This window comes from Plectropomus leopardus, chromosome 22 (assembly GCF_008729295.1).
Source record: "Plectropomus leopardus isolate mb chromosome 22, YSFRI_Pleo_2.0, whole genome shotgun sequence".
NCBI classification, from domain to species: domain Eukaryota; kingdom Metazoa; phylum Chordata; class Actinopteri; order Perciformes; family Serranidae; genus Plectropomus; species Plectropomus leopardus.
Window position 1 is genome coordinate 5,362,865 of NC_056484.1, and position 288,358 is coordinate 5,651,222.

The 288,358-nt window shown below is 40.0% G+C and overlaps 2 protein-coding genes across 2 annotated transcripts; one reads left to right on the forward strand and one right to left on the reverse strand.

Moving 5' to 3' along the window:
* The first annotated feature begins 21,053 nt into the window (after positions 1–21,053).
* Positions 21,054–75,349, forward strand: ptn (pleiotrophin). The gene is made up of 5 exons (XM_042511449.1): positions 21,054–21,209; positions 57,398–57,492; positions 59,079–59,252; positions 63,086–63,247; positions 74,589–75,349. The coding sequence occupies exons 2-5, from the start codon at positions 57,399–57,401 to the stop codon at positions 74,642–74,644; spliced, it is 486 nt and encodes a 161-aa protein (XP_042367383.1). The 5' UTR covers positions 21,054–21,209; position 57,398; the 3' UTR covers positions 74,645–75,349.
* A 9,533-nt stretch (positions 75,350–84,882) lies between these two features.
* chrm2a (cholinergic receptor, muscarinic 2a) lies at positions 84,883–174,244 on the reverse strand. Its single transcript, XM_042511553.1, has 3 exons — positions 174,147–174,244; positions 137,007–137,156; positions 84,883–86,432 (listed from the first exon to the last, which is right to left on the reverse strand). Exon 3 carries the CDS (start codon positions 86,389–86,391, stop codon positions 84,883–84,885), a length of 1,509 nt encoding a protein of 502 aa, XP_042367487.1. The 5' UTR covers positions 86,392–86,432; positions 137,007–137,156; positions 174,147–174,244.
* Between the last annotated feature and the right edge of the window lie 114,114 nt (positions 174,245–288,358).

Sequence of the window (288,358 nt, forward strand, 5' to 3'; positions counted from 1 at the left end):
TCAATTAGATCAAACAGATGAGACTTTTAAGTTGTGGTGGTTCCACGTGGCTGTCGCAGGACCATGGGGGACCATCATGCATTGACCATGTCTATGTGGGTCATTTGGCTTCGCTCAGGTCAGAGCTGCCTGTCACCATCGATGTGTTAAATCAGCTGTGGCATCATGACAAGATAGGCTGTGGGGCTGAAGCCAGGGATATCAGCGGCGAGGAGAAAGAGCCACATTATGGAGCTTCGAAAACCTGCTTCCGCTAATTGCGATCATCACCTGCATCATGGGGGACTTTATCTGGCGTAACAAAATCCACTTTAGCCCGCGTGGGTTTTTGTTCTCCAGGAACAAATTGGCCCTCGGGCTTCCTTCATTTCATCTACTCAAGGGAGGCCGGGGTCTCTTTAAAACTCAGATGGATGTTCTCGCTCTGCCAGCATGACACCCAAAGGGCCTCCGTCACGTGATAGTGCAAATTAAGAGCTGATCGGGGTGACAAATTCCCCGCCCTCAATGGCTCTACGTTGGGGCAAATATGAGATATGGATTGCTGGATGAAGCTACACAATCCCCCGCTGACCCCTACAAGTCCTTTGTGTGTGCATGTGTGTGTGTGTGTTTGTTTGTGTCTGCGTGTGTTCCTACTGGGGGTGATAAAAGTGCAGGACATCGCATCACAGAGTGTGTGATGCACATAATTCGCTTGATATATGATCTGATGGCCATGGACAAAACCGCTGCAGAATACAGAGCCAGCTTTAAAGGAGCAGTGTGTAAGATTTAGGGGGATTTAGTGGCGTCCAGCGGTGAGAATTGCAGATTGCAAGCAGCTGAAATGTCTCTCTTTTAGAATTTCTTCAGTATTCATTGTTCAGGATGTTTTTTCCACTTGAAAAATCAATGTTTTTCAGAAGCTGTTTGGCAGGTTGCAGCCAGGCCGTTGTCCCAGCACCTGCTACTGTGTGCTCACCTTTTTTAATATCCAGACATTCAGGAGGTTTTTACCTGGAGCCAAATTATCAGCAGAGATCACGTCATCCCCAAAACAATCAGCCCTGTTGTTTTATTCTGGTGAAAACAGCATAAAACAGTTTCATATAAGAAAAATAGCTGTTTGTCCGACACTGCTCATCACAGAGGGGCTGCTAACTATTTTGGCCATCGCAAAAACACAAAAACACACACATACTCACAAAACAAAACAAACAACAAATGCAAAAAGACAAATGGTCCTATTTCAAGCCAGTGTTTGGTTTGTCCATTTTATCGCTACTGTAGAAACATGGCGGTATACAACATGATGGAATCTGCGGCCAAGGGCCCACGCTCCATGCAGATATAAACAGCTTATTTTAAGGTAAAAGGAATACAGTAATTCTTATTTTTAATGAGACTTGCTTGGGTTGTCTTTTTCAGCCTTTGTGTTTAAGCAGGTAAATCAAACACACCTTCGCTGGATCACATATTTGCCCCGCTTGTCCTGATTTGTACTTTCTCTGACCTCAGCGTTAATTAACATTCCTGAGGCTGCACACATCAGGATGATTTCAGCCAGTCACAATTTTGTTGAATTATATTAATATTTATTTTTTTTATCTTCGCTCCAGGGAGGATTTGAATGATTTAAATCCCCATTGCCAGAAAAAGGATTGGAGCTTTCGTCTGACTTAAAGGTGTCGAACAGTCCGCGACGGCAGTAATCCTGTAATCTGGGCAGTCAGCAGCACTGCAAAGGTCCTTACTACAGTATGTACGACACACACAGAGACTGATACAGAAACACAGCACTGCCATTAAGACTACTGCTGCCACCAGCCACACCAGCAACACCACCGCCCACAGTGCGTCTGTCATCATATCCCACCTCGCATTGCTCCACTTTATTGCAGCAACCCTTTGTCCTCGACTCAAATCATCGGGCTACTGTGAGAGCTCAAAAGCAAGATGTTGGTGTTTCTACCGCACTGCAACAATGTTCACATTTCAAATATATCTGCTTAGATTCTTCCACATGATGTGTTGACTTTAAAACAAAAAAGAAATGGACTTTTGGACACATTCCAGGTCTTGTTTGTGATTTGTAACTGTCCTTTAATCATCCTGAAGGTTGTGTTTAAAACAGGACACAAGGTAATGGAAGAGACCACAGCACATTTTGCAAAACAAGTAGTTGCATGAAAAATAAAAGGCTTAAACTTATCATTGTAAGAAGACAAAGCAATATGAATTGCACATGGGTATGGCGGACCCCGCCACAAACTTCAATATAGAAATAGGTTTGATTTCATTAAAAAAGTGAGTAAACTGGTAGAAAAGACTTGCGCACACTTACATTTATGCAGTGTTTCACTTCATTGAGCTTAACAATGGACAGGCAGGTACAGGTAACCAATCCCATTCTGATCACTGGCAGTGCACAACATCCTGGTGGCTTCACCTCTTGATTTGTGCACAGGTGTGTTGCATACCGCAAATGCCTTTACCTGCCTGTCCATTCTGAGCATATAAAGCTCTGAATAAAGTGTAACACTGCACCTTGCAAAGATTAAGCTAAAGCAGTGGTGATCCTGCACCCAGTATTATAACTTTAAATAATTCATAATAAAATATTGTTGTTAAGATATTTTTAGATGCAAGTGAGAAAAAATAATCTGGTGATCCATTTTTGTTTAAAGTTTGATCTAAGATATTTTCTCTCCTGTGTGTGTGACTGAAGAACAGGTGAAAAAAAATAAAGTTTTGCCAAGATAATTTTTCTGGGTTACTTTTTTTCATCTTTGAAAAAAATCACCTTCCCAAAACTTTTTCTATTTCTTTCTATTCACAGGTGGAAAATAAAACAGTAACATAGAGAAATAATCCTGGCAAACTTTTTTCCCACCTGGCAAAACTTTTTTCCCCCACTTGTCACAAACAGAAAAAAATGACTTGTATTATCCTGGCAAAGTCAAAATATTTTTATTTTTAATTTTTAATTTTTCACCCTGTTAGTAAGTTATAGAAACAGGAGGGAAAGCAATTTAGGTCAGATTTTTTTTCTTATTCGCCTCTTGGGGCATCTGTACATTTTATTACAGCTGTTAATATTTCTATCACAATAATAGGTTTGTTCTAGTGGGTATGTACATGAACTGCGTATATCTCTGTACATGTATGTAAGTAGATTTTTGAATATGCTGCCCGTCCTCACTCCGAACTCATCAAATACGTTGGCTCTGTCAGTGCTCTCGGCATATAAGCGTGACGCCAAATGCCACCTTCTGTGTGGCTAACCTTTGCCTTATTGCTAGTCCCCTGCTACGCTCATTTGATCGATTGTTTTCCAATCGTTTCATTTCATGTTGTCTAACTAATTTGTCATCTGGATTCAAAGGTCTGGACCCAGGCAAAATATAAGGCACAGCACAACTAATTGGTGGTTAAACGCAAAAAGTATGATACTAAAATATCCTCAGAAATACTTTTTCATTCAGGCTTGGGTTGCATAACTGCTGTGAATGTCAGAGGAGGTACACACTGACATATTCTCTGATCCTGACCTGTTAAAAATGGCTGAGTTTTATTAACGTGCTACTCCTTTGAACATCAACATCTTGTTTGCAGAAGCTGCCGGGCAGAAATGAACACATTCCTCTCGGTAACCAGCCTGTCCCCTCCTACTCCCTTATGTATAGGTTAGCAGGAAAGATTTAGAGGCTCGGGAGGAGAGACCCAGACATGTTGCCGGGAAACCAGCGAGCTGCACACATTGATTGCATCTTATGCTTAAAGATGTACGCTGAATAGGATTACGCTTGCTGTTTGTACCTTATTAGCCTGACATTTCTACAAGAGGAAGACGGCGTCCCCAGATGACTCTGGGAATCATTTGAATGTCAAACTACAAGGACTAATGATTTTTTATGTCTTGACATGTTTTAATATGCTTATGAAAGCAGACGGGGGAAAAAAAGACGGTCTAGAAAATTGCAGATTGTGGAACGAGCGGGGAAACTGATAAGAGACCTCCTTTTTATCACTGTGGCTCCTTTCAAGAAGAGGAGACACAGCAAACTCTTCAAGTGAAGCCCCGACTGAGTGCATTTGATGATAGCAATTGCATAATGAGACTATCCTGAAGCTTGGCTGAGTTCTCGACTTGAAAAATCACAGGTTTAGTGTGGGCGAGTCAGAACAATGCCATGTTTGAAGTCTTTGTTGTGGTCCTTCTTTTTTCCTTTTCAAATATTAATAACTTTGCGATGGCCTAAATCTAATGAATGTCACATCTCGTTGAAGTTCGCTGCTTCCTCAAAATATCAGCACTCACAACAGAAAAACATGACTTTTCTCCCAACAGCAGCATTTCTTTTACATCTTTTTGGGCTCATATGAAGAGAGAGACAATAACTCAGACCTAATATGAGGCTATAATGTGGCTGATAATATGGCAAACATCTGTATTGACTCATGCTGCTGTAGACCTGCACTTGGCTTGCGGTAAGAGGTGCTTACACCACAGCAGAAGCTATAAACATCCATTGATCGGCTGCATGGTCAGAGGAATAGCTGTACTCAGTCAGGCCTTTTCGATTTTGATAAAACAATGATGTACGGTGGGTGAGCAGTGGGGGAAATGAGCTGAGATAATTGTTTTGCTGGTGTTCCCTCCCTGACCACATCGTGCCCTCGGTGAAGGTCGTGCCTTATCGAGTGTCTGGTAGCGCCATAACCATGCAGTTATGTGGTACAGTGTTATCGATCAAAGCTGTTTGTGGCTGTGGAATATTATACTTTACAACTTTGGGAAATGGCTCATAAATATACAGAGAGAAAGAATCTTTTGAAATCTTGAGGCGGCACAAAAGCTAATCCGTCAGGGGGAATGAAATTTAATGTTTTCAGGTGCATGTTGGAGGGAGCCAGCTGGAAATGTGGCTTAACGTTGGCAGACAGTTGGAGTGAAGAATCGATTAGGGAGTTAAGGGACTATGACTGTAGAAGCTGTGAGAGACGCAGGGACACCATAAGCTACATAGGTAGTATTAATGAAACTAGATCACCTCACAGTTGTTGTTGTTTGTGTCAAATTAAAAAGAAATTCCATCAAGATGCTCTTCTCTTTAACAAGAGTGAGACAAAAGCAAGGTCACCATGACCTTGACCTTTGACCACCAAAATCTAAGATCATCCTTGAGTCCATGCGAACATTTGAAGAAATTCCCTCATGGTGTCCTTTAGATATCATGTTTACAAGAATGAGACTGACAAGGTTACAGTGGTCTTCACCTTTGACCTTTGACCACCAAACTCCACTCAGCTCATCGTTGAGTCCAAGTGGAGGTTTGAGTCAAATTTGAAGAAATTCCCTAAAGGCGTTATTGAGAAACCACATTCACAAGAAGGTGCCAGATGACGAATAGAATTATGTATGGACGGACAACCTGAAATCATAATGTATCCAGACGTGATTGCAGACCACAGAGGCATTAAAAGAAAAGTTTAGTCATTTGAACATAAATATTACCTTAAATCAGAAATGTGTACATTTTTAAAGAAGAAATAACTAAGCTCCCTATGCAGATCATAGCCACTCCAAACAATTATTGTTTTTCCATTACATGTGCTGCAGGGTCATTTTAGAAGATACTATATAATTATGAGGATTATTTAAAAAAAAAAAAAAACAAAAAAAAAAACTCACTTTAGATAACTTTAAATAATTAATTACTGGACTTTTATCAATTTTAAATTTGCTTGTAGGCAACAGCATGTAGGAAATAGCAGCAATAAACATAATGAAATGCCTTGAATTTCCTTAGTTTCTAACAGTTTAATGCTATTTAAATCTATGCCTGAACAGACAAGAAAAAAGAGAAACAAATTAACTACTTACTTACTTGTGGTAACAGCGCAAATATCAAAGAAAAATGACAAAACCGGCAAGTCTACACACAAACACTAAACTTCTGAAACACTACTAGCAGTGAGCAAATGTGCAAACAAAATATTAGGCTGATTGGTTCAGTAGTTTGTGAGATTAGTCCTACAGCTTGCTATGGCAACAGTGCTGACAGAGCGAACACTCTTAACCTGGAGAGAGCTCGAAGGTGGTCATTAAACCTCAGTGACGACAGCGTTTTGGCACTGTGGGTCAGGGCTACCAACACGTTCTCAGTTATCACATGTTGCCGCTTTGCAGATGACTTCCACATCTACATATTCTGCTCCAGGTATCCTTCTTTGTGGACTCTTTACTTGCGAGGATGCCACTACAGTGATGTCACACACAAGCACATGGCTAGATTAAGCTGCACATGGTTATGTTAAGCCAACAAAGGCACATGGAAACCAATGCCAGGACATCAGCAAAAGGATCAGGTAACAACAGCACGATGGTTAAGTTCAACATAAATATGCACATGCAGGCGGACCGTTTTACCACAACAAAGAACAGGTATCGATCACAACACACACAAAGATAGCGTGACACTATTCTCTGCTCAAGATGCCATTACTCCTCTATATCTTTATACAGTAAGTAGTTATTTGGTGCTTTATTAAAGCTCTGAATGTCGCATACAGCTCCTTTAAATTGAAATAAGTACATATAGTGTTTTGTTTTGATCGATGTTAAGATAAATAGCTGGATAGCGAGACAGAGATTAACTGGGGAATTGACTTCACCCTGATGTCCTCTCTACCTTTCAGACCTCTTCCCCATGAGTGATACGCATGATCTAACCAGTGCTTGGGTCAGTAGTTTGCAGTCTGTCAGGCTCTTGTGACTGATGGTTACGTGGTGTTAAAGGTCAAAACACTCTGGCCTTACCTGCTTGGACTGGGGCTATTCTCAACCTCATTAAGCCGAAATCACAGAGCTCCTTTCAGATCAGACGTACTCTCATCTGTATTCCAGGAGACGCTAATACAGACATCAATGTGGCCGCCGCTCTGCTCCCTCAGTCTGCTCAGCTAAAATTGACCCAAATAAAACACAAATGAAACACATATCACTGCGGCCGCTTTGCTTGGGTGATTTTCCACACGATGCCAGTCATAAAAATCTAACTTGTGAATGCAAATAGCTCAAAAACGGTTCATATTTAATGCTGCGATCAATATACATAAGCCTGATGCAAGCCAGAATAAAGTTAAAGGCTTATCTTTAAAAAAAAAAAAAAGAAAATTCAGAGCCAGAGAAGTTTTCAGGGAAATTAAAAGTGTATTAAAGATGTTGCTTTTGTGCTTAAACTTACAAACCCACTCATCCAATTACAGTAATGTGAACCATTTGGGAGGCTGCATTGTAATGCACCACATTTAATACTCGCTAATGAGAACACAGAATCAGGATACCAGATGAAAACTCATCAGAAAGCATTAAGCATGGAAGGCACCGCAAAGCAAAGGCTAATCCTTACACTTTATCTCTGCAAGAATGTCCATTTCCACCCATGACAAATTGTTCGCTGCTGAAGCACATTTCCACTGCTGCATGTGGCTTCATTAAAAATGGATGTTAATCAAAATGAGCTAGGATCAAAGTTAAGTCCCTATTTACACAGAGTCTACTTTGTCTCTAATTTGAGCTGAACGTTCGCAGCTTCCTCTCAGCATCACGCTCAAGTCTTATAAGTTGATGAATGGCCCTCCTATTTACAAACAAGTAAGTCCCCTTAATCAAGATTGATTACATCTTTTGGACTGAAGGGAATTGCAAATACGGCAGGTAGACTGGAGCAAATCCTCAAGTTTAATTAAAGGACTGATAGCTGCTGTTTTTGTTGTCAATAACGTACTTCACGAAAAGAGTATGAAGCCCCTTCCCACTGGACAAAAACTCAGTAACACCCACCAACAAAGTGGAAAAGGTTACAATCAGAATTCAATCGTGGGACAACACACTTGTTTACAATTTTAATAATAATTTATTGGAAGAGCCATACAAGGTGTATAAATCAGAGAGCACCCATGTTTTCTCCACTTACTCTCCCATCCCATAACAAAATACAGGCAATAACAGAAATCAAACCAATGACATTAATCATAACAAAACTCATAGGTTGCAATGACAACAAAACTACCAATACCTTACACACACAAGAAGACATTGAATAAATATGTGGAAGAACATGACCAAAAAAAAAGCAAACAAATGGGAAAAAATGCAAAAGCAACGAAACAAAAAGTATTAATAAACAGACAAACAAAAAAACAAAACAAAGAGGCTCAGTTGTTAAAGCAACATCACTAATGTGAAAGCTGAGCAGCAGGGGAGAGGGGAGGGGGGAGAAATCGTGCTTGGGCACAGTACAAAACAATCGTGCCTAATGTGAAAACACCTTAAATGCACTGACAACCTGAATACATCATGCCTCTGGCTGCGTTACCTGTGGTTACCTGAGCTGATACAGGATTGTGCTCTAGTCTACTGGTAATGGGAAACGGGTCTATTGCCTATTTGTTTAGTTTTCCCGCTTTAAAAATCCACATATACACACTAATTTGGGTGGGAGAAGGGTCTGAGAGAAGAGTATGAGTGTGAATAACCAAGGAGGAATCTGCGGTCTGCAGAGCGCTGATTGCAGGTGGTCCGCGCTGTGTTGTCAGATGGACTTTTATTTACTTTACCACCTCCTGGATTGACAGTGAGCACCTGCAAAGGGCAGGACCAGCGCCCAGCTAAGCTGATGTGTGTTTACACGCTTGGCTGACTCGCGGAGAAGCTCTTAAACTGGAGAAATGAGTACGAAGGGGCCCTGTGCCAATCACAAACACTTGCACTGTCTCGCTAAATCCCCCTCGAAAGAAGAGAGAGTCAGAAAATCCACCACTTTTGCATATGGTCGCTATCACCCAGATGCTGTCTCATTACTGACAGTATTTCATAATCTTTTTTTGGAGGGTGGGGGTTGGGGGGGGGGTGGGGGGTTGCAGCTGTGGCTCAACTTCTCTCTTCTGGCGAGGTTGAGAGTGGTAATTTATTTTCCCATCGATTGGGACTGCAGGCCCTTCTAAACACTGACAACTGGTGATCAGCCAGAGTGAGACAGAGGTGTTTTATTACAAGAATATTGACTTCTATCTAAATTCACTTAAGTACCACAGGTAGGTCATCTTTGCAAAGCGTTCTGAGGCGAGTTGCATCACACAGATTTTTTTTTGCATCTGTGCAGCATCGACACAAGGAGCTCCAGTCATCAGTCGGGCGACAGGTAGCAGAGCCTGAAGTCCTCTGGTCAGGGCCGCTTTCCTTCAGCGATCCCTCGGAGGAGGTGGAGGAGGAAGGTTCAGCATTTGGTCACAGAGCTGTTTCCCTTCCTTCTTTCTCTCAATCGGCAGATAAAAGGGCTGTGCAGTGCCAAGCAAACAGCCCCCAGCCCACTGGCTACCGACGAGATGACAGAGAACAAATCAAACAGAAAGACAAGTGCTCCCTCGGGGGTTCAGCCTCCATCAGTGATAGCAGTGATCCCAGGCAGTTTTTATCCTCCCTTCCTCTGCCTTTTTTTTTGCTACTCAGCTTGGCACTAATCCTATTGTTAAGGTGACTGCCGGGAACACCGCAAAGCTCCGAGCACCAGAGCGCCGTGTATTTTGGATGATGACACAAAAGTTACTTTTACAGAACCGGGCACATGATATGTCATTTTAGTTTTTCTCACCTCTCTCTCTCTCCGGTCCTCATTCTGTCTCTGTAGTTTTATGCACAGCAATTCCCTCACTAATTGGCCTCGGAGCTATTGTGTACCAGGCGTGAGAGACGCATTCAAGCGCATGCTTTCTTTCCTTTTTTTGAGAATTTGGTTTGTTTTGACATCTCAAAGTTTGAATTGTTGACTCGTCTTTGAGACCCCGGAAATCGTGAGGAATGTATTTTCTGCGGAATGAAATATGGAGGGCTGTTTTTATTTCAGCACAGAGCAAATACCCAAAGGGGAGAGTGAGAATCCATAATCCCAACAACAGTTAAGAACAAAACACCAGAGCTACGTGTCTTGTTTTCAAAGTTTTTTTAAAGGCAGATTGACTCATGGACCATCCTTTTTGGCATTTGGTCAGCTCATGTCAAGGACGTTTGGCAAATAGATGAAAAGAGTGTCTTACATTGACTGTAAAATTTCTTCTTTCGGACTAGTGGATGGAAAACATCCAAAATACACATTTAGGTGTTTATTTTTCCAGCTGGCCAGCCAACATATTTAGTTGTATATAATGGGTTGAATTTGGGTTGTGATGTCAGCAGACCTCGATTTCAGGATGTCTATAGAGTGGTGAAGTGATGAATCCTAAAACGCGGAAGACCGTTTGCCTCTTAGCACTTACGGTTCCCTCTTCTTGAAGTCTTTAATGGGTTTTCGTTAAAATTCCTTAAATAAGGTCAGTGGTTAACACAGGCTGAAGATATTCAGACGTTTTGCTCTGCAACATAAAATCCGTCCACTTAAACCCGATTTTTGAACTTTTAAGGTTTTACTTGTCTTAAGCAAGGCGGTTTCTAACAAGTGGCTAAATGGGACTACAGTGTTTGTCGGAGACGTTAGACGTCATAAGGACGTTATAAGGTATGGAGAACAAAACTGCCTGCAAACATCATAATATTAATGTCCACGCAACATGAAAATCTTCAGTTGTTGACTCTCAATATTGATAAATAATCTGTCAACAAAATCAAACAAGAATTTTAACCATGGCTTTATCTAATTTCCATTAAAGTTTCTGGAAATTATGCAAATGAAAATGAGCACAAATTAAAATTTATAACATCCAATTTGCATATTAAAACATCAAATTTCAGAAAACTTTTAATATAAAAAAAAAAACGCTCTTACCAAAAGTAATCAACTGGGGACGTTTACTTGTGATATCTATTAGTTGCAGTTTTTACCCTAATCGCTTGTGTCTTATTTTTGCCTAAAAATGTATGGAATTGTCTGAAAATTCATTTTTTTTTCACACTTTTCACTTCAGTAACACTATAATGCCCCCATTTCTTCCTATCTATATTCTAAAGGTTTTTACAGAGGGATTTGTTCATATATCATTCATAGCCAGATTTCGTTTACGTATGGAATCTACTCAGAGTTTATTTTTTATTGAACACTGAGCAACAAAACTCTTCTGTAGTAGCACTACTACTTATACTTTATTTCTACTTATGTTCTGGAGGTTTCTACACAGGGGCTTCTTCATATATCAGTGATAGCCTGATTTATACAACATTTTATTCCTTAAAACATGGACTCAAAAGTTTCTTGTCAAAGAAGCACTTACAAGCACCAAATTTCCCAGGTTTAATCCTGTCTAAATTCTGAAGAATTTCTCAGAGGAGGTTGTTTGTATATCATTCCTAGTGTGATTTATGTTCCTAAAAACATGGCAATTTATTTGTGTGTCTGTGTGTGTGTGCGTGGGTGGCTGCTGACAGTTTTTTCTGACTTACTGAGTGAAAAAAAAGAAAAATCCTATATTCCCTCTGCAAAAACCTTTGACTTGCATATGTTAACAACATGAAACAAGAATTCTGAACCTGCTTCATCTAATGTTAATTTTTTTTTTGTTCTGGTAAATGCAAATTAGTGCATTTGATTAGATAATAGCTTATTTACATGTCAAACATTTCAGAGAACTTGATTTACAAAAATAATTGTCTTAATGTAAGTAATCAGCTAAGGAAGTTTCATTTTTATCATTAATTTCTATATTCATTTGTCATATCGCCACATAAGAAAGTTTTTTCCCCAGCGGTGGATATTTTTTTTTAAATATCCGACAAACTGCTGTGAAGAATCTCTTGCCTTTTATAAACTTAGTTCACTCTTTCAATGTCTTTCACAAGCTCCTAATTTTTGTTTGAACTATGGCTCTCTTGAAGCTTTTATACATTTTCATTTTCTGTCATCATCCCTTCCACCAGATCTCATACTCGATTATCTGCAGTGCTCACCATCAAAAAACTACAAGACGGATCACGTACATTTTCTATTTCCGACCGAAGTCGTTTTTTTGTAAAGAAAAGAACATTTTATCATCTTACTTCTGCTCTATAGCATAAGATTGAAAAGCCATTAATGAGAACATATGCAGGCCATACCGGGAACACAGAATTAAGCCATTAGAGATTAATGAGTTTTTGGGGGGAAGCGTATGGAGGCAGATAAACGCTGGGGCGACAGGGCCAGACTGTCGGCTGGGAGACGAATCGGGTGAGAGCTGTTTTTGCCAACGCTGTCACGCTCCGCCGGCCACGCCAGAGTGTTTTGGCTCCTTGAGATTAATTGTCAGTCATAAATTAAGTTTCGCAGTGTTCAAACAGGACGGCCAGGACCGGGGCTTTCACTGACATGGTTATACATGAGTATAGAAGAGGACATGTTTGATTTGTCTGCTTGGAGTCGCATTAAAATTCAGCCGAAAAAGTTCTGAGGCATTGTACACAGCAAAATGAACCCTGTACTGTATCAGATTTCCATTTGTATGACTGGTAGGAGCTTCCGCAGTCTGTCACCCAAGAGGAGCTGAAAACTTGACATCCTCTAAGATCTCTGGGGATCACTGGTTTCCAATACAAGGGGCCCACATTATCATACAGGCTAATAAATCAGCATTCAGTCATTGTCAGTCTGATTATCTTTCTAATCAATACATTTTCACCATTACCCTGCTGATGCTAAAAGTGTATGATGACTAATTAGCATCCAATGGGTTTTAAATGGAGATTAAATGCTGCATTAAGGCCTGAATAACAAATGCGGTCTTTGAAGCATTAGAGGTAAACCTTTTCACAATGAAAATGTGGAAAAAAAAGTCTTGCCTGAAGTTGCTGGCCGTTCAACAACAACAGAGAGCAAAAACATGCCGATGATATTCCACGGGGAATGCCGAGGATGGTCTTTGGAAAGTAGAAATCTCTTTACTTTTATTAGCTGGGGCTCAGGCATATAAATATTAATATTCAACCAAGAGCTTATGCTTTATTAATGAAACAGAGCTTCTTGTGAAATTAAATGGGCATAATGGGATAACGTTCATTACCTCATGCTGAATAGATGAGCGCTATAAACTTCATCAGGTTGTGCTTTCATAAAGATTCGTGATGGGAATCGATTTTGCGGAGGTGTTTGTGTTTGTAAGAGTTAGTATGGAAGAGTGTGTGCTGCTGTTTGTCCTGATCAGCTTCACTGAGAAATGATCAGAAGTGATTTCTTAAAGCTGCACTAATTGATTTTTTTTGAAGTATCAATGGATCAATGACTTTGTGAAAGGGGATCATTTGTGACAAACCCACATGGTGTTATCTGTCAACTCTGCAGTTCCCCTCAGGTATACGGGGTATTTTAGCTTATTTTTGCTTTTTTTAAAAAATGGGCTGCTAACTGAAAATTTCTCATTATCTTTAGATAAGTACATCATGGAAGTTATTCTTTTTTGGAGAAAGTTTCTCATTATTTTGAGATACAATGTCATTATTTTAAGATTTCCTGATTTGTTTGAGAACGTTTCTTATTTTGAGATATGTAAGTCATTGTTTTAAGAAAGTTTCTTGTTATTTTGAGATATTTACACATTATTTTGAAATTCTCAGTCATTTTCAGAAACTTCTCATTGTTATGAGATAATGGATCATTTTTTGAGGAAGTTTCTCATTTTTGTGTGATAAGCGTGTCATGTTTAAAAGAATTTATTCATTATTTTGATAAAGTCTCTCATTAGTTTGAGATACTATTTCATTATTTTGAGAACATTTCTCATCATTTTAAAATAAATGAGTCATTGTTTTGAGAGAAAAAAACCTATTCATTTGAGAAGGTTGTTATTTTGAGAATGTTTTGTCATTTTTAGATATGTCATTATTTTCAGAACGTCTCTCATTATTTTGAGCTTCTCATTATTTAGTGGTCCTAACTCATTATGAGAAAGTTTCTCCTCATTTCAAGATACTCAGTAACTCAGTTCATCATTAAAATTCAAGGATCTTTTATTCATCACACTGTTGGTAATAGGCTTACATACAAAACAGAGATGAAAAGGGAGTGAATATTGGAACTATCACAATGCAAATTTACCTGCCAAAGTTCACAAGTTGAACTCTGTGTGAAAGCATTGTGTGGATGCACCTTGACTCCATGAGTGAATCTAGTAATCACACAGATTTATTATAATTAATTCATTTCAGGATTTTTTCCCTTAAACTTTGTTGCAAACTCTAAGCCCTGCAACTTTGCAATTCTTAATTTTATTTTGCAATTTGGGTACTTTGTTGCAGTTTGAAAAGCATACTACATTTCTATTTCTCTACATTGTAATGACTAACACCACTCGTGCTGCTACATTTTATTCAGTACATGAAGCACTTATGGGACCAATAGCCTTAGGTCAATTTCACTTCTTTTTGTGGTGCACTTGTTTATCCGAATCAAGGGCGTAAGGATAAAGCACTGAGTGCTGTACATATTGCAAAGCCCTCTGAGACAAACGTGTGATTGAGGTCGATATAAATAAACTTAACTCATTTCATTACGTGTACTGTAGACAGCTGGATACAGTATTTAGCCGGATGCAGATTTAAATGGTGGTCATGGCCCCACAGATGTTCAGTGTGTGTGTGTTTTGTCCTGCATCTGATATGACTTGCAGCCTAGCGGGGTACATTCTGTGACTCACACCGTGGAGACATTTTGTTCCACTTGCACCCTCCTTATGATGAATGAAGTGTATGCTCGTGGTAAAGAAAGCAGATACGTGCCCTTGACTCTGGAGTCTGTTATTATAGGGGATTGCTATATACTGTGTATGATTATCGTACATCTAAACACTTCTTGAGTGATCTGAGAGGATGTTCTGAGACTATTTTCTCTCTTACAGCCATAAAATCCATCTCCATTTCATACTTACTTTTAAAAAAACAAAAAAAAGTGTAAAATGACTTTTCTGCCATTTCTTGGTGCTCTCATCTCGGATACTTTGAGGTGTTTGTGTTGGGGAATGATGGGATGGAGTGGCAGAGCTGATGGAGCTGTGGTTTGAAAAAAAAGGACTGTGGCTGACTTCGACAGACTGATTTCATTTGGTTTCATCACACTCTCGCCGCAGACAGGCCCAGTCACTGCCGTCTTCTTATTGAGCTGCCGGTGGACATATACTGAACGAACAGGGTTAGTGGGGCTTAACAGCGACTCCATCCCCAGCTCTGTTCAGGCTCACGACAACAGCAGCCAGTTTAAAGCGAGTAAAAATAACAAGGGAGCTGCTGGATTTAATATAAAGATCATATTTCACTCAAACTCTGCCATATCTGTGTAAACTGTTTTCTGGACCTCTGAGGCTCAACAGAAAATTTCTCGGCCATCGAGGATCTTTTTTCATTATTTTTTCATGGTTTGTCATATCTCGTTTAATCAAATGAGGGGAATGATATCATTGGAGGAGCTCCTGGTGGATGGCACTAAAGTATATCGCACACTTAGGGGAGGGCTGAAGGGGGGGTGCAAATGGATGAAATGTATTATTAATGAGTTGAATATGAGACGGCAGCAGTGGAAAGGTATATCGTTATCAGCGGGGGGTATGAGTCATACTAATTACCGGCCATCAGTGGGGCTGATGCTGAAATCCCCAACAGTGTAACATGATGCTCAACATGTGAAACTGCGGCGTTTGCAGATCTACAATATTCAAGGGTTGGGCAGCATGAATGAACAATGAACTGAAGTGCAGTAATTATTGAAAAAACATAAAAGGTTATGCATTTGGTGGTTAGAAAAATGGAGACCATCATCGCTATTTGTGGATTTTTTAAAAACATAATGGCCCTCATTTACGAAATTAGCACGCAACAGAAACCTCGGCGTACAGCCATTTCAGTACATTATCATCCCAGGTTGTTACATATTGCTGCTTTGCAGTAGACTTCTGCATCTAAAAATTGCGCTTTAGGCATCCTTTTGTGTCTGCTGTTGACGTTCCGGGATGCCGCTATCATGATCACCCTGCACAGGATTATGTTTAGGCAACAAAAGCACATGGCAACCAATGATGATAAAAGCACATTAAGCAACAATGGCATGGATGGGTAGGATAAGGGGAAGGCGGCACATGGTGGACGGGAAGCAAACACTGGACTCCTGCATGAAAGTCCAGGGTTTGTTGGACCCATCCAATACTCCATCATTGCTATGTTGTGATTGGCGAGATAAAAATATGTCATGAATCATACCAGCCTGAACAGCTTGACAGAACCTGTCACGGTGTTATTTTATGCTGATGGATGGCTGGAAAGCTGTACAGAATCTGCCATGTCCACATGATACGTGCACAGGCAGCATCACTTGAGAATGTGGCCGGACGGAGCCGGTTTTGTGTGCATGCAACATGGCAGGACGGTGTCAGGTTGAAACACTGCCAGTAAAAACGTAATAGAAGAGGGTGGGTGGAAGGGGTGGTGGATGGGTCTCACAGACATTTACCTATCATGTCGAGGTCCAGTGTTTGCTTTCCGTCTGAATGTGATGTTTTTATTCTGCACCTTAAGATGTGCCTCCTTCCCTTGGTTTCCATGTGCTGTTGTTAAATATAAGCACATGCTGTGTCATCATGTGCATTTGTTCACGTCAAAGTAGGCATCCCAAAACGTAAACAGCAGATGCAGAAGCATAGTATGCAGACGTGGAGGCCCACTACAAAGCGTCAACACGTGACGGGTTAGGATGAGAACGAACGTGTTCATCACCCCAGGAACACTAGCTTGTCACGTATGCATCAGCTAATAGGGATCCTTATATTAAACAATAAACAATCACACGCAGACCCTTTCTTAAAACGATTTCTGTGCACAAATCTGCGATGGTTTGTACAATAGATTGATAAATAAGGACCAAACGAATCTGTGCCTTCATTTCTCATTTCTGTATCCAGACTTTAGATGAGGACCTATCTTTCTGGGGCAGATGCACCAAACAACCTCGAGGCTTATTACCAACTCATCCATTATTTTGCTCCACGACTTAAGCTCGGCTTTTTCCACCTTTTTTTTTTTTTTACAAAGCACCTCTTTGATGACTTTCAAAGACGAAGCTCTCAGTTGCTAGGCAAAAGGTGTTCAAGGCGCTCCTCATCATCCTGCTTTTTGAAGTTTGAATGCCTGTGATTTAGCAGCGGATTCTTGACATTTCGAACATGGAGTCAAACCCCTCACCTCTTCACCTCTGTGTCATCCTTTGTCATATCAAACTGAAATAAGCATGATGTGGTAGTGAAAAGCTGATTAAAAAAATTGTATTGCAAGTATAAGAGAGAAGAGAAAAAGATTATGTTAGAATTTGTGTGTTTAGCGACAAAATTTGTCCATTTTAGATAGAGGTGGGGACATGTCCCCAGTGTCTCCAGTGCAGATGGCACCTTTGGGTGTATGTATGTAAGAGAAAAAAAGGGAAAATAAAAGACAGAAAAAAGGGGAAAAGCCAATGTTTGGGCTGGACATTATGACTTGAGTCAGACTTGCACTAGAAAGATTAGATATTGATTTTAACTTTACTGCTTTGAAATGTTTAAGTCTCCAGTTCTGACATATAAAACCAAGAAAACAACAAAAGTCAGGCCTTTGCATCGCTACAAACTCGGCCTGTGCATCAAAAGAAAGTACGTCTAAAAATTCACCTGGGTAAATTCCCTCTGCTGGAAATGTGATATGATCAAGAGCTCCAGAACAACTGACCTGACAGAAAAAAAGAAAAGTTTTCCTAACTTTTAATCAAACTTTGAGAGAAAAATTCAGTGTAATTTTAATGGTAATTTTTCAGAAACTTGAGATTTGCTTATAAAGACTTTACTCTGCCCTCAAGGACTTGAGACTTATTAGAAAGGAGATGAAACTCGGTTTCGCCTTAAAAACAGCTCTGGTGGGAAGATTTTGGCATTACATTTAAGAACAAAGTTGACCATCGGTGACCATTAATGCTAATTTGTGTCCCTCTCTTTGAATTAATAATGCTGAGTCTCCATCACACTCTCCTAATGGTTCTCGAGTCCGCTCCCACCTATAAATGACCATTAAAGTAGTGAAATGGTGCATTATAATCACATTGTGAATGGGTCCGAGTATCACCTTAACAACAGACGCTGGCACTCAAATGGGCTGTCTCATAATTATGAACTAAAGAGCTGCTGTTTTGGCACACTGAGGTATTTTTTTTTCCTCCAGTGCAGAATGAATCCGTGCCTGGCGCTCAATCAATAACCCGAGCCAGGAAAGACAGCCTTATAAGGTGAAATATAAGGCCATTTCTCCCGCGTGTGGACTACAGAGAGTTTACAGAGGCGGTCTGACATCAGTATTGTACACAGGGCTTTGTGGACAGAACTAATGGTACACTTTATTGATCGCGTGTGCTGTAATCTGTCAATCCAGACTTGTCCAGCTGCAGCAGAGTGCGGAGCTGCTCTGTAGGGTCATCTTCAGCCATCTGCCGCTCCAAACACCCTGAGAGGATCCACAACTTATTACCACACTCTCTCTAAAAGGATGTCTGGCCACAAATGAGAGATAAAATTGATCTATCCAGAAACATGAGAGAAAGAGACAAAGACAAAAGGACAGAAATGATTCATGGTTTAGTTATCTGAACTCAAGTTTGACAATTAAATGGAGCCTCATTTTTTCTCTAACAGTTAACTGCAAAATTTAGCTCAAATTGGGACTGTGGTGTTTTCTTTAGGCCTGAAATAATTAGATAAGTAATTGATGAGTCAAATAGAAAATCAGCGTCAAGCAATTTACTCGAAAAATCAATTTCTAATTACTTATTGAAAAAAGTAATTACTTTTGTTATTACACAGCCGCAAAAGTAATCAGTTACATTGCTGATTACATTGCTGTGGCGCCTTTAAACAACTGCAAAGCCTTCGCATGTGACATCATTGGTTTTGGCCATTCATTAGTCATAGTCATGCATCAGTAGGTCCAGACTTAAAGGGACAGTCCAGCCCAAAATCAAAAAATTTCCCTGTTACCTATAATGCTATTTCCTATAGGGGTGTAATAATACATGTGTTTGTACTGGACGGTTCTGCATGAGATGAACAGTTTGGTAACCAAACGACATGTTCAACTACTAAAATAAAAGTTCAAACTGTGTTTAATCGTAATACTCTGGATATGCAAATATTCTCCCTTGTACTCTGAATCCATAACAATCCTACTCTGGAAACTGCAGTAGTGGATGAAGTACCTGAAAGACATACTTGAGTAAAAGCACATATTTTACCAGAAAATGACTTTGGTAGAAGTTAAATTCCTCTATTAGAATAAGTATCAAAAGTAATTTTACAATGTTTAATGTACTTTAGTATTGAAAGCAAAAGTACAAGTATATGCTCATAATTTAAAAAATGGAGGCTATATTACACTAAAAAAAACAAGGTCTTTTTTTCTCTTTCTTTTTTTTTTACAACTGACTGAAAGGATTTAAAGAACAAAAGCCAAATTTTTCTAGCCCCCTTTTCTTCTTTGTTTTGTAATAAGTGACCAGGGGGAATGTAGTTAAGAAAGAGTATCCATTTTATTTAGGAAATGTTGTGGCGTAAAAATGTAAGTTGACAGCAATTTAAAAACTCAAGCAAAGTACAGATACTCCCAAAAAATGCTTAAGTATTGAAATGAAGTATTATTACCTTGTTACATTAACACCACTGTATATGGTGGACTTTAAGACCTGGATGCTGAGGGTGCAGCAGATGCCAACTTTTGTTAGTGAAATGATGCAAGAAAACTAAGTTTAAGTGCAGGAAGTCGTCATTAAATGTAAGAGTTTTAACAAAAATGTAAACATACTTGTCTGCCATTGTTGTTTCTTTCTGTTTTGCTCATCATACAAAGCAACAATAGCCATGTACGAGTTGAGCTTGTGACTATCATTTCTCAAACACTCCTTCTTACATAAACAGTAACCAGAAATTTAAAAAAATCTGAGGTTGTTTTTAAAAATGTACTTTTTAGTGACTCTGAATGGCAGTGAAAGCTTACTGGCATATTTGTAGATTCTGTTAATATGATTATGAAGTCTTTTGATTTAGGTTTTAGTATAGTTCTTATAATTACTATTACTCATTTAATTATCTTATGGAACATTATTTATTCTAATGTTGCTTTTAGTGTAATTACGGTGCACTTTAACGCACTTAAGCAAGGAATTTTTACTGTGCACTTAATATTGTATGAACAAAAACATTGTATTGTGTGGTCAAGGGGGCAAGACCCATGAATTTTACTCTTTTTATATTTTTGATTTAAGATTTAATAATAAAATGAATCTTTGTGTGCGGACAAGGGGTCAAAACACAGAGGAAAATAATCATTCCAAAATATCTGTATTCCTGTAGCCAGAGCCGTACACAACCGCAAAACCAGCATACAAACATCAGCATATATAAAAATGGACAACCATCCAATCAAATGACAAAAACAACTGTAAGAGCTACCCCCCGATGTCGTTCACACGACACAGTGAATATAATTTTGCAGCACTGGTCTGTCTAAAAAGCTGGATAACAATTGCAGAGCCCAGCTGGTGTTTGTCAATATTCTATTGATCGCTGTGGTCGGACTCACTTTTCCATGGATCAACAAGATATTTTATATAACTCTGTGTGGTTTGGCTGGGCTGCTGTTCCCAGCCTGCTCACTCTGTGGGCTCATGCGAGGCTCCTGAAGCCACATTTTGTTGTTGTGTTTGCTCGCTTCTCCTGAATATCTGCCTCTCTGTTGGCATTTGGATCACTGTCTCTCCACTTCGTCTCCCCCTTCTCTTTCTGTTTATATGTATCTGTGCATCTCTTTTTCTCTCCCGGCTCTTTCTCCCCGTCCCCACGGATCTCCCAGGCACTTTGGCTCTTAACTGCTCTCTTCCTTTCTCTTTTTCTCTCACACTCCTCGTCTGCGATCTTCCCTCTGGTGTCTCAGTGAGTGCCAGGCAGGGCGTCCCTGGAGTGACCTTGGGGGTAATGAGCTCCTGATCACGAGTCAGGAAACCCAGCATTCAACACCCAACCCACCACCCTCCCCTCATCCCATGCAACACACACACACAAAAAAAAACTACACAGCTATCGCATGCTCAGCCCACAAAGAGAAATAGTATTGGAGAGGCAGGGCAGCGGGGCAGAGGTGCAGATGAAAAGAGCCTAGAGAAAATACTTCTTCAAGCTCTGATATACAACTACCAGACCTCCAAAGTAAAGTAAGTGCATTTTTTTCCTGTAGTTGCACACTTACTGATGCATGGCTTTCATGGGGAAGGTGTGATGTGATGGTGAGCAGAGAAGTTTGCTGTGCGGAAAGACTCAAGTACAGATGGTATGAGGGCCATGTATTTCTGTTGTGTTTTCTCAGTGTTGGGATGTTGCAGAACTTCTTCACTGTATTTTTGCAAACTTTGGATTAAGTTGCAAATGAAACTTTTCTCTGGTGATCAAAACAGTGTTTTTGCATTTCTGTATTTTTCATATTTCACCAAGACGCTTCCATGCTCCTAATCGCTTTTTTGTTGCTCTTCCCATTTTAAGCAGATTTTGCCCTGAGGCTGTTGATAAGAGATAATAAACATATGAAAACATAAAAGACTATTAAGCTTAAAATGCTGAGAATTATAAGCGCAGATGGAAAAGTGGCTTGTAGACATACTGGGTAAACAATTGGAAAGTCCCAATAATCCAGCAGCCATGGGCTATGGACTGTGGTATTAAATCATTAACAGGGCCGTCTCCTCAGTGATTAGACTTCAAACATCCATATGTTTTGTTTATTATCGCCATCAGCCAAATATATGCAAGCCTGATTAAGTATGTCTGTGCATGCCCACTGGTTTGAAGTGGGCCACTTTTGCCGAGGATGTCGTAATTTGGGTCAGGCCTGACTGGAATGACAAACCCGGGGCGGCCGTATTGTATCAGCGCTATGTGGTCCGGCAGACCTTCTGCTTGCGTTGCCATGGCTCTCTCCAGCACTGGTATAGCAACCCGAGTCAGACCAAACACTGTTCCTCTCTGTCTTATGGGCATTCCTGCTGCGGACAAAAGCTCTCTCCGGCTCATTCTTGCTCGAAATGAGGTGTCCGCTTCATTTCTTTAGAATCAACACATGGTGTGGTCCTAATGAAAGAGCCGGGGGAGATTAAACATGAGGTGGAGATGAGCTTGAGAAACCAGCTTTGGGTCCGTAGGAAGTCAGAACACAATGTGGATTAAGCTGGATGACAGCCAGCAAGGGCCAAACTCATAAAACTGCTCAATTTCTTAAACCTGGCATTTTCCTTCCAAGATGGCCACTTGGAGGCCTTTAAGAGACATTTTACACATTCTGCCCTTTTCTCTTGTTAAACGCTTGCCCCGCAAACTTGCCCACGTGATCGTGCCTATATGTCAAGACGAAGCACAAAGCCGGTTCATTTCCTTCTGCGGCTGTACAAATGCTTTGACGAGACGGCTCACCATGGAGGAGCCGGAGCAATAAGGCATAGAATTGCCGCTGTTAGGGCCCTGAGAAGTCCGCTCCAGGGGGGAGGGAAGAGCTGTGAATGGAGCCAATTCTCATCTATAGGGCACAAGTAAGTGAGGGGAGAGAGAGTGAGAAAAGAAGGGTAGGGGGATGAGGACATACACAAAGATCCTCACATTGAGTGGCTGGTTTATTCTTGTGGGGTACGCACTGACCCCTCACATGTGGGATGAACAGAATGAGGCTTGATGGGGTCCAGAGGGCCTCCAAAGAAAGGGAGGACGGGATAAAGAGAGGAATAGAAGCAAAGAGGAGGGGAGAAATGCCAGGAGAGGCCTGTCAAGGAACCATCCTTCATTGCATCCAGTTGGAGACGTCATAACACAGGAGCCAAAATAAAATTGAGCTGAGAAAGGTGATAATATGGGCCTTTAAGGATGATTCTGGTCTTATTCTCTTAGTTTTGGCCACCATTCCCATTAGTGGTAACTTAATGAAAGGGCTAAAAGATGTCTGACAGAGCAAGAAAGAGAAGTTGGAGAGACCAACAAACTTCCATACAGGTTTTAACTCACAAGTGACAAAAAAAGTCAAATGGTCAAAAGCAGCAGAGGCTATAACAGGTTACCTGTAGGGTTCTCACAGCTAAATTTAAGACTTTTAAGACCTTTCTGATACCACCTTGAATTAAATTTAATGCCAACTTCAAGGCCATACTGGCCAAAGTTTGAAGAATATTTGTTAAAATCCATGTCAATTTTTACTTTAATACTTGAATTAAATATATATATTATAATATATCATTAATACTCCCATCCATACACAATTCATTTACCCTTTTGAGGCATGTGTCTGTACTCTAATAATACTAAATTAAAAAATTATATTAATTTGTTGCATTACAACCTTTCTCAATGGCCTCACATGGTGCCTTTTGGTCACAAACTCCCACTGAGAAAGGACAAAAAAACAAAAACATGAAGATCTTTGGAAACGAAATTCAAGACAAACATAAGACTCATTAAGGCCTTAGTCTGAGAATATTGAATTCAAGACTTTTATGACCCCCAGGGTACCCTGTAAAATTTTAGTGCTGAACAAGATATCCAGTTCCAAAAATACTGAATCCTACACTTCCTATAATGCAACTCAGAGGTGTGTTGTGTTTAACCCTCCCTGATTGGTAAACTGGCATGTTATTTTCTCACTTTGAAGCATTCAAAGACGCAAAAGATTGATAAACAGCTTATTTAATTAACTGAGCAGTAGCTGACACACAAAATCTGTACATTGCTACTTTAAAGTTGGTGTTGGTAGTTTTTTTTTGGAGTCACTGGGCCAAAATATCATACTAAACTTTATGCATATTGTCAAATGAGTGGACTGAGAGAAAACTTGATTTTTTTCTCTTACTCTTGGCTCTGTTTTGATGCTTGAGAAACTCCAGCCCATGACGGGAGACTTTGGCCAATCACAGGTCACAAACCCTAACTCCGGGGGACTGACCCCAACTCCCCACTGGATCCACAAACTTTCTGTTGCTGCTGTTACACAAGTTAGACCCAGCAATTTTGCTGGCAACTTGACCACTGTGAATTTGAGTTGCTAAAGCCACAGACTGAAGGTACATCTCTGGAGCTGCTGCCTGCCCTCCACCTGGCAAAGCAGTCCACAGTGGCCAGAAGTGAGGCAGAGGCCCCTTGGGGTGTAGTAGACAGCTAATATTTGTCTTTTGTTGTCTGCTAAAGAAAGAGAGCTTTATAACAAAGTAAAATTTAATAAACTGATGTATGGGAAACACTTTATGAAGAGTGTGCATATGTCTGTAGTCGTCTGGTAAGAAGAGAGTGCTTATATTTGGCCTTTTTTTGCTCTCTAGAAAACTGCATACCCCAGCTTTAAATAAGTCCCAGGTTACCCAAACTTATTTGGAAGAGAAAATAAGGGTGAATTATAATACTATTACTGAGACAGCTTGTTGTAAACATCCATCACAGTTTACAGACTGACTTCTTTGTTTAGCTTTGACCGATTGTAATAGCCATAGTTGTGTTGGCCACACAGTTTTCTTGTTTTATAACAGATTATTATCATCATCTTGGATTTGTCCAGTTTCACCTCAGAATAAGGTGGTAAATGATTGGCTTGTTTTCGGTCTTAGTTTGTTTAATACAATCTACTCATTCAATAACAATGATGAATTGTTTTGTTAAAGTGGAATAATCCTGAGCGACTGAGCAGACCTTCAGGAAAACCACATGTCCTGAATTGCCACTGAAATCTTCCTGAATCTTTTGTCCAGCGGTGGTGATGAGCAGCGACTGCGAGGGGACCGGCTCCTGAGTCTGTTGAGTTAATAGTAATGTGTGAAACGTTCTCATGGAGACGTCAAGGAAGCAGCTATCTCATTACAGGCAAGGGCGAGACAATCAAAGCTGTCTGCAAACCCTCTAAGCTGCTGATGAGAGATTGTGTGCTGTTGGTCCCGATTGTCTGAGGGAGCCCATTGATGGGGCTACTAATGCCTTTTGTGGATAAATTTAAATGCCAGAGTTGGGGGTTTGTGTTCGTGCACAAGTGTCAAGGCTTGTTGTGAATCTCTCGTCGCTTTTTGATCATCAAGATTTGTACCCTTAAAAAAAAAATTCTTTCCTTCCTTAAATTCGTGCAGATTTTCTACTTTTCCTGTGGAAAAACAAATATCTAATTGTGGCCTGCATCTCCCCACCCTGCTGTTGGCTTGATCTGATGTTTGATCCTCAGAGAGCTAATGATAACCCGAGGCTTTCCACTGTAATCAGTCAGCTCATTAGTGTCCCACTCGGTCACCCAGCCACCCACACACACACACACACACACACACACACACAGACGCATTTGTGCAAACACACACAAACTGTCCCCAGGCCTGCCAGTTGGTGACTGAGAAAAGAGAGGGCAGAGGTCACGACGCTGGAACATGAGTTCTCTACCTACTGAGAAAGTAAACACACACTGATCTAAGAGTGGACTCTAACATTTAATTGGACTTGTTTGATTATAGTGTTGATCTGTAGCACATTTAGACCACACATAAATCACTTTGCAAACCCTGCTAACTTGGTTTGATTTTTTTGTCTCTTATTCCAGGCATTCACTGAGAGATGTAAAAATATTGTGAGACATCCTGAGACATTGATTCTGCTTTATTTACATATGCAAAATTGTCAGAAATTGTTGTAAACTTCAATGTGTTTACCACTGGGTTATACAAGATAAACAAATCTCAAGAATCAGCCAACTGATTTTAATACAGAAATGGCTGGCTGCCTGGAACACTTGTAAAAACACTTAAACAATATACAAAAAAAAAAATCAAAACAATAAAAAACAATTGCTTTTTGTGACACTCTCCCTGGTAGAAACACAGAAAAAGACGTTTGTTGCTGCTTGAAACACAGTGATGCCTCAGCAAAACAAAACAAAACAAAAAAACTCTTTTGTGGCACTGTCCTTCCTAGAAATGCAAAAAAGACAGGTTTTGTTGTTTGTTAGTCTCAAATAGTGATCTGCCCATCTTCCATCCTCTCCACTTTCCAATAACAACTTCAGCTGAAATGCTTTGTCAATCCAGAAACACTGATTTGATATCTATGAAGCTTACAAATGAAACTTATCCATAGTTTGCAGAAAAGTTCAATGCCAATGTTTTCTTCTGGGGGCTGGACTGAGTCATTTGACCCAAGCTTAATATAAAAATATTGATCTGAGCAGCTTTAAGTATGCATGATATGTAAATGAGCTAATAATAAGGAGCTTGCAAATGTGCTTATCGGTTTGTGTGGCACTCATTTATCTCACAAGCAGCTTACACTGCTGCTGCAGTGTACACGATGCAGTAGAGGCTTGGGACAGATCTGCTGTGGTTGTGTATCTTTAGCAAATGTCATACAGGGAATACAGGTCCTGAGGGTGCCCCCCACTCCCACCCCTGGTTTGTGTGTGTACAGACTGTGAAACACAGGGGAGAGGGTAGTGTTTGTATTCCTATAATGAACTGAGGGATGATCTTGTCTCTCTCACACACCCTGTCTGAGAGTTGGAAAGTTTATGCTGCTTCAGTTTTTACCATAAAAAGAAAAACTGTAGCATTTTGGATATTAAAATTGTATGAATGTAGTTGAGATACTTAAAGAAATCAGTTTTTAATGTTGAACATCTGGTCATCCTGCTGTTAGTCCCTCTCTTACCACCCAATCACAATATTGTAGCATTATGTACGGTATTACATGGGGCATTATGTTGAAGCTTTATGCTTCTTTATGTTTTAACAACACTGTGGTTAACTCTTTGAAACCTGGATCAACATCAGTTTCTTGTGTTACGTTCAGGTGTCTTTCACAAGCATTTAAACCTTTTGAACCTGAGCAAATTGGTTTGATTTCTTTTGAAAACATAGCTAAAAAGGCAATGAGCAACTGATAAGAGATGTCCTGAAAAATCAAAGAAACTGGGAAAAACTTACAAGCAAATGAGCCCAAAAGTAGCCAAGAGAGAAAAATAAAGAAATAAAAATATTATTTATTAATATAAAATATTACAATTTTTCTTTTATTTTTCGTGTTCTAATTTCAGGTAATTTTCTTTTAACTTTTCTATAAATTTCTTGCTAATTCTGGGTAATTTCTTGTGAAGTTGTTCATTGCCTTATATGTTTTTGATTTGACTTCAGGTTTCAAAGGATTAAGGATTAGTTAGGTTTAGGCACAAAAACTTGGTTATGATTAGGAAAAGATTAGACCAATGTTTTGGCTTAAAAAACTGTGTTTTGGGTTTCACCTCAGACACATTGACATGACAGGTATGAAACGTACAAATGTAACATATCCATGATTTGCAGAAATGTACAGTACTTTCTCCCGGCAACTATGCTGTTTCATGATGATGATTACAGGTGCAGCAGAAATAAAGTAATCCACAATATCGACTCGGAAAACTTTCTCCCCAATGCAGAATCTTGCTAAATGGCTCGGAGGTAAAACCCTGAGGGGACTATTAAATACCATACAGCCAATATGCTGCCAAAGGTCCACCTAAATGCTGTAATCTATTGGCTCAATCAATGCAATCTCATTTTATTTAGAGACACTTCTCTGGCTGCTGTGTGGCAGGGAGTGGATTCGACCCAGCCAGTGGAGTTATTAGCGATATTATAATCATTTCTGCAGAGACTCTTTGATTCTTGCAAGGCGTAAACAGTGTGTAGGTGATATAAAAGGGGAGAAAAAGGCATTCAGAGACGTGTGGCAGCAGGTTGCTCTTACTCACAGGGTTTTGTTGTGATGTTGCCGCTGATGTTGAATGGAAAGTTAAATTGATCGTGAGCATCACTGTGTCTCCATTCCAGTCCCACCGCTAATTGGATTGCTAATGGTAATGTTGTACAGAGGTGACAAACTTCTCTGATTGGAAGGGTTTGAATTGTTAATCATGGAATGCAGCATTTTTTCTTTTTTTTTTTAGTTTAGTGAACGCATGAAAAAGAAGATTTCTTCAACAGATTCGATGAAATTGCATGTTTCAGCAACCCATTTGCCAAAGAAAAGTGTTGCACCGTGTGTTTATGCACACAGAGGAAATGTATTTGTACTTCAGCCGATAACATAAAAATTTATATTTCAACAACATTGTGGTTAATTAGATTCAGGCACAAAAACCACTTGGTTATGGTTAGGAAAAGATCATGTTTGGGCTAAAATACCTGGCTTTGGAGGCACAATACCTGATGGACACTTAACAAAAATCACATTTTAGGGGGCTGAAAAGCTGCAGGAAACACAGCAACATGTCATATTTTGGACCAAAATATGTGACCACAGTCCACACTGGAAAAGCAGCAATGTCCTCGTTGTTTGTGTGGCACTATCCAGGCATTAAAAAACAACTGCATTTATGTGTCGCTATCATGGGTGGAAAAACAGTGAGTCGCTACAAACCACCCATGTTTGGGTGCTAAACAGCTGCTGTAAACACAGCAAAAAAACACCCACGTTTGGGGGCTGATAAGCAACTTGAAAAAGAGCAACCTAAAAGATAGATACCTAAAAAACACCCTGAAAAGCTGCTCAAAAACACCCATATTATTATATTTGGTGCCTAAAAAGCATCATGAAATACAGCAACAGGTCCCTACAAAACCACCTGCATTTAGCAACTCAACTCAGTTCCTAAAAATCTGTTGGATACACAGTGACGGATCCTGAAAAACATCCGGTTTTGTTGTCTTTTGATGTTGGACAGTGGTCTGCAGTTTGGGAGGCATCTTCACTCACTGTACCCTTCTCCTCCAGATGACAAAGTCAGCTCAAAAATCATGTTGATGTGATATTTATGAAACATGCACATGTAACATATTCACGGTTATACTAACATTTTATTCTGGCAGCTGGGCTAGTTAAAGAAAGAAAATATCTGCTTCTTTGTTATTGTAGTTCTTTTTATTAGGTCAAACTTTGGTATCCAGGCTGCTTAAAGGGCCACATCAATACTTAATACCAAAAATAATTTTAAACAGTTTATACAGCCTCCTACTGCTAAAGGGGGTGTCTAATCCTTGGTTAAATCTCAGCAGGTTTTAATCTAGCCCAGTGGAGAGTTTCTGCAGCTCTGGGATGTCTTCCTGTTCCTCCCTCAGGGCACCACATTCTGGAAAAAGTACGACTCGGAGAGTTAAACACCTAAGATGGATGGGCAGAGGATTAGATAGGCCCACTCTACAGTCGCACCAAGGATGGTTTCATGTCCACCCACCAATAAGTGATTAGAAACCAGGATCAGTCAGGATGTGGGTGAGTTCAACAAAGCCCCGAGGGAGACAACGTTCTGTCAGGCACTTGTTACTTGCCCTAAATACCCTAAAATGTGCGTGCATGTCACAGCTGTCCCTTCACTGAATTATGCATTTTGAAGCTTTACGGAGAGTTAAAAGTTTCGTCCACATGGAGGGAAAAGGGAGAAGGAGGAGTGAGAGAGGAGAGTCGAGTGGGAAGGAATTGGGAGAAAGGGAGAGAGGCGAGAGAGAATCATTAGTCATATCCATTAGTATTCCGTCCACAGCTTGTGCTGTGAGACAGCCGGTCTGTCCAAACAAACAACCAGCAGAGGGGGGATGCCTCATTATTACTTCCCCTCTTTTTTTCTCACCCGGAGTTCACATTCCATCTGACCACAAACACCAGGCCGGGGCTGTGGCCTTGCCCTCCGTCTCCGCTGGAGTTTAGAGATGTTAGCAGGGCTAGTAAAGCAACAGTTCACATGCTGTTTAGTACATGGCGAGGACAGTGCAGTGCAAGGCTGCGGCCCGGGAGAGGGAAGACAAAAACACAATGTGAATTCATGATGTTTGGTCCTCTGAGTGTTTTCGATCGACGCCCTCTACAACCTGATGCATTGTCTGGTGGAGGGGGGCGTCTTTCCACCCTTGAGACGTCCGCTCTTCACACGCCTGCCACCTTCCCTTCCCGACAGTTTATCTCAGAGTGATCCCAGCGCTCCCAGGAGGAGGCAGTCAGCTGGCACACAAACCTCAACTATACAGAGGTTTTGACTGAATCTTTAACAGAATGTGTCCATTAAAATGCTGCAAATATTAAATTTAAACGAGTGCATATTTGCTTTAACTACCTTTAGATGAAAATATTCATGAGAGGATGACGAGATTATATAATTAATGGAGCATGAGTAACTGATACATGAAGACATTTCACTGCTGCTTCCCACCTAAGATGGCATTTGAGTTTCTTAATGAATAAATTTGTCTCTTCTGATCCACATGTACCCTGTGGTGTTTTGATCAGCTTTTATGGGTTACAGAGAGGGAGGTGACATGCGACAAGGGCCCCCCTCCTGGATTGGAATCAATTATGTACACCCATCAACACGGTGCACTTTTAGTGCATTATTTTTGGGCTTTTTTGGTGGAGTGGAAGCATGTAACTGCAAGCAACAGCATGACATTAGTGGAGCAAAGGAAGAGTCAGAATCTCTTTCCATCATTGCATGTTCTCTTTTCCCGTATTCTGACTTCTCCACCTCATATTTTGTTCTTTTCTTTGAACTTCTGTCTTTTCTTTTTATGCACGCATTTCAAAAAAGAGCAAAAAAAAACAGATCCTCCTTGGACACCTCTATGCTTCCAGAGATAACGTGCAGCAGTTTTGAACTGTTCAAAGGCTCGTCCCAGGGGCAGCACCCCGAACAAGTGTATTTAAGTACCCTTTCTTGCAAGTCAGATTTTGAACCTCTGCCATTTGTACCTTGAAAAGTTCAATTATGTACCTGAGTGACCTCTGAACATAACCATCAGGGAATACAGAGAGAATCAGAGTGCTGCCTTAATTTGAATGGCCAGTTCCTTCATCTCTGCGGTCCCTGATCCCTTTATTGCTACTTTCCCACTGGACAAAAAAACCCACCAACACCCAATAACATTTAGCTTTTGTCTTTGGTGGGAAATGGTTACAATCAGCATTCATTCCTGTGACAAACCTAAAGTCTTGACAATGCATTATGTGGTGGGGGGCACAGAATTTATTAAAATTACATACTGGCAACACGAAAAACAATCCCAGTGCAAAGTCAGAGAAGATATCTTGTCATTGTGGAAACATAAATAAAGTATTAAGAACGAGAAAGTCAGCATAGGGCGGGTCGGTCAAATCATCGTGGACTTTCAACCGGGAGACATCTGTTTGTGTCTCGTGTAAAACAGAAAGTCAACATAGTTTAGTGACCACATGGACTTTGAGTAACAATGCAAAGTGCCTAAGTAAACACAATTTGCATATCATTTGTTTTTGTTAAGTTTTGGGGTTTTTTCACTGGAACCTAATGTTTTCTAAACTTAACCAAGTTTTCTTTGTTCTCTACATCTAACCAAACTGCGACCATTTTTGGCCGTTTTCCAGCGTGTCCTGCGGGAACTTCTGCAACTCGTCGTCATTTCTCCGTCATTAAGCAGACCTTAAATGTTGATCCAAATTAGTTGGCACTAAGTTTGAAAGAGAGACTGAATAAGTGAAAAAAAGTAACCACTGAAACATGGTCACTGGCCTTCATGCTGCTTTCTGTGGTTTACTAACCAGTCTTTGGCACATTTATAACTTAAAGAAAAAAAAAAAACAAAACCCTTTTTTCACTTTTCAGACCCAGAAAAAGAGAGTTGCTGCCTTATATGAGACAAGAGGACCAAAATGGAAATAAGTTGACTTTTATCGGCTTTATTGTGTTATCCTCAACGATATTTGTCATGCATTCATTTATGAGCATCTGTTTCTCCACTCATTTCTTCAGTTTATTGTCAACCATCTGCATGATACATTGTTTGACACAAACATAACTAACTACGTGCCAATAATGCTACATTTCTACTTTTTCCTAAAGATTATTGTCCTTCTCCTGTAGCTTTTTTTGTGTGTGTACGCTCTGCAAAGACAACCAGTCCAGCACCCAAGTTATCAGATCAACCTCTATGTCACTTTGGGGCTCTTGCATGCCCTCTTCACTCACTCAGGGTGAAACTACCTTGACTGCAGAGGCTTGTGTGACACGCATTACAGCAAACGCCCGGCCACACTCTGCAGTGTTTGTACATGAGAACGCGATGTCTCCTCTGACTGTTCTAATGCTCAGTGGCAAGTTGGAAGGTCGTGTTTAATGCCCTGGGCTGTGACTGCGGGCGAGAGCCACTTCCCCCCGCCTCCCTCCAGCTCTTAACCCTACACCCACCCCACAGCTGAGCACAGCCCGTGTCATAGAGGGGTGACTGGCACTCGCACAGCAGCTCTGAGTTGTGTTTTCATTTTGAACGGAAATGACTGGATTTGTCCACGCAGCAAAATGTGCTGCCTTTATTTATTTGTAAATTGTGCCACATGTAGTGTTGCCACATTTATGGTGTGGAGCAAATAGTGCTTTGTGCAGATGAATGTAGACAATGACAGCAGCGGGCAAATCCGGTGGGTTTATGATCCTGATGGAAACAGCTTAGTGCGGACGCAGGGTTATGGTGAATTGGACGGATTTTATGAGGTGGACATCAGCAAACAGGACAAAAAATACACAAGTTTGGCTGGAAAATGGGACTTATTTTGAAAGGAGTGAAAATCTGGAGCATTTTATCATGCAGTGGCTACCTTTACAGTGAGAATGGATGCTTCAACACTCTTTAGTGCATGTGGCTTATTGGAATATTGGATTGTTCAGTGTCCTATTTTATAACACCACTGCAGCACATAACAGCAAATGAACTGTGGCCTCCCTGTATTTCAAATTCATGATTGCTTTTAGGAGGCTATTCTGTTATTCTGCACCCGTTTTAGCAGCTTAACAAATAAGTGAAAAGAGATTCGCAGAAACCTCTTTAGCTAAAGAAATCTGTGGTGAACTTCACTGACGTTCATCGGCCCTCGAACCGTCAATGGAGCCGCGGATAAACAAGCTGCAGCCGATTTTTATTGTGGAATATATTAGGCGGTGTGGATGTTGTGAATTGAATTCCCATCAGCCTCTCTAGCTGACGTCAGAGGACCTCAGGCGGTGGATCTCTGCGGTGCTGCATGTGCCGTCCTCGGTGACTGCTCTCCACTTAAAACTCCACCTCTCCCTCAACAAACACACACACATGCACACCGCCTGGTGATCCCCTGGGACCCTGATGCCAATTGCATGCCAGTTACCATGTTTTTTTCTCTTGTTTTCCTCTTTTGAAGTCCAAGAAATCTGGTATAGAAAGTTGTTTACATTTTATTAAGTTTGGTGTTAAGGTAAGATTTTTCTTTGGGAAAACAGGTGTTCAATTAACTTCCAGCCAGCTGGTGTTAGATATTTTAAAGCTGATGCTTAAATTGTTGGCTGCTTTTTAAATTGTGATAGAAACCCAGACATTGCATCATGCTGATTAGGCTTTAATCAGGCCATTAAATAGCCATTATCAGTAGTGATAAGCATTATACATATGGGTTAGTAGGGGCCTGCCACACCTATTATTAGGCTGAGAAGGCCATAATCAGGCCATAAAATGTAACTTTTCACCAGAAACAGCTTTCATGGCATTTTTTTTACCATGTATTAGTAAGTCCGTATAGAGTTTTCCAGGAATGAGTCCTAAAACCAAGAAATGAGTTGGCATTTTAGCTCCCCTGGTTACCTCGTCTTGAAATCAGGGGGATTTTTGAATGTGTTTTTAGGGAAGATGTCTGACCTAATTTGTTTTTAAGCTTTAATTTAGCCTGAAGGCTAAATGACACAACAGAACGCCCTCACACTGAACATAACTTTACAGTTTCATTGTGGTGATGTTGACATTGTAAGTCAATGGGAAAAAAAGTCTTTTTGGGCCACAGGGCATTACATGATGGACCCAGAAATTGTAATTCCACAAAAACTGGTTTCAAAGCCCACTGCACTTCTTGGGGACTTGGCCTAAGCCTAAGGAAAGTGAAACCTAAAGAACTGTCCATTAAATGAGCTGATAATGGCTTTTTCAACCTACAATACCAGTAGGAGTAGCAGTCCCCTACTGACTCCATTTAATGGGTTGATAACATCCCAATTCGGTGTCATCTTATACCGATTGGTCTAATAATTGTGTGCCTGAGATCAGCAGTTTGCTCTGGGGTGCAAGGCCAGACTCTGTGAAGAATTGTCCAAGTGTTTCCAGACTCTACAGGTTATAGGCCGGACTTTATCTTTGTCCATGAAACTTAGCAGCGGAAGACAGTGCTAGATGAAGGCAATGCGCCATGTTAGCCTCCCAATTCCATCTGCTCGTGCCAAATGGCCCCAAAGACAATGCAATAAAAGTGAAGGATTTGCTTCGGCCAAAAGTCATGTCCTTGACAGATCAGGGATGTCCAATCTTCCTCTGTCCACCATTCTCAGTAAATAACGTTCCCCCTGCCTCCTCGATGGCTGGAAATAAGACTGTCACTGGTGCTGGAATATAGTGCGTCGCATGCTATGCTTGATTCATTGAGGGTCGTGCAGAGCCTGGCAGAGTAGGAACTGAGTGACACTATCATTGCAAACTGGTGTAAACAAGTTAAAAATAGGAGTCTATCTTTGTAGAAGGGTTTCAACAAGAAATGTTCCTCATTTTTGCAAAGAGAAACAAGATAATACGGTAATTATAATAGACTAACCACAAAACGTCAACAACACAGACAGTGTACAAATTATTAGGGGACCATCCTGATAATGAGTTGTTTCCCATTCAATCTTAATTAAGTTGAATTCTTCTGTAGCTACTTTTCTTTTCATTACAACTCCTCTTTTGTTATTGCTGTGAAAAATTAATAATGGCTGACTGCTTTTTACCTGAACAGCGAATTTCATACAAAAAAGAAAAGTCCTCCAAGTTTAGGCTACCAATAATTTTTGACAAAAAAAGAATGTAACAAAAGACAAAAATAAAAGTATAAATAATACAAAACAAATGCCTTCTGCTGAATTATCAATATCTTAAAACCTCTTTTTGGGGGGCAACAAAAACTGTAATGGCTTTATTCCAAATATAGCATAGGATACACTTAAACTTTTTTAGGTGGCTTAAAACTAATCAAGTAATGCAGAGTTTGCTCAGTTCCATTTGATTATATGTACATGACGTGACATGGCCATTTTCTACCCTGAAGATGTTGTAAATAAACAGTTGTGATTGTGATGTTGTCTGTACCACAGACTGTGTAAATAATATTAATTTATTGCAAGTGACTGAAAAGGGGCATATCTCCACCTGCCATGGTGAAGTCAGACATATTTCTGTCAGATCGATTCTCCCCCAGTGCTTGTACACTTGGACAAGGACAGTCGTCCAATTAAATGGCCTAATCGAGCTATAACCGTAGCTCAACTAAACTGTGCATGTAAACATACTGAGAGTGTGGTGATAACTCTGTGTGGAGCCCGTCACTACAAACAACCTCTTTCCTCTTCAATGCAGTCATTTGACTGATTGTTCACATTAAAAATATTAGTCTGTGCAGCTGTAATGTGCTCAAGGTCCTTACGTAAAGGGGACCTTTAGTGCTTCACCTTTTTTGTCAGGTATATATATATATATATATATATATATATATATATATAGTCTGAGTTTCGTAATAAACATGTCCAGTGTTTGAAGTCTGAATTCTCAAAGAAGCTAGCATCAGCACCTGGGATTTTTTTGTATTGGTCGTCTGCCTTAAACTGCTACATGTGGCTCTACATGCTAATGTCAGAGAAACCTTTAATCTTGGTTGCACATGTTGTAAATTTCCCCCTGATTGTTGATCATATTCCTGCTGGTACGTATTGCTGTGAAGATTTTGGTTCATGAGCTTTAGCTGGTTACTGTTAAGTCTTGGAGTGCATGTAGCAGGATTGGACCCAAATGAAGACAGCAGGAAGAATTGGAAGATTTTTGCAGCTGTCAAAGGGGAAAGAAAGAAAGCAGGCACAGAAAAAAATGCAACAGAAGTGGAGACAAACTGACAGAGAACAAAGGAACTGGGCAGATTTAAGTAGAGACAACACTAATTGGGGTAATGAAAACAGGTGAGCTGACTGCAGGACCAGTGATGGGCAGGTGAAACTAATCATGAAGGGGCAGGCAATCAAACAGACACAGACAGGGAGTGAGGTGATCTGAAATGAGAGATGTGAGTGACAAAATGATTCATAATCAGAAGAGGATTTACTGCCAAGTAAATAAAATAAAACAAATATCTAAAAAAAAATGATAATATAAATATGGTTGAGATACTTAAAACGGTACCATAACATAACAGATATGTACAATGTTGCTGTTTCAGAATGAGAAAACAAGAAAAACTAACAATGAATGAATACTAGAGGAAAGGAAAAAACATGACATCAAGAGGAGATCAGCAGCTCATGGCTGTTACAGTCATTTCCCCGCTGCAAGTGTAATACTTCATGCTAATGTGAGGGGAAACTGTACTCTTGGTTGCCCATGTTATTAACTATTCCCCAGATTTCAGATCATACTCCAGCTGGAACATGTAGAGTTGTGAGGATTTTGCTTTTGAAGCTTTTATTAGTGATTTTTCACAATAGAAAGTGCACTATATTCAGTCATTCCTCGGCTGCAACAACGGTACAGAGATGCCAAGATACGGAAATGCTGACCAATCAGAGCAGGTTGGGCTTTTTTGGAATGGGGGCTCAAAGAGACAGGTGACTACAACACTGTGTTACAACACAGGCAGTGCAAGATGTTTTTTAGAAATCCAAAATTCAAGTAGGAACCTGAAAATGAGCAAAACTGGTTAAAAGTGTGTGAGAAACTGTGTCTATCAGCGTCGCTCACTTGAGCCAAAACCATTGACAGAGCAGAGCTATTTGAGGAGTTCGGGATGAGAACGGGCTGCACAAACCCCAGAAATTTACCCGTTTCCCTTCTGAATGTGATTTTTTAAATCTACACTTTACAATGTGCCTTTACATGTGCTTTTGTTGACGTCCAGCATTGGTTGCCATGTGCTTTTGTGCCTTTGTAGGGTAATCCCACCATGTGCTTTTTTTGACATCCAGTTGTCAGTAGCAGCATCCTGGAACATCAACAGCAGATGAAGAATGAAATGTTGAGCGTAATATGTAGATGCGGAAATCCACTGACAAAGCGGCAATATGTTACGACTTGGGATGAGAACGTATTGAAAAAACACAAATCTATTACAAATGACTCAAGAGGAAATGTTTGTAAAGTGTTCATTTGTAAAACATGACTTGCAGAGAGTGAATTTATCACATATATTTATTCAGAGCACGGGAAGTAAAGGCTTTATGTCTCATGCAAGCATCTATCTCCCTGTTTCGCCATATCTTTTGAGAGACAGAAGAGTTTTGACATGTTTGAGAGGTTGGTGCAGTCGGCGGGTATTTCATGCCTGTTTCACTGAATGAATTTTGATGGGCTGCTATGGTCTGGGCGTCTTTAACAGTCCCGACAAGCCTTTGTTCTTTCCCTGTTTTCATGTCTGATCCCCAACAGCCCACAGGGGGAAGCTCTGTTGGCCGTGCGCTCCGAAAAGCCTTTCTGTTTGATCAACTTCTAACATATTTGAACAATTTAGGCAGGGATGAGTGCAGGTAATTCAAAGCCTGCCAAAAGAGTGTTTTGGGGAGATGAGAAGACACGGCGGGTTCACAAGAAGTAGCGGAGAAACTGTGCTTTCTCATTTCTGCGCTGTTGCATACTCCAAAACTACCCATCAACGTGAACACAAACCCCTAATGTGGCTGACACCCTCCATCTAAAAAAAAAAAAAACCCATTTGAAATGGTCCTATCTCCCCCCGAAAACCATCTCTACCCTTCTTCTGCTTCCCTCTCCTCGGGCAATAACTTGTTTCACCCAGTAGAGGCCAGTGTGCAGCTCCTGAGGTCATCTATTCAATATGACAGCTGCAAAAAAAGGGCGTTTGATCACCTTCAGCAGAGGTCACAATGATGAGGGAGGGGGGAGAGTCAAAGCAGGAGAATCACTACAAGGAAATCAATGGGACATCGAGCATCAGGAAACAAAGAGACAAATAGTCTTTGACAGTGAAGTAAGGCAAACATTAAAGCCATCTCCGCCATTGTTTGAGGTCTAAAAACACAGCGAGCGGGAGAAAAAAGCCCTGTTCAATATAACCATGAAAGGACGCTGATGGTGGGTGTCACTGAATACAGTTACTGCAACAGAGTGCAGATGAGAGGTCAGGGCCATTACGAATAGATCATGAGGGCCCTCTGCTGACACCTAAATAAAAAGAAACCAATATCACCATCAAAACAAAAGTCTCCTGCTTCCAATTTCTGCCGCACATTAAGAGGAAAAATAGACTTTACTGAAAAGGTGTGATTATTTACCGTGGTTGAGTCATCAGAAATAAGCTGCCCCCCTCCCCGCCCCGCATGTGGAGAATTGAAGTGGGACTGGGAAATTCTAATTATCCTTTAGCACTAAAATCTTATTTCTAACACCCACCTACTGCTGTAAAAGAAATGAAGTACTGATTTAGTGATCAAAGGGGAGGTGTGGAAGGGATAAAGATAGCAGTGTGATTATGGTGAAAGTGTTAAAAGCCTTGAGGGGTGACCCGTGATTTGTTTTCAGTTTTGACCCTGTGCAGTTGAAGATGTGCAGCTTTACAGCCTCTTTGTACACGTGTGAACCTAAAGATGTAATGATGCCCTCGACTCTGCAAAATGACTCATACATATTCGCACATGGCTTTGAAATTCATATTTTACATAAATTGTGACAGATTTTGCAATTACAATGAAGTCAAATCACTTTTTCTAAAGCATTTTCACCAGGTCCAGTGCAACAGAAAGCTGTCTTTCTTTGAAGAGACATTGCTGCTTTTCCAGTATGGATTATGCCTCCAAACTGGGCATTTTAAGCCATAACTTGGTCTTTTCCTAACCATGACCAATTCATTTTTTCTGGCAATTTGATGTAAGTATTTATTTTTTCATCTCATGACAAACTAAAATCCATCCAAAACATTCTGTGTTAAGCCCAAAATTTTGCAAATAATGTTGGGAAAGACAAAAACTTTACTTCAACTCTGCCCAGCTGTCTTTAAGTTTCAGCAAGGTTGCTGGGGAAATTTGAGGAGAAAAAAAATACAGGGAGAAGCAAATCCTCATCTAAAGCAGCAGAAAAACACCGTTATTGAACGGTTCACCTAAAACTACCGTCTCTCTGCAGGTCGTCCACCTGGGAGCAACTGTGAATGAATATTAATCAACCAAACATTTCAAACTGGAGATGGGAGTCGAGCAGAGGTTTAGGATGTGTGCATGGACTCACTAACAGGGAATCCACACACGTTGGGCACATATGATTCAAACTGAAGGGTCACTGACTGATGTCCTTGGGAGAAAATAGTTGAAAATGACCACTCATGATTGCCTCATACCAAATCGCACAGGTTAGTGATTAAAAGGCCGAAACTTGCTCGGTTGCAGTCATCCCTGAAATTGGACGGATATCGAGGTAATGCTGCGACTCAAAGAGCTGTAGAGACAGATCATTATTGTTATTTTAAAATCAATAGGCTTTTTTTAGGCATCGCTTATGGGGGGCTTGACTGGGGCCGAGGATGTGTGACGTGCGTCTCGTAGATGCAACTATATTTCTCTCCGCAGCTGCCGTGTGATCTGAGGTGAGCCTCAGCCTGGAGGGAAATGTACAACTGTTTGCCTTTGTGAGCCGTTTGTAGTCTGCAGTTGAGCTTTGTTCCACTGCCACACAAGCTGCAAGGGCTGAAGTGCTTCAGCAAAACAAAGACACCATACTGTATCTTTTATTTCCCTCCAGAGACCATATGGACCTGCACCTTTAATGCCTATTTCAAGAAGGCATGAAGAAACACATTAAAGCACCTCTGATTCACAGTACGTGGGCTCAGGAGACAGCCATGTTGAAATGTGATGGGTAAATATATATAGCATACACAGTATAGGTTACCCATATCGATGCCAGCAGTGTGACACTAATACTGTAAACACGACATTACATGTCCTCAAAATGGTGGGACGAGCTGTCAAAACTGTCCACCACAATTTGTTTTGCTAAAGTGAGCAAACACTATCCGCCCACACTTTCTCAGTTATTGTCTTGCGTCGATGTCAGACAGTCAAAACTTCTCATCTCGCACGGCACGGCGTGTCTCGGTGACGGCACGGTTTAGCATGCCTTGCAAGCTAATGTTGCCACCACTGTCACCACTGCTTCCCTCCAGATGCAAGATGAGATCTGCAGGCAGACTGTAGGAGGAGGAGCGGTGGGGGGGGGCATTAATGAATCCTTTGACTGTCACATCTTCACTCTTAACTTGCACACAGCCCTGTGCAATATTCTCCAGATAATAAAACAGAAATACCAAATTAAATCAAATGTACAAAAGCAGCTTATTCTGTCTTTGAATTTGCCACAAACAACAATATGCTGTACATAGTGCTAACAGATTAGTCATTATTTTGCACAAACCTGATGCATAAACCTTTTTAATCAGCCTGTCTGGCAGAATCTAGCTGGTACTGTGCTGTAATGCGTTTCGGATAAAAATACCCACCAAATGACGTAGGTTATGTTCTGATTGCAGAGAGAGGCACATATCCTGCACCCACAGCTCCTTGGCACTTGTAAAAATTTCCAACCACTGACCTTGAAGCTCCGTTGTACTCTATTAAAGTGAAGAGTGGTGGCTGGCTTTAATTGACATTGGTCTTAAGACCACAGGGGCGTCACACTGCAAATAACCTTTTCCTTTGCTCACAGACATCCCATTGACAGACACATCTGGTTTATGAGGCTTCTTGTCTCTGTGTGCTTTAAAATTATTGTCATTCTCAAAAGCACATCTGTATAATGTTATCTTTTGCTTATTATATTATGGCTGGGCATATTTCCAATATATTTCCTGTGCAAATTCCAACCCAGTGGCCCGAAGAAATGCTCACATTTTGCGTTTCTGCAAACCACAGATACGTTACATTTGTACTTAATTAGGTAGTGGATACGTTGAAACCTAATGATTCTCAAAAACGCTGTAGTGAAGATGTGGTTAGGTGTAGGCGCAAAAAGCACTTAGTTCTGGTAGATAAACATCACGTTGTGGCTTAAAAAAACACATTTTGTGGAACAAAAGCTGCTTGAAAAGTAGGGATGTGTCAGTGAAAAACACTCAGGTTCCTTGGCTCATATGCAGATGGAAAATGCTGCAATATGCCACTAAAAACATTCAGTTTTGGCAAAAAAGCAGCCAGGTTTTGTGGCTCAAACGCCCCTGGGAAAGCAATGATGTATCAGTTATAAACTCCCAAATTCTGTGGTGCAGACACAGCTGAGAAACCCCAAGTAGTAAAATACACCCATGTTTGGTGACTCAAATGCCACTGGGAAACGCATCAATGTGCCACTAAAAACACCCAGGTTCGGTGAAAAACGGCCTGTTTTGGTTAAAATGATGCTGAGAAATGTTGGAAACTGTCAGTGAAAAACACCCAGGTCTGGTACAACAAACGCAGTTGGGAAATTCCCCTTTGTTTTGGTATAAAACACTCAAGTTTGGTGGCTCAAACACTGCTGGGAAATGCTGTGAAGTGTAAGTGAAAAACTCCAAGGTGCCTCTAGGAAACGCAACAGTACTCCACTAAAAACATCTAGATATGGTGTCACAAATGCAATTGGGAAATGCTGTGATATGTCACAGAAAAACACCTAAGTTTGGTGCCACAAACACCACTTTACCACTAAATACACCCAGGTTCTATAAACACCAGTGAAAATGCTACAAAGGGTCACAAAAAGCAACCACTGTTGTTTTTTGTTGGTCTTGAGCAATGGTCTGCACCTTGGTAGCCATCTCACCCATTATATTATAAATTTGCAAATTTATCACCTCCGTGGTTTGCAGAAATGTAAAATGCCAACATTTTCTTGTGGAAACTGGGTGGCCAAATTCTATCACAGGGGCCATTAACCACAGTTTTAACTTGGTTTTGAAGGCAGGTTCATGTCCTCATAGTGAATGTTATATTTGCCTCATCAATTTGCCTCTGCAAAGTAGCGACTGCTGTCATGCTGCACCGCGCTACAATATTCTCACTTCTGAATGTGAACATATGTAAATTTGTACCGTAATGTGACTATCATAACTCAGTGGGTGAAATAAACAAAACTCCTTGCAGTGTTTGTGCCTACAAAGAAATAAATCTGCCATATAAATAATTTTTGATATTGTGCTTCATCCCATACTCAGCTCATAAAAGCATAGATTTACTGCACCAACAACAGATGTTTGTTACAATAGTTGTTCCTTGGATTTTGGGGGTAAAAAAAAAAAAATCATGCCCAGGTTTTAGGTTTGCGGTTTGTTTGAAATAAACGAAAGAGGATTTGAGCAAAAGGAAGCCACCTGTAGGAGCTTTTCAGGAGAAAATGCAAGAGAGAAAAAAGATCTCTGGAAAGTAGAGAGCAGAATTACCACAGAAATGAATTTGTAGGACCTACAGTAAAGCAAAAATGCTGACAGACTTAGAGTATGCTGCTCTTACAGTGGGCTAAATGTTCTCAGCCTGGTGTTAATCCCTGTCCTGTACTCTGCTACTGGACACGTTGCTGTGACCATGATGCTGTGAGAGAACCTAGTGTGGGATTACAGGTAACTGGAGGCTTTATCTCTCCACCAGCAGCTGCAGTCGTGCTCCCTCTCAGCCTCGCAGTGTGACGCCTCGTTTCGGGGGAAGTGGGTGGTAAACCTCTGTGGGGAAATGTTGGTGTGTGAGTAGGTGGTAGATGTAGGATATCTGAGACTGAAATCATGTTTAAATCCAGTGGATGAGCAATATCTCCTCTCTGTTGTGTGGTATGCAATATGGGGTCTTGTGCTGAATCTGAGGTTTTACTGCACAGTGGAGCTCCAAGCTTTAAGCCTGTTGTCATTATTATTCAAATCAGGACCAGAGTCAGCCAGCACAATGCGTCGTAGTATCCCACAGCCACCAGGGGGCTCCCAAATGCGATTTTTCCTAGGTTCAGTTTTGTTTTAATTTAAATATAAAATGTTCTAAATTTTTGTTTTTTGGGTTGATATTTGACAAATTATGAGATTATAACAATTTACAAAATTTGGAATTAGTTGGGGATTTTAAAAAACTGAGGTGTTATAACTAATTCCGGGGTCACCATATGACAAATTTCGGGACATTGGGGGCATTACAGTGAAAGTTAGAATCATAACATAAACTATGTTTATGACTGTAATCCAAGTCAAGGGTTTACAGGCCCCATAACAGATTTTTTGGGCAATAAAACAAATTTTGCCGCTTTAATAAATGTTGAAGTTCAACTGTCCTAATACATAGTTTGAGATAATACAATTTGTGGGTTACTATACCAAAGTGTGGGATTTTGGCACACTAAACAAAATAAAAAACAAAAATGTGTCATTAATTCATGCTTCATAAAAAGTGACAAAAGAGATGTTGTGGCTCAGTAATCACATAGAAACAGTGAAATAACACAGCTGTGTAGATCCGGGTGATGGATGGGTGTACAGACTTTAAAATGGGAACAGTCTCTTAGTATCTTACTCAAAGAAAACCCGGGAGCCCGCGGATAGTTAAAATTTTATTGATTTGGTGCAAGTCCTTGCATTTTGATGACTACATCATCATCAGTGAAACTTTTGTTCTCCACAGAACGCTATGATCCCATTGTGTGTGAGGCTGTGTGTAAGAAACCTTCACTCATGTACTTTATTCTTTATTATGTGACTTCAATGCCAACTTCATGTGAAGAAGTTTTCTCCTTCTCAAACTTTTCTGTGAGACAAGATCCAAACATGAGCCTTATCTCCGAGCTGTCAGTTGTCTAGTTTATTATTCAGTAGATGCCTTTAATCTGTTTGTTACATGTAATACAACTTTATAGAGAAACAAAGAACTCAACTCTGTGCTAAACAGTTTGGTATGAGTTGGCTAAACAGAGTGACTTGAAAGGCTTTATAAGGTTAAATTGGTCCTTTGTGGAGAACAATGGACAGATTGAAATTAATGGAAAAAGATATGCCACTGACAATGTTTATGTGCACAAAATATTCAGTTTTTTGCCTTTATAAAGACATATTTCTCCTAAGCTGTGTACATGGCTAATAAAAATGTATATTCCATCAATATTTCTGTTTAGATGCAGTCTTGCATACTCCTATGCCCTAACATGTCGTTAATCAAGTCAAAATGATTAAAATGCACCATAAACATATCAAAACAATGCTCCTAAAATCAGAATGATATTGGCATATTCCACGTGTCTCAATGGAAAAAGCTATATTCAGAAAATTTAAATGAAAGATGCTGTTTACATGACTCGCATTAAATTTGGAATATCGTCATATTTGGAAAAGAAGTGGGATATTAGTGTGCATGTAAATGTAATCTTTGTTAACATGCACTCGTTTGTAAGCTTAAGAGAACTGTGTATTAGGTCAGCGGTAGAGGCAGTAATGCTGAATATATGGAGAGACGGCACAAAAGTGGATTATTTTGCAAGCATGGTTTCAGAAGTTTCGAGACATTCCTACTTTTGTCTAAGACATAAAACTTGTCACACTTGGAATTTATTGTAACTGCAGAACTGAAAAGACTTCAGCCTTCATTTTCTCCTGTGCAGAAGGGGTGTTCAGTTTATGGATGAACATATCTCAAGCACAGAATCCCCAAGATGAACTGAGTATACTGAGCAGTGTGCCATCATCAGTCGTGATATTCTCTAAGTTACCTCCTTGTTGAAATTTTAATGACAAACCGTGACATCCACGAAAAAAAAAGCATGGTGTAAAAGCACTGTCTTAGACAGGTGTTGCTGAGTTATTAACCTCATAAACTTTGCTGATATTAAATCTAGGGGGCAAATCCCTTCTGAGTTTGTGCCAGTTTGTTATTATTGTTATTTGTCATCAGCTGTAACAAGTCAAACTGCTATTAACCAAGATCTGAAATGTCATAATGATTGGTGCGGGTGGATTTGGCTTATTTGGCAGTATATGGTGAATTATGCGTTTGCTCAATGTACCATGAGCTGGAATGAGCTAGAGACCTGAAACTTGGCACCAAAACTGGATGTCCCACTGCTTCACATGCAATTTGATCCTGATAGACTTAATGCAGATGCTACAATTTACACTAAAAAGTGAAAATGTTGACAGGCCACGCCCCTCGCAATGTAAGTTTGATTGACTTGGAATTTAAAAACACTCCTACAAAATAATATCCTGTACAAAAAAGCCTCTCAGACAATTGGGACCACCATGATGGATTCTTTGCTAATTTGCATAATGTTAAAAAAGTCAAATGAATATTTTAGGAATTTTTTGGATCTTGTCTCTATCAACACCAAATTTGGTAAACAGCTTTGTAGGACTGAGATACAAACAATAAAACCTACAATAAATAACTAAGATTGGTCAAGAAATATTGACGCTATCAATCAAATAATAAAACATTGCTTATTGCAGGGCTTAGCAGAAAAGACTATAAATCAAGTTAGCTTGAAGAAGTCCTGATTAAATTCAGTAGAGAGATCCTGCACTAAGTCCTGAACATACCTGCTAAATTTCATTCACATCCAATAAAGGGTGATCAAATGGCGGGACTTTGAGTGTGCTATTATTGAAATCCACACATTGCAATGATGAAACAAGCGTGTGATTGGTCCTGATCCTTCTTTAGACAATTTAAAACAGCTTGAGTGACTATTCTCAGCTTTGTGAAGCCTGAAACTCACTCATTGTTGTATGTGGCTTTAATTTTGGGCAACTGAGCTGCTTCCTTCTGCTCCCTGAGAAAGGGCTTAAACCCTGGATTTTGTTCCAAACTGAAGGAAACAGCTGTGAAAGAAAGAAACTACAAACATTTTGTGGACCTGTTTAATGCTACTTAGGATGAATTGATAAAGAATAAAATATTTTGCTGGACTTAAACTCGTAACATCCAGAGAGCAAGTTGGACAGTAATTAATGTACGTCTTTCTAGCTGACTCTGCTTTATTACATAATTCATTCGGGACTTACTGACAGGCATTCATGTACGCCAGCATGAAGCTGCAAAACAGCTTAATGAACACATATACACAGTTGAAATAAAACCTTAAAATGAACCTGTAGCTTATGTTGAGTTTCATAAATCTAAATGCTATTCATATTTTGCCTTTTTACTGTATTATTCATGAGTGAGTTATATCTGCTCCAGTATTATTTACCTCATTCTCACTTTTAAGGACACTGTGATTTCTGGGCTCTTGAATAAGCTGCTGCTGCCGCTCTGCTTCAAATGAAAATCCACAGTCTGTTTACAAGCAAAATTAAAAAACGCAGAGATATGAACAGCATTGCTCAAGTGGACAGAAATACAAATTCTCTGTATATCTCTCTCAGCTTAATACGTTGAGTAAGAAGTGGAGGAAGGAGCAGACAGAGGGGAGAGTGAGAGGCAGGCAGGCGGGCAGGATGGGAAAGAGAAAAGGAGGATGGCTTAATCAACAGGCAGACAAAACTGGCCACGCTGTGTGCAAAGGCTTTCTCATCCAGCATATTTTAATGAACAAGTGACTCAAGGTGCTTTCAGCGGGTTCCTGAGAGGAACACTCGCACACTCACATAAAGATAAATGTTGCCTATTCAATTAGACAGGGTCCTCTAAATTGGTGCCTTTGGAGAGTCGACAGGAGAGAGCGTCACAGAGAAGAGAGGAAGGCGCTGACTGTTGATGCTAACTGTGTGGGGCTTGAGGGACAGTGCAATGTTTCTGGGCAGTAAAAAAAAAAAAAAAAATATCGCTCCTTCAGCAGCGAAGGTCTGGTGTCCAGATAGTCAGGATCTAAGGGGGACGAACCCATCTATTTCTAGCAATCAAAAGGCACTCAAACAGAGAAAAAAGCACGAAGGCAAAGAGCGGTGATAAGACGTCCCCCGAAGCCACACTGCACACAGGTAATTCAGCTGTGGCTTTTCTTTCCTAAAAGAAACAGAAATTAATGGTCAGGATGAAAGCTGTGTGAACACAACACATTCCTATCAGCATGATCTCAAATGATCAAACCTGCTGACTCAAAATGTTCACACTGTGTTGCCTTTTTCAGCATATTCTCTTAATGTGCCACATCTATCAGTGTGCGGCCTGTGAACCCTTTTAGTCCTGACATTTAGTACCCGGGGAAACCACATACTCATGAATACTATTGCAGCTCGAGTCATGCTTCATGTCGGTTTGTGTGGGTATGAGACAGTCCCCCCATGAGTCTGTGATCTTTTCATTTCATGAATGAAAATTCAACCAAACCATGCAACATTTGAGCCACTGTAACAAGTGAATTTCCATGCTGGGTTTGATCAATAAAGGCCATCTTATCTTATCAGAAGTCTATTATTTGTTATGTTGTTATTTTCTTTTAATTCTTGACATTTTTTTCCCAAAAAACATTTTTACCAATCACTATTTTTTTATTGTATGCATAATCCATTTTAGAATCCAATTCTATTAATGTCATGTAAATTTCTTTTTACATTCAGTATTATTTCCATAATTTATTGCCAATTAACATGGAATTGTTAAATATTTTAAAATGGTAAATGGACTTCACTTGTATAGTGCTTTTCTAGTGTTCAGCTGAAAATTAACTGAATTAAAATGCTACAGGGTTCAATGGGGGCAACCATGAAATGGGAGCCGCTATTGAGCCCCCTTGAGGCAAATCCATTGTTTCCACGTCTTTGTGTCTTAGCGCGTCTGCATGACTTAAATGTTGTCATCCACCGATGTCTGCGCTCTGCATAGATCCCTGTGTGGACGTCCTTGTACAGCTCTTTTTTTGTGATTATGCAGACTGTATGCACGGCAAGCACATCAGCTGCGCATAATAATCTCTTGGGCCACACTCCAATCCAGTCCAAAACACTGTGGTTAGGCCAGCTGCCACCGCTGCACCTCAGCGAAGTTGGTTTTGAGTTGGATATTTGACAGACTTTAGCTTCGGACCCAGAGGAGTCTTTAGTTTCAGTTTCAATGTTGGCAGGAAGAGGACGGTAAACTCACCTCCCAACCGTCATATTTACTGCTGGGAGCTGAAGTGGATCCTCAATGGTACCGCAGTTGTCTGTGGCCGTTTAGCGCAGAAGTTATGTCTGAGTCTTGAAACACTGGTTTTAAAGCAGCTATAATTGATATTTTTCATAAATAGTGTAAATGAAAAGGGTTGCTTGTAGTGATAAACCTACAGAGAATTATCACTTGAATCCGCAGCCCCCCTCATCTTTTATGCAGCATTATATTGAGTTTAAGCTCATTGTGTAGCTTTGCAGTCCACAACTTCACTGATTTATTTATTCCTTCTGCTTCGTAGCGTCGTTATCTGCTTATCAGATTTTCATAGCTTTTTCAGTGAAAAAGCTATGAAAATCCAATGCACACTACCCACTCATCATCAATCAACAGACCAACACAGTGAGCTACTAGCTGAAGTTAGAGAAACATACGGTCTTCCCTCATGCACTGGTGGAAACCAAAACGGAGATAAAAGACAGTGAATATTGGACCTCTTAAAAAGTAAACATGACTCCAAATGAATGATGATGCCTTTCTGTAACTGCTAGATGTGTAAACAAGCAACTGCTTGCTATCAAGTCAACTTAAGAAATGACAATATGTTAATAGTTTGTGATCAGCTTGTTTTTTTGCCCCTGAGTGGCCAAAAAAATCAGTTGTTATAGGTTTGAAGATATACTCCATACAAGTATGAATAGGAACAAAAACATCCAAAGTATCCACATTAGATTTGACACGGTATCTCTGTATAAGTGGGTTAGTTTATTTTGTAACAAATTAAATTACCACAAAATAATTACCATAGACAGCTTGAGGCACCTAAGCATCAACTTTTCGGCAACCAAGAAAAGCAGCCTTTGTTGAAACTCTTTTTGATGTACATGCGTTTTGAAGTTTGTTTACCCGAACAAGTTCAAATGTATCAATCGCCAATGTTTTTACGGTGATATGATGTATATATTAATCATACTTAAGGGAATAAAACTGAAAACAGGTCCACTTGTTAAAATAGAGAGAAAACAACTTCAGACAGTAGCAAACTTTTAAAACTTTTCTTGCTTTCATTCACAGCTCCCAAACTTTGAACATTCTTTAATAGTTGTTTGAAATGTTTACCCCTTGAGTCAGTGTTAAAAACATGTTTTGTTTTTTTGGTATTTTACCAACCTGTCTCCACTGAAAAGAAGCCCTTATTGAAAGTTTGATCCACTCGTGTGGCCCCCCCTGGCTCTCTTTGTGCAGTTTCTCATGTGAAAACATGGCTGAAGTATTACAAAGCGAAAGAGGGAGTGGAGTTGCCTTTAAGAGGAAAGTTGAATTCAGTCTTCATTTGAGGTAGTACAGTTTTATAAACCAAAAAAGGGAGGGTAATTGATAACTACTGGAGTTTGTCATACCAGTGACAGCACAAGGTTCATAATGTCCTCATATTAGAGCTAATAATAAAGAAAAAGGGGGCACAGAGATGAATGGGCGGATAAGCGAATGAGTGGGTGTTTGGAGGCGTAGATATAATATGATCAGCGTAATGGAGGCATTCATGCATAAGCAGAAGTCTTCAATTTCAGCTGTTTCAGCTCCGATGCTCTCACTGAGCCATTGTTTGTCATCCTTATTATTGTGTTTTTATCATTAAACAAGTCCATCATTCTGCACCGCTGTTCAAACTGAGCTCACTTTTCAAGACTTGGCCTCAAACACAAACACACACACACACACACACACAAAGTGTCACACATGCTGTTTTTGTTCCGGAGCGCGGCTCCCTGGGGGCTCCTCCAGGGCTGTTCTGAGAGATAGCGGGGACCCTCTCCACACACTCTCTCCCCCACTGTCTGACCTTTAAAAAACACAAGTCAGAAAATGTGTGGCATTTTCCTCTAATCATCTGCACCTAAACACATGAGAAATGGTGGTGTGCTTCAATTAAGGCGTCCTGTGGCCCCCATGAGAAATGATTCACTTTTCTTCAGTGGAAGTCATTATCAAACCCGGAGCTATTATTGCACAAGCAGCGTTTTCTAAGCGTCCTCTTATATGATTTACCATATATTTATCTACATTCCTGCTGTAACCCTACACACAGCTGTTTATGCTTTTTGTCCCCCCAGCAGTAACCTGCTGTTTTTTTGTGGCTGCATATTGGAGCTTTATGCTTGACTTTACATCCTTGTCTGACTCTTTCAAAGCCCCCCCTCTAGTCAATACACTTCTCATGTCATCTGCGCAGGAATCTCTCAAAAGCTCAGCTCCAGGAAAAACACAAACCGAGAACCTCCTTTCAATCCTTTCAATATGCCCTGTGTCTAGGTGAGGCATTCGCTTCTCTTCTGAAACACAACTACCGAGATGGGAAAGCCACTCAGAAGTGGATTTTTTCTGCCTGACTCTTCCCAAGGACATAGTGCTGTATCCTCTGTCTGTAACTAAAGATAAACAGACAGTGAAACATAAAGAAAACTCTGTCAATAAGATGCGTTTTCTTTTTGTTTCTGTTCTCTGAATATCCAACATAACTTAGTAGGAAAACGCACACAAACACACAAATGTAACATATCTGTGGTTTACAGAAACGCACAATGCCGACATTTTATTGTGGAGGTTGGTCTGGACATAAGCATTCATTTGAAGTCGTGGACTTTGGTATGTGCAGGTACTGTGAGCTGCACACAGAAGCTCCTTGGTTGTTTTTTGGACTTGTTTTTTTGGTGCACTTCTGCCTCAGCATAGAGTCCTTTGCATTACTATTAGATTTGCAAGACTTGACTTTGACTCTACCTCAGCTGTGTGTGTTTGTGTTTTCCTCTGGGCCTGTGCTTTGTACCTTATCTTCCACACAGCAAAGAGAAAGGTGAAGATGGTCAGGTCTTTCTTCTCCAGGTCGGACAGACCTCTGTGACCTGAGTGGTCTTTTCCACCTGAGACCACTGTTTACCACTTGGAAGAGAACTCTGGGTGTGAGATTTGAACCACCCTTTCCTTTCGATTGCATGTTCATGTGCAATGTACCGACGAAACTAAAAATGCTATGAAAAGACGGGAAGGCCACGGGGAGAATGGGGGAAAAAGCTTATTGCACAAGACAAAACATGCTTAGTGCAGCATGTTTCCACTTTGCCATCCACAACTTTCTGCTTTGCACTGGGAAGTTGGGTTTTTTTCCCTCACTGCCCTGTTGTTCAGTGTTGCACAGTAAGATCAGTCTTACGTCATGGAACATGTTTGGCTGCCATCCCTCCTTTCACTTTGCAGATGAGATAGGTGGAGCGTGGTGGCTCATTGCCGTCCTGCTATCAGAGTTCATCCCCTGTTACAGAAATAGAATAATAGTTATTATTGTAAGTCTAGCTCACTGCACAACCCCTAAATGTTCGTCTGCCATTCCATTAATCACCGAGGATGTAATGAATTCATGGGCACTTTATGATTGGCTGAGCATGTCATCCCAAGATTTTAATATGCACCATATTTTATTGAGTGAATTATAAGTACGGATGCTTCCCGGCACTTATATAAAGAAAATCACCATCCCCTGGCAAATGTGAGTCCAATATTCACTCTTTTAAGGACTCTTTTTTTAGTCACTGCCAACTCCTGAGGGAAATATCTTGCTCTTTAGCTGCTAAATGCTCCACTATGTTCCCTTGCTAGTCATTGACTATGTATGTTTGATGGTGAGCAGGAAGTATAAGGTGGAGATTTTTCCTAAAACAGCTGATGTGTGCAGTCAGTAGTGACATTTGTATTGGTATTTTTGCCATTTTTTATAGTAGCTTTGAGTGTGTTTTAATGTAGGGCATGCAAGAAAAAAACCCTACAAAGGATCACCTCAGTCTGACATTGTGTCCTGTGTGATGAGTCAGAGAGAGCTGGGAAACTACATTCTTTGATTTGTTATCTCTGGGGGCAAAGAGTTATTAAAAAAACATGTATAATTCATGTGCAGCTAAGTGATTTTAAATGCATACATGTGTGTTATAATAATACTTATATTCATCATTAACACACCACTGAGGGGCTGTTGCTTAATTACTCGCTCCCCATATGTATTTTGACAAGTTCCCCGATTAAGAACTGGATTTTGAGATGTTAATGGTTTAAATGAAAGAAACCAAACTCCATATCTCACAGAGCGGTAATGGTGGAAATCTTTTTCGCTCAGCCTGTACAGCTAATAACACAAGTGCTTCACCCCTTCTTGGGTCTTATAATTGATTCATTAAACTGCGCTCTGCTTTGTTCCTGTGCCGTCGACTCCATCGCCTCCTGCGTTTGTGAGCAAAGGATCTGATAGTATAGATAGATACTCCTTTATGTGCTCGGCAGTAATTACGTCAGTGCTAATGAGAGAGAGGAGAGAGATGGAGAGCGTTTTGTTGTTTGTCTGCACTCCAGAGTGGAGAAGCGCCTTGTGTGTATTTGCTGAAGCACACAAGGAGTCACTGAAGGTCCATCGATTTGCGGGCAGTATTGGCTCTCCTCCTTCATTCCCTTCACCAGGAATCCACAGCTGTGTCTGGATCAATGGGGCAAATGGAGGGCTTGATAGGACTAATTCTCACTGGCTCATGAGCCACACTGATCACTGGATGTTTCTGATGTTCCAGCTAAAGAAGTCCCCAAGGTGTGTGGTTTGCAAACATTCAGTTCTCCTATTTCCGTCTTCGCTCAGTAAGGAACTCTATTGAAACACTCAGCCCACTCATGAAACAAACAAAACTGGGAACACCTCATGTAAAAACAAAACTTGGACTCCCTTAAAACAAAATAAAATACAAATGAAGAAACAAAAAATTAAAATGTGAATCCAACAAAGAGCACAGAGACCAACAAAGGCAGACTGAGAGGGGAGCACACAGACTAAATACTCAAGGAGATCAGGGAAAAAACGAGGGACAGGTGACAGCAGGGTGATGAGCAACAGGTGAAACAAATCAGGACAGGGCAGACAATCATTAAGGTGGAAAAAACACAAAGACAGAAGGCAAAAAGGGCATTTCATGTGAAGAAAGAACCTGCAAAGTAGAAAAAAAAAATACACATGAAGAAATATCATGAAAGAAGAAAAAACACAAACAGAAAAATGCCAAAACAAAATCCTCAAAATGACTGACTATAAACAAAAACCTAGAACTGTAACAAGAAACAGATGCTGAATGGGAATTTTTTCCCCTCCTTTATTTTCTCCTCAGCATTATATTGCTTTTCTCAAACACATTGTTTTTCAATTTCAAATACAATTTTGTGACAGACACCACAAATATTTAAATTAAAGTTGAAAGGATTAGTTGAATAATTGGTTAGTTGAGCTACAGAAAATGAACGGGCAACTATTTTGATGATCGATTGATGGGCAAAGTCATTAATGATGGAAAAATGTGAAGTGTTCCAGCTTCACAAATGGGAGAATTTGCTGGGGTTTTTTTGCCGTAACATTTCATTTAACATTGAATTTTTTTTTACATTTCATAGACCTAATGATTAATTCAGAAAATTGGCAGAGTGATATCTATCTATCTATCTATCTATCTATCTATCTATCTATCTATCTGACCTAATGGTTATGACTGTTATTATCCCAAAAGTTGTTTTATTGAATGTGTAACTGTAAGGTTAAAAAATAGGCCTATTTTAATTTAGATTTTTTTGTTTTAATTGATGTGTACATCCCAAAACAAGTCACAGTTCCCAGGATGTCACATATACTGCAATTTGAGTTGTGCTCAAACACCCAAAAGCCACAGAGCGTTAACTTTTATAAGTATTTTTTACGAGTACTGTCTCTTTTAGAACTATGGGAACATCCAAAAAAATTCTTTTGAAACTTTAACTTATACTAAGCTTCTGAGGCATTAAATGACTTTTTATTGGAAGAGTTTCATTTCACTAAACCTTCAGGTATGGCAATATCCTGCATCAAATATCTCCCTTGGAATCTGGGGACAAGTTAAGCGATGATTGATGACTTTTTTTTCTCTTGTGTCCGGTTACTTGGGTATTAGCAGAACACTGAAATATAGAAATTTCATGAAAATCCATCAGTATTTTCATGGTCAGAAAAAGATTTCCTGCAGGACAAAACTCTGTCTTTTTATTGGCAAAGGATGATTTGACCTGTGGTGAATTGAGCTGATATAAAAACCTCATTCCTGAAGTCAAATTACAGGCGTCTGAGTGGGGAGAATAAGTGACTGAGTCGCGGTTGGGTTGCCAGAGACCATGAGGGAAAACCGTCCTCCTCTTCCTGTCAAAAAGTGTCAGGTTACAGGTGCATCTGACCGTGGGTGTTTTTAGGAAAAAGAAGGCAGGAGCATTTATGGAAAGGCGCAAATAAACATCCTTTAAGTTGGCAACCCCCAGCGCTTCGTATAGTCGAATGCTCCGATCCACCCAGTCATCCATTATAGGTGCTGTCATGCTCTGGAAATAGGAGCTGGAAGAGACTTCCATTTAATTTATTGACCTCAAGAGGAGGAGAAACCTGTCGTCTCAGAGGATTTTCCACCTACAGATGAAATGGTTAATTCACTCCAATTCCAAGACGTGTTTCTTTCTTTACCCTCCTGTATGGAGAGCTCATTCAAAGTCATCAACCTCATCCTCTTTTATGCCTGCACTGCACCAAGAGCCCATCACTGTGTGTGTGAGACTAACTGAGGAAAAGGTTTTCTTATCTGTTGAAAGGCCACAATGCCTTTTTCTTGGAAAATGATCCTTATCGGAGCGCTTTCATTGGGTTTTCTCTCTGAAACTCTTAGAACTCATTGTGCGTTCTTCTTACAGTTGGGATTCAAGGATTTTTTTTCTTCCCTTTTTTGGGGTTATGGAGATGAATAGTTTGGAATATCTTAAAAATAGTTGACATAGAAAAACCTTGGAGATGGAGACTGGAGTATTTAATCAAAACAGGGTTTGCCTGCGTGCTGCCACAGTTGGTAAAATATAAAATCAATTGTGTGAAGGATTCAGACGACTTTTCCTGGCAGGCGGACTACAAGCGCTGCCATAAGGCTCATTATGAGCTTCTAAGAAGTGCTGGGAGACGTTAAATCCTAGGTAGGAAGCACTACAATAACATCCAATAATTAAATATAAGGTTTGAATACCTGATTTAAATTTCAGAAGCTTCCACAGCCCTTTAAACAGACTGAGGTTTAAGTTGTGAGGTCTTAAGCGAGAGAACTGAAAAGTTAGGAAGTTCCTAACACAATAGGATGAGGATGGGCTGGGAGGATGGGCTAGAAGCCAGCTCATTATTAATTAAAAATGACAAATGGATATTATTTCCCTGTCCAGATCAGCATTACTACTGGAATTTCAGCAGAGGAGGCGTCAACACTTGGTAATTGCTTCAGTCCCAAGCTGTCTTTCCTCTCAGAGCGCTGGCTGCTAAAGGATTTCGCTCTCTAAAAAAGGGGGGAGAAAGGCAGAGAAGTCGAGAGAAGGGGTGTTCTGCAACAATTTCATCACAGTGCATTAGGCGGATGATAGTGACAGTAACAGCTTTCTGCTGATCCAGGACCGGCTGGAGGATCAAATAATAAAGGAACTTGTAATTCTAATAATATGGAGTATGTTTGAATTTTTAAAACCTTAAACCAGCTAAAAAATGTCAGCAAACTCTCTGTGCAAACAAAGAGACAGACGACCGCTGACGTTTTTTCTATGACTATTCATTGTGCGGTGACAATATAATCCCAGAAGTCTTGTTCCTTTCTCGCTTTCTTGCAGCAGGTGTAATCTCTTTTTGAGCAACAATTTTAAAATTCAGAAAACCTGTTAGGACTCAAAACACAAGTCGTAAACTACAAGCTTCTGCATCTTCTGGCAGCTAAAAAAAGAGTAATGATGCTGGAATAGTTGCCATTTACCTCCAAATTTGTGGCTTCGACATCATTTGCAAACAAATTCACACTAAGGCACCCAAATCACTTTTCAAACATTTTTAGGCCTAAATAAGGGAGGCCACAATCCAACTTTTTCCCTCCCTTATACCTTAATTCTGGGTATTTGCTAATACAAAGTGTTGATTTGATTCAAATACTTGTTAAATACTTCTGTTTCCTCTAATCAAAATCTGTATTCGTCATTGTGCAAAACTCATTGGAGTCAGTTTTAGGTAATTTTACATGAGGGCAGGGATTGCTGTGACATTTAAAACCAAGCCCACAATGACTAAACAAATGTATGACAGTTGAAACATTAAATCTTTTCATGATGTTGGTGCAAAAAACATTTCACCAATACCTTTAAACAAGCAAAGTCACACCCTAAGAATACAAGATTTTGGTGCATAGCAATCAATGCATTTCCTTTCTCGTGATTGCCTGCATGTTTACATCCATGTTCAATTTATAGCTGTGCTCTTTTTTACTGCCTTTTGTTTGGACATTGCAGTTTTCCTGTGGTCATTACTGTGACCTGTCAACCAGTTGAATGATGTGAAACCATCGGCAAGAACACATATCCCACCACCTCCATGTATGTAGACGTGCATCCCAATTTTTGTGTGCAAAACGTGGACCCACTCATAGAAAAAAACAAAATTGGGACTAACTCATAAAACAAGCAACATGGGCACTGGCTTATAAAACAAACAAACAAATAAACAGAGACTGGCTGACCCACTGATAACAGACAAAATTAGAATCTGCTCCTAAAAAAAACAATCGCAGATCTTCTGCGCTAATTGCAGTCAAAAACTCAGGGTACTTTCGATCAGGTGTTCATCAGCATCGATACTGAATATTTCTGTGGGACCTTTTTTCCACGCTGCAGTCTATGTTGTGAGCAAGTGTTGACTCAGTCACTCACAGAATATTTGTGTTGAGTTTCAACGAATCAAATCAAACTTGTGTGTTGACTTTATCTACTCTTGACAAGGTTTCACAGAGACTGACAGTAAATTCAGCAGTGACTGACAGTGTACTGGCAGTGCAGACAATCGAAATGTTGATATTGGAATCCAGCACAGTGGAAATGACAACAGATGAGGGATGGAAATTCCCCAGGCTATTCCTGCATCTCATGAGACTTGGGACAACTCTTGCCTTTCTCTTCTTCCTGCTGTCCTACCAAACAGCTGAATGTGTCAACTCCAGGCACACAGTAAGAGTTTTCAAAAGTCACGACTTCTCAAAATGTTGTGTTTTGAAATGTAGGAGAGTGTTAATTGACATATAAGTAGACAGGGGATACTCTGAAGTCCTGAATCTGAAGTGATCGAGACAGACCGGTAACACTGAGTAAAGAAAGCAGGTTTCTCCTCTAATGATCGTCTTGTCTCTTTTTCAGAATGGATGGACAGAAGCAGTGGACAAGGGTGGCCGTGATGGCACTCCTGGTGCTAACGGTGATGGCAGCTGAAGGAGGCAAAGCAGAGAAACAAGGTGAACCTTGCAGAGCTCAGGACATACTCCTCAACTGTAGAAAAACTATTGCACTATATATAAATGAGAAACAGGAGCACCATGATATTCAACATCAAACTTCCATTAGACACTGCTTCTAATCATGAGTCAGTGTCCATCAATTAACCTCAATAACATAAAAATGACTTCCTCAATGGAGTCACAAACAGGACTATCACCCCCCAAAGTCCTACGCAGTGAGAAGTGTTCCTCTGAACAACTTCTTTAGTTGGACACTACTCTTGAAAATATATGAAAATGAAAAAAAAAAGCCTTTGGGGTTGAAGTAATTGGTCTCCTTTGAGAATTTACCAGAAACAAATAGCAATATCTTGCAAGCAAGGCAAAATAAGTCCGATAAATCCCACTTGGGTAAAGAAAACAACATTTAGCTAATTTAAATTCAAGAAAAAAAGGTTCATTTGCATTGGAAATTAGCACAAGCGCTAAACTCATTACATTTGCCTTGAAATTATATTAAAAAGTCCAAGGGTGGGTAAATACGTTTACAGACAGTGCAAGTAGCAGTTTGCATTTCTTGTTTTTAATAAAAACAAGACTCAGAAACGTTTTTCATAACCAGAGTTGGAGATGTGAAACTTTTGTGTCTCATCAGACTGAAAATATAAAAAAAAGAACTTCAGACTCGACAGCTGTGAGACTGGAACTTGACTCCTTAAATGCATAAGTAAAATCCCTGAAGTCTGAAGTTTTAACCAGCTGAAATTCAGGAAAAAATAAAGATGAGACAACATCAGAGAAGCCTTTTACAGGCACACACCTTGAATATTTATTTTCAAAGACTCCCTCAAGTGAAATCAAGTTTTTAACCATGTTAACATGCCCATATGGTGACAGGATTTAAGATGCTACAAGACACATTAGATGCAAAATGGGAAATTAAGCTACGGCTGAGCATTTCTGCCCTGGAACTGCAGTGTGCCAATGACGAAAACAAAAACCGACTTTCAGTGTGTGTTACATCACAAACGTAAGGAACCGATGCATGCAACTTGCAAAATGAGGGTATGATATTTTGCTGGCAATTAGAAACAAGGTTCAACATGACTCATGTTATCTATAATCATTTACAGGCGCGCCAACGCTCGAATAATTAGCGTATTCATAGGTCTGTGCATGCAAAAAAGCAATCCATTGGATTTTGGATTATTGCAAAAAGTAAACTCTGTGGCAAACAAAAGTTTGTTATACACAAACTAACACCACTGTCATTAATTTTGAAGTCTAAATGAAATTACTGGAAGTAAAAAGCGAATGTTTGGTTTAAAATTAACTACACCATGGTTGCATGAGCTAACGTCGCCAACACAAGCAGACTGTAAAGCCTTTTTTGGTGTGATGGCGTTCTGTGGTCTCATTTGGTACTTGTTAGTATTTTATGTACACAAGGCACATAAAAGCTTCAAAATTTACAAGTGGGATATTTACTGACATATTTTATGTCTTAGAAAAAAACGTGAAAGTCAAGATTCGAGATGAGGGAACCAGGAGTGCTACAATGCTAACTATTTTACTACTGAACTTGTGTGTGTTTGGTCCAACAGGGAAGAAGGAGCGCAAGTCGGACTGTGGGGAGTGGCAGTGGAGTGTGTGTGTAGCCAACGAAGGCGACTGTGGACTCGGCACCAGGGAGGGAACACGAACCGGCACCGACTGCAAGCAGACCATCAAGACCCAGCGCTGCAAGATCCCCTGCAACTGGAAGAAGAAGTTTGGAGGTGAGGGAGGACACGGACATTTCTAAATTAATCTAAAAGGTCTCTTTCACATAATAAAGTACATAATAATCTGCAGAGACTAGAAGAACCAAAAAACCTCCCTTTTTCTAACTGCCGTGCCTCTCTCACCCCACACCTCCCCATAATGTATGCTGGCCTGTCACTCACGCAAACAATGGTCCCATTTTCACAATAGGAGTGAGTAAGCTAGCTAATTAGAGGTACAACGGAAATGTCTGCAGAGGAAGTGATACATCGTCATGGAAAACACAGGAATAATCACCCTGCTTTGTCATTTGCTTTTCGGGCTTGAGACTGTGTAGCCTTCACAGTCTGAAATGTCTTGCAGTGACAAGCCTGAGGGACTTTTGTTCCCCCAGTAAGGCCTGTCAGGCAGGAGCCTGCTGCTCTGCAATGAGCCTGTCACGAGTGATGAACACACTGCAGGAAATAATGGTCCCGCTAACTGGCTATATAGATTATAGCAGCAAAAGTTTTGGAGTAGTGGCAATAAGTTACATGCCTCTGGCCTTTAAATTGTGGGAAGTTACTTGAGAAAAGAACAGAACAGAAAAGAAGATTTTAGTGCAATCATAAAGATGGATAAATACTGTAAGAATTTGTGCCTACGCCCCACAAAATGCGTCAGACTTGGTGTGAAAAGACCCTGCAATGTAACCCTCGCAGCCAAATCTGGACTCAGATATGGTGCTGCTGTCTGTCATTATTGCTTCTAGACTTGTAGGCTAGATACTGTTAGGTAACATATTGCATTAAGGAACAACATTATGTGGCTTTTGGTACTATTACAAGAGCCTTGTAGAAAGTGTTAACTTGACATGGAGTTTTCTCTGCGAGTGTTTTTTTTGGAACTCACAGTACGACACAATAATGCAGGTAGAATATAAACTGAACTTAAAAAGAGTGTGTGATACAATGCTAAAGGCAGGGTTGTAAGCAGCATGACCCAAAAAAGAGGGCAGGTGATGCTGGTAAGCAACTCCACAGCTAATGGGTTTCCATACAATAGACCATAGAAATACCTGTGCAGTGAATGCAAAGACACAAAGCCCAAAACACACAAGAAGTGCTGTTAAAAAAAACGTAAAAGAAAGAAAGAGAATGATCTTTTCACAACCTGTATATATTAAAGTCTTGTGGAGAAAAAATATTCATCCAACCGTAAAAAAACAACATAAAAGGTCTCAATCCAATCCCCAGAATATTCTCAGCTTTAACTTCTCTGTGTTGCTTTAGCAGTCATACACACGTCACTCCCGTCCTAACGTCCCTTCATTAGCCACTTGTTAGTTTTAGAGTAGATTTTAAAATCATTTTATCTGTGTTCAAAGCACTTAATTGATTGCACCTAAATATCTGACAAACATGCTTTCAACATCTGTGAGGTTCTCCAATACTGGCCTTTAAACTGCTCCCTGGGTGAAGACAAAGCACTACTTGGAGGCGTTACGTTGTAGTTATGGTTCTACAAGAGCTGAGGGCATCAGGTCCATGTACTTGGCGGCCATTCGATTTTTATTTTGAGATGAGAAAACAAAAATTGGGAAAGGAACTGTTTCCCTACTACCATTTAAAAATAGGAAGAGTGCAAAGATATTTTGGCTCCTGACTTCTTGGTACGAGGCAAACGGTGCTCTACTTACACAAAAAAATCATTGCAAAACTGAGACAGAAGATTTCTACACACATATTTTAATTCTCCATTTCCGGTTATAAGCATGTCAAAGAAAATCGGATAATGAGTCGTTGTCTCATTTATTTAGAATGTTATCAATAAAACAAAAAAAAGTTTTCTATTTTTTTTGTCTTCCTATTTCTAAATGGTAGTGGGAAAACAGCTAATTTTCTGATTTTATTTTTCTCTTTTCAAAAATAAAAATCTGTTGGTGGCCAAGTACAGGGACGACATCACAATCTGTAAAGGCCTTCAAAATAACCCTTAAAATTATATTTTGATTTTAGAATTCTCTTGATCTTAATCAAGAGAATTTTTAAAATTAGCTTATTTTTTTTTCATCTGCACTTATCTAATTTCTATCATCTTTTCCTAATATTTCCTTTGACTGTATTGCTGTATTCTCTTTGTCATGTTTTTTTATCAGTTACTCCAGAAGTTTGTGGGCTGTTTATAGCAGCTGTTTTTTTGGAATGAAATTGCAGGGAGAAATCAACATGGCAGCTCTCCAAAAAAAAGCCATTTTGAACAGTCAATTTGTGATAAAACACAAACACTTTTTTTCTTTTCCTCTTATATATATAACAGAACTACATGGTACTTGGTATGTGGTGCTCAAATCAACAAAAAATACATTGTGAGGCACTTGGCGGGTGTAGTTCAGATGAAAGAAAATAGTTTCTACATTAAACTGCTCACAACAAGGTCTGTGGATTATATTGAGTAACCGGATTTTCATTTTTGGAAAGAGACATTGCTGCTGAGTTCTTCAAATGTATTTTTTTGGCACCATGAACCAAGTGCCATAGTGTTCCATTATAGTGGAGAGAAGGCAGGAATCACTCAGGTCGATATCTCCAACACTTGGAAACTCACACCAAAACAATCTAGATTGATAAACAGCACTACAGTAAAGAGGAAGAATATGCATTTTTGACTTAGGGGTGAACTGTCCCTTTAAAATCAAGTATTTGATATTGATTTGGTCATTTTTCAAAAGCAGGAGACGCTTCTAAATGATCAGATATTTTTCCAATCATACTTAAAATCTATACAGGACTCGGCTTGGATGTTGGGTTGTTGATGAGTGGGTGTGTTCACACTTGTACAACCATTTTTTTGTTGCTTTCTTTATGTGACACCTTAAAGAGGACATGAGCTTCCTGTCAAATTCCCAGGAGCCTGCAAGGAAGCTCTCTCTCTCTCTCTCTCGCTCTCCGAGACAAATTATGGAGGTGCAACGTTTTAAAGTTGGATGCTCAGGAAGTCCCTGTGGGATTCTTGCAACAATGGCCCCTGTCACTCCCTCTCTCGACTCTCCGTCCCTCCTCTCCTCACCCCTTCTCTCCTCTCTCCTCTCCTCTGATGAGCACCCGGGGATCTCAGAGGCGGTGACAAGGGGTCCGACGCTTTCATGTGAGAGGAAGCTGACGAATGAGTGTCACAGCCCCGAGGGAGCCCAGCTAGAGAGGCAACAAAATAATGGAGGGAGATATGAGAGACATGGGCGTACAGTACACAAACACACACACTCACACACATTTCTATAACATACGCTGCTGCCATTTTCCGCAGCAATCTCTCTGGGGTTGACTTTAAGGTGGATACAATTTAAAATCAAATGAAAACACGTGTGAAATATATTTGAAGTGCTGCTGAAAGTGCTTCTCTGCTGCCAAGATTGTATCCGTACATTATTTCGAGGATGAACAGGAGCCAGGCTGTTTTTGATTACGGTCATCTGCTGGCGAGTTTTATTATATAGGAAGTGTAGGATCGGAATAGTGAAGTGCCATCTGCTCCTGTTAGAAAAAGCAATAAGCATCTTTTATTTCATTTTAATAAGAGCATCTTGTGGTTTTGTGGACAGTTTATATTGATAGGAGGAAGATAATGGCCAAGTAAATTAAAAGCATTCATCAAACAGCCATTCAGAGTGTAGGAATCGCAACTCCTCAGGCTCAAAGGGGGTTGGATTCATTGACTGATTGCCACTGACTATTTATTTTTTTTAAACAAATAAGGATGCTGCATTGTGTCATTTTACCAGATTTTCTGCTTGATCTCTGCGACACTTCAAGATACTTCACAAAACAAAAGCACCTAATGAAGTATCTGATTTCTTTGTGTGCTGCAGGGGAATGCAAGTACGACTTCCAGGCTTGGGGGGAGTGTGATCTGGCGACGGGCAAGAAGAACAGGACGGGTGTGCTGAAGCGAGCGCTCATGGATGCGACCTGCGCCGCCACTGTCACAGCCACCAAGCCCTGTGGGAAAATCCCCAAGACTAAGCTGCAAGGTAAGCGGAGAGGAATAAATCATCACTAGATAAAATGTAAGTCTCGCCGTATGTGCTGTCAGCAGCAGCGTGGCACACTGAAGTCCTGCTGATGAATCACCGTGCCCTCAAAAATATGGCAGGAGGTTGTCTGCAGTCTAATAAAAGACATGATATTTTGGTGTTACGTTTTAAGAAGCATAAACAAACATTCAGGATGGCAACTGGATTCTCTCAATAATTTATTGCATGAAAACTGACTCTTTCTTTGTATGCCCTGAGGAAAATATCTGCATTTTCAGAAAATCTTATATTATTTTCCAATCAAGACAAAGTTTAGTCTTTTGCAAGACTTTTTCATGGATTTTATTCAAACCAATTGCCAGAAAAATGTTGGTATTTCTGTGCCACTTTTCATTCTACTGACTTCTTTGGGGGGCACTAACCACGCAGGAAATGCAGCGATGTCTCCATAGAAATCAAATGTTTTTTGCGCCACTATCACTGCAGTAAAAGTAACAACATCATGAGAAAAAAAACAACTGCTTTTCGTGCCGCTGTTTAACACGTTCTCATCCCACCTCGTCACATGTTGCCGCTTTATTAGTGGACTTCTGTGGCTACATAAAACGCTCTAGGTATCCTTCTGCATCTGCTTTTTACGTCTCGGGATGCCGTGATGTCAACAAATGTACAAGGTGGGATGACTCTGTACATGGTTATGCATCGTGCACTTATGCCAAAAGCACTGAAAAAGCTGCACTATTTTGGTTTCGGTTCAGAATGAGACAGGAGGTGCACTATCATGTCAGGAAATGATGAAATAATTCCTTTTCATACTACTATCCTGGTAGAAGAAAAAGTGATACCTCCTTAAAAACAAACGCTTTTAATGGCAGCGATGTCTTGGTTGAAAACAATCACTTTTGTAGCACTGTCTTGGCAGGATAAGAAGCAATGTCTGTAAAAACTTTTCGTGCCACTATCTCAACACTAAATGCAGTTGTGTCGCAGTGAAAGACAACTGCTTTTTGTGCCACTGTCTCACCAGAAAAACTCAGCAATGTCTCAGGGAAAAACAAATGCTTTCAGAGCAGCTATCACGGCAGCAGAGTTGGAATGTTTTGGAGAAAACGCCATTTGTGCCACTATGCAAACAGGAAAACTCAGCAATGTCTTTGGGGGAAAAACGACACCTTTTGACTGATTTTATACAGTATCCAAGCAAGAAACCAGAGCAAAAGTTGCTGGAAATGCAGCATTAACTTGCTAAATTACCCCCGATTTTGTCACTTGTTGGTCTAGAAAAGTGGTCTGCAGCATTTTCTTCTGGCAACTGAGCTGCTTTGTAATGTAACCTGGACAGATTTGTTGAAACATACTGTCCTTAAGCTCTAGACACAACACAGTCACCTCTGTGGAGTAGTTTGAAAGCTGGAAATGTTGTACATTTGTTAAGTAGAGAAATCACACGTCATTAGGTTGGACTGGATAAAAATAGAGACAAACGCAGAGACAAACTAATGGTTTACGAGAAGAACCGCTCCAGTACTTTCTGTCAAATCACTGTAAACAGTTACAGAGAATGTTAGATTAGGTGGTTTGTTTTAATTAATTATAGCTGAAGGGATGTTTACCACGTGGGTGTCTCTGTTTATTCCATTGAACCGCTGATCATCGCTGTGACAAGCTTGTATATTTTGGAAGTTTGGTCACACAGGTCAAAATCTGGAATAGAATAATCTGAATTTCATTTTAAGTGTGATAAAGTACTATCAGTACGAGCATCAAGGTAAACTTAAGAGTGGATTCCTTTTGTCCTCTTTGGGATGATTACTCTGTAAGTTCAGTTGATATTTATCTCGTCTCCTGGCAAATCTCAGGCTGATTGCATTGCGCTAAATCCCACAAACCCTTGCAAATGATTTTAATCTCAGGCAGTGTGAGCCATGATTCACATTCACATCAGCGTGATGGAAACCCACCTACTTAAGTGCTAAGTTGAAGCAGTGAGAGGCAGTGTGAGAGCAGAGGTGAACAGGTTAACTCAGTATTCAGCTGTAATTACATGCTTTTAGCGTTCTTCACTCGTGTCAGAAATTTAAGTCAGGGAGCTGAACCTTTTGTGCTTTGCCATATTTTGTGTCTTATATGTAATGTTATAGTGACGTATCTTCATATTATACATGGTTTAAGTTTAAAAACTTGAGGCAAATGTATATAGAATTTATCTCTATGAGCAACAATGTCAGGTTTCCTGCAGTTTTGAATGCACCATTTCCAATTTATTTTTTCTGGCTACAGTATCACATCTAATGCTGCCTTCATGTGCTCCTCAGAAATATCGTATTTACGAGTTGCGAGCAAAAATGATATATTTCATCATTTTGTTCCTTGTAGCAATCATTTACTGTCAGTAGTTGTACATTTTAGTCTATGCAACTAACAACTGTAGCAAGCAAGCAAACTTTTAACAATAAAGCATGCCAGGCGAGTAAAGTAACACTGATAACCGTGTTATTTTATAACACAAGGTGCCAACTTGATGTCATAAATGCACAAACTTGGCGGGCAAAAGTCAATGGTAAGAAACTTATCATTACTTTATTTTATTTAATTTATATTTTTGACCGCACCTTAAGATTTTGTATCATATTCTGGCTAAAACATGTCTGGCTATGTTTGAAATTGTATATAGAACAGTATGAGGAAAAATAAAGGTGTTTTGGACATTAAAGCATGTTCAAGTAGAAATCTTACACACCAGTATGAAGATGAAAATGAACATAATAGGTCCTCTTTAACACAAGGTTTCAACTAACAGGAGAATATTAAATAACCACGTAGACGCATGTAGAATATAAAACCATCTGCTTTGTTTACAACTGGTGATAAGAATACACTCCATTCATTCCAAGTGAGGCGATGGCCTCTGTTAATTCAGTAAACAAGGATGTAACTGACCCACTGTGGCTGCCCCATTGTCCAAACAGGATTATAATGAGTGCAGAATTGCTGCCAACGGTCATAAACTGTGCCGTTATCACCCTCAGCAGATGAAATGTGTGCACAGAAAGGTTTGATGAGGTGACAATAAGGTTAAGCAAACTCCGTGTGCAAACAGCCACAGTCAGGTGAAGCCCCAAATTACAATGATAAGACAAATGTGAGCACTCCTGAGGCATTTTTTAATATACTTCAGGATGTGCTGCCAACTGTAACACATCTGTCTGCTCGACTGTTTGTCTTAAGATGTTATGCCAAACTCTATTTGACTTTCAAAGGAGGAATCTGTTAAATCTTTCACTCGGTAGCACATCATTAATGCATTGTGACAGGAAGTTTCTTGAGGAGCTACTTGCCAGCTGTGACTCTCTAATGCTTCCCAGCAAATATATAAAACAGGATGCTGCTGTTAAAATATACAGACATGGATATGGATTTATAGTCGGCCCATAGTAGGTGTGCTCCCACGAAAAACAACAGCATTACTGTTTTCTGCAAATGACGTGTGTTTATGTTACAAACCTCCTCCTATGTTTTAGAAAAATGTTGCACCAACCTCCATCACTCATGCCTTCGGAGCAAAGGTCAATAACGGATGATGTTGTTTAGCTTTTAAAGTTGGAGGTCTTGTTGTGTAATGTCCATCCATTTTCTACATTGATTTATGCTGACTGGAGCTGTGGGGGGTGTAACCTATCCCATAATGCAATATGTGAGAGTGAGAAAGAGTGCACATGTAGACAGATCTTCAATATATCAGTGTCTCTCATGCTCACATTCACCCTACGGCCAATCTACTCACACGGCTTTAGATTGTGCAACTGTGGACATGCAATCTCCATGAGATCTATTTTTTTTCCACTTTTTCTGTCTGGATCTGCATCTTAAAGGAAGTCTTCACCAACAGAATGATCACTTTAATATCAGTTACTCAATCAGAGTAAGAAGAAGAAAAATGTCTCAAATGCCACAATGTTGGAAAAAAAGTGAAGTATACAGTATACAGGGGAATGCGTTTAACAAAAGCAAGGCCATTTTAAAACACTTCTTTTCAAATTCTCGCACAAATGATGTAGTGTAATGCAAGTCTAATTTATCCAGTTGTAACCTCAGTACTTCCCTAACCAGTATTGCAGTACTCAAGATCATTCTTAGTCTGAAGACCACTTTTTGAAGGCCTTGGTCTTGTCTTAGACTTGACCGCATTTTTACTCTGTTTTGTTTTGGTCTCAGACAAAGAAAAGTCGGTTTTTATTTCAAGACCTGTCAAGGCCATGACTGTGGGGATTTCTCTAAGAACATCGATGAAATTTATCTTAGCTTCTGAGTGTTTGGTCATAGAGAACAAAAAAAGAAAGTCCCACACATAAAATTCACCTCTGCAATACCTTTTGGTTATTTAAACAAGACAGTTCTCGTGGTATTTTGTTTTCTGTTGGTGTTTTAATGGGAATGTGGATCTTTCAGATCCATTTGAGGAACGCCTCTGGTTTGTAAAGTGTATCATGCAGTGTAGGACTTTCCACTAGACTTTCACTGGTCTGATCTTGACTTAGTCTGCAGTTTAGGTGGTCTTGACTTAAATGCTGCCCCAAACACATGGATTTTTGTTAAATATGTAAAATATGTAGTTCTTATCATGCTGATGCACGTTCATGTATTGATATTTCTAAAGAGTTTGGTTTTAGTTAGTTATTTGATGCAATAAAATAGGAGTGTGTCCTTGCGATTAATGCTGCTGCTCGCTGGTCACCGCTCGATTGAGCAGGCGCCTGAATGGGTGGAAACTTGAGACTGGAAGAAATCGCTGCTGCGCAGACTCTGACTCAAAATGACATCACCAGCACAAGATGACAGCAGTTGTATTCAGGGTATTTTTGCTGACGCGTCATCCTTCTTTGTATAAAGTACTTGGTCTTTACTCGGTCCTAATTCGTCAAAGCTGTCTCCCTCTCGATACACTCTGGTCTTAATCATGACTCGGTCTCACTTTAGGCACTCTTGACTACAACACTGTCACAAACAATCATTTTTGTGTAGACTACTTATTACTATTTAAAACACTTTGCATACAAATAGCGCACATGGGTAAGCGCTTGAAGTTTGCTTGTGAGTTCCTTTGATTTGCCTCGGCGTGCTACTCAACCGAGCATGAGACTGCTTGTGATTTGTTAGGTTTTAGCAAAAAATGCATTTGTTTGGGAGGCACTGAGAATACGGCAAGATAAATGAGACTTGGATTATACTGCACAAGTTATGTGAGAGTTTGTAAACGGATGTTTTGATAAAGTTTTGCTTTTGATAAATAGGACCTCTCTGACTTCAATTTATCAAGAATATTCTCGGCCTATGGAGTCTTTGTTCACCGTTGAGGCATGCAAGAAAAACAAAGTTTGCTTCTCAAATTCAAGGTAACACGGGGTGAGTAACTGGCATACAAATGATCATTTTGCGGATGAAGTCTTCCTTTAAGTATAATATATGAAGAACCTTATGCCATTTTTCATTTAATCATCAGAGAAGCTTGTTACCATCGAAATTCAAAACAAGCAGGTCCCCATTAAAAATCCCGTGAAGGATGCATGAATGCATCCACATTCCACTTTAATTACTTTGCGTTTCATATTTAATTTCCTCACGATTCATTATGCAGGAATATCGATGTAGATCGTGAACTGCTCATGTAAAAAATGTAAATAAAAATGTATATATTCACATGCTGGATGTGTGTCTGCAGGCAGGTGAGAAGGTGCTGGGTTTGCAGCTCTGTGTACCTGCACGCATTGATTTTAATGAACGCCAGATGCATGAATGCGGAGTGACAGCCGAAGAGGTGTGAGAGCTGAGGGCAACAGAGAAGCAGAGCGAGGATGACAGTGGTCGAGATGAAGGGGAGCATTTGGGAAGAGAGACTCGCTACCGGAGCAATGTGATGTGCGGTGTGATTTTCCGTGTCTGCCAGTTGGAAGATAAGCCCTGGGAAGCAAAGGGGTTGCTGGGAAAAAGAAAGAGGGGCTGCTGTGCACAATGAGGTGTGCGCAGGAAGGGGAATTGTGTGTGCTTTTCTGTGTCAGGGGATGGCAGAGATACAGTCCACAGCAGTGGGATCAGGGAGCTTATGATAAAAAAAAGAAATGTTTGGCTTCAGAGTGACTGAAATGGAGAGAGAAGAGGCTATCTAACCCCCGGCTGGGCACGGAGATCTGCCCGGCCAAATCTGCAATTCTGAACAGCCACCTTGGGTTTGGGAGATAGGTCTCCCCGACTGCAGCAGGTTGCTGTGATGGAGGTAGCATCTGTCATTTGCAGATTCTGGAGGAGACAATGCTAAGAGGCACCTCGGGAGCGATCTGAGATTCAGAGTTGCGTGTCTTTGCTGTCTAGCCCAGGTGAAACACAGACCCTGCGGAGCGAAAGAGAGAACAAAGAGTGACAGAAATGAAACATTATGAATGCCTGTAGAAACCTCAAGGTCCCTGCCTTCTCTTTCAGCAGAACAGGAGCGAGCAGCGTGTTTGGAGTGTTTGGATGCCAGAGTTGATTTCTGGTTAAACAAAAGGCTTTGTGGAGATAAATCTGGCGTCCCTGAATTTGTTTGGAGCAATTTTGTTCGTGTCATTTGTCCCGGACAGACAGGTGGTGCTCTGATTTTAAATCAAAGACATTAATTCAGGACCACACAGAGCATTATCATTACACTCCTTCAACAGTTTCTGCAGTTACGGCTCTCTGACTTTATGGGGCAGAAATATTAAGTTAAGAGAATAAACTCGTAAGGCGGCCAAACTGTGTAACAGACACTTAAGTTTTAATAGCCTCATTTTGTGCAATTTTAGGCTGATTTTTCAGCCTGGAATATAACTGACAGATCATCAGTCATTATGAAATGATGACCTCCTTGAAAGTGTCCAAAGGCAGACACCACCTTCATGTTGGGAACCATGTGCATACAACTTAATTGTGCAATTATTTCTCATTGAGCTCTTTAAATCAAGATGCACTCAAAAATATTAAGGAAGAAAGTCTTCATTAAGAGTCAGGGGTCCTTTTTATTGCTGTTTTATCTTATCTGGTCAAAATGCATCCATGTGGTTTTGCAGGCAGTATCAGGCTCATAGAGAACAGACCCACACGCATGACTCAGAGGCAGATCAGGTAAGTGATAATCAAACAACAGCTCCTGTACACAAGCTATCAGTCAGCAGTGCAAACAAAGACAAAAAGGCTAGACAACGGCAGAGTCACAATAAAGAGAGTCACAATAAAGCTAACACAAGGGAAATAACACTATAATGCTTGCTACCAGAGATGATGACTGGCACAGAAGGAAGGGAACATCCAGCAATATACACAAGGGGAGGGAAATCTAACAAGACACAGGTGTGACAGTCAGACACAGGTGAGACACATTAGTGCGGGACTGGCAATCACACAGGAGGGAAACTTAAGACATTTAGGACATAGGGACCTGAAAAGTCATGAGACAGAGAGGGACAAAATAACGGAAGAAATAACAAAAACATGACCAGACACAGAAGCATGACAGGTTGAGATGGAGCAAACTGGAATTTCTTTATGTACTGTTGGGTAGTTAAATCCATGACAGTGCATTCATTTTTTAATGTGATTTAACCTCCCAAATTACCCTAAATTAGTAAGAATTTTTACAGTACAAGAAAATTACCTGAAAATTAGTAATAAAGAAAGAAATAAATATAATAAGAATAATATGAAAAAATAAAGTTACAAAAAAAGGGCAAGACTTCAATCCCTTAAAAAAAATAATAATTCTATTACAAAATTTTACACATATAAAATATATATATATATATATATATATATATATTTACATATATATTATGATAATTATAAATAGAGTTTTACATAACTTTTTTCTTTTTTCCCTAAAAAAAAAATCTTTCCCTAAAAAAAGATTAATCTAAATCTACTAATTTCTTGCGATTTGTATAACATTTTTTACCAAGTTGCTCATTGCCTTTTCTCTTATGTTTTTGAAAAATATTGCATCAAATTGCTTTAGGTTCAAAGGTTAAAATACCTGAGAAGGGTGCCCAAAAGCAGCACAATAAAAGCGATGTAGCTCTAGGTTTTAAAGGGTTAATGTTTTGCAAATAAAATCTTAATTTTCAGAGTTTGGATAGGTGACAAATAAACTCACTGGAGTATATTCTCTTTGAAATGATAGAGTCGAAGTATAAAGTAGCTCAGACACGTAAATAAACCTCATGATAAATGTACTTGTACAAATGTCAAAAGTCACATTCAGCTCACGACTGACCAAACATGTAGTCCCTGTGTTTTGTCTCAGGGCAGATTCAAGCCGGAGACGGCAGCACCCGCTTGACTATGAGTCCGTGGTGTCAGAGGCAGAGAGGGGAGCCAGCAGTGTCATGTAAATGTGCAAATGCAGCAAAAAGTACCAGCCTGATATGACAATCCCCATCTCACACACGGAGACAGAGCGAGAGTGAATCCTTTTCCTCCATCTATTTCCCCGGGGAGCAGAATATGCTGAAAAAAACAACAGGGGGAGAGAAGAAGATGAAAAAACAAATGAAAACAAGCAAACAAATGGGACGGAAGAGCGATTTCCGTATTTGCATGCTTGAGAACGTTTTGCACGTCAAAATCTTAATGCCCGCGGAAGTTTGCGGCCGAGGAGACAAGAAACAGATTTCAAAGATTTCCTCATCGTGCACATTCAGAATGTTAAAACGGTTGAAGCTCAATTGAAATCTCATTGACTAAGCACACCTTGTCGCTGTTCAGAACCGCTCGCCTGCATGTCATTAGAGGATTTGTGGAGGTGTCCTTTCAAGATAATCCATTCATACAAAAAATTAATTCAGGATTTAAGTATTGACAGTCTTTTCATATATCATCACACTGTATCTCTTTTTAAATACACCTTTTCCCCCATACTTCACTTGTATTGTATTTGTCAAGCATTTTAATTAAATCTGCTTTTTCTTATGTGACTCATTATGAACATGTGGCGATTTTTAACTTTGCATTTATAATTTATATATGTAAAGCTGGTTATTTATGTAAAGCTGATTGAGTTGTAAACCTAAACAATGTAGGAGGATCCAAATTTAATGTAAATTGCTTTGGATTAGGTCTAAATAAAGGAGTTGTGGATTATCCGAGCTGAAATCTCTCTTCAACATGTTCAAAACGGAAAAGCTCTCAAGAAAATGACAGTTAGAGACGGAAATATGGACACAGATTTTGAGAAAGATAATCAGATGTACAGAAGTTGTGCAGCAGGATACATGTGTTAATTCTCTTGTTTTCTGGACACTTTTTCCCACAAACCATTTTGACTTGTCGTTGTCAGAAAAGCTCGAGTTACTAATAACCTAAAAAATAGATCAGCCATCTTCAAGGGTCCCAGTAAACCATGAAGACATATGGGTGTGGCTGTCAGGAAGTAAAGTGAGGCGTCCACTAATCCAAGTATTGGCGGTTTGATTTCCAGCTCCTCCAGTCTGCCCCTCGAAGTGTCCTCAGGCAAGATACTGAACCCCAAAAGGCCCCTAATGGCTGTGAATTGTAAATGCAATTCCATTAATCAAGTGAATCCATCGAGTCCCTCAAATTTCTTTTTTATTTCTTGTTCTGTCTTTTCGCTGCTGGAAAAACAGCAACTGGAAACTAAAACAAATTACTTTTTGTTGTTTGTTGGTCTCGAACAGAAGTCGGCAGGTGTCTCGTGTATGAGTCACACCTTCCACCATCCCGTCCGCCTCGCAAGGACAAAGTCAGCACATACATCACTTTCCAAACCTTGATATGAAAACCAGTTAATCATTCATGTAATCAGTCATCATCATTTATTTGTCACATGGAAATAAGCAACATGTTCTCATCCCAACGTGTTACATATTGGCACTTTGTCAGTGACCTTCCATGTTATCTCATGACGTTTCAGGTATCCTTTTGAGTCAGCTGATTACGCTCCGAGATGCCGTTACCCTGCTGTCACCAATGTGATGACGTCGTTATGAGCAACATGAGCACACGGCAACCAGCACAAACTGTCAGGATGTTTAGGGTTAAGCAACAAAGTCACAGATGGTTAGGTTTAGGTAAAAGAGGCACATGAGGTGTAGAGAAAAACTCTCACAGGAAGCAAACACCAGACTCCTCCCCTTCTGTCCGCCCAATAAGCGCACCATAAGGTCACCGGCAGTGTTTCAACCTGACGCCATCCTTCCGCGCTTCATGTGCACGCAATAGGTTCTGACCGGTCTGGTTCTCAACGGACGTCACTCATGTGCATTGCATGTGGACGCATCTGGTGCCGTCTGTCAGGGTATAATAACACCACCGGTTCTGCCCGGCCATGTTTCCAGCTGATGCCGTCCAGCTGCGTTCCAGGTGGACACGGAAGGCGGCTTTTGGCGTCATGCATGTACGCCAAAAGCACTGACAAAGCAAAGTTATTTGATGAGTTTGGAGTGAGGTCAGACCGTCCTTTTTTTGTCATCTTACAAATGTGCACATGTAACATCTGGTGTGCAGAAGGGTATAATGCTATAATTTTCTTCTGGTGACTGGGCTGGACTGTGACATGTCAAAATGTCCTCCATGGAAAAGGCCTATTTGACGGCATTAAATATATTTTTTTAAATATAGGTATGTAATCCATATCTGTGAAAAGATAGAGGTCCGCACACAGGGGAGCTCCCCTTAAAGGTTTTTATTCCGCGAAATAAGTGACGTTTGGAGCCAAAAAGCTCTTCCTCAGACTTGTAAGGAAGTCTAAGGAAAAGCGTTTTGGCTCGAAACTTCTATCTTTTAACATTTTGGTTTATCTTGGATCCAGTACCCACTATGGGATGTGCATATGTGTCTGAGAGACAGACACATATGCAGATTCACACAAAGCAGTTTGACAGTCCAACAAACAGCTAGCCAGGAGCTAGCTAGCCAAACGGCTGCAGGTTTTGCTCTCTTCCTGTTCACCAGAGCGGAGAGGCCGCAAAGCAGAGAGGGAAGCCACAGACTGTGTCCTCTGTCATGGCTGCCAGGTACCAATCCACTGTTGCAGGAAGTTGATAAAGCGGTTATTCATGGAGCATTCAATGGGCCACAAACCAATCCCCATGAGAGCGCGGGAGGAGGGACAGCATGCAGTGTCACAGCACTAAACCTGCACCCTGGCAAAGAAAAAAAAGCAATTAAAACTCATACGGTTGATTATTACAATCTGAAGCGGAGCATATGTGCTCTTCACGGAGACAATGGGATTTGTTTGTTTGCAAAAACACCACCTCTGGCAAAGAAACTGTCAAAGTAAACACTGTTTTTGTCTTCTGTGTTGCTGCAGATGCAAAGAAGCAAAAGAAGGAAGGCAAGAAGCGAGAGCGCACCCAAATGGACTGATGAGGTTGTTTGTCGCGGGGAGGAAGGAAGAACGATGTCCACTGCCCTATTTCAACACGGTTCCTCTTTGTATGTCCTGTAGGTTGACTGTAGGAGCCAGTAGAGCTTTGACAAAACCAGTGGAAATATGACTTTTAGTGACACTTTTTCTTCTCTGTAGCACCTGATAAACGATTTGTATGTTGCGATAGGAGACGTAATGCTCAGCGGTAGGGACGAATAATGAATATGGAAGATTTGTTTACTAGTGTTCTCACCTAATGATGTTATTTCTAGGATTATTTTCTTACAAACAAATTGGATAGGATTTGTTGCATAGCCTAACTCTAATTTGGAAAACTCTTTGGTCCAAGACTCGACTTAATGAAGCGTTTTGAGAAAAGTCGAGCTCTAAACATCTTCACTTAATTAATCTGAGCAAAAAAAAAAAGTGCATTTGCAATTTTTCCAAGTGTCTCAAGTTAATGGTAAAGCTTTCCCCCATTACTCTGTTCTATATGATATTTTTCTTCCATTTCCAGTAAGAATAAATAGTTAGTTCTGTCTGGAGGCTGCATGAATAGCAACTGTCCAAGTGTGCAAACTGCTATTGTTTCTAGTGTGTTTTCCTCCTGCTGCTCTGTTGTACCTCAATTTATACCCACTGATTTTTACTCTCCAGCTCTTGGCTGTAAAAAGTTAAAGTCTTCCTGATTGTAGTCCTCAGTTGGAGTTAACATTCCCTTTCTTTCCAAAAATAAAAAAAGAATAAAAAAAATAAACTGTAAAAAAGGTGTTTGTCTCTCTCACCTCCTGCATCGTCACCAGGGAAAGAAAACTCATTTTATTTGCCAGTAAAACTCACATCAGCAGTGGTGAAAGGTTGTAGCAGTGTAGAAATACACCGTTACAACTTCAAGATCTGTATTTAAATAAAAATACTCAAGTAGTATTGTCTTCACAATAGACTTAACTCTAAAAACTCTGCAATCGAGATGGCTCACCAGTGCCGACAACAGTATTTCTTCTTGTTCTTAGTGTATCTTCAAAAAATCTTTCAACCGAAGCGAAAAAGGTATTTAAGTCAGTAAACTATAAAAAATGATTAGTGTTAGATTTCTCTAACACAAGTATCAAATTTTACAAAACAGACACACAAAATGTATTGATCCAAAATATCTTTAAATCTAGAAACATAAACTAAAATGTTTTAAATGCATAAGTACTTTGAACTATGAACATTATTTAGTTTTTGAGATATGCTGATTTTACTACAGAGAAATTCCATGTCTGCATGGTATGTAAAAAAGGTCATTAAGGTTCTGACGTGAAAAAAGAAGAATTTGAGATTTCTGCTGCAAAAAGTGTGAATGCTGAGGCTATTATAGATGTTATTTCAGTTTGATTTTAACAGGAACCTGCAAACAACGCACACTCTGAATGTGAATAAGCTGCCTAGTGCATAAAATAGCATTAAAATAACCCTAACCCCTAAAATGAAAAAACTCCCAAAAATTTAAAACACATTTTATATATTTTTATTTGAATTTCATTCTGAGAGAATATGGCACAATGTAACCACTTAATGCAGTTCATCTTACAGTGTCATAGGTGGCCAGTGATAATAACACTCAGATTCATTGTTCAGAACAAATAATCAAACAAGAATGCATCAAAAAAGAAAATCAATACCATTGTTACTGTACAGGAAGTATCATAGTGGGGGAGGGGAGGAGGGGGAGGAGAATAAATGAGGGATTGTTGGGGGAGGAAACATTCAGATAGTAGCTATTAAAGACGTGTATGTACATTTTAAATGTACCATATCCGAATTACATATAATTTATCATCATATAGATATATACAATGCAAACAATAGACTGTAAAATGTATTTTTCCTATTGCGAGAGAAGCCACAAGCCACAGTGAGTGATACACAATGAACATCTACATACGTAAGCAAATGAAAATGAACACTTGTATGTACATTTAACACTTGCAGCAGGCTACTGATTTTACTTTTTTTTTTCTTTTTTTTGTTTGCTGATTTTAAACGTTAATCGTGACCCTTGAAGTTCAGATCGGGTCAAACAACTCAAACCGCAACACTGTGGTTGCACAAAAAAAGAAAACTTTTCCCCAGAATGTTAAAAAGTTATAAAGTGTGTCCAGTAAGATAGCAGACAACCAGTTTCTTTCCAAGGTGAGTGCAAAGCCTCATAAATTTACAGGTGAAATCAAAAATGAAGCCCTTGCCTCTGGGCCTTCAGGTCACTGGAAACGACTTCAAGCTTTTGTCCTCCTTCGAGTTTCCAGGTTTTTCCACCTTTCTGGCTGCAAAAGACACTCTTGAAATCTTGAACGCTGCTCCCGAAGTTGAAAAGTTTGAATCCAGTCGCTCATTTTGCAAGGCAAGAATCCATTTCTTTGCAAATCATGCCTCCAGAAATGCACATATATTTGTACCTTCTACTTTTATAATCATACTCTCTTTGAAACTTCCCACAATATTCATATAGATTTTAAATTACATTTTTAATTTCAAACCCCATAAAACGAAACTCTCTGGCTGTACACTGATCATATTTTAATTTGTAATATTACATTTGTACTTTGTACACTGCTAAAAGAAAGAGACTTACTAAATGTGATGTACAAAATGTACAATATAATGTACAATATGTATTCCTGTTCCACGCAGCTGTGTCTATAAGTGAGTCTTTGGAAGCCTGTTGCTATTGAAAGACTTGTTTAAAGAGGAAGGACTGATGGCAGAGAAATAGACAATCACACTGTGTGCATCTTCCCTGATGTGTGCTGTGATAGTTTGTCCAATCGGATGTCTTCATGCTGAGGATTTTAGAGAGAAATAAAACACTGCACAGCAAGCTGCATGCTCACACGCACAAATGACACCACTGTTCTCAGTATATTTGCAGACAGACATGGGAAATTTCCCATATGATGAAAGTGATTGCACACAGGTACACACACCTGAAACAGATGCACACACATACTGGATGGAAAATCGACAAAAATAGCCCACTGTGCCTCCAGGGTAGTACTGAAAAATGCCACTGCTGTGACTGTGTACTGTACAGTTTTGATGAATTATTCCAAAACATGCTAATTTTAGATTGTTCAGTCCAAACTTTCATTGCCGCTACAATCAAACAGTTGCTTTCAAGATGGGAATTATAGGAGCTCAGAGCTGAGGAAAACAATATATATCATAAAAAAAGGTAATATTCGTCCCACTGTAGCACCATCATCACTGGATTACTGAATTGGCCTCCCGGGCACAGACCCAGGGGCCCCTCCGGGTTTCACCTGCAAAATTTCTGACCAGTAAGAGACTCAAAATGACCACAAAGAGACACAAAATAACTACAAAAAGAGGCAAAACAACCACAAAGAGACACAAAAAGACAAAAAAAAGATTAATCACCTTATCTACTCCTTTTCCACACAAATTAGACCATGTATGTTGGTTTTCTAACACGGCAAAACCTTCAAAAATAGGCGATAGACTTCTTTTCTGTTACTAGTAGACCAGAGCTGTGTACACGGCTCTGCAGCAGACAAGTTTGCCTTTCTGTTTTTTTTTTTTTTTACTGGTGTATCATGTTTAACATCATGGACAGGCCGAACAACACAGTTTAGTAAACAGTAAAAAGCAGCATGGAGGCAAGTAAAAATGTGGTTCTTTTCTCTTAATAATGGTCGCTCCATGCTTATTTTTTTTGCTATCAACAAATACCTGGAAACACAGAACAAAAGCTTGCAGGTAATCAATGCAATCTGCCACTTAACATCCTTGATTATAATTGTTCTGTTCAAAACTGGTGGACATGCAGGCAGATTTGCTAAGATAATACTAATGTTCCAAGAATCCTAAATGGAACTGGTTCAAGACCCAGAGCTAATTTGGTAGAAAAGGGGTAATACAAATAGTACAAATGTACTGCAAAGAGACAAAAATACAAACAAAAAAAGAGGCAAAATGACCACAGACATAAAATCACCTCAAAAAGACTAAAGACGACCAAAACGAACTTTAAAAGTACCTTAAAGAGACACAAAATTACATCAAAGAGACTCAATATGATCAAAACAGATACCAAATTGACCTCAAAGAGACATAAACAACAAAAAAGAGGCAAAACCATCACAAAGTCTGTGTGTTTTGCTCCTTATTTGTAGGAGAGGTGGTGGGGTCTTTTCCAAACCTGTGCCCAGGGGTCTACTGTCACATAATCTGCCCATGAGCACCGTCTACAGCCACCAGCACAGACACACACAACAGGGATTTCAGGGTAAAAGAGCAATTTGTTTATGTTACTCTGAATAAGGCACTTCAAATTGCTCCGTACAATCTGGCGATATAAATATTTTCTCTCCATCTCCGATAAAATTCTCCCAGCATGCACAAGCTGCATGTACTTCCGCGTGGCTGCACACGATTACTGAGATTATTCACAGCCCCAAGAGTGAAGCCAGAGGAACCTTACATTTGAAGTAATCTCTGATAAACGTTACATGTCATATGTACTCCGTAAAAGGAGTCTAGCCCTTTGACATAAGCCGTATGAAGAGGAGCCCAGCTAGCTCTGACGGCACATTATGATCTGTTAAGTACAATGGAGACAATGTTTATTCTCTTCATGTGAGACAGATGGTCCGCATATATGTTTCATGAGTGAGCATATATGCAAAAATGGAGTGGTAAACATGAGAATGAGACACTATAAAAGCACAGGTGGGTTTGTAAACAGCGCTGTATCACGCTGTGTTTACACCAGGCGGCTTGATTTGTCTCGAACACTCAAATTCCTGCAGCCAAACCCTTGGCTGACCTACCAAGAACGGCTGTGACTTCTCCAAACATGGTCCACATGCAGTCATACGCTTGCTTTGGATTTTATCACTGACAAGCCCCCTCCTCCGTCCTCCCTCTCCATCAACCCCCTCCACTGGTAACCATGACTACAAAGGCAAGCTTATCTGTTTCATACGTACAAAGTGTCCACCTTTGGCGCTATCAGTCGCCGCTCTCCCTCTCACGCGTGTTCTCTGTCAAGAAACAATGCTTTCTCTTCTATTATAAGCACACACTCTCTCCCGACGACGCCTGATACAAGAACGCCTTTTTATTCTCATCTGTGCGACAACTTGGCAACAGCCAAAGGATTTATGAGAACTTTGCTCCTGACGTTTAAAGTGCATGCCGTGGAGATAACCACTGCGAGCACTTCGGTATTTTTAAATGCATCTCCCGGTTTTTCCCGCTCCAGGAGGTGATAAACTGCCATCACCTTCCATCAAACACCCAAGCAGCTGCTCAAACCAGGACCCCCGGACCACCGCTTGAGCGGCGAGCCACTTACTCTCCCACTGGTATCACTCAAACGACAGCTTAGCGAAGATTAATCAGATATTCTGGAAGGCTCTTTACCCACTACTGAGATGTGTGACGGATGTCAGACAGACATGGCTCCACTTATCACTGTGACGGATGGTTGGATGTCGGAGTTGGATGGATGCCTCAGTTGCTGCTCAAACTGCTTGGGTGGATAAACATGGAGCATCCATGTACTGTATGTGCAGCAGTGGTGGAAAGAACCTTTACGTTAAAGTACATTTTCTGACTGTTGATAGGTTGTTTGCTAAGGCCGCCGCCAAAATTTATCTGATCAAACCACATCTACACAGAAGAAGAGGTCGACTGATGGATAGGATGTTTGAAAAACTATTGTTATCAGCAGAAGTAGTCTCGGAGAGAGACCAATGGCTGCGTGGTCTCCACAGGTCATGCAGAGATGTATGTCACCCCTCCAGAGAAAGCAGCTCCCTCCTGCTGTGTGACTTTGTCTGAGTGTGTTGTTCTTCATTTTAACATGTATTTACATATGATTTTGCTTGGCCGTGACAGCTGGTCCAGCACTGCAGCATTATAAGCGCTTAAGCAAAAGTCCATGAGTCTGTGACTTAGTGAATGCCACCACTTACTGTTTCAAAATAAAAGCTGTTGTTTCAAACTAAACCATTAATCTGATTTTTCTTGTTCTGAACTATCGTTATTATATTGGTATTTGAAAATCCACTATTGGTTGAACTCTGCTACACAGACTTGATGAAACAGATTAGCTGACCTTTTGACGGAGAAAAGTACCCCTTTAAGTAAAATTTGAAATGCAGCGGGGGCGGAGCAGGAGATTGTAAACATGCCAGACTGGCAGGGTCATTTCACTTCAACTCAATCTTTTTTATAAAGCCGAATATCACAAATCACAATTTACCGGAGATGACTTTACATCATACGACATCCCTCTGTCGTCGGACCAGGGGCATGCTTACAAAACGTACAATGTTAAAAAAAAAATCAAAATGTTAATCAAGTTATTTTCATTATAAATTAAAAAAAGGGTTGTTCAGCTACCTAGCACCCTATCTGTTGACTATCACTGCTTTACACCCTATTTTGTTCCTATAGTTCTCCAACTGTCTTCATCATTCTGAAATCACAACAAAACAAATGTTGAGGATGACTCATTTTCACTCCTGCCACCTAACAAGAGGCAAAATTTGTCTGATATTATGATTTTTTTAGTTGCATAAGCAGAGTAGGAATTAGTCGTAAACAGTATTACTAATCTTGAAACATATTTTTGTTATACTATGCTCAAGTACAGTTTACAGAATTACTTTTTAGCTGAATAAGCTGCAACATTTGAATCCCTGCCATGACAGTTTTGGTGTTTCAGTTACAGACACAAGGATCCCCCAACAAGTATACGACCAAAAGAGGAACATCCACTTAGTTATATTAGATTTCTGTAGGGAATGGCATAGATTTGTGGCCTTTTGTTTGAAAATATTCTGTGTTAAAGCCCCCAAAACCACCCCCTTGTCCCACCTCGTCTACATGTAACAATGTATTTTTACAATCTGATATTGCAGATTAATTCCAGTAAAGATGTGAATACTTTTTCCACCACTGATGTACAAGTACATACTGAATTTGTCCTCTGGTCGTTTCACACAGCATTACCACTAAGCTGCAGGTTGCCAGCACAGAAATGTAAATGTCTATGTGCTATCTTAATGCAAATTTGTGATTTATTTCTGCGACTGTACAACAGAAATTTGAATGCATGTGCACCGGCTCTGCACATAAGGTGCTTTGCAGTGTAATATAGCAGGAAGGAGAAAGAGAATTAATAATAGAACAAGCTGATGAATATATACATGTGATATTTACATTACATTCATGACCTCATATATGAGGTAGAGACTATAACAGGATCAGGACTGAGCGGAGCACTAAATGGAGCATGGGTGCCGTGCATGCAAGCCCAAGCTGAGCGTGTAATGGGCAATCTTTAATCTCAAATGTAGGTGTTCCACATCGTCCCATAATCTGATCAGCCTCATGGTGAGTGTTCATTATAGGATCTGTCCCAGATCTCTGTTTAAGGATACAGCCCTGAGGAGCCTGTAGGAGCTGTTCGGTGCGGGCGTAATTCTCCGCAAAGCCCCCCACCAGCCGCTGTAGCAACCTCCTGACGGCAAACGCTCCTGAATATTCATCAGCGCAACTGGTGAGCGTACATTAATGTAACTGAGAATTGTCTAATGGGTTGAAATGATGGATGACATGCATGAATGCACAGAACATGTCTTACAGTAAATGAATATTTTCTCATTTATCTTCCAATTAAAATAAGCACAGCTATTTATTATTTTCAATCAAAGAATATAATATTTCCATTGAATTAATGAACTTAAATTTTCAAATTGAAGAAAAATGAGATGGGTGACAGAATGTGTACAGTAAAGACGCAGTAATAGCCCTTTTTTAAATCACAAGGTTGTGACCCGTGATCAGAAGTAAACTCCACTCTTGGAGCAAACACACGTCAGCACGTATACCCACACACACACAAGCTCCCACACACACACACACACACACACACACACACACAGGTCTTCACAATCATCATCAGTACAGTGAGTACAGTACACGCTGTGACATCAATCTACTAATCAGCAGAATCATATGATGTCTCCCACTCATCCACACACACCAGAAGAAAACACACCACACAATGCCTTCCCACAGCTCCGAGCTCCAGCCACCTGTTTCACTCGCAGAGTAGGAAGGTTCCTCGCAGTGACAGCAAACATAGGCGTCTTAATAACCGCCATGAAATAAACATCAGACATCCTGTCAGCGGTTGTAAAAGCTGACGTGATTTGATGTGAGCGGCTGGCAAATCAAAGAGTGCGACTGAACAATCTTTTTTTTTTCCCCGTTTAGTCATAACTCTTGATGTTTGTTGTTCTTACAGCTATTTGGTTATTTTCTGTAATGATACATGGCAGGTTGTGATCCAGTGGTGAATTTTTATTATAGGGGTGGTAAGATGAGGCCACTGAAAATCTTTGTTTGGCAAATCAAAACGAAAAAACTTTTTTGTGTTTTATCCACACATGTTTTAGGAAATGCGACATTGATTTTAAGGAACAAACAAGTTTAGGAGAGACTCGTAGGTACACAAGAAACCCATTTTCACTCAGACATCTCGAGGTAAGACTTTAAAAGAATCCTTTAAAAATGGTTGTGCCAGTTATTCCTTCGCCAAAATGTAGCCTAATTTTGAAGCGTTTTTAGCCCCCCATCACGACAAGCTATGCTGACATGGTATGTACCAGTGGACACCTTAGGTTGTCTAGTTTCACAACATATTACTACCATCACACTAACATTGAAAATTAGCATGCCACAGCTTCTAAAAGACAATAATGTTGGCCTCAAATTATGGTCCCCATGTGGCTGGCCCTTTCTTGTACTCGAATTATATACAGATATGAACCAAAAATTTGAACAGTTGTGGTTTTAGGGAAGGGACTATTCCATGGTTGAGTTTAATGATTTATCCTCATGAGACTTCAGAGGATATTTGCAAAAACACAAAAAAAGGATCCATACTTTAATTTTACAAAACCATAACTTGTCGTTTTGCGCTGGCCGAGACATGCGCCAGCTCCGTTGGATCTCTCGAAATATTGGCCATCGTCCTCAAAGCCGCTATCAGACATGTAAATATTTCTCTATTTTATGGCACAAAATGGGTCAACGTGCTGTAAAGAAACAGAAATGTTCTCTCACTAACTGACAACTGTAGGTGAGAGAGACGATTTCTTCACTGGAGGGTATTTGTAATGGTCAAACTCTTGTCACTGAGGACTGTGTAGCCAGGACATTTTGTTTCTGGAGAGACATGCTGCTGTTGAATTTTTTAAATGTCATTTCTCAATGCTCTGTGCACAAACAAAATTGCATTTACCTCCGTTGTTTTGGGATGGAGGCTGAAATTTGGAGACTAATATTTGGCCGGATAAAAGCAACCTAATCACCTGAGTGGTTAAATTGCACCAATAGAAGAAAGTGATGGTGTTTTTTTGTAATTTGGCGTAAGTGCAGCTTTAATATATTTATACTCTGTTATAAATTGATGGACACTCATTACCACAGGGGCTCGTTGGTAGTTGAGATAGCTTCCAGCCTTGATGTGACCACAAAAGAGGAAATCTCTGCACGCTGCCCCACTTTATTCTACATGTCGCTGGTTGGAAGTGCCATGATGAGGATCACAGACAGACAGAAAGAAGGCAGGCAGAGAGGGGCACGTACTCCGAGCCGGCACACACCCACATGTGTGCTCGCATAAATATTGAGTATACACTGATATGTACAGTTATCTACAGGTATCTTCACTGAACTTCAAACTTCTGAGGTTTGTAAATTCAGTCAGCCCTATTTTCCCATTTGAAGTCTTGTGTTTTCGTACAGCGCAGATCTTCCTCCGCTCTTTATCTTTTCTCATTTTTTTTTATCAGCTCTGTGTCACTCCCAAGCGCTCCCTGCTTTACACACCCTCATTTTTCTTGAGCTGAGTCAAACTGAATTTTTTCACAACCTTTTCTAATCTGTGCTGCTTCTGCACGACACGTCTCGACGCAACTGGCATCAGTTTGATTTGTGTAAAGTGCTACAACCGGTTATTGAGAAAGAAACTGGAAAAACAAAAGGAAAAAATGATGGAAAGTAATTCACATGTACTCTTGCAGATCTCTTTCACTCACACTCACACACACACACACACACACACACACACACATATATGTATATACATGGATGGCACACACACACACACACACTCATACTTCGGCTCTTCCTCCTCAGTGGCCCATATTTATCTGGCTGATCGAATGTTTTTATACTGACAGAGGAGAAGATGTTTGAATGTCTTTTTGAATGTGACGTTGCACAGAGCGTAGCAGGCCGGGTTGATGGTGCTGTTGATGTAGCACAGCCAGTAGCCGATAGTCCACACTGTGCTGGGGATGCAGCTGGAGCAGAAGGTGTTAATGAGCACCATCACATTATAAGGAGTCCAGGTGGCAACGAACGCTACCAGGATGGCCATGATGGTGCGGGTCACTTTTTTCTCCCTTGACGGCGGCCCTTTCTTCTTCTTGTTGGGCGGTTGCTTCGTCATCTTTACAATCTTCCGTGCCACGTGATTCTGCCGCTCTGTGGCCGGGACGATCTCGACGGTGGCGTTGGAGGGTGTGTAGCAGTCACCCTTTGGGGATTTCGTCTTGATCTTGATGCAGGTCAGCTTGGAGCCCCCTGCCTTGGCTCGCTGACGTGGGAGCGGTTGGCTCGTTTCAGCGCTGGAGTTGGCGGCGCAGGGTGCGGCCTCCTCGTCCTTCATATTGGATGCAGCCACGCTGCCAGATGTTGAATCATTGGAACTCTCCTTCTCCTCTCCGGCAGCGCAGTTCTCCCTTGCCGCGTCGTCACCTTCAGTTTCTCCATCAGCATTTGTCGAGGAAGGTCCCTTGCCGTTTTGCAGTTTCCCATCATGCTGGTGAGCTCCGTCCTCAGCATTCTGGCTCTGGGAGCACCCTGTGTCCTCCCCTGGTACGTTGTTATTGTTGGGTTTGGGTGTGTTGTTCCTCCGCTGGCCAGGCGACAGGGGCTCTGGATTGGCTCCCGATGGCTTGCGGTTCTCCTTCTTCACGCGGCTCTTGCTCGCTCTGGAGATCTGCCAGTAGAGCTGAATCATGATGATGACAGGCAGGTAAAAGGCGGCGATGGCGGTGCCAAAAGTGACTGCGGCATTAGAGAAGAACTGGATGTAGCACTCCTTCTCAGGCACTGTCCGCCCACCGACAATGAACTGCCAGAAGAGGATGGCCGGGGCCCAGAGGATGAAAGACAAGACCCAGGCTGCTGCAATCATCATACCTGCCATCTTGGTGGTCCTTTTGACAGGGTAGCTGAGGGGCTTGGTGACACAGAAATATCTGTCAAAGCTTATGATGAGAAGATTCATGACAGATGCGTTGCTGACAACATAGTCCAAGGCCAACCACAAGTCGCACACCACGGGGCCCAGGGGCCAGTACCCCATTACTATGTAGACTGTGTACAAGTTCATGGAGCACAGTCCGATAATAAGGTCAGCACATGCAAGGCTGAATAAAAAATAGTTGTTGACAGTCTGTAAGTTCCTATTAACTTTGATGGAAAGCATGACCAGGATATTTCCAATAACTGTGACCAAACTGAGGGAACCGGCCACCAACACGATGAACACCACCTCCACAGTCTTGTAGGCGCTGTCGCTCTCTTCCACAACTTCTGTGTTGTTGCCTTCAGAGGCATTCCAGTAGGTGAAATTGAATACATCCATGGCATTTGGTCTTGTGTTGCCACCTCCTACTCAGATGGAACCTACAAAAGAAAACAGAAGAGAAGATTTGTATTTAATGTGCAAAAGATGACTTTGTTAGCCTCAGATTTTTAAGTCATTAAAAGACTTTTGAATGGGATATGTAATAAGGTCATGGGCAGTACACAGTTTTATTATGCTATTACAGAATACTGCACCATCTTTCTCAATTCAGAAAAATAAAACCTTAACCTTTTCTCTTTAACTTGGAATTGAAGTATTTGGGCAAATACTTTTAAGAGGATTAATCTTACAAAAATCTAAAAAATAAATACAAACCCCCCTGAACAAACAGTCAGAAGGTTAGGGTTGTACATTTCTACATATCAAAAATACATTGCATATGTGTGTTTCATATGTGGCACATCAACATCTTGAAAGTGACATAGTATATGAGCAGACTTTGTCATCCGGAGGTGGAGGGGACGGTAAACTTGTAAAACACCTAAATGAGGCAGCAGCCTAGCTGTAGGCGACCGTTTAAGACCAAAGAACGACAAAACCCATTGTGATCTAGTCACTGTTGTGTTTCTACCTACTTTTTAGCTACCAAACGTGGGTATTTTGTAGTGACCTGTCACTGTGTTTCCAGCAGCTTTTTAGACACGTGTGTGTTTTGTAGCAACCCATTCTGATCCAGCTTTTTAAGCACCAAATGTATGGTTTTTGCAGCGACCCTTTCCAGCTGCTTTTTGGGCACCAAATGAGGGTGTTGTAGCGACCTGTCATTGTGTTTCTAACAGCTATTTAGACATTAAACATGGGTGATTTGTAGTGATCTGTTGCTGTTTTTCTGCAGCTTTTTAGGCACTAAATGTGGGTGTTTTGTAGCAACCCTTCACTGTTTTTCTACCAGCTTTTTAGGCACAAAATAGATGGTATTTGCAGCAGCCCTTTGTTGTGTTTCTAGCTGCTTTTTGGGCACCAAATATGGGTGTGTTGTAGCAACCCATTGCTGTGCTTGCTGTGGTTTTTTAGGCATCAAAGAGAGGAGTTTTATTGTGATATGTAACTCTGTTTCTAGTGGATTTCTATGCACTAAACATGGTTTTTTTGTTAGTGAACCACTGCTGAGTTTCCAGTGACTTTCCAGTGACATGGGTTTTGTAGCCACCTGTCACTGTATATCCAGCGGCTTTTTTGGCACCAAACCTTGGTGTTTTGTAGCAATTGTCGCTGCCCTCCTTCAGCTGGCATTGTGCCCTTAGATTGGGGTATTTCAAGCCAAAACATAATCTTTTCCTTACCATAACAAAGAGGTTTTTGTGGCTTAAACTAACTACACCTTGTTGTTGAAACATATAGTTTCAATGTTTGTATTAACATGCAAAAATAATACAAAGTACAAGTTGGGAACAAGGTACAATGTAATATATCACTGGGTTGCAGAAACATAAAATGCCTGTTTTTTTTCTGATGAGTGGGTTGAAAATATATTATTGTGGGACATCAGCAAGACATTTACATTTAACATGCAAGAACGTGCAACATATAAGTTTATCACATTCAGTAAAATATATTCAATATGTTACAAAAGATGCCATCATCACCTTCTAATGTGTAACGGTGTAAGAGGAGATTAATGATGGTCCACATTATAAAACATAAAGATGTCTCTCTCAACCCTCTGTGACCTTTTCTTACATCAGCTTTAAGCTTTTCTTAAAGCAATTCATCAAATTATGGTGACAATTTTTTTCTGTGCACCAATTACATCCGTAATTAGAAGCACAGATATCTGTCACAGATACATTTTATAATCACGCATAAATAACATCTCCCCATTAGACACCTGTTTCATAATTGAGAAAAATAAATTAAAAAAAGACTGCACGATCTAAATGAACATGAATGGCTAATGAAAAATGAGCTGAGTGAAAATGAGGCAGCAAGTCAAATGAGGATACAAGAATGAAGTTTAGTATTGAAATATATTTCAACCTTTTCAGCGGAGGAGAGACGCTGTTCCTTCACTAGACAACTAAGTTTATATTTAATCATTTTTGTATTTAAAGGTTTCCAAAAGCTGTTTGGAACCAACTTAAATCTGCAATGTCACAGCACCAATGACAACAAAACAAAACAGACACAAGCAGGAATCCATGTGATGAAAAGAGTATTTATTTTTTCATGCAAAGTGCTCAAAGCTGTTCCTTTTTTCTGGGCTTTTGTCTGCCTGTCCACTTTGATGGATACATTTTCGACCACATAATAATGCCTAATGACTAGCCTGTGGCTTGAATCACGGTCCTTTCATTTCTCCTGTATGTGTTCCCAAACCCCTACATTTAGACTTGATGGGAGTCTTGAGATCAATCTTCCCTCTCCCTTGAATATAGTTTTTCAGACTCTGCAATGTTAGCACGTACATTCTTAAAAAGCGAGGGAAAAGCGTAATTATACACCACACACACACGGTCCATGTTACCAAGAGTTCAATAAAAAACTTTAAAAGGAATTATTGACAAAATTGGAGCTGACATTTTATCTTCAAAGGTCCATTTCCAACTTGCACTTAAAAATTCTCTTCATACAGCACTTGAAAATTCTTCTGATCCCCCAGTGACCCACTAGTTCTCCCTTTTAACCTTAAACATTCGCCCGTGTTGTAGACCTTGCTTTGATTTATACACTTACTGCTCAGTTGTGTGCTTCACAGGTCTGTGGTATTAGGAGTAATGCAGTTTGTCTGCTTTGCGTCTTGAGTTGCAGGTGCTGTAGGTCAGATTGTATGGCACACATGGTGGCTTACCACTTCTCAGTTTAACATATTATCAAGCTCTAGAACTGCTTCAACCTTTTCTGCGAGCTCCATCTTTCGTAAAAAGACTTGGCATTCAGTCTGTAAATCAAATTCTGCTGCGAAAGATCAATATGCTGTTCAATAAGTGAATACCAATTGGACTAAAAACCACCAGGGATAGCACACACATTTATCAATGTTGAGACAACATCTGGAGTTTAATCATGCAAGATAGAATCAAATTGTCTGTTCAGCTGAGAGATAAACGCTACATTTGAAAAGTAGAGACAGACTGCAAATATAGCTGAGTCATTTTCCAAGGAACAAACCTATGAACAGGGCCGGAGCTAGCACAAGTCTAAGCCCTAAGAAACCCATTATCATACCCATGAATACTTTCTCATGTTAAGACGGTGATGACTTGTCACTAATAAACACATGAAAGCAGCAGTACCCAATGGTTTTCCTAAAGGGACCCCTTTTTCTATCATTTAGTAAACTGACGACCCTCAACTAAGTGACATATTTTCTGGATTTAATTCAATTCAATGCATAACAATAACACTACACAACTGATAAAATGCACAACTACCCAAAACATTGTGCACAATAAGTGCAGGAAACTTGTGTTTGGATTAATTTTGAGCAGATTACTTCCTGAGAATTTAAAATCAGAAATGAGATTTTCTGTCTGCAATCTGTATTTGTTTTTAATTTTTCACAATCATTCAGGCTTGTTTTTTTTTTTTTTTGGACAAATTCTGTGTTTTCTTCCTCCTGATACTTGGCCATTGCTTTTTATTTGTTGTCACTGCATACTTTTTAACACAGAACAAGGCTGTTTAGTAAAGAGTGGAAGCTCTGTGAATAATAATAATATTAATAATAATCATAATCACTCCAAATTTTAAAATAACAATTTCATTTCTTTACAGAATTTTTAAAAAAAATGCTGAGATAAAGGCCCACTGCATATTTATTCAAAAGTTTTCTTGGACCCCTTAAAAACAAGAACTCTCTGTGATCCTCATGAAGCTTTGGTAATCCCTGGCGGGTGGTGGTCGGGACCCCAGTTTGGGAACCAGTGCAGGTGAAGGTGAACACCACTGCCAGGGCTTGAGGTTGCATCCCTACTATAAAATGACCATCAAAATAAATAGATAAATAAATATTTGGTTGCCAATAGGAAGTAAAAATAACTCCACTGCCAGTTAAGATATTTTCCTTTTTTCTGCAGCTCAGTCGCAATGGTGTCATTTTTTCCCCTCTTTTCTCTTCTTTTCTTTTGTTTTTCTTTCATACTTGTAACATAGGGCATCTTCCTCAACATGCTGTATGAAGTCACTTGATTTGTACTCAAGTGACAATTCATTATTTTACCTCATCAGATGGCCAATGATCAATGTGCAAACTGGCGTAACACAGTGTAACCAAAGTTGATGAAGTGTTATGTGTGACACACTTGCTGCTGTTGAACGGCTGTCTTGTCCAAGTCTTTGCCATTTCGGCTTACGGTCTTTAACAGTTGAGCACAGTTGCTGAGTAACTAGTGAACATTCACTTATCTGCTGTTCCAGAAATCCCTAATCATTGCATTAGGCATGGAGCTAAGCTGGACTAATCCCCATAAAATGTTTAAGTCCGTCGATTTATATTCAAAAACACCAACAATACAAATGGGACACACTTGTGGCTCGCTTGAGACAAGTGGATTAGAAAAGTAAAGTGGATCAGTATAGATGGTCATAGCACAGTGGAGGCAGTTAACTCCCCTCGCTGCTCTTTGTCCACCTCCAGCTGCCATAAGCCCTCGTCCCACACCTGAAATCCCTGCCACAACACAGCGAAAGCTGTGCCCCGGCTAGAGTCAACTAAAGATGCACAAATCCTCTTCAGCTCAATTTGAACAGCCATGCTTTTCTGAAAAGGTCTCAGGGGAGCCAGTGGTTTGTTTTAAAGCTTCCATCCACATATTGTGAGCCATGTTAGCATCAACCTACTGCGAAAAGACCCTTTTGCTTCAAAGGAAGGCCAGCATTGTGCCTTATTTTGTGCTTAAAAAGGTGCAATTTGTAGGATTTAGGGGGTTTATCGGCAGAAATCAAATATAATAATTACAACTATGTTTTCATTAGTGTTTATACCATGATCTGGGTAAATACTTGATTCTGATTGGCTGCGGGCTGTTTCTCTCTCTTTTTTCTAAATAACTGTAAATAGCATTATAATTGTTAAGTTTGATTGTATGGATGCAGGAGTAGACCATTGAAATGCTGCTGCTGAAATTTCTTTGGAGCCTGTTGCCAGTGAGCCACAACCTCTAAGGCTGAGAAATAAGTGTTGAGTGCTAAAAACTGCAATTCCTCAAATTACCACTTGAGGCTGGCTCCAAGAGTGAGTCGATCTCTGTTCGTGACAACTGGGTTTATTCCATCCTCTTGTCCAAATCTGGTCACTAACTCAAGGCTGTAAAACTGGGATCCACAAATCAATGGTCATGGTGACTACGTCTATTATTTTATGCAGTCTGTGGTTGCAAGGTATTACAGGTTGCACCTTTAAATGTCTTAAGCTTGTATACTTAAGATCAAGCCAGCAGTAGTAGTGAAGTTGTACTAAACAGAGAGAAGATGTCTTTGCTTTAGTGTTGACTGGTAGAAACGCTGGCATGCCAGCCCGCTGAGCTTGAGTGCAGTTGCCATCGCCTGGGGAGAGCAGCAGTGGCACTCTTAGCATAGCTATCAATCACAGAGCTTACCTGCAAGTCTCAGTACTACTGCAGTCAGAGCAAGTGCATCTGACAGAGCACAATCAGGACATGAGTGACACTTCCATTATTATGCTAAGAGAGATGAATATTCAGATTTTTCCTCATCAGACTACTTAATGGATTAATGTATACACTTTAACTTGAAGTAAAATATAAGAGTTTATCTACACCACCTTAAGCGTCTGAGATAAACATGTGTGAATGCATTCCTAAATTTGCCCTTTTTGTTTAGTGTATTAAGGGAAAAAAGTGAGACAAGTCAGTTGCTGCCATGGGAGGACATGAATAAATGAGCTTGAGTATTGTTCTGTGTTAAGACTTAGGTATTCCTGGAGCTGGCTCACTAGAGCTGAAAATTGCTTATGCCCTCTGGGAAGCAGAGAGGGCTAACTTCACGCTTCTGCCACAACTTGTGCCCTCACTGTCTTTTGTAGCTGACTCCAGGAGGGTCAGATGTAAACATAAATAACTGTACTGAAGCAAGAAACAATCGTTCACTTTAGTTTCAATGATTATTACTGCTTTGCCTTTTATTTGAAGCTAAATAACCACTTACACAGGTCACCAGCTTTGTCAGGGACAGACAACAGGTGTCAGCTTACTGTTAATGCAGATTCAGGCAGAAATATAAGAAACATTGTTTTCACTGGCAGCCGCGCAGTTGCACTGAGACCGATGCATTTGGCTGCCTCCCTAGTGTCCAGATTTCCCATTCCCCATCTCTGAGCACTGATCCACGGTAAAGCCCAGGGCACTTGCCCCCTGCTTTCAGTGATTACATGCATTTTCACTGCTGGCCCACTCCATGGGAGCGTGCAGGGTTAGGCCTTCGTTTACTTGCTGTTTGCAGAGAAGCATGACTGGAATGCAAAACCTATCATTGGTGCAGTACGGCTGCTCCACAGGGGGTGCAGATCCATTCAGCGTTTCTCTCAATAGTATTACAGTTCATGGATATGAGAAAGTTTTAAAAGTAAAAATAATCACTACTTCACTTACTCATCCGAACCTCAAGGCTTTCAGACTCTAGAGAAAAAAGCATTTTCTGACAAATGTTGAGAGAGGTGGAGAAACTGCAACAGTCACAACTTAATATTACAATGTGGAAGGTTCGATGACAGCCGGTAAACACAAAGCACAAGACTTCTCCTTTGCTGAGACAACCTTCTACGTATTTTTGGACACTGCAGTGAGGTTAAGTTCCTGCTTGGGTAAATATTGGCTCATTATATCCCAAGTGTGTGTAAACTCCTCTACAACAATGCCGTCATTCAGGCAGGGATACTGACAAAGCGCTGAGATACACGGACACACAAATGCATAGAAATATTCGAAGAAATGTTTAGCAGGAAATGAAAAAGGTCCCGATAACCATCAAGCCAGCAAGCCATCTTAGTGTTCTGATGAAACATGGCTGAAAAATGATCCGAATCTTGAGCCGGTGAAGTATAATTACAAATTTGCATTCATTTCCTCGAGCTCTCCTCACTGTCTCAGGGGTATCAGACTGTTAGGGGGAGATCTTGACGGATGCCTGTAGAGATTCAGTGTAAATATTTATACAGAAAATGATCAAAGCCATTTATGCATCCATTTTCATCCTTTTATTTGGGTACTAGATCATGGTGGCAGCAGGCTAAACAAAAGAGACCAGGAAGCCCCCCCCAGCCACAACCTCCAGCTCTACCTGGGTAATCCTGGGATGTTCTCTGCCCAGAAAAGATATGAAATTCTGGAAAGTATCGTGGGAGGAGACGGGGGGATACCACCACGGGGAACACCCCCCCAGGGAGGCATTCAGGTCAGAACAACTGGATCCTTTTGACTTAAAGGTGCAGGAGTTCTGCTTAATGCTCCCTTTAGATGTCTGTGCTTCTCAACCTGTCCCTGCGGGTCCTTTCATCTCTTTTTCATTGCCAGGTTGTCAAACACTGACAATTTGTCAACCCTACTCAGCATGTGATAAACGCCAAAGGCATCCTTTAGCGTCTTTATGAGACACATGGGGCTCTCAACTAACTCAAATGTAAATCCATCTGGTGCAATATTTGACCCTGAGAGTAATTAAAGTAGTGTATAAAGTGAGATAGTCCATGTAGGACAGGTGGCGAGGAGGGGAACTGGATGTGTCAACAAAACTGAACATTTACCCAGGAGACAGCAGTTCCAAAAGTCACCCCTGTTTTAATTAAATGTTACGTAATTTATGTACAGTTGTTGCACACTGGTGTCACTCACATGACACATTTACATCCCGTTACGTAACGTGATAAGCATACTTACTGTAATCCAAACATGAACTTTCTTCTAAACCTAACCAAGTAGTTTTGTTTCCCATACCTAATTGCGACCAGTCACAACACATACCCCATGGTACAATGTGTTTCAGCCGTTTGTCACATTGATACACTAAAGGGTGCCCCGTGCGTCTCTATCAGACACCAGGTGCATGACAAAGCATCAGTATTTGATGACCTGGAAATTAGTCGTGATGTTCTCTGAAATAGGGCTGTCACAATACCAGATTTACAAACTTCAGTGGTATAAATGACCAAAACTCAATACCTCTTTGGATACAACAGCAAAAAGATTTAAAAAAAAAGGATATTTTTCTTTTTTTTTTCTTTTGTATTAACAACCTGCACACAATGCTGGTAAAGAAAGAGTCAGTGAACACACGCCTCCAGCTATGTAGTGGGTTTACTTCTGGAGAGAATGCTGCAACAGCCACAGCTTTAGGACCAGTTGAATTTCCTGTGCATCTGCTATTTACTGCTCTTTTTTGTTTTAGCTCTGTTGTTTTTAATTTGTAATTGTGTAATAATGTATAATTTCAAACATGGTATACTTTGACAAACATTCTCTGAAGATAGCAAATACTTTCATCCATTACTTCAGTTTTTTGTCCAACTTCCAACTGTCCAAGATGCTGGGAAAGCAGATCATCAGGGTGAATTCAGAGCTTAACTCTTTCATTACAATGCCTACATCTGCATGTCAATCTCATGCTCTGTCTCTCCCTTCAGGCAAGGTTACGTAAGTACGTAGGTACAACTTTAATCATACAAGGACCAGAAGAATCATAGCACTGCCATACTCTCTGCTCTAACACAGTGGATCTCAGTTTGGCTCTTGTTAGTTACTACAAACGGTTATCTGCATATATATGTAGAATTGGGAGGTGGAAGTGTTCAGTTTTCTGTTTGAAGTCCAAGAAGTATTGACCAACTCCGTTTGGATGTCAGGTAAATGTGTGGAGAGGTGGAATGCAATCCCAGAATTACTTGGCTATCGTCTAAAGATGATTTAGCTTTTTGTTAGTGTTTAAAAAAAATGTATCTGCATTTATTTGCAGATATCTGTTTTTAGAGATCAGCTAAAATGACTGGTGTATGGAAGAGGAAGTCTTGGCCCGGATATGTACTTGGTACACCGGATTGGCCGTTGCCCCCAGAGGCTTATCGTCGTCAGACGGAAATCTTATGGATTCCAAGATTGGCTTCTAATGAGCATCTCCACACTTGGCTGGTGTATCTCACCACTGGCAACTCTAGAGAAGCCCTATTCGGATATTGTTTTCAGAGTGTGTGCCATGTGTAGAGATGAGTAAACTGAATGTTATTGATATCACTCAGTCGCCCATCCTAGTCCAAACTTTAAGAGGAGGTTTCCTGGTTTCCCTATACTCTGCAAAATCACTCTTTCTCCTTTTAAACAGATTAAAGGGGATCTTGGAATTACTCCTAATCTTGTCTCTCACTTTGTTCTGAGAGAATCTACTAGAAGTTTTCTTGCCCCCCACAACTCCCAGGGTCACACAACCTCTCCAACATGATAAGACTCTGATTAATGGATGGAGTATTAAAGCCTTATGGAGTGACTTGAAAAAGACCTCCATTAAAAGTTAAGACAACTGCATTATGTACAAGTGGATGTAATTACAGAGAAAACCTCTTCTTTGCAGGTGTGACAAAGCCTCTCAATGCCAGACCTCTCCAGCAGTGCTTGTGTTAAGTGGACATGAAGTTAATGGAGCGCTAACGAGCAGGAAATGGCATTCGGGCTGGTGGAAAAACAAACTGTGATAATCTGCAAACAGTCAAGTACCCAGAGATTCCCTCGAGAACCTGTAGGTGGCCATGTGTCACTGCGTGCCAAGTGAGGGGAATGAGATCAAAATGTACACTGGAGAATTTGCATGTCTTTGTGTGTGCACATATTTTTGATTAAGAATACAGCCGGGGGGTGGGGGAGGGTGTATAAATACATGTCTTGGCCAGACTCTTCTTCATCTTCCGTCTCAATGCGGTCAAACAATTGAAGACCGAGAAGCTGCTCCCTCTTTATTTCTCTTGTGGAATTGTCTTGAGCTTTGACAGCAAGAGGCTCGTAATTCTTTCGCTGTGACCTTTAGGTGCCACTTCATAGAAATTATATTCATACTGATTTACCGCAAATTATCTCCAGCATTGCAGGAATGTCATTTTAAGGTGCCCTTTATCCAGCTACACCCCCTCTTTACCTCTTCAGAGAATGCTCAGAGATCAGCCTATTGATATTCCAGCTTTTTTTTTTTTTTTTTTTGCTATGGCAGCCTCCACACCATCTGTGAAAAATGACAGTGTCATATACGACCTCTGCTGCTCTGCCAGGCAAACCCAGCCAACGAGTCCGATTCACTCTAAGCTGCTGCGTTCAACCCAAAAATCTGTTAGACACAAACAATTTGGAGATAGAATTACTGGGAGTATAATCAAGCCTTCTGCCGAGCATAGATTAAAATAGCAGGAGCCAAGTCGGCGTATTCTGAACAGATGCAGGTCAATGGAAAGATCTTATATGGTTCTAACTATAGTTGACAGTTCAGAAGCTATGCTCTGTCTGGAAAATATCACCAGCCTTCTGGGATGCAAAAAAAAAAAAAAAGGACTGGAGCTCAGCCAGTAATGAATGAACAAAGTCCTCAAGCAAGCTGGGAAGGTAGGGGAGACGAGTCAATTTTCTCCTGTCATACAGAAAGACCCTACAGCAGCTCCCGACTTGACAAACACCGTCACGCTACCTTCTCAGACGCTCGCTATCTCGCCTCTCACTTCACATTAAACGTTTTATTTCATACAAATAATTTACCCACGACTGCACCATGTATCCTCTGTTGATTTGGCAGATTTCCATATTTCCAGTCATAATTGCTTCTCAAGAGTAGAAGCACGAACTGCTACCCCATCTCATACAATTTTATTAGTCCCAATCTCAATGGAGAGTTTGTGCTTTATTACGCTTTAAGTAACGTAAGCTGTGTTCATCAGCAAAAATATCCGCTATTATCAGCAACCTTGATCTAAAAATACCAAAATTATGTGCCCTAAATAATCACTGCTAGCTAAGGAAACACCAAAGCTTGTAAGACATTACTTGCTTTATTTTACCCTCACGGAAATCCTCCCAGGTGTCTCTATTAGCTGATACATGACAAACACTTTTTACTGGGCACCGAGGACATTCGCAGCAGCCATGAAACAGGCTACAATCCACAGACAGACTTATTAAGCAACATCTGGCATGCTAGCCATTCCTCTAGTGAGATGCTGCAGGAATTTGCCAGCAACAGGCAGCCTGCATATTTGTGTGAGGCTAATGCTATGGATGGAATAATGTAAAGACGTGCAGTGATCCAGCACCCTGCATGGGGGGAAATCCTTTGAGCCTGAATAAGTGTATTGACATTTCCATTCCTCCTCCTATAAAAATAAGCCTGTTTTTGATTATCTAATCTGTGTCTCATGTGGGCAAAAATAGAACATCGATGATTGTTCTTGCTCTATACAGTGCATGCTTTCTCCACGGCTCGACAGACCCACTGCATTTCAGGCTCCGATTCAGATAAATCCAAAGAAATGGAGCCTGTGCTCAGCTTCGCTTGGCCAGGGACACCATCATGTACCACATTATATGTAGCAATATCTTCCCCTATTGTTGCTATCAGTTAAGAGCATCTCCCATGTAATGTTAGAATGACAATATAGCCTGTTTCCTTTTCCGTATTGCCCCAGGGACTCCCCTGCTGTCCCTGCCTCTTCATACTATGCATGGCAATGAGCTGACCTGCTCTTCTCTCCTGGCAGTTTCTGGCTCATTACTGATTTCACATAGAGCATGGACATGGATGCACTCTCCGCCGAGCCTCTGCATTTATGTAGTGGCTCAGTAATCGCCTCATGCAGGTGAAGCAGAGCCCTGCTGGTGCTGCTCTGGGGCTCCCTCTCCCAGGCTTTGTTCAGTTAAACCCTGCTCTTAGCTGCCACCACAGAACAAGTGTCGCATCACCTGCTATGGAAATTCAGAGGAAAGGATTGGATAGGCGTTACAGACATACACTTCAATTCAAATGTGTTGAAGAGACGAGTAAAAAAATATGAGGCAGCATGTGCTGCAAACAGACGGAAAGGTCACCTTCTATTAATGTGGCGCGACGTTGCCTTTGAATAATGAGATTGCGTTATGCGAGTGAGCTCGTGTACAGTGAGCCGTTCTGAATGCGCCACCGGCAGACTGACTTTATGACCAGACATTTTAACTCCGGCCGATGAGCAATTAGATCTAACCCTTTGACTAGAGAGTGCTTAGCGGGGAGAACATAAGCCCATTAATGTCACTCTCCATGTGACACTCTTAAAGGTTTAACTGCTTCTCAAAAAGGTGTCGAGCACATTGTTAGTATTCAGTAGTTGAAGATCAGTTGAGAAAAGTCATGATATCACACTCACACACAGGCTGCAGTACTTGAGTCTCATTACGGTCTTGACTCCAGTTTCAAGAGCACTTTTTTTTTTAAATCATCCACTACGAGAGGTTGACTTCACTTTTTCCTCCCTATTGAAAACAAGTTTTATAGTTTTATAGTTTTATTTAAAACTATGGATTTTTATGTTTGATTTTTTATGTAATTGTAGCCTCTTTCACAGGATACTGATGTTGCATGCTGCTTTCTTTTCATCAGTTTCTCTTTGTTGGATTTTGTGGAGATTAAGGATGCAATGCAGTGTCTTTGGAAACCACCACAACAGGGTGCCAAAGCAGGTCATTTTAAAATTCTACATATACTGCCTGTAAGTATATACTCAAACCTTTAATGCAGTGGTTGCAGGTAGATCTTAAACTCTCTAATCATATTTTTTTTGTTCAAAAGGCTGTTTAGGTCTCAGAGTTCAACAAAACAAAATAAAACCACTTGTCTTGAACTGGCCAAATCCCAATACACGCATCTTGAATCAAACCCAGCTGGACTCAGTCTTGGGATGGAGTCCTTTTAGGTAGTCGTGACTACAGCTCTGCTTTGAAAAATCCACCTCTTATTCTTATAATATATATAAAGGTCTAACTACATTTTCATCTTGAGGAGATGATGGGTGCCTCTGCCACTTCCCTGAGCATGATGGTGCTCTTTTGCACGCACTCTGTGAATCAGCATGCCTGTCTAAGCACTCCTAATCGCTCCGCCAGCATCGCTGTCACCCTGCTACTGTCCTGTCCTCGTTCCCCCTGTATGCGTCCTGCCTGTGATGTATCACACTGGCACCATCCCTCGATAGAAAGCTGTGGTGCTCATTAAGATAGAGAAAGATAGCAAAAATGGAAAAAAGGCAGGGAAGGCGAAGGGAATGAGATAAAGAATGTGCCTGTTGGATTTGTTCCACTTCATTGTTTCTGTATTTCGCTGCCCATCCCCCTGTACTCTGTCTTTCTCCTGTGATTCAGAGTTTAGTGATAAAAAACAGAGCTATATTGCCCTTGGACAGGTTGTTCTATTTACAGTACCTGATCTAGTTTTCTCATATGTTACAGTAAGCCAGAGGATGATTTCCATCATAATATACACTAATCAAAAGCAGCATTTTCTGACGATAATGTGAGCAAAGTAATGTTTTTTGCTGATTTGAGGCAGTTTCTCATCTCCAAACTCCTGTGTTCTTTAAATGCAACAGCCGAACCAAAAGCCTGGAGACTGTAACAAACTATTTCAGTCAGTCACTCAGTCTATTTCAGTGGAGCGTTATGGGACTTGCGGTCCAAGAACCACTGATGTATGAAGCCTCTCTGTGGTTGTTCACTTGCAGAGGGATCTGTCTCACACTTGTAAAGAGGCAACTTCAGCTAAGTCTGATAAGACGGGAACACATTGTGCCACAGCCAGTCACAAGTGGCCATCAGCATCCTTGGCAGGAACCTGCGCTCTGAAGCCTCGTGGTGTGGCTGTAAATAAAGCTGACAGATGCTAATCCATGGAAGTCGAACTTGATCCAAATAACAGATGCGCCTCGACTGAAACTCAAAGCATTCAAACCTGATGGCCTGTCAAGCCACGTGTCACACAGACAGGCAATTGACAGGACCTACTTATGTGGCTTTCCCGATTTCATTACCTTGGCACTGCCTCTGATTTATCTGCTGATAAGAACAGATTAGTAGTGGTGTAATATGATACCTGACTGGCATTTTTTCATTTTTCCTCAATGCCCTTTCGAGAGGGGATCAACAAATGTTTTGACAGTTTTTCACATCTAATTATAAAGTAAGGAATCTCTGTCACTGTGTGAGTGTGTCCTTCGCATATCTCGAGAACCGTTTATTCCATCTACTTTACACTTGGCAGTTGTATTACTAGAGACCCAAGGACGTGCAGTGTCGAATTTGATGCAGTTTGGACAATTCAATACAAAGGAACTCTGATTAACAAGTCAACAGTGCTCCACACAGGGCCTCATGGATCTACAGCTGGATATACTAATGTTACAGTCAAAATATTTACTTCCCTGGACTCAATGGGTATGAGCCAATCTGCCATTGCAACTCAAAGTGTGTAAGCTTGACATACTAACTAACTCACAACATACTGCATAACAAAGAGAAACAACATGACAACTCCCCAAAAAGGAAGCCAAAACATCTCAATCGCACCCTGGTAGTTAGCTGCAGTAAAGGTCATTAACCCAGACACCCCTATGTAAGCACATAGGACATGGGTCAAACTGAAAACTCAATTTTTTTGACACTTTAGGAAGTTCTTATCATGCTAATGTAGGTTTAAGTGTTCCTTTTTTGTTTTTTTGTAAGTTTTTTTTTTTTTTTAATGCTATAAAAAGGTGGTGTGCCATCATGATTAACAGTTGTGTGTGCAAATCGTTGTGCTTGCAACCAATGGCCCTGCTCACGATTAGTCAGACAGGAACTCCATACTGTTGAGACTGCTACCGCACAGACCCTGACTCTAAATGATTTCATTAGTGAAAGATGGCTGCAGATGTATCTGGGATATGTTTTTTCAGAGGGAGTTAAGTGGAGAGGAATTGTCCATCTTTGAAGACAGTTACTGACTCATCACAAAAATGCTGCCGCAGCCAAAATACCTCCACTAGTTAAATCCATGCTCTTGGTGATTGCAGCCTTTCTGATTATGTAGGTTATATATACAAACTTTGTCGCATCACTTGTCATAGGCATAAGTACCAGCAGCCCATGAGAACAATTTGAGTAACTTCTAAGACTGTCACTGTACAGCCTGAATCTGCGCAAAAAAAGAAAACCCTATTGGAGGCCACTTCTTAGCTTCTTTCAAGAGTAAAATTATAATAAGCTTCCACCCGTTAAATCTACACTATATTTCACAGACGTTGTCATTAATTATACATGTTGTATATTAAATACTCCAGCTTCACTATCTACCCTCCACTTATTTGCATTGCCTCGAGAGGCTGCCCCGCCTGGAATAACCATCCATAATGGCGACTGCTTAGTTAAATGAGGTTTGTGAAGTTTAAAAAGATAAATAATGATCACAGGGTTTAATTTTCTGAAAACAGGACCGCACAGGAAGAGTCGCTGCTGGCGTGCTGTGAGGGGCATTTAGATTCAGCTGCGGGAGAATGCACAGAGCATTTTGAGAGACAAGAGGCATGCTTCTGCATCATATTTGATTTATTTAAACCATCTGTCTTCCTTGTAGGTCTTGACATTCAGGATTGATAGCATTGACATGCTCTGTTCTCAGTATTGCAGAAGGAATACCACAAACTGCCAACATTGTGGTTTGCTCACAACATGTATTACATCATTTCAGTTCATCTAATAAAGCAATGTCCTAAAAATAACAGAGGAAACCACATGCTAACACAGCAATGCACACCCAAACAAAGCAGTCGTGAAATCACTGTGAAAAAAATGCTTTGGCAAAGGATGTTTGAAGGCAAGAGGTGTCAGCTATGTAATTAGCCTGTCCTCCCCTTGCTTTCAGTATCTCATTCCCTTGTGCTCTGACTGACAGCTTTATATTTCAGGGGAAGCATGCCACTGGACTTTTGTATTTAAAAAAAAAGCAATCCACCATTAAAAACTTAGCTAATTGGTGTTTCGCATTTGCTGGAGCAACAACAGTGCACCTAACCTAACATCTCATCAAAGCATTGTGCCTGGAGCCAATCAAACCCCTCCAACCAAACATTCATTAGCAGACCTGACACTGATGATGGCTATTTTGTTGACATTAGAGCACGCAAAAGGAATCAGCCCTGGGAAACTTGCTGTCATTTCTGGTCTCATTAATTGCAAAATTTTTATGTCATGTCGCCTGTGGCCAGAATCTATTGAAAAGGGCAATCCTTGACCCACTTCTTTCATTGACTCTGTTATTTCTTGTATTTTATAAAATATAAAATAAAATGGCTGTTAAATGGTGCACCATTTTGGCAAACCTCTAATACATCAGTTCTTTATGTGCCTGTCAATACCCAGTGGGAATTACATGATATTTCTGTGGTTACAGTTGCCCAAACATCTGCCCGTCTGATCAAACCTAATGTGGACATTAGATGTGATCAAACACAATACTTTTTTACAGGAACGGACATTCAATGGGCACAGCACAACTGATTTAATAAAGCTCAAGTTAACCAAAATACAGTAGTCTGATTTCCTTTACATACAAAGTAACAAAATATCTTATATATATATTAATATATCTGGTGTCCATTCATATTAGTGCCTACTTTGTCAGATCTGGTCGAACTGCAGGAATTAACTTCCGCATGAATGCCCACTTATCGGGGATTCCACTGAACCAAATAAAGATATGCACAGACACACTCCCACACACACACACAGCAGTGGTACTATCCTAATTTAGAGAATTATGCCCATGTTCGCCCAAATTAGGTTAATAGGCTAAGTTAATGTCAGTCACTGAGTACTTCAGTGCCTTTCAGCTCTCACTGAATTAATTTTTTGGCAGTTTTGGCAGTGCTCCAAACAAGATTATGGCACATTACTAGACATGATATGCTGTCAATACACACTGACAACCCAATGCATTGCAGCACATGTAGCAGCACCAGGACTCCTGTATGTTTTTTTTCTATTGTGACACCATGAACCTCAACCCTAAAGGCTCATTTGTACTTTATATATGAAAATAGATACATTAATTTAAATGTTGTGCCTGTCACTGTCCGTATACAGCTGTGTGTCCTTCATGTTGGCATGGATACATCCAATACATGAGATTAGAGGGCAAAGTCAAAAAGTTTCTGACAACAACTGACATAGTGACAAACCGATTCCCTCTGTTCCGCTATTTTTAAAAGTCCTGGTCATGTTCTACATCTGTGTACCCCCACAGTCTCTGGTTATACTGCTCTATTTCGTCCGTATGTGTAAGCTTTCAGAAAACGTGCACAAATATTGAAATTGGGCTCCATCTGTGTCCACATAGGTATTCAACTCTGAGCATAGATGAGTCATAACTCTGCAACACAGCCGACCTACATCTAAATCTCACTGATGTTTAGTGGTTCAAGTCAATTGGTGGGCAGGTTTCAAAGTGCTTAGTTATTATGTGACATTACAGCTACAGTATGCAACTTTTACCCTGAGCAAAGAGAAATTGTTAGCCCCACCAACTCCTCCCCTTCTGTTGGTCAAATCCCTGCCCCAGCACTTGTCACTCATCTTGATGAGCTGTCTACGTTGAACACAGCATTTGCACATTATTCAGGCTGTGGCTGACATGACGTCATCTGCACCACGGGCAGTGAAGAAGCATACTGAGAAGTCAGCCAATCTGGAATTAAAAAATGCAATGTTGATGTTAGCAGAGTCTCTGCTGCCAGATTTAGCTGTACTGCTCTTTTTTGATGAGATTTCTACCATTTCTGATACACCCACATTCATCTAACTCAGTCACAACAACTGGCACACACCCCTTACTTTCTTTTTTTCAGGCACATTTGGGAATTAAGGCATGTAAACACAGTTACAGACATTAAAGTAATGCTAGATCCTTTATTTTATAAAGCTGAAACAGTGTAATCTTGCTTTATTTTCTCCAGACTGGAGATTCCACTGTTGCCAAAGCTACACATGGTCATAAAATCTTAATTGGTATATGATAAGTTTACACACTGATAACCGGATTTAGGAGAGTATGGGCTTTGTTTGCAATGCTCCTATGTGCGTTTGTATTGGTTTAGTTGCCTCAGTGTAATTCCCCTTATCTTGATTAGAAATGTGGAAGTTAATGAAGCTAGTGAGGATATATTGGAGGGATTATTTGCCAACAAGCAGGGAAATAAACACTGCTGTAATCAGCCAACAGGTAACAATCATTAAAGACAGCATGAGTAAATAGATAGACGATGACCACACACATAGTCAGTAAATGAGGCTGTGCAAAGGATCAGTAAGGACAGTCAGCTATATGTGCTGTAGTCGCTGATGCACAAATCACAATCACTGCATGCATAGCAGCTGGTTCCTTTTGTTGGTCCGCCTACATTGTTTTCACTTTGATTGCACTGATCAGGAGGGCTCTTGATGCCAAATATCAATTTATTACAATTTGCTCCAATGAATTATGTAAAAGCTAGGGTAAGTTGTTCCTGTCTGGGCCAGTCGACAATCTTTTATAGATGCAATGGAAAACTTTTTCATTAAGAAATTAAGGCGAAGCATTGTGGATCGGGTTGGCAAATTGGGATCAGGCACCTCTGCATTAATAATAAATGCTAAAAGGTGTTTTTGTTCTAAGTGATTTTTTTTTTTTACAAATGGGATCAAGCGTTTTCCTTTTCCCTGCCTAATGGGGTAAATCTGACCTCAAAAAAATCCAAAGGGAGCCACTTCAAACTTAGCTTCTAACAGATTGAGCACAGCTTCTGAGTGTTTGAGTGCCTACGCAAGTGTGACGGTGATAAAGTCTGATTAATTCCAATGAATTCATCCCACATTTCTGCTGAAACTTTGTCACTGTCTATAATTTAGTGGGGGAAAAAAGACAGATTTTGATCCCTTTTGTTGTAATTTGATTCAGATGACTGCCGATTACAAGAAAAAGGATAATTGACCGGAGTGAAAGGGCGAGAACATCCTCGTCTCTCTGGAGAATAGATTCAAATCCGTCTCAGCTCATCATTATGCTGCAATCATGGTGTCAGTCAAACACAGGAGGTGAAAGTGGAGGAGCAGAGCAGAAAGCCACAGTCTAACAGTCCATTATGAAAAAGTGAAAAAAGCGGGTGAGCTGAGGAAAACCTTGTTTCCTGCACTTGTTTACATGAATACAGCATTTTCCCCCCATGCTGATCAAAATGAAAATATCTCCCATTTCAGAATGACTCACTCTTTTTAATCTTGTTTAATTTTCATTTACTGCGTGTTCACCCATACATCGTGTCAATAAATTGCATAATCTGCATATAGATTACCAATAAGCAAAGAGAGCAAGAGATTCAGACGGCACAATGCAACGTAATTGTGTCAGTGTTGCAGGCCGTTTCATTCAAAAGCTATTAGCCATCATTTCTTTGTTTGGCTTAAAGGAGAAAAAGTTGTTGGCAGCTTAAGAAATGATGAAATTCTGGGAAAGTGAAGATTGCACTGTGTTGAGTTTGCTGAAAATAGTTTGCCAATATTTGACCCCTTTATAGCTTTCTCAGCTATGAGTTTTAATTACTTTAGCAATTTCTTTCGCCACTTTTTACTATTAATATCAACATTTGACTTAATGTTTTCTTAAAAAGAAATTCAAATTCAAGTACAATGCAATACTGAACCATATTATGAGTTATATTGACAGAAAAACAACAACATTAGCTCCTGGTACAAAATGACCTGCTGATCATTCATATTATCTCGTTTCTACATCCTTTTCTCAATTTCTGTACACCATCCAGAAGCACTGAGTGTTTTTCAGGCCTATTTTTAGACTAACCTTCACAATTTCTATAGCCACTTTATCCATTCATTTGAAATGTCAGGCTGGAACATTGCCTCTATATATACTCAGATTTCTGATTGCGCTTCACAATGCACAGGTCAACATAAACGTTTGTGGGGAGCTTATGACAGATGAAAATGGTTTGTGAAGCAATGTAGAAGGATTACAGGGTTAAAATGAAGTTCAGAAAATGCAGGTATTTTCAGCTGAGTGCTTCTAACTAAACTAAACTAAACTAAATTAAACTGTCACAAGGCAGAAACAGTCTGCACTCCCCAAACTGGTGAAAATGGTTCTGACTCTGATGTGAACAAAGCCTCAGGGCTTTTTCAGTGTGCAACGTATATCAACTCTGACCACACCCACCATCTCACAGCTGCAGGCAATCAGTCGTTAGGTGATCTGATTAGACTACACAAGCTGCAGAGATCTCATATTTACTAGATCTACTCAATGATGTGGTACTTAAAAACAAAAAGAAACATATGCTTTATGATTTTAGCAAAGTCATAATATTAGGTATGATTAAGTGATTGATCTTTTAATGATTTGAAAAACAGATCAACATTTAGATTGTCCTCATAATACAATAATACACTTTGTTAAAATGGTCCATCATATACCTAATGATAGAACCAAATAGTGGCAAAATAATATGGAGGCCTCTATTTAAAAAGGCTTGTTCCCAGTAAATGTTTTGTTTCATACAATCATTGTCCTTCTTCAAATTAAAGCTGAATTTTTGTCCTTTTAAGGAAACAGACAACCAGCCTATTTGAGGTTCAATGAATTGCCTACAGACACAAAAACCATTAAAACAGGAATGTTTTGGAAGTCAAAATTTTTAATTGTGCTGGTTTTAGTCTATGAACATCTCAAAATTATTAACATTGACTGGAGCCAGAGTGCATACATAACCTATGTAAGTAAAAGGGTAAGTAGTATAAAGAGCAAAAGTCCATGTAATGAGGTAGGTTGGGGTGGTGGATGGATCAAACAACACAGAACTTTCCTCCAGGAGACTGACGTTAGTGCCCCATGTGAAACCAAGTAAACTTTGAGTTACTTCACGCTATGTCTTCACAATGTTTCTTTTCTTAAACCTAACCTTTATAACTTTACTTTCCTAAACATAACCTATAGAACTTAATTCCCCTACATATAACCTGCGCAACCTATAAACAAACACAGAACTATCACCCAGGAGACCTGTGTTCATGTCCTGTGTTAAACTTAGTGAACTCTGAGTTATTTTAAGGTATGTCATCACTGTGTCTCTCTTTATAACCTGACCTACATAACCTTATGTTTAGTGCTTTAAGTTAGGTTCATTACGTGACAACACCCACCCATGTATTTTCTTAAACCTAACTGACATAACTTTACGTAAAATATGTAACTTTAGGTTGAGTATGTAACATTTGTGGGCTGCTACTTTGTTAGACATCTTGTGAACCACTTATTTCCTTAACTCTTCTGACACCCTTCGACCAGCCTATGAACAATTTCCAGAGGCGCCACTGGCGGCTAATACTGCTCTATCGGCAGCTGCCAGCCAACACACTCGCTAAAATATTTACCAATTAAAAAGAGTGATGCTGTCTAAGAGCTAAACAACAATTTTGATGATTTAGAGACGGACATTTTCCTACATGGCTCATTGAAGCACTGAATGAGGTCAGATTTAATGACAGAGACAACTCTTGATTATGACTAACTATGGAGAGAAGGCAGTAAAGTACTGCCTGACCTTTTGATGAAAGTAAAAAAAACTTTCCAGTCCATTACTTTGGCATAACGCATCAACTTGGCTTCTGAATATTTTTCTAAGATATAAATAACTAAAGATAGAATGACAGAAAAACACCGTCTCTCTGCTTAACCTTTTGACTTGGATAAAGACTGAAAAAAAAAAAAAAAGGCTAATAAGTGGTGGCTAACCTTTGTAGTCGCTTGTCATATGTTTTTGTTATTGTTTTATCCACCTCCATAAAGTTGTGAGACCTGTGACTCTGACTTTCGAAATTATTAAAATTAATGTAGGGGAGGCCGAGTGGTCTGGAATTTTATTCATTAGCTTGTATCAAGCTGCACATATGGTGGATCCAAGCAGCACTTTTTCAAACTAATGTTTTTTTTTGTTTGTGAGATTTTTGTGCTGTTGTTTTTTTAGCTATTTGCTTTTGTAGTTTTAGTCAGTTTGCTCTTTTATGTGAAACTTTTTATGAAACGGATTTGGCCAGGTGATTTTAAATCTCAATGGAAATATTCCTGATAAAATAAAGACTGTTCACAAAGGTTGAGTTGCACCTTAACAGCTTTGTTAGTTTTGTTCTATGGTGCAGGAGTCAGGGAGCAATGAAGGACTAGCACTCAGAACAAAAGACTAAACTCTTGATTTTTAAATACTTCTATTTGCACCTTAGGGCTGCACAGACAGTGGAGAAATATTCAAAGAGGACATATTTTAGTTCATGTTGGACTTTCCTCAGTGCATGATGAATCACAGTGTGTGGGTTACTCCACAGGTGCACTGACTCAGTCATCAGGACTTAAATGAACACACATGAAGCCAATTGCCAGCGGGTCAAGTCATCACAAACACACCAAAACAATACGACTCCATCGCACTGACACATTCTCATACACACACTGATAAATATATAAACTAAATATGACTAAACTTTCCCCCAGACTACTGCATCATAAAAGAAAACTAACAAATGAGTTAAGGTGCAGCTCAACCTTTGTGAACCATGTATGTATGTTTGCAGTCTCCTAAACTTTAATTTGCAAAGTCCCTTTACTGAAAGGAAATTTGCTGCTTTTAGCACCAGTAGATCTGTTAGATTTGTACCTTCTCTGACCTCTGTAGGTAGCTTGTACCATCTAATTAAATCATCTAAGGACTGAGTGCCTGCAGCTGTAAGATGGTGGGTGGGGTCAAACAAGTATAGACTGCAAGACACTGGCACACACACATTGAGATGTAGAGAGCTCGCACACTGAAAAAGGCTTAAAGTGGAAACATTTGCGCATTTTAATTCAGTTTTGTTAATAAAAATGTCAAAAAGCATTTGGAGAGCAAATCTAGAGGAAGTTCTATTTTGGGATAACAACACATTTTCTCCTTTCACTGTAAAAATGAGAAGTAGTGCGATGAGATTATGGTTGATATCCACTTCATCTGTTTTAAGCCACTGTTATTGGCAGCCAGTTAGTTTATTCTTTTCTGCAACCTGTGCTTACCATGTTCGTACCTCTCCACAGAATGAGAGGAGTCTACCAAAGAAGACATTTAATTTAAGGTGGATAATGGAGGTTTAACGGTCCTTAAAAAAGCCTCCTATGTTGTGTTTGCTTGGTTTAATGCTTTTGATTTGTTTGTTTATTCTCTCTCCATGTCTCTGTGATTTCCCCTGGCTCCCCTGCGGAGCAGTGCTAAATGAAGTGTAGTCAACACGCATACACACACACCCAAAGTGGCACTCTTGTCTCACAGCGAGCCGGGGGGTGGTATCCATCACTGCAGGTTTCATCCCACAGGAAATGATTGATTTTCAGTAGGCAGGGATCATATGAACAATTTCACAGCTGAAGTGCATTATTTTGTGGGTTGGATTCTAAAGAGTCAGAAGACATATTTTTGAAATATGGAGCACTACGAAATCTAAACAATGTTTCTGAATGCTCATCTCTTATGAACTCTTATGAACTTAGAACTTAACAGACGTTAGTTTACGACGTGCCTTGATTTAGTGTTTAGAGGGCTAAACATAGTATCTGTGTGGTCAGCTTTTTAATTCTGATCTGCAAATGGACCAGAGCAGGCCAATGAGTAACAGCTAGTCCATGTTTGCTAATTAGTTTATTGATGCTTGAGCACAGCCAAAAATAAATCCACAAAGGGACTTTTTTTTATTTCACCTTCATAAAAAAATTGTTAAAAAAGGGTTGAGCTTTCTTCACAGCTGGCACCTGACATGAATATGATGTCCGAAAGATTCCTACGTTAGAGTGACGTTAAATTTTGGTTGGAACTGACAATGTGGGTGACGATATTTTAAAGTCTGGGTAAAGTGAATTCAAAGATTTGTTTCAAAACACATTCTAAATGTTGGAAACTGATTGTTGAAAACATGTTACAAAGACTCTTTACTATATAGAACTGAATTGTGGAGTCAGACGGTTGATGTTTTTCCACCATTTTTCTGTTTTAAGATTTTTTGGGCAGGCTTAAAACCATAGCTTGATGATGCACTGGAGCTATATGCAGCATAACCCCGACCCTGACAATAGCAGTATAAAAACGAGAAGCATCATTAGCATAGTCCCGTGATTGTACGTGGCCTCCACTCCTCCAGCAGATACGCTCCCAGCATTTAAGATCAGAGAATATTGTGCATTTTTTCATGATTTTGAGACCTTCTTTTACATACTTAGCGATTTTTTTGGTCATTCAAATATGGTAAGGTGTTTAATAACACATCTTTCTGTGATGTGACGAACTCAGAATTATCACTTTAATAAAAACAATGTTACAAGACATTTTGCTGACATTGGGTTTCTATCCCCATACCTCATGACAATATGTCATTCTTGCTATTTTTAATGAATGATGACAATAAAAACCACAACAATTCAAGGCTGCCCAGGCCTCTGGGGATCTGACAACAGCTAGCACTCTTCCTATCAGTTGCAGACAGTTGCCTGTCAGTGTCAGCAGTACACTCGGATTTTTCAAGAACACTTCACATATCCATAAACCTCTTACAGATGACATTTTAGCATACATTAGCATGAGCACATTGCCAGTTCTTTGCAATTTAGCCTTTTTAGATTCATGAACAACAAAAACCCATCTCTATTGGTCTGCTGTCTCTTCCTCTTGCTGTCTATTCTGTCCCTCCGTGCTCAGCTGTGTCCATCTCTTAATCAGATTAGGACATTATATTTGAGCTTGTTGGCCTAATCAGTGTAATAAAGGGTCTCTGAGAGCATTGCTGCCCATTAGCGTCATTAGGCTGCAGCTGAAAGGAGGGCTTTGTAGACTCTCCTGCTCGGAGGAGGTGAGCATCCATCTCTCAGGTGGGCCTATTGATCTGTTTACTCCCATATGAGCCGGCAGGACTCGTAGGAGTTAGTCACCACACAGGAGGCATAAGAGCCGTGTTCTCCGGAAGAGCTGCTGCTTTGTTGCATAACAACTTCATTTCTGTTGCTGCCTTCTGGTTTAGGGAAGTAATATTGAAGTGCTGTGGGAATGCTGTTTAAAAATGTTGGTACGTTTTAAAGCAAAGAAACAAATGTTCTGTCTTTGGTTATGCCATTGCACAGGTATGTTATCTCCTAGACCCCTACATCACAAGTAGTAAATTACATTTTATTTTTTCTGTATTATTTAAATACATTCATAGGGCAGTCTGAATCTGCACTGCTTTGGTATGTCTTGAGGGGGTGAGTGTAGATGAAACAAGAACTGCAATATCAAACAGCTGGGACCAAACTCAGCACATTTGGATGAACCATCAATGTTTGGGAAGCTTATCTCCTTCATTAAGCGTAATTGATTATATTTTGTTATCATTGGAATGCATGCAAAGGACAGTCTGGATCTGCACTGCTTTCGTATGTCATGAAATGAGTGATTGAAACAAGGACTGCAAGATTAAACAGCCTGGACCAAACTTGGGAAATTTAGATGAATAGTCCATGTTTGGTGAGCTTATCTCCAACATTAAGCATAATTAATTACATTTTTGTGTCACTGAATTGCATGCACAGGAAAGTCTGGCTCTGCTCTGCTTTAGTATGTCATGAGTGGATTAGTATCATTTAAACAAGAACTGCAAGATCCAATGCCTGGGACCAAACTTGACAAATTTGGACACGTTATCAGTGTTTGGGGAGCTTATCTCCTACATTAACTGTAATTAATTATATTTTTGTCATTTGAATGCATGCGTAGGACAGTCTGCATCTGCACTGCTTTAGTATGTCATGAATGGATGAGTGTTGTTGAAACAAGGACTGCAAGATCAAACAGCTGGGACCAAACAAAAAAATTGGATGAACTGTCAATGTTTGGGGAGTTAATCATGTTTTTTATGTATTAATATTTCAGCAGGAGGAAATGGAAAGAAAACAATGACTCCATCTGGTTGTGACCCAGAGCTATGACCTTTGTCAAAACTATTGTTACAGGGTGGTGTGCCTTTCTTCTAGCAATGACGGAGCGTTGAGTGGCTTTAATCTGCCGGCCTCACGCTGTCATGCTTTCATGGCACAGTGAGTTTGATAAACCTCCGCTAAGCGCTGTGTGCCTGCGATGGCAGGAAGAGAGCAGAAGCACTGCCAGGCGTCAGTCCAGCTGGACGGCCGCAGCTAGACTCCAGGGGCTGGCATCAGTATGCTACACTCAGCTACGGCGCCTTTGTATGGCTGAGAGGGAGTGGCTTTGCCAATTTTGATTTATAGCCCCAGATTAGCAGCTGCATCAGAGGCTGGAGGTTGTCATCCTCTTGTGCATATGGAAAGATGCTCTTAGGGAATGACGAATGTCTTGAGCAAACTTGCACAGTTTTGTCTAAAAGCCAGTGTGTGCAGAGAAGCTCCATTATGCACATCAAACCCCTCCTGTGTGTGTGTCAATATGTATATGGAAATGAACAACTGCATGGTCTGTGGGCACTGGGCTGCGCTCTGCACTCAGAAATAGTCATGAAAGGACCATTATCAATGACCCCTGCAGTAATAAAAGCAGCGGCTTTGTGCATGAGAGACTGGGGAGGCTGTAGCAAGCAGCCAGAGAGGCCAGACTTCAGTAATGGGTCACTGCACACTCTTAGCAGAAAGCTCCTCAAAGCTGTTTCTTTTGCCAGCTTCCGTCATGCAAGGAAGGTTTATTTTTCTTTCTTACTAAAGATTTTACTGATGTAATTGCCAGAAGTTAAGAAAAGCATATTGGGGCAAATTGGTATAAGAGTTCTGTATCTGATGATTCTGCTGATGGTTTGAAATAAAGTTTGGGTGTTTGTTGAAACCGTTAAAATTCTTAGAGGTGGCAGTAAAATGTTAGAATCCTGAAAAGCTGAATGGATATTTGACCAAACTTGGTAATAGAACTCTTGACACACACACAACAACACACTTGAAGTTGAACTGTATATTATAAGCTGTATGTTATAAAGGTATTGGTAAAACCAATTGTATATTCAGTTTCATTTTCACATTTAGAGTGCATGTGTTGCAAAGCTAATTTGTAATGTATAATAATGTACATCCTAGTCGACAATATGGGCATCTGTATTAGGTGTTTGATTCCAGTACTACTTTGTATACATCTGTGATTTACAAAGATGTTGACACGTTTAACGGACCTTTGTAACTTTGCTACAGTGCATTTATGATACACAATAAAAGATATGACTTTCATCCAAAACTTACACATATACATTAAACAATTCAGTATTAGGTCCTGCTACAGGGATGACTCATACAGATCACCAGAAAAAAACACTATATGCTACATTTGTACATTAATATATGGCAGATACGTTGTAAGGTTATGTTTCAAACAACACTTTAGTTATGTTTGGCACAAAAAATGCTTGGTTATTTTAGGAAAAGATCATGTTTTAGCTTGAAATACCAAGGTCTGGGGATGCCCAGTAGCTCATGTGATAGAGAGAGCATGTACAGAGGCTGTGTCCTTGCTGCAAAGTCAGCTAATATACTGTGTCACTTCAATGTTTATATGATTCGAATGAAACAAGCGAATGTAAAATATTGGTGGTTTGTACAAATGTACAGTGCCAATATTTTCTTCTGCCATCTGCGCTGGGGTTACTCAGTCAATAATGCTTTGTCAAACTACATACAAATATATATATATATATATATATATATATATATATATGTGTAATATATATATATACACATATATGTGTATATATGATGTATTGCTTCTAATAATATCCTTGGCATCATTTTGTCACAGAGAGAGGGCAATTTTACAGTCCCATTCAGAAGTGTGATTTGTAATTATTCTGCGGTTATGATGTTTTGATTCCTTATATGGTCTGTGATTTCAATTTGACAGGCACAGAATGATTAAAGTCACCAATCAGTCTGTCACTTCAATTATTCACCACACAAACAGCTACAGTAGGCTACATCCAAAAAGAAGTAAAAGAAAGGGAAGATTTAAGGTTTTACCTCTATTCTCAAACACCCCATTGGGTTGACAGTGAAATATCGGTGTATGAGCTGTTGGTGACACAAATGGATGAAAAATATGTTGTTTTCTTGGCCTGCTGACAAGAGTACAACCAATCAATTAGCCTGTATTTATAGGGAATGTTATAAACTTCGCTGAAGTGAAAGCTTTAGGAGTAATGAGAGCAGGCAGCACTTAAGCACCGCTAAGTATCACTTCCAAAGAAATGCTCCAGTGTTTAATGATTTAAATACGTGAGCAATTAATCCTGGAGTAAACAGTAATTTCTATTGAAAAAGTAACAATCAAATGCAAAATGAATGTGTGTCTGACTTATATATTTGACCGTACTTTATGTCGTTCCTGGAATATTGATCAGAAGATTTTCCTCTCTGTTGGCCCTTAGATTGGTTGAGATGAATGGGATGGAGGGGTAATGGCTAGTGAAACAGGGTGATTTTCCATTATGCCAGAGTAGTAGCGAAGGCGCCTGAGAAATGACCCAAAGTGGGCAAAGTTGATCACATCTAATTAATTCAGCATGCTTTGCTCCTTCAGTCCTGCCCTGCCGGCGTTCGACAAACCCAGAAAACTTCCCTTGGCAACAAAATCATCCAGGACACGAAGACATCTTCCGGAGCTCCTTACACAACGGCACAGCTCAGACTCTGGTCTTGTTTTAATGTGCGATGTGCAGGAGTTATACTGGAATGAAACTGACTTTTCGGTGTACCCAATTCAGCTCAACCTTTTCATCACGTCACAGTTCACTGCAACTATTAGGTCTTAGGAAAGTTGCTGTGCTGACAGAGCGGGCATTGGTGGGTCAGTTGTGCTGTGTAGTTGCATGCTGTACCTACATGATCTTAACCCTACTTGTCACATTTTGAAGCTTAGGCAACCTTCTGCGTTGTATCTTGACACAGTGGGTTGGAGATTAGGTTTAGGCAACAAGACCACTTGGTTTGGAAAAGAGCGGTTGATGTTAGGCATGTCAGTCAGCTCACATGACCTCCACTCCCTCTTCCCCTACACTAAGCCAACTTTTTTGCTCTTTATGTTTTGCTCTGACGGCATAATAATGACAGTTGGATTTACATCAGAGTGGATTGAAAGCTTGGTGCATCTTAAACAGAAGCTAAGGGGAGCGTTGTGCATCCATATCTGATGCCAAACGCCACTCAACAAGCTGCATCTTTTGATGCCGTGGGAGTAAGACCAGGGTGGCTGTAATACCCTACTTGCTCAACAGCAGGAACCTGTACTTAAAAATAAAAGTGCAGCTGCAAAATTTCCTTCACATCCTTGCAACCCACAAGTCATTGTGACCGACCAGTTGAGGACTGCTGAGTTTTTTATTTCTTTATTTCCCATAAAGGCTCTGAACCTGAATGTGTTTGACCTGAGCCCAGTCGGCAGAAGAAAATACTAGCATTGTATATTTCTGAAAGCCACAGATACATTTGTACATTTCATGAAGGTGATGTTGTTCTGATTACATCTATATGAGCTGAATTTGTCATCTGGAGGTGGAGGGGATGGTGGATGATGTAACACCTAGGCGAAGAGGCTGCCAAGCTGCAGACCATTGTTCAAGACCAACAAAGCCAGTTTTTTTAGTTAGACATCAGCTGCATTTCTAAAAGCGACCATGCCACCAATATCGGGTGTTATTTTGTGTGACATCAGCAGGATTTACAGTAGTGATTGGGGGACCAAAAGCAGGTATTCAAAGCCATAGGGTTGGTTGATGCTGTAACACCTTGGCAAGACAGCTGCCAAGCTGAAGAACGCTCTTCAAAATAGACAACAACAAAGCCAGATGGTTTTTAGTGAGACATTGGTGGCATTTTAATGGCAATAGTGCCACCAGAATGCCTATTTTTTTGGCATCATTTGCAGGGGCATTGTGCCACCAAAACTGAGTGTGTCTTAGCTTGACATTCACTGCATTGCAAACAGCACTAAAATGAGGTATTTTAGCCAAAACATGATCTTTTTCTAACTAACACCAGGTGATGTTTGTGCCTCAACATAACCACATGTTAACCACAGCGCTGTTGAAATGTAAATCTCAATACATCCACTACATAATATAAAAATGTTTCATATCAGTGGTTTGAAGTAACACACACTGCCAACATTTATTCTTAGGATTGGATCGCTGACCCATTAGCACTATGATCTAGGGATTGTTCCAGGAGATTCAACTGTAAGATTCTGTTTTTCACCTATATTCACCTTTCTCAACCTTCATCAGCATCTAGTCCCAGAGGATCCCGTCCCATCTCCTATCTTCATGTGCCTGCATATAATGAAGACACTTCAAGTTGATGGAGTCCCAAGACTTTCTCTGTGGCTATCTTGGTACTGTAATACATTTACAATTGATCTCTACATATCCACATACAATATGTGGCATTGTTGCACTCGGCTACATTAAATTTTTCACTCTCTTTTCATTAATATAGCTGTTGCTGCTATCAGCTCCATGGCAGCTCCCATGGATATAATGTTTTCGTGATGTAGATGACATTTGGCAATGAACAGCATGAAAAATAAACAGCAAAATAAAAATGGCCCAGAAACACAAAAAGCATTAGCTTTAAAGAAAAAAACCTGCCAGTAGTATTTTTGTATGGATTTTTTCCTTTTTACTGCCCCATGCTCAGCTCCTAAAACAAACTACAAACACCTTCAGACCAGATCAAGGTGAACCAACAGTCAGTAGCAAGAAAAAGAAAATTAGAGCTGTGGAATAGAGTCATGTCTGGCACATTGCCAGCCTAAGCATCTTAGAAAAAGTTCTTGAACAATGTCCTGTTGCTACCATTCAGTAGTTGGATTACTTAATACGATTACTAGGGCCGCCAATCAACCGTGGTGAATGTAGCCCATAATTACAGTGAGAAGATGAGGAAGGTGTATGACAGAGATTAGAAAAGGTGAACTCCAGTGAGCCATACAAAGCATGCCCTCGCCCAGCTAAAAACACACTTGCTGTGTTTACAACTGGAGCATTGCTTAATTAATAGATGATTTTTCACAATGAAGACTGTGTTTCATTGAGTTGCAAATGCTGTATGCGCTATCCCTCTTGGATTTGTTTAAAGCTGGTTAAACCTCAGTATGCTTGCACAGTGATATGGGTGAACTGTGCCTTTAACCAGAAAACTGTTATCGTTGGAACCAAAGGTCCGTGAGGTTGAGGGATTAAGTATCAAAGAGAGAGTTTTTGAATTGTTATTTTTCAGTGCTTTGAGCACCATAAACAAAGCAAAGGTTGGGATCAAATAGTCATTTTTTCCACTTTGCATGGTTCCTAACTGAGTGACTTGGAAGTATGTAGGTGGCAGCCATGATAAGAGCTAGACAAATTTTGTTAATGGTAGGAAAAGGTGCTTCAGTACTTCCTTTCTTATCTCCTTTAACATAAGGTACACTGGACCATCTTTCACAAAAGAAAAGGAGATATGGTTGTCCCACAATTCCTTGTGGCAGCAACATTTAAAGTGGCCCATCTGCCATTGTATAATTGCGTAGATGGTAAGTTCAGTCAGATTCTTCTAGTTGCGTGGTTGTCTTTTCCTCAGTCCTTATGAATTCTCTTTCGCCTCTTTCCTAAGGCTTTAAGTCATGTACTGTATAATTAAGGGTAGGGCTGCTTTTACTGACAGGCTGTCTGCGAGGCATCATCACAGTCTTTGAATTAGGTCCATCCGTTGCTCCTCCACAGTTCCACCCACTCATCCAACCTTGGTCACTTCTGGCTCCAAAAAAAAAAAACAAGATGGAGATGGCCAAAATGCCAAACGCAAGACTTAAAAATCAGAGTCCACAAATCAATGGATAATGTCTTGATCGCTGTCTCATTATTTTCTAACAGTCTATTCTTCTTCTAAATGCAAATGTCAGAATGCTATCATCCTCACAATGACAATGCTAAATGAACGATGACCTTGCCTTAGCCTGAAAATTGACATTGTTTATAACTGCCACTGCTGAATGTGACCAGAGCTGACAAATGTTCATTTTACTGAGATCATACTCTGTTATTTCATCTAACAAATAAACTGCACTGAAATTAACAAGTATAGTGTTTACCATATTCACCATCTTAGTTTAGCATGTTAAAATGCCAACATTTGCTAATTAGCACTTAACACAAAGCACAGCTCAGGCTGATGGGAACATTAGTTTTGCACCTACTTGGTCATAAGCCAAAGTCTTGAACAAATGAAAACTTTGACCTGACAGCAATTCCTCCTGAGCTGAACATCGATATAACTACCAAATTTCACTGAGGTACATCTAATGGTATAGACAGTGCGCTCAAAACAACCAATGTGAACCTCTTTGTGGTGTCAGAGAAAAGTGAGGGCATCCCCAAAGTCATACGGACATATAGTATCTTCTAGGAACCATGAATGTATGTACACAATTTTGGGCCAATCCATCTCACAGATGTTGAGATATTTCATAGAATAAGTTGACCAGAGGGAGTTCAGGAGATCGCCAGAATTATTAGGATTCATCCTCTGGGGACCATGAACCCATGTAACAATTTTTTAGGGTCATCCATCAACAGTTGTTGAGATATTTAAGTCTGGATAAAAGTGATGATCTGACCCACATTGTTATCCCTAAAAGCCATTGTAATCCATCAACACATAAAAAGAAACCAAATCTATTCGCATTGCTTAATACCACCTGTGGTTAAGTTGGAAAATATATTTGTGATTTGGGTTTATAGACCCTTCATTCTGGATATGAGAGTTTCATATGAGACTACAAACGACCACTAGGTGGCAAGCACATAGAGTCTCGAGATTTAACTGCAATGAGTGAAGTCCCATCTTATCAAACATGACAGTCAACAACACCGCACTTTTGCCCCCTCGCTGTCCCCTCTCCTATGTGGGATACCATTCATTTCCATCACATCACATAGATGTTGACATTTCATTTACTCGGCTGCACTAGGAATCACCTCAAATCAATTGCAGGCACCTGTGAGATATGGTAAATCTTCCTAACAGGCAGCCCCTTAGGGTAAATGAAAGTGAATGTTACGTCCTCTTGAGGTGAACTTGCAGTGACTATGATATGCAGAGCAGGCACCTAGAAATGAAACCCTGAAGATGTTTATTCGTTGTTTAGTTTTAATGATAAGAAAAGAAAACTCTTAATTAAACACTAAAATATCTCCCAGGTTGCCGTGTGATTGCAACGCCAGTGAAATAGAGACATAATTTAGGACATATCTGGTTTGTGCAAGCTTTGTGTTTGAATCCGGTGCACATATCATTGATCACCAGTCCACTTACTCTGGCTTGCCTAATCATCATCCATCTAAAGTATTGATTAGGTTATATGTATACGATACAATTGACAGCCGTGATTTAGATGGATTGTTTGTCTAAGCTGACAGTCTTGAGGCAGCAGTTCTTCACAGTAAATGTGTTTTTTTTAAACTATGACATGTTTTGTTTTTTAATTTTTTTGTTCCTTAAGCCTGTTTTGTGCATGTCTTTTCCATATCTAGAACCTATACTGTTCAGTTTTATTTTTAATTTCATGATTTTATTTCACTCTTATTTCTTGGTGGTAGATCGTCCTGTAGGCGACATAGCAAGCTGCCTCTCAGAGGGGGCTTACATTATCAGTTTACATCAATGTCTGTGAAAACATGTACGCTTCACACATATCTCCCCCTCACCAGCTCAGAAGATCTAAACAAACAGCATGGTTTCAAGGTGAACCTAAGATTAGTGTCACCAATTCAGTCTCTGACCAAATTTCTCCCCTTCCAGAGTTATGACAGTAAATAATGACCTGGAAAGAGTTTTGGCAGAACATTATGATGTCCAAGTGAAGCTGAACTTTGACCTTTTGGATTACAAAAATGTCTTCACTTCACCATTTTATCCTATTAGACATTTGTGTGAAATGTTGTCATAAAAAGCTTACCCATTCTTGAGTTATGGCCAAAAACATGTTTCGTGAGGTCAAAGTGACCTTGAGCTTTAAACCACCAAATTCTAATTAGTTCATTCTTGAGTCCAAGTGACATTTGTGAAAAATTTGAAAAAAAAGAAAACAAAATTAAAAAATGCTCAGGACATGCCCGTTAAAAATGACTGAGACAGACAAGGTCACAGTGACCTTTAACACTGAGCTATGACAACTAAAATCTATCCAGTACATTCTTAAAGACAAGTGGGTTATTGTGCAGAATTTGAAGAGTTCTCTCAAGGCATTTTTGAGATATCAGAGATGGACAACCCAAAAACATAGTGCCTTCGGCCATGGTTGTCATGGAGGCATCTGAAAAAAGAAAAAAGATGATAAAATTTTCTAATGTATACTTCATGTATTCTTGGAAGATTATTTTTCTATTATTATTGTTTGTTAGCTAAGTTATCTATTTATGTTTTCTCATATGCTTTTGAGCTTGTAAGTACAGTGGTGATAATGATAATGATGATAATAAGAATCATGATATCTATAATGATAATAGTGCTAGGTTTGGCACTGTTATTTCTGCTCATAAAGAAACCATATTTTACCCTAAAGACATGCTATGTTAAAGGAAGATTTATTCTGATGCCTTAATTAAAATAGCCCAATGTTTTATGTGACACAACAAACTAATTAATCATGAATGTGCCCATGTGGCACCTCTGAGGCCTCACTGCACACTAGGTTGCCACTTAGAAGAGCTATCACGTGTGTTTCAGTATCTGGCATCTTATCATTTGGCTCATTTGTAAGTAATGCAATCTGTGTCTGCAAAGCTGAACGTGTCTTTTCTTCAGCCAGTGTTCGAGCCATTTCATGTAAGAGTGCGCAAAGTCAAGGCCATCTTGTTGCAACGAACCAACAGGTAATAAGATCCCAGATGAGATACACACAAGGTCTTTAATGTCAAAATAGAAATCTCTACTTTTTGTATTGCCTATATCCCAAGGAGAGAAATGAGCCTTATCTTGGAGGAAGGTGGCCATCCATCAGCAATTTCTCTCAGTTTATCAGCGTGCCAGAGTTGAAAGCACAATGATGTCAGGCATTAATCAAATGCTGACACCTCACATTCAGAACTGAGACATGTACCCTTTTCTCGCTGCCCAAATCTAGGCATTGTCCTGCTGAGGCTCTCTGGCTGCAGATTAAAACCCTTGCGGTGCTGTGCGCCAATATCAGACAGCTGGCGGATTGTGCCGGAGCCATGTTGAAAGGAGATGTGGAAAGTGCCGAGACCATACACTGAAAAGCACCATGTTGAAACTCTTGTATTTCAGCCACTTCATTACAGTTTTATCGTCATGAATGTGTTGCAGAAGTGCTCTTAGAGGCTGCCCACTCGCAGACGGCAAAGAAGAAGACACTGTTACATGTACTGTGTGTCACTGTGCTGGGAATAAGCCTGTCACCGAAAATGCAGTGGGACAAGGAGAAAGAGCTTTTTGTGGTGGTGTTCCTCCTCTCTTCTTCAAGACTCCCCACTGGCCACTCATTCATTTTGTTTAGAAATTACTGAGCGCTATTGATGTGCTGAATCGAAACTCTCACAGGAGGGATGGTTGTCACAAATTGAACATCTTGGACACTGTGTGGCTGGCTGAAACTCTCCACGGGGCTGTATTCATGTCAAAACATTAAACTAACATGGGAAGCCAAAGGTTTGTCTGTGTAGAGCAAAAGTCTGTCACTGGTAAGTGTTTGATTCAGCCACCAGAGAGTTCTTTAACTGCTGTGGTTGATCATCAAATCCTTTCGGAGCACTTTAATTTTTCAGATGGATGATTATCTGGATACAAAATAGCAAGAAGCCAGATGTGACCCTGGAACACATCCCTTCATTCCTCTCTACTGTCAGAGAAAAGGGATGTTTTGGATGCACAATAACCCGATTCCTCCCTCCTATTATTATGTGAGAATTCATCCCAGGGCATTTGAACTGGCAAGACCTCTGAAACAGGGGATCTGAAATCTTCAAAGGTTTACAGTACAGAATCCATCTATATCTTGGGTAACCTCAAAGGAAATTTTCATCCAAGACCTTTACTCTTATTATTTTGTGAGTAACGATGAAAAAGTTTGCTACAATAATCACAAGAGCGTGTACAACACACAGACTGTTACTTCAACTAAAATCCTCCTAAAAAAAACATATTTCAGCTGGGTATACACTGTATAATTTAAGCACATTTTTAGAAATGTTTTAAATCCAGCTCCTCCTTTATGAGCAAATCAGCTGCAATGTAACGCCAACTCATGGTTTATGTGCTCACACTGTGCATGTACTATCGAAATAAAACAGCCTGTGACTCCGGCTGACCATTCTGGCTATTGGCAACTACCAGTGAAGTCAATAAAATAAAATATTTGTCTTAAAGCTTGTGGCAGGTAAAGTTTGTTTGCTAGCAAACATCTGTTATGTCACACCAGTTCGATTCATAATGCATTTTGCCAACGTTTTTGTCATTCTCACTGATTGCGATAGGGGGACAAGAAAACATCAAAAAGGTATATTTCGGCACTATAGCTCACATTCTAGTAGGATCCTAATTAGTAGTTGAGTATCTGCTTATCTTTATAAACATATTTATGCATGTGTATGCAGAATCTCTCAGGACAAGATTTTGGTATCAGCAGCAATCTAGTTTCCATTTATCGTCAGAGTAGTATTAACAAATCATGTTTAAACAGCAGGTTAACGGTCTTTGTGGAGAGGCAGAACTTATGGCCAAAACGCAATCACAAGACCCATCTGCTTTTGTCTGAAGATGATTTAGCTTTATGGTAGCTTTTTAGAAACATATCTGCATTCATATGCAGGTATCTGTTTATTAGGGCTGTATCCAACTCTGAATTATGTCAGTCAAATCAGATTTGGCAGTTCAGTAACAATATTTGATGGTTCAGGGTTTTTTTTTCCATTTGAAGTTTGAATGGCATTCATGTAAAGCAATCTAATGGGGCTAACAACAGACTGGCAGCATGCAACAACATTTTTTGCCAACACTATCAATATCAATATCAAACAAAAGCAGAAGACTGTGTCATATTGGTTTGCTATGAGCTGTGAATTTACCACTTCTAAGCAGCAGACAGAAGATAATGCTATCTCAGAGCCTTACAGTACAGAGTCTTTTCATCCTCTGTACCGCTGCAGCATATACCAAAGAGTAGCATGACAGTCAGAGCACTCACTCCACAGCAAAATCTGTGGACTAAAACGTCTTCAGAAGTACACTGCACAGCACACTGACTAGCAAAATAAACAAAAAAATGACTGCCCGACTAGTAGCGATCTCAGTCGACCGAAGGGTGTCTGACTGATGATTTGAATCTCGGGGGGCAGTCTACTGTTTACAGAGATGAGCTGAAATGACCGGCGCTCAGAAGAGGAAGTCTTGGCCCAGATAGTGCTCACAGTGTCCTCCAGGGATCAATACATTTCTGATTCTGATATAATCACTTGCTTAGATAAGATCTGCCAGAGATATTGGCTGTTGTTCACTAGTCAGACTTGCCCAGCCTGGCCACCATTTCTTTCCTTCCACATGATGCACTGTGTCGCTATGGCTCTCGGTTTGCCTCTTCCCTTAGCTAGTGAGAAAAAAAGTTACTGATCTTCGGTGACCAACTCCTGGCTCTGTACAACTATGCGAAATCTACAACCGGCCCAAATTTCTGATGTCAGAAGGTCATTCGAACATCCGGCATCTAGTCGGCAGCAATTGATCGGCCATGATTGGCCCTCACTTTCTCTGCATATTAACAAGTTGCAAGGAAAATGACACCAGATGAAGCTGAAATTCTGTTTGACTCGAAAACAAACCAAGGGGCTAAAAAATTGGATCATAAACAGGCTCAACTCATGTAGCACATGTCCAGCTTTACTTCAAAACCTTTCACTGAACATTGGCAATACTGATGGCCACTCAACCCAATCACCAGACAAGCACGCTGTAAAACGCTGGATTATGCTCAATCAGGGCATTTATAGCTTCAGGGCCAACATTTTTAAAATTGTATAATATCTGCAAATGGCAACTACCATATTCTTAGGCTTAGGAAAAGATTATGATAATTGCAAATAAAATATGGTTACAGTTCGGGTTCATTCCCAGGGACACTGGACTGTGTCATAGCACAAGCAGTCGATAAGTCCCAGCAAACCACCAAGATTATGTCGTATTTATGAACATTTTGATATTACTTTGCTCTTATAAAAACGGGCCCCCGATTGTCTTCACTCTCTCTGAAAGAGCCACTTTTGGAGGCCACAGTTTTTACGGTTATGTGAGTACTTTATTATCCAGTAGCTCTCCAGGCTATGACTGATACAAAAAAGTTTATAGCCAAGTATTTCTTTACTGAGGCACAACCCTAAACCTTCTGCACCGGCAGTAAAAATCATGAGAAATGTCAGCAGCAGTACAATTACAGGTGGTATACACACGCTCTCTCTTACGCACAGCTGCCATCTTGCAGAGTGAGAAGTCACGCAGAAAATTGCATTTTTCATGTTACCCACACACTGACTGACTGTAACATATATGCAAATTTCGGCGCCTGAGAATCATTGCCAAGTCACTGACTTGGTGGGAATGCAAAAAGGCTTGTAATGGAAGATTATGTAGTATATTATGTGTGTGTGTGTGCTGATAATGTGTAGCTTTTATGTAAGTATCTATTCTAATGATAATAGCAGTGATGAATGGTAATGATCTGAATGAGCAGCTTTATTGTGTTCGCACTGCTAATGCTCCGAAGACCAACCACCATTTACGATGGCCCTTTACCCCCATGCACACAAACAGTGTACACAGATGATTCAATACCTTTTGTCATTGCAGTACAACAAGAGCACTGGTTAGATTGACACACTGCTAATGTCCTTCCCTGGTTGATTAACATCACCCTACCCCCTACAGACAATCTAGAGGGACTCGGACTGCAGCATCCCCCTGTACCATTAAATTACAAGCTATTAGATGAGGCCATGTTAGACAAAGGAAAATTCATGTGGCTTTATCTACAGTGTGCTTCAGCTTTTATCAAGACTGGGGAAATGGATACAACCAACAAGTACATACTATACCTAAATGATAAAAAAAATATTTGTTGCTTGCAAGAGAATTTCAAAAACAGCTCATAGGAGGACATGGTACAGCTTTAGTTGAGGGTTGGCTGAGTTTGGGCATATTAAACTTCCAAGTCACGTTGTACGCCCAAACATCCACCTTGACCTTATTCCTAAAAGTGTGTTTACACTGAACACAAAGTGAACTTTAAAAAGCAGTCTGATTACAAGCCAAGTTTTGAAGGATATGAGTGGATTGGATCAAAGATGTGTTTATGTTCAAAATGACTCAAACCACTAGTGACCTAATCTTGATCATAACTTGGCCGTAGTTTATGTGACTTCACAGTGATATCTCCCAAACCCTAATGGTGTAGTACCCATTCCCACATTTTCTAAAGAACAAGACCTTTAAAAAACCTTGGCACTGGATGTTTTTTCTTTTGTTTTTTTTTTTTTGCTAAATAATTTCATGTTATCATTAGAGGAGGAGTTTGAAAGGAAATTACTGTATAAATTGTTGTTTCTAGTAAGAAAATATTTGACTTTTTACCCATGCATGCACACTCTTCACACATACATGATAAGTGCCTACACTGCTAGCTTGCTAAAGTTAATTTATGTGCACTGGGTACAAATTACGTTTTTTCTTAAGATAGTTTGGCTTTGAAGAGAGCGTATATAATTATTAATACTTTCAGTTCTGTAACTTGGCGAAAAGGGCTGTGTGTTTAGGAAGTGCTGAGCATACAGCTAGATAAATGAGACTTGGACTATACTGCATGAGTTGTATGACAGTTTTTGAATGGATGTTTTGGCATAGTTTTGCTGTTAAACATGGACCTCATTTAACTTCAATTCATAAAGACTGTTCTGAGTTTTTGGATTATTCGTCTATTGGCCATGTGAGAAAAACATTGTTCTCTTCCAGAATTCAACCTAACACAGGGTGAGTGATTGATATACAAATGATCATTTGGTGAGGGAGGTATTACTCTAATCATAGTACATGAAACAAATGCCACCATTTTTCTGTTGAGTGCAGCCTCATATGACCCGAGAACATTCAAAAGAACCTTTTTATGTTGATGGCCCATATTGTTAACCAGCCATGTTTCACTTTTGCTCTTGGATTAGGGTTAAATTGTGTCCTAGATTGGAACAGCTTCTACTAATGGGGTATTCTAAAATCCGTGCTGATCTCTCACTAATGTGACGGCAGTTTGCACGTTCATGTCTTTCTCCACATCTTCATATACTGAAAGTGGCAAATCTATACAACATACATAATTCATGCTGCCACTAGGGATGCCATGGATAGATCTATCATCTGACACTAAATATATAGTGTGGATATATGTTAAGTGGGGATGAGTTATTGTCAATCTCAGTGGTGGAACAGAGTATGATTTGGGAAAATGTGTGCAGCTGTAAGCTGTATGAGCAAAACGCAATGCAAATTCAGCAAGAAAAATTGATTTTATCGAAAAGCCATAGGGTCATATGTGGCTATCATGCACATATTTGGAGATGTTCCCTTGTCTAGAAATCCCAAAGGGCCAGTCAAAGACTGAACTGTAATCAATGACCTGGTTCCAGTAATTACTGTTTACTTTAGCTCATTATTCTCAGGGCTTTGATTAACCAATAGCCCTCATGTGAAGGATATGTGGCCTTAATTGGTGGTTGCCAGGACGTGTATCTCCCGCCTTTGTTGTGATGAATATTGGGAGGAATGGAGGTCAGGAAGGGAGAGACGCCTCAGGCAGCTATTCTTGGCCCTGCCTTTGAGTCATTCACATTCTCTAATTGTCCGAGAAGTCAACATGCGACAAAAGATGAACAGCAGCCCTTTGCCAACAGCCAACCCTGCACATACGCTTCACACTGCGGAAGAGAATGGTTCATATGTTGACATTTACAGCCTAATTAAAACCACGAAGGGGAAATGATCCACGCAGGGTCAGATGCTCATTACACGCAGGTGGTTACACACAAAACATTGCATACAAGCATTTGCACAGATGACGACACAATCCTGCACACCGTTTAGCTACACACATTTAGCCAGGCGTCGCTAATCCCACCCGGCTGGAGAAACCTGCTCATTTGAATCGCTGAAATCCTGAGATGATTAAAATATATTACCATGTCAGAGAAACTCATACTGGTAACATTAAAAATGTATGTATGCACATACATTCCCAATTGCCTCCTTGTGTTTTGATTAGGAGCTTAGAGAAAAATTTAGGTAACAAATAAAATGTATCAAAAATACAATTTAAAGCAGAGCAAAGTTATTAGAATATATTTGCACATTATTGCATTATTTGTTCACAAGCACATACAAGAAGCTACCCAAGGCTGAGCACAGTCGGCTGTCACATCTTACTTATCAAGTAGGAAGATGCCTCTCAGCCATTTGTTTCAATCTCATTTGCACTCACAGTGGACATGAGCGGAGCTGTGGTCTTCAGGGTGAAGATCTTTATGCAAAGAGGATGAAACACACTGTAGCTCTTTGCTTATTTGACCTTTTCCAGTTAGACATCAAAATTTCTGGATTCAAAAATAGTAAAAATCAAACCCTTTCTCATTTCCACTTACTCAAATACCACCAATTTGTCACACCCTTCTGCATCTGATATCGACCCACATGGCACCCTTTAGCCTCTCTATGTGATGCACAGCTAAAACACATCGAAACAAGTGGTTTATGTTTTGAAACCTAGGTTTAGGCAACAAAACTAGGCTAGGTTTAGAAAAAAGATCATGTCATGGATAAAAATACATACAAGTTTGTTACTCGACATCAGTAAATGAGAAGCCTACCTAAATTAATTATTATTGCGTTAAAACAACATTGACCATGAATTTACGGGATGGTAGGTATACAGGCTCTCATGCACTGTCCGTACGTTGTGTAATAAAAGTAATGCAGCATGTAGCATTCTGTGGTGTCACTCTAATATCCAACGTTTTTTGTGGATCCATGAATGCAGCACAGCAGGCAGAGTTCTTGTTATCTCCTTCGCTGCTGAATGTCACTTGTGGGGTTGATGATTTATCTGCTTATATGTTCACAGCTGATCAAATCGATGGATGAGACAAGATATTTGCAGATTTTTGACTTTTGTAAGTGAAAGAGAGTTTTAGTCCCAGCAGAATAAACAGTTTAGTTTCACTTTTAATGCGCCTGATGTTCTGCTGCTCCTTTCTGCCTTTGCTGTGCTTTTAATAACCCAATGGTGTATATATTTTTATATCGCTCCTAATTAACAGTCCAGCTCCACTGAGACTATGGCGGGACAAATTAGACTATGGCGACCCACCATAGTCTTGGTTTTTAGTGGGAAACACTGCTGTGGTTTACAGAAGTATAAAATGTGACTTCACAACAAGTGGGACTTTCGAGCAAAGGGCATTTGTTTGGGGAATGGGCTGTTGGAAAAATTGGCTTTCAATCCAATGGGACATTTTTTCGGACAGTGGGGCTTTAAGATTTTGGGCCTGTAAAACACTGGGCAGTCCCCTGATACAGATACACTGGAGTTATATGAAATCCCGTTTAGTCTAATAAAGATGCTAAAGGGTGCCTTTGGTGTCAGCAGATGACAAAGCACCAGTGGCATGGGGCAGAAAAATCTGTATTAGGTTTGGAATAACTGGAATTGACCAAAATAAAAAAAACATGTTACCAGGGCACAGATCTGCTCTCAATAATTCAGCATCTACATCTGAAACACAGTTTCTCCCTCCCTCTGCCATGACAACAGATCCCACTGCATTCCCCAAGCTCCATTCATTAAAATGTCCTTTGAGTCCTTCCCTGCGAAGAACAATACCATCTAGACCTCACAATTCAGTTACCCCCCCACCCCACCCCCCCACAGCCATCCCTCTCCCACCACCACATGCGCAAACACTTGCTGTGATGATATGCCACGCTGTGTTTGCTTGTGCAGAGCCTCCTGTTATGACTCTCATTGTATGCTCAGGAAAAAAAGAAAAAAAACTCCAATAAACCAGCTCCTCAGTTCATGGATGCTCACACATTGTCTCACTTATATTAAGTGACAGCCAAAATGTGGTGTTTTGATTAAATGCTCTAATACAAAAAATAATGATAAAATAAACACTCAATACAGATAAAGCACTAAGCTCCACTGCAGAAATTATGTTACTATGTATTGAACATTTGCCTTTCCACATTTCTGCTTTTGAATTCAGTAAGTGCTTATCGTTTCATGTGTGTTCATCACTTGCAACCGGCTTTCTCTCTTTTATTTTCATGGGTAATTGGCTATGCAGCACATGGAACTGAAACCTGCAGGCGACACACAGGAAGGGGAACACTGGGATGGAAAAGGCTGAGATCACTGAAGCATGTCCAACATTTTCCCCTCCATTCAATTACTCTATCCTGTTGTTTACTTATTAATTGTGTGCTTTCCCTTTTCGAAAATGCACCATGCTGTGGCCATCTCGCTCTCTCTCTCTATAGATATATATAATGTATATTTTTAGGAATGCATGATATATATCAGGCAGATGAATTCTTAGCCAGGATGGAAAATGTATAATATTATGTATTCCAATAATTAAATTATAGCTGATAAATAGTGCCGATAAGGGCAGCATCTACACAATGTGGTAGATGGTGCTACACCTGTAAAGTTGGTTTTGCGATTGCAAATAAATGCAGAGAACAAGAGGAAGAATAAGCGCAGCATGCTGACGAGAGAGCCAAACATGTTGTGGCTGGTGTAGACATCTTTCACAGCTTCAGAGAAAGGCATTTCAATTGCGTCGAGGGTCTGATCCTGAACCGCCCAACTCCCCAAAACATTAGCAAACTTCCTGTTGCTGTTAAACAGGTTAGACAGAGGGATGTTGCAGTTACTTGTGAATAAACTATTGACATTTCTGTTTTGACATATTAAGCTTGAAACATTCAAAGTCTTATATTTCAAGTCTTAGGCAAAATGTTCTGTAAAAACAAAAGTGAATTTTGGAAGTTTAAAATAAATAAATAAATAAATGAACATCTGAAGAGTTATAACTGTTCTTTGTTTTTGTTGTGTTAATAATAGTAGTGTCAGTGAGGTTTGGTTCGGTCAGAGATATGGATAACTAAGTCATCCATATTTTCTCACGAAATTTGAGCCTTTCTCACCCTAAGGTGTACATTAACTACAAGTTCTAAACAAATTTTTATAATACAAAAATGTGAAATAATTTGTCATCTTATAGGTATTGGCTATGACAAGCAGGTTATTATCAGTTGTCGATAAAAATCCGTATCATTCCTATGTATTTCTCAGACTGAAAAATATCCATCTTGAGCTGTGCAGGTTTTTTCCTCCATGTGTCTCGCTTCACCTTAATTTCCCTGCTCATTCTCACTGCTGCTTGGAATGTGAGTGCACCCATATCTCGATTAGACCTCTGGAAACGCCTGTGCAATTTCCTGGAAGATTATAGTGATGGATTTACACAATATCAATCAGAGCAAATGTGGGGCTCCGAATGGCCCTCAATTGTCGGTGAGAGGTGTTTTTTTAACAGTGGTCAAAGAGAGAGGGTGATGTAAACGTTTTCAATCATGCATCCTTTTGAATGTCTCTGAGCTTTGTGGTTAATTTTCTCCCCTCGAGTGTTTTCTTGAAGAACATCATGCCCAAAATTACATTCTTTTTTTTTTTTTTTTCAATTATATGAAACATGCTATTGCGGTGATTAAAAAACACACATCATGGAAGTCACCTGACAGCAGATGAAGATGAGCCATCCCCTGGTGACTCTTCATCTAACTTGCCTCCTTCAACAAGCCGCTCTGAATGAGGTCACACTCCTCTGACCTCGGGGCATTATTACCCTGTAATCATGTGTTGCTCTGCATGGCTACATTTGTTATTTCTCGTTGACAGCCTAATGTTAGAAGAAAGCAATTTTAGCTGATGGATGATCATAAGAGAGGGAGAGGCTATATCAGCTCAATGCCTTGCCAGTGAATTATGCACAACAAAATCCCATAGATGACTGCTGCCCGCAATACCTGCCTTCTCAAATATACTACCAGTGCTTTACACGCCAAGTTATTATTGCCAGAGCTGTGAGGACTTCTCAGATTATCAGAGTGTGCATGAAGCCTATTCATTACCATAGTATTTACTTGTCCTCTTAAATCAACCAGGCTGTCAGTCCTTACATTACCACAGCGCTATGAGAAATTGTTGACTTATTTCCAAGCTGCACGGCCTGCACAACTGATTCATAGGTCTCAGGCCATTCATGATCACAGAAATCAATCGCGCTGCTCCTCTGGCCCGCACTTTGTCCGTTGGCGGCAATGGGGATAACGTGTCAAAGTGGGCCTCCTCAATCTTGTCACTTTAAGTGCAATCAATACTGCTTCCCCACCAACCGAATGCCTCTGAATACCAGCAGCCCCCTCCTTCTCTCCTCACACTAGGCTGAACATTTCAATCAATATCGGACTGGAGGCAAAAAAACATCTGCAGAACCAACATGAAAAAAGCGAGGCAGAATTAAATGCTTGACAATATACTGAAGACGATGACAAGCTCTGCAGGAGCAGTAATGCAATGAAAACATTTGGACATATAAAGACGAAAATTGTCTGCGACTGTCAAGTCTACAAATACCGTGTTTGTGTGGCGTAAATGTTAGAGAGAGTTTAAATCTTTTAAAGTGGGGTTGTATGAGGTACTTATCCATAGCAAGTGTGTTACATACAGCTGTGGCTAAGGACGTACAGCGGGTCAACCACTAATCGGAAGATCGGCAGTTTAATCTCCGGCTCTGCATGTCAAAGTACCCTTGAAGATGATACTGAACCCCTATTTGCCTCAGATGGCTGTTCCATTGGTGCATTTAAGCTCAGAAGCAGTGACATGTAATGTTAAAAAAAAATTAAGAGGCGCTTTGCAAATGCGGGTCCATTGACATACAGTAAATGTAAGTCGGCATGTCCCTAATTCAGAGAAGAAGACAAGAGTCCAGCAGGCATAGTGCCGCCGTGGACAGGGGCAAAACTTGTTTTAGCCACCTTGAAAAGGTCTTGCCAAAAAAATCTCTTAAGTTTGTGTTTTATTGAGAATATTTTCACCACTTTACCTTACACTCAGCAGACAGCCTTTTTTGACAGGTCACTGTAGCAGTTATAGTGCTCTTTTCAAAGCCACTGAGAAAAACATTGAAGCTGAAGAATGAAGCTACTGGTCTACCACTGCCTCAATCAGTTTTGTTTGTTTTATTGTGCGACTTTGGTGTTTAAAAGGGTTAGTTCAGATTAAACAAAGTCACAAGATAACACAAACTAACAGAGGCAGCAGTAGATCATAGACTGTATACAATAATGGACAAAGCCACCGTAACGTCACTCACTGGTTTGTAGAATGCCATTTTGAAGTCTTGAGATCGACTTTTTGGCCATCGCCATCTTGAACATACACTGCAGTAACACTGGCCTATCACTCATAGGAGCTACGTATAGTTATGTATATTTAAGGATGGACGTAAACTTTTTAGGTAAACCGTTTTGTGTACCAGGCTGCAAAGATTTTAACATGAGGTTCTATGAAGATTGAGTCACTTTTGGAGCAAGCCTCAAATGGTCATTTAAGGAACTTCAGTTTTTGGCACTTTCACATTGGCTTCATTTTATCCCCCTGCATGCTGCCACTTGCATTAGACCAACAGCTTCAGTATTCAACAAGCCGAAATTACAGTTTTTTTCAATGTGAGTCTGGTGACTGTAAAGTAAAGCTGTGAAAATACTTTCAATATAACATATACTTAAAATCGTATAGCTTTTTTAAGGACAAACTCTTTTTAGGTGGCTAAAATGTGTTTTGCTGCTGCCCTTGTCCACAGCAGTAAGTTACTTAGCTTTAGGCTTATTTATCAAAACTTGGGGTGCTGCCACCTTCATTTACTGTATGTAATTTACTAACTCTGGATAAGTGCCCCATACAGCCCCACTTCAAAACTGGAACTATCCCTTTGAATGGCTCAAATCTCAACACATAGTAACTCATCTGAAAACATGTTGAAGCCGAATGTGTATTAACTCAGCCTAGCTAATCGAACGCCAAATCACTGCCCAATTAGAGTTGCAATACAATTCGCAGAACAGAAAGCTTTTTATCTTTAAACACAGCTTTTCCGGCAGGGTTTTCCACCCACTGCGAATATGTTGTCCCCAGAGCCTCATGCATCAGTGCAGACAATTCTCAACGTATGGCCTGCCGTCGGCTTCGAGACAGCTCCAATCCATAAAAGCAAGCCTCTGGCCAACATACCTGTAAATTAGTCTACCTACAAAAAATTCAGCGAGCCCAGGGAGAGGTTTGATGTGTGCATCAAGGTGCTTTGCCCTGGAAACGATTGTATTAATTGCCTAGAGGATTACGAGACACAGACCTCCACTCCTTCATGCATATTTGACACTTCGAGCAGCGCGTTCAGGCCCCTGTTGCAGCTAATGGATGATGTTTAGTACTGTGTTGCATATGTATAAGCTACCAAGTTATGAGTGGGTATGCAGCGAGCGCATTCTCGTGCATGCCTATCAGTCTGAGCATGTGTGTTGGCTCTGTTATCTCGAGCCAGCCAGGGTGAGTGTAGGGCTGGGTGGCCGGGTTGCCGGTTCCTAATTGGTGTGAATGCTCCGGCTACTATAGCCCTCAAAGGCTGGCGCTGCCCTCTCCTGTTAATCTGTGCCAGGGATTTGGCTGGCTTGACACGGAACTGACCTGACAGTCCTTTGGGGGTGCGCAAACACACGCTGAGAAAAAAGTAGACGGATGAATATGCAGCCACTTAGAGACACACACACACACACAAAGAGAGACAGACTCTCATGCAAATGAGAGCAACAGATACGCAGAAACGCACACACATCTAGACACAATCTCAGTGACATGAAAGAGCCGCAACTCCATTTGAGATATGGTTCTGGACAGCATCGCTATGATGAAGAGGGGAGAGCTCTTGACAGTGTTGTTGGTGGAACAGCATCAAACAGTAATGTGAGTACGTGTGTGTACGTGCAGATGCTGTGTCTGCTGATAATGTCCGCGCACACTCCCACACTGTGAAGTGAGGTTGTTGATATCAAGTGCTCACACATTGCTATACATGACATCCTTTTTGTCTGCAGTGATCGCCTGGCATGACAGAGTGACACCTGATCTTTGATGCATTTGATGCTATCGCTTAGCGTCCCACTGAATCTTTAAATGAAATGATCTGAATCATAAAAGAAAATCAGAATTTTCACCTCTGAAATAAGCTATTTTGTCATTTCAGACCTGTAAAGTTGCAGCGTATAAGAACATATATATATATAAAGGAGCTGTATGTGACATTTAGAGCCTTATTATTTCAGCAAACCAGTATTTGCAATATAAAGATGTATAGAAGTAATAGCGTTCTGAACAGAGAGCAGAGTTACGCTACCTCTGTCTGTGTTGTAATCTAAGCTTCTGTTTTTTGTTGTGATAGACGGTCCAGCCGCATGTGCATGTTAGTGCATGTGAGATGCTGTGTGTATAGCCCACTGGCTAGTTAACTGCCATCATTCTGCACAGCACTCATATGGCAGTTTCTGCTAATATTGGGGCATTGACTGTCGCAGACTTGTAGCGACCTAAACCTTGGGAGGCAACTGCTGACATAGAGTAGACCAGTTGGGAAATTTATGAACACCAACACCCCTTAATCAACTCCTGCCTCACAAACCCCTGTTCCCACTTTTTCGCCTTGTCAAAGTTCCCCACTTGCAAACTCAACTGTTTTAAAAACTCATTTGTTCCTGCCTCTATTAAACTTTAAACATGGCTGCTTAAAGCTGCAGGGATTGTGCAATAGTTTCATGATGTTTTGACAATGGGGGGCGTGCAATATGTGTTATGTGCTATATTTTATATGTGCATTTTGGATTTTGTGCAGTTTATTGGAGTGAATTGGCACAGCTTGTGCTGTTCTGTTCATATGTAGTTTGTTTATTGTGACGGGAATTTTTTAAGACAAATTTCCCTACAGGGACAATAACAAATATTGTATCGCACTATATCATATCGTATTGTATCATATCATATTGTATCATTAGTATTGTATCATATAAAGTTCTTGCTCGGCTAATAAACTTAACATTGTGATGACATCATTGTTTTTTAAATGGCTTTTCTGAGCTAGGAGAAATGTATAAATATTAAACCATTACAGATAGAAGTTTACAGTAGAAAGAGTCATATTGACCTTGTTTGCAGTTCGAGATGTGCGTTTTTTGGGCCACACAGGATTTTTTTGCTGCAATACCCCGATTGGCCATTGGGTAAAAATTGGAAGCAAGAATTACGTGGCATTCCTTGGGACCTTCGGGTGAAGTTCCACTTTAAAGAAGACTAGGGCAACATGCACAGCAGTGCTTTCAACTTTAACATCAGTATGCAAATACGCTCACAACTCACCGGCACCAAAGTAATAACTAGCTGGTATGACATGAACCATGTTCACCATCTTAATTTAGAGTAATAGCATCAACAACATTTTTGCAATCCATCTTGAGGAAACATGAATGTTAATATCAAATTTCATAGCAATCCTTCAACTCACAATACAAGCGTTAGAGCTATGCAGTTAGCATTAAAATCAAATTTCAATTTAATAGACATTACTGTAAAAAGCTACTTACCTGAATGTTCCTTATGTAATTAAACACACCCACCTGGTGCCCTAAAGCCTCCTGACTCTGAGCACTACACTGTCTTTGTGTTGAAGGTTTCAGTGTGACTGTAGCACAATACATACTGTACAGCTTCAAGGATTCACAACTCTTCTCTCTAGTTCATGGTCAAGAACTCTTTTGTATCTAATGATGTAGGACAAACTCTTGGAACTACATTTACATATTGTAAAAATGTCACATACTTAGTCTGTAATAATGCTGCCAGGATAACACCATAAGCACAGGAAGCTCTTTAAAGAACACAGTGTGACAGTGTACCGCACATTCAACAAATTATGTATGCATAATGACCACATTATTTAACATGTAAGATGAATATATTTAGATTATGAATACATGATATATTAATGCTGCCTGCCAGGTTTGGTGAAAGGTTCCTGCTTTAGGAGGTATGCAATATGTAAATGTAATTTGTGTGTACATAAATTTCAGTCTGCTCGGATGTCATGGGTAAATTGGAATTCATTGCGAGCACTGACCTGCAGCAGGTCAAATCATATGTCAAGACAGACATAACTCTTTTCGAATAAAATTAAAGAAATATACATGTGTGCACCATTTGTGCAGAGAGTGGTTGCAGTACGTCACAACAGTTTTTGAACAGAAGGGGGAAAACTGAAGGATGAGTTTATCTCTTTTGGGGTTTGACTTGGTTTGAGTAAACACTCAAAAGCTTCACTATGGTGTCAGAGTGTATCAGTACTTACAGCGGGTGTTAAGCAGTCCGTTGGGCTTTCTCGCACTTGGATGGCATATTCGGAGAGTGTGTGTTCAATGTAGCACCAGAAAGGCTCTTTTTGACACAAGGAAGTGATGGGCGTGTCTGGCTCCAGCTTCATGGTTAACAGCCATGGCCACTGATATAAAAAAAGAGAAAAGGTTGAGGATGAGCAATGGGCTGCCTTCAAGTCAACCCAAAAACTTCAGCAAACACAAGATTAATGTTTACACTTTAAAATCCATGATTAGATTCAGCAACAATACTTTTTGATGTTCATGCGCACTTTTGTGACAAAAATACTCAACGTTGACTTTTAGTTTAACATGGGACACAAACACAGGTCTCCTGGGTCAAAGTCTTGTGCTTGTTGGACCCATTCACCTCCCTTCCCACTCATCTCAATGAACAGATAGCTGCACATGTATGCAGAATCTGGAGAAACAAGACACGATTTCGGTTACGAAACATTCTGGTTTCCATTTGTAGTTTGAGTAGTTTTGAAAAATCACATTTGAGCGACAGGGAAACAGTGCAGAGAGGCAAAAGTATTGGCCAACATACAATCTCGGAAACAATCAGCTATCGTCAGTTGTCAATTTAATTTTTGATTCCCTTTCTTAAATTATCTGAATTAACCAAAATGACCGTGGAAGACGAAGTCTTGGCCCAGATATTTGCTGGCTATACCAGATCACCCAAAATATTGGCCCTTGCCCCCAGAGGCATATAGTCATACCGGTAGCTGATGGGTCATGTGATAACAAGTGGAGTTATCTAATAACGTGTGTCTCATTCAGACACCAAAGGTGATGCTGGGGGTCACAGCCCAAGTGGCTACTTCAGTAGTGTGATGTATTTTCAAATGAAATGGAATATGTGGGCAAAATATAGTTACAAGAACCTGTCACTTCAAAGTATATTTTAATTTGATAAATGTATAACTACTCCCAGGTTCAAGACAATGTATAAAAAAATGTTCCCATTTTACAGAGATTTGTATACTGTGTCTTTTAAGAGCACTAACATTTTCTGCATTACTGAATGCTATTGGACATAATTTAAATTGTGCAAAGTAGAATCATCCATGTTTCCGAAGGGATTCTGCACTTGTCATGGTCAAGTCAGTGATGCCATTTCAAGGTTAGAACAGCTTCATGGAGCTGCCCTGGGATTTCAGACCTCACTATGTAAATTACACAGTCCTCAACCCCTATGGACCTGTAACTCCCAATATACATAATGCACACATCCTGCCCTACAATCAAAGAAAAATGATGATGGCTCTGACGCCTCCAATGTAAATGACTGTGGCATAAGTTCACTATATGCGCGCACCCTGTATGGGCTGCCACAGCCCTCTGAGACCATTATCCCAGAGTCCTGCAGCACTCTAACTCATACTTCCAGATGAGCCGCTAACAGGCACACCTCATGTTTAAATGCAAATTTCAACCAAAGAACCTTGCAGGAACCACAGCCGTTAAGAAATCTCTTAACCCAAGCCTTGCACGCTAATTAAAAACAACTCTTAACAAGCCGCTGTTTATGTCTTTAGCATATGAAGTGCAAGAACGAAGCAATGTCACACCTGCTTTTGAACTGCAGGCAGAAAAAAAAAACTTGAGCTCGGGAAGTTGAAGGGAAGACAGGAGCAGCTGATAAAGGGATAAACCCCGAGGCTACACTGTTAAGCACACTAAGTCAGTCTGTTCTGGTGGAGAGATGTAGTATCATGATAACAACTTGTGTTTATGGCATGTCACTCCATGGACACATTACTGTCTGCAGCACGCCATTCACTGTTATGACTAATCACAAGACAGTGGAGAAATCACAGAGGCCCCTGCGTTTGAAACCAAACAGCTGCCTGGAAGAAATGAGGGTTGTTTCAGCAGAATGCAAACACCAGCAGGGCTTTAGTGAGTGAAGGATTTTGGGAAAGCCTGAGGCTGAAGCATGTCGAGGCTTTGTGACGCATAGCTGTAGTCCCACTTTGTTAGACAATACATTGTCCAAATGATTTCCCCGTGGTGAAAACCTGCCTAATGATCTTTGTCTCTGATGCGCTAATTCATTTATTATGCTAATAGGAAAAGCTGTTAGTCTGATCAGACATTGCATAAACATAAGTGTACTTCAATGTTCCCTAATCATGTCAGAGGAGGATTTGAAGGCTCCCAGCAATTCTGCCACATTACAAGATGATGAAAATTATTCATAAAATTGTCAGATGATGATAAGGGTTTAAAATATCGAATAGGCCGCCTCGGACACGGATTGCATCTCTCGCGCCGATAGGCAGTTAATTCCCCCACGAGCAAATCTTAGATTTCTGAATAAATGTGCACTAAGGCTTAACATACACAGATGACATACACTGCATACTGATTGGCTGCAGAGTGGCATGACTTAAGATAAGTTTCTTTGCTGCTCCGAGCAATGGACGTACTGTATGTGCGTGCGACAGTGAAAATGTCCATCAAGGTTACAAAGAGCAGTGGCAGTTCTCCCTGGGCGCAGCATGACCCGCGCAGCTCTCTCCACTCCGTCATCTTAATCTCCCAAGAATTACCTCAACCTCTCGGGAGGGGGGGGGCTCTTATTAAATAAAGTGACCGACCTGTACAGCAGACTGTCATCACTGGGGAGCACTAAACGTTTGGTCCATGCTGGTTGAGCTGCTTGGACGCTTGGTGGACCATAAAACCCTGAAATGTGTGTAAGCCCTGTGGAAATATAGAAATGAACTTTGACACTTGCTGGCTCAGAGATAACTGTCAGATGGTTGCTGCACTGGGTCTTAAAGGAGCCTTAAAGGGACAGTTCACCGCAAAATAAAGGATGCATTTTTTTGCTCTTACCTGTAGAGCTATTTATCAATCAATAGATATTTTTGATTGCAGTGTTGGTGATGTCGGCTGAAAAGATGTCTACCTTCTCTCCAATATAATGGAACTAGTTGTCACTTAGCCTGTGTTGCTCAAAGCACTAAAAGATAGGACACTGGACAAACTAAACACCCATGTCTCTTTCCAGTAGGGATGCATGATAGTGGATTTTCTGCTGATATCCGAAATGCCAATATACAACAACTTATTTGGCCAGTTGATGAAACTGATATAAATGTATCCACTTTTTCCCACTAAATTTTAGTGATCATCAAGTCTCTTCAGTAGTGAAATTAACATCACATTATGCACACTTTTATCGTGATGGCCCACCAGCAGATGGAAACATGGAAGCGCCAATATTACTGTGCATCTCTACTAAAACTAAAACTAAAGTGAAACTAAAACTAAAAAATAGAGATTGATAAATAGCCCTACAGATAAGAGGAAAAATGTGTATTTTGATTTGGGATGAACTGTCCTGTAAGAACTGTTTATGTGCTATATTCCCTATTTTTCAGCTAAGCAGATATCACAGAGTTTACATTTTGTCGCTGAGATCCTCAAACTGAACGCAGTTATCCCAATTATTGTGTGGGCAATCAGATTTTGTTCTTTATCTCCCCGTGTTCACACCTGTAATCCGATACCTTCAAGATACATATTAAATTAGATGCCTTGGAGCTGGCTGTGCTGCCAGCGAAATCACATTTACATCTGATTACACTACTAAAACACATTTTGTAGATATGTGTTAGAACACGCCGAGATGGTGTGCCTGATCCTATCTCGCAGATTTATGCAGAGTTCAATATAATGGTTGTTATTGTATCTCTCATTGCTAGTGATAGCAGCTTGTCTCTGTTGTTGATTGCTCACAGTCAATTTCTGTTAATGTTCAGAAGATTGGCAACCTGTGGGCGATGAAGGGTGTAAAACACACTGGGTAAGAGATCTTTAAATTGATTGCACATCGGTGAGTAATAACAGCGTGGCATCTGTGAAAGATACCACTATGCTTCTAAAGGGACATTTTAAAGCTGCTTTTATGCTCATGTTGTCTCTGAGTGGAGACAATGAATCCAAATTTTGGCAAAAGGATGGAGAGGAGTAACTAGCGTTGTAGCTCACTGCGACGGGCTGTGACAAATCTGTTAATCTGGGAAAACACGCCCCAAACAAACTTCTGTTTAATGGTGCCCAGTGGACTTCAGTGTTTTTTGCATTTACCGTCACAAGTTGTTCAGTTGGATCGCAAAACACCGACGGCAGACACGTACATCCTTGGGGAAAACAAGCAACAAATGGGGACCCACTCAATCTGCTTGTGGTCAAAACTCCACAGGGGACCTTTAAGCCTTGATTTCATTCAAGATAACCACAAAACACTATTCGAGTGTTTCAACATTAAACTCAGTAACATCATTAATTGGCAACTGCAACTTGCAAACTCTTCAGTTTGCAAGTTTGCATTTATTATTTTTTGTGTCTTCATTTGATATGTTAAATTTGAGGTGATTTATCACGGCAGCGTAGATACACGGAGCTACATTTGTTTTTGGTCAGATTTTATTTTGTTCTATTTTGGTAGATTAATTTCTCTTCCTCATGTTTTTTAATCAAATGCATTTCCCTTGATTAAAAATGACTAAAGAATTACATTTGAATAAATGAACTCTATAAATTAATACAGCAGCAAAATAGTTTGCTATGTAAAGATTAAATAAGGCAATGGCGTCCCAAAGAGAGAATTAAGTGACATTTTCCTTGTGTGCATTTTAATCTTCTCTGCTCTTTGTTGTGGTAGCTGCACCAGCGTGAGTCTCTGTGTTTGTATCCCACTGGCTAGCTAATCACTGCCGATCTGCACTACGCACATGTAGCAGTATAGAAGTGTAGCATCTGACATCTAGTTTTCCCAGTTAATAACTGTTAGCGCTGTCAGCACTGGTGCTGTTGTTAGCAGTGTCTGCAGTGTTAGAATCACTACCAGCTAGCTGAGCCATGTGCAGACAACCTTTGAATCAATCAGATTCCCTAGAGCTCTTTAAAGTAGTTGATTGACAAAAAGGCCTTCCACTGTTGTGATAATCAATTGATCATTTCAGTAATATTTGAAGCAAAAATGCCAAAAATTATTATGTTTCAGCTTTGTGTAATAGTATGTGGTCTTAAATGGAATATCTTTAAACTGCTGATTGAAAGTTTTTAAGTTTTTTAAGACTCCTTGTTAATCAATAATTGAATTGTTCTTTGCAGCCCTATTGCAAATAAACTTATGCCATGTCATGGAGGTGCATCAACAGTAGTCACATATTTAACCAATAGACTTTATAAAAATACTGGATGTAGCCACCATGACAAAGTCTCAGGTTTGGCATTTTGGAATTTCTGGAGCCAGAGGTGACAATATTTGGACAAAAAGATGTGAAGTAAAAAGTTGTGGATCGGTATTGCTATCTCGATGCCTCACATCCTGATAGTAAGAGCGGCCATGCCCCTAATAATGCATACCTCCAAGCCTTAATAAAATGTGAAGGAGTGAGTTATATCAAATGTACCTCTTGTACAGTTGTCACAAAATAAGCTATAAAGACTAAAACTAGTTTTTGTACCAGGCTGTAAAAATGTTTATACGTGCTATGAAGTTGGGCATTTTAACATGGTGGTCTATGGGGACTGACTTGGTTTTGGTGCCAGCCTCAAGTGGACATTTAAGGAACTGCAGTTTTTGGCACTTTTCGTCGGCTTCATTTTTCAGCCCTGGAGGTTGTTGCTTAGACAAAACGAGACATTTGAAAACATCATGTTAGGTTCACATGCAGCCATAATGCAAACAAATAATAAGTGACATGAAAGTTAATGTCATGTCACAGAGGAGCATCAACAGTAATCACATATTTAACCTAAAGGCACACTGAGAGAACAGACTTACAGAGTGAAGCTTCAGCCACTCTAGAGTTATTTAAATGGTCTTGCTGTTATTATGAATACAGTTCACTGTGGGTTACCTCTGCATAGCAATACCATCAAATTCCATTACATAGAGAACTGTACACAGGAGGAAGATGTGGCATGCAGGTTATGGAAAATGAGAAAAGGTGCTTTCCAAGCTAGATTTGATATCCACAGAGATGAAACCATTGATATCACACTTTCACTTATCACAATTTCACCTCAGACCACCCCTCTGTGAAATTGCTGTTTTATGTCTGATGACTTTTGCATCTTCATGAGATCTCCCTAGGAGTGTCGTGTTAACTGTCTTATAGCAAAAACATGTTCACACTGCTTTGAACTGTCGGAAGCGCTTTGGAAAGACCTCATCGAAGGCATGAGCAATAAAACAAGCCTTCCAGTGTTTCCATTTTTAAATACTCCAAAGGGAACGCCTGTAATGCAATTTCCTAGTACTCAGTGTCCCCTGACTGCAACTGCTGGGGCCCTCCTTCAAGTGTGGGCTGCTGCTTTATTGCAACATCAGCATTATGATGGGGAGGAGGGAGGGGTTGCTTCTACCAAGTCTGAACCTGGTCATAGATCTCAGTGGACATCTACACTGTCTCTTCATTATCTGCTCTCAGCCAACATCCCAGCACAGGGGCATGCGTCTGGATAAAAAGCTTTGATTATGTAACTGTCTGAAAGGCTGGCTGTCAGCCTGTTTGCGAGCCGATGCATCAATCTTCCACCGACTCTGCATCTCTTTAGAATATCTCAGACTTCCAATATACATGATGGATCTATATGCATGGTCTTCTGGTAAATGTTTTTCATTTAACTGCCTGCTCTGATCGATCAAGAAATCCAAATAACAAGTCAGTAAACATGCATGGACAAGTGCCAGCATTTATTAAATCTGAATCTTGACTAATGTAGACATCACTCTTATTTTCAGTAGGCGGATGTTTTTCTGCACCTGCATATTCAAGCTTAAGGGAAGCAGTCGAGCTGCAAACAAACAGACGTCCATCGCTCTGGGTGCTGCTTGGATGAATGCAAAACCCAAAGCAAACAAAGAGAGTGATTAGTGGATCTGTTTAACCTCACGGCAGAGGGATCCTGTTATTAAACAGAGAGTTTACTCAGCTCTGTGCGCTGCTGTCTGCCATCCTCCGGTTCTCTCCTTCTGCATCCCAACACACACTCAGAGCCAACAGTGCTAAAAACCACCAAAGGATTTTTTCACCTGTGTCAGTCACTCTGTTAAATCTGTAAACTGTAATACATTTACTCAAGTTCTGCATACGATATTGTGATATTGTGAATTGCTGTGAAACACTGCAGTTTGGACAGACCCGAGCACACTTGGCACACACCTCTCTGAAAAGAGCACCCACACCCTTATCATCTGCCCTCTGTAGGAAAATCTGCCACTGGTATTGACAAGTTTATTTTTCAACTGCATACTTCCTGCTTGGTATTTATGTGGCCCCAATTCTTAAACGAAATGAAGAAGAAAAGAGAATATTGGTCAACATTTCATCATCAGATTTTTTTAAACTCATGAGTTTGATTGGTCCCAAAAAATCGGACCCAACTATAGACTGTATATAACTATGAACGACATGACAGCTCCCCAAAAGTGAAGCCAAAACATCTCAGTCACCCCCTCGTGGCTGGCTCTAGTACAGGTCATAAATGCTGGCGTCTTTTTTACTTAATGGCCACTGAGTCAAACTAAAACTCAAATTAGACACCAAATACATTTCCAAAAGATGCTTTCTGTCATTTTATGTTGTTCTTATCACCCTGATGCATGTTTAAGTGTTTTTTTTTCTGATACATTTGGTTTTATTTAATCATTTGATGCAAACAAAGGCACTAGTTGCAATTGTTCACACATTTGCACAGTGGTGGTAAGTGGAAATGCATCATGCATCTTCATATACAGACTATAAGCCCGTAACCATAGCAGCAGTTTTGGGTCCGAGCCAAATTAAAAACCTGGATGTCCGGGACTGTTAGGTATACAGGCCGTGACACACCAAGCCAACTGTCGACCACTGGCCCGCGGCCCCCGTCACTGCAGTGTGTCCTGCATGGTTGGCCCTCGTCGACCCTCATTGGCTTTTGTTTGGGTTGTTTACTGACCCTCATGTAAACAAACTAATAAAGTTAAGAGGCATGAGGTCAAAACCAGAAGATTAATTTTCATCCACTAATTCCTACACACTGTTCCTTTAAATATTTGTTTTAATTTTTCACTCCTTGTGCCACCTTTCCCTTGACCAACACTGGATTTCAGGGGCAGATAAAGTTAAAAATACAAATACATACATATAAGTCTTTTTGTTACTGTTACTTCAAGAACAGTCACCTAGATACATATTAAGTGGGACAAAAATCATCCAAAAGTCATTTTATTTCTCTGAATGACACAGCGTGAGCGCCAGATCTCATCAGAATATAGTGACATTGTAAATAGTTCGAGGCTTCGCTGCACTTACAGCGCCTCGTGTTTTTCACCAGACAAGACAATCATTGAGAAGTCTCTTTGATGTTGCCGCCAACACATCACAACAGGTTGGATTTTTAAATTATTTTCTCTGCAATGATGCTCCTTTTAGAGTTGTAAATATGTGTTCATTGTGTTTAGCTGTCAAGGAGTGAAAATGAAAAAGGAATATAGCAATGCATTTGTTTGTTATACGTTTTTGGGGTATGAGCAAATTTGTGTGTGAAATCAGAATCGGCAGTTGGAAACGTATCTGCTTGAGATTAATGCCTTTGTAAATGTTCTCATATAAATTTAATCTAAAAAACAGTTGGGGATTAAAAATGAACCAGAAAAATGTTCAAACTCCAGGCATCTATCTGTTTACTTAACTTTCCAGACAGCATAAATGATAAGCAGTCCAATTTAGTTTTTGCCACACTGCCTGCATACACTTTTGCTCCAGGCAAAAAACAATCATGCCGCCTCTCTATTTGCAATGTACAATACCAGCAATAACACACAAAAGCGAATATGCCATACACATAAAGCAAATAGCAACAGATGCCAATATGGCTGATATAACACAAATGGTCACCTAATGATTATGTGCTCAAAGTGTTAACACTATTAAAGTATGCATGACTCATAATGCATATTTTGACGGTCTCTATAAAGATATGCACCAAACATATCTTCGTAATAACCTGGTTTGGGATTCTATATATTAGAGTGATGAAAACACATAGCTATATTACAAAATAAAACAACTTCAGCTCTTCAAACTAATAATACCAGTGCAAATCACCCTACATTTCTCGTGTGCATCAAATACATATGACTACTGAACTGCAACTTTATATATACTCAGCTGAATTTTCAATGGGCACCAAGGATGCTTGACATATTTTTCGTTTTTTCCACTGTCTCTTGTAGGAGCTTAATTTCTCTCACTTCCAAAGGCAGCAGCAGGTGCAGCGTGATTGACACAAGTCTCAACAATTAATTGTGCTTACAAAAAGTGTAGCCTAGTTTGCTAGGAGCCGGTAGTTACTGCTATTGCGATTTCACTCACAAGTAGATGGCGCACATATATTTTGCCACTCTTGCCAGAATACTAAGAAACACCAAGAAGAACTGCCTCTTTCGCTGATATGAACGTGCTGGCAGTGCCCACATATTTATAGAAATTCATTCTTTCAGCTTTTCATAATTTCCGCTGTTGAAAAACTATGCTTCTACACTGTCCATCTTTCTTAAGTGGTGCTCACTTTCTTGGATTTATAAAAGAAAGATTTGGGCCAAAAAGTTCAGGGCGATGCTTCAGAGAGAGGGTGAGATTTAAATAAACAGTCGGCGAGGATCATATAAAGGTTAGCTTTGCACATTACCGCCAATCAGACGCTCCAAAGAATCCCTTACAAGGAGATAAGATTCCACTTCACTGTGATTTAACAGTAATCTTGAAGGCAACTGACTGGACCTTTCATGCATCGCATTGGGGATTTTAATCATACATGTCAGGGACGGCATCTGAAAGCTCCAGTCAAGAGGCGGAATTGAGAGAATACCGCGGCAGCTTTGTTGGAGACTTCAGTGGTGTCTTTTCACTCTTTAAAGATTGAGGTGAGGAAACACGACATTCTCTGTTGGAACTCTAATTAAATTCACAATGGATGATTTTTTTAGTCGACACTTTCTTAAATTATATATTCATTTTTTACAAGAAGTCAAACAGCAGGGAATATTTCCATACAGAAACACGGGTTAAGCACACATTAGTGGAAGTTATTTGCTCTCTATAAAAATTCTGTTTCTTTTGTAAATTTGACATCCCTTATTGCTCATAATTTGTGGGACATTCCTTGGGTTTTAGGACATCTGAGTGGTACATTTACACTACTCTTAATCATTATAATCCTATTGCAGGATTATGAGTTACATTCTTGAGGAAGTAAGAACTTCAGCAGCTCCTCAAACCAAGCCTATAAATCCCTCATCAGATGTTATTGCAGATATCTTCCCAGTCTTTTCAGAATTTGCATGTAATGACAGCAAGTGTAAATTATAATAGGCCTATCCATTATTTTGCAGGGAATGTGGACACTTCTGCATATGAAATGAAGCAGTGGGAGCCACTGCAGACCCCATGCTGTCGAGTTTCTCGGCTATAATTTACTGCTTCTTCCCATGGGGTAAAACACTTGCATTGTGTTTACAAGTGTACAGTGAGAGCAGTTTTATGTACACTTCTTCTTGAACAAGCGTGGATAAGAAGAAATTCATGTTATGGCAAATTCAGACACAATATCAGTCTGATAATTGCTGACAGACTCTGGGCGTCGGGACTGAAAATAAGCAGCAGATAAGATTATTCTGACCTACAAGGGCAGACAGCACAGTAACTACAAAAGTGTTTAGACATAGATCATAGGAATTAAATGTATCTTTGTACTGCAAAGTGTGGGTAAGTCTTCTATCAATATGTACATTTAAAACAATATTAAAAGGAATCTACAATTCAGTGCATTTAAATATCAGGTTTATCGGGAGTGGGGTGTTGTCCATTAAGAGTGCTGCCCCTCCTGTAATTCCAATTGTGAAATACATATTTTGATAAAAAATTTTGTTTATGTGATAGTTGTGTTGTGTGTTGTGTGTGTGTGTGTGTAAATTTCAGTTTTATAATGTTATATTATTACAGAAACATGCAATGACTTTTTAAAAAGCGCAGTCTGCAGTCTTTATCTTTGTGCTGAAGGGAGGTGAGGTTGCAAAACAAAACTGATCTGGGGCTGAAAATTTTATGCCTAAGAAATGTTGCCTGATTGGGAAATTTTCCACCCAGATGGATTGTTTTGGGATGGATTATGTGTACTTTGGGTGGGCTGACAAAAACTTCTAGCTGGTCCAACCAGTTTTTGCTGGTGAGATTACAGGAATGTCTGTAATAATATCCTATACAATTATTTTATGAACCTAAAAATCTAAAGTTAAGCCCTGTCCCCAGGGACTTACATGCAGCCAACACCATCCCTGGGGATTCAGAGAGCCAGCAATAAGAACAGAACAAAAACACAGTCAGTATGATAATAACATCTAAAACAGAAGATTCACACTCAGAGGTTTCTGTGACAAGAGAAACTATTTTAGAAAAGTCTACTTTTTTAAACTACAAAAACAATCGACAAACCACAACCTGGGAGCACGCTGTTCTCTTCCTGTAAACCATGAGGTTTTTCCTAAATACAACCTTCTTTTGTTGCCACACCGAACCATGTGCTTGTGTTGCAGTTTCTGTGAAAAAGACTGTATTCATCTATGAGCAGAAACTGTGAAAACAGAAGTGATGAGACACAGTGTATTCAACAGGCGGAAATTGATTCACTGACCGTGAACGTCAACAACAGATGCAGGAGAATAGCTAGAGCGTCATATGTAGATGTGACCATGTTGCAGTATTTGACGAGTTTAATGAGAACGTGTTGGTCTAACTTTCTGGTTTTCTGTGACAGAGTGTAGCAAAAAGAGCCAACAGAAATGTTTGTGGATAATTTTTTTGGCATAATTATTTTTAAAGGTTGTCAACAGATGTCAAAAGTCAGACTTCACTCTCAGCTCAAATTTGATCAAATAAATAGGATATGTCCCCATTACATTTTTGTCTTGCAGGGCAGAATTGCTTATTTTATTTCATGTGGTTTGTCAGAAAAGACATCTGACATACATCAGGACATTTCCTTTCTTTAGCATTAATTTAAAACTTCTGTGACGTTAATCCACACAGGAGAACAGAGCGCTTCTGTGCTCAGCTGTCACAGCAAAGCAAAAGAGTAATGATGTACGGCAGCATAAAACCAAACTAATCACACCTGTGGGTGCAACGTTACCCTCCACACACATTCATGCTGAGCTACAACACACTCACCCTCCCTGTCGTAACAGGCAAAGAAAAAGACAAAGCTAATCTTCCCCTCAGAGTGACAACCAGCTTTACTTTCTTTCATTAACCTTAATTACATGCAAAAATGGTACCTGGAACTAAGTACGTCAAATTGTGAAAGATGGCTAGCTATCTTTGGGAGTTCCAAGGTATAGCCTTGTTTGTCAGGCCAGTCAAGATTTTATGAATTTAATTTAATTTCTGACAGTTATCATCTCAAAACACAAAAATGCCTGGTGTCGCCTTTAGGTACTCTAGATGAGTTTTGCTTTTGTCGGCATTATGGTCAAAGAAAATTAATTCCACACGCTGCGGTGATAGTGACTGAAATACAAGAGAGAATAAATTCTCTCAGTAGCAGACAATTTTACTTTATAATTCTGAACAAAGCCTCAGGGCTGCGCTTATTCGTTACACACATTTAACAATGAATTACAAACATGATAAATTATTTGTATTTAGGAAAATATTGGCATATAACTTTCTCACAAGCCGCAAATCATCTCTTAAATCCCTCTGCAAATCATCTCGCAATCCTCTGGGAGTTACCATGCTACAGTCTGTGCTAGATTAATACCCAGCCATTTCTTTGGAATTGATTATTTAACTTTTTTTTTAGTGTTATGTTTTATCTCAGCCCAGCAGAATGGCTCTGCGCTGCCATAGAGGGCTTTGCCAGTGAATTAAAATCCTTCAATGCAGGTGAGGAAAGCAGTGTTGAAGAGGCTCCTTCACTTCTGCACTCCAGTGATAACTTTAACATTTGACCACGTATTGTGTTCAGGCAGCTGGTCTCATGAAAGCACGTAGCGATGCCTTCCTCCAAACAGATTCGCATTTTTTTGTTCCCGCACAACTTTGAGTTTATAAAAGGAGAGTGAACTCTGCAATGAAAATAGATGGAGTGCAGGTTCAATTCCCTCCCAGGCTAGATTAATGAGCATTCTTTATCAGCAATCTGCTTATTTTGTTGTTAAGTCAGTGGAAGCTTCAGACAAATTGAACCGCTCATGCAGTGAAGTGAATTCCTAACAAGATGCTGGTTGTGTTTACCTCGACTGTGGTCAAGTTTTAAGTTATTATTTCAAACAGTCAGCAGTTTCCATCTCTCAGATTCAGGGTTATAACAAAGGAGAGTTCTGGCACTCAAATGGCTTTATAATGAATTAGTCAAGCCTGGAAATGAAAACTTCCGCTGTCAGCTGGATGGCAGTCAGACCTGTTCTCGCAGCTGCAGCCGCGAGAAGAAAAAGATGAAGTGCTTGCATGCTGATTTTGTAACTAGGTTATTGGTCACTCTTTCAACTGTATTGCTCTCACTCTTTCTATTTCCTCTTCTTCTTCTCTGCCATAAGTCTGTTAGTGTGTGCTGGATGTCATTTTTACGAAGTGCTTTCATTTTTCCAAAAGAAACTTTGAAATTACATTTTCTTTATAAAAAAAGGACATTTCCAGGGTTCAACATTAACTTTAGCCACAACAGTAACTTTTTGAACAACACCAAATACTGCCTATAGGTGGCCCACTGCGGCAATTGAATGTTTGTTATCAGTTCACCTTAATGAGATCACCTGTCTAGATAAAGGCTGAATAAATATATTTTTTAAAATACTCATGCAATGCAAAGTTTCCGTTCCACTAACATCCCAATTCATTTGAAAACAGAAAATGGTACTTGGCACCACTTAGCCCGGGATGCCTCTGGGACAAAAAACATTTTTTCATTTATGTATCTTACTAACAACTGAATGGAGTGACCAGTGGTATATGAATAGTATTAACTGCAGATTGCTTTACATAAACCAAATACAAAATAGCAAAATAAATAAAACAATTTATTCCCTCAAAATTTTAATGATGTTTTTATTATGCCACTAACAGCAAAAGATGAAAATATAAAACTAAGGAAATATGTTTACAAAGATTTTCGTCCATTAATGGCAAGCTGCATTAAATTGCCTTTTTTTGTGGACTATTTTCATACATTTTTATTTGGGCTATCAAAAATGTACTTTGGCCACCAAATTTGGGGGCTTAGGGTGAAAATATATATACATCTATTCTAAGTGGCCACCCTGGGGGCTAAAAAGTGAAGCCAACATGGAAATGTCCTCAAATTGCCACTTGAGGCTGGCAAAAGTTAGGCGCTCTACGCAGCGTCTCATAGTCTATGAGACGCCAATGGCCAAAATGCAACACTCGAGACATCAAAATGGTCGTCCACAAACCAATGGGTGACGTCACGGTAACTATGTCCATTATTTTATACAGTCAGTGTTCTATCCTTGATATTCCTTCATCTCTACATTCTGACCTTGGTCTTACTGGTTACATACACAATAAATGAACCATTTCCATGCAACCAACCAACCAACCATCCAACCCCCTCCCCCCATTCACCAATTCCTGTCTTCACACTGCAGCCATTTTCCGGAGTGATTTCAGGGGATAATAGCACTCACAAATCATCCGCTGGGCAGTGGAGCCCATGAAATTGATGTGCCTTCATTTCAAAACAATGGAGGTGCCTTATGAGGGGCCTCATGATGTCATAACTTTAGCAGCTGACAGGCCGTGCAGGTGTATTTTGGCCCCAGGACGGGCACCGGGCCAATGAAAACCCGGCCAGGGACAGCTTAATCAATCGCTGTATCGAGAAAGATGGCAAGGCTGTAGTGTAAGCAGCCACCAGACATGCTTAATCACATTCTCCGTACTGAGCAAACTGACAGCTTTTACTCGGGAAAACCAGGCCTCCTTATCTCCCGAGAGTTGAGTAATGCTTCACTGTCTATCTGTGGCAATCTCTCTGCAATTTCCAGTCCAACAAAAGAATAAAGAAGAAAAACAACCTAAGACAAAAGTTAAATATGTTAACAGCATTTTGGTGTTACGACTCTCTACACAAGATAGTCTGATACGAGTAAGAGTTGCTTAGCTTTTGTTAGAGAGATTGAGTAATAAATTATTCATATAAGGAAGTGAAAGGACGCTATAAATCTCTGGAGTTTTTTGAGTTGTAAACGAGTGGGTTGGGCATCACTGCCATCCTGATTTGAGCGCATTGATTAAATTAAAACAGATGAACTGTATTTTTCACCATGAAAATTTCAGCATTATCCATCAGACACGTTGATGCTTTAATTAATTCCTCCCGCACTCATTGACATTTTTCACAGAGGGTTCATGGGTTAAGCACACCTCCTGTATGAAAAGATTAAAAAGCCACTTACATGCTAAAAAGAATTATGGATGACTAAGGAGCATGGCTTAATTGGAAATTGATTGACTTGGTCGCCTTACACCTGGTCTCATAACATTTCACATCCCTCATGCATGGGGATGTTTGATGCATTTTTCAATAAGCTGCTGCAGAATCTTTTGGTGTCTCTCTGCAGAGAAAGTTACATGGATGAAGCCATGTTGCGGCACCAGATCCAAGCCATAACTTCAAAGAGTCAGGATGGGGATGATCTTTGCATGACGGATGCAGCTTTCCAGGCTGCGCGTGCCGGGAAACGAGCTGCACCTCTTATCTATCTGTGATTCATGTGCCGTTGCATCTGCCCTGCAACTGCTACAAACAAAAACCACTCTGGTGTCATGAAAGCGGATACCTGGTGTCATTTTGTGGAGCCACTGAGAGCGTTTGCTGAGTGAAGTACTGTGCAAGCTTGGCCATTTTCAAATTCTCACATTCAAAGGGTAAGAATATGTTAATACTGTGTCATAACTTTGCCAGTGTATTCCAACCCAAGCAGAGCAAGAATGCACTTATCATCAAAGCATGCACGCTCTAAAGTTGAGGCCTGCTCCACCAAATTTGCAACAAGAAAATTAAATTTCATGTTAACTTTTAACACATTTGTCTAAACCAGGGGTGGGCAACCTCTGGCTTCAGCTACCTGCAGCTCTTTAGCCCTTCTCCAGTGGCTCCCTGCAGCCCTGACAAAAAAATAATCAAAGTAAATGTTTTGTTGTTGTTTTTACATTTTAATTTTCTCACTCTCTTACATTCTCTTACATTTTCCAGTCCAAAAAATGTGTAGTGTAGACAACAAATACCAAAATGTTATGCCACATTTCCGTCTAAATTTTGCTGAACCTCAATAGCGGTGACTAGTCTTGTGTCTCCCTAGGAAGACCTAAGAGTATGGACTTATATGGATTATTATGGATTATTAATAAAATAAACTTTTTTGTGTGTTTGTGTGTGGGGGGGGGGACTCATTTGCTTTCACTGGAAATTCTGCAACATTTAAGTACCAAAAAATCATGAATAGCCCCCTGCAGAGTGGCGACCTTGTGATAAAACATATTAATGAATGCTCACGTATATTAATTAGTAATGCTGATGGGCTGCGTTACCTTTAATTTAAGGCTCCAGGTGGACTTTTTTCAAATGATTTGCCAAAAATGGCTCTTTTAATAGAAAATGTTGCAGATCCCTGGTTTAAACAATACAAACGCCAGACTCACACAGCATGCAAGAAACCCACAGGACTCACAAATTTATCTGCAATTTGTGAGGGACAGTCAATTGCAGTGTTGCTACCATTTGCAATCTGCATGTAAGCAGTGCTCACAAACTGCTCCTGTGAAACAGGCCCCAGATGTTTAGACTAATTTTTACCAGCTGTTTTGGACTTTTGTCACTGAATCAAAGATACAGGGAATTAGATTTCTCCAGCAGACTTCTCTGTTGAGATAATCACATAAAGCAGCAGTAGGATGCTGTTTAGGGCCGCTGCTTCTATTGGCAGGGATATTCTAATGTTTTAAACTTCATTACCCAGAAATCCCATAGCCAGAAGTTGGCAAACTGCACACAAGACGCTGATTTATCAACTCTGGCAGATACCAAGGGGTTGAACAATGCAGTGGCTGGTATTGTTATTTTGAGAGTCTGTGTGTGTAAAATATGGTCCTGAATTTAGTGTTACAACGGTGCAAGATGCAGTCACAAAACTTTACAGATTTTAAGTTGAGATCAACACAAAGGCTGGGTTTGAATATGAGTATGGTTTGAGCTAAGGAACTGGACGTAAGGGGTCAGGAAGTATTAAATAGGCCATTGCCCCTTCACTTTACACCGTTGGCCAACATGAAGTTTAAGTTGTGGAGCACTGCATTGCTTGCTGCTCGTAAGATGATCTCTAGTTTTGAAAATACAATGGATGCAAAGATTTACATTTACAGGCCATGAACTGGGCTAATGAACAGAAAACAGTGAATCCATATTTCACATTATATTTGAGAAAAAACTGGTTTAGAATTTAACTTTGGTCAAAGAGCAGTCCATACCCAATGTCTGCACATGTATGTATTTTGCAGACTAATTGTGATAATAAATGTTAGCATTGTAAATTTCTGCAAACCACAGATATCCGTATGTCTTATTTGTTTAATATGTAGTGGATATGTTATGAAACTTTACATTTCTTTATGTTTTGTTTTTAATTTTATGTTGTGACAATGATGAGGTTAAAGTGTGGTTAGGTATAGGCACAAAAAACACTTGGCTAGGGTTAGGGCTAGCTTGGCTTAAAATTCCTGCTTTATTAGCTACAAACACGTCAGGACACATCTTAAACTTTCATTTAAAAATACTTGCTTTGTTGTTGCTAACAGTGGTCTGCTGCTGTCAGCGAAGCTCTTGCCTTGGTGCCATGCCATCCACCTACCCCTCCTCCTCTCGATGAAAAGATTGAGGTCATATACATGTAATCCGAGTACATATGAAATGTTCAAATGTAAAATATCCGTGGTAGCAGAAACATACAATGGCAACATTTTATTCTGGCGACTTGGCTGGTGTTTTGAATTCTTTTATCAGTCAATCTAGGTTGACGAAATGGATTTGTTATACCGAAACCTCATGGTACAGCTTTACATTAGGGTTTGCCTCAGGAGAAACATTTCAAAAGACCTAATATAGTTTGCGGTAACTTAAATAGATTACACATTAAGTCAAGGGAGCGTGAGTGGGTTTAGCAGGCAGAGAGCGTCTTTGTGATGGAGCGAAGGAACGCATGGCTGCTCTGCAGGCTCCAGACAGACGGAGACTGACAGGAGAAACGTTGGGGACGGCAGACAAAGGAAACTCCTCTCCACTGCCTATGTACGTCAGCCAGGGTCACCGGCACAGCAGTCCTCAGATGTAAATGCAGCTAAGCACAATGGCAGACAGACAGATGCACACACCTCTCCATGAGCAGAGCACATCTCTGGCTGTCAAATCGTACCGAGGAGGTTAAGGGAGGTCAGAGTGGTAGAGCACGAGCAGGCAGACAGCTTGTCAATGCTGTTGACAACCAGATGGATGAACCAATACTTTGGGGAGCCACAGTTCTACTTTACTGTTTATTAACACATCATACTACTGCAGCACTTGGACTTGCCCCGAAATGCCTATACTGGTTAGCAATTTCCTACACATGTTTACAGCTCATTTGAACATTCCCTGATGAGCGCATTTGAATTTCTATTTTCTCATGTGCATAATCTGCCTGAAAATAAACTCCCAGTCTCCGAATCCATATGTGCTGTTTATTGGGCTCGGTTGGCCCAAGCTGGTAAATTCATTTGTCACTGGCATGTGTCTTGGAGCAGAATCTGATCCCAGAGTCAACATTAACATGGCTTTTCTAGGGCAGCAGCTTCATTATTGAGCCCCGGCATGGTGAACCAGACCATTACTGCTCTGGGGAGAGAGAGAGAGGCCTGAATGCGGAGCGAGGAGGGAGAGATGGAGAGATGAGAGGCGTGAGGATATAGGATAAGCAGAATGATGAAGTGGGGAAAGGGAATGAGGGAGTGTGAATGAAGGATGCTAGCACGGGGGATGGAAGGAGAAAAGAAGTGACCAAATAAATCACCAGCCAACAGATAATTGGACGAGCCGCACTCAAGGGACGGTTGCAGCACCATGAAAAGTGACACCGTGATTTGCAATTAACTCCAAGAGGAGGAATGGGGATTCGGTTCCCTTTGGATTAATTCCAAGAATGTGATACCTGACAAGACGGTGGCCATAATGAATCTGTTGGGCTGCAGAAATCATTATCATCATTTAACTTGTATGATGGCACCTTGTGGGAGCAAATGTCTCGATCTCAGAAGTAGAAAACACATCAAATTAGACCTGGAGATAGACCTGGACACCTAATGACCCAAAGCAATTAACATGCACAGTCATGGCAGAGCTGTTTTTAGAGCTCGAGTCATTTTTAATGTTTCACTTGAGGTGTTTTCATAGTTAACAGTGCTTAAGGTGAAGTATCGTCCTTCTTATCAGTTAGCTGAATGCTCTCACTTTGCAAGTCCTGTAGTATTATAGAGAAGTGACCCCAAGGACAAGATGATTCAGTCGCACTAGTTGGCTCAGTTTCTTCTTAACAAAGGTCGGCCAACAAGGCCGTAATTACGCCGAACACGCTCTCATAGAAGTGTAATTTAAAGATAGGATCGCACTGATACGAGGTTTGTGTTCCTTTATCTACAAAAATAAATGTATTTTCTAATAAGGACGTTTTGTCTGAAGGCATAAAACTTTCGTTTCACCCAATTAAGATACAAAGAAAATCTCTTTCTCTTAAAGTGTTTAAGCTCTGCACTAGAACAAAATGTCAAGGTCACATCACTTATCTATTGTATTATAGTCTTGCTTTTTTCTATCTTTAATTTATGGCAAATCCTCCTTTTAAGGCAAAAGCTGAGAAAGGATAATGACAGGAAATAGAGTGTGGGAGAAAAAAAAAGAGAGGATGGCATACTACAAGAGTCACTGGTCCTATTCAAACTTAGCATGCCATGGTCTAACCCACGCTCATTCCTAGGTTGTCAAATTCGGCAGCATGGTCAGTTGCCCTTCACTCCTGTTAGTGATACGCGCAGCACCTTGCAAGATTTGTATGGGACACCCCAGGCTTTCCACAAACTCCAATGTAATCCCACCTGTGGCAATAAGGCAGTAAAAAGAGTGACAAGATCCGGGTAGGGTGGGAGGGAGCTTGGTGGATGGGTCAAGCAAACACAGGACTTTCACCCCGGACGCCAGTGTTTTTTTCCAAGTAAAACCAAAAGTCAACTAGAATTTTTTTATTTTTTAAATATGTAACAAAGTTACTGGCTTCATCACATGAAATGCTGATTAAGTTAGTTAAGATTAAAGATATTTTAACCCAAACCATGGTAATTTTTCTCAAACCCAACCAAATTGTTTTGTTGCCTTAGACAAATGTAATCTTGCTTACAAAACCATCTTGCTGCCTAAACCTAAAGCACTTTTGATGTTGAAACTGCTTTGTTACCTAACCCTAGTGTAGTTTTGGTAGCAAAACCATCTTATTACCTGAGCTATAGTAGTTTTGGTGGTGAAACTGTTTTGTTACCTAAACCTTGCGTACTTTTTGTGTTGAAACAAACTAAAGTAGTTTTGTTGGGTAAAGTGTTTTGTTGCCTCGACCTTAAATAGTTTTGCTGGTGAAACCTTTTTGTTCCCTAAAAACATGGTAGTTTTAGTGGCAAATAGTTTTTTTGCCAAAACCTTCAGTACTTTTTGTCGAAAACCCATTTGTTGCCTAATGCTAAAGTAGTTTTGGTAGGGGGACGTTTTTGTTGCCTAAACCTAAAGTAGTTTTGCCAGTTTTCCCATGAATTTGTTTATTTTTTTATTTATTTCTATTTATTTATTTATTTTTTGTTTATTTCGAAAGACATTGCAGCATGTGAGGAGCAGAAATTAACCTAGAAAACAGACACATCCAAAACTGTCACTACCACGCTGCTGTTGGGAGTAAAAACGTGTTGAATGGTCATGTCATTTTTGATAATAGATGACAATGCAAGTCAAACATTTTCAGCATTTTTGGGCAACTCCAAAACTTCTGAAATGGTTGTCTTTATTTGACCTTAATTTGTTTCGTAATGGAAATTACCTAGATCTAATTGGAAACAGACTTCACCTTAATCACTCTGATTAAGTGTCTGTAGCAAACATACTGTGTATTTCTACAATGGATGCTATCACTGTTTGTGTTTGCAGCAAACTGCTTGACCTTTTTAGCACACCTGCCTCTCATGAAGCACTAATTACAGTAGAAGTGCCATTAACATCCGAGAGAAAATAATATGCTCGGCACTGATCACTGGAGGCTGTGTCAGCTCAGGACATAAAAAGTTAAGTTATCATGACTTTGAGGAGTGAAAGGTTGTCTCACAGAGAAATTGCCAAAAAAAATCTTTTAAGTACCTCTGAGCACAGAGGCTCACAGTTTGAAGAGTCATCTAGAAACTGGGAACATTTCTTATCGAAAAAGGCTTGTAAAGTGTGATGTGAAGAAAGGGCCAGCAATACCTGAAGCCTTAAAGTGATTGAGGCCCAAGTCATTTAGATTTTAATCATTTAAATAAAATAAAAACTCTCAATTCAAATTCACTATAAAAGTTAAGACATACACAATGATTTTTCCATATGGTTTGAGATTCTGTGTCAATGCTGCCCAACACAAACTGTTATGGTCAAAAACACTGGACTCAGTAGTGTATTTGACTTAATGTTAAATTAATTGTTCACGCTTCCTGCTTTAAGAGTAAACAGTTTTTAATTCATGCATCTTGGCAATGAAGTTGGTAACTCAGTACACTCTGCCAACTCCAGAGGCACTGAAGGCTTAACTTTCAGTGATTTCCCTAATAAAAAGTTAAAGGATTTAAAAATCTCCAGGCCTAACCAAAGTGGAGGATGAGGAAGTGCCGTTTCACTGAAAACATCCAACATTTAAACTTTAGCTTTTTGCTGAAAGCAAATCAGCCCTGGTGTTAATCCACAAAAAAGTAAGAAGCTGAGCCAATTGATACTCCTGTCCCGTCCTCCATACTAACAGCTTCCAATTATCAGGCGACTGGGGAATGAGACCTCTCTGATTTAGCCATGTTGGGCAGTATTGATTGGACTGGGAAACTGTGTAAAATTGGAGAGAGGTGGGTTGACCTTGTCTCTTGTACTCCCCTTCTGATTGACAAACAAAGTAGCTAGACAGCTGTGGAGATGTACCTGCATAGCAATGCTCCCTGTTTGAGTTTTCAGATCGTCCATTTGGAAAGTGTTTTAAAGGAGCTCTATACGACATACAGAACATTAATGCAGTGAACAACTGCTTGCTATGTAAAGATGTAGGGGGGGTAATGGCACCCTGAACAGAGAATAAAGATAGGCTACCTTTCTGTGTGATGTTATCTGAGCTTCTCTTTTGATAACCAGTCCAGCCAGGCGTGCCTGTTAGTGCATGTCCTTGTGTATGCATCCCACCAGCTAACTAATCTGCACTGTGTTACATACTGTAGTTACTGCTGCCAGCGTGTGTCATTGCTCACATAGCTCACCTAGTTAACGCTGTTTATCTCTATCAGCATTGCTGCTGTTGTTAGCACTGTTAACAACTAACCACCTAAATGTTGAGAGCCATGTGCTGGAAATCCCAGCCCTGACTGTGAATCCTCGATACACGCAGCATGTTGTATAGATCGCCTTTAAAGTCACAGTGAAATTGCAGTGAGTAGGACTGTAACGATCCATCAGTCTGGATGAACATATCGATTTAATGACCAATGATTCAATTGATGGATGCAATTTGAAAACATTGATCCATATCATCATCTTTGGGAGACGCCTTTGCCTTGAAATTCTGTGTTGCCATCAAACAGCGGCACCAAGATGGGATTAACAACAACGTACCTTCCTGGTAGGGCATTTCACTCCGCTAACTTCTCACAGCAACATTAGCTGCTCTGTTTCAACAATGTTAGACTGAAAAAAATGTGCATGCAGTCTAAAATTCAACTGTGCTGTCCTGTTCTTTGTTTATCTGCTTCATGATTTGGATCTGAAGTATAAAATCTGCTGTGTAAAGGCAGAAATGTAAAGGCATCTTCCTTGGCTCATGCTACATCCTTCCACCAAATTTACAGAAATCAGGCCAGTATTTTATTCGGCAATCCTGCTGAGGAACAGCACAAACAGCCGGGGGGGAAGAAGACCATCCAGTTAAGTCTGGTATTAAGTTATTTGTTAAAGAATTAAGTAACCTTCCATCTCTGATGGGTGCACCTGATACCACACCTATTCCTATTTGGTATACTGACACACATTGTAGTACATTTTTGCATCACTGCAGTAAAGTGAGAAGTTAAACCACTGGAGGTCAGCAAGACAAAGATTTCCAGGGTGTTAAGTTACTTTTAAATATAGGCCCACTGTATACAAATACTCAAACATGCTATTTGACATGTAATGAGTGATAGCAAAAGATTGAGTTCAGCAACAATGTATAACAATTTGTCATTGTCTTGAAGTTTGTATTTTTTTGTTTTTCATATGATCAGACATGTCTTTTCTCAGCTACAAATCCTTTGTTTGTGAGAGGAATGTCAAAAAAGGCCATCAGAGGGTGTGAACATAGGGGCTGCGGGGGCCTCACACAGTAAATCTATCCCACAGTCTGTTTGTGTTCCACTGACACAGTGTAGTCTCTGGACTCTGTTGGCAGTTCTGTTCCTGTCAAGTCAAATAACTGCATTTCAGATGGGCTCCATGCTCTGACACGGTGGGCCGACTCATCGGGAGGCCAGAGAGGTTCAAAAAACCTGGTTGGGAAATGTGCACAACTCGATTGTGTGTCCACTGCAGAATGCAAAGAAGAAGGCCCTACAAGTTCCTCAACACACACACAACCTAGAAGTGCCCACTTTCCCCTCTTGCTGGCATTTCTTTCAAATGTCAAATCATTCACCTGGAACGAGTTACACAGACCTTCAGGGATCTTCTTTGAGAATGTCAAGCCAAAACCATGAATCTGTACAAAGCTTTGGATAAAGTACACTGTCTGTTGGCTTCTCATAGTGAAGCCTGAAGGGAGGAAATGAGACATCCAGGTCCCAGACTACTCGGTCATGCTGCACTTATCAAGTGTATATATACATGTAATCCCAGGCTATGTTTTCTCTCTTAAATAACCCGGTCATGTTTATCCTTTAAAAGTGTCATGACCCCGTTTCCTGTGCAACTTTGAATAATACTGTAAGTCTGCATACTCCAGTGATTTCTTCTACAGCCCCCCAAGGCACCACACATACATGACAGTCGTCTTTTCTGAGGGAAAAAAAGGTAGATGTTCACCAAGAGCTATCAAACCAGACATTGGTATTTACTATCATTATCTGGGTTTTCTCTCACGTTTACTTTTAAATAGACAGTGTGGACAGAGCCAATAAATTGAACCGACTGACCACATAAAAGAAAACTACAGTTTACAATGCCTCGGGGCATTAAAGAAACACAGGATGAACCCAGTTATACCTGAGGCAATAAACAGGTCCTCACTTGCAAAAGCGCAGGAATAAACTGAGACAGAATCCAATAACAATAACAGACAGTGATTGTCACTGGACTTCATAATATCGGCTCAGGATGGGGTGCACAGCCGCCACCGCCAACTCGCCGCTTCGGCGAGTGCTGTAGTGTCTGTTTACTTTTTGATTTGATCCACAATATCCAGGGCCAGGGCCCGTGTTTATCTGTTGACTGTGTACACAGTATTGAGCTTTGTGTCAAGTCGTCCATCTCGGAGGCAGCTCTAATCGGCTTTGATTCCACACGTGTTCTTTATCTAGCTGGGAATGTGAAGAGGATGGTTGTTTGACACAGTTTCGGACAATTTGTAGACTGCACACTTTGTCACCTGTGCATTTTCTGAACCTTAGAAAACCGCCTCAAGCCATTTCAGCAAATGTTTTATTAAATTTGTGATAATCAAAACTGAGGTAGAGAGGAATGTCAGAGTTCTTCTGGTTTTAAATAGCCTTTCTTTTATTGAGAGGGAAGAGGACTGAACTTCCTACCAATGCCCCCGTAGAGAGATATCTCTAACTGTGAAATAAATGGAGGGGGAATCTGGTGTTCCATTTTTACTGGCGGTTTCAGGTTAATGGACTTGGTTGGTCACAGGGGAGCAAATTTCTGTAATTCTCAGGAAAGCCCAGGGACACATTTTACTAACACAGAATGATTAAGATTGTAATTACAGAAAGTAAAGCACAGATTTATCTTTTCTTACAAGTATCTGTGACCTGACTGATGAAGGAGGAAACCCTTTATGTGCTTCTAAAAGGAATATTATGGAGCAATTTTTATAACAATAATTTTACACTTTCATCAATGAAGAGCATATGTAAATACTGAATAACGTGATCCTCAATATACTTATGATCTGATATGGATTCAATTTCACGTAGTGATACTTTTGGGGGGGAAGCACGCTTAAAAAAAAAACCCTGTTTCACTTTCAACCCGTCAAATACCAATGCTTGGTCAGCGGCCCTCTGTGTTAGATACTGATGCACTGAGGCACCCTTTAGCAGGGCAATGACGCGCACTGGATGGCAGCATTTTTTGACGCTTAGGGCAACTGTCTTTATGATTAAAAAGTCTCTTCTGGCCAAGTGACTTAGACGTGACGGACATAGAGGTTGTAGTTACATTGTCTGGACTCTATGTAAAATTGGCTTCAAAGTTCTCCGTATTTCCTGGAGGCCTTGGCTGTACCTTGGTGCTTTGAGCTAAATACTAGTGAATACTTGCTTGGCAACAGGCTCACACTTTCAGTGCTAAAACACTGATGTTTAGCAGGTGTAATGTTTGACATGATGCCGGAGCTAGATAATATAAAAGGATCACTAAAGATATGAAAATTCATCCCATAGCAGAACATGGATATCTACACCACATTTTGTGTTAATCCACTCAGTATTTGTGAGATATTTCAGTCTGGACCAAAGGTGTGGACTGACCGGCTGACCAACAAACTGTATCCAGGCTGAGCAGCAGAATGAGAAATACAAGAGGGCAGTGATTCATTATTGACGTCAAGTACATGGTGCCTCCATTTGGCCATCATTTCTGTTTATCAGCTTCAGGCAGGCCTGTAATTAGGACAGCAATACCTTCAGGAGTACAGTTTGACTTTTATTGCCTATTCAAATGGAAGTCAGCTGCCAGCAGCTCATTGACTTGCACTTAAAAGTGGATGGATTAACGCTTTGCTACTTCTTATGCATCACTGCACACAGCAGTGTAATCTGTATTAAATCTGCAAAACTCTCATTGGGATATTCAAGGTCATGCATGTGTCCACTTCTGGTGTTTGGGTATTTTCTTCTTCCTTTTTAAATATGTTCAAATTATCCCCTCAGGGTTTCTTCGTCTGTCTAGATTATTCTGAGCTGCTTTTGTATCAGTATCAGCAGCTTTTGCTTCCGCGAACAAGTCAAAACCAAAAAAAGGAGCAGTCTTAGACTTTGTAAGCTTTGGATTTTGTCCCCCTGAAATAGCAAGTGCTCTTCCTGTTGGCTAATTGCTTGTTAGTGCTCCTGGCCCACGAGAAGAAAAAGTCACACAGGGCTACTTCAAAACCACCCACACAAGCAGCATCTGCAGCAGCACAGTGAGACATTAGGGGCGCCCTGTCATGTTGGCACCATTTACAAGAACTTGTGACACCAGTCTGAGCTGTTCCCCCTGCTGCTAAAGTTGCAGCACAGAAATTAGACAGGAAAAGTACAGTTAATTTCAGACCTAGTTTCTGTCTCTCTTTCCTTTTTTTCCACATTACCGAACTCTCCTTGAAATGTGTACACTGTAGGTGAGAACGGGGAGCTGGATTCTACCTTTTTTTTTCTTGTGTCTTACAATCTCCGATCATAGAGGAATTAGGCCTGCTGGCAATTACAATAAGCCCTCCCTGCCAAGGTCCGATGAGAGCAGGCGGGCACAATGAATGTTTTATGGAGCCAATGATAACGGCACAGCCAGAGCTTGAAGTAGTCAGCTAGAATTATCTGGTACTGAAGTTTAGAGTAATTAAGAGCAGGGAATAGTCGCCCGACATTACTGCTGGATGAGCGGCAAGACTGAGGACCACCTGAGGCTTTTGGAAGCAGAGAACATTAAAAGGGATCTCCAGAGATTTTGAGGGGAGTACTACAACTGCTGCTACCGCTGTAAAAACTGAGCTGCTGCTCAGATTTTCACAATGACTGAAATGTATGGTTCTTTTATGCTGGCAGGAAGTGGCGACAAACAATGCTAGGATGAAAGCAGCATTGAAAGGTAGAATTGTCAAGGACAATACAGCCAGCTTGGTTTAAAAGAAATCTGTATTATGCAACAGTGAGAGAAAGAGATTTTTTGCAGTCTTTTAAAAGCCAGGGTAAGATGTCAGTGTACTCTTCTGTTCAGTGCCTCTAAAATGTATCCAAATCTTAATTGCAATTCAGCATCACCATGGTGACCTGATTTAAAGCAAGGGCACTTAGCCCACCTGAAGAGTTATTTCCTGATTTAAGTGACGAGAATGCTGCTGTGAGCAGTTGCCAGGTTTGGTGTTTATACAGTGTGTTTATTATGAGACACATTTGTGATTGCAGTATGGCACTCCTGTGGAAACATATGTATTACTAGAAGTGTAAATATATATATCTATACAAAATTCAACAATAATCCATCAAGGAGGTAAAATTGGAGTGCAGTATCAAGTTAATCTGATTGTTTATTTTTTCAAAGAACGTAGGAAATTTGCAGTCATAAGACGTAATCGCACACGACTAGTATTGCCTGGGGACCTCCAATAATTTGTAAAAATTGTGGAGGTTGTCTGTGATCTCAATCCCATGTGAATCTGCCATGTCGCTAATTTCGGATTGAATTTTTTTCTTTTCTTTTTTATCTTCTGTCTACCCTCCTTCTTTCTGCATCTTTCCAAGTGAAGAATGATCAGTCTTAAGTATTATTAATATTATTTAGAATTATTAAAATCATGGAGGGCTACTTTAGCAATTGTGAATAAAAGTTTCAACAGTATTTTGGGTGCAAGAAGCTTATCTCTACAAAGCATGAAAATCCATACACAGAAGGAGAAAGCTCAATTCCAAAAGACGATGACATGGATGTCATGCATAGCAGCCTTGACTTCATATATCATGCCGTGCAAACGGGTCAATTTATAAATCACAAAGGGCTCCCAGTTAAAACTAGTCCAGCTAGAATAAGGCTATAGTTTGCTTTCATTCAAATTTTAACTCTGCTATAACTTTTTTTTACATAAATAACGAAACAAATGACTATGAGCAACATGAAAGGTGTGAAACGGATTGACAAGCCCACAAAAAAAATATCCCCCAACTACGCATTTAGCTTAAGCTCTTTAGGACATTTTAGAATCTTTCAGCTCACCGTTTTTGGTTTTACAGCCCATACTGTTCTGACCCACTCTCATCACTTTCATCCGCAGGCAGCTGTTTTGAGAGTTAGGACTTTAAAAAACCAAACAGCAGACAGGCAAAGTTGGGGACTAGCTGGTGAACAGAGTGGAACGTTTAACAGCTAAAGCACAGATTTTCATCTGGAGTTGGTGGAGACCAAAAAACAAGCTACAAGGGGGACGAGTATTAGACTTACATATATTGGGTGGCCAGAAAAAACACTCAAAATTACTGCCAGTGTTGCTCCATATGTACAGGATGTATACGTAAGCAACTGTTTGCAAAATAGTTCGCCAAAGCTTGTCACTGATGCCTCCAAGTGGCCAAAAAAATCAGTCAGTGCAGGTTTATAATGATTTTAAACCCTGAGCAATTAGTGTCTGTATCATAAAACCGCTACTACTGCTTTTAGTAGGATGGAAAATAAAATATATTCTCATCACTTTGTCCTACCTGACCCTTTGATCCACAGACTGCAGCTACGATTTACTGTCAAATACTTGAGTAAAACACATCACTTAAGTCTCACACGTCAAATTCTTCTAATGTATGCCATGCAGATCACTGTTGCGGCTGTCAGATGCATTCTGAATGACATGAAATATGGGTCCACACCACAGCAGGAATTTCTGACAAGCAGCCATGACAGCCACGGTCTCAATGCCCTTCTAAAACTCTGCATGTTTTCGCTTTATTCTTTCCTTGCCCTCCCTCCCCTGTCGAGTCGGCCCCAGCAACAGAATATTAGCACTCTAGTGGATATCTCTGGGCACAGACCTACCAGCAGAGGGCCAAGCACAGTTAAAATTAAAATTAAGCCATTGTTTATTCATATAGAAAAATAACGCTCTATTTTGTTGAACAACAGTGCTCTCATTTCAGTGTTAAGTGTCAGATTGGATTTACAAACGCAAGTAATCAACACGTGTGGTGTGAACAATAAAGATACATGTGTGAAGGAGCTCTTGTTTTTAAGTTTTCTGACAGGATTGGTTATGGAAATATGTAAATTATATACAGAGTATTTGTCTGTCTTACTCATGTACTTTCATAAATGTAGTGAAAATATAAGTCACAATATTTTTATTATAAACTGCATCCACAAGACTTTAAAAACGGTCTCAAAAGTCATATACAGTAACATTCTGAAATAAATAGTTCTTTTGATTTTTTTCCCTGAAAATGTAACACTGTTTATTAAAAAGGAATTGATGATTTTATAAATTGATTCATCTATTTAAGTTAGATCAAAATTGCAATATTTTACTTATAACCTTCATGCCTTGGCATGTGGCCTTTTTAACCTTAAAATAAATTCTCCCGATGCAGGCCAAGAGAACTTGCCCCTAAAATTACTAAATTCCAGGCCTGGTCTAAACAGACTGAAGACTTTAGGGAGCTGCAGAACTGATTTCATAGAATAGATTTCATGAGTAATTACAGGGTCACTGAATACATTTGTATGTTGATGAAATATGCTGACAATATGCTGTAAATAGTGTTTAGTCCATTGATTCTTAGTCTTTTGCCACAAATGCAATTACACTGTTTGTTACATCTAACTCTTTCTGTCCGCTGGATAATGACCTTAAGGAGGAATCTCCCTCCTCCCATCCTTTCCAATCAATGCCACTTCGTGCTGTGGTTTAGTGGCACTTCATATTGTAAGGCTCTGCAATCACTCAGCAACTGATAAAAAGCACAGCTAAAGCATACACTGGCCATTTGTCCCGCTAGCTGCAGATATAGCATCAGCATGTGGAAATCTGTAAGCTTTGAATAAAGATCTTTTACCTGGTATAACCTTCATCTACTTATTTGTGATTGGTTCATGTTTTTATTTAGAGAAAGTTTGTGTTAAATGTATCCTCTACAACAGTTCATTTTATATCTAAAAACACAACCTAACGTAAAGTTCATACTTAATATAAAGCTACAAAGGTAATGTGTATGTAGTAGAAGTATTTTGGTGAGGTTTAGGAAAAGAAACACCGTGAGGTCATATCGCAAAATAACTCCAAGATCACTTGGTTTCACACAGTTGGCACACAAATTTGTGTATCTAAGAAGGCATGACGTGCCCTACTCTCAACCTGATTGTCAAGTACTCTTTTCCTTCGTTGGCAGGATAGGTCACATTTCGGCAAAAGGAGTGAGATTGGTTAGGGTTAGAAGAGAATATCAGGGTGAGCCAATCAGAGGCAGAGTAGGAAAGTAGGCTGACCATTCCTTTGCTTTTCTAGGAAAACACAAATTTGTGCTCTGAACACCAGTCTCCTAGTGGAAAGTTATACTTCCCTATAAACTGTGTAAAAAAGATGTGACTATAAATAAAGTACATAACTATGAAGTTAAGTCTGTAACTATGAAGTTATGGGCTAAACATTAAGTTACTGTGGTTAGGGTTTAGTTTCAGATGGTTGCGAACACAAGTATCCTAGAGTCCAGCTCGTACTTACTTACTGTAAGTATGTTACTATGAAGAACGTAACTCAAAAAAAAAAAAAAAAAAAAAAAAGACATGACTATAAAGTTACATAAGTAAATATGAAGTTACGTACTTAACCTAAAGTTACCTACATAAGTTTAGGCAGGTTGATTTACACTTGTTAAGTTAGGAAAAGAAACATAGATTGGGTGACTTTAGGTGCCAGTATTATTATTTTGAGTTATTTTAAATTTGTTGTTATCATGTTTATTTTCCTAAACCTAACCAAAGTTCAACTGGTTTCACATGGTACCATGCACCGCTATAGTGGAGGAAAATCGATACTTACTAACTAAAAGTATGTAACTATAAAGTACATAACCATGAATAAGAAAAGTTCCTCAGTATAAATAAAGTATGTGTCTTCAAAGTTAAGTATGTAACTGTAAATATTATTTAAAGTTACTAAGGCAAGGCCCTGGAAAGCAAATTTAGTAGGTTACATTAGGGACATGAAACATGGGGACAACATACTTTAAAATAACTCCAAGTTCACTCAAAGCTCACATGGTACCAAACACTGGTTTCCTGGATTAACATTAACACATTTAAGACAGTATTTCAAAACTTTTCCCAAACTTTTCAAGGACCCATAATGTGTCTCCCTTGCCCCACTGAAAGAAGAGACAGAACACGGCGACAACAAGGAAGAAATGTACATGATGATAAACAAAACGTCTCACATTGATGCATACTAGAGCTACATATATAACATCATCAGCTACAGAAAATAAATGTAAATAAAATGACATGTTACACTGCATGGATAGTTATCCACAGAAGATTACTAAAACAACGTTATTACAACAAAAACATAATACTTCCATGACTTTTTCAAAACTTTCAATAATTTTCATTAATTCCATGACTTTGCCAGGCCTGGAAAATGTGATTGTGAAATCTGTTGACTTTTCCAGGTTCTCCATGAGCGTGGGAACCTTGCTTTATACGATATCCTTCTTAGCCTTTCCTATTACGTGGCTTATACACAAATTGCTGGGTCGTGATGTTATATGCGAATTGTAGAGCATTACTTTTCGTAGGTACAGGTATGAACAGTGCATGAGAACAGCCTGTTTTGTTTATATTTGGTTGACATTTTGTGCTGTCAGACAATGGTGAGTTAAAATGCGGGAATGTTTGGATTGTTTTTAGTAATGTGTCTTATTAATCCCAGGAAGGATGGGTCATGAATCTGACTAGACACAAAAATAAAATATGCATTCAGATTTTATACATAGACACATTTGGACACTGCATGTTTACTGTTATGTAAAACACCTCTCACAGAATCTCTTTTCAGCTCTTCCACAACATTTCCACACATAACCAGAGCCAATCTTCTGTTTCTGCTCAATTAGAGCTTCCTTCAACGCCCAGCCGACGCTGCGTGGACTTCCCGGCTCATCCGCACAGAGCAAAAATAAAATTTTTAATTGCGTAAAAATAAAATAAATAAGTGTGTAATGATAGCAAAAGAAAGCGATTAGAGCAGGAGCTCAGTGCAAATAGAGGAGCCTACTGCGGTTGAAAGCGTGATAATTAGACATTCCTTTCTGTGTGTGCCAGCTACACAGATTCACTAATGTGCACTGTGCAGCCGCTTTACAACCGAGAAGCTTATGTCCATGGAATGAGGCACCCCACCGGCTAAATTTAACTTTTTACAAAAGCAACCTCGCCTCAAACGCTGTTTCCACCACTGCCAAAAACACAGATTTAGGAATATGTGTGCATTCATGGTAGGTAGAAGCGTTGGCATGAGCCGCCTCCTTCAATTTCTCCTCCTCTCTCTGTCCTCTGTGTAAGTGTGGCCAAGAAAGAGTCATCCTGATTTGTGTGTGTGTGCATACACATTCAGCCATAATAAAACACGGTGTTGGTTATGTCCTCATAATTTCGATATGGAAGAAAACAGCAGGGGGTGGATCATACCTGCCCATTTCTCGTTTTCACCACAGGGGGCAATAAGCATAACTTTTAGACATGAAAATTTTGCTTTTTTTGTTGAAACATGGAAGACAGATATTTGATAAATATGCTCCATCACTTCACTGTTATCTGCATTGACCAACATGCTAATAGGCAGTATTCATGCAGAACTGCTGGCCAAGCACGACACACAAATCGATGCGTGCCATCATTTTGCTATCACAGTCGAGCACATTGACACCTCCAGTAAAGAATTATGCACAGTCCATGATATCTGCATCTCTAATGTAATATCAATAGAGTTAGGGAAGGGCACTCGAAGACGGAAAAAAAACAGAGCAGTGTGCCTGACCTCGGTAAACCTCAGTGGGCTGGCAGAAATTGAAAAACCCATCAAATAACTGTTCAGTCATGGCGAATCCAAACCTCATCCATCACCATCAGGATGTCAAACAGGATGATAAGTGGAGATGGAAAGCAACAAGTCAGAGCAACTTTTGGAAACTTGCACAGAGACTAGAGCAGTGATACAACACATTGTTTATGATCTTAATATTTTCAGTTAATGTAAATGGTTGTCAAAGTGCAATTAAATGTGCATTCAAATAATATACAGGAACCAAGTGCCATGTTTCCACACAATTTGTTTTGTGTCTGTATTTCTGTAAAGCATACATAGTAAGCCCCTAGTGTTCAACACAAGGAAATGCATCTCTTCATGGATGGGTAAAAGTGCCACTGGAGAAATGGCACAAAAGCTCATTTAAAGTTTTTTTTTGCCATCCAATCTTATGGAATGCATGATGTCAATTAACTGAGGAGATCAGCCTGTTAAATGTTTGATTGTTTTTACAAAATATTACGTTAAAACACGTGTAAACCTCATTTTGTAAAATAAAATTGAAAATGTGGTATTTTATCTTACCACTGCTTTAACTGACACAGCTAGCATTCTAACAATGTCAGCTGGCTGTATGTGCTGCGGACTGCTATTAAACATTCAACCATCTGTTAGCAAATTCATTTTTATGCTAACTTCCTGTTGCAAAATGCATAGACTACAGTCTGGCTAAAATTTGCTCCAAAAGTTCAATTTTTACAATGTACTATAGGCAAACACTGGACGAAAAAAGAAAAAAAAACAGGAGTTTCACAAACAGCTTAGAGTTCTTGGAGGTTCTTATATGAATGAATGGACTTTAGGTTGATCACATATGTAGAAAGGAAGCCTAGAGCTAACAACAGTTAACATGCATATAATAATACTGACAAAGTTGGAGCTGCCACGAAAGATGAGGGTAGTGCCTTGAAATTACCGTTGTTAAAGCAGTTACCACATGGCAGCACTAACAGAAAATGTAATATTTTACCAGATGTACATTTTAATCACATTTTCTGCAATCGACAATATGATTATAAAGTCATCATGCAATAAAAAAGTGAGTCTTTTATTTAACTCTAAATAAATGGTTCTTCACTCCCACTGTGCTTTGAGAGGTTCTGTGATTGTATTCAGTGATTTATGAAACCTAAAGGGTTTTTTCTGTGCCAGCAAATTGTGTTTTCTATGGAAACATAATAGACTGTCAGAAATCTTTATCTACAGGTAAACAAATGGCTCTCCTGTAAAGCCTGTGGTATTAATGTTGTAGCAGATGGCATCCAGTCAGGATCACGTACGTATCCACCAGAAATTAATATTTCCAGAAAAAGTACCAAATTATGTTTTTTTTTCTCAAGCACAGCAGCTGTGATCAATTTGATATGAATAACATTTTGATGTCAAATCCGGATCTTTTTTTGCCAAATTGATAATCATTATTCTGCACACAAAAACTCTTAAGTCTTCACTTGTTCCCCTGCAGGTCTGTTTCAGAAACAACAGTGCGTGGCCAAAGTGATGGAAACTTTCTAATGGATTCCAGACAGGAGCAAAATGCAAATCACCCCCCTCTTTTTTTTTTTTTTTTTTTTTTTTTTTTTCTTTGGCAAGACACCAAATCAGATTCCCAATTGGAGATCTGCATGAATGTGCAAGAACAAAACCAGCATCGACCTACACAGAGCCACAATAATAGATACTAAAGGCGACATCAGTGCTTTTTTTGTTTACCTGCCATCTCTTCAAACAAAACCAATTACAGCCAGCGGCTTAATCAAGGTCAAGCCACAGCCTCATTCATGCACTGCACAACAAAATGCCAAATGAATATTAAATCTCTGCACAGGATGGTGCCACAGGTGAGCAGTATCTGCAGGATTATTTGGGACCCTGCCATAAATACCACTCATGAAATATGAAATTCAAAATAATCATCCGAAACAAACTGTTCTGTCTCTTCATAAAGTCCAGAAATTCACGACTACACGGAGGCGCATGCAGAGCATGTCAGTGCCAGTGCAGCAATAACCTAAGAATCCTAATCTGATTTTTCTTCTTTGGTAGAGAATTACTTTTCATTTTTAGTTTCATTATCTCTGTTCTAACACAGACTGTCACTCTCTTATTTATATCAGCGTGAAGTGAAATGATCCAAAACTAGGACCTGCATCCATCTATCACATCTCATCCCACTGCACTGATTTATTCAGTCAGATGAGTAAACATCTACTGCTCTTTTCGTACACACAGACTGATTCACTGTACTGTAACTGTCATCCTCATTCTAAATAATAAGATATGCAGCCTAAAAATATGGCTTGATAAATCACAGCTTTACCTTTTGAACACGGAGTCCAGCAGCTCCAGTAGATTTATGGGCAACATGCTCACAGTAAGATTTGGGAGATCCACTTTAACCCGCCACACATCAACTGTAACACAAGCCGACACAAACCTGCACCGTCTCAAGTCTGCTCCGGCGTTGTGCGTTTTACGCAGGTAGTGGCTGCGACGCGAAATCACCTCTCACTCTTAACTGAAGAGCTTAATACATATATCAGAGCATCACTTTCTCTTGAGCCGGTTGTTAAATTGACTTGAAAATACGGGTATCATGCGGCATAATTGTACATTTGTGACAATCAAACGCGCTGAAATCAAGAATGGCTCATCGAATTGAGGAGACTAGAGTGGACTCAGCGCCTCTGCAAATATAGCCTCTCACAGATCTAGATCTCTGCTGTGTGTTGATGATTAGACATCCGTTTTTTACACCACAGATGGGAAATCAAAAGAGGAGAACTGTGGAGAAAGCAGCTGTTACATGGCTGCGTGGATGAAGCCACACGGGGGACGCTTTTATCCAAAGCGCATTACAGTGCCATGGGCGCATACATTACTGGCAAACTATACGGCGAATCTTTAGATAAATGATCAAAACATCGTTACTTGAAAGAAAAAAAAATGTGGAGAAAATCCTAAGAAATTAGGGTTAACGGCAGTTTATTGCACCGGAGATTTGGTGAAGGAGCGCGCAATATACTGTAGATGCGAGATGGATGTGGTTGGGAAATAAAACGGAGGGCATTCAACGACATAAGAGCACTAGCGGGGGTCTATATTAGTAGCGGATGCTTGGAAACTACTTGAAATAAAGCACAAATAAAGTTCTGTTCCGCACTCTCCGTCCAAGATGCGCCATATGGCACAGGCAGCTGTGGCTCAAGCGTAAAACATTTCGTTGTCCCTGCGCTCATCGAGCAAGCAGCAGCAGATATTGTCAGGCCTCTTTTCTGCGCGATATTTCAGCTGATTACATAGCAGATATTTTTACAACAATCTGGAATTCTCTTTGGAGCTAAATCTTCCTGAAAATAAAGTTTGAAACACTGGCTGTAAGAAAATCTACTCAGAATATTACTGCAATGATCGCCTTTTTACGCGCCGGAGCGTCAGGATTACAGGTGTCTACACTGCTGTGGGATCAAACTGGCACAGTCCCGTATCTCTAAAGTCTCAGGTTCGATTCCTTGCAACAACTAGTCCCAATTCTGTCGGAGTGTCCTTGAGCAAGACAGCCTAATGAAACCTGCTTTCCGCTTGCCCAGTCACTGCAGGAACAAGCGCTCTATCTCCTGAGAGTCAAATAAACCTGCTTAAGAAATACCGGTTCCTTCCTTCTCTCGTTTTATGAGACAAAACAACTCATAAGGGGGGAATTATTTAGATTCGGGCTTACCTGCTTTCATGCTGTCAAGCTGGTGGCGTCTTTTGGTCCGCATCATCGCACCGTGGCTGCATGTCTGAGGACATGCTTCTGGAGACAGGCTTTGGAGACGAAAAGCGCCGCGGCTGCACGGGAGAAAGTGGGAAGGTGGGGGAGAAGTGTGTGTGTGTGTGTGCGAGGGAGAGAGTGTGTGCATGTGAAAACGAGAGAGAGGGAGAGGGGGAGAGAGAAGGAGAGAGAGAGCTATATGAAAGAAGGCTGGCATTTCTTTGACAATAATGACAGTCGTTATTTGCCTTTTAGATTCGGGGGAAAGCAGCCCCAGCGTGTCCAGCAGCAACAGCAACTCGTGATTTAAAATATAAAATCGCCCAAAGCCTTTAATTGTATTATTCGCCAATTCACCAATTAAGCCTCGTGCCAGCGGGATCAGACATATGCCACCAATTTTCAAAGGGAATTTAGCCTATTAGGATTTGGTTCGAGGCATTTTCATATTTATTTAATGTGTTTTGAGGCTATTTAACTTCGATTTCATTCATTTCATTTCACTTGTTGGCAGAAGAATGAGATTTTTTTCGAGTTGGTAAATCGGGGTGATAGAGTCTCCATTCAAAAAAAAAAAAAAAAAAAAAATGGGCGCAGCTTTACGCACACTTTCAGCACCCAGGAGAGCGCAAATCTGGAGAGGGGAAAAAAGCAAAATGAGCTCATGTATTTTTTTTTCAGATATCACTTCTATAAAATCGTATATTTTGTGTATTTCAGAGCACTCTGTAGCTCTCCTCTCCCGTCATCCAAAGCTGCAAATAAGTCTATAAATTTAATATTCTCAAAATCCTATTTCTAGTCAAACAGAGGCCGGTGGGAGGGTGACAAATCAGCTTCTAAATATCTTGGAGCAAGACCGAATAAATCACCAACAGTTCCACTTAATAAAATACATTTCTTGAAACTAAGTCTAACAATTAAAAGTAGAAAATAGAGGAGTTTTACATTGCTGTATTACATCCCACAATTCTCTCCCTTTTTTGTCCCTGTTCATGACTGAAGTCCCCACATGGAGCTTGTTGACTATCTGTCCATGCAGTCCTGCTCTTTGTCACCTTGTATACTTTGCGCGCTGTCCCTTCCCTCTCTTCAGACAGCTGCTAAAGCCATATGACTCGTTTTATAATAACTGACTGGCACTTATTGAGATATAGCCGCTTAACACTTGTTTGAAAAAGGATCATTCTTGCCTGATTTATTACAACGTTGCATTTAAGAATAGGGCTGCTGGTATTAAAGGCTTAGTGTGATTTGACATTATATTTACTTTTTAAAACCTGCCACAGAGCCAAGATTGTTGGGGGAAATAAACTGAGGATGGGAATGTTTTACTGACATCTACTGGGGGAATAATCTCAAAAGACTTGCTCTTTGTGTGTGTAGGTGTATTTGTATTTGTGTGTGTGTGTGTGTGTGTGTGTGGCTCCGAACAGATTGTGTCTGCGCATGAGAGGCAAGGTTAAAGCTATACTAAACAGATATTTAAACACAGCACTTGTTTAAATATGGGAGGGTCCAATAAAAGCAGGACGTCAACCACATGTCTGCTGTTGAGCCAAACCATGAGGAACATGAATATTAAGTGTTTTATTGACATACGCTTATTTCGAAATAGAGCGATCTGAAACTGCACATTTAAGTGTATTCTAAAAAGTCGATGCATTCCACAGGCATAAACTTACACGCCGTCCCGGATCGTCAACAACAAACACAGAAGGAGACTTAGTCAGTATCAAGCTTCTCACTGGTTTTAAAAGACAACAGCACTTCACTCCAATCCTGGCCTCTCTCCATTGGCTCCCTGTTCATTTTAGAATTGATTAGATTTTACTGATCACTTTTAAAGCACATCTGGCCCCCAGCTACACGACAAAAATGTTGACCCCATATGAGCCAGTTGGCAGCCTTGGAGCCTCAGGTGGGGCTTTTCTGGCAGTTCCAAAGTCGAGGCTTAAAACTAAAGTTGATCATGGCTTTGCCATCAGGGCCCCTCGGTTTTGGAGCGGCCTGCCTGGGGAGATACGGCTTGCAGAATCAGAATCTCTGTTTTAATTTGTCTTTTAATTCATTATTTTATTCAATCTTGATCCTGATTAATTTATTGTTAAAATTTTGTGTAACTGCTTTTACTTTTGTTCTTTTAATTGTATTTACTTTTATGGATTTTTGTTTTTTTAATTGTTTCTATCTCTGTTTCTCATTATCATCTGTCTTCCCTCAAATATGTTTTTCGCCTCTGATCTCTTGTTTAGTTCTACCTCAGTATTTGTTTGGCCTAGTTCAGCATTATTGTTTGGCTTTTCTGTCACTGCATTAAACCCTTCTTGCTTCTGTTGTGCTTCGTTTGTCAAAGCATTGTGTAAACTCTGTTTTTAAAGGTGCTATTTAAGTAAAGTTCTTATTAATATGTAGACATGAACAGCACTCACCAAGTGGCAATTTTGGATGACTTGTGTTGAATTGTCAGAAACTGTCTCAGAGATGCTCATCTGCATGCTCGTTGTCCTCACCGTGGTCCTGGCCTGACAGCAGATTGTCATCATAACCATCTTGAATACTGCAAAATTAAGGGAAACGACATTGGAGACGTCTTATGGTAGTACAATGAACATTCAGTTTAAGAGCGACAACACATCGGTGGACACTCCTAATCAGCTCCCTCAAAACTTGTGACATCTGTGTCAGTGTGTTTTGGGGTGGCCCTTTTATTGTGACCATCCCAAGGCACACCTGTGTAGTAATTATGCTGTTTAATCAGCATCTTGATCTGCCACAGCTGTCAGGTGAACTGATTATCTTGGAAAAGGAGAAGTGCTCACTGACATAAATTTTAGCAAATTTGTGACCAAAATTTGAGAGAATTATTTTCACTGAGTGCATATAAAAGCTTAAACTTGTGAAAAATGGGACCAAAAACAAAAGTGTTGTACCTAAATTTTGTTCCATGTAGTTTTCCTACTCCATCAGGCCTCTTCCTCCAGGTCTGCTCTCCATACTGACGGACAGGTTACTTTATTTTAATGAATATACCCCCTTAAGAAAAAAAACAGCCTCCTCCTCCCTCTCACAGTGCTATCACTCCAGATTTCATCCCATCACCATTAAGAGGTTTCAAAATCGTGAAAAAATGAAGCCATTAGGCACAGTTCGAATGGTGCCATCCTGAACCTTAGCTGTCAATTAAAATGTATCAAGTGGCATTTGTTTAGGAAACACATACATACTATACTTGAATTATTTAACAATGTTGCTCTTGTAGGAAGTGAGAAGTATAAATTGGTGCGCTGAGGTTGCATATAAAGCAGGAAGGTTCTGAGGAGGAAAACAAAAACTAAAGAAGATGCAGAAGAGAGGCGGTTCTCATGTGGTGACAGATGTCAGACACATTTTTACATATTTCAACTTTAAAAGAATGTATTAGTTGCTTGTGTAAATGCTCCAGGTACGGATATGTTATTAGCACTACAATAAAATGTGTCTGTTCTCAATGCTAAATCATAACTTACACTCGGAGCCAGCAAACAGTGCCAGTCAAAACACCCACCACAATGCTCCAGTTATTCCTGTTCACAATACGCATGACTCACACACATCACACGTGTGTCACTGTATGCAGGCTCCTAAATGGCCATAGGTGGATGCATATGCACTTGTCTAACGCTGATGAACAGGAGAGCCTCAAAGTCCAGCTTGAGCGCGCTGCAATTAGTTGTGGAAAAATCTGTTTTTAATGGACTCACTGTTTCCAAAGTACGAAAGAGACACGGTGAACAAAGAGTCTGTCTAATGCACCATCCTGTAAATGGCAAATACATACAAGTGCATTTGTAAAATTGGCTGTTGATGTATTTTATTTTATGGCAGCAGAGAGCTGTCAAGGCCGTGGCGTGCTCCTTTTTTTTTTGTTGGTGATGTCAACAAATGTACATTGTGTAATGACAGGGCATGTGATTATATTTAGACATGCACATGGCAACCCATGCTGGAATGTCAATAATGCACATGCCAGCATGGATATTTAGGATTAAGGGACAGAGGCACAGAGTTAGGTGTAGAAAAAAAACATTCAGAAGGGAAGCAAACGCCGGACTCACGCATGACAGTCTGGGGTTTGCTGGTGTCATCCATCATCCCTCTCTCTTGCCCTTTGGACACTCTTGTTGCTGTCTACCAGTGTTTAATGTGCATGCAAAAGGTGCCTTTTCACATCGCAAATTTATGCCAAAAGCACTGAAGCAGTAGTGCTATTTTACGAGTTCTGATTTAGAACAGGGGAAAAAGATCCATAAGCTTTTGACGAGGGAACAAAGGTGAAGCTAACTTCTGTGTAGGCCTGCAGAAAATTGTAATTTCTTTGTTTATAGTATTTTGAAGGCATACATACAATACAATGGATGGAGAAAAGGATCAAAATATCCCTTTTTAATGGCAGCTGTGTAAAAGATTGCTTTTGCTCCCATTTCCCTGTTCCCCAACATTAACAGTGTTTGTGTGTGTCTGCTTAATTATTAATTCAGTCCAATTTTTCAGTTAATTTGATAAATTATCAATGAGGTTATATAAATGACACAAGCTTATTTATTTTTTCATGGCGTATGATCTGTTTAAAGCAGTTCACCCTATTGTGTGAGTTGGTCAATGAGTAATGGATGGCCAGCTTTTTTTTTATTGTAATAAACATAAAGAGGCTAACATTTTATTTATCTATCATTAATTTACTTATTAAAAATATTGGGGTTTTTTTTGGCTGGCTGAAGTATGTTTTGCTGCTGTCCCCTCCCACAGCAAAATCTTACTTAGCTTGTATGGCAGTTCTCCTGGCAACCTGTCCAAACTGGGGCGTTTCTAGTGACATCTACTGCAGGTAATATACTAGTAGTAATACACTAGTAGCCATGTGGTGTTTGACTATCTTCAGTTTGACTCCTCCTCAACGAGTTGTTAAAATCCCCTGGTGAGACAGACCTGCTTTTACAGAGTACTTATTGATCATTAGCTGTCAATCAATGCAAACAGCTTTCAAGAGACTTTGACTTTCTGTTAGGAAACCTGTAGTGATACTGTGTTAAACAGACAGATAAAATAATCTTCTTGGTGTCTCAAAGCAACTCTTTACCATGGATTTCTTTTATAGTGGGGAGTGTAAAGCAGATATATTAAGGTTCATCCTTGCTAAAAATAAGAAAAAAGTTATGATGGTCCTGGAAAAATTGAGAAAGTGAATGTTAGGATTTTGCATTTGATTTAAAGATCAATTTTTTTAAGAGTAAATACCATTTGTCAGAAAAACATTAGGATTTCACATTTCTGCAAGCCACATGTTACATTTGCACATTATTATTGAGTAGATTCATTGAAACTTTTTTGTTTTAACAACACTCTGGTTAGGGTGTGGTTAGGTTCAGCACAAAAAAAACACTTATCAGGCCACTATCTTGGCAGGAGAAGCAGAGAGGTATAAGTATTTTTTAAAAAAGCATTTTGTTGCTAAAAAGAAACTAGATAAACTGCAACAATTTCGTAAAAAATCATCACCATTTGAAAACACAGCACTTACTCACTAAATCACAGCTGGTTATGTTGTTTGTTGGTGTCGAACAATCACCTGCAATGGTCTGCAGCTTGACAGTCAACAGGCCATCCACCATCCTGTCAACCTACAGATGAAAAAGTCAGTTAATGTATAATGTCATTGTAGAACCACTGATGTGATGTATGAAACATACAAATATAACATATTTATGGTTTGCAGAAATGAACAATTCCAACGATTCATCTGGTGACTGGTCTGACTATGTAGTTAAGAATGAAAGTAACCAAGTAAACCTACAACCAGCTTTCAAATTAAAATATAAAATCAGTTTTCCAAGTTCAACAATGGAGTTTCAGCTGAGTTATGACATTCCCAAATGAACCGGAGCAATGCTCCAGCTCCTGTGCGCCACAACTGTTTTGATCTCTGACCTCAAACAACAGGTTGTGTCACATTTAATGCTTTGTTATTCCATCATACAGATGGAAAATAAATTAACCATTGTATTAGTGAGTCCATGAGCCCAAAATCTAAGCTGTGTGGTGATATCAGGTAAATGAGGTGGAGCAGGACAAGTTTGTCTTAATCATGTTTGGCAAATCACTGACAAGCTAGGCCCACAATCCTCTCAGGGCCAGCAGAACAAAAGATAGGAGGAAAAGAGAAAGCCGGCCGCAGAGGAAATACAATACGCAGAAATCAATAGAGGATGGGGAAGACGATTTTACTCGCAAACCAGGGAACACGCGAAACTACTGTCAGAACAATTTGATATGCAGGATAATTAATCACTCTCACAAAACCACGAGGAAAGATGACGTCTTCATTTTCAAATCATGAGTGTTTTCAAAAATTTGATGTTGCTCCGTCTAAGTCCTTTCCACCTGTATGCTAATTTTCCTTGTACTCTTGCTTACAGTTTGTCACAATAACGAGTGCAGGGACCATTCTATATGCATCAGCGTTTTGAAGTATGTTTCACTGGAGTCTGGTGACCTGCCTGCTGCTCTTTATGTTTTGCTGAGCTATCAGTCTTTGTATTTGGCAGTGCCATTAGCATGGAAAAATCCACCGCTTCAGCATTATCCAAATCACTGGTGGACAAACACTAGATTGGAATTCTCTGCATTTCACTTTCCTCAGAATTTTCTGTACTGACTAATGTGAACGGTGTCACTTGTACCCTACAAGAATTTGCATCTCGTTTTGCAGCAGCTTTGCCAACTCTTTTTCAAAAAAAGTAGGCAGCATTTGCTCCAAAAGTCAGTAAAAGTTGCCAGATGACATCACATGCTCATTTGCATATTACTGACAAAACATTTGAATGCAATATTGTGCCCCAGGAATGACATGTTTCTGTAGTCCCAACAACGATATTAGCTTTGTTCTGGTTCCCACATCAAAAACTTGAAGGATTTTGTATAACTGCAGTAAATAAACTCTGTGCTAAACAAATCTTTATGATACTTAAATAATTTGTTCAGCAACATAATCTTCACAAATGAACACCCATTTCACATCGCCACTGCTATGATGCTGTAAAGCCATGTTTGGCTGATGTATTTTATGTTGTGGAACAAAACTTGGAAGTCTATTAAGCTTGTGTTAACCACAGACCTTAATTCGGGCATCTAAACAAACCAGAAAGCCTACACCTACACCTACTGATTCTGCACTGTTGGCAGAGAAGCCATTGACTGCAATAACTCTGATAAGCATGCATAGGAATGGATTACAATTTAATGTATTTGAATATTATTCTCTTTCATTTTTTTTTCACTTTAGCCAGAATGTTACCAAGTTGGCAACACTGCTCTGCAGCTCCTATTAGCTTCACAGAGCTTTTGGGAAGCTTTAAGCTAATTGTTTTTTTTAATTTTCTTGAGCTACAATTATGTTTATCGCCACAGCAGGCAGCTATTTTGTCTTAAAATATCTGATAAACACAACCTGCCTATAACCAAATAACAAGCGTCTAGCATATGAAGTTAAAAATCCAGCAGCTAAGCTAGCTAGCTAAAGAGCTAGATATCTTCCCCAGGAGTTGATGGAGATAAAAACAGCCCGAAAAGAAGGTCAAGAATTTACTTATATTCACCCGAGGAAGAAACGTACCGTTTGTTGGATGTATCAAGTGTCAATTGTATGCTAAAGCATTAGCCACAAGAGCTATTTATGCATTTATACTAGCATAACTCTGCAGCCTCTGTTAGCTCCACATAGCTTTTTAGCTATTTTTAGCTAAATGTTTTTGTGTTTCTTTGTCCAAAAATTTGTTTACGACCCCAGTAGATAGCCTTTTCCTCACAAAAGATGATAACAAAAATAAACCCAATGTACACTATGTGACCGGCACCGAGTGACAAAGCTAGCATCTAGCTTGTTAAGTCAAACATCTAGCGCCGTAGCTAGCTAACTAAAGAGCTAGATATTTTCCCTGGGAGTTGCCAGCGATAAAAACAGAAAAGCAGACAGCAGAAGAAAGTTACTAGGAATAAAAAACAGTCCTAAAAGACGGTCAGAATTACTTACATTTTTCAGCTGGAGGAAAACAGGACTGTTAGATGGATGTGTCAAGTGACAATTTCTTGCTAACGCGTTAGCCACAATAACTAATTCGGCATTAAAACATCTCTTAATGTAAACAAACTGCCCAGCACCAAAAACAAAGTAAGCAACGAGCATGTAAATAAAGTGAAACAAGTCACAGCTTATCTATCTAGCGAAAGAGCTAGACTTTCACCAGGTTGTTGGAGATAAGAAAGTTGAGAATTTACTTACAGTCATCAGGTGGAGGAAAGCAGGACTCCATATTATGTTTCCACTTTGGAGAGGTCCTGGTATTATGCGTGCTGGGTTACTGGGATAGCTTACTGGGACACTTGATGGAGCTGAGCCTTTGTTAAAGTTATCAGTTTCACCTGTGCCTTTCCTACTCTGACAAGCCACAGTGTCTGCTGTGGAAAAGGTCTAATCCTATAAAAGAGCATATTAATGCAGCTGTAATCAGTTTGATTTCACCTTTTAGACTTTCTGTTTTTGTCCTCATTTAAATACAGCAATGAAAATACGGTGTCATATGGCAAATGTGGACATTTTCTGAACATTTTGATTGCTATTGAAATACCTAAATATACACTATAAATACGCTATAAAAATCTATAGTATGTGCAAGCTCCTGCATTGCCGACAACACGGTCCTGTAAATGTTTCAAAATAAAAAGCCTTGTATCAGCAACTGATGGGATTCTGTCCACAGAGATGCCGTCAGATAGCTTTTGTTTTGAAAGGGAAGCAGGGAAGTTGGAGTAAACCAGCCGTCTTTGTATTTCCTCATCTTCGTGACGGAGAGATTTTTAAACTGCAGTAAAAAGTGACATAGCGTCAATTTTACCATCAATACACCATTTTTACTGTCTATTTCTGCTGACAAACGCGCGGCACGCAAAAAAAGCCGAGCCACCATTTGTCTAGATAGCTGCAGCTGACACACAGCTGACGCGCCTGACAAGCGCTGCTCAGCGGGCAGTGTGAATGCTCTCACTTAAAAACATGGGCGCCGAAATAAAAAACAACACATTCAATTACATTGTTCAGTAACTCAGTGACCCGCCTACTGCACATGTCAGAGAGAGGAGGATAGTGTCACGCGAATGCCATGGACGCCAGAATTTGAACGTTCCAACCGGACGTTCTAAAGGAATCCTTCTGTTTTCGTGAGTATTCTAGAAATCTTATGGTGTCATTATTGCGGTGAAAAAAGGCTATTATTTTTTATTTAAGATGTATTATTGATGTATTTGAAGCTATAATGTTATACTGTGGTGAAAATGGTTTCTCTGTGTTTGGAAAACTAGTATTTCTCCGACAATTTGAAACTGTTTTTAGTAACTTCAGTACCACTGACTGTAGGTGTTGATGCGGTGCAGCGTTATTGTTAAGCTAATGGTAGCTAGCTAGCTAAGGAGGTAATGTAACTTTAAAGCAGCATTAGCTAATGGTGGAACAAAAACTGGTGTCAGTACCATGGATGTATTATAGTAAAGTGGTCAGTACCCTGGATGTGTTGTGGTCAGTACCCGACCCGTTCCCGGCATGCGCAAGCAGTGGGCCATCTTGGACAGCTCCCTGTGGCAGCCTCACTTTGACAAACAGGTGCGTCAGTACTTGATCTGTGCCTCCAAACTATGCTTGAAAACTGGTGTCCATGCTAAGAGAGCTTGTCTGAGGAAAAAAAATGAAGCGTACGAAAAGCAAAACGTGCATAGAATATAAGTGATTATTGATGAAAACAACTTGTTATTAAAAATATGTTTGCAAGTGAGGAGTTTCACAAAAAATATCTAATAATAAGAATTTATTATATATACATATACATGTATTATTATTAAAGTATTATTATTATATTAATTATATATATTGATAGTACACTGGCAACTGCTTGGCCATTTTTGACATTTTATGGGTGCTTTTGGAGTTTATTAGGGATGCTGATTCCATTAAAAGACACTGGATTAATTCCTCTAAAAATATTTGGGTAAATTTGGGTAAAACACAGCCATTGCTCATCCTGTGGGAATGCACTCCATGAAAATCAGATGTGGGGGGGTAATTTTGACATAACATGAGGTCCCTTGGTAATAATAATAGTCCCGTGCGAATCAGTCTTATGTCTGTGTTGTGTTTTTGGCCGCTGTGCCATGACTATCCCTCTATATCTCCTTATTCTTTGTCTTTTTACCAGTCCACACTCCTTAACATGGTCCATGCTGGACTTCTGGACTCCAATCTGCTACCCTCTGGATCCCACACCAGACTGAGCTACCGCCTCCAGACTAGATCTACGAATAGTAAGGGCCATTTTGATTTTCTTTAAGTCTGTGTTGTGGTTTTGATAGGCCTCCATGCCAACTGATCTGTTTGATTATTGATCATGGCCGCCATGCCATGACTATCCATCTTTGATCTCTGTAACTATCACTTATCTCTATTTTTACCTCTGTATTTCTCAGTCTATCTCTATTCCTCATCGCTCTTTATCTATATTTGGCCACTGTGCCCTGACCATCTCTCTATATATCCTCTATCTTGCTGTGAGATGTGTCATTTACATTTTGCCACCTTAGAATTATGAGTTTCTATCTGCTTTCTGCTTTTGGGATATTGAGCTTCAAAGTTTTGTATTCAAAATAGCAAGAATTGTAAGAACCTTTTTTTCTTTCTAAATAAAATGTCCCAAAATACATATAACTTTTATGAAACACCTCACATTGTGTTAATAAGTTGTAACGCAATAAGGCTGAGGTGGTGATTAGTGTTGTGTTTGGGCGGTTTGATTATCTGTCACGGCAGCTGTGCCATTACTATCTGTTGTCTATCTGCTTAGAACTATTAGTTTAGATCTATATGATACAATAATTGTCAAAATTAATTATTTCACTCTGCTATTATTATTTATCACACACACACATGCACACACAGGTCCTATAGACATGTATTAGTTGCAAACAGGTATTAGACTGATATACACATACTCAGAGCTCCAAGCAGTTAGAGCTTCAGTGCTTTGCTCAAGGGCACCATTCTCCAGTTTCCACATCAATTCCCTCCAGAGTGAGCTATCGCCACCCAGCAAGGTCTACGAGAAGTAAGTGCCATTTTTATTTTTCATGTTTGTGTTGTGTTTTTGGTTGGCCACCATGCTGAACGATCTGTTTGATTATCTGTCTGTTTGGTTATCTTTAATGGCCGCAGTGCCATGACTCTCTCCATTTATCACCCTACAGTGTATTTCCCTCATCTTTCCCACTCTATCTCTATTTATCTCTATCTCTGGCTCATCTCTCTTGCCTCTCACATAAGATATATAGTTTTTATTTTCTTAAAATCTGTCATGTGTTTTTGGTTGGCCGCCATGCTGACCTATCTCTTGGAATGATTTTGTATGGCCGCCGTGCCATGACTGTTGGTTATGCTTCTATAGTCTTTAGCTTGAATCAATATTGATACAATAATATATTTCTAATTATTAATTAATCAATGGCGATTAATCCCTCAATGGGGAAGTTTTTTTCACTCTTGTAATCCTCATAATACACACATTGACACACAGGACCTGTAGGCATGTCAATAATTGTAGATTGCTGTCAGAAAGATGGAGGTGCTTCATAGTGAGCACTTCAAGCAATTAGGGCTTGGCTCTTTTTGGTTTTCACCATAAGCTGTCTGTGCGTTTCAATACCTGTCAAAGATGCAGTGCATGTTTTTTTGGATATTGTCCACATCCCTGACAAACACAAACACATATGTCCTTGGATAGCTCCGTATTTCGTATGTCTGATATATTAAACACGATACATCAAAGATGCGTTTAATATATAAAGTTCATTAACAGATTAAATTGCAGAATATAACATTTATTTCAGGATATCAGAGATTCATTATACATATGAAATTCCATCTGTCCGATATCAGGTCCATTTATATGTGATATCTTAAAGAGGATACGTCAAAGATGTAGTTAAAATATGAAAAATGTGACAAAGATCTTAAACAGATTTGAATTCAGGATATTATATGCATATTTAAGGATATCAATGCATTAAATATTTGGAATCATATCCGTTGGGTATCAGGTACATTTATATCCAAAACAGGATACGTCAAAGATGCTGGTAATATATGAAAAGATCTGACACATAGATCTTAAGCAGATTACATTGTAGGATATTTTATGTATATTTCATGGATGGGTATCCTGATCCTGGGTTTTTCAGGGTCCGATTTTGTCCGTTTACGGATAAGATCTGTCAAAGATGCAATGTGTATTCTTGTGGATATTGTCCGCATCGCTGAGATATACAAACATCCAACCTTGGATAGCTCCATATTTTCTAGTCGATTGTCCAGTGAGGGGAGAAAAGAGGCTTATCTAACATGCCTGGGGTTAATTGCCCTCAATCCAGGATCTCCTTTTGAATGTTTCCACGTCTCCAAATCAGTTCATTAGCAATTCTTTGCAATTCTTTTATAGTGTCTTAATTGAGGGTAATTAAGTGAAGTGATGGTATTAGTGGATGGGCGGACAAAGCATCAAAACCTTTGCTAGGGGTGTAGCATACATGAATATGTCATTAATGGTGACACTCAACGATAAACCCCACGTCCTCTGATTGTGCCAAAGCTTTAGATGAGCAATGCGTTCATTTGCCTGAAACGTTTTTTTGTTATTTAGATAAGTGGGATAATTGGAAGAGAGATAAATGCTGTATCAGAGTGCAGATGTGCAATAGAGCTTTGTTGAAATCGTGCAGACCAACAGAGTTTGGACCTCTGTGTCACGATTCAGGGACACAGACTAGCAGAGTGCAGTTGTACTATTTGCAATGAAAAGTATAAAAAATTACAAAACTGAATGGCAATAACAATGGCATGCAAATTTTTTTTGCTATCAAAAGTTAAAGAGTCAAATCTGTCAAACTTTTCTTTATAACCTCAATGGTATTGAGGTTTTTTTTTTTTAAGGCTCATTGTCGTCATACAGAGATTTTTAAAATCTTTACGTCTCTTGAGAACCTTCAGGGATCTTCCAGGCAGGAGCAATAGACACACAGTGAAGAAGGCTGGTCCGGAAATGTCCATGTGTGTACTGGACTGTTGCTAATTAGATGACAAAAAGTCAAATGTCAGGAGAACGTTTGTGAGTTCTTGCTCCACAGGGCCTATGTGAGTTCAGTGGTTTTAGTTTTACTTTTCCAGCTTCTGAGATGTCCATTGGTGAGATTTCTTTGATATTTTAAAATAAGTTGAATGCAAAACTGCTAAGAACGCATTGTTTCCATAAAGAGGCATTTCTGATTCTTTTTGCATCTATTTTTTAATGCTGTGAGCACTACAAAAGCCCTCCCAAGAAAAACAAAAGCATCAGTTGTTGTAGACCATTTCCGTCAACTGTGGCTGTGATCAGTTTTTTGTTGCAATATTGAATTGGAACCATTTTGGAGGCCACTGACAAATTATGTTGACCTTCTGTAAGGGGGGGGTCAGATGACAGAATCAGTCATTTCAGCACGACATATGTTTCCGTTCACATGACAAAGCCCTCTAGCAGCTATAGAAATTATGACCGGAGAAAAGGTTCAGGATAGGTTATTGTGGAGGGAAAAAGTTTGACTTTAACATGGCAGGCTGCTGTTCCCCACCTGTTTATTACCTATTCCCAACATCATACATGAAAACCTTGAGACCTCAGAAAATAGGGAGGATTTTAAAACATAAGTTGAGTTTCAAAAACTTTGTCTTGCGGCATTCTGGCTACTTTTTAAATGAAGGCAGGCTCACAGTCTCTGGAAGACAGCCGGGTACCCCATTGAATCATAGAGAGGAAGTGTGGTCGCAAGTATGGTCTATGTTGCTTTCTGTTATTTTATCCCAAACCATAATCTTTCGTCTGCATGCAGCCGGTTTTTCTGTGATCACGCAGACTGTTTGCATATCCAGTGCACAGATATTGTTGAGGACCTTAGAGTCCTGCACTGACTCCACGGTGTCTGAATGTTAAGATACTGTATTCCGTGCAAGACCTTGTCAACGTTAAGACTACAGTGACAGACACGGTTTTAAGGCGAGTGAAATGTTCTGTATGAAGCTGAATGATTCCTCCGTTACTTTAAATTTTTGGTACGTCTTTGTATGTGCAGTACCAAGAGATTCTCGTATCCGATTCATATTGCCATTAAACATACTGTATATATTCATTTAAGATCAAATATGGCTCATTGAAGATCGCTGAGAGTAAAAGTGTTTTTCTACATCAGCTGTCAAAGTACACAGTACTTTTCTTTGTAAACTTTCAGTTCATAAGTCTGCATCATATGAATGGATGTCGTCCTTTAGCTGGAGGTTGTCCAACCCTCACCTGGCCATTACAATAAAGGAAAGAAAAGAAAACAGGACTTGTCTTTGCTTCACAGGCTGTTGTTTTGGCTTCGCTCCGGGTCTGTCCTGTTGAAGATACTCAACTCCTTTTCTAAGCGCGGCTTCCACCTGTGACTGCATTGAAGGGAATTTAAGAGGACACTGCTTTTGTGTTTGTGCAGAGGTTATTGTACCTTGTAAATACCTCACCGACAGCAAAAGCTCCGCGCTGCAGTGAGTCACTGAGACAGTTGTTTTGATACAAAAATGCACCGTAAGAGGCAATTTGCCCTTTTGCTACTTCGGCACTGAGAGACAAATACTCAGATTACATGTTTAAAATCTCTCCGATTCTGGCAGGTGTTGTGCCCATAATGGAAAATCCACCTTTGCAAGCAGACAGGGGATATTTAAAAGTTAAATCTCTGTGTTTTCTTCCCTGAGTTTTATTCCTCCCTTGTCCCCTGTCTGTCTTTAACTTTAAATTGTCTCCTGCTTAGATAATGCTGTGCTATTTCATACGAAGACAACTGGAAATTACAACAACTAGAAGCATAATTCGCAGAACACACACACACACCAGGAGCTGTGTGTGTGTGTGTGTGTGTGTGTGTGTGTGTGAGAGAGAGAGAGAGAGAGAGAGAGAGAGAGAGATGGTGACAAGAACATTGTCTAATTATCAGTTAGAGATGATTAGAGCAAAAGCAAACTCTCTGTGACAATGCTGTAAAGCCATCAGAATGGAAAATTGCCCCTGAAACTTTATGCTCAAAGTTTGTGTCCATGCAAAATGTGTGCAAGCAGCAGCTGGAGCTGTTCTGGAAAAGTTTCTGTCACTGAATTATTAACTGAATCGACATCTCATAGGAACTTTTCTGAAAAAAAAAAATCTGTCTGCAGTTGGGCATAAACACTTGTATTTGCTCCTGGTGTGTCATTAAGTTACAATGCCCAAATTCAGAGTGATTTCATGGGAAATGACAGACAGATAGCATGAGTCATAAAAATGCAAATGCTTTTTTTATGGGATTCTTTTTTCTTTATTTGCTTCCATACACTGTCGTCTCACATTGTGCTGGCAACAACAAGCTGGAAATTGGAACTGTGCAGTGTATCGTCAAACGGCCACTGTGTATAGCTGTGCTCACAAAATTTCGCCTGGCAAGTTTCCTCATTCTTGTAATCAAATCTGACCCGCGATGAGCTCCATCGGCTGAGGTAAGCACACGCACAATGAAGTGGAGAACGAGGGGAGGTTTGAGGTGGATGAGGAGGTGGTCTACTTTAGTGGTGCAAATTACGGAAGACTGTGGAGTAAACTGGTGCTAGATCAAAGATTCCCAGCCAAGCGTGGCTCCCTTTGTCTCTAAATAATAAGAAATTGAAATTGATTATGCCGAGTGGAGCAAGACTGTGCAAAGGAAATTGGAAAGTATTACTGTGGAAAAAAAGGAGGGATATACTTAGCTAACGCCGATTTCAGGCACAGAGTGTAAACCCCGCGGTGGTGGATTCATGATCTGTCTTTCTTTGGAGAATGCAAAACAGCAGACAATAGATCCGGTCAAGAATATCAAGAGTATTTAATGGGCAACTAGTATGGTAAGTTTAAGGTCCAAATTAGTATTTTGGGTTTCTATTAGAACATGCTGGTCAAATCATTATTATTATCGTCATAATTATTATTTTATTTATATATTTTTATTTTAGTGCTTCAACACCTGTATTCACCCTTTATCTGAAACGCTCCAGTTTAGTGCCTCTCTCTTTAAGCCACCCTCCTCAAAAAAAAGTCCAGTCTGCTGTGAGTTGTCAGCCTTTCTGGGTCTTTCACATTTCTGCATCATTGCACCATAATTGCAGCCGGGTAATGACTGTAACGGAGTGAAAAATCACCAATAACAGCTACTAAACACAACCGGACATGTTCAAGCAGTAATATGATCCGAAATCGAGATGTTAGCATGTTGCTACATGTAGAAGTGTAGGCTACGTAATGTAAAGAATTACTGTAGAATACCTGGAGCAGGTGACCATATAACCATCATGATCACTTTGTAGCAAAAGCAGAAAAAAAACCTCTGGAAACAGTATTCATAAGAGTCCGAAAGCCTGACGTTTTAGCCTACAGGGATAACTTTTTCATTAATTTACCCCATTGTCTAAAGTTTTTTGCCAACTCTAACATAAACATCCAAATGTTACATTTAAGACAGAAAATAAGGATAACTATTAAAGGTTTCCTTTAAAGGTTTGCAGGTTTTCTCATGTAAAAATAATATCTTTTGGCTTTGGATTATTAGGATGGAAAAAACAAATGAAGTGGAGTTTGGTAGGCCATTTCTACCTCTTTGTGCAACATAATGCTTTTCAGTTCATTTTTCCAAAACATTTTGGCAAAAAGTTTCTCCAATTGTCATAGTGTGGGTTTTGATAGTGGTATTGATAACTGATATCATGTTACTAATAATCACTAGATAGAATTATGTAAGACTTTGTCTCCTTCCCACAACACCATCCGGTTGCCTTTTCACTCTCTATTAAGCATAATTGCTTTTTTGTATGATTTTATACAGTAATGGTCAGAGAGTCTCTCTCCACTGCCCTATACTTGTATTTTTAGTGTAATTCATTTAAGGATACCTTTGCTATTACTCTTCTTAAATTTCTTCTATATTATTATTTTCAAATTCTCTTGAGACTGTTTTGGCCATGTTAATCATGTAGTGACAGTCTGATAATTAAAAAGTAAACGTCTGATAGCCAGCTTCACAGTCATCATATGATAAGCTACAGTCATGCTCTGATGTTATACAGTATTTATAGTTTAGTAGTATTTTTAGATACATTTACAGCTATCCCTCTGTCCAGATGTGGGTATAGACCATTTACACCTCCACACACACTACTTTATATTTGCAACTTTGCTTCAGTGAAAAGTGATGGGCATTTTTAAGGACATTTTAAAATTTTAAAGACTAAATAATTAACCAATCCATTAAGATAATAATCCACAGAGTAATCAATACTCAAAATAATTAGTTGCAGCCAATATTGACAATGTGTTGAACTGAAATATCTCCATATACCACTCTAGTAAGCATAGCAATGGCTATAAACTAAATGTGATCATCAGTGCATTCATTTCTGTCCTCATTATGTGTTGCTTCCAGCAAAGAGAATACCGTTGATTTTTTGTCTGTGGTGAAGTTTAGCAATATGGACAGTGGCAGTGTAATTGAAAAATGGCTGTTGAGATGTGCTGGTGCCTGGCGTTGAGTTTAAATCACTTGCTGTGATGAGGGAAGAAGCCACCGGCAGAAGAATGAGAGATGACAGCACCTTTTGTTTTTTTTACACTAATTACACAGTAAAATTTTAGTGGTAACATTAAGTATCGTTGACCAAATCTTAAGGGAAATTATGTGACACAATGAAGTAGGAATTAGGGAGACGGTCAAGCTGTATTTTATATTTATGGGTTGATTTTCTAATGGATTTGGTTATTACTACCAGGAGTGTTTAATAGTGGAGGGGGTCAGCAGGAGGTTTACATATTATAGCACTGGTAATAAGCAGACCCCAAAGTCTCACAGAATAGAAAATTAAATGTACTCTCTATTGCAAAGTATATATATATTTTAAAACAAAATAATTGGAGTAGCAAACATGATACAGTGAGTACTAATCTTTATTTTTACCAAACGTAAGGGGATTTTGAACTCTTTCTGCTTAGAGATTTACTCACGTGGATGACTTCTGGTGTCTCATTAGTCCACAGAGAGTGGATCCAATTTGTTATGCCTATGAATAAGTTTGCTGAGGGTGTGTGAAAAAAAAAAAAAAGTTGCCCATGATTACAATCTCCCCGAGACGTGGAAGATGCACTGTAGGAGTCCATCGATGCTCTTTCACAGCTCATCAGAAGTCCCTGGAAGAGGAGAAGAGGAGAGGAAGGAGTGTGGAGTGCTGAGTGGCAAACAGCCAAAACACTGACTGTGGCTAAGAAAAAAAAGCTACTTTTATTTTTGGCAGACAGGAGGGATGAAGCAGTTAGATGACACTGGCAATGACTAGAAGCTGGAAAAAAGTGCTGAATGATGATGAGAATATGTAAAATCATATGTGAGACTGATGGCCACAAATATTCTCCCACTAGTCACTAGAATTTTAGGATCTTTGCTCTATATATTTTTTGTGGAATTTAGGAATTATTTTAAAAATATTGGTTGCGACCTCATTTTTGTAGCCTGTGTGGAAATTTTGAAGGAACAGATAACCCCAAAGCTGTATCACAGCACAGAGGGAAGCGTGCATCACTGAGCAAGCAAATGTCACAGCTCAGCTGAGGAGGATGCCATTAATAGCTAGATTTAGGCAAAAGAGGCACATGGTAAGGTGTAGAAGAAGAAAAAATCACATTCAGATGGAAAGAGATCATTGGGCTCACAAATGAAAGTCCGGGGTTTGTTGGATCCATCCACCAATCCTCCCGCCCACGTTATAGAGACCTTTATGATCCTTATATTAAGTTGTTAACGTCAGCCTTTCCACCTGACGCCATTCAGCAGCGTATCATATGGACATGACAGGCTCCGTCTGGCCACGCTCTCAAATGAAGCCACCAGTCCGTGCATCATGCTGCTGCAGCAGGCACTGTTTGGCGGTATATAATGCCACTACAAACAGTTCTGTCTGGCCGTATCATGTCTAGAGGCGTATCATGGGGATGTGAAAGGTGGCTTTTGGCATCAGAATCTTACGCTAAAATCACTGCAAAAGTGGTGGTATTTGATGACTTCAGAATGAGAATGGGCTGGAAAGCACATCTCTCTGACAGGCTGTTATCCCAGAAACAAATGTGGATTGCTCTAAAGTCTTGCATTTCCAAAAATACACATGCACAAATTCATTGGGTTAGACAAAACAATCGGCAGAAAAAAAAGTTTGGATTGTACATTTCTGAAAACCACAGAAACTTCACATTTGTCGGTTATGGTTAGAAGTGTTTTAGCTTAAAACACACACTTTTGATGGCACAGAAGTTGCTTCAAAAGCAAGAATAGGTCAGTAAAAAACACTTGAGATTGGTGCCTCAAATGCTGCTGGGAGATGCAGCGAATGGTTGGTAAAGACACCTGGAATTGATGGTTTAATTGACTCCAGCAAACTTCACAAAGAGGTGGTAAAAACACCCAGGATTGGTGGTTCAAATGCCAATGGGAAACTGAAACTAACTGCCGGGAGTGTGTATTTTAAGAGGCATTTGTTTTTGGCATAACGGGCTGTCAAAGAAATGAGCTTTCAGTCCCATGAGAAAACTTTGGCAAATTGGGTTTCAAAATTTTGGCATGAAATCCTTTTGCGCGGTGATGTGGTTGGCAGGTGCAGATTGGTAGAAAGAAAACAAGTTCCTACATGAAACTGCTCACAACAAAGTTTGTGGATTATTTTGCATAACCAGGTCATGATTTCTGGAAAACAACATTGCTGTTTAGTTTTTTAAATCGATTTTTTTCGGGGCACATTGAGCACCACAAGCTGAGAACCATCTAGTTTCATTACATTTGAGAGAAGACAGAGATTTTTACTGACGAGTTTGGAGCGAACTGTCCCTTTAAGCCATTACTCTTCTGTCCCAGTCCAGACACTATAAACTCTACTTACCTCATCAGCAGAACTAAACCACAGCTTCAATAACAAACCTCTAATGCAATTTAAAATGTGATACTTTAGGTGTTAGTTTTGTCAGATCAGTTGGAAAAAGAATGGTGCATCTGAAGAGCAGCTTGGGGAAAAGTGACAGTTCTGATGTGTTTTCTGAGACATAAAGAGGGGAGAGAAGTTTTTATTGTCTCATGAGTGAACTGTGTGTGTCCCATGTCTCCCCAGGATGTCATCATCTTCAACACTTCTGACTATTATCACTCATCATTCTGTAAACTGGGGAGATGCTGAACACCAAGTCATAAAAACATCAATATTTGGGTGCAACAGCCCGGCCCTGGTTCCTCAAGACCTAATCGGCTATCCACAGTGGATGTGGTGTGAGTAATTGCACTTTGACAATGAACGTAACTTAATTTAGACACTGCAGATGGAAAACATACCTGCCGCCTTCACTAAGCTCTGAAGGGAGAGAGTTAATCAGCTTTAAAAGAACAACGTCATACCAACAAGCTGTTGTGGATGAGAGGTGTTGGAAAGAAAAAAGTAATACATTTCAAGTTGTGTTTACTGGCATTATTGCCACAGCTGTCGATAAACTTTTGTCAGTGAAGTCAGTCATACAAGTCATAATATTGTGTATCTAGAAGTGCAGAGTAATAAGGCATCTCACCTGCACTTGATTTAGACTTTGATTTTTAGTTTTTTGGTGATACTGTCAAAATGCATCAGTCTGTAATGGTCATGAAGCTGTTTAGTTCAAAATATTTTGGAGGAGTATGTCTGTAGGGATATAAGGATACATTTTACAGAAAACATCACAATATTGCCACAACTTTGGAAGTTGTGTGTTGGCAGAGGTGGAAGGAACAAATCATATTTACTCATCATTGCAGCAAATTGTTTTTGTGTACTTGACAAGTTCTACTTTTTGGAGTACACAACTGGGCGGCGTCAGGTTGAAACTCTGCCAGTAATGAAATAATATAAGAAGCAATTTGGTCCCTATTGGGTGGGAAGGAGGGGCGGTGGATGAATCTAGCAAACCCCGGACTTTCATACGGGAGTCCATTGTTTGCTTCCCATCGAAATGTGATGGGGTTTTTTTATACCACTGTTATACTGTGCACTGTTATGGAGTGAGATTCAAGCTGACCATGCCTGCTGTGTTGTATGGCGTTAAACAGCTCTATTTCAGCGGCTGGCATTTGGCTGAATCACTGTTGTAAGATAACTAATGACTACATTCCACGTCTGGAGACAGGCCAGGTACTGAGAGTTATCTAGTCAATACACGATGAAAGAAGCCAGCTGCACATCCAACGGGCCGCTTTGAGAAAGTTACAGTTGATTGTGAAGAAGTCATGAATATTTAAAGCAAATATAATGAGATGCTTACTTTTGTGAGGCACTTAGTGGTCTCTAAGTTATATATGAGCGGTCAAAAGGTTGAAGCCGATGTGAGAGCTCAGGAGAGAGTCGTAATTCTCGTAGCAAGTTAATTGGTAGTGCCTGTTGTCTCTTGGTACATTTCCAGCACTTAAGTTTCCTCACTACTCTTTTCTTTCTGTCATCGGTGTCTTTTTTTTTCTATCATTTTATGTTTTTACACTTCTCCTTCATTGTTTCGTGCCCTCCTTCAGTTTTTCTTCCTCTCCTTTACTTCTCTCTCACCTATAATCAAGAACATATATATTAAACCATACAGTGCAGTGCAACCCCGGGTAACAGTAACAACTTCTGTTGTCATAAAAACTGGAACATTGGCTCTTAATGAGCTTGTGTGGTGACTCTTAGAGCGGGACGCTCTGCCCCCCTCATATATCAAAGTTTAAAATGGTTGTAAATATATACAAGGGTTTTGTTTGCTGTAGGACCAGTGAGGGAGATAACAAGACACGCTGACTTTCTGCTTACTCTGCAAACTGCTCCGAGAAAAAAAAGGCAAGCCAGTCAATACTTGAGACACTTGGAAGAGGTAACACAGATCGATCAATTGCACACTTTCATTGGCACCATAAAAGTGTGGACATTTCTGAGGGCATGCTTAGACGCTTCTCTGAGCCAAACAAGTCGATATGATCCCTTGAATATGTTTCGCGCCATGTAGGCATGTCAGCATGCATTATTCATTAAAAAGATGAGAAAGTTGTTGAAGCTGTTTGCTAAGGTGTATTCATATTTCATCATTCATTATTTCTCAATTCAACTTTTTTTTTCTGCGTTTATTGTTTTGTACTGAATTACAATAAAAATACGCTCCTGGCTGAGCTGTCAAGAAAAAAACCCTCTGCTCAACCAATAAACCAGTTATTTTAATTAAATGCTCCACAGCTTAGCTAGTTCTGTATGTCTTTATAATTTTATGGCTCTGCAAAGAAATAGAATTTAGATAAAGTTTAATTCCATGGATTACTAGGCCTTGTTTTCTTACTTTCTACCATTATGACTCTGTGTTGAGTTTTATCACTTTGCTTCACTGCTGAGCTTTATTATCTGTTAGTTTACCAGTGGTGCTGCTGCCAGTACTAGCGGAAAATAAAACTTCTTTAAAACCTCCAGTGACAGATATTTAGAGGCAGCACAACAAGCTGTAAACACATCATTGACATCTTGTCACCAGATTCGGTCACATTGTGTTGTCTTAAAGACACTTTGAAACAGCCAGAATATCTGGAGTAAGACGCATCTGTAGAGTATCTGATTGAAATCTCATTTCAAACCACCTTCAAAGGCGGTTTGGATCAGATTTGCAAAAATCACATTTTATGTGGTTTTGCTGTTGGATCTAGATATAATCTGGATATCTAAAACAAACAAACAAACAATAAAATGGGAGTCTCTTTATGGGTAGCTACACGGCCCTCCAAAACTTTGAGAACTAACATTGAAATGTGTACAAAAGCAAGTACAATCTGATTAACATAAATAACTCATTGTGCCCGTGGCAGTGCGACTCAGCAGAGCAACCTTGTGGGTGATTTTACATTTCGCATTAAAATTAATCTAATCAAATCAGTGCATCCTATTGTTGAAACAACCCAGTTAATCAATTCAGTACCAGGTAATAGCCTACGCTTCCAAACCCTGCATTACCAACTGTATTATCACGCGGCCAAACTTTATATGCACACAGTGAAGCTGACAGCAACCACATGCCACAAAGCCGCTGTGCAACACCGAGGTGATGCCTTGTATCCGTGCCCCATGTATTTCAGCCATAAGGAAGATGAAAAATGGATTTCTCACTTCAACTCAAACCCAAATTGTTTGTATTATTTGTATCACACCATAAATGAGCCACGGCAGAAGCAGAATGCCCCTTTTTTCTTAGATATTGATGATTATGTTAGAATGATTTTTTTTAGAGATAATTGTGACATTTAGGAGGTCCCAATTGGCAATTCATTTTTGCTGAACATCTGCAGTGAATGTAACATCAGGGCACTTCAGCTAGTTAACAGTTAGAGGAACAGATCTTTTACACAAGCTGAAGAGAATCACAAGTCGGAGGTTTATGAAGATAATGCAGTTTTCATTTTCAGATACAAGTACTGGCTTTCCTCTCTCTCTCTCTCTCTCTCTCTTTCTCTGTGTGTGTGTGAAGTCAAAACTCTCTAAAGCTCTACAATTAAGTGAAGTAAGTGATGCGATTTTGATTTGCTGTCAAGAAAGCAAAACTATGAAACTAAGGCTCAGGGTGAAAATAACTAGAATTATTTGGTTAATTATTAATATCATTTTAAGTATATTTGTGTCTGTCTGTATTCGCTCCCTGTGGCTGTGAAATGGTTTTAAACTAACCATGTCAAAAAAGGGTAACGGGGTCATTGTTGTGTCTGTTTGCATGCTGGGTCTGTTTGCATGCTGTGTCGCTGTAGGTGTGTGTGTGTGTGTGGCGTGTGCCCATGTTTGTTTACTGTAGATCATCAAATTTCAAATGAGCCACTCAACACTTGATAAGACGCCAACTTCGAAAATAGCCTCCCTTTTGTCGAAGAAAACAGAAATTTTTGAGTGAAAAGCGCAGCTGCTACCCCTTCGTTTAAAACTGTTATAAATCATTCATGTCTGCTAGTTTGTTTAGTTTATGTGCTTTAAGGAAATAATGTCAATGCACAAACTTCCCACTCTACATATTTTACCCTCCAGCTCACTCTCATTGAGCAGCATGTTAATTCTCACAATGTGTGAAATTACACTGCCTTTCATATGAATCCAATCCTTCAGTTAGCCTGCAGTGGGTCCACCGGAGTGTTATTAACATCCTCTAAACAATCAGCTGAAAAAGTGAAACCTTCTCTTGTTCAATTTCAAAAATGCCCGATGACTGTCTTTTTCTCTCTCTCTCGGTGTATACACAAAGATTGAATGTATATCCCACTACATCAGTGCCAGAACTGGTACATTTTCCATTGTAACAAAGTCACCGGTGGTAACGTTTATAGGGCGAGGTGAGGTGTAGAAGAAATATCACACTCATCAGGAAGTTGACTTGACTCCCGCATCACAGTCCGCCTTTGTGGGATCCATCCACCTCCCCTCCCGCCCACCCTATAGGTGCCATTGCGCTCCTTATATTACATCCTTACCTACAATGTTTCAATCTTTGGACGTGTTTCATGAACATTCAACAGGTTCCATCTGGCCGTGTTCTCAAGTGTTGTCGCCTGTGCATTTGTCGGGCAGACATGGCAGTGCCGTGCCGTCCAGCTGTCCACTGGGCCTACAATAGCACAGAAAAAAAACATCATGAAATGTGACATACATCACTAGCGTAGCATGCCACACAAACTAGCACTCAGTGTTATTAAAACAACTCAATCATCTTTGGGTTTTACATGGGACACAAACAATGGTCTCCCGGATGAGTGTCCGGGACTGTTTGACCTATCCATATCACCTATTACCCGCCCTATACAGATATTCTTGATCATGCTATGGCACACTTGCTTGACCATCAGAAACTGTTGCCACCCAGTGCATATCATTTCACCCTTAAGGGTGCTTGCTAGTGTCAGTGTCTGACACAGACTGGTGTTGCAGCCCAGATGGCTTTTGCATTTTAATTTTCTGTTACTCTAATTCTCTCCACACACACTCCACTCCACCATACCCATCAATCCTCCAGCATGTTGTGACTGTGATAATCACTCACTGGTGAACACATTAAGGTTAAATGATTGCAAGGACAAGAGGTGGTACAACGGACCAACAGTTTCTTTTAAAATTTAAAAAAAAAAAAAAAATTGGCACCTCCCACCTCTGGGTAGCACCCTGTGTCCCCCATAGTAAGATCCACCACTGCATTGCACAGTCTGTATCCAAGTCCTGAAAAAGATTATCTCTATTTTCATAATTTTGGTGAAAGAAATTGTATTACAAGATAATTCAGCGCATTTTGTCCAACCAGTGGATTGCTTTGTTCCTCTGTGAGATAAGGTGCTAAGGCGTGAAAGCTCATCTGACTTCATATTTCTTCAATAAATACAGATTCCACTGACAAATGTCCAAATACCATTTTTTCCTATTTTTCACACTTTTCATCTTTAGTGTTTTATTCAGTTATTTTTCCTGCCAAACCATGAGCAGCAAAATATAAAGCAGCAGGAGTTAATGTTAAGTTAGTCTTGTTTAACAAAAGAAGTCAACAGTCAGTCTTATCTAATTTGAACGTGTGGAACTCTCACTCTCTGCTGCACACCCACTCATCATACCTCTCAGGTCTCATTTAACAAGTTAGAAAAGAAAACTGTTGTGATCCGCGGAGACTATTTGCTTCTCCACAGAGCCTTTGGCAGGGCTGTGGTCCCATCTGCAATCAAATGCTCTATACTTAGAAATACCTGGGCTTCCAGAGCAGAATTTTACACAGCACTTAAAATGTACTGTAGTTTTATTTGAATGTACCCATCAAAGGCAATTTCTGGATCACTGTACTTGCATCTGTTAAGAGTGATACGCTTACATAAAACAATGTTTTCTCACTGGCATTTTTAAATCCAGATTTGGTTTGTGTCAACATGTATTGAACTACAACCTCTCTAAAATTAAGTAGAATGTGGGGTAATGTTTACAGGATGACACCATTAATGGCAGACCAAAATAGAGGCTTTTACTATGAGTATAGGAACAGATTTTCACTGAGGGGGGGGCTGCACAGTATGAATGTGCACGCATGACTTTGTGCTTGTGCTTTTACAGGAGCAGCAGAAAGAGTGATTTACATCAGTGGTTTTATCTGTCATTAATCACTCCCTCGCATCAGACACAATTTCTCTCAGGATTGCATGTGCCAAAATTTTTAATATTTTATTTCAAACATTGTCAGACATCAAGCTGACTCCTTGCTGAAGCCACTTACATCCCATTGGCAAATTATGTATGTGCCCATGGGCCACATAATTAGCTGCCATTAAACTCCATTCTGATGGCTATGTGCCCCTGTAGTGGAATTCTTCTTGCTCAAAGGATTTTATGCATCTGAAAAGCAGCTCCTTTTTTTTTTTTCCTTCTGCATCTACTCTTGATGTTATGGGATGCCGCTCAGGGTGTCAACAGGAGCAAATGGTTAGGATTAGGCAACAAAGTGACATTGTTAGGTTTAGAAAAAAATATTATGGTTTGGCTCACTGTTCAGAAGGGAAACAAACATTAGGCTTCCTGGTGAAAGTCCAGGGTTTGTCCGACCCATCCACCGCTCCTACCGCCGGTTCTTTAGGCATTCTCGGGCTCGTTGTATTGTATTGTTACCAGAAGTGTTTCAACTTGATGCCATCCAGCAGACCGGCGGCGTATCATAACATCACCAAGGCTTCTGTCTAGGCATGTTACAAATTGATGCCACACAGCGGCATTGGTGTTGGTGTCGGTATCATACGCCAAAATTGCTGATAAAGTGGCAGTATATGATATCTTTGGAATGCTGGTTCAGTCTATCCATGCAAATCTGTCCCCAAGTTAAGCTGACCCATGTGCTGACCCTGACACTTTCACTTTGACCTCACCTGATGTGATGACATTTGCACATCAGATTGGAGGAATTAATTTTGTATGCACATTTTAAACAGCTTTTTTTTTCATCATCCTTCATTTTATTGCAGGCACCTTATTATATGCTGTTTGAAATACATGCTCAAATATATAGTTATGGAAAACTACCCATCTGTGTACAGACTATGTTGACTATATGTTGCTGCAGCACCCACCTTCCTGCACCCATGCCCTTTACCTTGACCATGAATGGTATAAAAGAGTGTAACATGAAAGCTCAATACAGACTTTATTCACTTTTTACAGAGAAGTTGAAGCACAAGGCCATCAACAAAGAAGCAAAAAAAAATAATAATCTGACCTTATCATTCATTATCATCTTCAGTCATTCTACCAAAATGTAACAACACAAAATTAAAATTTAGCAAAGAATGCAAGGCACAGACCAATCAGGCTGCAGAGCGTGTTTACAAACTTGCATTTCTTAGTCAAATATTTTATTGGTTTTCATAGTTTTCTACAATGAACAAAAATTCATCAGCTGATCACACTGTCATACATTTCTGCATTTTCAGAAAGTACAGAGTGTGATTGTAACTTTTGTGAAAAACACTTTAGGATGATGACCAAAGATGGCATAACAGCTCTCCAAAAGTGTTAAGTGTTATGTTGTGATTTGAAATCTGAGGAGAAGATCACTATTGTAGCTCCTGTGATTCCTCTTTCTTATTTTCCTTGCGTCCAAGATAACAGATATAAACACAAATAAAGTGTTGCTTGGCAAAAACTTAGGTAGGATGTTGGTGAAACTCCTGGGTTGCTCATTGAAACAATGTTTGCTAACGAGCAGGCAACTCTCTGACGAACAAACAACGTGCCAGCTTGCCCACCTCGAGCAAGCCACAGCAGCAAAATGGCAGTTTCATGTGTTTGTTCACTCTCAGTGAGTCTTCATTTATCCATTTATGGCCATTTCTGATGACCATTTTTGTAGGCCAGCGCTTGCTGCTTATCAAGCTGCATGTCCAGGACCCGAATATTTCCGAATGATAAATCCCACGTTGTTTGAGCCAGAGCTGATTGTGGGGCCGCTGACCAAGGGGGTAACACTGAGCCGGATCTGTTCTTGTTCCCCCCCTCTTGTTCTTTCCCTCCTTTATTTTCTCTTGTAGTTTGTGGTGATAAGAATGCAGGGAGTAATTATGAGAAAAACTTAGAGTTTTCACATCAACAGCTCTGCTGGGTTGTATTAAAGCTAAACAGCAGCATGTTTTCTGCCTGATTAAAATTCCTTTGGTCCTTATTTTCAAGACCACTAATGCATCCGTTCCAGAGATTATTATTTTTCATGCAAAAAAGTACAGTGGGAAACCACCCAGGCACATTCCAACAAAATATGTCGTTCTTGTAGTAAATGACGTGCGCTGGTGGGAAAAGAAATGTCTGTTTTTATTATTTGTGGTATAGAAGGAAACAGTAGCTTGTGAACAAAATTCAATTACATTTATTTGTGTTAGTAGCAGCTGTAGCTGTAGTAGTACTGTTAATCCAACCCAAGGAAATTCCACTCAAAATATCAAGAGAAATGTAGCACGTTACACAAATCTGTCCAGTTTGGATTCACTCCAAGGTCAACAAATATTGGTGCTGTGTCATGGCACCCTTTAACATCTGTACGAGACATACAGCGCTGTCAGCAAACTCCAACATGCTCTCACCCCAAGTTGTCATATAATGCAGCTCTGCAGTGGCCTTCTGCATCTAAAAATGATGTTTTAGGTATCTTTCTGTCTGTTTTTTACCCTCCAGCATGCAGCTACCGTTATGTCAACAACCGCACATTCTGGTACGGATAGTGCGGTTTAGGCAACAAGGGCACGGATGGTGAGGATTAGGTGGAGAGGGCTCATGGTAAAGTGTAGAAAAAAGATCACATTCAGACTGCAACCGAAGACAAGACTCCTGTATCAAAGTCTGTTGTTTGTTGGATCCATCAACCACCCCTCCCGCTCCATAGGTGCCCTCGCGCTTCCCTTTATTGCGTCATTAGTAGTAGCGTGTTAACCTGACGTCATCCTGCCGCGTTTCACACACATGCAACAGGTTCCTGATGCCTTCAGACCTTTTGAGTGGACTGAGTTGTATCTGTCATAGACTAGCATAATTTAATTTGCCTATATTAGTTTGTCTGTGTTTTCACTTCTTTGTATTTATTATTCAGAGGATTGTGTTTACTTTGTTTCTGTTCCTGTGTTTTTGTGATGTCTTTGCCCTGCTTGTCCACCTACACACCTGCCCTGCATCAGCCTCATTAGTCCTTCCGTGCTCTGGAGTATTTCCCAGTTAATCAGCTCCCTACTTAATCATTTTATTCCCCTCACCTGAGCTTCCACGCTATTCTCGCCACCTGCACTTCATCATTTCGTCTGTATTTGGTTGTGGTTTTCAGTTAAGTCTAAAATGGATCCTTGATCTTGTCGTGATCTTTCCGTTTTCTTGCTCAGACCTTAAATAAAAGGTGATTTATTCGAGTTCCTTTTGCCCAGCAGCTTCCAGGATATTTTCCAGTTTATTAACTTCCACTTTGGTTTTGGTTTTCTTTCCAGCAAATAAACTCATAACTGAGAACACACAAAAAAACAGCACAGTGAATTTAAGTTGTTTCTATCCATACATACCATACACACATACACACACGGCATTTACTAATCTTTTTTTTTTCTTATCTCGACTGGTACCGTCACATTTCCTGAAATCTCCACCTCCCCCAAGAAAAGCATCCTATGGGTCAGCAGCCATCTCATACCCAAAGCTCCAAATGCATTAACATTGTTCCAGACCATTAAATGAATTTTCACACAGCACAATACAAAGGCAGATACACAGTGTAAGACATGATTGAATTACTCGGAGACATTCCGCGCTGGGCAATATTTTCATATCAGGCCGGAGTTTACCCTGCGGGTCACCCTCTGTCATGAGGGTGGATATTATCACATTAATGCATTTCAACATTTACCATCATGGCCTCATTGTGCTCAGCGTGAAGGACAAAAAAACACAGAGGGAACGCACGTGCATATCAAGCAGCGATGACTGACTCCCCAGCTGAAACGTAGCAGCTTCTGCGGTTGGGAATAAAAAGAGAAGATAAGTCGATTTAAGTGCTTTAACTCACATTTATTCAAACAGCGCTCGGGGGGAGAACTGATCCCAGTCAATGTTTATAATTCATATTTTCACCTACCACTGTTTCTCTCAGAGGCCTTCAGTGACACACAGCCTCAGCACATCTAAATGAATTTTCATAAAAGGCTAAATGAATATCTGTCATTAAATTAAATGCTATAAGAGTTGTTCTCCCTAATGTTTGACACTAGTTTGGGTACATTTTTACATCGTTTTTTTGTTGTTTTTTCCAAAAAAGCACATTATGTTTTTATTTGGAGTCTGCACATCACAGTAGGTACAGTAATTGCAAGTATAACTTTTGTAGTTTATTTCCTTAAAATGAAGTTCAGGGCTTGTTGTTCCTCTCCAGCAGTGTGGATGTACAGAGAGAGCTGATGGGAATCCAGTCATGCATATTGTCCCGTTGTGACAGCTGCTCTAACAGGCAAACAGCAGCAGCAGAGATTAAGGCACAAGTTTGAGTTGATGATTAATGGTGTGAGCTTTTTGTTCTGTGTGTGGAAAAAAATGTTTTTATTATTCTCAAATAATGAAAACAAAAGAGCAAAAGACACAATAAAAGTATGGATTTCTTATGTCCGGTAAAAGGAGATACACGCAACTCATTTGTTCTAACAGCGTGTTTTATTGATTGCACTTGACTGGCTGCCTCTTAAAGCTGAGAAGATGTCACCAAGCTTCAGACAGCCGAGGTAGTGCAATTACTGATACATGTTATTAATCAAAATTCAATTTCTCGCCAACATGTGTTACATTGAGAAGTTCAGATGTTACCAGAGTGAAAAACAGTTTTTCAGATTTTTGACACATCGCAAGAATGTGTGTAATCCATCATAGTCATTTAAAAATAGTGTTTAGTGTAACACATGTTGACTTCATATTATCATGAGAAACAAGATGACCACAAAGAGATCCAAACCACTACAATGGGACAAAAAATTTCAACAAAGAGACAAAACGACAAAGGGACACGAAATGGGAAAAACATAACAACATTTTTTCAACACGTCAAATTTCACCAATTTCACCAAAACTGTCCAGTTCTGGATGATTTTTGTGTCCTGTCAATTCAATTTAACCAAAAACTTTTGCTCTTTGTATGAAATGACTTTTGTCAACTTGTTGTTCACGTGCTTATATGTACACTGTTGGCAGTTAAACATGTGTGTAGGGTGACAGAGTAAAATTGTGTTCACATATTTATTGTTTTAATAAATTGAGTTGAACTGAAAGGGCAATCCATAATACTGTAGATGTTCCTGTTTATGCTCTGTGTATATCGATACATACCAGCAGAATCCCGTAGAGCGACATTTAAAAGACTGATGTCACTGTAAGGTGTACATCTGTGGAATGTAAGGACCCTTGTGTACACATGTCCATACTTGACCGCCCTGTGCAGACAATCGATATTGAATTTCACCCGGCCGCACGTGAAAACCTGATAATGTTTTGGATCACTTCTCTTGATCACTTACTTGGCAAATTATGAAGCCACAAGAATCGGAAGCAGCTCGCATCGATCCGTGAAGTCTTGCCCGGGGGTTACTTGTAACCTCTCTACCAGGAGCGCTGAGGTCCGCTCAATAGGGCTTGAAGGCTCAGCAATCAAATTATACAGATGCTGCCTCAGTGGGACTGTGGCTGGAGCACAGTGCAGATGTGTGCTACATGGAGCAAGTGTAGATACAGTCAGCGTCAAGTCATAGTTAGTGGTTGACAAGGAGGAAAACTGGGAAAATGCAGTTTTTAAACAAACATAGGACACTATTAAATGTACTATGCAAATGATCAATTAAAATTACCATATTACCCTACGGCCATCTATGCTATGAAATAGATTATGTCTTAGTTATTTCTCTGCACATTTTAACATTACTCATCGCCATAAGCCTATGTTTTGACAATGTCCTATAACATTATCAAGCACGGATCTGAACTCTGAACCTCAAGAACTACAGGTCCTCGGAGGCGCTGGATTTTCCTACCAGGGGCTAAACAATCGAACGTTTTTTGGATAAAGCACAAGAAGCTTTTTGTTTAAAATACTTTTAAAAATAATTTTTTTTATCACTTTTTTGAGGTCATTTCCTTGTTGTTATAGTTGTTTTCTTTTAAGATTTTTTTTGCCTTTAGTGGTAGGGCAGGTCAAACATGAAAGGGGGAGAGAGGGGTTAACATGCAGCAAAGGGCTTCAGGTTGGAGCCGAAGCAACAGCTGCTGCAGCAAGGACTTAATCTTTGTACTCGGGACGCCCGCTCGACCAGGTGAGCAGCTGGGCACCACTCTTGTTTTTTTAAACCTTTTTTATACCTTATTTTCAGGCAATTTTCTTGTAACTTTTTACTACTTCTTGTTTTTTGGCGCCATTCCATTGAGGTTTATCTATACAGAAATAGCTAATCTTTTCACTGATTGTTTTGTTTGCTTATGTAGCCCATCAAAATGAGTCTGTTTCATAACCAGTTATAAACTCCTTGTCGCTACTTTAAGAGGGGAACATACCCTTGTTAAATCAAACCGTCATGATTTGTAACATGGGTTAATCTGTGCTTACACAAGAAAACAGCATTTAATCTTTGCCAAGGGACAAATTTAGCAGCTCCTTCATTGGGAATGAATCGACCTTGCTAATAAAACGTCTGTTTGAGCTTTTAAATCAAAATGACCTGATTATATTGCCATCAGTTACGAACCATAAAATGTGACCATATCCTATAAAATCCCAGGAAGCCTTAGTGTGTCACCTACAGGAAACTTCCAGTACTCTGTCACCAAGGTATGAAAGCCCAAAGATTTGAATCTTTGTTGTTTTTCCTAAGTGTCATGTTTTATACAAGCAATAATGATGCCTGCACAGTGACATTTCAAACTGGGCTTTTTGAGTTAAATTTAGAAATGTTTTCATTCTGAAGCCAATCTCAAAACCCATCAGCTAATCATGCATGATTAGTCTCAGGGGGAATGGGCACTGCAATGGGACTGCAGTGCAATGATTAAGAGTAATCACTTTCTACACCCACACATAAAGTAAAAAAATCCAAATGAAAGGTAGAATGCCATGTATGAGTAAATATGTGTTATCCCAACTGCAGATATCCCTTTGGGTTTGTTTAGCAGAGAATTGAATCTCTGAACGTAGAAGCAACATTAGGAGATGACAAGTCTTCGTTACTGGACATTTTAATGTCATAGGCCATGAAGTCTGTACGCTGTGTTTTATGGTTATTGAGGTAGTTACACCACAGAGGAGGTAAGGCGAGGGTGATAAAAAAGACTTCTGCAAAGAGATGCTTATTGGATACATCATTTAAAAACTAAATATCCTCAGGGTCTGAATGAGGAGTGAGCACTATCTTGCTTTGTTTGTAATGTGTTTGTGCAGAAGAGCATTTCAAACAGTATAGTTTTAAGATTGTGTAAATAAATGTTTATTTCTTTGATATCATGAATCTGGGCCACTAAGATAATGATGCAATGATTAAAAAATAAAGGCTCAAAGGAACTTGATGTTCCTGTATGAATTGAATATTGAAAACTATGTAGAACAATAGATTCTAGGTAAAAGCAAAGGTGGAATTTTTGCAGGTGTTTAAATTGAAATACGGATGAGAGAGACCGATCCAACAGGAAGCCAGTGCAAGGCAGGGCAAGCCAGGGCTTCAATGACAACATTTTCTTTGTTGCTCTTTAGATTGAATTACTGCCTTGAAAATGAGTTTCAGTGTACTAAAATAGCCTGATATGATCAGGAGAAACATCAGTATAAAACTGGATGTCATCTACATAACACTGAAAGTTAACAATGTGCTCCATGCTAACATAAAAAAAAATGCAGACCCAGAACTGAGCCTTGTGATACTTCATATGGGATGTTTATTCTGTCAATGATAAATTCTGGTTTTGGACAAACAATGTTATAGCATTATGTGTTTGACCAAAAAAAAATTATTGGTGTGTCTAAGCCCTCTACCCACTTCTTATGTATCAATTTGATTAATATCTAAGGCTGCACAAGTCCAAAAGGAAAAGAGTAGAGTTAATTATCTAGTGAATGTAATCTAATACAATCATAACAATATGATCTTAAGGGAATGCATATACAACGCTTCATATGGGTTGCATACGAGTTATTGGCCTATGATTACCAGGGTTAAATACGGATTCTGATGATCTTTTTATAGCTTTGCGTACAAACAGTGCATGAGGACAGTCTTATTTAGTATATTGTTGTCTGTGATCATTTGTAAAATTTCCCAGAACAGTTTGAATGGTATGCTTTTCAGAAACCACTCTAGACATTTTTTTAAAAGTTAATTTTGTTTAAAGTAGTCAACTATGTGAGGTCAAGCTTTTCCTAAAAGTTTGCTGAGGAAATATATCTAAAATTTATGCAGTTTAGTCCACTTTTCAATACTGATTCTTATATCACTGAAAATTTTACCTTTGAACCATTCTATTTGTTTCTTTAATGCAACATTATGCAGCTTTTAATTGTTTGATTATGATTAGTTTGATTGTTTAGTCTCACTCCCCAATAATCAAATACTGATGTTTTAGGATGATGCTTCGGTCCAACCATCACCCAAACTTGTCGGTACTTGACGACCTGGGAATGAAACTCGACAATCAACTAAAAGTTGCATTGTGTTGCTTTAAGACTGTGTCACAAAGTTTTGGGCCTTTTACAACCAAGTTGCTAAAAGTCAAATTGATGTCGCTTTATCTAGGCATCAATATCCTCTCTCTCTACATCATAGAGGAGTTTCAATGCACACAAACAAATTATTTTCCTGTCGATAGAGCTGTTCCATGGGAAATATGTGAGCTAGTACGTTGTTTCAGTTGTCAGCCACAAGCCTCACTATACGTAATTTAATTGATTCATTACAACAGACACAGTCACACAGGATGCCAGGGACCCTCATGAGTGTTAAACACCTTAGCTTTTCTTTCAACCAGCTGTTTCAAATTACTTGGATCTCTCTAGTGTTCATTAATGAAAAACGGCGATAAAATATTCATGAACTTAATAAAGCTAGCTCATAATAAGGCATAATTAAATTCGCTAGGCCCTTTATGTAAAACTGAGTCACTAGAAACTTAAAGGATATATTTGGGAGCTACAACTGATCATGGATCATTTATAAGAAAGAGATCTGTTGGAAAGAACAACCAAGAATGGAGGTGACGGGAACCAGAAAATGTATTTAACAGGTTTAATAGGGAGTTTCCTGATGGAGGTTTGGCAGCGGACTCGTCTCCAAGATCCACGCTTACTATATGATAACAAATGATGGCCTTGATGTGGGTGGTGGGGTGTAGGAGGATCAAAAAAAAAATGCTATAAGACATAACAGATACTGCTGAATATTTGGCCTCCTGAGACCCAAGCCTTTGTTTGGTATGCATTTTCAATTTCTCCTGGTTGGGATTTGTAGAAATGTATGTTATGTATAAAAAGCTGAGCATTGTCTTTGAAATGTACGTAGTTTTAAAAAAACAAAAAAAAAAACAACAATGACATCCTTATATGGTGGCAACAGGTTTATTTTTAAGTCAAAGGTGTGTATTAAGTATAAAACTGTTTATTTCACTGCTTAATATGGTTGTACAAAAACAAAACTGCAAAAAGTGCGACATGTATCTAACTCTAAGAGTTAAGGGTCACTGTTTCACTCTAATGCCTTGGCTGTGCAAAAGCACACATTGCAAAATAATGCAACATATTCAAAAGCCTTGTGATTTGTTCATTTTGTAAGTCTGAATGACGCTTAATCCATGCTTCAAGCATTGACAGATTATGAGACAATGGTCCCCTGGGCGCAGATATACAAAAGGCCCCACCAACCTCTCCGTTAAAGGAGCAACACACGAAGACTTTGTGGTGGTTTCGCCTCTTTTTGTTATTTTTTTGTGGTGTTCATGCATTTGCGTGTGTGTGTCTCTTTGAGACCTTTTTGTGTCTTCTCCTGGCTGATCCATGTTCATCTGTGTGACATTTTGCAGATGAAGGCTAGGGGGGACCCCTGCATTTTGGGCCCTTGGGCCTGTGCCCAGTAGGCCCATTCAATAATCCCTCCATGACTTCAAGTAATGTCCTCATAGGAGACTGTAGGGTTGCAAGGCCACAAAATGCATAGAGCTACCCCGTTGGCAGAGGCAGCTGATTGTCTTCCTGTTTGAACTTGTCCGGGATACAGATTGTTATAAATCTGTCTTTGTCTGTCTTATAAATATCAAACAGTTGTAAAATCAAAGCTGTAAACACCACAATTTGTTTACGCACCACAAACATATGACAATGGATTTATTAAGGAAGCTGTCTAGAGTAGATAAATATGACAAATAACATAATCTAAAATGACAAAGACAATGGAATTGAAGCCGAGCTCAGAAAGATGTTACCACTTGCGTTTGACAAATGATTGCAGTGCAAGAGAAATGTCAGAAATGATGACAAACAAAGCACAAGGCGCATCAGGCGCTCAGGGAAATTATGGCAAAGAAAGGGAAAACAGTGCTGGTGTAATGGAATTGTCTGGAGCTCACATCGTTGATTTAATGTATGCAATCCCCTCGTTCAAAGGTAATAGGCGATGAATAAAAGGCACAGTCATGACTTATTGTTGGGAAGGCAGAGAACTGACAGGTATGAAGATATGCTGGCCCACTGGCCAGAGGTAAAAGGGTGTAGTTGCCTCTTAGCACACAATGTGTGTGCCACCTGTCTTACAGCATGATTTCCTGGTTTCCTTATCCTGCTGTCCTCCCATATTTGCTCTTTTTATCTCTCTATTTCACAGTATATTTTAAAAGGATGCAAAAACATTTGGCGATGCGCTGGGTTGGATTTATTTTGTAGCCCATCTGTTCCTCCTTTTGAGCTAGAATATTTTTTGTCTTTGATTGAATATGCCGTTTTATCCCCAGTCTCTTACATTTTAATTATCCCCTCTCTCTACTTTTTCGGAAGCACTATACCGGAAAATGTCCTGTAAAGCTGCAGTCATCGGAGCTTTGAATGTTCTTCAGTACTCTATAGGCTGTTCAAACAACAACAGCCCAGAGGGAACAGGCACTGAAGGACATTTATTAGGTGAACAGACCATAAAACTGAACTGTTTTGGCTCCTTTGACTCTCTTGATCGATTTCTACATATCAGTATTTCAGCCAACACTGGATTCTGCAGACGCAAATGTTAACCAATACATCATTGTATATGTATCTGTATTTGATGACTGGAAGTGGGTGTGGTTTATCTGAAAGTAATGTTAGTTGGAAAAATCAAAAGATCTTGATCTCTATAATGATTCAGTGATTAACTTTCCAACATAACCAAAGCAAAGTGAAATCATCAATGCAGACTGTAATCTTTAAAATCTACACCCTTACATTTTGCCTATGTATTTTAGATGGAAGAAATTAACATTACTACAGCAAAAACCTACAAGTTTTAAGCTTCATTTCGATGTATATGTGGCAGGAAAGAAATTCAGCTGCCATACTAGTCTTTTTGTTTCCCTGAGCGATAACAAGAAATTATGATGCGCACAAAGGGTCATCCCACCTGCTGGTCCTGGGCAAGTTGAGTAAAGCTTAATAGAAAATGTCACAAATTTGGATGGGCTGGTCAAGAAGTGAAAAAGCAGCACCCCAAGTTCTTAATAATTTTCAAAAACACTGTGTGCAATAGTCCACCTTCCACCCTCTCTTCCCTGCAGCAAGCAGTCCTCTTGTCCCTGTCCTTGTCTCAGTCCTGACAACTTTGCCAGTAATTTTGCATGAATGTGGCTCTTAACAAGTCTGTTTAAAAAAAACCAAAAAAAAAACCCTGACCCGCACAACCCTGTCAGCATGACATTTTTTTCTCCTAAATAATAACAAGCAACTTCCGGTAGAATGGATTGGTTTCAAACTCATCTGCGCTTTCCCAAACAGATTCTGATTTGCGTTCCTCTCTAACACCTATGGGACTCATTAAAACTTAAAACTGTTTCACCTTTGCCATTACTTGTTGTCTCATGCCACAGTATGGTTATGTACTGTATCAATAATCTGAACTGTAATTGTTACAGCCACATTCCTTCCTCTGGCTGGTACAGAGCCCCATGTGTCGCTGAAATCAGTGGTTTCTGAGTGGAACAGTTAAGAGCAATGACAAACTGAATAGCTGGGTTTCTCCTCCTGCTTGCCAGTCTCATTTCCACTCCCTGCCAATACAGAAGTATTTCTCTGCAATGCCCTGGGCTCTGTTTTGTTTTCTTTTAAAACTGTGTGTATGTGCAAGCGAAGAGGTTCAAAGGGCTTTTGAGGATGCAATCCAATTCTCTGAGCATACATACACAGTCTTCTGTCTGCTCCTCTATTGTGCAGAGAAGCTGAGAGGTTTTAGTCTGAAAGCATGGTCATTTTCTTGTTTTCGTGTTATTACGAGACACAAGGTTAAGTCACCTACTCTTGCTGGGGTTTTTTTTTTGTTTTTTTGAAGTTGAAGTTCCATTATTTTGGGGAAAAACATATTCTGACATTTCCGAGACGAAGGCATTAATACTGTAACCGATATGATCACTGCCTTTTTTTAATGTCCTTTCTTATGTTGAATGTTTTTGGGTCAGTCCTGTGGCTATTTGTGGAAAACAGATGCTCATTTTCTTCATGTCAAGCTGGCAGCATTGCATTAATCTCTAGGCTTGTCTTGGACCGATATCGCCATGGAGACCGTCCTCCCAATATTGACAGCATCAGTCATTTTAGCAAGTTCCCCAAAACGAGACATGTTTATGTTGGTGTGACAAAGCCCTCTAGCAGCCATAATAATTAAGATAGGAGTAAAGGAGATCAGGTGTTGTTATAAAGTGACAAAGTCTGCAGTGAGAGGTTGAGCTGGAAGGATGAGCTAATACCTTGGTTGTTCCTTTTTTATGCGTGACTGTGATCACTCCTGAACCATAACCGAATTTATCATGACAACGATGGCCTTCTCACCTCATTGAAGTAGTCATTTAACCAATACGTTCTCATCTCAACTCGTCACATATTGCAGCTTTGTAAATAGACTTTCATGTCTACATATTATGCTCTAGGTATCCTTCTGAGACTGCTCTTTATGTTCCAGGATGCCTTTACTGTCATGGCAACAAATGCACGTTGTTGAATGACGCAGGGCGTGCTTATGTTTAGGCAACCACAGCACATGGCAACCTATGCTGGAATGACAACAAATGCACATGCACATTCACACAGGAAGTCAACACCAAACTCCTGCATTAAAGTCCGTTGCATGTGGGACCCATCCACCTCCCCTCCACAATGCCCTATAGGTGACCTCGTGCTCCTACGTTGTTACAGCAGCATCAACCTGATGCCGTCTTGCTGCATTATATCTGCATATGACAGCTTCCATCTGGCTGCGCTTTCAAGTGACACCACTTGTACGTGTCTTATGTGGATATGGCAGGTGCTATCCACCGGCATATAATAACACCACTACTAGTTCTGTCCAGCCGCGCTTTAAGCTGACGTTGTCCAGCAGCGTTTCATGCACGCGTGAGGAGGAAAGAGAGGAAATTAACACTTCGACTGACCTGTTTTTTCAGACACTGACTTTTAAGCTCTTAATCATTGTAAATTGTACCTCCAGTAGCACACAAACTTCAACCTCCCTTCAGCCATGAAGTGTTCAAACTAATCTTTACTGACAGTTTTTTAACTAGCCGGAACAGTCCATAGGGCCGTTTTATTTGTCCATTTTACATGTACAGTATGAGCACTTTGGTGTGGGGTTGACAATCTGGGCTCACAGTGTGAGCACATAAATCTTGAGCTTAAACTTCACATACCAGATGATTTACTTGTACATTGGAAGTTGGAGTTAAACAACATTACTTCCAAATCTCAACGCAAGCTAAATGGAATAATCGACCATTTTAGCAAACTGCTGCAGATGCCTCCTGCCACCTTTCCGCTGCTGTTTTGCTGCTCCCATGTTTATTGGCAAGATTAACTCCTGAAACATTTGAAAATTACAGACTGAACTAAGAATTTTCAACTGTCAGAGAATCAAGAGAATTACGTCCCTGCCTCTACATCTGGTGGTGTTTGACAAATTGTTGATTGGCTTGATTGAGATGCTGATTTTAATTTTAAAGGCTCCTTGCTGCTTCTGCACGCTCTGATTTTGATGTACTTGGTGGGACAATGCATCCTCTTTCTGATTTATCAAAGCTGCACATACATGCTTTATTCATGAAAACATTTCCTGTGAACTTATTTTGCAGTACCCTTGCTTTTGCAACGTTTCTTTGTCTTTCTTATTTGTCCCAGTCGCCAGGCTGTTTCTGAATGTTTAAGATGACTTGCCATGCAAATATACCTTTCATAAAAGTTTTTTATTAATGTATGCAATTCTTGCATTGCAATTTATTTCCCCTAAGTGCTAAGAGCTGAGGCAGTGCTCCAGTCTGGTTATTTCTCACTGTTGAATCTGTTTTCACTGATATGCACCCATTGCCTTATCTTAGTTTCTCGCCCAAAACAGCGTCTATCACTGCTTTCCCTCTCCTGACTCTCCCGCTCTCTTTCTCACCTACATCTTTTTGTGTGCTTTTTATCTTCACCACCAGCCTTGGCATCCATCATTTCACTGTCGCTACCACTGAATAGCTTCCCACTCCACACAGACTCTCCTGGTGTCTTCAGTGGACCAATTAGAAATGCATCTATATGTTCATCTCCAAACACAGTATGTACTTCCCTTTGTAAATACTGATAAAGCGCCTCCCGTCCTTCCTGTTATCGCCCGCTGTACTGTAGCGTCAACATCGTCCTTCAGATGTAAGGAATGAGAAAGCGACTGCTCTCTCTAAAATCCCCCCAGTGCAGTTTATCTGAAAGAGAAGTTAAGTAAATATATGATGCATTTTCACTGATCTTATGGAGAGTCTTGAAGGTCTGAGAAAAAAATGTTGGGTTTGTAATCTTCTATCTGCAATAAAAAAGTAACCTTTGTTGAATATTGCACAGGCAATGACATCACCAATGAGAGTGGAGTCGAGGAGCCCTTATTTGTCAGCCTTATACCTGCCTGATATTTAAGGTCTAGTGTGTAGGATTTAGAAGGATAAATCAGCAGAAATGGAATATAATAAATATTAATTTTCTTTAGTGTATAATCACTTGAAGAAAGAATTGTTGTGTTAATAAAGTTAGAATTCCCCCTGTACGCATATCCACATAGGAACAGGTCCTCGTCCACGATGGTGCACCACCGTGTTTCTACAGTAGCCCAGAATGGACAAATCAAACACTGACTCTTGATAATTGTTGGACATCATAGTCTGAAGCCCCTTCCCATGAGAGCTTTTTTTTTATATTGAAACTGTTTTATTCAGTGTTTTTACCAGTTTTAATCACCCAAGGCTGTATTTGTAAAGCCTGTTTGTCCTAATAGCTGCTCCCAGTGACAAAATTCTAAGTAAATTCTTATAATCATGACGTTTTCTAAGAGTTTCCCCTTAAAGTTAAGACTAGTTCCTGGTAAAAATAAAAGTTATTCACAAAGCATCTAAGCCCTTAAGAGAACTCCTAAGAGGATGAAATGGAAGAAATACAAAGAGGTCGCAGAAACCTCTTCAAACGCTGGATAACAATGAGTTAATCAAATACTGCAGATTAGATGGTGCAGGGATACGCACACTCCCAACCAAAATAGTAACATTGAAAAGACAGAAATAAAGTGATCGCAACACTAAGATATTTGGAAAGCTGGAAAAATGCCCATGCAGCAGTGATGATATTCTTTTTTCTTAACCTTCAGGAGAGTGATTGGTCAAACTATGACACACTTTAACAGTCTCATATTGTACAGTTTGCAGGCTCACAAAAGGGCGTGTCTGTGACAACCAATCAGATCTGTTAAAAGAATGTGTCACAAAGTTAAACTTAAAAAAAAACAACTAAATTAAACATGAAAACTGCCAGGACAGGATATTAAAAGGACGCTTTATGTCACCATTATTCCCTCTGTTTTTATGGAGATTTTTATAAACGCTAAAACTATCGTGTGTCCTTATCTGTCTTTATTACTTTATTTGACACCAATAAGATAAGAGATCCTGACATAATTATTCAGATAGAGCTGTAAGATGTTCTTCAAAAAATACTTTTGATTTCTTTGGATGACAGTATCTGAGTCATAAATCAGCAGCTGACACGACACGTCATCGCACAGGCAGGTGGTCTGTTGCTCCGCTAGCAGCCACGTTAATTAAATGCTAAATAAAGCCACACTATGACATTAAATTACATTTCATCCGACATGAGCAACTACTGGTTAATCAAATAAGTTACTTAGTGGGATACTTGATTGACTGGCTGATGAAGCTTGTTATTATCTGCCAAGGACAGTCGGTCACAGATAGCCCCTCAGGGTTAGCTGGTGTAGCTGCCGCACTACAGGGGCACCTTTGGTTCCCAACTTTGTGATGCAGAGAAGAAGTAAGTTTATAAATGAATAATGAACTAAGTATCAAACATGGCAAGTGCTCTCACCTGCAAGCAATAAAAATCTCCCTTAAATGTTTTATCTTCTGTTGTTTTTTTGGGTTCACTTCCTTTATTGTTTTTCATTTTCTGCTATAGTAACACCTGAGGAGGGTGAGTCAGCTGGTTGTCCTTCTTTCCATCACTTTCAGCCAGAGCAGGACATCTTGACAATTATCTGCCACACTGGATGACCCGTAATTCAAAATTCCTTAAAATGACCAACCATGTAATCAAAAAACTGACTACTGTTACCATTAAATATTCAGATTTTTGGATTCCTCCTCAGGCCACAAAATCAAACTTTACACAAAAGACAGAGCTAGGAATGCCTGCTTCAGTTAATTTTGCATTTGATAGGCTGACACTCATGAACCAGTTACTAAGCAGTTAATTTTTAACGACAAAAAAGACAGAAAATACAAGAGTCCTTTCCTTTGGTCCAGCACTCCCTGGCATCAGTGAGCTTTACTGCTGCATTTCAGAGTGCTATCTGTTTTAGAGGTGGTGAAATTTTAATGTTTTGTGATGTTAATGTCTTCACTTTATTTTATCAGCCCATACCCGGGGATATGTGCACTGCAACTACATGCAGACTTCAGGAGATGTGCGTGCTAGAACCTTCTGCAGACCACAGACCTGTATGTTGGTGCAGACTTTGCAAAAAATGCCAAAAAAAAAGAGCTTTATTCAGTGTTTTTACTGGTTTAAATCAGCAGGTCTATTTGTTTTGGAAAGGAAGAGACCTTTGGGGATAATTTGGCTCCCAGTTTTTGGTGTTCCTCTATAATGAACACCAAAAAAGGAATTCCAAAAAAGGAATTCCAAAAAAGGAATTCCAAACGGGAGCAGTTTTGTCTGAGGACAACGATTAGATATACAGCAAATTAATTGAGTGCTTCTTAGTGTATTTGTTTATTTTTAGTGTATGTTGTCTTAATGGTAAATTAGTCCCTGATTTAATACTGGGAAATGTTACCTTAGGCAATTATTAAGCTTCTTATTAGCATTCTTTTCTATTTTCTTTTTTTTTTAAATAAGGACTAGATTTGAAAAGATGCATGTCCATGACTCCATGCATCTGAGCAAGGAAATGTCAGTTAAGATAAATCACATATTTGATAAAGTAGATTAAAAAATGTCATAGTCAACAACAGCTGAGAGAAGTGCCCTTCGGTTTTGTGTTCTCAGTGTCATCTCCTCTATTATGCAAGCTATGTATACTTCTTTGTTATGCAACACCAACATCAGCATTTGTGATACTTTTACCAAGGTGCAATTTAATGGTCTTACTGTACTGGTAATTACTAATGCTACACTTAGTTTTCATATTAATAAATAATAAATGGCTGTTGTGTGCAAAGTCAAGGCTCTCTGCCTCCTCGTCTTTACTGCCTCCACCACCTCGCACATCAGCCCCCATTAAGTGCTGTTGCATGTAGACTAAAATGCCCACACCGCCTTACTTATTGGCTAAAGTTTTGTGTACAAAGTATGTTCAGATCCACATATTTTATAAAATCAATGCAATATACATTAACACCATAGCTATTAACCTAAATTAAAACAGATGGTGTTTTCAAGTCTTGAAGTAAACAACATCTAAAGAATGCATATTTTTAAAACTTTTCAAACAAACTTTTCAAGAAATAAAAGATGAAAAGATATAAAAAGGTTTACTCCTAGCTGCTCCCCTGTTTCAGTCTCAATGTTATATTTTTCAACAGTTTTAGTTTTAATTCAGAGCAGTTCAGCGCGCAGAATCAGCCCTTTCAAGGTGTTAAATGACCTACTTATCGCGCTTCATGCAGGCACACGTGAAGGGTTACTTCGTGTATGTATGTCACAAAACCAGCTTGATTCATTCATTATTTTCACCCAGGCTGCTTGTTTGTCTGCAATACTAATGTCGGGCTTACATCAAACAGCTTTTTAAGCTATTTCACTGCCTCAGACAAATATCCAATGCCGGAATAAAATCATTAGTTCTACCTCAGTTGGTACACGCTCCCGTGATCTTGATTTGTGGTGTAAGGAGGTCATAAAACACAGTCTGAGCTTTCTTAATCAGTCTTTTTCTCATCTTGACGTTTTGATAGAATCAAACATGTTTAATATAATCATACGTTTTTAGTCTTGGCTCATGCAAATCTCAGAAACAGGGAGCAACAAACCAAGTAGCCAGTAAAAATGAAGGGAAAGGTGCAAGAATGCGAGCAAGTCTTGGTTCTCTTGTACTGTTGAAGAAGAGGAGATATAGGGAGATTTGTGGAGTAAACAAGAGTCTGTGTTTAATTGTGCGTGCATCTGATCTATAAAACAGCACTTACACCTGTGACGGCTACACTTATTTAAGTGCTGCAGCTTGCATGTGTGTGTTGTTCATGCAAACAGAATTGCTGCTGAAAGCTGCCTATGGCTATGAGTATTGTATTTCCAAAATTAAAAGCCAATATTCTGCCAATTTACAGAGCCATAAGGGCTTATATCCACACAAACATTGTCAGAGGTTTTGTTAAATTTTATTTTATTTTTTTGTTTTTTCCATGTCCATGACAGATTTTGGCATTGAAATTGTAGTGAATGTTGGTATGATGTCAATATAACTTTTAAAACATCATTGTCACAGTTCATTTTTGCCAAAAACCATGCATATCATGCAAAAAAAATGAAAAAACTTAAAATCTCTAGATGTTCCGCAGCTGAGCAGCACTGCTCACTTGGGAAGTGTGGCCCAAGCGTTATTTTAATGAGAAATATAATTTTTTAGAAAGGTCAGCTCTCATTCCCACAGTGTCTTCCTATTAAATAGTGCAGCTAATAAACATCGGCTGGTATTGAGTTGAGGCGACAAAGCCCAAAATGTAAACTTTGTTAAGTTTATGTTATTGGATTATATTTATGCAGAACTGACAAGAACACTGTCAGCATACGACAGCTTTTATCTGGTGTTTCTAGATATACTGAGTTTCCTCCCTATCTTTTTACTCTGATATACTTGGGTGAAAATAACTTCCTTCCTATGAGAAAACTTGGCCACTTCGTCTTTGAACGTAATGTTAACATCAGAGCCTTGATTGCTCAGTTGTTAGATTGATGGATTTTTCTTATATTTTTTCTTATATTTTTTTGCTGTACGACATTGTTAAGGGAGTTTAGTGTAATATCTCCACAAGGAGCAGGACGGGAAATAATCTCAAAAGGAATCTGTGGTTGTTGTTTTGCAAATAGATCTTTGTAAAATCCTTTAGTGTGTGACTAAAACTCACATTGTCTTCCGATGTAAGATGGTATCAGATGTCTTTAAAAAGTATTTTCAAAGTCTTATGGTAGGCATAACTTTCCTGTCATGTCAGCTCCTGCCACTCCCTCCTGACCTGCAGTAACCCTCTGATTACCTGACAGCCCCACCTGCCTGCACACCTGTTCCCACTTCCCTCATCAGCATTGTGCCTTCACTGTTTGGCTCCAAGACTGTGGAAACAATGAAAGACCAGACCGGTATTTCTTTCATCAAATATTAAAAAAAAATATACAGCAAGGTGTTCATGTTACGTCTCCACTTTTTAAAAAATGTTCATTGCATTTTTAAGTGCCTGCTTGTTAGATGTTCCACAGCACTAATGACAGCAAAGACACTTTTTATTCTAATCATGTCATGTTTATATTTTGTTGGTTCATTCTGATAAACCTCCGCTGTGAAATCGCTGTTACATGACATCCGATCCCCTCCCTCTACTTCTTCTCCGCACTGATGTGTGTCTCAGTGTCGCTTTATTTCTCCAGGTGGAGGAGAGGAAGGCTGCGAGACAGAGCAGTGTTTGGCAGGTAGTTGAGAGTGAAGGAAAAGTGGCATCCTTGACGCTTCCACTTAATTAGCAGCCGCATTTGTCTAGCTGTCGAGATACCCGCTGCTGTTGTCAATTTTTTTTTTGTTTGTTTGTTTCTGCCATGCCTGTTAATTTAAGATGCTTGTGAAGTGTTTGAGCAACCACTTTTTACTGCATTGTGCCAGTTTTAAACGTACATGTTTGGAGTCTTTTTACTGTTGTGCTTTGATTTTGACTTAGTGGAGTGAAAAAGGTGCTGTTGTACATGGGCGTATTATGAGACAATGTACACAGATATGCAAAAGGGCCCCAACACCTCTGCTTCATGAGAGCAAAATACGTGCTATGTAGTGATTTTGTCTCTTTTTTGTTGCCATTTTGCATCTTTTTTGAGGCACAGTTTTTTAAGATTTAATACAAACTGTTGCATGAGGATATGCTGATCTGTATGTGGTACATTTTCTCACAGCCTCTTCATTACACAACACCTTCAAAATAAGACTGTAATACATCTACATAATAATTCATGTAGGATTTCATCAGACAAGCAAAATTTGTTTCGAAGAGTGATATATATATATATACACCACAAAGGGCACAATCAACCAGCTCGGCTAGTGTGTAGATAAATCACACTTATGGATCCCAAAGCAAGGCGCTCAACGACATTAAAATGCTTTTTAATGACTATTCACATCCCATGTCTTCTTTTAGGTTTCAAGGCACAGACCACATCCATCTTTCTGGACGTCTGTACTCTCAGGACAGTGCACCCATTGTTTTTGAATGAGGTCTTTGGCCTGAGTGTTTTTCTCGATGCCAGTACACTATATATTGTGTTTCTTAAGTATTTTTTTCTCTGTATGTGCTGTAATTTATCCGTAGACTTTCAAGCGTTTCTGGGATTTGGTTCTTCGAGGCTTTAGATGTGGTCACATGGTTCAGTGGCACGGGTGCTCGAAATCAGGACTGAAGTTATTGTCAGCATCTGTTTACTGCTGCGCTCGCTTTCTTCTGGCTCGGTCTCCAATAGTCAATAAGATATTTAATGTGTTGGCCAAAAGGCAACTTCTTTATTTACCCGCTTGGCACCAAAACTTTATTTAGGCTAATAAAGTGAGTTTATAGACTCACGATAAGCTCCTGTTTGCTGCAAATTTAGTAAATTCAGGAAGTGACAGCAGAGGAGATGGAGCAAATGCAATCTAATTTACATGTTTACATTAAAATCTTGCCTTCTCTCTGTAGTCACTATAGTGTTATATAAGGGGAAATTAGCTTCTATATTTAATTTTGAACTGATATAAATCCAATCTCATAGTTTATCCAGGCAAAAGGAGTCTTTTTAAACAACAAAAAACTGCTTTATCTGAAAGCTGTTGCCACATCTCAAGCTGATTCATGAACTGTCAGTTAATCTTATTGCTATTTCAATGATAAACCAGGTGTCTGAATATTTATTTTCATATGAATAACTGCATGAATATGACAAAACTTAAAAAGCTTCAGGAAGGAATCTTTTTAAAGCAGTTTTTTCTTATTTTCTTCTTATTTTGCTTTGTTTATTGTACATTTCTGAAAAACTTGACAACGCCTGTTGGTGCATCAATTTCAGCCATGAAAGCTGGCTTTTAGCGTCTTGATCTTACACCGAAATCACTGCAAAAGTGCAGTATTTGACGACTTCAGAATGAGAACAGGCTGGGATAGCTTACCTTTAAGACCAACCTGTAATTTTCTGATTAAATAAAATGTTTGACCTCTGTAACTGTATTTTTGATGTCATATAAATTCACAATTTTTGGGCGCTTTGTGTGCATGACATAAAAAAAACAGAAAATCACATAAAAACTTGACAGAGATAACAGGCTGGAGAAACTTTGTTGAAGGGATCCCTTACATCAAGGTCAACAGCCTTTTACTAAATTGTAGAATGAGAAACCTTCACTTACTCTGTATGGTGTGTAATATTTTGTGCTCTTGCTGGTGTTATCCAGCTAAAATATGCTCGACTCTCTTTTATGAAAGCAATAAATTCATATTGTAAGTGGAAAATATTTACTGAAACCTATGAGTTTCTCCTCGCTGCATTCTGCAGCTCAAAGAGTCTTTCCGAGCTTTGTGCTGTTTTTCTTTCGGTTTTGTATTACACCGGCAGCTCAATCACTCCTGCAGAAAATCTTGTTGTGTTTTTTTTGTTTGTTTGTTTGTTTGCTTATGATATATAGAGCACCAAAGATAAGTGTGTTTGCTCTGTTTTCCCCCAGAATGAGAACCAGTCAGTTTTTTGACAAATGAGACAAGCTCGGGCGGTGAAGACTCGCCGGTCGGGTGATGTTTACACAGACGCTTTAGCTGCTTTTTGACAAACTAATTGTCTCGAATGTTTACAGTTTAGGGATCCTACTAATCTCATAATTCCATTACTCCATGTTTGTTTTTCATTAAAAGCTCAGAAAAATCCATCAATCTAACAACTGAGCAATCAAGGCTCTGATATTAACATTTACGTTCAAAGACGAAGTGGCCAAGTTTTCTCTTAGGAAGGAAGTTATTTTCACCCAAGTATATCGGAGCAAAAAGATAGGGAGGAAGCTCATTAAATGATTATGTGTGAGTTGTTTGGCAACACTGAATAATTCATGCTTATTTGATTGCTGTGTATGAAGGATTTATTGGAAGGTGGCGCATCAAGGGAGGAGATGCTTGTCTGGGTTGCTCAAGTTCAAATTCCAACGGTAGAGGAGTATTTACGTGAAGCACAAAGGCACATTAAACAGCCACTGAGGTATCTGAATCTGCTTACGCTCCTCATTATTTTTACTAGTTTGCATTGCATATTTTCCACAAGCCTTGTTCCACACTCTTTCTCTCCATCCATCAAATCGTTCCGCTGCTCCTTCACACCGCCAGTGATACTGGTCTGAAGTCAGAGCCAGCACTCATCACTTTTACTTCGCCTGCTCCCTATCTGTGGACCATGACTGGTGTCTCCTAGCAACAGCATTTGATACCGTTTCAATTGCATCCTTCTAAAGAACAAAAGGAGAATTAGCTTTGAAACACGTAAATGAAGCTCCTCCTATTTGAATGATTAATTTTCTGCTCTGAGGAGCTCATCCTCCACACACGAGCATTTATTCCTCACAGCAGGGCAGTGAGATTCTCCCTACTGTCGCCCGATAGCTTTGTTACTGTAGTGAGGCATCAAAAAGAGCACACAGGCAGCATATAAATAGGAACCATCTCATTTTTAAAAAAGTACATTCTCTACTCCGGGCTCGTCATATGAGCTGTTCTACAAACAAACACTACAGTTTATAAGCACCAGCCAAGTCGCCTGAATAAGATGTTGGTAGTGTTCGTTTTTGCAAACCACTTTAGATTTGTTTGTTTCGCACATATGATATAGTTGAGATTACATATATGAGCTGAATTTTGGGACATTTCCATTGGTGTTTGTGGCGTCAAGCTGTGTTTATAGCGAAACCGATGGGTATTTTTTAAATCTGAGTTTGGGATATGTCCAGCTGCGTTTGTAGCAACCAAAAAAAGTAATTTAGCAACAGCTAGGGATATTTCTATTGATGTTCGAAGCAACAAAAGCAGGTGTTTTAAACAACAATTTAAGATGTTTTGTTGTTTTTTTAATGGCAGTTTTTGCATTTCCAGCAGTGATGGTTTTTAACAAGAGGTCAAGAAATATGCACTAGTGTTTGTGTCGTCATAAGCAGGTGGTTTTTAACAAGAGTTTGGAACATGTCAAGCAGCTTTTGTTGCCACAAATGTTTATAATGATAGTTTAGGACATGTCCATGGTTGTCCTAGCTACTAAAGAGGTGTTTTTGGTGACAGTTTAAGGCATTTCCAGCAGTGTTTGCCTTGACAACAGCAGACGTTTTTTAACATTAACCTGGGACATGTCCGGCCACATTTGAAGTTTTTTAACAACAATTTGGGACATGTCCAGCACTGTTTCCTGCTACAGAAGTGGGTGTTTTTTTAATTAATAAATAAATAAATTAATTAATTAATAAGTGATAGTTCTGGACATGACCAGTGGTGTGTCAGCGACAAATGTGGGTGTTTTCACAACAGATTGAGATGTGTCCCGTGGTGTTTGTAGCCACAAAATCAGATAGTTTTAAACAATAGCTTAGGACATACCCAGCAGTGTATGTAGACAAAAAGTTGGGTATTTAGTCCAGACCATAACCAAATGTTTATTGTGTCCATACCTAACAACACAAAACCCACAATATAGTCAACATAGTCAACGTAATATTGAAAATTTGAATGTAAAGAAATCAAAAGTTTCAACATGTCTGTTACATGTGAAATGCACAAATCTAACATATCTGTGGCTAGGTGAAACGTACAATGCCAACATTTACTCTGACGATTGGTTTGTAAGCACAACTCATTGTTTCATCCAGGGAAGCAAAGTACGCCTTTTGGGGGAGGGGATCAGTGGGCATCTGGTAATTACTGCAAGCTGTGAGGAGATAATGACCGTTATCTTTATTTCACCAACCTGCTGGCTTTGTCCACCATGCAGCTCCATGCGAGACAGCTCATCAGCTCAGGCAGAGAGGTACAACGTCTCATCCATTAGTTTGTCAGCGGGGGAGTTTTTCGAGCATAAACTTGACGTAAAATGTTGGAGTCAGACAGTGACTCAGTACAAAAAGAAGGGAGGCCTTTAGATAAGAGGTTTTCATGTAGAGGTAAATGAAATCAAAACAGACAAGTCCACACATGAAATCCGTTTGGGAGGCTTTTATGTATAACTTGTATTTCTACTGGAAGAAATCAACAAAGATAAGCTCAAATATCGTCAACCTACTCGGAGATGATGCTTGAAAGCTTCAGTGACACTCAAAAAGATGTGGGCCCTCAATGTTGTGTCATGATGTTAGTGCATAAAATCCTCTGGCAGGTGTTTAGGGGGTGGTTTTGGGCATCTTTCCCAATTCAGATGGTGAAGTTAAACCCGCCTGCTGTTCAATAAAAGTCACATCAGAAACAAGCTGCACTTTTGCATCTTTCTTCCAGTCAGCTGTGGCCGATTTCAAAATAAGGCTGCCACAAAAAAGGAAATATGGACGATTCATCTCCCCTAGGCGCCTGCTTTGACTTATATTTGCTCAGTTTTGTAAGCTGAATATTTCGATTGGTGGAGTGCAGTGACAGCAGAAAACTGGCATCTTTGCCCAAAAAGATCTCAAGGCAGTTTATATTAAGGAAATAAGTTAGCGAGAATCCCTCCGACTCCCCAGCGTACTCCCATAAAAAAGGAGAGCTCTCTTTCACGCATACACACACCTGGAGAAATAAAGCTCCGCTAAACCTTTAAACACTCTTTTTTCCCGTCTTATCTGCAAAGCTTTCTGCCGCTTATCTCTTCATCCAGCCTTAAACTGTGAATCTTTGATGCATGCTGAGGCTCACCTTTCCGTAGGCACCTTGCATGCTGCTGTTTTAGCTGTGTCAGCAAGTGTCACCTGAACTAGGAACAATACGAGACCAGTGCAGCAGCAGGAGCACAATCCTCCCAAAAATAAAAAATAAAACTGCACCGGTGAGAGAAGGATGGAGGGAGAGGAGCATAAATACATACAACCCAGAGGTGTAGCTACAAAAGCTCTTATGGTCTTTGGAAGTTTCTTTTTGCTCTAAAAAGAAGCTTATATAGTATTTCATGGACATCAGTGCTTATGCAGAAGTTTGATTTGAATGCTTTAACAGAAAGTCTGCAGCACCATTAGGTTAAATAAACAGACATAAGCATATTGGTACGCCTTTCATAAAAGAACTGCTGTAAATTTATCACTAAAATATACTTTTTTATGCCTGAGGGACACAAAATCAGTTGCATAAACCACAAAATAGTGTGAATGAGCCTATTTTAAGTTGTCAAGGAGATTCTTTCATGTGAGATCGGTCTACGAAGAGAAGAGCTTGCATTCATTTTTCTTCGCTTGCAAAACAGACAAAAAGCTTATAAACCACAATAAAAGTTAGTGGCACAGCAAGGTTTTTAGTTGTGCTATGTTTCCCAATAATCTATGTAGCACCACACTTGGGTAATCTCTAACAAATCTGAGTATTTGTTGTCATGTGTCCACATGATATGCACACCTGCGGCGTCACTGGAGAACACGGCTGGACCAAACTGATGTTTTTTTTTACCAAATCATGGCATTTTTAGGAACACATCGCTCTGGGTGTTTTTCAAATTATATGGTTCCCTAATGGCATTTTTGGAAACAAAAGTGGAATTTTCTATAACGGCACATCGTGGCATTTTGCAGCATCAGTGGCACATAGCCTGTGTGTTTTCCACCAACACATTACAGCCTTTTATAGCAACTGAGCCAACAAACCTGGATGTTTTTCACCAACCCGTCCCTGCTTTTCCAGCAGCTTTCATGCCATTAAAAAACATGGGTGGTTTAAGCTAAAGCATAATCTTCTCCTAATCATAATGAAGTGATCTTTGTGCATAAAACAAATTCCACCTTCACCACAGCATTGTTGAGAACCAAAGTTATAACATGTACAAATACTCATGAGATTATTTACAAATCATTACCTCTGGGGGGGGGGGGGGGGGGGTGGTAGGTAGTCAACAAGGAGCATGCATTTTGCTAGGGTGTGGGTGGGGGGGGGCTTCAAATTGCCTTCCACCCACACTCTTACAGTGTGAATATCCTGCACAACCCCTTACGGCATGTGAGGGAGTGTGGATCAAATGAGAGTCACAACCTCAGCCAGACAACACATGTCCTGCACGATAACGCTTGTTCACCTGTGAGACAGAGAGCTCTCCTTACTCTTGTCTCCTGTCCAGCAGCGACACCAAATGCTCTTTATCAGCCCCGGCTAGCAGCAGGAACAGCAGTATCCATATTGACAAGCACTCCAGCCTAAAGGCTCATATGTGGGAGGGGGGGCAGCCAAGTGGACGGGAAGCCTCCGTGCAGCAATGCAGAGATGCTTGGTGGAGATGTATCTGCAGCTCCTGCTCGCTCTCCGTTCATACCATCTCCTGCATATTGAGGCGCAGGTTAATATAGTGAAAACTGACAGATTAATCTCCATGCCTGGCTGCTGTTGGGGATTACATTATCTGGAAAAGCAAGGGGCGAACTCAGAACTGGATGTACAAACAGCCAGTTTTAAGTGATAAAAGAGAAACATTAGAAATGAGTATGTATTCAGGCAGTAATAAGTAAGGTATTTCAGACACTATGTCCAAGAACTCATCAAAGCCGAACAAATATTGTCTCTAAGGTGGCGGCATTTGCACACGCTTTAATGACAGGAGAAATTGGCTGTAGTGAGTCCTCATCTGTCCCCCAGGTTGTTTGCAAGAACTGCAGAAATCTAAGTCAGTGTGAGCTGTTGAATCATTCATGGCTGAGGGCGATCACATAGTTTTCTCCTTTACCCCAGGGTTCAGGGACAGAGCAGAGAGGGTTTTTTTGAAAGTGAGACAGACCCTGATCCCTTCCTTGCAGGCGAGCTTGAAAACTGCTGGCCTTTTTGCCAGCAGTCAGCAGCTCCGCAGCATCTTATAGCTCAAAATAAAGCTTGTATACATTGTCGTGTGTCCTTGATGTAGATGTGACAGGGAGTGTTGCCATGGAGATGGATATTTTAATGCTTTTTTTTTTTTGAAAATTGAGTGCCTTCCTGCGTGACTGATGTTTTTCACAGTTGTTGAACATGCTGTAGGAGTCTATATTCTCAAAGCTTTGTTTTTGTTAAAGTATTGGTGCAAAGCACCTTAGTGGTTGAGTGGTTTCATGCCACATTGCAGCAACATCACGAGTTTGATTCTAGCCACGGGACCTTGGTTGCATGTCATACCCCTCTCTTTCCCTGTTACCACTCTGTCATCTGTCAAATATAGGTGGAAATGCTGAAAAAAAGATTAAAAAGTATCAGTGCATTTCACATTTCATAAAAGCTATAATCTAAAGGCTATATTCACTCTAACATTAGGTTCACGCTGAACACGGAAGTGCCTTGATATAACAAGTGTCGCATGACAGTTCTGCTCTCTCCTTATTACATAGAGCTCTGTCTGTCTGTCTGTCTGCTTGTCTTAATGTGTCTGCTCATCTTTCTCAGTTTTCAGTTTGCGGTACTTATGTGGCAAGTCTGAATCTGGTGTGCGGTGAAGAAATTTGGTAAATTCATGCAGCCTTGTTACCGTTTTTCAGGTACATTTCTTAAAAGAAAGGGTAGAATCTCCTTTTCCTTATTTGTTCACAAACAGTTGTGCATTGCAACCAGATGATGGTTGAAAATAAACTTCACAGCTTGATTAATCCACTTAGTTTCAAACCTGTTATATTGCTCAAATCCAATTGCCAGAATACATGTTGGGACTACGCTTTGGTTAATATGTTGTTATGTTTAGGTATAAAAACCACTTAGTTGGGTGAGGAAAAGATCATGTTTTGCGTTAAGATACCTGCTATTGTGACTTCAAACACCACTGGAAATGTCCCAAGTTGACGTCAACAAACGCCTCTGCCTTCAGAGCAGGGGTCTTGCCTGGGTATCACACCATCTCCTCCTTCTCCTGTGGAGAATCTCAGCTCATATACATCTAATCTGAACTACCTCAAACGTATAAAACGCACAAATAAGCAACATCTTATTCTGCCGATTGAACTGAAAACACTACCAGTATTGTTGGTTGGCACATAGATAAAACCAGGGGTACCGAGCTTTGCTTGTGTGCCAGTCGTGTACCTCTCCACAATCACTTAGACACTTAGTTCATGTTTCTTAATGAGGCATTTTTTTGTCAGGAGTATAAGACTTTGATTTGATCGCAGCTACCTGTTCACTGAGGCAGAGTAATTCATGTGCTGCTGCACTGAGTCTGTTGATCAGATCACTTTTTAAATCCCTTTTTAATGCTCACAAAATCATCTCACAGTCTAATAACAACTGTATTGTGCGCAGCTCTGTCGGCATTTAAAATGAGAAATCACTGAAAGTATTAAAGGGAACAGAAGTTTGCATCTTTACTTTTGTGCTTCATAGTAGAATCACGAATATATCTGTGGCAAACAGTACATTTAGAGTTTTGGAAAAGCTCTCCCTCACAGTTGAAGGTGTAATACAAGACTGGCTTTTTTATATATCATTGGTGGTAGGATGGGACGGGATGGTTTGCCGATGAGAATGTGAGGTGCTCCCGGTCCAGTTAGCAGAACCATCCGGACTCATGGACAGTATATTTACAGTATACAAGTTAAGGAAGCTGATGGGATACCATTTCACTGGAATTGCATCTTGTGTTATTTACATTTGAGAAAAATGATGATTGATTATTTTGGTTGCTTTTGTTTGGACATGGCTTTTTGGATACATGAAGTAAATGTATAAAGTGTCCACCTAAAAAAAAAAAAAGCTCTGTTTTTTAGAAATAACAAGACAATTATCTCAGAATTCTGGAAAAAGTTTTTTGTTGTGAAAATCTTTCAAAAAATGCAAAATACAAGGATTTACAAGATTACTATCTCGTTATTCAGGAAAAAAACAGTCTTTTTCGCTGTGAAAACGTCTCTCATAATTCTGAGATAATATTCTCATTAATTCAGAAAAGCAGGGCATGAAAAAAAATCTCAAGGGAATGCATTACTTTTCCGTAAGTTTGCATTTTGGAAAGAGTGATACTGATAGAGGGCAACTGTGTGTGTGACCTGTGGAAAGGAGAAAAACAAAACTTTTTGATGTATTGCTTTAGTCTCAAGTGGTACAAAAGTTCCTTTGGTAACAATTTTAATGGCCAAAGTTCCTGATTTGAGAAACCAGAGAGAAAAGATTCAGATTTTGACCCAACTGACACCATTAATCATTAGTCTCAGCAGGGCCGGGACACTTTAATCCTCCCAGTGCAAACAACTCTCGCATTGGACGATTGGTCATTTGTTGGCTTTGCAATGCTTTAGTCATTAATTCATGCCCTGTAACACTAGAAATGACCAGCAGCCCACCATATGCATTGTTTAGAAGAATCCTTTGTCAGCTATTGGGAGATCAGTGAGCCCACTGGGATCCATTAACAGTGACATTACACAATGAGCCGCATACCGCAAGCTCTCCAAACTTCAGTTTGGGCTGTTAAAAAAAAGAGGTTAGTATGAATTCATTTGTACCCAGCGGAGCCATCTGATGTCAGAAAATGTAAATGCCATGACATGCCTGGCTTATTAGTACGTTGTATCAGATGATTGGTCGTGCTTGCTGGTGTCGACTCTCAGCCAGAAGAAATTAATGAATGGCTCTCAAGCAGCATTGCTGTTATGACAGATGTTAACTTGAATATCCTGGAAAAAGAAAAAAAAAAACCACTCGTGTAGTTTGAAGCTAATAAATTTGGTAATCGAGCTAGTTTGGTGACAAGGAATGAAAGAGAATCCCTCTGAGCACCATACACGATTCATCCGCCCACACATTCAGACATAATAAACGTGTTTCTTTGAGTCCAGTTTTTGCTCTTCTAATTACCATGGCATTATGAGTTCTCAGCGAGTTTGTGTTAGTTCTGACTTTCTTAATTTTCAAACTTACAGACTGCGGCGAGTCAGTGTGTTCCTCTCTCCATGCCAAACCCAAAATAATAGCCAGTGTCCTTTCAAGTGAGGCGTCAGAGGTGAGGTAAATTGGTATAACAAGAAATGGAAACATGAGGACATGTGTAATTATTTTTTCTCGGGGGCTCTGAAGTCAACTTTTGTTCTTTTCGTGTTCTCTCATTTTCTTCATCTTCCTTGTACTTTTTGTTGCACTAAACTTATGTTTTCTCTTCAGTTTGCACTGCATAGAGCAAGTGTGACATTTTTTACCCTTTTCGGGAGATTTTTTTGGCACAGTATTATCTGCAAATAAAGAAGCAAAGGAGCTACTTTGACTTTTATTAGCGCTAACATTTATCTCATTTGGTGACTGTTATATTTCTCTGCAGGGACAGTGTCATAAAATCTTTGTCCAGGCAGTCGGCCCATAACGTTGTGTCTATTAAATCAAAGTTTGTAGGAACGTTTCCCAGATTCTTTGTGAAATAGCTCTCATATTGAACCATATGGTGTGTTAGAGACAGAAACAGAGAGCCTGGCTCCATGGATGACACCAACAGATGCTTGCTTTATGACAGCAGTGAGGGTGTGACAAATTTATGGTGGGGTCTACTATATTCGCTGTGAAATTAACATGTAAAAGTTGATTTAGATGAATGACAAGAATATATCGTCACTACACGCTAACAGCACGCCTATAGGGATGGCAGTGTTGGTCTGGTCCACCTCTTTGGTCCTGACTGAAATATTTCAGTTGTTGGATGGATTGCAATTAATTTTTGTACTGACATTTGTGGTCCTCAGAGGACTTAGACCCCCTGACTTTCTCTAGTGCCACAATGAGGTTGACATTTGTTGTTTTGAGGAAAATCTCTTAACTGTATGAATGATTGTTATTAGATTTTGTCAAAAATTGTCCCCATCAGTGTGAGTTATAACCTTCATCTTGACATTAATCGGTCAAGGTTTTTGTTTGTCCATTGAATTGAGGACAAAAATTTGCAAAAAAATAACATTATCCTCAGCTATACTAACTTATGTTCACTGTATATAAGCTAATTTTAACACGCTAAACTATAATAAACAAAATTATAATCACAACGCATGCCACAAAGGGTCGTACAAATAATAATTTCTATTCAAAAAAGGTTGAGAACAGGCAGTTTTTTTAATATGCATACTAATAAATACTATCAAAGTTTGTTGATTACTTGACCCTTGCCTCTTGACATTTTGAAAAGCAATGTGAGTATCCCTGAACTATAATCATACATAGTATACTGTATATTTAGTGAACTTTAAAACCCTGTAAGTTTAATCAAAGGTCCTGCAGGCATTCTGAGAGGCAGTGTACGATGATGCAGAGCATCACTTAGTTGCATAATATCGGCCTTTCTGTCAGACAGACCACACACAGACGGACCCAGCAGCTGAATCTGTGAATCTGAGTGAAAAGACTCGCACTGAGCCTGCTGGCAGCGCTCATGTATAATTGATTATGGTATTTTAGAAGACAGGGCCAAATCTATGATAGATATGCTTTATTAAATGAATATTATGTGTACTTTTTTTCAGAAAGTTGGACAACCCTGAGGTTTGCTACCAGACGTAATTTCACAATGTCAAATTTTTCATTGAGTACATGTCCCTGAAGAGTCATTTTAATAAGCTCTAAGTCAAAGAGAAGGTTGATCACTCATTTTGGTATGGATTTTGATTAATTTACTGCCTATTAGACATTACACAGAAATGATTAAGCCTTGAAAAAGTAATAAATTAAATACTGTGAACGTGCAGGTCATGTTGTGATTCTACATTACCAATAATATGTGTATGCGTAAGGAAAAATGAAAAAAGATGCATAAAGGTGTCTTCAGAATAAACAGCCCTCTGCTTTATCCAGCACACCCAAAACTACCAATTAAAGCTCTCTGGATGCTAATTTTAACATAAACACTTCACTTCAAGCACTGTGTTTTTCAGATTTATCTCTTCATAAAATTAAAATTTTCTCTAATTATGCATTGCGCACAGAAGCACCTACTCACTAGCTGTGGCTGTGCGACAGGTGTTAATGCGACAAGTTTTTAATAATGCATCCGGAGATCTGTTGACCCTCCTCAAGAATTTTGGTCCACACACACACACACGTACACATAGTCCTGCATGCAAAAACACCATCTGCTCTTCCGTTTCCCATCTCCTTTGCGTATCTTTATCCCTCTCCAAGCTGCTTCAACTACAGTAGATGGTATTTTTAGGTGTGAGCAGTTGGAGCAAACATTGATGCACAATTAAACAACGCCCGGTCCCATGTCATGATCGCTCGGTGCGGGGGGAGTGGTTGTCGCATGTCAAGTATATGTGTTACAAATTGGATGCATGGCCTCTGAGGTTTATATGCAAGTATATGTCTCCCAGTCTCTGCTGATCTGCCTCCAACAAGCCGTCTGATTCTCAGTCTAACTGTTCTCAGCGGGCACAGCCTCGGGCTCTGCTGCAGCGCACACACACACACACACACACACACATATACAGAGTCCGTCTTCAGTTAAAGAAAATACTGACTTCTGCTCAGAACATTCAGCCATATCTCAACCATACTTCTGCAATTTTGCCCTCCAGTCTTTCTGGCCACTTTTCCCCCTCCATCTATCCCTTCTCTCCCCTCAACCTCGCTGTCAGCATTTCTTCTTTTCAAACCCCCTCCTCCTTCTTCTGTTCAACCTCTCCTCCCCCCCTTTTCTGCCTCTTTTGCAATATCCAGTTTTACAGCGAGGTGACTGCCTCTCCTCAGCCCTCCAGCTCAGTCTTTGCTTCACAGAATCAGATACTTGCCTCAAATATTCTCATTCTGCAACCTCTTCTTCTATTCTCCACATAAACCAGAGATTTATACCTGAATTATGCTTCTACTGGAGTGTTCACCCAGTGTTCACACACCGCTTATCTACCTATTATTGCTCACACACCAGTGAGTGCTGAACCTTGAGTTTTTGACCAGAGGCAAAGATGTTCACAGAAAAATTCTTGATTATTCTTTTTTGGATTGTCTCACAGGCACTGCGAGGCTTTTATTGCCTGAGTTCAAGTGCTCAGGACTTACAGTATCAGTAATATGCAGTTATGAGCTTTTCTTTTCTCCAAGCTATATTAGAGGATACACAGGATACATATGATGTACGATATGTACAAATACAAAAAATGTAGTGGACAATTGAAATTATATGCATGTATATGCAAAATATCGTATTGTATTGGAAACGCAGTGAAGGGTCAACAAAATCACCCAAATCGGTGGCTGAAATGCTGCTGAGAAACGCTGCAAAGCATTGTTTAAAAAAAGTCAAGGATCGGCAGCTCAAATGCTGCTGGGCAACTCTGTGAAGAGCCAGTAATAGCACTCAGGATTGGTGGCTCAAATGCCGCTAGGAAATGCTGTGAAGTGTCGGTAAAAACACCCAAGATCAGTGGCTCAAATGCCTCTGAGAAACAGTGCAAAGGGTCAGTAAAAACATCGGAGATCATTTGCACAAATGTCACAGGAAAATGCTGCAGAGACCCAGTAAAAACAAGTGACATCTGTGGCTCAAACGCCACTGTGAAATGTTGCAAAGGGTCATTAAAATCAGCAAAGACTGATGGCTCAAATGCGGTGAAGAAATGGCATTGCTGGTTAAAACTCCTGAGATCGGCATATCAAACACCATTGGGAAACACTGAAGGCTCGGTAAGAACAATCGAAATCGGTGACTCAAACACCGCTGGGAAACTGAATGAGGGAGTGTGTATTTTTGAAGAAACAGGACTTTGGAGCAATGGGCGTTTGTTTTTTGGATAAGGAGCATTTGGAAAAATGGTCCAACTGGGACATTTTTCGGACTAATGTTCCTATGGAATTTTTGGCCGTTGGTACAGTGGCATGGCACCAGTGAAACATGGTTGGTCATCAGTAGGTTACAGACGCAAAGTAAACGAGGGTACTTGACATAACATAAGGATGCAAAGATGAACCTAAAAATAACTTAAAGTTTACCTGGTTTCACACAGAACACAGACACCAGTCTCCTGGGGGAAAGTCCTGTTTGTTTGACCCCATCCGCCACCCAGCCTGTCTCTTTACATGTACTTTCACTCTTTACTTCCTTTGTTACTCACTTACTGGCCCATGATTACATGAGTAAGATACATTCTGGTGCATTACTTTTGGTAGACACACATACAAACAGTGCATGAGAACAGCCTGGTGTATGGATGTAATTTATAGCATACATGGTCATCTTTCAGCGCTGGACGGCCATTTGTTTACCTTCTGTTAGGGTCGTGTATGAGAAACAAGCAGGCTGCTGCGTGTTCAGCCAGTCTGAGAGCAGACACCAGCCAGCACACAGCCGACGGTGCCGCACACAAACAGGCAACATATTGAGTCTGCAGGACACACGAGCTGAACAGGCCTGACTCACCTTGTGGCCAAACAGATGCTGTTTTGAGAGTTTGCTGTATGCGTGTGTGTCTGTATGTCTGCACGTGTGTGTGTGTGTGTTTGGTGGCAGCTATCCTACGCTGACTTGTGACCTGGTTCTGTTAAGTCCAGTTGTATCCTGCAGAAGGACCAGAGAATTAATGACAATGGGTGGGAGCACCTCACAGTACCCGCCGCAGGGACCAGCCGCTACTAATTAGATACAGGGGAGAGGAGGAAAGTGCCCTTGTCTGAGCAGCTAGATATCAAAGGATCCAACAACAAGCTATGGAGACTATGTCATTTTTCACAAAGTGTGTGCTTTGTGAATGTGTCTCGTTTTCTGCAAATACACATATCACTGATGATTGGGCAGAGTCGTGTGCTCCAAAAGTTAGTTGTCTTTTTTTTCTCCTGTGAATAAGCATTTTTAAGGTTTGTTTTAGTACTTTAGCAAGGGAGTCTCCTTCATATTTTAATGCTAGTATAGGTTTACTTATATTTCCACTTGATATTTTTAAATCCTTTTTTTGTCAGGTTGGTATTGTAAACGGTTGCTGTACCCCTAAACATTAGCAGGTTTTTGAGTTCAAACATTACCCAAAATCTAGTGATACACCTGTCAATCTGGTGTCATCAACAGTTGTATGGCTTAATGCTACAAAATTTAAAGCAATATTTTACCCATACAGTAACCATTTATACATCAGTTATTAATGCCCTGATAGTTTGAATTTGTGAGAAAACTTTATTTTTTTTCATGCCTCTGGTGAACAAATAATCCAAAAACTATTTATCAGCTGTTATCTGTGGTTCTTAAGTTTCATAGCTATGAGATAGAAGGGACGTACCATTTAAAGGCTGTTGTTAACCCATTGAATAGCTGCTTTAATATCCAACATTGTGAAATGATAATTTTTTCACTTTAACTTTCATTTTCATTAGGTTTAGGTGCAAAAAACACATTGTTCAATTTGGAAAACATATAGTAAGTCAGATAAAATAACTCTAGCTGAGATACATCAACGTTGACTTTTGGTTAAAAACAAGACAAATGCCCCGCTCTCCTGGGTGAAAGTCCTGTTTTTGTTTGACCAGTCCACCACCATATCGTTCATTTTAGCGGATTTCTCGCTTTTTTTAAATACTGCATCACCTGACTTTCTCCATAATTATACCCACGAGAGGTCACAACTTAACAATAAACTTAAAAGCTCATTTCATGGCCCAACACTGGCCCTCTGAACATTAGTAGGTATGGTAGGCCCATTCTAACATATATCTATGACCCCTAAGAGCTGAGAACAGGCATTTAATGGCCTGATAACAGCCAATCTGGCTTTACACGTGGTACTAACATGTGATCTGTATCGGGACAGTGACATTCAATCCAAGGGCTTTTGCATTTAGTAATGACCTTTGTCATTATCTTGATTCACCCGAGTTGTGATCAATTCTCAGTATGCAAATTAGTTAGAAGGCAGGGCTGATGAACTTCACGTGTCGCAGGTCAAGGGAATGCTGCTGTATGAGCTCTTCTTTTTTTCCTTCTTCCAATCATAATGTAAATCAGACCACTCCTAGATGTAGTCTTGCCGACCTGATGGCATTCATATGATGCATTTACATCTGCATTAACATCCACATGCAGAAACATGTTAATACCACGACCATGATTGATGATGATTCGACTGCTGCATATTTTTGAGGTAGAACAGGTGACATTCACCCTCAGTTTTTCCTTGTGACAGAAAATAAAAGCGATTGTTTCAGACAGCATGAACACCAAAAATTGCCTTTGATGTCAGCATGACAGGGGGAGGGAATACAATCTGCTGATTTCACTTGTGGGTGGGGAGTTTTGTCAGGTCTGCAGAGGCCCCGTGCACACACCTTCAGGGCTTGCAGCTTTTTGTGTAGAATATTCGTATGCATGTCCTCTTCAATCTATATCCAACCTAATGTGGTGTGACGCTGTAGCGCTTTCATGTTGGAATCGGTTTCTCAGGAAGACTGACTCGATTTTTTCCCCCTTTTTCCTCCATCTGTCCTTTCTGTCTTCTCCATCTTTCCAGCTGTTTCGCTTCGCATGCACGACTCTGACTTAGGGAGCAGGCTAAAGGGTGGTGGTGTATTTCAGAGGCAATCTGTGTCGGCTGTCAGGGAAATTGCTTGTACTTGAATCTCATACTACACTTTTAGGTTTCCCCTTTTGCCCTTTCCTCAACTTGTCTGTACTGTATATGCATTTTCTGTGCCGGTGTAACCTCAAAATTATTAGAAAAAAGAAAAAAAGCACCTTAAAAACTAAATTAAAAAAAAAAAAATTAAAAAAACTAAAAAATTACTGGGGAAAAACCATTACAAAACTCAAAACTGTAAAACTAACCCCATCCCTAAAGACTATTTAGGAAAAAAAGCCTAAATCATAAAAAAGGACAGAATTTAAAAAATAGCTGCTTTTTTCAACGTTTGCTGTCAGGAAACTGATCAAGCAGCTAATTGTTGCAGCTGTACTTGTTTAAGCTATTTGGTAATTTAATTTATTACAGAACAGCATATGTTTTAAATTCTTGTTATGTTTTATGCAAAATGCTTAATTTGTAAAGTCACTTAAGTGTTTGGGTGTAAATGTAGTGAAATAAAATGTACATTATTTACCTCTGATATGTAGTTGGGTAAAAGTATAAAGTGGCATGAAAAGAAAATACTCATGCAAAGAACTTCAAATTTGTACTTAAGTGCAGTATTGAGTAAATGTACTTAGTTACATTCTACCACTGGATGTAAGACAGCAGCCTCTCCATTTCATCCAGGTGTCTTGCAAGTATCCCCTGGGTTTCTCCGACACACTCTGTCAGCCAGCACCACACACACACACACACACACACACACACACACACACACACACAAACACACACACACACACACACACACACAAACTAACATACACACACATACACAAACTAACATACACACACATAGAGACCACGCTGCATTCCCTCCATAGCTCCCTGTCATGCTTTGTACATTCAGTCCTTGCATGTATGTTCATCATCAGGCTCCCGTCACACGCTTAAACCGCTATTTCAAGCCCAATGTGAAGGTTTCGTTTGGAGGGGGGGGGGGTCTCACTGGAGAACATCTCCGTCAGACGTGTGGCAGCTGACACTTCGCAGAAAAATGCCCAAATGACAAACACTCAACCCTCCGTCAATACCGCTTGGGTAATTAAACCCTCAAACATATCAACACAAAATGCAGGTGGTGGGTAATTTATTTATCATCTCTGTTTTATTGGTGCGTGGACTCCTTTGAGAAAACTGGTACAGAAGATGGCAGAGAACACACGAGCTCGCTGCAATCACACACGCCTCAACAACGTTCACACATTTGTAGAGGAGGTGGGTTTGTGACGGGCAGCACTCCTCCCATGACCACATTAATGCATGAGTTGCAGAACAGGTTGAATTCCTCATCCAGGAACATTTTGTTTCGATCCCAGGCTCATACTCATGGCGCATTCCTGCAAAGTGCGTCATAAATTGCAAAAGGGATCGGATGCGGGCTTTTTCAACAGCATTATGTGACATTTTTTAAGTCTGCACATGTGAGGCCTCATGAAGGGAAATATAGTTCTCATATAAGTGATGTAGTGTAGTTTTCCTACCCTGGGGGTTTGATAACTAAAGTCAGTTGACTGAAAATGAATTGCCAACTGTTTTGATAAACAGGAGTTTTACGGGTTTTTTTTAATCATTTTTTAAAATAATTTTGATGCTTTTTTGGGGTGTTTTTTCATTATTATTTTTAAATAGTTTTATTATTATTTCTTTTTAAATCATGTTGAGGGTTTTGGGGTGTTTTGTTCTATTTAAAAAATAATAATAATAATTCTAGTAATTTTATTTTTGGTTGTTTTTTCCTTTTCCAATAAATTTAAGTTTGGCTTTTTTTTAGGTGTGTTTTCCTCTCTTTTTCTAATAATTTTAAGATTTTGGCTTGTTTTATTTGTTTTCAAGATTTTTCTGCATTAGGTACTTTTAATTTTAGTACTTTTAAGTATATTTTTCTGAATTTATTTATATAATATATCACTTTTAGTTTTCACTGCAGGACTTGTACTTGTAACAGAGTGTTTTCACTACATGGTATGAGCACTTGTACTTAAAGGATCTTCATACTTCGTCCTGCACTGGCGTTTTTTTTTTAATGAAACAGTATGGGGTATCCACATAACTGAGCTATTTTCTAAAATATTCATGTCATGAAGAGAGCAGAACCTCCATATCCAACAAAAATGTCCAAAAATGTCTCAGAGGAGTTGCAGAAGACGTGAAGTTAAATGAAATAGAATGAAATTGCTTGTAATTAAAACAGTCTGTCTGGTTGTGTTTGGGTGGTTTGATCCTTATCTGACAGCCATCTCTGGCCCCTGCAGCCTTGTCTAATACTTTTGTTGTGCCAATCTCCCAGAGCCTCTGCCATCCTCTTCAAGGCTGTTAGAATGAGGGGAAACAACAGTAATGCCCTTTTCCATTATGGATCTCATCAGCGAGTCTGTGCACCGCCCTTAACACAGCAGGGTGCACCATGTGCCAGCTGAGATGACGTCCCCTGCCACGATCTCTGTCTGTATGAAGAATATTCAGCAGACCATTGAATGTTGCTCTTGACGTCATCCTGACGTCAGCCTTCATTCCACATCCATATATGTCCCCAGGACTGGAGCATTAAAATTTAATATTGTATAATTTGCCTAAATGAATGGAGAAACATGAGATCAACTATGGTGAAAAATCGTGCCCAAGGTTATACATTGCTTGAGGGTTACTTAAAGATTGATTGAACCAATAAATGCTATATTATTATAAAAAACATATTTGGTATATGACACATGACGCCTGGTTTATTATTGCTAATAGTTTGTAGATTTATTATGTTTAAGGCAAAACAAAACATTTATCTGTCGTCTACTCTGAATGATATAAAAACCTGACATTCTGTAAGTGCCTTGGTCTTTTTGTTATTTATAGACAAAAAATAACACGATACAGGGGGTTGGGAACCTCCACCAGAAAATGTTGGCCATGAAGCACTGAATTTCCTGCATTCTGGGGATTTTTTATGCTTCAGTTTGTGCCTTGCCTACATCAATTTTTATTTTGTCAAAATAAAAGTCCTGCTGATGTTTTTATTGAAAATGCACAGGGTCTAAATACTGAGGGAGACATTTCCTCCTTGCTCCCTTGAAATCTACACCAGTGATTTGATTGTCTTCATTTCCTTTTATGCAAAGCAATGTGTGATGTCACGATGGTGTGTCCCGTTCCTCACGCACTCACACATTCAGGCGCTACAGCTGTGCACACAAGTGACGTCAAGTAAGCCCCGGGGGGTTTAGTGTTTGGGCTTGAGGGTGGATACTGGGAACTGCTTTAGCTTTTTTAAATGCATGCTGTCACTGCCTGACTCACGGTCTGTGTGACTAGTTCTATAGCTAATTGGCTGTTTGAGTGGCCTGCTGATGTCATTGATTTTTTCTTGGGGACTGATGTTGGTGAAAGGGTTAGTTCATCTAAATAACAGACATTTTTTTGTGCAGCCCTGATGCAATAATTGCAGTATTAATTACATTCATGCCTCCAGCCCTTTCGTATTCCGAAATTGTCAAATACCGCCGCTTTGTCAGTGCTTTCCGTATAATGCCAAAAGCCATCTTTCCAGTCTACATGACACACCCCAGGACAGCATCAGTCATGGTGTTGTTAAATGCTTGCAGAGGGCCAGACGGCATCTGTGGTGTCCACTTGATACGTGCACAAGCACGTAAGCATTACTCTGCCCGTAATGATATATAAGAAGCACGAATGTTCATATAGGCCAGGAGTGGTGGTGAAGGAGTCAAACAAACCTTGGACTTTGATGTGGGAGTCTGGTGTTTGCTTCTCATCTGAATGTTTTTTTTCTTCACCTAACCATGTTATCTTTTTCCTAATCCTAACTATCTTTGCCAGCATGTGCTTTTGTTGACCTCTTGGCATTGATTATCAAGTGCTTGTGTTGATGTTACGGTAGTGGCATGCCTTGAGCATATATGTAGACCTGGAAGTCCACTGCAAAGCAGCAATATGTGACAACTTAGTGAGAACATGTTGGTATTTTATTCTGCAGAACAAAACATTAAAGTCTCTTAAGCTTGAGTCAACCACAGATCTAATTTTAGGTATCTAACCAAAACCCACTCAAAAAACCCATTGACTTCAAGATGAAGGAACGAGGAGCTACACAATGCAAATTCATTTATGACTTTCAAGATTCATTCCTGCATGCCTCCTGTCATGCCTCCAACTTTCATATGTGCTGAAGGTTAATGCTCAAAGCTCCGTGTATTCATCTTCTTGTCGCCTTTGTGTTTCTCTGAAATCTTATTAACTGCTGTCATTGCAGATCCAGCCACTCCCTCCTGCCCTGCAGTAACCCCTCTCCATCACATGATCTTGCCCGCCCACATACTCACCTGCTTCCCATTTCCCTAATCAGCCTCTCAGTATATATACCGGCTCATCTCCCCTTGTCCCCTGCCACATAGCCAATGAGAGCCATGGTATTGTGTTTCAAAGCACACACCTCTTTGATACAACACGAAAAGACTTCCACAAAGGATACACCTGTGAATCCTTACTCAGGGCTCCTTGTTTAAACCTCCTCACTTGGAGAAGAGGAGGTGAGGTAGCACAAAATAGAGAACTGAGAAGAGCCCGTACTGTGGGCTGATGAACTGATTGTAGCCAGGTGTGCGGTGACAAGAGAGCTGGAGGAGGTGATGAGCTGATTGGCAGCAGGTGTGTTGGTTGGTGGCTGGTTTCAGGTTAGCAGCAATACAGGAGTGAGACTCACACATATACACAAACCGGGAGATTTGGAAGACACAAGAGGAGTGAGGAATACAGGGAAGCACAGAGATCAACACATTAACACTTCCAACTCCTCAAATACAGATGCTTCGTCAGTGGCCCTGCACGTCAAACTTTGATACGCTGCAGTCAGTTTTTGGCACTCGGGTAGCGCGTCAGTTTCCGCTCGTTACATGCATAGTGTCGGGAAATGTACAGTTTCTGCTCATTAACCCTCTGTTTATAACAAACTTCCAGTGTTAACTTCACACGCAAGAAAAGTACTTGATTAAGTTTAGAAAAAAGATAATGTTTTGGGTTAACAAGTTTGTTTGTTTGTTACAGAAAGTATGTTGGGTGCCATACTGAACTTTCAGTGTTATGCAAGTTTCAATTAATCACATTTTTTATCACGTTTTAAATTCCATTATTTTGCATTACAAACAGTTTTGAAGTTCAAAGTAAAGTTAGCAACTCTTACCAGATTGTTTTGATTGGTAATCCAATTACAGCAAAAAACTGCATTGGACGAGTGTAACGTGCATGTCTGTAAATGGGAGACTCATTGGGACCCACTGAATTCATTTTCATTCAGATATCTGGAGGTCAGAGGTCACAGGACCCCTGTTAAATGGCAATGCCAATTTTTCCATCACCCAAATGTAGCCTTAATTTGGAGCATTATATATCCGCTTTAGCTAGAAGCTAACATAACATGGGTGGTACCACTGATTTCCTGGGTCTTCTAGCTTCATATGATACTAATATTATCAATGTAGCTTTAAAAGTCAGACCGGTACAGCCTTTAAATATGCGAGTATCAGCTGGCGATTAACACTATTAAAAAAAGTTAATTACGAACTTTAATTGCATTACGATTAACGCATTAACACTGACAGGCCTAATAATTATAAATGGGCAAAGCAAGTGGAGCATCCCTGCACTAAAGGGTGCCCCGGTGCTCTGGTATCTGGCCCAGTGACCCAGTGCTGGTAGTGTTGGGAGTGAGAACAGGTTGAGGAGAGTCCTGCTGGTGGTGACACATTGTGTCTTATTGTTCCCAGTAGAAACCCCCTGTGCTGTCCTCAGATTGATCAATCATCTGCTCACAGGAGCTTGAAAGTAAGAGGGGACATTTGAAGCCAGAGCCACTTGAGCCCACCCCCCCACTTCCCCTCCCAGCATCCACCTGCCCCCTTCAAACTGGCAGCCTTTTGGGCACAAGCCTTGCATGGATGACTCACTGAATTTTCTGTTCGTGTGTGTGTTTCCATCTGTCTGTGTGTAGGTGTGTGCTTGCGTTTCTCCTCAAAACGTACACACACAAAAACACACACACGTACCCATCAGAGCAGGAGAGGAGAGTCAAGCGGGAGATTGACTTTAGCGAAAGGAGCAGACAGCCGTCGCCAGCTGAACGCTTGAGATGTTTCCTTCATAGCACTCAGCTCTCACAGCAGATTACAGACACTTGCTGACTGGTCTTCAGTTTAGTGGCCAAGGACCTATCCAGAATACTGATCACTAGGTTGACGCTGCTCCTGCTTTCATATTTTCTCCTCACTGCAACAAAGAAGATGTAGATCTCTTTTTTCCTTTTTTTGTCTTTACATCAAGTCAAAGATTATTATTATGGAAAAATACGAAAAAATACCTAAAATCTACTCCAAAAAAACTTTTTTTTAAATAAATAAATGGTTACAGAAAAATATTTGTAAAATATAGATAAAGTATCAAGATAAAAATACATAATAATAATATTATTAATAATAATAATAATCACTTTAAACAACATGTTCATTTATTTTTATAGATAAAAATAAATAAATAATTTATTTTTATTTTTCTATAACCTTTTTTGACTAAATTTTAGGTATTTTTCTTGCAACTTGTAGAACAGTCATTTTCTTGTCACTGTTTGTGAGACACTTCTTACAAAGTTGATCAGTGCCTTTTTAGCCATGTTTTAAAAAGAAATAAATTCAATTTTCTCAAGTTTCAAAGGTTGGAATGCATGTGAAAGATGTCCAAATGCAGAAAACTGACGTTGTTCCAGGTTTCAAACGGTTAATATTAGACAGTTATGTCATCCATTGGCAATATGAAAGCATCAATTTAAAAATCTATAAAACTTGTCCTTAATCTTTACTAATTTACTTTATTTCACACAGAATTATCAAGCTCATCTCACTGCTGAGTGAGGGATGAGTCACCCTGACTCGCAGGGCTGTTAACCCCTGCAGAGATGGTTTTAATTGAGAGTTGTAAGATGCATGAGTCATCTCTGGAAGGCGAGAAAACATTATTGAACATTTGAACTGACTTAACTCATTCATAGGAAAGTCACTCAGTTGGGATTCCAGCGAACAATTTTGTTTTATCGTACATTAATCAGTCGATTCTTATTTTTATGATTAATTCCTTAATTTCAACATTTAAACACTTCTGATAATACATTTTAAAAATGCAGGTTAGACTCACAAAGTTTCAATATTAATTTTTAGTGGGTTATATCAGTGAAAATTTAGGCTAACGACACCTTTCACAAGTAAGCAGCAATGTGGTGAGAAAAGTATAACAAAAGTTTTTGAAAAGGCTAGGGAAAAAATGTCAAGGGTAAAAAAGAAAACAAGGAAAGACTATAATTACCACAGCTACATATTAAATTATATTACAAAATTATTATGATTTTCAGCACTTTTTTCAGGTCATTTCCATGTTTGTTGGATAACTTTTTTTAAAAAAAAAAAAATTCAGCAAGTTTTCTCTTACTTTCTTCATTACTTTACTACATTACTACATTTCTTCTTTCTTGAAATAAATCAAGCCAATTTGCTCTTTTTAACATTTTTTTTCTTCTTCCTATTTTTCGGGTAATTTTCTTGCGTTTTTAATTCATTTCTTTTTAATATCTGATTAATTTCTTCTTTCGTCATTGTCTTCCTCAGTTTGCTATTACAAAATTATTATAACTTTAAGCACTTTTTCCAGGTCATTTCCATGTTTTTTGTTTGTGTTTTTTTTTTTTTTTAATTTCAGCTAATTTTCTCTTACTTTTTACTAATATTCTCCAAATTATGGGGTAATTTCTTCTTTCGTTGCTCATTACTTTTCTCTCATGTTTTTCAAAGTCAAAATCAAGCCAGTTTGCCTTTTTAACTTTCTTTTTAATTTTTTCTTTTCTTTAATTTTCAGCTAATTTTCTCTTACTTTTTACTAATAACTAACTAACTTATGCTTTTTTAAAATTAATTTCTTTCAAGTATTTGAGTCATTTCTTCTTTCGTTGCTCATTGTCTTCCTCAGTTTGCGCAGGTTTCAAAGGGTTGAACATTATAAAACATATTTCCTACAGTTTCTCTGGTGAGTCGGAAAAAAGTAATAACAGCCCAAATTCAACATGTCATGGTATCTCTGTACGGCAAGTGTTTGTACAGACTACAAATCCAGAGTAAATCCACACCGTTGAGGCATAGCAGAGTCTTTAGTGGATTTTCATCAGTGGAAAACAAACTCTTTGGAGCTCGGCGCCCCCCCTCCCTCCTGTCTCTGCTGGCCCTGCAGAGTGCAGCTCATTGATAAGGGTTTCTGTCCTTGTCATCAAGGACTGATGTCTTTCTGTCAACTCCCAGGCAGCCCTGTTTCTCATTCCACGCTATTGTTTTTCTTCTCTTCTATACCTGACAGATTCCCTATCTCCCTCCCTCCTCTTCCTCGGCCCTCCCCTGTCCCCAATACTGTGCACCATCCTTCCCCGAGAGGAATTCATTCCTACCATGGTGCCAGCAGGCGCAGCTTACAAGATATTGTCTCAATCAGAACTCCTTCTCTAAAGTCACATCGTCGGCATCTCATAAAGCTCCGGGAGGACGGCCGTCTCGTGAATCCCATAAGCTTTCTGTCTGAAGCGCGTACATGCATTAGAGCATTACAAGAGGAACATTACATCCTCCATTGTTGTAACATCCAATCAGGCGAGATGTGCTATTTCTGCATGCACAAATACGCTCGCTCTCTCTTTTCAAGCACACAGCCATTTCGCTATTTCGCCACCCACCTCCACAATAAAGCCGTGACTGCGTCTCCTGTGGCTTAACACCTCTTGTGTTCATTAGCACTGTGCAGTGGCGTGTCAATAGCTCTTATTTACTAATTAGCGACTGATGACAATAGCTGAGATGCACAATGGAGAGGACAATGGTGATCCTCATCTCTGACGCCCGCTGTCCTATGACAATATGAAGTATTAGTCATTCAACTGTGTAATAAGCTCCTCTGCTCTCATTGGAACGGGCGAACGTGCAGCGGACCACGGTTTTTGTCTTCACAAAAAGAGATTGCAAAGCTGTTGTGGCTTCAGATAGAAAAAGTTTAGTTGTGCAGAATTCTTCCACCAAGGTCGACAGCGATGCTCTGACTGTGCCTGGCCGGTGGGAATGGAGATAAAAATGTCAAAGCAGCCGTAAATAAGAATATAAATAATAAAGTCCCCCACCGCGCTTGGTTAAATTGAACAGCAAAGGGGTCGTTTTCTTGCCGCCCCACTGAGATTTTAATCTCTCCTGCTAAATCTTTTCCACCCTTTCTTCCTTTGTCTTACGCTCGCTCCCTGGAGAGACAGTGTACACTGCTGCTGTGTGATGTAACGCTGAAAGGACGGGTCCTGCCAGCCGACCCTCAGGGCCGGTAAAGTTGTGAGCCGGTGAAGAAGGATCATGCATTTCATCAGTTTTTACAATGACTTTCTAAAAACAGCCAGCGGCCGTTATATTCTTCCAAAGTGAGAGAGGAAAATAAGAACAAGTCCTTATAATCGAATGACAGAATAGGTCGTTTGTCAGTGCATACCAAGATGTACAGTCCCAATGAGTGTTTTGACACAACCACCACTGCTCTTTTCAAGTTAAGGCGCCTGTAATGACTCAGTGAATGTCAGGGAAAGATTGACCTCTTAAAAGAATCCAATGCTAAATCTGGGTAGGAGATCAAATCCTGACTTGCGGATGTATAATACAAATACATATGGGTACAATGTAGACAAGAGAAATGGATCTCTTTTTTGATACTGATCCTTCTGACCCTGGAATCGATCACGATAATGTAGTATCTTTATTCTGGTATCGATCCTCCCACCTCTAGTGTTACCCCTCTTTCAGAATCAGAAAGGGAAAAAAAGGCCAAGAGAGATGTCTCACGACAGAGGTATGACTTTAAACAAAAATAACTCAGAATAATGTAAAGCTGCACTACAGAGAGAGGTGGAGGGAAATAAAGTGAGCTAAGTGAACAGCTGGATCCCAGGTGAGAGACTCTACGACATGTGTGTGCGCTCATAAACAAAATATGAACTACCTGCGCACCCAGCTGCCCCACAGCTCATCAGCGATGCAAATGGATGCACAACTTAAGTTTTCTCTTGACAGACGACTACTGATACCTTAAAGTGTACCCCCCGTCATTAATTTGTTATTGGATTATGCAAAGTGATGAGAAGGGTTATGCAAATGTCTCCTTATGATTGCAGGTGGGGCGAGTGTCGTGATGTCCTGCAGCAGCGTTAGGTCCTCTGTGGGAAAGGTTTTGGTCGTTGACTGTCAGACTTCACCCACTTGACTTGTGTGTTTTTATACATATTCTGTGCATCATCCAAAAAAAGATGAGCTAAAGATACACAAGACACACACGCAACTCTCCGCTCTGGTATTTTTGGACATCCTTTCCTCATCACTTCCCCTGTTTTTTATTTCCAAATCCTTCTGTGACCTCCTCGTGTGTCTCAACCTCTGGTGAGTGGGCGCCAGCCCGCTCTGATCCTCCCAACACTCAACCACGCCTGACCCCTGATGCATCACTCGCTCACGGGCACCGAGGAGAGAAACACACAGAAAATAGAAGAGAGGGGTGCTATCCATCTCCTGCAGCAGTGTGCTGTACAGTAGATCAGTGGTCTTCTCCTGCTTTCATCTCCCAGCTCCAGCAATCTGCCACCTGGCCTCGGCACAAAAACTGCTCATCTGAGCCTCCAAGCTCTTCTTCCTCCATCTCTAAGTTCTCCTTCAGTGCATCTGTCCGGCCTGGATCCTCAAAACAGAAAGAAGACATACTCACCCATATGCGAGCTTTCTCATAACACTTCTTATGAAACCATGTAATCCTTTGTGTTTTATTTCTGATGGGAGCTGGATTTCCGCCCTGGGTGAATTTCGCCTTTTCAAAGTCCTGTATAGCTTCTTCCACTTTCATTACAATTTCCCTTGATACATGCTGTGGTTGTTAAGTAGGGAGATGACTTGCTTGTGCATGCTGGAAATGAAAATTTTTAGGCCATGCTTGGTGAGTCAGATACATGATTTCCCCAGGCGCAGCATTGTGCCAAAACATGGGAACCTGGTCTCTTGTGGGAGCGGCGACCTCTCCAAGAGTCCCCAAAGCCTCTTGCCAACGTCACGCAATGAATCTAATGCCTTCGGGACGTAATCGCCTTTCCTTGACCCATGGGGGTTCGAATCCTCCATTTTCTCCCTATTTATCAAAGGAAGTCCATCACTAAAAGTCCTCACTAACCTGTTTCAATGACCATCACTTAAGGTTAATGACTTTTGGATATTCCACACAGTGTTTAGCCTTCCCAGGTAATGATACAGCATGTGCTGACAGGAAAGAAAAAGCACGACTCCCTGTTGGCCGTGAAACACCTCTAATTGTATCATTTTTTCAATGGATGACCCTCTGAGTTGGTTATGAAAAAATTTTCAAGTGCAGGTCAAGCTCCGGACTTTAACTATCCTCCACGGAGAGACAAAAGGAACACTGAGTTTAAGGACTCGCCATTGAGAATGATTTAAGGTTATCTGTTTTAAACTTCACCCCACTGCAAATCACTACCTTTTCCCTGCTTTCTTTCCCCCCCTTTTTAATCTCACTTACAACTCTATCACTGTCCGCCACTCGCCCCAGGCCTGCTGCCTCAGGTCGTCTTTATAACTTTGTAGCGTCACACACAAGTGCTTTGTACAGTGCTTTCCGCACACACTCCAACACATTTTCTCTCTGAGAGTGATCCATCCATGCTTTTGAGAGGCTGCTCTCAAAGTACGCGTTTCCATTAGCTTTGAAAAGATAGTGTGGTGGCACTGGTCTGAGGCTGTAATGTTGTGATTTTAGTGCTATGACTCAGTTCATTATGACCCAAGGTTTAGTCAAGGCAGCAGTGTCATTTCAAAGAAAATCTAACAAAGCTGTTGGGCTTAATACAAAAAAAAAAAATCTTTTTCTGGCAGTATGTGGCAGGTTTCTTTTCAGATTTGGCTGGGTTGCTGTGATACCAGGCATGATTGAGGATAGGAATGTCAATGGTTAACCATTAATCTGAGAAAAATTTTGATCAGCTATGGAGTGATACTTAACTCAACTGTCCGTGGCCTAGTGACCGTTTCTGATTGAGAGAGAAAATAAACTGATTCACACTGGGGATTTTCTTTTGTAGTCTTAATGGAAATACAGTGCCAGACTGAATTTAAAAAGCTTCAAAATAGAGGTTTATTCAAATGTTTTCTGTTTATTTGTTGTTGTTTTTTTAAAGGGGGCCAGAGAGATGATCTCTGTGACCCCAGAAGTCTAATATATTAACTAGAGGCAAATTATTTATTTACTAATTTATAATGTTTGGGGTTTTTTTTTTCATTAACTGCCCCCCTGGTGTCCTGTCATTTCAAAAGTGGTGGTGGCTTTTGCCGTCACGCTCGTACGCCAAAAGCACTGACAGAGCGGATATATTTGATGAGTTCAGAGTGAAAACGGATGGTCCTTCCACTGAGCTCATCAAAAAATCTGGCTGCAGATCACATCCATCCGTTTCTTCAGCTTGTTATTCTCTCTCACTAATATCATCCTAATCATCAAAGACTCCAAACACATCAAGTTAATTTCTTAATAAGCTCCGCTTTCAATTAATCTCTCCTGATTGCAACTGCTTTAATGTATAACTAGTGTAAAACTAGTGTTTATTCAGTAATCATGCCATGTATAGGAGCAACGAGCCCGGGGCCTCATCACTAAACATAGCTCACTGCCATTATGCATCAGAAAATAGTCCCTAACAGATGCTGTTTCAAGACATCAGGACCTTGATGAGAGCAGCAGGCAGACACACACATGAACCTTCTGTAGCTGGAAGCAGTCTTGCCAGAGTTTCTGTCTTATTTGGGTTTTTGTGTCATTTGTGACTTTGGGCTATTATGTCAACTTCCTGTGCAGACTTGCAGGGCTGAGGTGGCTCCTGCAGCTTGGATCTGAGCTAGCTGAGCATATGGTGAGAGGAAGCTGCCTCTGGGAACCCTCTTCTTTAAAACTAAAGAGAAACACGCCACTAACAATTTGCATTAATCCCCTCCATGACGCTGAGGAGCCAATGTAGCGTGATAATATAAATTTGAAATTGCATCAACATAGAGCTTACTGATCAGTCACAGGAGTTGCAGTTTTGGATCAAGGACTTAATTCTGCTTTGAGGTGTATGCATATAATTTCAGGGGTGGAGTTTTGTTTTTCATTTAGGTCTGAAAAGGACATTATTAGACTTTAGAGCAGGCATCACCAAATGGACCACAGCCCAGACCCAGATCAAGTGATTCAGTCTGAACCTGAGACCAAATTTCTGATCAATTTTAAATAAGAATAAACAGCTCTCATTCGGAAGCCATCTTTTGCAGTGATTTTGATCTTAGGCCCTGTATGATTCCCAACTGTATGATACCCCGTTTGTCGCAAAAGGTGGCTTTTAGTGTATAGTTCAGTCCGAGAGCTGAGAATACAGCCAGGCAGAAGCATTTGCAGTGTTGTTATATGCCGCCGGACAGCTAAACGGCACATGCCAAGGCAGCATGATACGCAGACAGGTGGTACCAGTCGAGATCGAGGCTGCATGGAACTTGCCATGTTTGCGCAATATGTCTCTGGACACCATCAGATCAAAAAGCTAATATATATGTATATTTATATATATAAGGAGCGATAGGGCGGGAAGGAGTGGCAGTGAATGTAATCACATCATATTTAGATACAATCTGGAAACAAAATGAAATGAATTTTAATGCAATGTACAAAGGGAGGTCACAGTTAGCAACAAGTCACAACATTACTAAAATATGAATGCAAACCTGAAAAACACTGAAATTGATGTGCTGAACGTAACATATAGATTTTCCTTCCAGATTCTATAACCACACCGAAACCTAAACACAGTGGCTTCAGTTTCACTGGTATAATGTACTGGCCAGGATGAAAATCGCAGGTTGAGTGTGAGCAGGCTGGAGAGTTGGCAGGGGCACAACTCCTTTTGAAAATAATAGAGGTACATGTGAAAATATTCATTACAGTGGAGATGGTGTGACTGAAAACATGAAATGTCGAGTTATTCATGAGCTCCTTTACCGTACTCAGCTCTTTCTGTGAAGCCAAGTGCTGCCATCGACAGATCACTGCTCCTGGGGAATTTGCATTGTTAGGACAACCGTTAATGATTTAATACACAATCTCTCACTGCGGGAGGGCAGGAGAAAAAAGAGGGAAATGCGAGTAGCAAAGCAGCATTTGAAAAGTAAAGTGGGTCTGAATACAACATTATGAGGATTGTTAGTACGAGTTGAGAGGCTCCCTGCGGTGATCCCAGCAGGAGAGCCAGAATACAGTAAGTCAGAGTCCTACCCCTCATTAGCGATTAGTGTCTCGGCCACCAGTGTGCCTTTGTCACTTGACTATGTGAGTTATGAAAAGTGGAAGCAGCCAAGTGAAAACAGACAGGAGGGGAAAAGTGTCTGAAACAGACTCAGGAACAGGAAGACCACTTTTATCTCTGGCGAAGAAAAGTAGCCCGTCTGGAGACATTCTGCAGGGGAATATGGGTGGCAGTCCTGCCAAGTTTCTGACATCTGCCCAGTCAGAAAGGTAGAGATGGTCCACTGTGGTGCGGAGAAGCTGGGCATCTGACCAGCCACCTGTCCTCCGCAGTACGTAGGCGCTGGTTAATTGATGAGGCCAAGATTGTTGTCAGCTAGTCCGAGAGTAAGTATCAGCCTGAGAAAGCAGATATTTTTAGTTGTTGATGGACAAAGTGCAGTGAGGAGTTAAGTCTTTTCTGTGGGAGTATAAAGTCTCAAAGTGATCTCATCCCTTCTCATCCAGCCCGTTCTCACTCCGAACTCATCAAGTGGCGTCACTACACCTTTTTTTCCATAAGGATCACGCTGCTTCCTGCATGTTGTGACATCACGGTAACAGGCTGCGTCATCCCACCATAATGTCGTCCTACCATGTGCTTTTGTTGACATCATAGTAATGAAATCCCAGGGCGTTAACAGCTGGCGGTCCTGACAGAGCGTGCTACGTGACCCTCTGTGCCAGCATGTGCTTTTGTTGATATCTAGTCGTTGGCTGCCATGTGCTTGTGTTGTGTAAACATAACCTTGTGCAGCGTAATCCTAACATGTGCATTCGTTGACGTCAAGGTAGCAGCATCCCAGAACGTTAACAGCAGATCTAGAAGGATATGTAGAGCGTGATATGTAGACACAAAAGTTCACTGCAAAGCAGCAATATGTACTGACTTCGGACAAGAACGTGTTGAATTATGGGCACTATTTTGACGCTCTGGGATAGAGACTAGGCTGAAAACCTGCACATAATTTTTGATCCGAGTTGGAAGCCGTATCTCAAAAATCCATGCACACATCTGCACAACCACAGTGTCAAACCAAAGTGTCAGGAGCTGCCACAGGATATTGCCAAAGTAGTACCTAACTAACCAGGCTGGCTGTGGTGTGAAATATGAAATATGCCTCACAGCGAGTCCATCTGGTTACCATGGCGTCCTGGCTACAGCTCCACAGTGTCCGAGGAAATAACTTGACAAGCGACCCCCACTCCCCCACCCCCCGCTCTCCTCATCTCCAGCCTCCTTCTGTCTTTCCCCTCCAGCTGGCTCCTCTCTTCTTGCATCTGTGAGCCTCGCCACTTGCACTGGGAGGTGTCAGTATTTGCTTTCAAGGCGTTTAGCTAATGCTATCATGCCCCGGGGTGATGAGGGGGAAAAAACAAGCAGCAAATGCATCTCCATATGGGTGCATAACTAAGTGCTTGGCATGGCTGACGCCTACTACCCTCAGCGCGCTCATAGCCAGTTGTGCTATTGTTCGTACAGTCAATGGGGCTTATCTGCTAATGAATCAGAGAAAGGATCAAATGGAAGCTGTTTTAATATGCTTCAGTGCCTCAATATAACTCTCAGAGACTATGGGAAGCTGAATTATGAAGAGTCACATTTCTGACACACTCTTGTGATTGAATTCCCATGCCCACGCGAGTGATTGCATCAAACAAGATCAAGCTTTTGGAAGCAGTTTGAAGTTTTCTGCAGGTACAGTAACTGTGGCTGACTCCTGAGGGGTTAGCTTGAGCTTTGTAAAAATGCCACTCCCCCTGCACTGATATTCGACGTATATGTAACCACACGGGTGTTATCCAACTCATAGTGTGCATGGCTGACATCCTCCTGCTCGTATTTTACTTGTTCATTCCACCCCCCTGCAGAAAAGCAAACAAACGGTGGTTTCATTGAGGGAAAGCTGTGCTCTGAGTGCCAAGGCATACCCTGGCACTAAACTGGATTTTAGGAACACTGTCAGACTCCAGCTTTTATTAGATCCCATTATAAAATGTGTCACAAACTCCGGTGGTGCTCAGAACAAACCCTGCTTCGCTCAGTCTCATGAGGAGGTACATCTCCACTCTGCAGTGTCATCAAACTAATGGACCATTTTCATTAACTAACTGACGAAAAACATGGCATGCCATGAAAACAAGTTCAGAGGTTCTAAATGTGTTTCCACTGGCATCAGCTTGGTATTGGATAAAAATCTGATAACTGAAATTTAGCCTTTTAAGTCCTACTTCAAGAAACCCTAAATAAAGCTACTGCTTCTGTTGATCGACTCTACAAGTTAGAGCCACCCTCATTAGGTCCTGTCTTTACAAAAAGGTTAATGAAGTAAAATTCACGCAAAGCATTTTAATCATGAGGAAGCAGAAAGAACTCCAGTAACTGTGAAATATTATTGTGTTATGATTAGAGATGATCTGTTATGCTAATATTCAGGTTAACACTTTTATTGAGAATACTAGAGCATATTTACATGCTTTACTTTTCAACAATAATTGATAGATTGCACAAACACACCAACATTATCATCCCACTGGAATTGACTTTCATCAGCCACCATCTTTAAATCCAGTATTCAGTACTGGTATTCTTGCCCTGGTTTGGTCCACCAAGTACTGAGCAAAAATATCCACGTCTCTGTGGCTTTCCAGACTCTTCACCCAGCACTCATTAACTTTGGCTGCCTGGCGTTTCGAGCTGGGCAGGTTATGTACACTTGGCTTGTGCAAGCTAGTTTGTTAGAGGACCTCAGCTCTAACAGACGGCGGAGACTCACAGACCAGCAAACAAAAACAATTAGCTCAACATGTTGATTTTCAGTGGGACTGTAGTACTCATTACCAAGACTAGTGACAAGTTTTATTAAATATACTCAAAGTATATTCTGGCTTTTTATATATTACAACTTCCATTCCATGTATTCAAGTTTCACTCTAAATATTCAAACTTTAATCCTATATATTCAAGTTTTATTCCATTTATTCAAACTGTCATTCCATTTTATTTAACACTTTGATTATATATATTAAATTTCATTTTATTCATTTAAGTTCCATTCGACAGACTTTCATTCTATATATTCAAGTTGCATTCCATATTTTCACACTTTCATATTGTATATTCAAATTAAATTATTTACATTTACACTCTTTTTCATATATTAAGTTTCATTTCATATATTCAAGTTTCCATCATTACACTAACATCACCAAACATTACTTATTACTCCAAACATTGTATCAACTAACAGTGCTGTGAAACTATTTCAAATAAAAAGCAAGGCAATGGACAAATTAAAGATTTTGTATGACACATACCCTGAACTTTTTGGTTCTATACATACACTGGAAACAAACAGAAACCAGAGTCGATCAATATTCCAGATGCAGCGAGCTGCAGTGAAACATCTGCAGTCAGAATGGGCTGTTAACAGACTGCGTGTTTGAGAAAAGACCTGGCACATCACACAGCAAGACAGAACTTCCTCAAACCAAAAAAAAAAAATCCCTGCAGCCTTTTACTTTACATACCGCTCAGAGGATTTATCAGCAGAAACATCTGGCTGATAATAATTTGCATGTTTTCAGTGCCAGTACCTTCTCTTTGTCCAACCAGCCATCTGAAGTGTGAGTGAACCCACCTTTTCTTGAGTCACTTCCAGCTGCATCTGAACGCTCTATTTTTATTAATGAAGTGTTAAAGACGATTTAGCCACCCACACACACCTAAACTGACTCACGCCTAACTCGTATCGCTGCATAGAGCTGATGCATGCGCTGAGTGACACCTTAATAGTCCTTTATGCACACCGTTGAACCATAAATGGAAATGCATTAATGTAACATGATTTTATGCAGTCCACCTATAGAAGACAGACAAGTGCAGCTATATCTGCCTCCTCTGGAGTCCCTGCTCCTGTCGCTTTCAGCATTTATTGCCACATTAGTGATTTCATACGCATGCTAAGCGCTGCCTGTGGCTTCGCCAGTCCTTCCCTCGGAGAGGTGGAGCATAGGCTCAAGGGAGGAATCAACAATTAGATGTCTTCAAAATGACATTTCAATCATAGAAAGGCAAATGGATTTTTTTTTTAGGGCTTTCAAATGATTTCTTTTTTAAATCGTGATTGATTGTGGTATTTCTATAGTTAAACATGATTAATTGCATTTCTAGTCACATGTTTTTAAGTCCATATTAACAAGGTGAAGCAGTTCTTAGATTATCGTCTTTAGAAATCTAATGAAGAATGTATCTTTAAAACTCCACCCTGTACAGCCTCCAAAACATGGGAACATTGGCCAACAATTAACACAATTAAAAATCAATAATCATGAACCTTAATCGCATTGATATTAAGGTGTCTATGTAGAAAGGCTTAATTTTTTTACATTACGTTTCTTTTTTTTAGAAAAAGCATCGCTGGATGCTTTGATGCTGTCCTGCTGTACAGTTTTGCACGCAGATCATTTGCAGACACGACGGATTGAGCATCTCTCTACTTCTGTGTTTACACCTACACATTTTAATGGCCAAGCTGTAAGACTGCCTGTTGATCAATAAGTGTCCTCTCAGGAGAAGACATAGAGGGACAGAGAGAGACATCAACACATGATGCACAGTATTTATTTATATCCCCAGCGTGTCCCCCCGCGTTTGCTTATTCCCACTGTAAACACTGTGTTGTTGATGGCACCACTAATAAAACGGGACGTCAACTCATATCGTCTGCCTTTAGTCATCACCCGGCCTCTTTTGTCTCTTTTGTACGGCCGCGGCGAGCGCACGATGAGGGCCACTTGAGAGTAGAGCTTCCTCACTGTGGCCTGATAAATCCCAGATAGAACGGCGTGTCATGAGAGCTGTAGAGGTGGCGTCAGCGTCGGACGAGAGAGCGAGAATGGAAAATGGAAATTGAGCACATGCACTTCAAAAGAGGAAGGCTGGGATTCAATCAAAGCTGGTCAATTGGAATGAAATGAAAGAACAAGTTAGATTTTTCTGATTTCTGCACAAAAGTACTTGATGCAAAGTAAGGATGGCAGTGGACAAGTGTTTTGTCCAAAAATAAACTAATTAGAAGGGCAGAGTAATGTTTCACTGATCCTTGATTTATTTTTAATGTGTCCTGTGCAGAATGGGAAAGCCTCTTCTAAGCATTATCCTTGCAGTAATGACTTGTTAGCTCTGGGCCATGGCTGCTCAGGCCAGAGGGTATTCTCATAATTTACTCCATGCCACTCCGTATTTCTATATTTTCGGTGACCTTGATTCAAGGATAAGCTCTCTATAATACCACGGCTTATGGGCAGTAATGCGGTGCGGTTTGACCTTGCTCCTGAAGGTCCGTGCAGCTTCTCATTGGTAATGGTTAGTGTTTTGAAGTCATGACCCTCGATTTAGCTCGGTCGTTTTCGCCCGGGGCTGTAGAGTGAAGTTGACAAACAGCCACGCCTGCAAGCAGTTTTCTCTTCTGACCTATAACCTCACTGTATACATTGGACTTAATGTATATTTAGGGCTCAGTGTTTTTCCACACACAAATAAAAATACACAGATCTGCTGCACCACTAAAACCTCTGACAGGGGCGGTTCATAACACTGATCATATTTTTACAATGCAATATTCTGCTGGGACACCTTGGGTCCTGGCATACATGTGGATGCTGCTTGACATGCACCAGCCGCCCAAACATCATGGCAGACCAGTGTTACAGACGATGCACCACATCATAAAAGCGGTTTATGAATGGCCTGGAATGGAGCAAAATGACAAAGACTGAAGACAATGACCTAGCCATTAAATTTCCCAGATCCCAATCCGATGAAGCATTTGTGGGATGTGCCGTTATTCCACCTCACAATCCACAGGACAAAAATGATCTGTTGGTGCCAGAAACAGCAGGATACTCACAGAGGTCCTGCATCCATGCCTCAACACCTCAGACCCAAATCCAATCCAAGGAGGCCCCACCGTGGATTGGACTTAAAGTTGGGGTTTGAGCTCGGGACCTGCAACCTAACACATTTTGTGATGTTTGATGCAGGGACTTTGCAAATTTTAATGCCAGTGCTGTCTCTCCACTATAAAACAAGTTCCTTCTTGACACTGTTTAAGCAAGGGCGCTGTCGCTGTATACTCAGCTTGGCCTCACCTGAGATAACTGTGATTGGTTTAAAGAATCAAACAATCCAAAGCATTTTTTTCCTTATTGGCATTAGGACACAGTGACATGAGTGAAAGCAGGAAAGCGACTATCCCCTTTCAAGGTGATATTCCAGCCGGTTCTTATTCTAAACCAGCAAAATAGCGCCGCTTTGTCAGTGCTTTTGGTGTAAGTGTGTGACACCAAAAGGCACCTTTTGCTTGCACATGAAACGCTGCTGGATCAGCTGAGAATTGGTTACAGTGTTTATATCTGCTGGTAAACAGCCGGGCGGCACCTGCTGCATCCACACGATACACACACAGATGGCATCACTTGAGAATCCGGCTGGATGGAACCTGTCGCGTGTGTGTGAAACCCGGCAGGATGGCGTCAGGTTGTAACGCTGCTGGTATCGACGTAATATAAGGAGCACGAGGGGGGAGGGTGGCGGATGGGTCCAACAAACAACAGACAACAACATTGATGCAGCTGTCCGGTATTCACTTCCCATCTTTTTTTCTACACCATACAATGTGCCTCCGTCCCCTAATCCTAACCATCTGTGCCAGCATGTGCATCCATGACGTGCAGTTGTTGACCAAATCACATGCTGCATCTTCTCATCATGTGCTTTTGTTGACATCACGGCAGCGGCATCCTCGAACGTATTTAGGCGTGGAAGTTCACTGGAAAAGCTGCAACATATGACGACATGGGATGAGAAGGTGTATTTCATAAGACATTTAAAAAGTCATTAACTAGATTTTCATTCCAACTAAAAACTAACATCTGTCTGGTGTTACAGTACATCTTTTTGGCGTCATATTGATGTCTTGGGCCTGCTGCTAAAAGTCAAATTGCTTTTTCAACATACATACTTCCTTTTTATAACCAATCTTGGTAATATTTTCTCTTTAAATTTAATGTTTAAGTTATGACCATGTTGCATATTTCCCATCTCTTCTGGTTTCCATAAAGGAAAACCTAAAAGAATACAGTGTATGAACCGAGTGCATGTAGCTTTCATGGGTTTGTTAAATGTATATAAGTGGGTTTATTAAATGTATATAAGTTTTCATTCAGAATAGCCTTATTGTTGACCAAAATATCACATCGCCTCATTATGTGCATAAAAATAAGTGATTTGAGCTCCGAGTTTATGCAATATTGATCAATTTGCCGGCGTTTGATTTCAGTCTTAACTAAAGCTGATGAGAGAATTATTGAGGCCACCACTCTGTCATACTGTGACCCATAACAGAGCCTTTGGAGCTCCTTTCAGGCTTTATTTATGCATTATTTAAGGCAGCAGTGTGTGATACAGTGACCTACTCTAGAACTGACTATTTTTAACTCCAATTACCCCCCCCTCCTAGGAGAGAGACAGAGAAGGAGAGAGGGAGAGAGAGATATTTTATTTGAGGTAGAGAGGGGCTTTTTTTTGTACGCGTCGGACGATTCCGCCCCCCCCCACCCCCCCTCCATCCCCTCAACCTGACAGCCCCCCTCCAATGATCAGCAGACAATATCTCAGCAGCACAGAGTGTAGGAGGTGGCATCTCCCCTTCCCTTCTCCTCCTCCTCCTTCGTGGTTCAATTAGAGGAGTCTGACAGGCACTCCTGCGCTCCACATCACCACACACACACACACATTCACGGACATCCAGATAACACCGCAATTTAAGTCCAAATATAGCCGCGCTCTGGTCACAGGTTCCCAGCCAACCACGTTAAGAGCTTCACACACCTCAAGTCTTGAATTAGCAACAAGTGCGCCCAAGTGGTCATCATTACTCCCTCCTAATATGGTGAAGGAGGTGCATCACATGGAGCAGCCCGTGCGAAGGAGTCTATTTTAAACGTTAAATCCCTCCTCCTCTTCCTCCTTCGATGACAAAACGCACCCAGCCCCTGCGACACAATCAGGTGGGCACGGGACGATAAGGATTATGAGATGACGACGACTCTGGGGGAGCTCTTATCAGTCAAATTAGTGCATTTATGTCTTCAAGGTCACGTCCTGATGCTTTTAAAAGACGAGTCGCGCTTTTAACACCCTCACAAGCTCTCTGTCTGCGTGAGAGGAGCTTAAAGGTGTCAACACATCTGCACTAAGATTGTCTTTTGGCTTGCGTGGGCTTAAATTCAACCTGAGCTGCATTGAAAGGCTGAGGGCCAGTGTGAGGCGATCACTTAATCCTTTGAAACTGAAGCAACATCATTTTTCTTCTGCTGCTTTCAGGTGCCCTTCACAAGTATTTTGAACACTGAACCCTGAGCAAATTGGTGCGATTTCTCCTTCTTCAAAAAAAAAAGAACATGGGGACAAGGCAGCACGCAATTTGGAAAGAAATGAGAAAAGAAAGCAAGAAATTTTTAGATTTAAGGAAAAAAATGTAAAACCTAGGGGAAAATGTCTGGGGTGAAGAAAAAAAAGTAGGGAAAACTCTTTGATTATCATAATTACATATTGGAAATCATATTACAGAGTTATTCTATTTTCTTGCCTTGGTTTACTTGTTTGTATGTTGTTTTTTTTTTGCTGTTGTTATTATAACTTTTTTCAGGTTATTTTCATGTAGTTTTTATGAATGTTAATTTGGGAGTAATTTCTTCTTTGGCTTCTCGTTGCCTTTTATTTAAAGAAATCAAGCCAGTTTGCTCAGGTTCAAAAGGCTTAGTATGGTCCAATGATAATGACACTTATATATCAGGATGTTTTTCACAATAAAGTTGACTCAGATCCTTCATTCTTTCACCTTCCTGTAATGTTTGTCTGCAACAGAAATAGCTGTTTTTGTTCTTGCTTAGATGTTCTAGCACTTAACATGAATTACATTTCTGCCAAGGTTATTTCTTTTTATACCTTTTTCATTTCTTTAACTTCAGTTTTCAACTGCTACAACCTTGCTAATTTATTCCATCAAGCAAACATTTTAAAGACAGACCTCCATGCAAGTCGTTCACAGAGAAGTGCGAGCTGACGCAGTGAAAGCATTTATTTTTTTACGTTTTTTTTTTTTTAAATAGCTGGCGTCAGAGATTTCAAATCTTATAATAAAACAATAAAGATATATTTAATTATAAGTAAATTCTAATTAATGAAAAGAATACTTCACTCGCCACATGACAATTTGTATATCAGTTTCTCGCCCTGTGTTACTGTGTTTTTTGTGCATGCTAATTGAAGTCAGAGGGAGCTGCTGGTCTCTCACTGCCTTGTTTAGTTAGGTTAACAGATGTTTTCAGATAGTTTTGCTGTTGCTAAACATGGACCCCTGTGACTTTTTTCAATGTAGAAGCTTAAAAGTAAAAGTAAAACATTTTGTAAACAAATTTCCTGTAACATGATGAGTAACGATATGATAAATGATTATTTGGTCATTAAAGCAATACATTCCAGAGGTATTTTTCAGTGTCTACTGACTTCTATCAATTTATTTATTTTAATTTTAATTTTTTGTTATTATTATTTTAATCATTTTTTGTCAGGATGGGGGAGGACGAGTGAAGTAGTAGGAGTTTTATTTTTTAAAGGGAAACCTTCCTTCATGAACCAGAAACCTTGCTGACAGTACAAATAATTTTTTTAACCTTTTTTTAAAATTTTTTTTTTACATTAACAATATCAGTGCTCATGGCCCTGATAAACCTATGAGGGGAAAAAGTTACTTTTGGGCCCCTGCTGACCTCCAATCCTGCACTATTTCCTGTTGCTCGTTCCCCACATCAGACTATGAATGGCAGCTTCATTTTATGCCCAAAATCCAAACTGTACTCCTGTGCTACAATATTACAACCTAACCCCAGGCAATAATGCAGGGCGCTCATTAGTCTGTGCTATAATTTAAGGGTGCAGATTGGACCGAAATGCAATCAGTTTCTTCAATTTGTGCATTAAAATGAGTGTCATAATAAATATATGTATGATTTTGGAGAGGTTAGGCAATCTTAAGCATTGTGCTCATTTAGGGTCCTCGTGGCCTGAGGGTAGCAGCTCTTCCTGAGCCTCTCAGTGCTGGCCGGGTGCATCCGCCTCCTTCTTCCAGACCTCAACAGGAGAAAGGGCTGGGCTGTTGGGATCATTAATGATTCTCCTGGCCTTATTCTTGCAGAGCTGGTGGTGCAATATCCTCTAGGCAGGGTAGAGCACCGCCTATTGTATGTTCAGCCGAACGAACCATCAATCAAGGATGTCCAAACTTGCAGATAGGAAGATATTGTCTGCGACTTTTCCCAGGAATGCACGTTTCCTACGAGTTCCCTTTCGCTATACACATATCATTTTTCAACCATGACTGAAAATTTCCCACAGTGACACCTCAAGAGCACCCTGACCGCTGTCGTCTTCCTGTCTCACCCCTTATTCTGCTCATTACTAACCGGGTCACCAGCATGACCTACAGCGGTGATGCATATATTGGTCAACAGTTGGCTTAATAGGTTAGGGTCTCGGGAGTGGGGATGTTTCCATCACACACATGAAAAAACACCAGTTTATGCATTCATGGAGTCACACATGCAGTGCAATACTCATTTTTACAGCTGCATGTTTGAGCATATAATACTGTATGTGCTGTATGTTTTTGTACACGTAGTTTTACTGTCCCGAATTTCAATTACAGCCCTCGCTGCCCCATGTTGGCGCTGTGACAGGAGCAGGTGGAGATTATGCTTGTGGAGCTAATGTGGCAACCAAGGCCTGCGGGAGAGAGACAGAGAGGGAGGCAGGGAAATATTAACGGGGGAATAAAATGATGGTGACAGCAGAAAATGGCAGCGTGCTCCAACATGGTGCTTATGGATTTATTTGTAGAGGGGAGATAGAGAGATGGTGTGCCGGTGCAAGTCTCCCGGTGACACTTTGTCATCACTCTCTCTCTGGTTGGTGCCCGCTCACATGAGACCTACTTTATATAATCACATTGTAACTTTATGTAATCGTGTCTCGACTTTATGCATCAGGGATGATACCTGTCACGATGGTGCAGTGAAACATGATTTTTCGGGGATTGCGTTTTCACATTTCAGTCACGTAATTTCCTGCCATTTGCAAAAGGAGTCGTTTTTCATCTAAAACTCAAGCAGCTTGGGTATTAACTTGTTTTTATCTCTAAAGAAATTCTCCCCTCTTCCTTAAAGTCGTTTCTCCTATCAGTTTAAACTTTTTACTTATCAGTTCCATTGTGGAGGTCGGGGATGCAGCGCTGTAAACAACTTTAAATTGACTTTTAAACCAAGTTATTTGGAACTGAAAACAAAACCTTGCTCATTGCTTTGCAAAATTGCAAGAAAATTAGGCTTTTAGTGGAAATTCACCATGGCCGCCATGCCCCGGTGGTTTATTCTACATTGTCAACATGATTTAAAGGGACAGTTCACCCCAAAATCAAAAATATACACTTTACATCTTACCTGTAGAGCTATTTAAAAGTCTATATTGTTTTTGGGTGAGTTGCAGTGTTGGAGATATTGGCTGTAAGGATGTCTGCCTTCTCTCCAATGTAATGGATCTAGATGGCACTCAGCTTGTGTTACTCTTTTTCCAGAACTCATGGCTCAAGATAATCCCCAGACTTTGTTGTAAGCAGTTTCATGTAAGAACTATTGCAGAAGGAAGCGGAAATTTACTCATGGACAAGAGACCTATGCTTGTGATAGTGCAAGACGTATCTCCATAATACTCTGCAACTCACACCAAAACAATATCGACTGATAAATAGCACTACAGGTAAGAGACAAAATAAGTATTTTTCATTTTGGTGCGAACTGTCCCTTTAAGAATAAACATTTGAAGCACTTTCCTTAATTTGTTTGTATGTAGGCTTAAAGCCTCCAGTTTAACTGAAAAAAATAAAATCCCCAATTATTTATGTATATTTATAACATCATGAACTTAGTTGTTGTAAACTGAAATAATTCCGGGGAAATTCGTGCAGTCACTGAGTGTGTTTACATGGATATAAATAACCTGTTTAGAGAATCCAGTTTATGTGTTTGAGCATGTAAACACAATAATACATTTATGAGAAACCTGAATATGCTCGCTGGACTTCTCTGAAGGAAACTGGGATGTATACAGGAAATACAAATAACTCGATTTCTAATGTGAACACCGTATCTCAAATATGATCAAAACTGGGATACCAGTAAGTATATTAATTTCCATGTAATTGCACTCTAAGTGTTCCTGTAAGGCTGTTTGATTCAGTGTTTTTGGGTGAGAGCTGTGAATTATTGACTGTTTGGTACTACCACTGTGACATGCCAAAGTCAAAAGTTTCCAAACTCTTGTGGCTCAAAGAAAAGCAATAGAAAACCAGACCAGCACTTGGAGAGTACAGACTCCGGCCAAGGCCAAATGCTCTATCTCACAATGTTAACAAAAGTGAAAAATAATTTGTGTGTACGCCCAGAGTTTCGGCCACACTCCAAAATTTAATGGATTCTTCCTTGGCCCATAATTCACCCTTCCACAAAGTTTCAGGAGAAGCGAGCCAGTAGTTTTTATTGCAATTCCTCTGACAGACAAACAAACCAAGCCAAAAGAATAACCTCCTATAGCAGAAGTAATAAATGTTTGAACCAAAAATGTACCAAATTCATCACAATAATATGTGAGATAGTAATACTAATAATCCTCATAATTATTCCATCCATCCATTTTCTTCCGCTTATCCGGAGTCGGGTCGCATCATCATAATTATTATATCTTATTATGTTTTCATGAGCTATTTGTCACCAGTGGTGGAAGAAGTATGCAGATCCTTTACTTTAGTAAAAGTACTAATACTACTACTGAAAAGTAATACTACTACTGAAAAGTAAAAGACAGTCATCGGAAAGGTTACTTAAGTAAAAGTAAGTGTAATCAGGAAAAAGTACTCCCAGTACCCACTGCAAAAAAACTCTAAAACATAAACAAAACACCTGATAACCTCAAAATTATTTTTTTTAAAAAAAGAGAGAGAGAAAAACATACAGCAAAATCCAAATTATAAAAAAGAAAAAAACACCACCAAACTTGAGAATTATATAAAAAATGAAAAACAAGCCTTCTGAATTATTTTTAAATATATAAAGAAAAAAGTATTTTAAATCAAAATTTTAAAAACACCCTAAAAAACCCTCAATATTAAATTACAGAAAAAATAAATAGAAAATATTTTATTATACATATATATATTATATATATACACATATTTTATGAACTCTTCTTATGACTTTTATACAAAAATCCTAATTTGTAAAGTAACTAAAGCTATCAGATAAATGAAGTGGAGTGAAAAATACAATATTTCTGCTGTGTAATGGAGTTAAATATTAAGTGGCATGAAAAAAAGTATAAGTACCTCAAATTTGTACTTAAGTACAGTGAGTACATTTACATTCCTTCAGTGTTTTGGACATGAGCAAGTAAAATAAGAATGTGCAGCATGATTTGCAGTCAGATTTTCCTACATTGGTTCTTTTGCCTATTGATTTTTTTTGTGTGTGTGTATCTCATGTGCTCCTCCAGTGATTTAAAAATGGGATGTGTTTCTCTCTGTCACCTCTAGCTGTCCTTCATAGTGCACGCTCACAACACTGAGTCTGCAACAGGGACCGTCAGATAATAGAATTAGATGCTGAGCTCTTTTCCCTTCTATTATCTGCTTGCTCTTCCATGTTAAGACTCCTGCTGCTTCTCAGTCTTCCTTTCTCCCCAACATCCTTGAGGGGGGATAAGTTGAAACGCTGTATCGATTTCTGCCATTTCTCACATTGTTGCCTTCAGTGGTTGGCTGGTTTTGGTTGTGTTACTTTAATTCTCTCTCAGGCGCTCTCACTCTCTCTCTCTTTCTCTGAGGCGAAGCTACAGCGCGACTTGTCAGATAAAACGGGCAGAGTCTATGAAAGATCTAGGCGAGAAAGTAACTACCAACAGTTTTTTGAAAAAGAAGTCAAGTCTGGTTGGTGAGCAAAGATGAAGAGCGTGAATAAGTGAAAAACATAAAATTCACAGACATCAAAGGCCTTTTGTAAATGCATCTTCTAAACCCAAAGGGATTTTTTTCCTCGTCTTTTATTTTCTCTCTTCTCTTTGTTCACTTACATTTTCCACTTTTCATCTTCATTCTCCTGGACAATAAGAAGGTATCCAGTGATTTTGATGTCAGTTTGAAGGTTTTTTATACCATGCATGCATATGCAAACAGGTAAAATCTCAAAGGTTACCGTATGAATCGATGATTCCCAACCACAGGGTACGAATAGGCCTACGGCAGGGGGAACTTTTGCAGTAGTCAGGGGAGAGAATGAAAACAAACATTCAATCATATATCGGCTAGATGTTCTTTAGTTAATGTGTTGTCTCAATAACCAGTCAGGCAGCCTACCTCGATAGACTGACAGCACAATAACAAGCCACTGAGAGTGCAAGCTAGCAAAGAAGTCAAAATACAGTTGTCAGTGGACATCCACATCTGCATCTATTATGCTCAGGGTATCCTTTTGTGTGTGCTGTTGATGCTCTGAGACGCTGCTCCAAAAGCACATAGTGGGATTACGCTACAAAAGCATGTGGTTAGGTTAAGGCAAAAAAGATACTTGGTAAAAATTGGTCACATTCAGATGGAAAGCGATCATCCCACTGACCCACCGGCATCCCCCCACCCGCCCTACAGGCACACTCGCGCTCCTAATATTCAACCTGACGCCAGCATGTCATGCAGACGTGCAACATCCGGCCGCATTCAACTGGCATGTCCCGACCTTGTATCATGCTGCCTCAGCAGGTACTGTCCAGCTGTCCAGCAGTGAATCATAACAATGCACTCGGTTTCGCGAAGTTCTCAGCTGATAAAGCCCAAGGGCATATCATAAAGCCGCAAACAGTGGCTTTTGGCGTCAGGATCTTACTCAAAAATCACTGTAAAAGCAGTCATATTTGATGACTTCAGAATGAGAATAGAGTGATCTGTATACACCCCCTTGTGAATTTCAAAGCTTTTATGGGTTTAAATAAAGGCATTTGCTAACATTTGGCTAAATGAAGTTAGAACATCATCTTGCAGAACTCTGCATTACAACCTTGTGGCGGTGACATGACTTCATGCAGCCGTGGTGTAGTTTGCTCATAGCCTGAGGTCAGCTTTTTATGTCTGACAATCGCATTTAGGCCTTAAAAAAAGCTAACTTCTATTTGTGGGGGTATGTCAGACAGAGAAAGGGTTAACCACAGCTCTAAACCTTTACTTTAAATCAGAACACACAATAGGAGGTGAGATAATAGGGGAGAACATCTCATTTAATCTTATGCCCGTATCATTCCCGTATTCAGACACAAAAAAACCTCCTCTTCATTTTGCTGGTTCCCTCTTGAGCATCTTCAAGGATCCTCACAGATCCTCAGACCTCACATATCATTAAACCACAGATAGCCTACTGAGAAAGGAAATGGGGAACAGCGGGAGGGTCGGCTTCCCTGCGATGGCCCTTCCCTCTTTATGTCATCACTGATTCCTCCCTCCAGGTGCACAAATGAAGAACAGACTCACGACATTGCTCACCGGCTTTGTTTTAAGTGCAGAACTTGAAAGGCTTCAGAATCCCCGTGTTAATTAGGCAATTGAGAGATCTGAAGCGCGGGGGTAATTTGGGTTAAAACAGCAACGCGTGTCAAGCATTTAGGCGAATGGCATTTGCCATCCACAACAAAGGTAGGGGGCAGCTGTGATCTGAATGCCAGCTCTTTCAATATTTACTCCCCTCGCACATGCACCGGTGTTTATTAGTGGGTGATGAGCTGCTTGGCCGACTTGCCGGGGTACGCGCTGTTCCCTCTACTCAATATGCCAGAGTAATGAATTGGATGTGAATTAAGGCTACGGTTAGATTGGTTGATTTACTTCCTCTCAGCCTATGCGGTTTTCCCTCTCATCTCCTGCACCAAAGTTTGGTTTGCTGCAGGAAAAAAAAGCAAAAAAAAAAAAGAAGCAAAAGTGATTGATTTTAATGGATTTTGCTGGAGGAAAAAAATGAACCAAGTTCATTAAATAACAATGAGAGAGCATCACAATGTAACTTCAAACGGTCCCTTTATGAGTAGGCTGTTTTTCTGTGGCACAGGCACAGCAGCCATTTAATAACGTGTCTGTTATTCATGAGAGAAGCAACCATAACCTTGAACAAACCTTGTTTTCAAAGAAATTAATTTATAGCTCAAAACGAAGGAGGGAGAAATTCATGGAATATTGCCCTTAGCTCCTGTAGATCTCCTCCTCTGTGGCCGCGTCTCTGTGGCGGGTATGTTGTATCCTTTTAACTCCATTTCTGCTGTGTTTATATTGAGATAAATCACAGAGGTTGAAAAGGTGCGCTCAGCAAGTTTTGCAGGTGATAGTGAAAAAAAACACACTACACTTGTTTATTATCTTTTTCTTTATTGAACACAACTGTCATGATCATCAGTGAGCTTCTGGAGCAAAAGAAAGTCACGCTTCAGTTCGTAAACAGAAACTACATTTTGGAGTGTTGGGGGGTTGTCTGTTTAAACTGCACTCTCTCCTTTCTAATTAGCTTTTCTAATTGTTACTCTAATGCTTTTTCCAAATCAGCAATTATCTTATTTCTTCAGTGGAAGATACATAAGTGATATCTTAGTGGAATGTTTTTTTAGTGTAAATTTAATACACCTGTCCTGTCCTAATACAGCACACAAATGTAAAATAATGCTTCCACACTTCTTGAAGTGCCAATAAAATGAAAGTGCCTGAAGATTAAAAATTAAAATAAATAAGCCCAAGGGAACGTTTTTAACAGTTGCATCAGTTTATCTGTATGTAAAATGAGTCCGGCTAGACGCTACTCCGGCACATTACTGCCTCTCAGGACTGAGACAGAATTGCACAGAACAAAACACAAAATTCATTTTTTTCGTCAAACAGTTCAAACTGACTGGGGAGGCAGACAGTCATAATGGGGTGGCCAATCAGATTTCTGGGATAGCCTGCGCCACCCCATGCCTCTCATCAATGTATTAACAGCAACAGAAAATTGACTTTTCAGAATAAGTGTAAAAATATTTTTTGCATGTAAATGTGATCACACTTCTCAGTCGTCCTTTCTTATATTTCACTGGTCATGGCCCTGACACACTACGCTGACAGCCGGCCAGTGCGAGGTCTTTCATAAATGTCTGCAGCGCTAGTTTTGACCATGCGTCCAAAACCGTTTGCCCTTACCCACCCTTGTCGGCTTTGTTTTTTGTTTTTTTTTTGGCTGAGACACAGGCGATGTGAGGTTATACGACAGTCAGCCTCCAGTACTCAGTGATTTTGTATTGCACTTCCATACAGACTTGCAAAAGACAAGTATTAAAATAACTGAAATGCTGGTTTGTAAAACAGGTTTTCTGTCAAAAATTTGTGCCCAAATCCAAACGAAGAGTTCACGAAAAGATCCCTCAAGAGCCGCACAAGCTAAAGATGAATCATTAACTGATCTTAATATGTAAAATCAGAGCGGTGCACCTTTTATCTTCATAGTTCAAAGAAACAACTATTTCCATTTAATCAGGCTCCTTTTTCAATTTGTGACCTATCGATACATATCTGGGGATATCACCTGAAGATTAAATGATGCTACAGGCTATCAGAGACCAATGTTCAACCTGACTCTTTTATTCAGGAGCATCGAGGAATCTCTTTGGCCTTGAGAGATCATTTGATGCCCTGAGCAATGACTATAAGGTTGCTTATAGAAATGCAGGCAATGCATTTGTACACGCAGATAAATGCAACCAACTATTAAACACACTCACACACAATCCTGCCTGTTTGTTGTGTAATTTTCCCTTCAATTTTATTGTTCAGGAGCAATTATATCAATGGATTGTAATGCACCAGCATCCTGCCCTCAGGAGCCCTTGGGGCTTCTTTATCATAAGCTGCTTGTCTACAGCAAGGCCATCGCGCATCAACTGCTTTGCAATGTGTAGATGGTGCTTAACCTCTATAATATTAGTTTACATCCACCATCAAATACCATTTCTCTCTTGGTTGAGATCCCACACACATATCACATATCCAGTCTTTTATCCAAAGCAGCCTGAGGCAAAAAGGAAAACGTGATCTGAAATTTTTATGCAGAACTAAACCAGTAAACTGCTAAAGCTGACTCTTCCAGCTCAAAACTCCTGGAAATCCCAGAGGAGTCCCCACTGTGGCTCGCCCAAATGATGCTTCATTACGCCAATCTTGAGGCATGACCATGGGCTAGAGGTCAATGTGTTAATGTGCTGATCCGGAGATTTTTCACAGTGGGTCAGCAGACCTGTTCTGAGGGTAGCTTCCATGCACGCTAATGCTCAAGCAGTTTGGCAAGACGTCCAGTCCTTCATCTTCTGCAGTCATAGGGGAGGTCTTCGGGTGCACGGACAAATTACCCTGATCACAGGAGGCCAGGGCCCAAACGCTCCAGCTTAGAGTCAACATGAATACAATGTTCTTTCTTTAATTAGCCAGGCCACATCACATGTCCTCCACCTTGGCGTGAAAGCCGTCTCATGAATCAAAGAGTCTAATCTACAAAACCCAGTCATGTGAGAAGTTTAGGTTGACTCCTAAAGAGACTCTAAAAAGCTTTTGTACATCATGAGAGTCTGCCTATTTTCCAGCTTTTTCTAAAAAGACACCTTATTATCTACCTCTCTGTGTAAGCCACCCGTTTATTTCCACGCCGTTTGCCTGTGATGTGCAGAGTCACTCCTCTTTAGGCACCCGCTCTCCGGACTAACGCTTGCCATTAATGATTACCTGCCATGCTCTCGGCTGAGAGATGAGCCTAATTAATTATACATGTAAACCAGGCCTTATTTTTAACTGAATTTTCCACTGAATGATACAGGTGTCACTCATAGTCGGCGAGTCGGAGCCGGGGCGTCGAGAATCAGCCGCTGTCAGACTTTTTGGCTGTGAGAAAAGGCGGAGGCAAGTGCGTGAAAAGTATAACGCACATTTGTCATCTCTGAAATTACAATTGGATGAGGGACGAGTGGTATTAGTCATCATTAGGGAAGAGAAGAGGAGGAAGGAGGAGGTGGAAGGAAATGGGGATTCCCATCTTATAATGCAAGCTTGTGCTAAGACTGCATTTCTCTTCTTGACAGTTGCAAAAGTGTTTTGAAACTGAATCTGACATGGGAATTCTCTTTCTCATGTCAAAACTCCTTCTCTGTTTGAAGAAGACAAAAGAAGAAGCTCACTTGTCTTCTGAGCAGAGTTTGCCTCTTACATTGTGCTTCTATACAACTCTATCAGAGTAAGATTTACATTTACAGGTTGCTGAAAGGATTATTTAATTAGATGATCAACAAAAATGTTAAAGCCCCCTCTCCACTCAAAAACCACACTTTTATATTCTTACTTCTCTTGTTTGGCTATCACAGTTCAGAAAGTTGTATGAGCATGGATGAATTACTGAATGGGCCTACTGGACACAGGCCCAGTGGCCAAAATGTGGCCTTCACCTGCAAAATATCATTTAAAATTAACATGAACCAACCAGGATGAGATTCAAAAAGGCCACAAGGAGATACAGAAGTACCACAGAGACACAAAATGACTAAAAATTGAAAAAAATTGACCAAAAAAGACACAAAATTACCTTAAAACGACACAAAATGACTACAAATGCACAAAAATTGACCAAAAAAGACACAAAATTACCTCAAAATGACACAAAATGATAACAATGTGACATAGAGTCAAAAACAACACTTACTTAACAGTTACGTAGAGCCAGAAATTACCTCAATGAGACAAAATCACCTCAGTACAACACAAAATGACCTCAATGAGACAGAAAGTGAACTCACGGAGGCATAAAATTGAATCAAAAAGACACAAAGTGACCTCAAGAAGACACTAAATTCTCACAAAATTCTTGCTCACACTACATCACCCACCAGCGGGAGCCGTGCTGTGCTGTGCGTTCAGTGTAGTTTGGCCATTACAGAAATTTATTATGGAAACTTGAACCCTCCGCTGAGCATGCACTGGGAATGGACTTTCCACCGAGAGACATCTTGTGTCCAGTAGTTAAAATTATTTGCATGCATTGAAGGTATGAGGTGTAGACAGAACTTTAGGAAATATTTCCACTTTTGTATGCATGGAAAACTGTAATAAGCCAGATCTCATATCGCCAGCCAGAGACTTTTATATGTTTATTTTGAATTATATTGTATTCATATATTTTATTTTTATTATATTTTTTTATTTATTTACTTAATTATTGTTTTGTTTTGTTTGCTTTGATAATATTTGATTGTCTTATTGTTCTAATTTTCTAGTCTTGCAAAACTTGGTACTTGAAAAAAGAAGTTGGGTTGAGGTTTTTTGTTGGGTTTTTTTACATTTTGAGCACTAAACAATAATTAGATTGATTTTTAAAAAGTAGTCAAAAGAGATTTCATCACTCTTCATCACGGCTGTACATGTAAAGAGAAGTTCCAGACGTTTTTCAGCACTATTGCAGCCAGTTACCGCATGATGACATCTCCACTCTCCGCCATGGAGGCGGCACTGCTGACAGTGAATACAGATGTAATCATTCAATTTTGACATGCTGGTTGCTTGATCCTATTCTAGTGGCAGACTGCAGCAGTATTGGCCATCTTCCTCCAGTGTTCACAAACCACTGTCTCATTCTCACCCCGTGTCACTGCCTCCATCCCTCACATCTGTCTGTCTAATGGTACCGCGGCCCCTCTCTAGATGCTTCATTATGATGACAGACACCAGACCGACAGGCAAAGACTCTCCGTGTGTGTGTGTGTGTGTGTGTGTGTGTGTGTGTGTGTGTGTGTGTGTGATTGTGTGTGTGTGTGTGTGTGTCCAGCCAGAAATCAACCCACTTCCCTCTTTTGTGCGTCTTGTTTTGTGACCCCCTTTCACCTGGCATTAAAATGCGTCATCACAATCAGAGGGAGCACAAAAATAGAGAGCAAAGTCTCATTGTAGATACACCCAAGAGGCACCTAAGATCTGATTATCCGAAACTCTGTAGAGGAACTCTGAAACATATTTGGTCATAATAACAACAAATGTACTCCGTCAGGAGAGACGCACATCATTCAGGAAAGACGGAGAAAGTGGAGCACAACATGAGATGCTTATTAAAATATATACGACAGAAGCTTCTGTGTTAATCCCACCGCAGGAATAATTTATAGTAACATAACTTCGGATGATCCCCCCCTTTGGGAGTAATAGACAGGGTCTTACACTGGTGACGGTGAAGTTATGGAGGGTTGAAGCAGCGCGCTCGCTGGAATGACAGCGAGGAAATGTATCATTTAGCTCATTTTAAATACAGTGTGACAGGGAAAATTGTTAGATGACAAAGTGTGTTCTCTGGTTGACAAAAAAATGAAATCTCAGAGGGTGTGACGGGGGTGATCCTCATGATTGAATGTAATAGCTACATATTTTTATTTTATGTCTCAGATTAAATCAAATAGGCAAATGAAGCTGTCAGACAGTACTATACTGTCAGAAATAACTGCCAGTTTGACATCAGTTTTGATGTAAATATAAAAGGACGTCATACGCTGTGTTCTGATGTGTTCGCTGTAATTGGATAAGGTGTGAAGAAATCTGGCAGGGAAAAATCTGGTGTTCACAGTACAGATTGAGACGTTTTGGCATCTTAAAGAAGACAGAAACTTTAAAACTGTGGAAAACTTCAGCACTCAAAAACAGCTTGTTCATGTTTACCAAACAGGCTGGTGTACCAATCCACCTCTCCTGAATCCAACTTTTCCTGGATGGAGCTTTCTCACTGCTGTTCAGGCAGACTGCATTTAAAGGAACACTTCACTCCCCAAAGGATCATTTGTATATCAGTTACTCACCCTTTGTTATGTTGAATTTGTGAAGAAAACCTTTGCACATGCCTCCAAGGTGAACAAAGACTCCAAAAATAGGTGACTGCGTCACCTCAAAGTCATACTCCATTGACAAAAACTGTAATTTTACCTCGCTGAACACGGGAGCTGCTGGTCTTATACACTACGTGTTGTGTGAGAGTTTGTAAACAGATGTTTTAATATAGTTTTGCTGTTGTTAAACGCAGTCACCTACGACTCAAATGCATCAAGACTATTATCTGATTTTGGATGCTGGAGAAATGCAAGAAAAACATTGTCTTTACAAATTCAACATAACTTTAGGTGAGTAATTACAACACGTTGTCATCCCAAGTCGTCACATATCGCCGCTTTGTCAGTGGACTTCTACATCTACATATTACGCTCTGGGTAACCTTCTGCTGTTGACGCTCTGGGATGGCTCTACCGTGATATCAACATGGTAGGATTTCTCTACAAAAGCACATGGTTCTGATTAGACAAAGGGTACCTTTACGTGCAGAGAAAAAAACATCAAATCAGACAGGACACAAACACCTGACTCACGCAGAAAAGTTTAGGGTCTGTTCGATCCATCCACTGCCCCACCCGACCTAAACGGACCTTCATGCTCCTTATATAGTGTCGTTACTGGCTGGGTGTCAACTTAATGCTATCCAGCGGTGTATAATGCAGACTCGACAGCTTCTGTCCAGCTGTGTTCTCAAGTGACGCCAGCTGTCTTCGTGTCATGCTGCCACAGCAGGTGCTGTGCGGCCGTGTTTTATAACATGACCACCGGTTCTGTCTGACCACATTCTCAGCCGCACCGTGGTGTATCACGCAGCTGCAAAAGGTGGCTTTCATTATCTGGATCTTGCACACAAATCACTGCAAAAGCGGTGGTATTTGATGACTTCAGAATGAGAACAGGCTGGTAACTAATATACTAAATATACATAGTGGAAATTTTGAGTGTGGAGTATTCCTTTGAACTTCATGATCCGCTGCTGGTTCAGTGGTTGTGACTGTTGCATTTCAGGAGAGGCATGGGTTCAAACCCCACTGGGGCCTTTCTCTGTAGGCTTTATGTGTTCTTCCCATGCTCATGTGAATTTCCTGAGGGTGCTCCAGTTTCCTGCCACATCAAAAGACATGCGTGTTAAGGAAATGCTTCTGACATTACACTTCACTAAGGTGCCGGTCTTACATCAGGAGCTCTTCATTGAGCATCAGAATGTAGGTTAATCTAAATGCAGAGGACAAAATACAGATAGGAGGTGAATGTACTTTTCAGAGACCTTATATACTGTAGATTTAGGCTGAAAAGATGCACGGAAATCTTGCCTACAGTTGCTTAAAAACATGGTGTAAATACAATGCATTAAACAAGTGTAGTCCAGGGATGAGACGTATGACTTTGTCTGAGGTCTGGTCACACCAGCTTTTAACACGGCAAAATTTCAGGAGGGTATCAATTAATTTCAATGCCTTTTATTTTAGCTCAGAGAGATTCCTGTTGGATGACATTTTTTTTTAAATGAAAAAACAAACTGTCGGGGAGTAGATGTAATAGTCCCAAGAAAATAGGAGGTTGGAAGCTATAGATGCTTTTCACACTGTGTCGCTCACTGGCTGTCTCATATATTAGCTGCTGTTTATGGCTATTTCGTAAGTCGTTCCAGACACACATTTTAAGACAAAGCAAACCTTTGGAATTGAATAGATGTCATCCTTTATAAAATGATGACTGCAAACAGAAGAGCTCCCTCAAAGATTTTTACTAGAGGTGCCACAGCCTTTGTCTTTTCTGATCGCTGCAACCAAGGGTGCCTTCAGCCCATCATTGGATGCAAAGTTGTTGAAACTTAAATATGGATGTTTTAGCTTCTTTTTGGAAAACACAAGTAAAAATGGGACACCATAGTTACAAATTCACTGTGCCGTGTTTTGGCTCAGTTTCTCAGTCGAAGAGATTGAGTGAGTCTCAGCTGTCTTTGCCTACTTTTTCTCTCGTAACGTACAACATGAAAAGTCTCGATTGGGAATTAGTTTGGAATTAGACTCTTATGAGGAGTCATGTTAGTATTTATATGATTTATCATTTTAAAATTAAGGGTGAAGAGCTTTTGTCAAAATGTTTTTCCTTATGCAACATACCATGTATTTTCATTTGTTATATTTTATCAAACTCAATTGTAATATCTCCAGTTGCCATTCTACGCCAAACACGCTCCAGCTGCTCCTTTCTGTCCAAAAAATAAAAAGCAACAGCTCTTGTGTGAACAGCGGCGATACTGGCACGGTTTGTGAAGCAGAGACAGATTCCCCCAGAGAAGGTCAGTGGCTGCACTGTCCGCCATCAGGGGGTCTTTCTGTTCTCTGATAGCTCCCATGTTCTCGCCGTTAATCGCTTAATTAACTGCACTTTCTTCAATTCAATTAAGGGGAGCGTAATGGTGTACAAAGCGCGGAACAGCGTTGACCCTCGAGGCGCTCCACAGTCCCTCGACAATTATCCGGCCTTCTGCAAGAGCTTTCTGAGGGGGCAAAGGATTATTATGTGAGCTCTTTATGGAGCAGTTCACTCGGTGAGCAATATATCTGCATGGAAATAATGGCCATATGAATTGAGTTACTGTAGATTATTGTAATTGAATCAATCGAGTGCTTTGACTGCTTCATCAATAATTCATTTGTGACTGACTTGAGTTGAAAAAAATATGCACCAAACTTGTCTGTGGCATCCATTTTTATTCTTACCCCGTGTTCCCTGACTGACAGGTGGAGGAGTCTCAGAGAGGCGCCATTATTTCTGAAACTGTACTGTGAAACTTACTGTTGCAGTTTTCATGTGAAACAATCTGAACTGTAACCTGGAATCATGAGCAAGTCGTACAATATTGATGGGGAGGGGTTTTTTTTCAGTTTGAAATTACATCTCGGATCATTTGAGGTAAATCCCCTTGGAGGCTGCCTTTCTATCATCTTTATATTTGGTATTTAAATGAAAGCCAACTTCTCTTAAACACAAGGGAACACTGGGTGTGAAATAAGAAATTACAGGCCAGTATTATTATCCTCTTCGTACACTGTTTACATGCAACCTAATTTAAAAGAAAATTTACAGTAATTGCATGTACATCTGGAGCAGTGCCTTGATAATTAAGGTGGAGACAGATGAAGGAGGGGGGATAACGGGCTGTTGGAGAAATAGGCTTTAGATCCAATGCGACATTATTTAGAGTAATGGGACTTCATTTTGGGCTGTTGGAACATGAATCTTTTCAGCTATCGGGAGAGTGTTTTTGGAGTTGAGTTTTTGGAGCAATGGGTGTTGGACATATGGGTTTTTGTTTCAATTAAACCCTTTTGAACAATTGGGGTTTCAGATGACGGGCCCTCGGAACAACGACATGGCACGTTCGGCACGTTGGTCATGTGAATGCAGCTTACCTAATAACGTGGGTAACAAACGAATTCTGGTGTGTTATTTTTCACAGGATTAAAATTACGCATATTTAAGGGCGCGTCCACTTCATTGGCAGGCTGCTTGCAAGCGGTCATTACAGTCTGTGAGTCAAATCCACCCCTAGCTTCTCCAGAGCACCACCTTTTTGTCCAAACATGGTCACTTTTGGCTCCAGAAAACAAAACTGCTGAACTGAAGCCTTCAAACAAGAGTCCACAAACCAATGGGTGACGCCACACTGGCTTCCTCCATTATTTTATACAGTCTGCAGTTCAAACAGTGCATGAGAGCAGCCTGGATGACAGCAGGGCCAAAATAAAGAGGCGTATTTTTGTGCTCCCCTCTTATGCATCCCCACCGTGTCTGTCTGACCCTTTTTTGGCTCTCATCTTCAAACTGCACATGCAGCAAAGTTGCCCTCTCATAATGTACCTCTTCAGGAGTTAATTAATGGCCTAATTAGGTGAACTCATTAGCGATGAACTGTAATTCTCTTATTTCATCTTCTCATTAGCCGACAATATTCATAATTAGTGGCATTAGGACGATTATTGCGTGGCAGGTTGGCCGGCATCAGTTCTCGTTCGGCACTGTGGGCGTCCAGCTGTGCGTGCTGTGAGGTCTGATAGTGACTTCATAAATCAGACTGATGGGAAGCTTTTAAAAAATGACAATGAGGGAAAAAAGGTGCGTTGTTCCAACCACTAAGGTCAGTGTAGGTCACAGTGCTTACCATGAAAAAGATGCCATCAATAAAAATGCTGAGAGAAAAAAGGCGAGCATCTCAGCGGCACTGGGTGTTTTAACATACACTGAACAACACAAAGCTCTCCAGGGAACTGGAATCACAATCATTAGCAAGCAAGCAATCGCTCAGATGTCAACACTGCTCACTTCTGCTTTGCTCCGTAGTTCTTTTTCCAAACAGCTTTCAATTCTTCACGAAAAACACAATGTCCATATTCAGTGTTTTTAATTTGACGCATTTTTCATTCTGCTTATTATCTTGTATTACAAACCTATTTCGGGCACACGCGTAGAAAAGAATGGAACGGCACAACAATGGGGACGAGTTTATTTATTTAAATCACCATTAATCATGCGGGTCCAAATAATGTGGCCGCATGGTAATTCATCAAAAATCTGAGCCAGCGCTGAAACATCCTTTCAAATGTTTATTGTGCTCGGCGTTGTTTCAGTAATTGTAATTAGACTCTGCTCCAGTCAGAAGCCGAGTGTGTCCCCACAAGAACGGGTGTGTATGAAAAGTGCGATGAGCGTGTTAATTACCACACTGGACCTGCCTGACAGCTGCTCGCCATGGCACACGTTTTGATTTATGACAGCGGCTAAGAGAAGACACAAAACTGTTTTGCTTCTGTTTTCCATCATCTTGAAAGGAAACGGAGGTGAGCGGATGGTTCATCGCTTGACTCATTTCTCCATGTATTTTTTACAGGGAAGTGCATCAAACTGAAATAGGATATGCTCCACCAACGTGTTATTGTTAATGAATAAACTGCTGAATTGAGTCCCACTGTACCGTATTTAAAAAAGATATAATATATTAAAATGTGGGTAGATATTATTTTCTTTTGGGGGGTGGCTTCACTTTTGGTTTGAAGTTTTGTACTTCTTTTAGTGTTGCCTGAATATGAATCCAAGCCTGCTACCTGCTCTCAAAGATCATGACGAAAAAAGTCATCGGTCATCAAGTGAATGGAAAGTTTTAGACATCGGAGACTATATTGCAGTGTTAATTAAAGTCTGATGCTACCTGAGGGCAACAGGACAACCTTTATACACAACTCTGATCTTCAGTATAAAGTCAGCTCCTGCAGGGAAATGTCCAGCTTTTTGGAACCAAGTTTGATGAGAGCAGTGAGAATGGACCAAAGCATTCAAGTTGTGAGCTGTAAAACTAAAATAATGAGCTTAAAAATGTTAAAATGCACAAAGAAGCTGAGGGGAACAACCTGCAGTGGTGATTCTCAGTGGAGCGACCCCTCTTACATTACAGAAAGTCAGTCATCTGATCCGCTATTCATCTTAAAATTTGCAGCTTTAAAGGAAAACTTCACAAATAAAATGATCATAAATCAATTCATTACTGACTAAACAGTGAATAAACTACATAATGTACGTCTTTCAAATAACTTATGGAGTATTAAGAAATATATTATTTATGTTCCTACATTTAGAAATCTTTTGAATAAATAAATATATATATATAGTAAAATCTGATGAAAACACGTCTGATTTTTTTTAAGTGACACAATTTCAATATTTTTATGGGTTATTATGGTTGATTGCCTTAACCCTTTGAAACCAGCATTGACATCAGTTTTCTTGGACTGCGTTCAGATGCCCTTCACGAGTATTTAAACTTTTGAACCCTGAGCAAATTCATTTCTTTCAAAAACACGGGGGAAAAGGGCAACAAGCAACTCCAGAATGAAAGTCAGAAATTTGAAGAAATTAGTTTATTTAAATAACTGAGTAAACAGAACTTTATTTAAAATGATCATAACTGTATTATCATTATTATTATTATTATTATTATTATTATTATTAGAGTAATTTCCATGTTTTTGTTTTGTTTGTTTGTTTTTGCTATTTTTTATGTGATTTTCTTGTACTTTTTTTCCTATTTTCTTGCCAATTTTTGTGTTATTTCCTCTTAATTTGCTCAGGGCCTTCTTCCCCTGTTTTTGAAAGACATAAAGCCAATTTGCACAGGTTTTAAGGGGTTAGCTCTGGTCCTTATTCCAATTTCTACAAGTTTTTTTAAAACTAAGGTTACCGATGTCTCTCACTTTTGGGATTTATGACTGAACGCTGGCTGACTCCATTGAGAAAGGCCAGAAAGAATAATAAAGATGGCAAAAGCCAGATGGGTTCACTTGCTCTCCTCTGCCATCCACACTTGTCGCTGAGCAGACAGGCTTACCTTGCAATTGACTTTTTTTATCGTCTAGAGCGTCTGGAAGGTGCAGCACTCCTCTCCTGTCGCAGCCCTGGTCTTAATCAGTGTGGCCCCGTGGCTTCACTGAGAAACCGGGCTGCCGAGGCAGGTGATGATTGGATGCTGCCATTTCGGGGTCCTGCAGTGTTTTCTGCCAGACCTCAGGCGTAGACGGCAATGTGGGGAAGGTGAGACATAAGCTGGTGTTGACAGGCAGTTAAATCTTTACCAAGTTTGGTTGTTTTTAACCAACTCTTATGCCCCAAAACACATGAGCAGTGGAAACAGAAATAGATATGTACATCCATGTGAAAGCCAGAAAGAAGGCTGTGTGAGACGCCACTAATTAGAAAGCAGTCTCTGCTTTGTGGCAGATTTTAGAAGTCCGCAGCTGCCCCCACAGGCCATGAAATGAAAATGTGGACTCAACCAGTCAAAGCCTGTCCTCTTTATTCCTAGTTATTTCTCTCTTCATTGACTCTCTGCAGCTTTCATAGCCAGAAGTGGCTCCTTTTTTTGGATGGAGTTATTCATAAGACCAGGACCCTTCGATTATTCTCCAAGAAAAAAACGCAAGCATGGCCGTTAATCCGGCCCCGGACCAAGATTAACTCCACTGCAGCCTCTAACTCTCCCTTTTGTTTGTTTGTCTATTTCACACATGCCCCCTTTGCTTATCTCCTGGAATGGTAAATGCCATTTGTTTTGTTCAAAGTAATTCAGGGTGTATTGGAGTGTGATTGTGTTGCAGAGAGGGGCTGCCAGGGCACAGATAAGCATGTCAGTAGTACATCCTCTCAGCAAAGGCTGGAGTCCAACACCCTTATAGACCCCTATATTATGTATACAATAAAGGATAGGGCTGTCATATAAATGCATCAGCCTCGCTGTAAAGCCGGAGGTTATGATTGGATATTTCGATATTGGACATCTGTGTCCTTCCCCCAAGGGTGTCTTCAGCCTGCATACTGAGTTTTATAAGCTCTGGGCAGGAAAATGAACTTTCTTCTATTATTTCTTCTCTGTTTTGAAGGAATAAGTTGAACTTTTTATGTGAACTTGTAAAAGGATTTAAATGTTGTTTGATTGAAATAACACAAAAACAGTCTTAGTGGCTACAGTATGTGAGTTTACTGGGGACATATTATGATTTCCCTTATTTTATGCCATATATATTATATTACAATGATGGATATTCATAATAAACATTTTAAAATAATAAGGTAAATGTATTTTAAAGCAATATCACATAATGAAAAATAAAGCGTTTCATACAGAAGGTAAATACAGGTGTTCCAACATAGACAATATCAGAAAAGTAAAGCATGTGAACATATTCAAGATACAAGTATGAAGCTGAAATGAGCATAAGAAGCGCCCTTTAATATCTCAATATTATTTTCAGAAGTTAATTTCAGTGGGCGCTGGTACTGAATTTGAGTGCATCAGATTAGATTAATCTGAATTGATCTTTTGTACTAGACAGTGACTGGAATCATGACACTGAATAATATTTCTATTCAATTATACATCGGGTCATTTGCCAGCCACTGAAGTCAATTGCTACCCATAACTTTGAGTGCACAATGATAATATCATCAGAGCTCAATGTGTTGTGCAATGGGGGGTATAATTAGGAGAATGTATTCAGTATTGGTTTTTGCAATAACACTTTAAATACAAAACAGAGTTGTGATTTGTTACAGTGAAGCACGCTGCCGCCCACAACACCAATAAGAGGTGTCGCGCTGCAGTCAACTAACAGAAGACCAATGAAATAATTATGATAGTAATCTTTATTTATATAGCACTTTTCAAGCTTAAGCACAAAGTGCTTCCCAGATAAAAAGATTTAAAGTGTAAAAATAAAATATCAGAAACCCATGTAGCCCCTCCCAAGCCCCCTTTTCGGCATAACCAAAATGAAGACCATTAAGAACATAAGAACACAAATATTAAACAGCACTGTGTCCATGAACACATGGGGTTGCAAGTACAAAAATACAGTTTATGAATAGATAAATAAAATGTAGATAAGAGAGTTAAGCTCATATAAGCAGATAAAATTAAGAATAAAAGAAACAACAGTATGAAAAAGCAGATAAGACGCTAAAAGAGGAGACGATCTCATAAAAACGGCCTCCTCAACATTTTTATATGAAGAGATATTTTTTGCGGTAATGTAATTTTAAATATAATTGTAAAAAAAAAAATTTTAATGGTTTTCTTGACATTTCCCCTACTTTTTTTTGATAATTTCTTTTAATGCTCCACCCCCCAAACCCCAGCTGATTTTCAGGTAATTTACCTGAACCTTTTACTATTTTTAAAATTCTTATTATTTATTTATTTATTTTGTTATTATTATTGTTTATTTATTTTTATTTATTTATTTATTGCTATTTCTTGGACATTTCTTGGCAAGCTGTTTATTATGTTTTTTCCCGTGTTTTCAAAAGAAATTAAAACCAATGTTTCCAGGTGTCAGAGGTTTAAAACTGATGTCGACCCAGGTGTCAAACAGTTAAAAAATCCCTGTCGCACTGGACTGACGTGCCAAACCAAGTCAAGCCGAGCCCATGCTTGTGGAAAAAGGATACATGAGTCAGTCGCACACATTCACATAATCGAACAAACGGGCTATGACACCTAAATGTGCGAAAAGTTACCATGTTCCCTCTAAAATAAGGAACCATGTGGTGATAACGAGCCCACATCAGGCACCAATCACGAGGCACATCCCGACGCAGACCAGACACTCGCTCTCATTCTGGTGACAAATGGTCTCATCTATGAGCGGCCTTATCTTCTTGACCCGCGCTCACTCCCCAAACTCATTTACAGAAACATCCCATCATCTGCCCTCCACAGCACCGAGACAGAGAGCAAAGAAGAGACACTTGTCTAAAAAGGTGTAGTTATAGTTCAGTGGACATTTATTGGCCCGCTGAAGGTTTGCAATTCATTCTCGACACACAGAGACTTGTCTGAGCGGACGTATCGTGATACCGATTGCTTCCTTTCATTGTAGTGACACCTGCAATACAAAGCTTGGCTAATGGTGCACATCCAGCACAATTAAATGAGAATAAATGCCTCCTCACTCCCTAATGCATTTTACAGTAAAGCCCAAAGGCTGGTTTCAACCAAGGTGTAAAGAGCAGGTTCTTGTTGTTGCTTGTTTGCCCAGAGCTGATCAATGAAATAATTGATAAGGGGTGTTTCCGGGAACTCTTTGGAGCCCAGGGGTTGACCTGCAGAGGTGAACTTGTTATTGTACAGGTCTTGCAGAGGTAGACCTGAGGGCTTTGGTCTTCCAGTCAATATTTCAACTTTGCACAATGCCACTCAATATACTCTTCAATAGCATCAAATGTTATGTTTAAAAAAATCATTGGCAATGTTTCTTTCTGCATTTTTTGTGTGTTTAGATGCAATTTTTGAGCCAGTGCAAAATTGTATCACCCCCGAATTTTGGTGGGTGACAGATTTTGGCATTGTGTATATGCTTGACCCAAAAACTAGCAAGAAATTTGAAAAAAAAATCCAAGACAATTACTAAAAATAAAAAATAAAATGAAAATGTAATTGTTACAATTATATTATTATATTGTTATAATTATGATTATAGTTTTATGGACATTTTTCCCAAGCTTATTTTTAATAATTTATTAAATCTACTAATTTCTTGTAGTGTGCATTTCTTGCAAAGACGCTCATCTGCTTTTTTCCCACATTTAAAAAAAAAAAGCAAAGCAAAGTAGAAGAGAAGTGATGTCAGTCTAGGTGTCAAAGGGTTAATATGTCTTATTATACGTTTTTCTTAATTTGTTGTTTGTGTTTGCATGAAAGAACATTTTAATTTGTTCCACAACTTTGTTTTTGTGTCTGTTTTTCTTGTTTAAGATGTTTTATTATAAGTTCTGATTTTGCCTTTTAGCCATGTTGATTTTTTTTCTCCTTAATTTCTTGTTTGCATGAAAGAACATTTGTTTTTGCCTCACACCACCTGTTTTTATAATTTTTGTTTTGTTTTGTTTAACCTCACTTTTCACTCTTTTGTCCTTTGACCATGCTGGATTCCATGTTTCCATGTTTAATGTTCATCTGTTAAGCTGCCAGAGTTTATTGGAGCGAATGAACAGGTGGAGAGAAAGAAGATCAAAAGAAAACAAAAACTCTCAACAGCAGGTTATACAGAAATTCTGACAACCTTTTAACATAATCACAAAGTGGAGTAAAGTTAAAGAACCCCTCGAGTGAAAATCAAGTTTGTGAACTTGTTAACATGTCCATATGGTGTTTTTATGTCCCTGCGTCGGCGACAGCCACAGCTGGAGGCTTTTTGTTTTGTCTACGTGGATGACTGTCCGTCCATCTGTACATATGTCCCATTCTCTTGAACCCATATCTTAAAAACGCTTTGTGGGAATTTATTCAAATATCACACAAATGTCCACCCGGACTCAAAGATGAACTGGTTAGATTTTGGTGTTCACAAGTCAAAGGTCAAGGTTACTGTGACCATGTCCGTCACGTTCTCATGAACACCTTCACAAAATGTCTTCAAATTTGGCACAAATGTTCACTTGGACAAAAAAAGATGAACTAGATTTTGTGGTCAAAGGTCAAGGTCACTGTCACCTCGTCTGTCTCACTCTCCTGAACTCAGTATCTCAAGAACGCCTTGAAGATATACGCTACGTTTGACACAGATGTACACTTGGACTTAAGGATAAACTAAGTTGAGTTTGGTGGTCAAGGTGCCATGACCTTGTGTCCATCTCATTCTAATGAATGCAATATCTGAAGAAGGCTTTTAAACAATTTTCATGATAACATGGTCTATAGAAAGTATTATACTGTGGTACGCTACTCTTCATAGATATGCATACAAACCGTGCATGAGAACAACCTGAAAGGTTATATATTACACATTTAAATAGTGACAGTGTCACTGGTACGCATAAGTTGCAGAGTAAAAGTGAAAAGTCATTTAAAAACACAATAAATCAACAGCATCTTATGAGGGAAAATTTCAATATGATGCAGATTTTTGTTCAGCAGGCGCAGGTTGTTAAAAAGTCCCAGGAATTGACCTAAGGTGTCTTAATGTAAAGAAAATCATCTTCAGAATAATCAGATCCGTTTGATTAATCCACAGCCTTTTTTCCTGCTTCTTATACACCAAGATACCCGATTTACATTTCATTTGCATTTGACTGCATTACAACATCTATCACCTTGTTTAAGAAGTTATTATTCATTGTAGGGATGGGAGACTTTGATTTTCCCATACAGTTGGCATTGTTATGTGATAGTTTTTTTCTTCCTGACAGAGCAGTCCCTCAAGCTTATTATCCTGCATAACTGCGAGTCAGCCGACATTACGGCTAAGACCCTGAGAAGGAATCAAAGAAATGACTGGTGTGCTTCCAGGGGGGAGGCCGACCTGAGCTCCAGATGACGAGACTGATACAGGAGCTAAAGACCATTTTCAGGTCATCAGTTTTTTCTGTTTAAGTCGAGTTGCCAATTTTTGGCGCTGATAATAACAAACACAGTCCCAGGCAGCGGAGTTTTTTCCACAAAGAGACGTGCCAGGTTGCAACACACCAGCTGGGCAACGACCTCGCCGGGACACCAAGAGGGCGCGTCGACGCCTTGTGATCTGCATCTCGGCACCGTTTGAGCCTGAGGGGACTTGAGCGCTGCATTCATTGACTTTCATGGCTGCCGTAATGCTGAACTCTTCGGTTTTTGTCTTTGTTTGCTGCTTCAAATACTTTGCCCCTTCAGGCCTTTTAGCATTATGTTGATCAAACTAAATCGCTAACAAAGGACGAGATTTGGTTGCAACTTTTCTGCCAGCACATTTCGATGACTCAGTATGTGCTTCACTCCACATATACTGAGTCAGCTGTCGAAAATTATTCTTTGACTGTGTCCTAATGTCGTTTTAACCTTAATTTCACCGGTGAGTACCTGATGTGCTGTGTTGCACCGGGTTGCATAAATGTCTCTGTAGGTGAAATCACAAAGCTGTAAACACAAACCGCTGCAAAACCAAATTAGTTAGAGATGCAGCAGCGGAGAGAATTGAGGTGTGAGGGGGGAAGGTGGCCGTTTTTAGTTTAATCAATCATCCCCACTGAAATCAGAGTCTGGAGGGGGGGGGGGCAGTCGTAGGTGGGATGTGAGCTGTTTTGCGAGGGAAAAGGATCCCTTTTTTTTTTTCTCTTAAGGGGCTGCGTTGAGCCGGCTCATTTTTCATCTGGGCGCGGCTCATTCGTTCATTAGGCAGAGAGATAGGGCTGTATGTGGCGGATCTGTGTAGCTGCTTCATTACTCTCTGAAGACCGGCGATCACGCTGGAGAATATTTAACCCCCTCCCTACTTCCCACCTCCCGTCACTGCACAGGAATGATGTGTGTTCAACAGGATTTGAGTTCCTGCTTATTATAGAGGCTTGATCATAACTCAACGAAGGGGCGCTACCTACATGCTGAGAGAGCAGTGGTTGCAAAGGCAAAGAGATGCTGAACCAGTGAAGGCACCGCTGCCCCGAGGAGGAAAATAAGAGCTGCGGCTTTGACGGAAATGTTGATCACAGAGGAAGAAAGAACACCTTTCTGGAGCAGCATGTCTCTGCTTAAATGCTCTTCTCAGCCTTTTAAAGGGCAAATCCGTTAAAGCTGGCTCGTATTATAAAAATAGGGGATTATACTTTCCAATGTATGCAGTCTTGTATTGATCAGCACAGCAAGACAGCTTTATTACTAATGCATTTGGAGGTCAAAGGTCTCTTGGTTAGCCTGCAGTGCATTAGAGCCATGGACATGGCTGCGACGTGCCATTAAACATACCTCAGCATCCATTAACAGAGGCTGATATGGTTGTAATTATTGCCTCTTTAGCAATTTGAGGTCAGGTTTTATTCTGCAGTGCAGCTATTTGCAAACGTTTCCAGAAATTTCACATTATTATGAAAATGCCATTAAAAGGGACAGAAAATATGCTGATAGGTAAAATATAAAATACACCGGAAGATGTAGATTCTCTACTCAAGTCAAATGAAAAGTCTAAAAGACAGCCGTGTTAAAAAAAAAAGGAAGGTTTTAACATGAGAAAACTGCATGATTTTTCTTAACCCTTCAAAACCTGGCCTAATTAGCTTGATTTCCTTCAAAAACATGGGTAGAGGTCAGTGAGCAACTTAAGAAGAAATTGCCCCAAAATAAGGCAGAAATCAGTAAAAAGTACAAGAAAATTACCTGAAGCCCAAAACAATGGCTGAGCTGCTGCCGGTGCTCAGTGAGCTAGCAGTAGGTGCAGACATTGCTGT

Excerpts from the sequence above, each read along its gene's own strand:
- ptn (XM_042511449.1), top strand. The coding sequence starts at position 57,399 with ATGGATGGACAGAAGCAGTGGACAAGGGTGGCCGTGATGGCACTCCTG. Across the intron at positions 57,493-59,078 it reads AGGCAAAGCAGAGAAACAAG|GGAAGAAGGAGCGCAAGTCG; the intron begins GTGAACCTTGCA and ends TTGGTCCAACAG. Across the intron at positions 59,253-63,085 it reads CTGGAAGAAGAAGTTTGGAG|GGGAATGCAAGTACGACTTC; the intron begins GTGAGGGAGGAC and ends TGTGTGCTGCAG.
- chrm2a (XM_042511553.1), bottom strand. The coding sequence starts at position 86,391 with ATGGATGTATTCAATTTCACCTACTGGAATGCCTCTGAAGGCAACAAC.